A 288358-nucleotide genomic window follows, 5' to 3' on the forward strand; every position below is an offset into this window, starting at 1 on the left:
TTGCAGACCTACACAAGGCTGGAATGGGCTACAAGACCATCGCCAAGCAGCTTGGTGAGAAGGTGACAACAGTTGGTGCGATTATTCGCAAATGGAAGAAACACAAATGAACTGTCAATCTCCCTCGGCCTGGGGCTCCATGCTAGATCTCACCTCGTGGAGTTGCAATGATCATGAGAACGGTGAGGAATCAGCCAGAACTACATGGGAGGATCTTGTCAATGATCTCAAGGTAGCTGGGACCATAGTCACCAAGAAAACAATTGGTAACACACTACGCCATGAAGGACTGAAATCCTGCAGCGCCCGCAAGGTCCCCCTGCTCAAGAAAGCACATATACATGCCCGTCTGAAGTTTGCCAATGAACATCTGAATGATTCAGAGGACAACTGGGTGAAAGTGTTGTGGTCAGATGAGACCAAAATGGAGCTCTTGGCATCAACTCAATTTGCCGTGTTTGGAGGAGGAGGAATGCTGCCTATGACCCCAAGAACACCATCCCCACCGTCAAACATGGAGGTGGAAACATTATGCTTTGGGGGTGTTTTTCTGCTAAGGGGACAGGACAACTTCACCGCATCAAAGGGACAATGGACGGGGCCATGTACCGTCAAATCTTGGGTGAGAACCTCCTTCCCTCAGCCAGGGCATTGAAAATGGGTCGTGGATGGGTATTCCAGCATGACAATGACCCAAAACACACGGCCAAGGCAACAAAGGAGTGGCTCAAGAAGAAGCACATTAAGGTCCTGGAGTGGCCTAGCCAGTCTCCAGACATTAATCCCATAGAAAATCTGTGGAGGGAGCTGAAGGTTTGAGTTGCCAGACTTCAGCCTCGAAACCTTAATGACTTGGAGAAGATCTGCAAAGAGGAGTGGGACAAAATCCCTCCTGAGATGTGTGCAAACCTGGTGGCCAACTACAAGAAACGTCTGACCTCTGTGATTGCCAACAAGGGTTTTGCCACCAAGTACTAAGTCATGTTTTGCAGAGCGGTCAAATACTTATTTCCCTCATTAAAATGCAAATAATTTTATAACATTTTTGACATGCGTTTTTCTGGATTTTTGTTGTTGTTATTCTGTCTCTCACTGTTCAAATAAACCTACCATTAAAATGTTACTGATCATTTCTTTGTCAGTGGGCAAACGTACAAAATCAGCAGGGGATCAAATACTTTTTTCCCTCACTGTACCAATAATGAATAATATACACATTCTTATGTTCACACATTGATATAGGACATATAGCCTACAGTCCTGTATACAGTGTATGCATAAAGACATACAGTATGTACCACTAACAGCATTGAGGTAGCAATGCCAAAGATTTGCCTCCTTTCAAGGGGCAATCTGGCATTCAAACATCAACAAATAGGTTACCCCAAGACTTTCTTTGTTTAAAAGCACAAAAATGGATGTACACTCTCCCAAATTTCCCCTTTAAGTCTTTACAACTTTGCATGTCATTCAATGAAAAACTAAATCTCAGGGCAATTATTGAAACCGTCTGTGGCGGTTTCTTATTCAACGACTCAGTTTCTGTTTCAATGACTCAGTTTCTGTTTCAACGATTCAGAGCATCAAGCATATTTAAGTGCACCATCATGTTCACCACAATCTGTTTGGACCACCATCTGTTTGGACCACCATCTGTTTGGACCACCATCTGTTTGGACCACAATCTGTTTGGACCACCATCTGTTTGGACCACCATCTGTTTGGACCTCCATCTGTTTGGACCTCCATCTGTTTGGACCACAATCTGTTTGGACCACAATCTGTTTGGAGCACCATCTGTTTGGACCATCATCTGTTTGACCAAGAATCTATTTGGAGCATTTCAAACCTCGCCAACCTTTTACAGGATGTTTGATTAATGAGCACTTTTGGAAAGTCTTCACTTGACTTGGTGGTTAAGTGTTTAAGGTGATACGGAGGTGGACTGGAGGAACTGGTGGATAAGGTGATATAGAGGTGGACTGGGGGAACTGGGGGTTAAAGTGATACAGAGGTGGACTGGAGGAACTGGGGGTTAAAGTGATAAGGAGGTGGACTGGAGGAACTGGTGGAACCAGACAGTAAAGCTACACAAGGCTGCTGCACACGTCTGTGAATAATCGTAGTTCCAATTGTAGTCTAGCTTATACTGAGGAGGAATTGTAGTCTAGTTACACATTATACTGAGGAGGAATTGTAATCTAGTTACACATTATATTGAAGAGGAATTGTAGTCTAGTTACACATTATATTGAAGAGGAATTGTAATCTAGTTACACATTATATTGAAGAGGAATTGTAGTCTAGTTACACATTATATTGAAGAGGAATTGTAATCTAGTTACACATTATATTGAAGAGGAATTGTAATCTAGTTACACATTATATTGAAGAGGAATTGTAGTCTAGTTACACATTATATTGAAGAGGAATTGTAGTCTAGTTACACATTATATTGAAGAGGAATTGCGATACAGTCAGCATCTCTCTCTGCCTGCCTCCTTGGTGTCTGTCATATTTGCAGGTTGTAGTTAGTAATTTAAGATAATGGGTTGTTGTTAGTCATTTAATCTAACTGGTTGTATTTAGTAATGTAATCTAACTGGTTGTATTTAGTCATGTAATCTAACTGGTTGTATTTCGATTTTTAATGGGTTGTATTTAGGTATTGGATCTAATTGTAGTGTAATGTAGTGTAATTGTAGTGTAACTGATAGGTGGAAGGAGGGGAAGCAGGTCTTCAGGGAAAGGGGATGTAATTATTAAATTGATTCATGGGCTTTATATTGACAGGCCAAGATACTGGCACACCAACTGGGGGATGGAGAACAGGGGTGGGTGGTGGAGGGAGGATTGGGGAGGGAGGGGGGTGGAGAATGGGGGAGGGAGAATGAGGTAGAGGATAGGGAAAATGGGGGAGGGGGGGGAGGGCAGATGGGGGAGGGAAGATGGGGGATGGGGGGGAGGGTGGATGGGGGAGGCAGGGCTATAGAGAATGTGGGAGGTAGGATGGAGAATGGGGAAGGGAGGATGAGGTAGAGGATAGGGAAGAATGAGGGGAGGGAGGGAGGGAGGGAGGGAGGGAGGGAGGGAGGGAGGGAGGGAGGGAGGGAGGGAGGGAGGGAGGGGGAGGGAGGGCAGATGGGGGATGGGAGGGGGAGGGTGGATGGGGGAGGGAGGATGAGCTTAGAGGATAGGGAAGAATGGGGGAGGGAGGGGTAGGGGGGATTGGGTAGGGAGGGGGATGGAGAATGGGGAAGGGAGGATGAGGTAGAGGATAGGGAAGAATGGGGGAGGGAGGGGGAGGGCAGATGGGGGATGGGAGGGTGGATGGGGGAGGGAGGATGAGCTTAGAGGATAGGGAAGAATGGGGGAGGGAGGGGGAGGGGGCATGGGGGAGGAATAGACAGCGCTGCTACTGCATGGGTCATATTTGTGTCTTGAATTAGACTTGACATGTACTATGTCCACATCTCACTGGTTCACATAAAATATATGTTTTGTGACAACTGTGTTTTTCATGGAAACAAAGTGAAGGATAAAACAACAATCAATGTTTTGTTTAAAAGAAAAGCTGTTTTTTCGATACTACTGTTGGTGCATGCGAGTGTTGCTGGTTCAAGGCTGGTGACAGGTCTGGTTGGGGACTACAGTGGTGGCCAAAAGTTTTGAGAATGACACAAATATAAATTTTCACAAAGTCTGCTGCCTCAGTTTGTATGATGGCAATTTGCATATACTCCAGAATGTTGAATTGCAATTAATTGCAAAGTCCTTCTTTACCATGCAAATGAACTGAATCCCCCCAAAAACATTTCCACTGCATTTCAGCCCTGCCAAAAAATGACCAGCTGACATCATGTCAATGACTCTCTCGTTAACACAAGTGTGAGTGTTGACGAGGACAAGGCTGGAGATCACTCTGTCATGCTGATTGAGTTTGATTAACAGACTGGAAGCTTCAAAAGTAGGGTGGTGCTTGGAATCATTGCTCTTCCTCTGTCAACCATGGTTACCTGCAAGGAAACACGTGCCGTCATCATTGATTTGCACAAAAAGGGCTTCACAGGCAAGGATATTTCTTCCAGTAAGATTGCACCTAAATCAACCATTTATCGGATCATCAACAACTTCAAGGAGAGCAGTTCAATTGTTGTGAAGAAGGCTTCAGGGCGCCCAAGAAAGTCCAGCAAGCCCCAGGACCGTCTCCTAAAGTTGATTCAGCTGCGGGATCGGGGAACCACCAGTACAGAGCTTGCTCAGGAATGGCAGCAGGCATCTGTACATCTGCACGCACAGTGAGGCGAATACTTTTGTAGGATGGCCTGGTGTCAAGAAGGGCAGCAAAGAAGCCACTTTTCTCCAGGAAAAACATCAGGGACATACTGATATTCTGCAAAAGGTACAGGGATTGGACTGCTGAGGACTGGGGTAAAGTCATTTTCTCTGATGAATCCCTTTTCCGATTGTTTGGGGCATCTGGAAAAAAGCTTGTCCGGAGAAGACAAGGTGAGCGCTACCATCAGTCCTGTGTCATGCCAACAGTAAAGCATCCTGAGACCATTCATGTGTGGGGTTGCTTCTCAGCCAAGGGAGTGGGCTCACTCACAATTTTACCTAAGAACACAGACATGAATAAAGAATGGTAGCAACACATCCTCCGAGAGCAACTTCTCTCAACCATCCAGGAACAGTTTGGTGACGAACAATGCCTTTTCCAGCATGATGGAGCACCTTGCCATAAGGCAAAAGGGATAACTAAGTGGCTCGGGGAAGAAAACATTTATATTTTGGGTCCATGGCCAGGAAACTCCCCAGACCTTAATCCCATTGAGAACTTGTGGTCAATCCTCAAGAGGCAGGTGGACAAACAAAAACCCACAAATTCTGACAATCTCCAAGCATTGATTATGCAAGAATGGGCTGCCACCAGTCAGGATGTGACCCAGAAGTTAATTAACAGCATGCCAGGGCGGATTACAGAGGTCTTGAAAAAGAAGGGTCAACAGTGCAAACACTGACTCTTTGCATCAACTCCATGTAATTGTCAATAAAAGCTTTTGACACTTAGGAAATGCTTGTAATTATACTTCAGCATTCCACAGTAACATCTGACAGAAATATCTAAAGACACTGAAGCAGCAAACTTTGTAAACATGAATATATGTGTCATTCTCAAAACTTTTGGCCACGACTGTATACAGACTGACAGTAGTCAGGCTGCTCCTGGGGGACCATACAGACCTCCAGGACCCCCAACAGCCCAATTCCAGTCCTCTAGTACCCCCAACAGCCCAACTCCAGTCCTCCAGTGTGGCTGTTGGGGGTCCTGGAGGACTGGAGTTGGGCTGTTGGGGGTCCTGGAGGACTGGAGTTGGGAACCACTGTACTATGCTATGCAAAATGAGTAGGCCTAAATTTTTTGGGCAAATGGTAAAATGTGTTGATTTAACATGGGCACAGAACCAAAAAGAAATACAATAATTGTTTCTAATGTGAAAAATTTTGATAAACCAGGTCATGGTAAAGTTTCTTACATGATATGGTACTTTTCCATGCATGCTCACACTTCACACGTGCTCAAATGTTTCATCACACTGCCCTGTGTTTCCATTTGAAAAAGGCCATCTGGAATGCTGGAAAACTCAACAACCTGGCAGCTCCCTACTCTCCTTTTCATCTTAGTGAAATGGGATACAGCTCCTACTCATCTTCCACTAGCACTAGCCAAGGATCTTTGGAAGGAACTGAGAAAGTCACAGAGGATTCACTCAAAGAGGAAGAACAGTGCCATAAACCTGTGTTCTGCCTGCCATAACTCTTGGGATGGACAGCATAGAACTATTTGTGGGCATGCTGGGTAGCCTATAATTGGTCTTCCCCACAGCAAAACATATCCTAACGGAGCACATGTAGGCCTATGATGGCCACTGTATCCTGTTTTAGCTAAATGTGTACACTATTGCTTTTCAGTGATGATGATGTTTTTTTTTTTTGCATGCTGCATTTGATATGCAAGGTTGTCTTGGTGAACATTCACTAGTCCCATTTTCAATATCATAACATGTTTCTCACTATTCTTTAAGATGATTTTTGATGTCCTGCTATTCATGTCATTGTTTGATCAATAGGTGTATTAAACAATGCATTGCGACCGCCGTATTTTTACTTATGGGAAATGTAGCAAGCAAATAGCTATCACATTGACAAATTTGACTGCTTATAAAACTCCAAAGACCACGATGCAACCCGTTTCTACTTTCAGGACGTATAATGCACTGAAATTCCATTTTCAATGTGATAACAAGAATTTGAGGGCAAGGAAAATTCCACTTCACAAAGAAAAGGAAATTAGACAGAAATGTGTAGGATAACCTGTACTTTGACAGTTATTCTAATATTACCATTCATGAAGAAATGATTGCAGACACTGTCCGGACGAACACGTACAGGACAGGGGCACTGAGGAACAGCAGTTCAATCCAAAGTAAAGTAGTGTTGGATGTCGGGGAAGGAAGTGGTGTTTCTTTGCCCAAGCCGGGACCAGGAAAGTTTACGAGGTGGATGCTAGTTCAATCGCTGATCGATCTGTGAAAATCGTAAAAAATATACTAAGATGGAAGACAGAATCGAAGTGATTAAAGCTATTCTGGAGACAATCAATTTGCCCGAGCAGGTGGACGTGATGAGTGGATGTGGTATGTGCTGCTTCACGAATCCATGCTGAATTCTGCCTTCCATGGTGGAATTGTACATTGCACCCATCAATGACTTGGTGGTGGAGGGCCGGCTGAGTTTCTGGTCCACTATGAAGGACCAGTATGGACATGTCATGCACGTCTGAATTCGCCAGGAAATGCATCATGAACAATGACATCACCGTGAACTTGGTGATGGTAGAGGACGTGCTCTCCCACCCCTCCAAGTTCGGAGAGTTGGATCTGTACTCGTTTACCACGGAGCAGCTGAAATCAGTGAAGGGGGCATTCAAGTGCTAGTGTTTTGGTTCGTCTGCTGTGAACGCGATCAAACGTGTGGTTCACAGTTACCTTTCCTGGTAGCGAGGAAAAGCCCCTGGTCCTCTCCACATCTCCTTTCAAACTGGATATCCACTGGAAGCAGGCGGTGATGTATCTGGGTGAACCAGTGGATGTTAGGCAGGACACCACATTGGTGGGCGAGGTCAACATGTATCCCTCAGAGGACAGTTCCAGACATATAACCATCCATGTGGACTACACTATAGGAGAACTCAAAAAAACATTCCAAGACCTTCTCCATCCCAGATGGATATTCAGGAGAGGCTCAACAATAGACTGGCGTTAGCAGTGTCAGTATCAGGCTTACATTAGCGTACTGGCTTAGCGTACTGGCTTAGCGCACTGGCTTAGCGCACTGGCTTACCGCACTGGCTTAGCGCACTGGCTTAGCGCACTAGTTTAGTGCACTAGTTTAGCGCACTGGCTTAGCAGCAAAGAGTGAAGATGGACACTTGGTCATTAATTGTAGGCCTATGTTGTAAAGAAAGAAGGATGTAAACAATCCCACTATTGTTACGGCATTTTCTGATGTCTTTGAACTTGTGGAGAGCCTAAGTGTTGTTATAATTGATCTGAATTGATTACCTAAGTGGATGGAATTAAATTAATCAATTCAACCAAGAAGTTCTGTTAATTGAAATGGTATGCTTTTTCTCATGTTTATATGAACTATTTGTTTTATCTCTAAAACCTATGAGTGACTCTGACAGTAGAATAAAGGTAACAAGGTCAAGTCTACCATTCATCAGCAGTTGGTGAACAGCTCCATCAACAGTCACCATAACTGTTGTCTGGTTCCCCTGATTCCTATGATGTCTTGTCTTCTTACTGTTCAGTATAGGTAGGCTAGATATTAGACCAGCACACTGTTTACCTGGCTAAACTGATGAAGGCCTATTGCAATTTTAACCCCCCCCCCCTAAAAGATTTAGATGCACTATTGTAAAGTGGTTGTTCCACTGGATATCATAAGGTGAATGCACCAATTTGTAAGTCGCTCTGGATAAGAGCGTCTGCTAAATGACTTAAATGTAAATGTACATTTTAAATGTCTTAGAAAACATGTTTATATATAACCAGCCTCAAAACCGCAGACCACGTGTAACCACACCAGCCCAGGACCTCCACATCCGGTTTCTTTACCTGCAGGATCGTCTGAGGCCAGCCACCCGGACAGCTGATGAAACTGAGGAGTATTTCTGTCTGTAATAAAGCCATTTTGTGGGGGGAAACTAATTCTGATTGGCTGGGCCTGCGCTCCTGCCCAATCATGTGAAATCAGTAGATTAAGGCCTAATGAATTCATTTCAACTGACTGATTTTCTTATATGAACTGTAACTCAGTAATATCTTTGAAGTTGTTGCATGTTGCGTTTATATTTTTGTTCAGTATATATGGATAAGGGCATGGCAAAAGTGTTTTTGTCTTCATGATTCTGCAGTGTAGGACAGGAGGTGGGAGAGGTTGTGGGAGAGGAGGTGGGACAGTCTTTCTTGACTGTCATTGTTCAATCTAACGTCACAGCAACATTTTGGCTCAAATTTGCTCTGCTGCCAAATTTTGGCTCAAATTCACTTAGTTGCCACTGTGCCACAGGTGTCTCCTAACTTGCCCATTCTCCGCCCAGTAGACAGACTAAATGCAAATGCGAAGATATTGGAAATGTCAAGTGCAGTATTAGCTTCCAGCCGCTCCTGAACTATGTATCAAACTCTGGCATACACAGCCATTCTCTGCTCAATACTAAACTAATTCTAAACCATCCTTGGCATAGAAACTTTAAATGGGTTTATTTGTCTCGTATTGCACTACGATGGAGAGTAAGATCAATAGAGAATGTTTTTAATCTAACTCATTCTGGAGGCATTATGTGTGAGAGGAACATCCACTATGTTCGAGCTCCTGGGTAGGCAACAACTATTCTGTCCAAAGGTTCATAGTTCCGTATCTCTCTGACAATGTCTTCCCAGTCTGAGAAAAACAAGCACTCGTCTGACAGCAGGCGATGAGGAAAACAGCTGTTATGGGGCAACATAAGTCATCAAATAAATGAACAAAATCCAAATACACATCTGAGGTTCTGTTATATTCAGCATTAGAACTTCACAGACTGATGAAGAAGGGCCTCGAGGAGGAAGGAGGGAGCTAGGAGGAAGAAGGGAGCTAGGAGGAAGGAGGGTGCAAGGAGGAAGGAGGGTGCTAGGAGGAAGGAGGGTGCTAGGAGGAAGGAGGGTGCTAGGAGGAAGGAGGGTGCTAGGAGGAAGGAGGGTGCTAGGAGGAAGGAGGGTGCTAGGAGGAAGGAGGGTGCAAGGAGGAAGGAGGGTGCAAGGAGGAAGGAGGGTGCAAGGAGGAAGGAGGGTGCTAGGAAGAAGGAGGGTGCTAGGAAGAAGGAGGGTGCTAGGAGGAAGGAGGGTGCAAGGAGGAAGGAGGGTGCAAGGAGGAAGGAGGGTGCTAGGAAGAAGGAGGGTGCAAGGAGGAAGGAGGGTGCAAGGAGGAAGGAGGGTGCTAGGAAGAAGGAGGGTGCTAGGAGGAAGGAGGGTGCAAGGAAGAAGGAGGGTGCTAGGAGAAAGGAGGGTGCAAGGAGGAAGGAGGGTGCTAGGAGGAAGGAGGGTGCTTGGAGGATGGAGGGTGCTAGGAGGAAGGAGGGTGCTAGGAGGAAGGAGGGAGCTAGGAGGAAGGAGGGTGCTAGGAGGAGGGAGGGTGCTAGAAGGAAGGAGGGTGCTAGGAGGAAGGAGGGTGCAAGGAGGAAGGAGGGTGCTAGGAGGAAGGAGGGTGCTAGGAGGAAGGAGGGTGCTAGGAGGAAGGAGGGTGCTAGGAGGAAGGAGGGTGCTAGGAGGAAGGAGGGTGCTAGAAGGAAGGAGGGTGCAAGGAGGAAGGAGGGTGCAAGGAGGAAGGAGGGTGCTAGGAGGAGGGAGGGTGCTAGAAGGAAGGAGGGTGCTAGGAGGAAGGAGGGTGCTAGGAGGAAGGAGGGTGCTTGGAGGATGGAGGGTGCTAGGAGGAAGGAGGATGCTAGGAGGAAGGAGGGAGCAAGGAGGAAGGAGGGCGCTAGGAGGAAGGAGGGAGCTAGGAGGAAGGAGGGTGCTAGGAGGAAGGAGGGTGCTAGGAGGAAGGAGGGCGCTAGGAGGAAGGAGGGAGCAAGGAGGAAGGAGGGAACTAGGAGGAAGAAGGGAGCAAGGAGGAAGGAGGGAGCTAGGAGGAAGGAGGGTGCTAGGAGGAAGGAGGGAGCAAGGAGGAAGGAGGGAACTAGGAGGAAGAAGGGAGCAAGGAGGAAGGAGGGAGCTAGGAGGAAGGAGGGTGCTAGGAGGAAGGAGGGTGCTAGGAAATTGTGAAATAGCTGAGGAAGAGAAGAAGAAGAAGAAGCCTCATACTGTCAGACGTACTGTAGGACATACTGTCAGACGTACTGTAGGACATACTGTAGGACATACTGTAAGACGTACTGTAGGACATACTGTAAGACGTACTGTAGGACATACTGTAAGACGTACTGTAGGACATACTGTAAGACATACTGTCAGACATACTGTAAGACATACTGTCAGACATACTGCAGGACATACTGTCAGACGTACTGTAAGACATACTGTCAGACATACTGCAGGACATACTGTAAGACATACTGTCAGACATACTGCAGGACATACTGTCAGACATACTGCAGGACATACTGTAGGACATACTGTAAGACATACTGTCCGATGTACTGTAGGACATACTGTCAGACATACTGTAAGACATACTGCAGGACATACTGTCAGACATACTGCAGGACATACTGTAGGACATACTGTAAGACGTACTGTAGGACATACTGTCAGACATACTGTAAGACATACTGTCAGACATACTGCAGGACATACTGTCAGACGTACTGTAAGACATACTGTCAGACATACTGCAGGACACACTGTAAGACATACTGTCAGACATACTGCAGGACATACTGTCAGACATACTGCAGGACATACTGTAGGACATACTGTCAGACGTACTGTAGGACATACTGTAGGACATACTGTAAGACGTACTGTAGGACATACTGTAAGACGTACTGTAGGACATACTGTAAGACGTACTGTAGGACATACTGTAAGACATACTGTCAGACATACTGTAAGACATACTGTCAGACATACTGCAGGACATACTGTCAGACATACTGCAGGACATACTGTAGGACATACTGTAAGACGTACTGTAGGACATACTGTCAGACATACTGTAAGACATACTGTCAGACATACTGCAGGACATACTGTCAGACGTACTGTAAGACATACTGTCAGACATACTGCAGGACACACTGTAAGACATACTGTCAGACATACTGCAGGACATACTGTCAGACATACTGCAGGACATACTGTAGGACATGCTGTAAGACATACTGTCCGATGTACTGTAGGACATACTGTAAGACATACTGCAGGACATACTGTCAGACATACTGCAGGACATACTGTAGGACATACTGTAAGACATACTGCAGGACATACTGTCAGACATACTGCAGGACATACTGTAGGACATACTGTAAGACATACTGTCAGACATACTGCAGGACATACTGTCAGACATACTGCAGCACATACTGTAGGACATACTGTAAGACATACTGTCAGACATACTGCAGGACATACTGTCAGACATACTGCAGGACATACTGTAGGACATACTGTCAGACATACTGCAGGACATACTGTAAGACATACTGTCAGACATACTGCAGGACATACTGTCAGACATACTGCAGGACATACTGTAGGACATACTGTAAGACATACTGTAAGACATACTGTCGGACATACTGCAGGACATACTGTAGGACATACTGTCAGACATACTGCAGGACATACTGTAGGACATACTGTAAGACATACTGTAGGACATACTGTCAGACATACTGCAGGACATACTGTAGGACATACTGTAAGACATACTGCAGGACATACTGTAGGACATACTGTAAGTCATACTGTAAGACATACTGTAGGACATACTGTAAGACATACTGCAGGACATACTGTAGGACATACTGTAAGACATGTTTTCTTACACCAATACTGTTCCATTGTCTTGTTAACAATAAGGCTACGTTTCAATCACTCTTTTGTACACAAACATTGACACACATAGTATAGCTGTTCAAATACAATGATGTGTTCCTATAAAAACTCACCAAAAAAAGAAATGTCCTTTCACTGTCAACTGCATTTATTTTCAGTAAAATTAACATGTGTAAATATTTGTATGAACTTAACAAGATTCAACAACTGAGACCTAAACTGAACAAGTTCCACAGACATGTGACTAACAAAAACTGAATAATGTATACCTGAACTAAGGGGGAGTCAAAATCAAAAGTAACAGTCATTATCTGGTGTGGCCACCAGCTGCATTAAGTACTGCAGTGAAACTCCTCCTCATGGACTGCTTCAGATTTGCCAGTTCTTGCTGTGAGATGTTACCCCACTCTTCCACCAAGGCACCTGCAAGTTCCAGGACATTTCTGGGGGGAATGGCCCTAGTCCTCACCCTCCGATCCAACAGGTCCCAGACGTGCTCAATGGGATTGAGATCCGGGCTCTTCGCAGGCCATGGCAGAACACTGACATTTCTGTCTTACAGGAAATCACACACAGAACGATCAGTATGGCTGGTGGCATTGTCATGCTGGAGGGTCAGGATGAGCCTGCAGGAAGGGTACCACATGAGGGAGGAGAATGTCTTCCCTGTAACGCACAGCGTTGAGATATCCTGCAATGACAACAAGCTCAGTCCGATGATGCTGTGACACACCACCCCAGACCATGACGGACTCTCCACCTCCAAATCAATCCCCCTCCAGAGTACAGGCCTCGGTGTAAATGTATTTAACTAGGCAAGTCAGTTAAGAACACATTCTTATTTACAATGACGGCCTACCGGGGAACAGTGGGTTAACTGCCTCATTCAGGGGCAGAACGACAGATTTTTACCTTGTCAGCTCGGGTATTCGATCCCTCAGGGATTCGATCCCCCAACGCTCTAACCACTAGGCTACCTGCCGCCCCATTGTGACTGACTTCACATTCAAATGCTTAGCTGGAGATCCTGTGTGTGTGTGTGTGTGTGTGTGTGTGTGTGTGTGTGTGTGTGTGTGTGTGTGTGTGTGTGTGTGTGTGTGTGTGTGTGTGTGTGTGTGTGTGTGTGTGTGTGTGTGTGTGTGTGTGTGTGTGTGTGTCAGAAATGCATCGAACTGAATTCAGTGAGGCATGACTGCATGGACGGACACAACAGCAACCAATCACAACAGGGAAAGAGTTGGTTGGTGCTGTTAAGTAAATCCCAAATCGCTTGCAGAGCAACAACACAAATCCGAACAGGACACCTAAATCTCAATCAGAGGTTGAGTGAAGTACAAATCCACCACAAACTACGTGGGCCTGTGTGGTTCTAATCCTTTTTCAATTTCCTTGGATTACGCTCCTGTGTAATTCTTCTCAGGTAATGTTTTTTTTAATTTATTTTTTTACTTATTGTGATATTTCAATTTGGGGGAGTCGAGTTCTGGGTCTGAAACACTATGCAGTATCAGCAGAGGCCTGTAAAACACAGATTGACAAAGGGACTTTAGCCGGGTCCAGAGCGCATGGTGAAATTAACAATGGGTGTTCTCTTAATTAGCATACCTTTACCAGTTTAGTAGTAATACAACTATTACTGGTCTTTACGACATAATCGTTTTATTATTGGTATTATTGTGTCCTAACCATCCCACTGCTGACACCGATGTAGCACATTTTGTCAAACTGAGCCTATTTTGTTCCAGTGCTTGTAACGAACTTCCTGATTATTACTAAGTCTATTTTTGTTTTTGTTTTTCAGGAAAAAATGTTAAGTAAGCCTGTCTCCCCCTCACACACACTGCCTTGCACTTACTTACCGACCGGATGAAGGCAACAGTACACTCCATTGAACCAAGGTAAAATCCAATACTCAGCCTGCCGTCTGAGACAGGGATGGGTGGAAAAACAGCTGTAGACGTACAAAATATGTCAGAAAAGCACATTGCCACACTCAGATTAAGGCACACACACACACACACACACACACACACACACACACACACACACACACACACACACACACACACACACACACACACACACACACACACACTGACAGAGTAGGATGACAAATAATGGAGTGTGAGGCACATGAATGCCAGTCTGTGTCGATTGCAGTGCCGGCTATCGAACCCCCACATAGATTTGAAGACGCATGGTAGTGCTGAACGGGGGGAGAGCAGAAATACATGCTATGGAAGCTTTTCAATCACAGGAGGAATGGACCAGTGGATCACAATTGGTTTTTGCAATCCGTTCTACCACGATACATTTGACGTCTAATTTAAGCACCGTTTTTACCCCTCTGTCCGTGAGATATTTTATAGGTAATTGTTTAGTGACTGTTAGATAATACAACCTTTGTAGATTGAGACGTTATTGTTTGAGCTAGATAGTTACAGACTAGAACAACAGTAAGGGCCTTGATTTATAGACTAGAACCACAGTAAGGGCCTTGATTTATAGACTAGATCAACAGTAAGGGCCTTGATTTATAGATTATAACAACAGTAAGGGCCTTGATTTATAGACTAGAACAACAGTAAGGGCCTTGATTTATAGACTAGAACCACAGTAAGGGCCTTGATTTATAGACTAGAACAACAGTAAGGGCCTTGATTTATAGATTATAACAACAGTAAGGGCCTTGATTTATAGACTAGAACAACAGTAAGGGCCTTGATTTATAGATTATAACAACAGTAAGGGCCTTGATTTATAGACTAGAACAACAGTAAGGGCCTTGATTTATAGACTAGAACAACAGTAAGGGCCTTGATTTATAGACTAGAACAACAGTAAGGGCCTTGATTTATAGACTATAACAACAGTAAGGGCCTTGATTTATAGACTAGAACAACAGTAAGGGCCTTGATTTATAGACTAGAACAACAGTAAGGGCCTTGATTTATAGACTAGAACAACAGTAAGGGCCTTGCGTTAAAGACCATAACTACAGTAAGGACTTTGATCTGGTCACCTAGTTATGTATAGACTTAAGTTCTTCCTTCTATTCTTCAGAGTTGTGGTGATGCAATGGGAACAATTCTACTTGGTTAAAGATATTCAGTGGATACCAGCTGTATTAAAATGTACTATAAATCTGTTCTGCCATTGGTGTAGCTAAGTGGGCATAAAATAGGCATTACAGGAATAGAGAATTGCATGAAACGGCCTGTGTTATTCCATTGCTGGTTATTGTGAAGGCATGAAGCATGTTCCTATTAGATTAATTGCTTTTGCCCCCCGAGTCACTTGAGGAGCTGTCCAAGGTGCTGACATGTGAGTGGCCATCATAGCCCTACACTTTGTCTGCTCTTTTTCTCTTGAAGTGAACGTGTAATGCATTTTGAGCAGAGCACATAACACTGTAACACAATTTTAATAATTGTTCTCCTTGTTAGGATTGAGATGATGCTTAATTTGTATGTTTTATCAATTCACATGCCGACTCAAAAATAGCCCATGTGGCTGTCTTCCATCTACGTTTGCTAAAAGAGGCTCTGACGGGCTCAGATGCAATGTTATCATGATTCCACAACCATCCTATGACTGTCACCTGTTAGAGATTTTCCACTGGTTAATCTGTGTTCTGTAGTGTTATCTTTTGACATGATTTACAAAACTTAGTTGCGACATTTTACTTACTATGTGACTATACAGGCTCAATAAAAATATACTCTTAACAAATGCATTGCTATTGATTAAACACGATGGTTCCACTATTGTGTTTAATGCTTGAACTGTGTGTCTCGATAGACATGATAACTCACTACAGTATACTGTAGCACTACATGAGTGTCGGTATATAAACCGCTCAGTCTGCAAGCCGATAGTCTCTATAGCCTTTGCATTTTTTTTCCGACCAGCGAGTTTTTCAGACAAGGATTACGAAGAATCCAAAGTAGTTCTTCCTTTTACCCTTGCGTGATATCGCATGTGTCTGTCTAGGTGTTTCACTAACTGAAGTGGCATCCGCGCCTTCGCTCACCCCATTCCGGGGGAAGCCATGGAGTGAACTAGTCGTTTCGGAGCAAGTCTCTGCTCTCCGCGTGAACAACAATGTCCCGGTTTAAAAAAAAGATCTACGTCAGTGTGTTCCATGATCTTCACTATTCTTTGTAAAGTTACGAAATGAAGCTTTGAGAGAAAAGGTAAGGTCTGTTTTGGTATGCTGGATGGATGATCGCGTCTATATAAGACACCTTTTGATAGTGTGCCTTCTGACAGCTGACAGGAAAAGTTTATAATTGTCTATGATAAAAACAGATCATAGATAATCAATTGTCTTACATAGTGCTTCAGCAATAAATAGGCTATGAAAGTACGCTGGATTCAGCATTTCTAAATTGCTTCTAAATACCGTTGATTTATTTGTACGTTCGCCGCATCGTGTAAAACTTGCCAAAGTGCTGTTGCACACTTGCTGTTCGGGAATATCTGACAGATAATTGAGTCAATGTGCCTCACTGTCCAATACACACATACACACACTACATACGCGCGCACACATGCATACTGACGCCACACACACACACACACACACACATAGGCCTAAACTGTTGCGACGGTCTATTTGTCCTGTTTCCTAGTCACTTTACTCCTACCCATATGGACATAGCTACCTCAATTACCTCGTGCCCCTCCTGCACACCGACTCGGTACTGGTACTTACTCGTTCTTTTTATTCGTTATTCACTCTGTATTTATTCCTCATGGCATTATTTATATTGTGTGTTTTATTTTATCTTCAAATCTGCATTGTTGGAAAAGGACCCATGAGTAAGGATTTCACTGTTAGTCTACACCTGTTGTTTTACGAAGCATGTGACAAATATAATGTGATTTGATCAGAGGTCTGATGGATGCATGGCACTGCTCATACAGCGGTGAGCTGTGTGTGGGGAGTATAGGCCTAATGCATTCAGACCTCTATAAGTAAACGCTATAGGGACTGCTTTCCTTTGCTACTCAATGGAGAACATTCAAATAGCTTTTAAATCCAGGACTAGGCTTAATATGTGTCCCGGAAACCGATCCTAAGTGGCAAATCAGGTGCAGGGTCATGAATAAATATTCAGTGTTCTCCTATTCTCCATCCGTGCTGTTTATGGTTTCATTCTCTCCCCGGATCGTCGTCGCTGGAGGATTTACTGTCAGAATGGATCGAATTTTAATATCATCTGGGCCCTCCCCAAGGCCAATATCATGACCGTGTGAGAGATTGCTGCCGACTCAACCCCCTGTAGAAATCAAATGTTTCCACTTTTGCCAGTGTCGGGTTAATTGCAGTGGAAAGTCAGCGAACAGACTTGAGTTTTACACAAGGTGTAATGACGTTGCTAAACTGTCGGCAACTCTACTGACTCATCAAGGCGGGCGACGGTGTGTGTGTGTGTGTGTGTGTGTGTATATGTGTGTGTGTGTATGTGCATGCTGTAATTTGAGCGCGTAATTCGTAATGTTGCCTATGGGGTGAAGTGCCTGCTTTTAACAGATCTCTATAGCCTACTCCTCTTGTCTTAATTTAACAGACTACTCCTCTTGTCTTAATTTAACAGACTACTCCTCTTGTCTTAATTTAACAGACTACTCATCTTGTCTTAATTTAACAGACTACTCCTCTTGTCTTAATTTAACAGACTACTCCTCTTGTCTTAATTTAACAGACTACTCCTCTTGTCTTAATTTAACAGACTACTCCTCTTGTCTTAATTTAACAGACTACTCATCTTGTCTTAATTTAACCGACCTCTATAGCCTACTCCACTTTTCAAACCTTCATTCATTTAACCCGGGCAGATATGGGGGCTCACGAGCACCATATTTAGGCATGGTATAGACCTATGTGTTTACCAGTTTGGTATTGTTATTTCCTGCATCTCCAAGTCAATCACAAACATCACCACAATGTCCAATGCGCCTATTACGCGAGAAATGTTTACCTAACATTTAAACAGTTAGGCTATATCATTAAACCAAACCAACTGAATTTAAGAGAGTTAAACATTTTTTAAATAGAACAAATAGTTTAAAAAAACTAACAAAAATAAATAAATCATAATTACAATTATCAAAATGAAATGCACCCTTTAGGACCCTGCAGAACGCACAAGTATTGAGGTAGAGGTAAGGGTTGCAATCACTAGCTCGCATTTGGAAGAGATTGTTTATCTCATATATACGGTGCTGCTCTGTCCTTGTTAAAGTGGTGGCAGGCAAAGGAATCCACGGTTCACAGTGATCTCTCATTTGTCCTCCAAGTTTAGCTACATCAACCCCATTGAGTCTCAGACTGGTCCTAAAAGAGGACTCGCTGCTGGGGGGGGGGGGGGGGAATATTGAGTTCTAGAAGAATATTTAGGCTGAGTGAGCGGTTTCATCTGATGGACTCCAAGTGCGTTATCTCCTACCCGCAATCTACACTGAGCAGTTTGCAGCGATGCGCTGTGATGTGTAATGCGCGAGGGATGCGTGACTCGGGCACATTGGAGGATATTCTCGGCAGCGCTGTGATTCATGTCCCCTTTTATTGCCTGTAGTACATAGCGAGGGGGGGGGGGGGGGGGGGGTAGATTCAGATATCCGCTCACCGGAGTCAAACGTATTGACTGTGGATCTAAGAAATGATACAGATAAAAGGGAAATTTCATGAAAGACAACGGAGAGGTCTCCAAAGTTTTTCCTAGTGGAATTGTTTGTCTCCTGCAGACACGGTTCTAATACCGATAATGGAATTGCACATAGCGGAATGATGACCAACTGGACAGTCTAGCCCAGTGTCAAAATACTCACCTTTTTTTTCTGTGATTGTGCTGAGCTAAGAACCACTAACAGCGATCAGTCATTTGTATTTAAGTAGGAGAAAATCTCCTCCGATCCCGTTTCTCTTTCTCAAAGATCCCGTTTCTCAAAGAGATGTTGCACTTGCACAGCGATTCCAGGAAGATTTATTTGTGCGCGGGGGGACCATTCCATCGCTGCCTCAAGCTCCATTCAGCTTGTTTTCAGTCTTTGGTCATCAATTTTTAGCATCCCGTTTATGCCAAACTCGTCACAGTAAGATTAACACGCGCATTATTAAAGGAGTTCCCGTGGTCAGTGTTGAACTTGTTGAACACTTACAAAGACTGGACTGTGCACCGTGAATTCAGGGCAAACCTACAAATGTAAGTATGCATATGAGAGAAATGAGATAAAGCTAAGTCTATTTTGAATTGTACAATTAAAGTTGAAGTCGTTCAAATTGTTGTCTTCGTTAATTAAAACATTGTATGCTGTGTGAAGATAGCAGAAATACTCAAGTTTCAATACTTCTTGGAATTGTAGTTTAAGTTTTGTTGGCAAACCATTTACATCAAAGTGGCAAATATGTTATGTATTTTAACTTTTGGAATAATTTGTCATAGCAGACAATACAGTAGCCTATACGAATGAAGTTGAATGCGCCCATACTCATTTAATGACCTTCATGTAATGAGAACATTAATTACTGGACTCCGGTGCAGTTGGTAAAGTTTAGGCTAATAGCGATTTGTGGATGCGCCCCCTTGTGGAATCAATTCCATATTAGTATTTCATAAATGTATAGCCTACCAGATTATATATCATTCAATGTTATGAAATGCTGCTGAAAATATACTATTCATTCTTATGCCCTGTTCAGCCCTGTCCTATCCATACGCCTGCTGTATTTTAATCCCGAGACGTGCAAAGCGTGTGCGGGTAGAAAGGTTGTTATTGAAACGACAATCTATCCTGCATCCTTTCTAAAAGGTTGATAGTGTGGTTGTATTGACTGTAGTAGTGATACGCATAACGATATGTTTGAGTGGTTGTTGTCTTCAGGACACCTTTACCTGTGCTTCTCGAATCCAGGTTTATCCTCTGACTTGACTTTGATTAGATGTGGTTAAAAAGTAATGGTGATGAGAATATGCAGGCTAAGCGTCAGGAATATGTATATTATACAGTTGAGATTGGTTCACATTATTGTATTATACTCCATATAATATATTTCATGGCATACCTTATGGTGTTATAATGGGCTTACTACATGGTTTATTTTTTAATATGTTTTGGTTTGTAGTTGTTGTTATTATTATTAGTAAATCATTGTATGTCATTTGATTTTACATAACTTTTAAAACAAGTGCAGCAATGTTCACACTGCAGAGTTATTCATTATTTTCATTGTAAGGTTTATATATAATATGCCTTCGAAAAGTATTCAGACCTCTTGACTTTTTACTCATTTTGTTACGTTAAAGCCTTATTCTAAAATGTATTAATAAAACAAATAATCATAGCAATCTACACGCAATACCCCATAATGACATCACAATGCCCCATAATGACATCACAATACCCATAATGACGTCACAATACCCCATAATGACATCACAATACCCATAATGACATCACAATACCCCATAATAACAAACCAAAAACAGGTTTTTAGAATCTTTTGAAAATGTATAAAAATGAAAAAACAGAAATACATTATTTACATAGGCATTCAAACCCTTTGCTATGAGACTCGAAATTGAGCTCAGGTGCATCCTATTTACATTGATCATCCTTGAGATGTTTCTACAACTTGGAGTCCACCTGTGGTAAATTATTATGTTTGGACATGATTTGGAAAGGCACACACCTGTCTATATAAAGGTCCCACAGTTGACAGTGCATGTCAGAGCAAAAACCAAGCCATGAGGTTGAAGGAATTGTGTGTAGAGCTCTGAGACAGGATTGTGTCGAGTCACAGATCTGGGGAAGGGTACCAAAACAGAAGCATTGAAGGTCCCCAAGAACACAGTGGCCTCCACCATTCTTAAATGGAAGAAGTTTGGAACCATCTTCCTAGAGCTGGCCGCCCGGCCAAACTGAGCAATCGGGGGAGAATGGCCTTGGTCAGGGAGGTGACCGAGAACCCGATGGTCACTCTGACAGAGCTCTAGAGTTCCTCTGTGGAGATGGGAGAACCTTCCAGAAGGACAACCATCTCTGCAGCACTCCACCAATCAGGCCTTTATGGTCTAGTGGCCAGACGGAAGCTACTCCTCAGTAAAAGGCACATGACAGCCCACTTGGAGTTTGCCAAAAAGCACCTAATTGTCTCTCAGACCATGAGAAACAAGATTCTCTGGTCTGATGAAACCAAGATTGAACTCTTTGGACTGAATGCCAAACCTGGCACCAACCCTACTGTGAAGCATGGTGGTGGCAGCATTATGCTGTGTGGATGTTTTTCATTGCAGGGACTGGTAGACTAGTCAGGATCGAGGCAGAGATGAAAGAAGAAAAGTACAGAGAGATCCTTGATGAAAACCTCTTCCAGAGCCTCAGACTGGGGCAAAGGTTCACCTTCCAACAGGACAATGACCCTAAGCAAACATCCAAGACAATGCAGGAGTGGCTTCAGGACAGGTCTCTGAATGTCCTTGATTGGCCCAGCCAGGACCCGGATTTTAACACGGTCTAACATCTATGGAGACCTGAACATAGCTGTGCAGCAACGCTCCCCGTCCAACCTGACAGAGCTTGAGAGGATCTGCAGAGAAGAATGGAGAAACTCCCCAAATACAAGTGTGCCAAGCTCGTAGCGTCATAACCAAGAGGACTCAAGGCTGTAATCGCTGCCAAAGGTGCTTCAACAAATTGTTGAGTAAATGGTCTGAATACTTATGTGAATGTTATGTTTCAGTTTTCTAGTTTTAATAAATTAGCAAAAATTGGGTAAAATTATGGGAAAAAAACGAATCATTTAATGCATTTTAGAATAAGGCTGTAACCTACCAAAATGTGGAAAAGTCAAGGGGTCTGAATACTTTCCAAATGCCCTGTGTATGTATGTGTGTGCGTATATATATACTGCTCAAAAAAATAAAGGGAACACTTAAACAACACATCCTAGAACTGAATGAAAGAAATAATATTTTTAAATACTTTTTTCTTTACATAGTTGAATGTGCTGACAACAAAATCACACAAAAATAATCAATGGAAATCCAATTTATCAACCCATGGAGGTCTGGATTTGGAGTCACACTCAAAATGAAAGTGAAAAACCACACTACAGGCTGATCCAACTTTGATGTAATGTCCTTAAAACAAGTCAAAATGAGGCTCAGTAGTGTGTGTGGCCTCCACGTGCCTGTATGACCTCCCTACAACGCCTGGGCATGCTCCTGATGAGGTGGCAGATGGTCTCCTGAGGGATTTCCTCCCAGACCTGGACTAAAGCATCCGCCAACTCCTGGACAGTCTGTGGTGCAACGTGGCGTTGGTGGATGGAGCGAGACATGATGTCCCAGATGTGTTCAATTGGATTCAGGTCTGGGGAACGGGCGGGCCAGTCCATAGCATCAATGCCTTCCTCTTGCAGGAACTGCTGACACACTCCAGCCACATGAGGTCTAGCATTGTCTTGCATTAGGAGGAACCCCGGGCCAACCGCACTAGCATATGGTCTCACAAGGGGTCTGAGGATCTCATCTCGGTACCTAATGGCAGTCAGGCTACCTCTGGCGAGCACATGGAGGGCTGTGCTGCCCCCCAAAGAAATCCCACCCCACACCATGACTGACCCACCGCCAAACCGGTCATGATGTAGGATGTTGCAGGCAGCAGAACGTTCTCCACGGCGTCTCCAGACTCTGTCACGTGCTCAGTGTGAACCTGCTTTCATCTGTTAAGAGCACAGGGCGCCAGTGGCGAATTTGCCAATCTTGGTGTTCTCTGGCAAATGCTAAACGTCCTGCATGGTGTTGGGCTGTAAGCACAACCCCCACCTGTGGACGTCGGGCCCTCATACCACCCTCATGGAGTCTGTTTCTGACCGTTTGAGCAGACACATGAACATTTGTGGCCTGCTGGAGGTCATTTTGCAGGGCTCTGGCAGTGCTCCTCCTGCTCCTCCTTGCACAAAGGCGGAGGTAGCAGTCCTGCTGCTGGGTTGTTGCCCTCCTACGGCCTTCTCCACATCTGCTGATGTACTGGCCTGTCTCCTGGTAGCGCCTCCATGCTCTGGACACTACGCTGACAGACACAGCAAACCTTATTGCCACAGCTCACATTGATGTGCCATCCTGGATGAGCTGCACTACCTGAGCCACTTGTGTGGGTTGTAGACTCCGTCTCATGCTACCACTAGAGTGAAAGCACCGCCAGCATTCAAATTTGACCAAAACATCAGCCAGGAAGCATAGGAACTGAGAAGTGGTCTGTGGTCCCCACCTGCAGAACCACTCCTTTATTGGAGGTGTCTTGCTAATTACCTATAATTTCCACCTGTTGTCTATTCCATTTGCACAACAGCATGTGACAGTTATTGTCAATCAGTGTTGCTTCCTAAGTGGACAGTTTGATTTCACAGAAGTGTGATTGACTTGGAGTTACATTGTGTTGTTTAAGTGTTCCCTTTATTTTTTTGAGCAGTGTATATATATATATATATATATATATATATATATATATATATATATATATATATATATATATATATATATATACCTGACAATGAATTATTCACCTTACAATTAATATTAAATAATATTATGTTCACCCTTTGATTATGATGTTGATCAAATTTGGTAAGAGCGATAGTCCTAATTCAGTCCCACTCATAGCTTTGCCATGTTGTCAGTAGTAACACTTGCTACTGTATTTACCTTACTATTTAGCCGTGGATGTTTTAATTTAAACATTGCTTGTTAATGGATTATGATAAAGCTAATCATAACAGTATCAGCCATTATACACACATATTACGATTACAACACATGTTGTCTATTTCCAGTGGGTTACCTTGCTGGGCCTGTGGAGTAGCCAGGCATGCCTACCATATTATCCTTGCTGGGCCTATCCTAAGGGCTGGAGGTGGACCTGTGGAGTAGCCAGGCATGCCTACCATATTATCCTTGCTGGGCCTATCCTAAGGGCTGGAGGTGGACCTGTGGAGTAGCCAGGCATGCCTACCATATTATCCTTGCTGGGCCTATCCTAAGGGCTGGAGGTGGACCTGTGGAGTAGCCAGGCATGCCTACCATATTATCCTTGCTGGGCCTATCCTAAGGGCTGGAGGTGGACATGTGGAGTAGCCAGGCATGCCTACCACATTATCCTTGCTGGGCCTATCCTAAGGGCTGGAGGTGGACCTATGGAGTAACCAGGCATGCCTCCCATATTATCCTTGCTGGGCCTATCCTAAGGGCTGGAGGTGGACCTGTGGAGTAGCCAGGCATGCCTACCATATTATCCTTGCTGGGCCTATCCTAAGGGCTGGAGGTGGACCTGTGGAGTAACCAGGCATGCCACTGTGAAAGTTCAATAATATGGTAGCTGAGCCTTTCAGGAATAGTGTCTTTAATAATGCATAAGGTGTTCCTATGTCGCTATGAAGGGTGCTTGGTGGAGAAGGGAGGGAGGGAGGGGGGGAGGAAGGAAGGAAGGGAGGGAGGGACGGGAGAATGTGAGAGGGAGGGAGGGAGGTGGTCAAGGAGTGCTAGTGACGGTGTAGACCTCTCTTTTGCTGCAGTATGCTTCTATATGTGGTGCTGCAGTAACATACCCCCCCGAGCTCCAAACACACATAGTTCCACACAGACGGCTTCGCAAGAGTCACCCTGTCAAAAGTGCCACTCTCTCACACACAAAGTGCATATGGCATTTTCCCTAGCTTGTAAGAGGGAGGATGGAGGAAGAAAGGAGAGTGTGAAAGGGGAGGGAGTACGCGAGAGAGTGGGGGGGAGAGAGAGAGAGAGAGAGAGAGAGAGAGAGAGAGAGAGAGAGAGAGAGAGAGAGAGAGAGCTGTAGGGGCAAGTCAAGCACGTGTTGGCAGCTGAGCTGAGGGATTGTCTTGCCTTCAGAGGTCCGGGACCTGTCTGGCTACAACAATCAGATTGTATTAGAGGGGGAAGGGATGGCTGTCATGTTCCACCGATGTTCTGGGGAGCCAGGAGCCAAGACCAAACCCTCCGCTTTGATTTCTCCCTACTCTCCTCCCTGACAGACAGCCATGCTGAATCACTGAAACAGTTCTTGTAGCTTCATCCATTAGCTAGTCTACACCACATAATTATTAAATAAAGATTACACACCTGTATGCAGATTGGCAGCAGAGACGTGCTGAAGACAGAGGGGAGGGAGTGTGGGGATCGGCTGGTGTTGTGGTGATGGCGTGCCACAGAGATAATATGTCCTAGGTCCGTCACACATTCTGGAACATTGAACGTTTGGCTGTCATGTTTGCAGGGGCGTTCTCCGGTTGTCTGCCACATGTTTATTTATGAGGACTGTCATATTGGCAGTTTGTTAACAGGGAAGATTTAGCAATTCTGGGAAAGGAAGGCAGGCCCGGGAATCTAAGGAGAAAGAAGAGCCCTCCGTGCATGATGCAAGGCTCCCTGTGATGCTGGCCCAGCTTTCTCTCTCTCTGTTTCTGTGTCTCTCACTCCCCCTCTCTCTCTTTTTCCTCTCCCTCTCTCTCTCTCTCTCTCTCTCTCCACATCTCTGTCTGTCTTTCTCCCACGTAAGCCATGCATATCACTGGCTTTGTTTAGCGAGAGACATATAGGGAGACAGAGGGAGATGAGGAACATCTGAGAAGGCAAAAAGAAGAGGAGGAAGAGGAGGATGGGCAGGATGTTGGGAAGCAGTGATGTTGGATGAAGAGGACATGGAGGGAGATGAAGGGGACATCAAATCAAATCAAAGTTTATTTGTCACGTGCGCCGAATACAACAGGTGTAGACTTTACAGTGAAATGCTTACTTACAGGCTCTAACCAATAGTGCGGGAAAAAAAGTATGTGTGTGTGTGTGTGTGTAGGTAAGTAAAGAAATAAAACAACAGTAAAAAGACATTTGAAAATAAAAGTAGCGAGGCTATATACAGTAGTGAGGCTATAAAAGTAGCGAGGCTATATACAGACACCGGTTAGTCAGGCTGATTGAGGTAGTATGTACATGTAGATATGGTTAAAGTGACTATGCAGGTATGATGAACAGAGAGTAGCAGTAGAGTAAAAGAGGGGTTGGCGGGTGGTGGGTGGCGGGACACAATGCAGATAGCCCGGTTAGCCAATGTGCGGGAGCACTGGTTGGTCGGCCCAATTGAGGTAGTATGTACATGAATGGATGTGGCATACATGGAGGGAGAGGAAGGGGAGGGGCAGGATGTTGGGAGGCAGTGATGTAGGATGAAGAGGACATGGAGGGAGAGGAAGACGTTGGGTATTCATACACATGTGTCATTTAGAAGCTTCTGCAGTAGTCGTAACCACTGCCGGGCCAAGCATGCACGTCTTTCCCTAACTGACTTTTAAACACTCAGCCGTGCTCGAGTTGCCCCAGGGATGACATGGAAGCGGATGCAAGTGGGTGTTTCACAGCTTGAGAGAGAGAGATAAAGAGAGAGATTGAGAGAGATAAAGAGAGAGATTGAGAGAGATAAAGAGAGATAGCTCTCTAGCAGGTCATAAGGACCCTGTAAAACATTTATGGATTTAAATATAAAACCAACCACAGTATCATTGGTAGGATCCTACATCCCAAAAATACACTCCCATCTATGTATGCCACGTCAGCCAGTGAGCCAGGAGCCCAGTACTGTTCACCTAGGTTACCTTAGAGCAGGAATCACTGAAAATACAAGTCATTTATTACAGGGTTTCACAAACTCAGTCCTGGGTCCCCCCTGTGTCCTGGGTCCCCCCCTGTAACCTGGGCCCCCCGTATCCTGGGTCCCCCCCTGTGTCCTGGGGCCCCCCCTGTAACCTGGGCCCCCCCCCTGTAACCTGGGCCCCCCCCTGTGTCCTACCCCACCCGTATCCTGGGGCCCCCCCTGTGTGCTACTCCACCTGTGTCCTGGGGCCCCCCTGTGTCCTGGGGCCCCTCCTGTAACCTGGGCCCCCCCCTGTGTCCTACCCCACCCGTATCCTGGGGCCCCCCCTGTGTCCTACTCCACCTGTGTCCTTGGGCCCCACCTGTGTCCTGGGGCCCCACCTAGGTGCACCCTGAGAGGGGGGGGGGGGGGCAGGACTGAGTTTGGGAAACCCTGATTTACTGTAGAAGAGTCTGTATACGGTAATCTATTCCTATTCCATATGAAATAGTTCAGTAAATATTTGGTTTATTCTATAGTTTTGTTTGTGTGCATTGCTTCATTATCAATAAATGGTACAGGTTATGTACCATTTTAATGTTGTCTATTCAGTACCTATTTTATCACCCAATTAAGGACAACATAGTCATATTTCAACATATTTTTGATTTATCGAAATACAGTTAATTTCTTAAATGTCTTTCATATCCTCTAAAACACCTTTCCCCAGTGTTTTTAAAGTTTTGATGTTACATGGACTAGTACAGTGAAACGCTTTTCTCTCAAGCTCCAAAACCAACAACGCACTAATCAATATGAATGTAGTACTAAACATAACAAGGTAGAACAAAAACACACAAAAAATACAAAGAAGAAAAAAGAAGAACACCAGAAGTAAGTAAGCTATATACAGGGACAGTTCCAGGGTCAGTAGCTATATACAGGGTCAGTTCCAGGGTCAGTAGCTATATACAGGGTCAGTTCCAGGGTCAGTAGCTATATACAGGGACAGTTCCAGGGTCAGTAGCTATATACAGGGTCAGTAGCTATATACAGGGTCAGTTCCAGGGTCAGTAGCTATATACAGGGTCAGTAGCTATATACAGGGTCAGTAGTTATATACAGGGTCAGTAGTTATATACAGGGTCAGTAGCTATATACAGGGTCAGTAGCTATATACAGGGTCAGTAGCTATATACAGGGTCAGTAGCTATATACAGGGACAGTTCCAGGGTCAGTAGCTATATACAGGGTCAGTAGCTATATACAGGGTCAGTAGCTATATACAGGGTCTGTTCCAGGGTCAGTAGCTATATACAGGGTCAGTAGCTATATACAGGGTCAGTAGCTATATACAGGGTCTGTTCCAGGGTCAGTAGCTATATACAGGGTCAGTAGCTATATACAGGGTCAGTTCCAGGGTCAGTAGCTATATACAGGGTCAGTTCCAGGGTCAGTAGCTATATACAGGGTCAGTTCCAGGGTCAGTAGCTATATACAGGGACAGTTCCAGGGTCTGTAGCTATATACAGGGACAGTTCCAGGGTCAGTAGCTATATACAGGGTCAGTTCCAGGGTCAGTAGCTATATACAGGGTCAGTAGTTATATACAGGGTCAGTAGCTATATACAGGGTCAGTAGCTATATACAGGGTCAGTAGCTATATACAGGGTCTGTTCCAGGGTCAGTAGCTATATACAGGGTCAGTAGCTATATACAGGGTCAGTTCCAGGGTCAGTAGCTATATACAGGGTCAGTAGCTATATACAGGGTCAGTTCCAGGGTCAGTAGCTATACAGGGTCAGTTCCAGGGTCAGTAGCTATATACAGGGTCAGTTCCAGGGTCAGTAGCTATATACAGGGACAGTTCCAGGGTCTGTAGCTATATACAGGGACAGTTCCAGGGTCAGTAGCTATATACAGGGTCAGTTCCAGGGTCAGTAGCTATATACAGGGTCAGTAGTTATATACAGGGTCAGTAGCTATATACAGGGTCAGTAGCTATATACAGGGTCAGTAGCTATATACAGGGTCAGTAGCTATATACAGGGTCAGTAGCTATATACAGGGTCAGTAGCTATATACAGGGACAGTTCCAGGGTCAGTAGTTATATACAGGGACAGTAGTTATATACAGGGTCAGTAGCTATATACAGGGACAGTTCCAGGGTCAGTAGCTATATACAGGGTCAGTAGTTATATACAGGGACAGTAGTTATATACAGGGTCAGTAGCTATATACAGGGACAGTTCCAGGGTCAGTGGTTATATACAGGGACAGTAGTTATATACAGGGTCAGTAGCTATATACAGGGACAGTTCCAGGGTCAGTAGCTATATACAGGGACAGTTCCAGGGTCAGTAGCTATATACAGGGACAGTTCCAGGGTCTGTAGCTATATACAGGGACAGTTCCAGGGTCAGTAGCTATATACAGGGTCAGTAGCTATATACAGGGACAGTTCCAGGGTCAGTAGCTATATACAGGGACAGTTCCAGGGTCAGTAGCTATATACAGGGACAGTTCCAGGGTCAGTAGCTATATACAGGGACAGTTCCAGGGTCAGTAGCTATATACAGGGTCAGTTCCAGGGTCAGTAGCTATATACAGGGACAGTTCCAGGGTCAGTAGCTATATACAGGGACAGTTCCAGGGTCTGTAGCTATATACAGGGACAGTTCCAGGGTCTGTAGCTATATACAGGGACAGTTCCAGGGTCAGTAGCTATATACAGGGACAGTTCCAGGGTCAGTAGCTATATACAGGGACAGTTCCAGGGTCAGTAGCTATATACAGGGTCAGTAGCTATATACAGGGTCTGTTCCAGGGTCAGTAGCTATATACAGGGTCTGTTCCAGGGTCAGTAGCTATATACAGGGTCAGTTCCAGGGTCAGTAGCTATATACAGGGTCAGTAGCTAAATACAGGGTCAGTAGCTATATACAGGGTCAGTAGCTATATACAGGGTCTGTTCCAGGGTCAGTATCTATATACAGGGTCTGTTCCAGGGTCAGTAGCTATATACAGGGTCAGTTCCAGGGTCAGTAGCTATATACAGGGTCAGTTCCAGGGTCAGTAGCTATATACAGGGTCAGTTCCAGGGTCAGTAGCTATATACAGGGTCTGTTCCAGGGTCAGTAGCTATATACAGGGTCAGTTCCAGGGTCAGTAGCTATATACAGGGTCTGTTCCAGGGTCAGTAGCTATATACAGGGTCAGTAGCTATATACAGGGTCAGTTCCAGGGTCAGTAGCTATATACAGGGTCAGTTCCAGGGTCAGTAGCTATATACAGGGTCAGTTCCAGGGTCAGTAGCTATATACAGGGTCAGTTCCAGGGTCAGTAGCTATATACAGGGTCTGTTCCAGGGTCAGTGTGTTATATACAGGGTCAGTTCCAGGGTCAGTAGCTATATACAGGGTCTGTTCCAGGGTCAGTAGCTATATACAGGGTCAGTTCCAGGGTCAGTAGCTATATACAGGGTCAGTTCCAGGGTCAGTAGCTATATACAGGGTCTGTTCCAGGGTCAGTAGCTATATACAGGGTCAGTAGTTATATACAGGGTCAGTTCCAGGGTCAGTAGCTATATATAGGGTCATTAGCTATTTACAGGGTCTGTTCCAGGGTCAGTAGCTATATACAGGGTCTGTTCCAGGGTCAGTAGTTATATACAGGGTCTGTTCCAGGGTCAGTAGTTATATACAGGGTCTGTTCCAGGGTCAGTAGTTATATACAGGGTCTGTTCCAGGGTCAGTAGTTATATACAGGGTCTGTTCCAGGGTCAGTAGCTATATACAGGGTCAGTAGTTATATAAAGGGACAGTTCCAGGGTCAGTAGCTATATACAGGGTCAGTAGCTATTTACAGGGTCTGTTCCAGGGTCAGTAGCTATATACAGGGTCTGTTCCAGGGTCAGTAGTTATATACAGGGTCTGTTCCAGGGTCAGTAGTTATATACAGGGTCTGTTCCAGGGTCAGTAGCTATATACAGGGTCTGTTCCAGGGTCAGTAGCTATATACAGGGTCAGTAGCTATATACAGGGTCTGTTCCAGGGTCAGTAGCTATATACAGGGTCTGTTCCAGGGTCAGTAGTTATATACAGGGTCTGTTCCAGGGTCAGTAGTTATATACAGGGTCTGTTCCAGGGTCAGTAGTTATATACAGGGTCTGTTCCAGGGTCAGTAGCTATATACAGGGTCTATTTCAGTACCACATTTTCAATGTGCAGGGATACTGGAGTGTCCCATATTATCCTTGATCGATGGGAGGAAGAAGCCAACTACCTGCCCCAAATAGCCCAGATCTCAATTAAAATGCACAGTACGCTCCTCTTCTCTGCCGGTGACACTGGGTTTTAAGTTGGGAATAATGAGAGGAAGGACCATTGTCTGAATTGTAAAGAGTGATAATGACCCCTTATCTATCTCTGTCCCCTCTCCCCTGTCTATTATCTAGCCTGGGTATCTCTGTCCCCTCTCCCCTTATCTATTATTTAGCCAGGGAATCTCTGTCCCCTATCCCGTTATCTAGCCTGGTATCTCTGTCCCCTCTCCCCTTATCTAGCCTGGGTATCTATGTCCCCTATCCCCTTATCTAGCCTGGGTATCTCTGTCCCCTCTCCCCTTATCTAGCCTGGGTATCTATGTCCCCTATCCCCTTATCTAGCCTGGGTATCTATGTCCCCTATCCCCTTATCTAGCCTGGGTATCTATGTCCCCTATCCCCTTATCTAGCCTGGGTATCTATGTCCCCTATCCCCTTATCTAGCCTGGGTATCTATGTCTCCTATCCCCTTATCTAGCCTGGGTATCTCTGTCCCCTCTCCCCTTATCTAGCCTGGGTATCTCTGTCCCCTATCCCCTTATCTAGCCTGGGTATCTATGTCCCCTATCCCCTTATCTAGCCTGGGTATCTATGTCCCCTATCCCCTTATCTAGCCTGGGTATCTATGTCCCCTCTCCCCTTATCTAGCCTGGGTATCTATGTCCCCTATCCCCTTATCTAGCCTGGGTATCTATGTCCCCTATCCCCTTATCTAGCCTGGGTATCTATGTCTCCTATCCCCTTATCTAGCCTGGGTATCTCTGTCCCCTCTCCCCTTATCTAGCCTGGGTATCTCTGTCCCCTATCCCCTTATCTAGCCTGGGTATCTATGTCCCCTATCCCCTTATCTAGCCTGGGTATCTATGTCCCCTCTCCCCTTATCTAGCCTGGGTATCTCTGTCCCCTATCCCCTTATCTAGCCTGGGTGTCTCTGTCCCCTCTCCCCTATCTAGCCTGGGTATCTCTGTCCCCTCTCCCCTTATCTAGCCTGGGTATCTCTGTCCCCTCTCCCCTTATCTAGCCTGGGTATCTCTGTCAGCTCTCCCCTTATCTAGCCTGGGTATCTCTGTCCCCTCTTCCCTTATCTAGCCTGGGTATCTCTGTCCCCTCTTCCCTTATCTAGCCTGGGTATCTCTGTCCCCTCTCCCCTTATCTAGCCTGGGTATCTCTGTCCCCTCTCCCCTATCTAGCCTGGGTATCTCTGTCCCCTCTCCCCTTATCTAGCCTGGGTATCTCTGTCCCCTCTCCCCTTATCTAGCCTGGGTATCTCTGTCCCCTCTCCCCTTATCTAGCCTGGGTATCTCTGTCTCCTCTCCCCTTATCTAGCCTGGGTATCTCTGTCCCCTCTCCCCTTATCTAGCCTGGGTATCTCTGTCCCCTCTCCCCTTATCTAGCCTGGGTATCTCTGTCAGCTCTCCCCTATCTAGCCTGGGTATCTCTGTCCCCTCTCCCCTTATCTAGCCTGGGTGTCTCTGTTCCCTCTCTAGCCTGTGTGTCTCTGTCCCCTCTCCCCTATCAAACCTGGGTATCTCTGTCCCCTCTCCCCTTATCTAGCCTGGGTGTCTCTGTCCCCTCTCTTGCCTGGGTGTCTCTGTCCCCTCTCCCCTATCTAGCCTGGGTATCTCTGTCCCCTCTCCCCTTATCTAGCCTGGGTATCTCTGTCCCCTCTCCCCTTATCTAGCCTGAGTATCTCTGACCCCTCTCCCCTTTTCTAGCCTGGGTATCTCTGTCCCCTCTCCCCTTATCTAGCCTGGGTATCTCTGTCCCCTATCCCATATCTCCGTTTTACCTGCCCATGTCTCCTCCGTTTTACCTGCCCATGTCTCTTCCATTGGCATTCTTATTCTTTAACAGTGAAGGTCTTTCTCTCTTACCCCCTTCCCTCTTCCTCCCCCCCTCTCCATCTCACCCTCTTCCCTCTCTCTCTTACCCCCTTCCCTCTTCCCCCCCTCTCTCCATCTCACCCTCTTCCCTCTCTCTCTTACCCCCTTCCCTCTTCCCCCCCTCTCTCCATCTCACCCTCTTCCCTCTCTCTCTTTCTCCCTCCCCTTCTCTCCCTCTCCTTCTCTCTCTCTCCATCCCTCTCTCTCCATCCCTCTCTCTCTCCATCCCTCTCTCTCCATCCCTCTCTCTCCATCCCTCTCTCTCCATCCCTCTCTCTCTCCATCCCCCCCTCTCTCTCTCTCCATCCCTATCGCTCTCTCCATCCCATCTATCTCTCTCTATCCCCATCTCTCTCTCTCTCTATCCCCATCTCTCTCTCACTTTCTCATCTCATTCAGAGTGGTGGATATAATTAAGATCCCCACCCATAGCTGTGGATAATGGTCATTGTGATTGATATGATGGATTTAAATATAACAGAATTCTATTTTTTACATTCATGAAAATAGATGTGTTTTTATTGCTGCCTGTATGAGTAGAAGTACTCCGTAGGTTAGACAGGTACCGTCATCTGACTCAAATGATTGAAGAATGGCAATGTTTATTCAAATAAAACATGACAAAATGTTGTACTTTTACAAGAAATGACTGTATTCCTTTGCAATAAGTTGTGAGCAAATAAAAAAATGTATTTTTATTAATAAATATATATTTTTTAAGCTGATGGCATTTCCTATTTCCTGGCATCTGAGGCCTGTTCAGGCTAGGCAGTGTTTTTAACCCATCTCAATGTTAGAGAGAGAGGCCTATACACAGGTTGAAGAAGATGAATTTAAGACTTAGCTGCTGGTACTCTTGGTCCTCCTGGGGAGAGGGGTGTAGAACAGAAACCCATGAAAAGTGATAGCCAAAGTGAGGTGTGGGCTTAGTATGAAAGGCATCAGGATCCAATTCACCTTGATGGCCCAGGCCTTGGTTATCCAATCTCTCTCTGTAATGCACACATACACTATGCCCAACCTGGCACCCCCACCTCAAGGATCACTCAGCGCCTGCTGATGTCAAACTCTATCCATCTACACACACACACACACACACACACACACACTCTCACACACACACACACTCTCTCACACACACACACACACACACACACACACACACACACACACTCACACACACACACACACACACACACACACACACACACACACACACACACACACACACACACACACACAAACACTCTCTTTCCTTTCCCAACTCTATCCTCCCGCCTGGCATTCACCCTCTAATTTTCTCCTCTTTCCTCGCTCCCTACAGAGCCTGGGTGGCGTTGCCGGGCGGAACAGAAACATGATTGACAGCAAACAAAACTGAGCGGCCTGTCACTCATCTCTCCATCAGCGTATCAAAAGGCTGCCTCCTCCAGGGGCTTGTCACCTCTCTCCCCCCTCCATCCTCTTCTCTGCTGGAAGGCCCAGTAGCCCCGTACCTCAGCGTGCCGTGACCCCACCCCCCCTGTTCCCACCCGGCCGGAGAGATAGACGGCAGAGACCAGGACAGGAGTTGGGAGAGGACTCCAGACCAAAACAAGTGGTGCCCCCCCTCCCCCTCCCCCTTGCCCTCCCACTCATCAAGCTGTTAACAGCAGGCTGGCATGCTGCCACAGTTCCTTGGCTCCTCTCTCTGTAAAGGTTGGATTATTTCATAAACTCCAAAGCCCTTTTCCTCTGTCTCTCTGTCTCTGTTTCGGGAGAGAGGAAAGACAGTGATTCCTCATTGAGAAAGAAACAGCCCTTTTCTAGAGACCTAGCGTGTCTGAGAGGAAGCAGCCATGCGTTTCCCTCTGTTGTTGACACTGCAGGCGCTGTGGGCCAGTGTGTGCCAGACCATGCAGCACTACCCTGCTGCCTGGGGACACTACGACGTGTGTAAGTCTCAGGTGTACACGGACGAAGGCCTCACCTGGGATTATATGGCCTGCCAACCCGAGGCCATGGACATGACCAAGTACCTGAAGGTTACGGTGGACCCACCCAACATCACCTGTGGAGACCCACCTGAGACATACTGCGCCCTGGTAAGCTCTGCTTCTCTTCCATAGACAGGTCCCTTCCTTTCCCCAAATGTAGTTATGTAGAGCTCACCAGTGGATGCAGTACGAAGGAAGTAAGGGAGATATGACTGAAAGTTAGGATAGCACACACACACACACACACACACACACACGTGAAGTGGCCTTTTTACACATGCAAATGTGTAATGAATTCTGAATCCCATATGTATTCTGCTGGTCTCACAACCTCTCAGTAATGGAAATATACAGTATGTGATGAATTTCCATTTAATCTCCCCTTAAGAGAGAAACATTGTATCTTGCATGTAGATCTCTCAGGGGCCACAATGCATTTAGGTTCACCTCACTGGAGTTTCTAACCACTTGGCAACGATGCCTTGACATGTGATGAGATACACCTGAAATGAAAGCATGTCAATGTACAATTTTCAAAATTAATTTTCTCTGTTGAAAGTGTCGTCTTGGTGTTGGGTGTTTATTGGGATGCAGATTTATTTTATTTCATTTCATTTTCTGTCTGTCTCTACAGCAGAGGCACTGATTGAGAGAGTCTTGGTGGAATAAAACGCAGTGTCATTAGCATTGGAATATTAGCAGCAAGAGAACACCCCTTGAAAGTTAGCATGTTGCTTTGAGGACTAAATTGGTGTGTCTGTCTATTGTAAAAGGGTTGTATAGGGTAAAGTTTTTCATTAGTGAAGGGCCTCCTCATTTGGGCTCTTTAGCTTTGAAAATCACAGCTAGCAGGCCACGTTCAGCAACACACTGGCGTGCGGATCCATTTTGGTGTGTGTATGTGTGTGTGTACCAACCCATCAAAGATCCTATCTGAACAGCACTGTTTAAAATGTCAAGATCTTTTGAGAGAGAGAGAGAGAGAGAGAGAGAGAGAGAGACCCAATGAGTGAAGAGCTAATATCTTGTATGCAGAGGCTTTGAAAAGTGAATTATTCAATATGTTTTGTAACTAATGTGTTTTATTCATAGGATACATTATTCAGCCAGACAGAGGCACTTTTGAAAACGCTGACTCCATGACAGACTCCCAAGGTTGCTTTTAAAATGTCTGGGCTCTTTCAGCTTGGGGTCAGCGTCAAAATTGGGTCATTTTCCACTGTCCTTTGAGGTATTGATCACCCAGATTGATTCAATTTGACACCCAGTATGTAATCCGTATTGGTCCAGACTTGGACAGAGGACTATTACTCTGTGCGTGTGTGTGTGTGTGCTATTCTATGGCAATCACCCTGCTTAATTTCATAACCAGTGATTCAATAATATCATTCTATTCCTGGGACTTTTTGAAACCAAGTTAATCATTATTAGCCTGCGTGCTTCTTGTAACAGTCCAATGATCTTTATATGACTGGAGTCTTTCAATTTAACAAGCTCATATCACTCATTAGCTGGTTCTACACTTATAGCCTCTGGCCTACCAGGCACACGTCAACAAGGATATTCGCTACAGCCTTATCAGAATATGAATCATCTCTCTACAGGGGCCATTCATTCTTTAATTGGTAGGGTCAATGTAAATCAATGTTTGAGCGATTACCGGTGAAATAGCTGCAACTGTGAATGCCGATACACTGCTTATTATGCCAATAGCAGTTTTCATTATGAGTATGATCACTGTGTATTCAGGCCATTACCATTTAGCGTCAGGCTATCTGAGAATTCAATCGCTGTTAATTGATTTGGGCTCGTATCCAGCAGGCAGGAGCAGGGGTCTAGGCCTTTGGTTCCAGGGCCTACATATCTGCTTCCTGCGTGATAACGGAGATATCAGAAATCACATCATGGTCTGCAGATACAGAGAAAGAGAGGGGGAGAGGGGGGAGAGAGAGAGAGATAAAAGGGTGAGAGAGAGCTGAGGGTAGAGTGTGCAAAGCTGTCATCAATGCAAAGGATGGCTACTGTTGTGTCTTTTACTATGGATTAAATTAAATGGCATGCTATTTTATAAAATCTATTCTCTGTCATTAATATTACCTGATTAAACTAATCATGTAAATGTAATTAACTAGGAAGTCGGGGCACCACGGAAGAATGTTTATAGAGCTGTTGCCTTCCGAATAAACTCTTAAAGACCTGGTAATCTTTTATATCAATAGCAGTCAATTATTAATCGTCACCTTATTCAGTCTCATCTGAACGTCGGAAAATTCTTGGTTATCTTCACGAACCCTGGCTAACAAGATGAATCAGCAATATAAAATGTGGTTTATTTATTTATTTACTAAGTAATCACACATAATTATATATACACAGGATGGATCATACATTGATTACTAATTATGTAATAAAATAAAATGTCCCTAGAAGACGAAACCGGTATGACGGCTGGTTGCACAAAGAAAGGGGGTTGGGTTTGAATGAAAGCGCGGGAAGACTGAGGAACAAAATGATTGGGTCTCTATCAGACCTTATGAAGCTATATGCCATTGTAAATATAGATTCTTATGCATTCTAAATAACCGCCCATTCGAAAAAGGAAAATTAACGAAATATATTTACTCTGAGCTGCGCTTTGATAGATTGGTTGAAGATGGAAGGTTGGGTTGCCCAGCAGTGATCTCCCTTGTCCTTTGAAGAATATTTCTGGGCGGATACGTTGTATTCTGTCGTCTTGTGGTAGAACGAATACGTTGTAGTACCCTTTCGTTCTGAAGAGATTATCCGTCCTTTCCTAGGCCACGCACGTTTACAGCTGCTGCTGATAACTCGACCTCTAGGATGTATCACTTCTTTAGTGAATAAGAGTTCAAAGTTCATACCAAGTTGCCATAATATAACCTCATGCTATATTCTGGTTGGTATTGTCGAAATTCATCCTTCCAGCGTGGCAATCGTCACCTCCACGTTGAAAATCTCCCTTTTAAATGTACGGACATCAGTCCTCACGTCATCGGGAACACAATGTTAATTTCGTTAGGTTGTAGTCATGCAACCAGAGCTCACACTCAGGTTGGCTTAGTTCGCCGTGAATTGGGTCCCGGGGTCTCTTATAGAAATGTAGAAAAGGGGTTGGTTCATTTTTAAACATTTAAATTGCACAACAATTCCATGTGAATCTGATTGTGTAGACTTTCCAAGATACAGTTTATGTCGTCCTATCATCAGATATAATGTCCCAGACAACAACTGATCTGAAATCATACTCTTTAAGTACCAACGGACACTTTCAACTGGTTGGATTACATAAAGATTGTTCCATTCCCAACCTTTTGATGTTACCATACTCTCTCTATGTTAACAAAGGGCTTTTGCAAGAGCCCATTCTGTAGAGTAAAGAGAGAAAAGTGGGAAAGGTATTTATGGGGGTCATACACCTCACCAACAGGGCAACGTCATGATACTACTTTGAAGAATTTCAAATATAAAATATATTTTGATTTGTTTAACAATTTTTTTGGTTACTACATGATTCCATATGTGTTATTTCATAGTTTTGATGTCTTCACTATTATTCTAAAATGTAGAAAAAAGTTAAAATAAAGACAACGCCCTGGAATGAGTAGGTGTGTCCAAACTTTTGACTGGTACTCTATATATATATATATATTTGCACCCATCTCAGTGAATTAATCCATTGCGGAGGCCTAGACTAAAAGCCAATTCATGCTTGATCCGAAAATGTGGTGGGAGTATCCATATGTCTGTGAAGCAATTGCGGAGCCTCCAGAGGCCAAATCGAGCCCCGTTCCGCATCGCCATTGTGCCTCCCACATGTTTGAACAATGCGAAGGGCTCTGTATAGCTACACATTGACATGATTAGTTGATGGTAGGTGGGGGCGGTACATCCTGTATAAACACAAACTCACTTCTTTCACAACAGCTCTGCACTGCTCCCTTAAGTGCAAGAAGTATGAATGCCCTGACTTCTGCTGAGACCATACCACCGTAAATACTGCACGGCCAATGCAGATTACGGATGGACCATGCGCCCATATGAACAATGCAACTTCTCTCTCCAGAATGCGCTCTCTCCCGCCAATTTGTGCTCATTCATTGTTTCATAACTTATTTGTGTGAATTGTTTGCGTTTGATTGTTAGTGTCTATCAATTCACCATTACATGTATATATCACCAGTAGTACATTTACCGTTAATTCCTATCATTTCTAATCTACAATGTTTGTTACTTTGGTTATGGTAATTTCTGTTAATACATTCAATATTATTATTCCAGTCTTACCGTTCTCGTTATTGGAATGGACACATTGTTTGCTAGGGGCACAACCTATGCTACACTTGTGAGAAACAAGTTTTAGTTTATTTAATTTCGTTGACGAGTATTGTCAATTTAGTCATTGTATTTTGTTTGGAGTGTTCCTGTCAATGTTGAGTAAGTCCGCGCACGCATAGAAGTAGGCCTAAAGGCTACCTGGCCTGCGTGCAAATGTAGGCATGTAAATGTGCTCAGTTGGGGATCTGATAGTTTTTCTGATTGGTTTAACGCACCACCACTAATGACGTTATTGGTCGATACAATGTTTCACGTTTGTTGCAGACAGGCCATGCGTAGCCAATGTAATTTATAGGATATTTATTTTTATCAGAATATTTCCTACCTGCAGGCTGCATTGTATTTATTTGTTGGCTTTATGTAGGCTATTTTGTTTTGCATATTTGGCAATAGAAGTTACTTTTTAGGTTTATCATTTTCTATTAGATTTGGATAGAATTTCGATTAATCACATGCCAATGATTTTGAGATATGATGACTTTATTATAAATTAAATGAAACTGTTCCACGAAAATGTGCATATCAAAACCATAACTGGCATCCAGATTGGTAGAAATGGTAAGATAAATGGTCATTCCACATGAGAAAGGTTGTCGACTCCTGGTGTAACCTATTACCTGCAACATCAGGAGAGAAATGGCTAAATCTGTGAATGCTAGCAGGAGTGGGAGGAGAATAGCAGTCTCTGGATATCTGGCTCCCTCTTCAGGAATCTGCGTCTTATTTCAACAGTAAGCTTAAAGCATTAGACAAGCTCAATGCATATAGTTGATTTTATTAAAAACACATACAGTAGGGTGTGGTTTATATATGGAAAAATACACGTTTAAACTTTTTCACCAATCGATTGGTCGAAAGAACAGATGACTTTCGGTCAACCAAGATTTTTTTAGTCGAGGATAGCCCAAATAAAATGGGCCCTAATTTTTATAAAAAATTGCAGAGATCCCACTCTGCAACTTTGAACGAAGAAATTGTCTGTAGAGCTCCGAGACAGGATTTTGTTGAGGCATAGATCTGGGGAAGGGTACCAAAAAATGACTGCAACATTGAAGGTCTCCAAGAACACAGGGGCCCCCATCATTCTTAAATGGCTGGTCTCCCAGCCAAACTGAGCAATTTGGAGAGATGGGCCTGGGAGGTGACCAAGAACCCGATGGTCACTCTGACAGAGCTCCAGAGTTCCTCTGGGGAGATGGAAGAACCTTCCAGAAGGACAATCATCTCTGCAGCACTCCACCAATCAAGCTTTTCTGGTAGAGTGGCCAGATGGAAGCCACTCCTCAGGAAAAGGCACATGACAGCCCAATTGGAGTTTGCCAAAAGGCACCTAAATGTATCTCAGACCAAGAGAAACAAGATTCTCTGGTCTGATGAAACCAAGATTGAACTCTTTGGTCTGAATGCCAAGTGTCACGTCTAGAGGAAACCTGGCACCATCACTACGGTGAAGCATGGTGGTGGCAGCATCATGCTGTGGGGATGTTTTTCAGTGGGATGAACTGGGAGACTAGTCAGGATCAAGGGAAACCTGCTCCAGAGCACTCAGGATCTCAGACTGGGGTGAAGGTTCCCTTTCCAACAGGACAATGACCCTATGCACACAGCCAAGACAACGCAGGAGTGGCTTCGGGACAAGTCTCTGAATGGCCTTGAGTGGCCCAGCCAGAGCCCGGACTTGAACCCGATCGAACATCTCTGGAGAGACCTGAAAATAGCTGTGCAGCAACGCTCCCCATCCAACCTGACAGAGCTTGAGAGGATCGGCAGAGAAGAATGGGAGAAACTCCCCAAATTTGAACCCTATCGAACATCTCTGGAGAGACCTGAAAATAGCTATGCAGTGACGCTCCCCGTCCAACCTGACAGAGCTTGAGAGGACCGGCAGAGAAGAATGGGAGAAACTCCCCAAATACAGGTGTGCAAAGCTTGCTGCATCATATCCAAGAAGACTCGAGGCTGTAATCGCTACCGAAGGTGCTTCAACAAAGTGTTGGAGTAAAGGGTCTGAATACCTATGTGCATTTTATATTTAAGATTTTTTATATATATAAACTAGCAAAAATGCCTATATTTTGCTTTGTCATTATGGGGTATTGTGTGTAGATTGATGAGGGCAAAAAAACTATTTAATCCATTTTAGAATAAGGCTGTAACGTAACAAAATGTGGAAAAGTCAAGGGTTCTGAATACTTTCGAAATACACTGTAGTTTCTTGAGGAATCACCCAAATGCCCATCCCTAGCAGGGAGACAGCAGTCCCATCATCTACTTCGCGAGGGCTTTATTTCTTATAGCAATCCAGTGAGCTGTGCTGGAGCAATAAGTTGACGCCTGGTGAACTATAACACAGTGCTGTGATATTACATTTCTTCGTCCCCTTTAGTTATAGTTTATGAGTTGCCTGCGACAGCTAGAAAAGGGCAGGGAGTATGCAGAAGTGGAGATGGCGTGTCAGTCACATCTCCGGAGGGGTTTAACAGAAGGAGATGAGTGTTCTGGAGAGGTTTCAGTTTTTTTTTAAATATTCAGATGGAATGAGTTGCTCTGAACACCTTACTAGGGTTGCAAAAGTCTGGTAAATTCCCAGGATTTTCAGAAATTCGAGTTGGATTTCCTACTTGTTCCCTCTTAATTCCAGGAATATTCCAACTGGGATATCCAGAGTCTGTTGTTTCTTCTAGTAAGTGAGGCTAACCATGAACAACCACTTTCTAGGTTAGTTGAGATATCAGTTAGCGTTATTCTTTCTAGGTTAGTAGAGATATCATTTAGCGTTATTCTTTCTAGGTTAGTAGAGATATCAGTTAGCATTATTCTTTCTAGGTTAGTAGAGATATCAGTTAGCGTTATTCTTTCTAGTAGAGATATCAGTTAGCATTATTCTTTCTAGGTTAGTAGAGATATCATTTAGCGTTATTCTTCCTTTGACTGACAATTTATCTTGATCTTATTTTTGTTGCTTACAGGAAAGGGTAAATACATGCTGCCTGAAGAGAATGTTCCTGCATGAATGTGTGTGCGTGTGTGTGTGCGCACGTGCCCGCATGTGTGTGTGTGTGTCTGTCCCCACGTGTGGGTGTGTGCACGCATCTAGGTGTATATTCCCTCTCTCACAACCAGGAAGTGCTGATGATGGTTGGAACCTGAATCCGGAGTGCTGCGATGCATTTTCATAGCCAATCAAAACTAAATTAGGAAACAAAGACAGAGATGATTAAAACGTCCTTCGGCACAGCCATCATTCATAAGAGGTCATTAACCGTATTCCTAGGTGACAGACAGAGACAGGGCTATCTCACTTACGCAACATGTTCTTCATTATGGACTCCTCTTTTTATAACAGTATGTCTTCCCCTTTGTTTCTAATGTCATTTAGGCAATAGATGGACACCAGAGCAAGGAAAGCTATGTAATACAACGTTGTGAGGATCCATCTCTGAGATGTAAATTACATGGAGGATCATTCATTCATTGTTTCATTCATCCATTGATTCATTGGTTTAGTCAGTCAGCCACTCTTCTGTCCGAGAGATTGCATCTGAAAATATTGTTGGCCTTATATAGACAAAGACAATTGTTACCTTAGTAACCCTTTCTCTAAGCTATTCAGTCAGACAGGGGGTGTTCCACTACACCCTAACCCTAGCCCTCAGGGCTGTTCCACTACCTCTAACCCTCATCCTAACCCTAGCCCTCAGGGCTGTTCCACTACCCCTAACCCTCATCCTAACCCTAGCCCTCAGGGGTGTTACACTACCCCTAACCCTCATCCTAACCCTAGCCCTCAGGGGTGTTACACTACCCCTAACCCTCATCCTAACCCTAGCCCTCAGGGGTGTTACACTACCCCTAACCCTCATCCTAACCCTAGCCCTCAGGGCTGTTCCACTACCCCTAACCCTCATCCTAACCCTAGCCCTCAGGGCTGTTCCACTACCCCTACCCCTCATCCTAACCCTAGCCCTCAGGGCTGTTTCACTACCCCTAACCCTCATCCTAACCCTAGCCCTCAGGGCTGTTCCACTACCCCTACCCCTCATCCTAACCCTAGCCCTCAGGGCTGTTCCACTACCCCTAACCCTCATCCTAACCCTAGCCCTCAGGGGTGTTTCACTACCCCTACCCCTCATCCTAACCCTAGCCCTCAGGGCTGTTCCACTACCCCCCAGGGCACCCTGCTATCCCTCAACCTAACCCTAGTCCTCAGGGCTGTTCCACTACCCCCCAGGGCACCCTGCTATCCCTCAACCTAACCCTAACCCTAGGGGCTGTTTCACTACCCCCCAGGGCACCCTGCTATCCCTCAACCTAATCCTAACCCTAGGGGCTGTTCCACTACCCCCCAGGGCACCCTGCTATCCCTCAACCTAACCCTAGTCCTCAGGGCTGTTCCACTACCCCCCAGGGCACCCTGCTATCCCTCAACCTAACCCTAACCCTAGAGGCTGTTCCACTACCCCCCAGGGCACCCTGCTATCCCTCAACCTAACCCTAGGGGCTGTTCCACTACCCCCCAGGGCACCCTGCTATCCCTCAACCTAACCCTAGTCCTCAGGGCTGTTCCACTACCCCCCAGGGCACCCTGCTATCCCGCAACCTAACCCTAACCCTAGAGGCTGTTCCACTACCCCCCAGGGCACCCTGCTATCCCGCAACCTAACCCTAGTCCTCAGGGCTGTTCCACTACCCCCCAGGGCACCCTGCTATCCCTCAACCTAACCCTAGTCCTCAGGGCTGTTCCACTACCCCCCAGGGCACCCTGCTATCCCTCAACCTAACCCTAACCCTAGGGGAAGAGGAAAGAGATTACCGGGGACTACAATTTTGATATCAGACAAACATTGGCATTCATTTTAATCAAATAGTTTATTCATGCTATATTCATGAGGGGAAAGATTGTAAAACAAGTCTTAGAAAGAAGCTTTTCAGAATGTGCTGACATCCTTAAATGAAGCTGGACTCTGGAAAATATTAGCATTTTAACAGCATTGAAAAATTACTTTTTCAATAGAACTGTTGAACGTCAGAAGAGTATTAAGTAGACTTATCAGTCTGAACCAAATCATTGGCGCCTGTTGAAATACTTTTCACTGAACCAGTTCTGTATCAAAAGTCAAACTGAACGACAACGTGTGTTTCATTTCCCTGTTAGAGTTGGTAGCTGTAAGTAATGGTTTGATTCAGAATCATGAGCTAGATTGCCCCCGAAACAAGCAGACAAGTATGACAACGTCATCTAGTAAAGTCACTTACAAATCACAACAAAACGTGTTTTATTTTGTTTGTCGCACATTATCATAAATCAGCACAGTCAAGAACGTTTCTCCTTTGAAACAATTTAATTACCCCCCTCAAACCACAGACAAGGAAACGATTTATTGTTTTATCTGACGTTAAAGCAACAATACACCCTGCACTAAACACCAGGAAATATTGCCTAAGATTAGGAAGGGACAATAATATTGAGAGTGTAATATTTGACCAGAAGAAATACTGCAAGGTTAAACACAGCCAGTGACGTTGATCGTCAGAGTAGGCTGTCCACTTAATTTTTCAGCTGCGGGTGCAGGGAAGCTCGGCTATAAAGTTTGCATGAGGCACAAGGCGGAGGGCGTGACGGCGAGAGATGTTTATATCATTTAATTATTCCTCCAGACTCTCCCCATGCAGCTACTAGCGTCTTATCCATCCGCCCTGGGCAGGCAGGCTGTAGTGCAACAGAAGCCTATTATCAAGGTGATGGAGGACATTTCCCACATATCAAGTTTTAATGGCATGTCGCAGCTTAGCCTGCCCAGCCCTCCGTGGCCAAGGCACCTCTGTAGTCCGGGGGTCCTCCATTACACAGAGGAGGAGAGGCGGTGTGAGACAATATGCGTCCCAAATGACATCATATTCCCCGTAATAATGCATTACTTTTGACCAGGTCCCAGGGGATAGGGTGCCATTGGGGATGTCGGCGTTGTATGGTGGTGTGAGACTACTGTACTTAATGGGTACATACACATAGTCCAAATGCACCCCATGTACTGTAGATGGCCTTGGATACAAGCGTCTGCTAAGTGAAATGTTGCTGCTGCTGCTACAGCAGTGATACAACGACACAGGGCTGAGGGGAGAAACAGTCCAGGGGATTAGTTACTATACTGGTTGAAGTTATTAATCATCGTTGCATGTCTTTCCAGGTCAGACAAAACAGTGAATAAACTAGAGCAAACTGGAGAACGGCAGATATAGCCTCATGTAACACAATCACACACAAACACACACAGGGGCGGGTGCCACACCGTGGATTCTGCCAAAACAAGATAAGATAGTTCCTTCTTTTTCCACTCCCATGATGCTCTCTGTCATCAGTATATTGTTGCCCTCTGACGAGATATAAAAGACTGTGCCCCAAATGGCACCTTGTTCCTTACATAGTGCACTACTTTTGACCAGGCCCCCTAAGGATCTGGTTAAAAGTAGTGCCCTATGTAGGCAATAGGGTGCCATAGGGATCTGGTTAAAAGTAGTGCACTATGTAAGGAATAGGGTACCATTTGGGATGCACAGTGTGATGAGTACAACAAAATGAAACAGCAGAAATGTTCCATTATCTCTGTCTTGTGTTTTCAACGTCAAATGATACATTTGAGCAGGAGAGACAAGCAGTGTGACGTCATATCCATAATGGCTTCCGGACTGTACACACGGTTAGTTCACGTGATAAGGAGAGGTTTGGTTTTCTGTCTCAGAATAAAAAAAAAAAATCTTTAGCATCAGTGATTTCTGAAATGACAATTCTTCATCAGATTGGAAATACATTTATTTCCGATGGATTAGTCCGGGAATTAGCATAGAGATTCCCAGCCATGGAGGGTTTGACAAAGATTTTTTTATTTTTTATAACTAACCCAAGATACACCACAGCCTGTCATTTCTAATGGGAGGCTAGTGAAGCTGAGTGGGCAGAACAAGTAAGGAGGTGGGCAGAGCCAAGCACCAGCTAGTGAGAACCTATTGGCACGTTCTAATTTGTATTTGCATATTTCCATTAGGGAACGCCTACTCTGTGAAGTGCGCGTGTGCAATAACTCAAATCGCCCTTTGCACTCTTTCTAAACACTGCATTTGTTTGTTTTTTGTTTTTTTAAATGGTAAAGCCTACAAAACTTAGTCCACTCTGTTTGTAAAATCGTCAGAATGTCGGCCCAGTTCCCTCTCTCCCAGTGTTGGTTGCTGAGCTTCCTCTCATCAACATATTTGGGTATTTGGGCTATTGACACACACACACACACACACACACACACACACATTAATGCAGGAACATTCTCTTCAGGCAGCATGTTTACCCTTTCCTGTAAGCAACACAAATAAGATCAAGATAAATTGTCAGTCAAAGGAAGAATAATGCATAATGATATCTCTACTAACCTAGAAAGAATAACGCTAACTGATATCTCTACTAACCTAGAAAGAATAACGCTAACTGATATCTCTACTAACCTAGAAAGAATAACGCTAACTGATATCTCTACTAACCTAGAAAGAATAACGCTAACTGATATCTCTACTAACCTAGAAAGAATAACGCTAACTGATATCTCTACTAACCTAGAAAGAATAACGCTAACTGATATCTCTACTAGAAAGAATAACGCTAACTGATAACTCTACTAACCTAGAAAGAATAACACTAACTCATATCTCTACTAGAAAGAATAATGCTAACTGATATCTCTACTAACCTAGAAAGAATAATGCTAACTGATATCTCTACTAACCTAGAAAGAATAACGCTAAATGATATCTCAACTAACCTAGAAGAATAATGCTAACTGATATCTCAACTAACCTAGAAAGAATAACGCTAACTGATATCTCTACTAGAAAGAATAACGCTAACTGATATCTCTACTAACCTAGAAAGAATAACACTAACTGATATCTCTACTAGAAAGAATAATGCTAACTGATATCTCTACTAACCTAGAAAGAATAACGCTAACTGATTTCTCTACTAACCTAGAAAGAATAACGCTAACTGATATCTCTACTAACCTAGAAAGAATAACGCTAAATAATATCTCAACTAACCTAGAAAGAATAATGCTAACTGATATCTCTACTAACCTAGAAAGAATAACGCTAACTGATATCTCTACTAGAAAGAATAATGCTAAATGATATCTCTACTAACCTAGAAAAAATAACGCTAACTGATATCTCTACTAACCTAGAAAGAATAATGCTAACTGATATCTCAACTAACCTAGAAAGAATAACGCAAACTGATATCTCTACTAGAAAGAATAATGCTAACTGATATCTCTACTAACATAGAAAGAATAATGCTAACTGATATCTCAACTAACCTAGAAAGAATAACGCAAACTGATATCTCTAATAGAAAGAATAAAGCTAAATGATATCTCTACTAACCTAGAAAGAATAACGCTAAATGATATCTCTACTAACCTAGAAAGAATAACGCTAACTGATATCTCTACTAACCTAGAAATAATAATGCTAACTGATATCTCTACTAGAAAGAATAATGCTAACTGATATCTCTACTAACATAGAAAGAATAATGCTAACTGATATCTCTACTAACATAGAAAGAATAATGCTAACTGATATCTCAACTAACCTAGAAAGAATAACGCAAACTGATATCTCTACTAGAAAGAATAATGATAACTGATATCTCTACTAACATAGAAAGAATAATGCTAACTGATATCTCAACTAACCTAGAAAGAATAACGCAAACTGATATCTCTACTAGAAAGAATAATGCTAAATGATATCTCTACTAACCTAGAAAGAATAACGCTAACTGATATCTCTAAAAGAAAGAATAATGCTAAATGATATCTCTACTAACCTAGAAAGAATAATGCTAAATGATATCTCTACTAACCTAGAAAGAATAACGCTAACTGATATCTCTACTAACATAGAAAGAATAACGCTAACTGATATCTCTACTAACCAAGAAAGAATAACGCTAACTCATATCTCTACTAACCTAGAAAGAATAACGCTAAATAATATCTCAACTAACCTAGAAAGAATAATGCTAACTGATATCTCTACTAACCAAGAAAGAATAACGCTAACTCATATCTCTACTAACCTAGAAAGAATAACGCTAAATAATATCTCAACTAACCTAGAAAGAATAATGCTAACTGATATCTCTACTAACCTAGAAAGAATAACGCTAACTGATATCTCTACTAGAAAGAATAACGCAAACTGATATCTCTACTAACCTAGAAAGAATAATGCTAACTGATATCTCTACTAGAAAGAATAATGCTAACTGATATCTCTACTAACATAGAAAGAATAATGCTAACTGATATCTCAACTAACCTAGAAAGAATAACGCAAACTGATATCTCTACTAGAAAGAATAATGCTAAATGATATCTCTACTAACCTAGAAAGAATAACGCTAACTGATATCTCTACTAACCTAGAAAGAATAACGCTAACTGATATCTCTACTAACCTAGAAAGAATAACGCTAAATGATATCTCAACTAACCTAGAAAGAATAACGCTAACTGATATCTCAACTAACCTAGAAAGAATAACGCTAACTGATATCTCTACTAGAAAGAATAACGCTAACTGATATCTCTACTAACCTAGAAAGAATAACACTAACTGATATCTCTACTAGAAAGAATAATGCTAACTGATATCTCTACTAACCTATAAAGAATAATGCTAACTGATATCTCAACTAACCTAGAAAGAATAACGCAAACTGATATCTCTACTAGAAAGAATAATGCTAAATGATATCTCTACTAACCTAGAAAGAATAACGCTAACTGATATCTCTACTAACCTAGAAAGAATAACGCTAAATGATATCTCTACTAACCTAGAAAGAATAACGCTAAATGATATCTCAACTAACCTAGAAAGAATAACGCTAACTGATATCTCAACTAACCTAGAAAGAATAATGCTAAATGATTTCTCTACTAACCTAGAAAGAATAACGCTAACTGATATTTCAACTAACCTAGAGTGGAAATGCTTCAGATGTATACACCTGGTGAACAATCTGGGTCCCTGTTCTATCTGTCGCGTTGCTATTGAATAGCTGAAAACCCACACTGTCTCTAAGGTAATATGCTCAGCCCTTTCCTCCCAATGGAATTATTTAGGAATAAAGGAGTCCTGAATAATACCAGCTAACCATTAGGAATAAAGGAGTCCTGAATAATACCAGCTAACCATTAGGAATAGAGGATTCCTGAATAATACCAGCTAACCATTAGGAATAGATGGTTCGTGAATAATACCAGCTAACCATTAGGAATAGATGGTTCGTGAATAATACCAGCTAACCATTAGGAATAGAGGAGTCCTGAATAATACCAGCTAACCATTAGGAATAGAGGATTCCTGAATAATACCAGCTAACCATTAGGAATAGAGGAGTCCTGAATAATACCAGCTAACCATTAGGAATAGAGGATTCCTGAATAATACCAGCTAACCATTAGGAATAGAGGAGTCCTGAATAATACCAGCTAACCATTAGGAATAGAGGATTCCTGAATAATACCAGCGAACCATTAGGAATAGAGGAGTCCTGAATAATACCAGCTAACCATTAGGAATAGAGGAGTCCTGAATAATACCAGCTAACCATTAGGAATAGAGGATTCCTGAATAATACCAGCGAACCCATTGGTTAATCTCTCAGTTCTATGACACAGGGACTTTTGATGTATTCCACATGACTAAGTTTCTCCTTTCTCCCTCACTAATGCAATGCCATCCCAAATCCCTCTCGTGGTAATAGGGCTTTTGTTACATTTCACAGTTCATCACACATGGAATTGTCTGAAAGTGCCTCTGGTTATGACTTCTAAGAACAGTACGGATACACTAGTGGGCCGTCTGAAGCACGGCTCAGGGATCCATTGACTGTTAACTGCTGTTGCTGCCTCTGAGGCAGACGTCTCTACGTGACCAGGCTCTGTTCTGTTCTCTTCTGGTCTGCTCTCTTCTCCTCTGTTCTGCTCTCTCTGTTTTGTTCTCCTCTGTTCTGCTATCTTCTCCTCTGTTCTGCTATCTTCTCCTCTGTTTTGTTCTCCTCTGTTCTGCTCTCTCCTCTGTTCTCCTCTGTTCTGCTCTCTCCTCTGTTCTCCTCTGTTCTGCTCTCTCCTCTGTTCTCCTCTGTTCTGCTATCTTCTCCTCTGTTCTGCTATCTTCTCCTCTGTTTTGTTCTCCTCTGTTCTGCTCTCTTCTCCTCTGTTCTCCTCTGTTCTGCTCTCTTCTCCTCTGTTCTGTTCTCTTCTCCTCTGTTCTGCTATCTTCTCCTCTGTTCTGCTCTCTCCTCTGTTCTCCTCTGTTCTGCTCTCTCCTCTGTTCTCCTCTGTTCTGCTATCTTCTCCTCTGTTCTGCTATCTTCTCCTCTGTTTTGTTCTCCTCTGTTCTGCTCTCTTCTCCTCTGTTCTGCTCTCTTCTCCTCTCTTCTCCATTCTGCTCTCCTCTGTTCTCCTCTGTTCTGCTCTCTTCTCCTCTGTTCTCCTCTGTTCTGTTCTCTTCTCCTCTGTTCTGCTCTCCTCTGTTCTCCTCTGTTCTGCTCTCCTCTGTTCTCCTCTGTTCTGCTCTCTGTTCTGTTCTCCTCTGTTCTGTTCTGTTCTGTTCTCTGCTCCTTTCTGTTCTCTGTTCTCTGCTCTGCTCTGTTCTGCACAACTAAAATGTAAAATATGTTTACAGTGTGCATAAACTGTGCATAAATCTATAAGGGTTAATTAGAAATATTTAATTGAAAATAAAATCATGAAATGAAAAGGATGCATTCTATGGCACCTCAAAAAACACAACACATCAACAATTGATCAAATTCAGAAACAAACTGTGCTGTTGTGGCATTCTGATTGGCCAAGAGAGAAGAGAGGGTGTATGTATGTATACATACAGTTGTCATGGGCGTCGTAAGGATTGGACCAAGGCGCAGCGGGTAAAGTGCTCATCTTCTTAATTTATTTAAAGAAAACACTTAAACTAAATAAACAAACGACGATAACAGTTCCATAAGGCTCCCAGGCTATACAGAAAACAACCACCCACAAAACACAAGTGAAACAAACACAACTAAATATGTCCTCCAATTAGAGACAATGACAACCAGCTGCCTCTAATTGGAGGTCATATCCAAAAACCCAATATAGAAATAGAAAACTAGATATATACATAGAAATAGATAAAATAGAACATAAACACCGAAACACACAAAACAAACACCCCCTGCCACGCCCTGACCAAACTACAATGACAAATAACCCCTTTTACTGGTCAGGATGAGACAACAGTACTAGTCAAAAGTTTGGGCACACCTACTCATTCAAGGGTTTTTATTTTACTACTTTCTACATTGTAAAATAATAGTGAAGACATCAAAACTATGAAATTACACATATAGAATCATATAGTAACCAAAAAAAGTGTTAATCAAATCAAAATTAATTTTGGATTCTTCAACGTAGCCACGCTTTGCCTTGATGACAGCTTTGCACACGCTTGACATTTTCTCAACCAGCTTTACCTGGAATGCTTTTCCAACAGTCTTGAAGGCATTCCCACATATGCAGAGAAGTTGTTGGGTAACTACTTTGAAGAATCTAAAATACATTTGGTTTTGTCAACAAAACAAATTTGGTTACTACATGATTCCATATACAGTGGGGAGAACAAGTATTTGATACACTGCCGATTTTGCAGGTTTTCCTACTTACAAAGCATGTAGAGGTCTGTAATTTTTATCATAGGTACACTTCAACTGTGAGAGACGGAATCTAAAACAAAAATCCAGAAAATCACATTGTATTACTTAAATCACAAATTAATTACTTATTAAAAATCATACAATGTGATTTTCTGGATTTTTGTTTTAGATTCTGTCTCTCACAGTTGAAGTGTACCTATGATAAAAATTACAGACCTCTACATGCTTTGTAAGTAGGAAAACCTGCTAAATCGGCAGTGTATCAAATACTTGTTCTCCCCACTGTGTGTTATTCCATAGTTTTGATGTCTTCACTATTATTCTACAATGTAGAAAATAGTAAAAATAAAAGAAACCCTGGAATGAGTAGGTGTGTCAAAACTTTTGACCGGTACTGTATCAACAATCCAGATATCCGAAAACAAAATAAGGATTTTATTCTAATTGTGAAATAATTTACCCATCCTTAGCACACACACACACACACACACACACACACACACACACACACACACACACACACACACACACAGACATATAGACACACACACACACACAGACAGACACACACACACACACACACACACACAGACATATAGACACACACACACACACACACAGACATATAGACACACACACACACAAACGGAATGGCTAGGCTTATCAGAGCGGAAGGAACAAGATAACTTACTGATGGATATAAATATGAGATGGGCTCGTACAATACCTCGGTTTATTAGTATGGGGATAGATGCTACTCAGCTAATGGGGTATGGAGGGAGATTAGTACGCGCACGTTAAGTGGAGGAGACAACTGGTCACATCCCTCATCTAGATCAATGGCAGGGGTCCACAGGGTGCTGTGAGATGACAGATGATGTACAATTCAAGGCTCTATTGATTTTCAACAGGACGAGAAAAACTTAAAGGAGCTTACTGAGGAAAGGAGTCCCTTTGGAAAACGGTTGAAGAGTGGCCTTTCCTATCTTGTATTTATTGGGGTTGTTTTGTTCTGAGGTTGTTTTCTCCTCTCGTAGCCGGCCTGTAGGCCCTTTCCTCTCGTTCTCTTCCTTCCCTTTACAATTGCTGAGTAGTGAGAGAGCGGAAGGAAGGAAGGAAGGAAGGAAGGAAGGAAGGAAGGAAGGAAGGAAGGAAGGGTGAAGCTGACAGACAGGTTGTGGAGAGACAGGCCTTAAGGTGTCAGTCAGCATGCTTCAGTTTGGATGGCTCCTAGCTGAACTTGGCCACCCCAACCCAACGAGTGTGCTCGCATACTCCCTTGAAAGACCTTCGCTTGAAAAACGAGAATATGGCGCCAATAGTACTGTTTGTACATTTTGAGATTCCGTAGCCAGTATACACTTCCTCAAAATAGTCAGAATTTATCTAAGATAACTCAAGAAATCTGTCTTTAATTTGGACATTTTTGCCGAAGAGATCTGTCGCTCAATTTTACGTTTAACTAAGATGTTTGGTACAGTATTTTTCAATTTAAAAAATGTCCATGAAAATAAGTAATCTCTCGTTGACTGCCAACAAATACTTTATTGAAGAATCCCTACTCAAATCAAATCAAATTGTATTGGTCACATACACATGGTTAGCAGATGTTAATGCGAGTGTAGCGAAATGTTTGTGCTTCTAGTTCTGACAATGCAGGAATATCCAAAGAGTAATCTAACCTAACAATTTCACAACAACTACCTTATACACACAAGTGTAAAGGAATGAATAAGAATATGTACATAAAAAAATATATGAATGACTGATGGTATAGAACGGCATAGGCAAGATGCAGTAGATGGTATAGAGTACAGTATATACATATGAGATGAGTAATGTAGGGTATGTAAACATTATATAAAGTGGCATTGTTTAAAGTGGCTAGTGATACATTTATTACATCCAATTTTAAGTTATTAAAGTGGCTGGAGTTGAGTCAGTATGTTGGCAGCAGCCACTCAATGTTAGTGATGGCTGTTTAACAGTCTGATGGCCTTGAGATAGAAGCTGTTTTTCAGTCTCTTGGTCCCAGCTTTGATGCACCTGTACTGACCTCGCCTTCTGGATGATAGCGGGGTGAACAGGCAGTGGCTCGGGTGGTTGTTGTCCTTGATGATCTTTTTGGCCTTCCTGTGACATCAGGTGGTGTAGGTGTCCTGGAGGGCAGGTAGTTTGCCCCCGGTGATGCGTTGTGCAGACCTCACTACCCTCTGGAGAGCCTTCCGGTTATGGGCGGAGCAGTTGACCAATCACCGACGAAGGGGTGGCTCCGAACTTCGACTTGCCTCCAGAAAAAATGTTGTGTGCCCGAACAGCCGAAAAAAAACGAACAAAAAATGTCTTCATAATATACGGTATGCACATACTGTTTACCTTGGAAGCATGCGGACGCCTTAGACAGATAGACCTTAGACGGGCCCTCACATCACCATGACAGATGGTGAAATACAAAGATCTATTGTCTGGCAGGGCATGGGCAAAATGCTGAATATTTCTCTAGATTGGACCTCCAATGGTTAAGGACGTTTTGCTGAATTTGATCAAATGTGTTTTCTGAGGTGCCATAGAATGCGTCATTTTTATTTCATTGATCTATTTTCTATAAAATATATTTAATTAACCCTTAGGTTTATGCACAGTTTATACACACTGTAAACATATTTTTATGTTTGCGTTATAATTAAAAACCTAACATATTTCCTGTGTGGGTTTCCAGTAAGTTGCCTCGTAGGCTTGCATCTGTTCCTGGGAGGTCCTTGGTAATCAGTGCCTCTGTTTAGCTTAATTAAAGAGTAGAAAACCAGATCAGCTATTTACTCTTAATTCTGACATAGATCGTATATATATCATAGTTATCGCACTAGCGAGACAGAGACGGTCTCCCTCAATTTAGGAGTGACCTAGGAGCCTGCCTCTAATTAGTAGGAGAGAGAGAGAGGTGGTCCTATAGACAGGAGAGGAGAGGCATATAGAGGAAACACTCATCCCAGTGGTTGTAAGCGGAAGAGATACCAATGGTAGTATGTGACAACTGTGTAAATCCAACCCGTGATTCTATCATTAAATGCAGCCCGCTGTTTCAAAGCCTTGAAATGTATGGGATTTCTCCTTCGGGTTTGCGCTAGGGTTAGGATAAGGGCTAGGGTTAGGGTAAGGGTTCATTTTAGGGTTAGGATAAGGGCTAGGGTTAGGATAAGGGTTCATTTTAGGGTTAGGATAAGGGCTAGGGTTAGGGTAAGGGTTCATTTTAGGGTTAGGATAAGGGTTAAGGTTAGAGCTAGGGTTAGGGTAAGGGTTCATTTTAGGGTTAGGATAAGGGCTAGGGTTAGGGTAAGGGTTCATTTTAGGGTTAGGATAAGGGCTAGGGTTAGGGTAAGGGTTCATTTTAGGGTTAGGATAAGGGCTAGGGTTAGGGTAAGGGTTCATTTTAGGGTTGGGATAAGGGCTAGGGTTAGGGTAAGGGTTCATTTTAGGGTTGGGATAAGGGCTAGGGTTAGGGTAAGGGTTCATTTTAGGGTTAGGATAAGGGCTAGGGTTAGGGTAAGGGTTCATTTTAGGGTTAGGATAAGGGCTAGGGTTAGGGTAAGGGTTCATTTTAGGGTTGGGATAAGGGCTAGGGTTAGGGTAAGGGTTCATTTTAGGGTTGGGATAAGGGCTAGGGTTAGGGTAAGGGTTCATTTTAGGGTTAGGATAAGGGCTAGGGTTAGGGTAAGGGTTCATTTTAGGGTTAGGATAAGGGCTAGGGTTAGGGTAAGGGTTCATTTTAGGGTTGGGATAAGGGCTAGGGTTAGGGTAAGGGTTCATTTTAGGGTTGGGATAAGGGCTAGGGTTAGGGTAAGGGTTCATTTTAGGGTTGGGATAAGGGCTAGGGTTAGGGTAAGGGTTCATTTTAGGGTTGGGATAAGGGCTAGGGTTAGGGTAAGGGTTCATTTTAGGGTTAGGATAAGGGCTAGGGTTAGGGTAAGGGTTCATTTTAGGGTTGGGATAAGGGCTAGGGTTAGGGTAAGGGTTCATTTTAGGGTTGGGATAAGGGCTAGGGTTAGGGTAAGGGTTCATTTTAGGGTTAGGATAAGGGCTAGGGTTAGGATAAGGGTTCATTTTAGGGTTGGGATAAGGGCTAGGGTTAGGGTAAGGGTTCATTTTAGGGTTGGGATAAGGGCTAGGGTTAGGGTAAGGGTTCATTTTAGGGTTGGGATAAGGGCTAGGGTTAGGGTAAGGGTTCATTTTAGGGTTGGGATAAGGGCTAGGGTTAGGGTAAGGGTTCATTTTAGGGTTGGGATAAGGGCTAGGGTTAGGGTAAGGGTTCATTTTAGGGTTGGGATAAGGGCTAGGGTTAGGGTAAGGGTTCATTTTAGGGTTAGGATAAGGGTTAAGGTTAGAGCTAGGGTTAGGGTAAGGGTTCATTTTAGGGTTAAGATAAGGGTTAAGGTTAGAGCTAGGGTTAGGGTAAGGGTTCATTTTAGGGTTAGGATAAGGGTTAAGGTTAGAGCTAGGGTTAGGGTAAGGGTTCATTTTAGGGTTAGGATAAGGGTTAAGGTTAGAGCTAGGGTTAGTAGATAGTTGAAATGTTACTGATAGTCTGTAGAGCATCTATATGGATGGACTATCCACGTTATGGTTAGATATCGCTCTGGGACCCACTGAAAATTGTTCACTCTCTTTGAAGGCCCTCTTTTATTGCTGCTAAATGTTTACTGAATATTTCAGTCTCACTGTCAATGGTTCAGTCTATGGTTCATTCTATTCACCACAACGAAATGGTGTTGCTCTGAGAGACACAAACTCCAAAGCAGTCTTGAAGTCTGATCCTGCGTCTTTCTTTACCAGTTTCCTCCAGAGTATTATCTCTGACTCACCGTCGACATTAGCTTTCTACACCAGTTGTGCAGTTGAGAGAGAGAGAGAAAGAGAGGTAGAGAGCGAGAGGGAGAAATGGTATGTGGTGCAAGTGGCCAAAGTCCTCTATCTCTCTACACCTTGACTCATCTACAGAGATTTGTTTTTCATCTCATTTGGATGGGAAGGATGGAGAAAATTGTGATTCATTTCCTAACTTTCTTTCTCCCTCATCCCCTCCCTTCTGTCCTTTTTCTCAATCATCAGTTTCAACCAGTTCTCTCCCTGTCAAGACATTTCCTATTGTTTACTGTGCGGCATGGTTTTGTCTGAATGAGATGGCGCCGACAGATATGGCAGCTCTGCTTCTAGCTCCTAAGCAACTTTGCAGTATTTTGTTTTTTTGTGTATTATTTCTTACGTTTATTAGCCCCAAATTTTGTTAGTGTTATTACATAGAGCCGGAAATAACTTTTGGATATGAGAGCGACGGTAAGTCACCAGCATTAAGACCAGAAATACTAGTTACCCGAATTGGATCCTTCGTTTGTATCCCCCAGGGCATTTTAACTGATTCCAGATGCTGCTCCAAAACGCAGCTTGTGTTGAAAAGGTATTCGGGGTTGTAATGGGTGCATGCTGGTGGCAGGAAAGTCAGGCGCGGGAGGACGAACTTGGTGTAAACGGAGTCATTTAATAAGTGCTCACAAAACCCCCGAAAACCAAAATATACAAAATAATAAAAGTGGGTACAAAACCTGTCGCGTACCAGAACATAATTTTCACATCACATACAAACAAATAATCACCTACAAGGACATGAAGGGAAACAGAGGGTTAAATACACAACATGTAATTGATGAGATTGAAACCAGGTGTGATGTAAGACAAGACAAAACCAATGGAAAATGAAAAATGGATCAGCAATGGCTAGAAGGTCGGTGACGTCGACCGCCGAACACCACCCGAACAAGGTGAGGGACCGACTTCGGTGGAAGTCGTGACAGGAGTGGACTTCTAGTCCGACTCAGGAGGCGTGCACACCATCCACCGCTTCCGAGTATATTACTCGCTAATATTCAGTCTCTGGATAATAAAGTTGACAGGCTCAGGGCGAGGATCTCCTTCCAGAGAGCCATCAGGGATTTGTAACATACTCTGTTTCACGGAAACATGGCTCTCTCAGAACATACCGTCCCAGTCCATAGAGCCATCTGGGTTCCCAGTTCATTGCGCATACAGTAATAAAGAACTCTCCGGAAAGAAGAAAGGCGGGGGTGTATGTTTTATGATTAATTACTTGTGGTGTTATTGTGATAACATACAGAAACTCATGTCCTTTTGTTCACCCGACCTAGAATACCAGACAAATGCAGACCGTATTACCTCCCAAGAGAATTCTCTTTGGTTATAGTCACAGCCGTGTATATTCTCCATCAAGCCGATACCATGACGGCCCTCAAAGAACTTCACTGGACTTTTTGCAAACTGGAAACCACATATCCTGAGGCTGCATTTATTGTATCTGGGGATTTTAAAAAAGCAAATTTGAGGAAAACGTTACAGAATATCTACCAACACATTGAATGTAGTACTTGCTCTTGGAAAACAAGTACTCGCGCTGGGAAAACATTGGACCACTGCTACTCAATTTTCGAAATGCCTACAAGGCCCTCCCCCGCCCTCCCTTCGGCAAATTTGTTCATGACTCCATTTTGCTTCTCCCTTCTCAAACAAGAAGTAACCGTGCTAAGGTCTATTCAACGCTGATCTGACCAATTGGAATCCATGCTTCAAGATTGTTTTGAACAGGCGGACTGGAATATATTCCGGGTAGCCTCTGAGAATAATATTGAGGAATACACGGATACGGTGACTGAGTTCACTAGGAAGTGTATAGGAGATGTCGTACCCAATGTGACTATTAAAACCTACCCAAACCAGAAACCGTGGATAAATTGCAGCATTCGCCAAAACTGAAAGTGTGAACCATCGCTTTTAACCATGGCAAGGTGACTGGGAATATGGCAGAATACAAACAGTGTAGTGTTCCCGTCAATCAAACAGGAAAAAGCCTCAGTACCGAGACAAAGTGAAGTCGCAATTCAATGACTCAGACATGAGATGTATGTGGCAGGGTCTACAGAAAATCACGGACTACAAAGGTAAAACCAGTCACGTTACGGACACCGACATCTTGCTTCCGGATAACACACTGCCACCGACGAGGCCCGCTACCAAGGACTGTGGGCTCTCCTTCTCCTGGGCCGACGTGAGGAAGACAATTTCACTGCCTTGCAAAAGTATTCATCCCCCTTGGCATTTTTCCTATTTGTTGCATTACAACCTGTAATTTAAATAGATTTTTATTTGGATTTCATAGAATGGACATACACAAAGTAGTCCAAATTTGTGAAGTGAAATGAAAAAAATCAAAATAAATGAAAAGTGTATGTATTCACCCCCTTTGCCATGAAGCCCCTAAATATGATCTGGTGCAAACAATTACATTCAGAAGTCACATAATTAGTCCACCTGTGTGCAATCTAAGTGTCACATGATCTGTCACAGGATCTCAGTGCATATACACATCCCACGGAGCACCATTTAAATCCATTATAAAAACTTTGAAAGAACATGGCACCACAACAAACCTGCCAAGAGGGGGCCGCCCACCAAAACTCATTGATCAGGCAAGGAGGGTATTAAATCAGAGAGGCAACAAAGAGACCAAAGTTAACCCTGAAGGAGCTGCAAAGCTCCACAGCGGAGATTGGAGTATCTGTCCATAGGACCACTTTAAGCCGTACACTCCACCGAGCTGGGCTTTATGGAAGAGTGGCCAAAAAAAAGCCATTGCTTAAAGAAAAAAATAAGCAAACACGTTTGGTGTTCACCAAAAGGTATGTGGGAGGTGTGGTGGTTAATTTCTGTATTATCAAATGAGGAGAGACAAACTTATCACACAAGTCAGAGTTATACTTAAACTAAATCTTTAATAGTGAGAGCATTGCAATAGCAATGACTTGTCAACGATTCACCATTTTCTAATGATCCGTTGAGAGTGACAACACAATGGCTACTGAGATCTTTTATAGTAAAGATCCATCCCCCTAGTCGACATAACAAACCACAGATATTAGGAACAGTTCACAAAGTGAGACTTTATAAATGAGAAAGGAGTATCCCGTAGCCAGATAGCATTTGCTATAAATTATCGTTCAGTTTGGCCCCTAAGACGAGGTTCTAATCTCGTTCCTGGGACTTTATAGCACAAAACACCAACTCATCCAATGGCATAACTCAATTGTCAACTCTAAATACTCCCATCTCAAGTAAAACCCCTTCTTGACCCCTCTCCTGGACAAGCTCACTGAGGGGAGTGAGCCTCTAGGTCATACACTATCCCAGGATAAGTGCAACATCAAAGAGGACATACAATGGTTCCAGACACTGCCATACACCTCCCCCCAATGCCAAAGGAGGGAGTGACTTGCGCACAGACATTGTGGAGACAAGTAATTAGTTCCCCATTAATCATCCCTTCACATGGTTTAAGAATAGGTAAAGACACATTCACATATGAAGACAATGTTCCATCCTGTCCTCTTCCCTTTCTGATATTCTGCATAGCACCAAGGACATGTGAAAGACAAGCCTGACCTCTCCCCTCTCTGGGCCCCAAGTGACTGAGCCCCAGCTGAGGGAAGAAGTGCAATTGCCAACACCAGAGTGCAAAGGGATACATTCTAATAACAAGTATATCACCTAAGCATATTATGCAGATAAGACATCTTAATTATTTATGTTACCCAACGAATTATGTTTCATCCGCCACAGAGTCTCCCCAAATATATGGAAGAAGGTACTCTGATCAGATGAGACTAAAATTGAGCTTTTTGGCCATCAAGGAAAATTATATTTCTGGCGCAAACCCAACACCTCTCATTAACCCGAGAACACCATCCCCACAGTGAAGCATGGTGGTGGCAGCTTCATGCTGTGGGTATGTTTTTCATTGGCAGGGACTGGGAAACTGGTCAGAATTGAAGGAATGATGGATAGCGCTAAATAAAGGAAAATTGTGAGAGGGTGGTGCGGTCTGCCCAATACATCACCTCGGCAAACTACCTGCCCTCCAGGACACCTACAGCACCCGATGTCACAGGAATGCCTAAAGGATCATCAATGACATCAACCACCCGAGCCACTGCCTGTTCACCCCGCTATCATCCAGAAGGCGAGGTCAGTACAGGTCCATCAAAGCTGGGACAGAGAGACTGAAAAACAGCTTCTATCTCAAGGCCATCACTTAGCCGGCTTCCACCCGGTTACGCAACCCTGCACTTTAGAGGCTGCTGTCCTATATGCATAGACTTGGAATCACTGGTCACTTTAATATTGGAACACTGGTCACTTTAATAATGTTTAAATAATGTTTACATCCTGCTTTACTCATCTCATCTCAATACAGTATTCTATTCTACTGTATTTTAGTCAATGCCACTCTGACATTTTTCCTTCTAATATTTATATATTTCTTAATTCCATTCTTTAACTTTTAGATTTGTGTGTATCCTTGTGAATTGTTAGATACTACTGCACAGTTGGGGCTAGGAACACAAGCAGTTAGCTACACCCGCAATAACATCTGCTAAACATGTGTATTTCACCAATACAATTTGATTTGATTTTGATTTGTTGTGTTGACAAGGCAATTGGCAGTCTAGAACGCACGTTATATGTTAACTATAGAACCATAAGCAAAGTCATATGTGTTAACCTGTAAAATTACATATAATTACTATGCCTATGATACTGAATCACACGTCATGTTGAGACTACCACACTCACGAACTACAGTAGCAATGCAGTCATTACTGGACGTTGTATTTTGTAATCGGTGATCATTGTATCCACTCGTAATCCTTTCTTCGCTCGCTGCTAAGCTACATTTCCCCTCACATTCATGTAGCAGCTCACCATGAGGTTAGTGGAGCCTTTGATTCTGATGGGGCTCATTCATTTGCATTCTTGTCATTTTTAAAGAGTTTCATAAAAGGCTCTAGACTGTGAATGAAGCAAGACAACCGCTGTAAAATCCCTCTCTTTGCTTCGGCAGCGAGTCATATTCATTCTGTATTTGTTTTCCATGTGGCTAAGAAACGACAATTAGTTTTGTTCCCAGTCGAATAAATTACACTAATAATCCTAATGAGTGTTTCTCTCTCCCTCCTGTCTGTCTTGAGTGGAGGTGGAATTCACAACTGGTGTTTTTCTACTTCTACCCCCTCTTACAATCATTGTAGTGAATTGATGCCAAGTGAATGGGGATGGATTGATTAGTGTGTGCGTGCGTGCGTGCGTGCGAAGGTTTTCTGTAGGAAGCTGTAGAGACTACCTCTGACACCAGTTCAATATAATTTACCATGTTTTTCTCCTTGCAGTAATACAATGTGCCATTAGTTTTGTGGCAGTGTCAACATAGAAAATAGATTTAGTCAATTTGAACTATTGTCACCCTCACCAATTAAAACATAAAGTAAAAGTAATGTAATAAGAATTATGTTGTTTCCCTGAGAGCTGCATGGTGGTTGTGAGCTTAAGATACATCGCTAGGGAGCCTGTAATTCACTGTATTGATAGTGATGTCAGAGAACGGAGGAAAGAGAACGTGTGTGTGTGTGTGTGTGTGTGTGTGTGTGTGTGTGTGTGTGTGTGTGTGTGTGTGTGTGTGTGTGTGTGTGTGAATAGTAAACAAACCAAAATGTGGTTAGCTGTACAGAGTGTGCGTGTGCATGGCTGTGTGTGTGTGTGTGTGTGTGTCTTTACTCCACCAGAAGATAACACCGGTCCCTAAGCCCCTCGACTCACCAACCGCACTGACTCCTCCTTCAATTCATCCCTATTGCAACTCACCCCCTAGCTTTTCAGCTCTGAAGAGGCACTTCTGTATACATCCCCATAGATATTCCAGTTAAATACCAAGAGGACACTTTTTTTTTAACCAGAGGGGGTTTTGGATGAAATGTGCACTATAGCCAATTAGTGAAGCAGACATATATAAGAGATTGTTTGCTGAAAGCTGTTGTAAGCAGATAATCACACAGAGATAAAACATGTCACTGTTTAACTGGCTAGTCCGCTTCTTGTTGTGATGACTGGGGTGATTTTTAAAGTGCTCCTTTATAACTTGAGCAGGGGAGAAAGAAGGGAGAGGGGAGGAAGAAAGGAGAGTGGGGGAGGGGAGTAATCTGTGTGATCATCAATCTGTTGTTGGTGTATGTTCAGCACATATAGGTTTAATTTGGAGCAGGAAGGAGATAGGCTGACTGCTGAGACTAGGTGTCAGACAGAGCTGTGTTGTGCTGACAGTGTGCTGCATGCCTTGTGGGAACCTCTCCTCAGCCAGTTAGACGTTGACAGGAAAAAGGTATGCAATACCTGCAGGGTAGTGTAGGCGGAGGGTAGAGTACAGTAGCATACGGCTGTCATAATCAGAACATTATCATAGTACCGGTTAACTTTGTTATTAATGGTCTCCTTCTCCACATTACCTTTCCTCTGAGACTTAATAATCTATTTTTTGAGTGGAAGAGTGAAGTGATGTTATTCAGTAGACTGACTATATAGATGACCCACTTCCCACTGCTAACAATGATACCAATCTCCCATGCAAAAAGGAAAAGGAGATGCAATAATTTAATAACCGAATTACCTACGTTTCGGCAGACAAGCTGTCTTCATCAGGGTATAAGCTGTCTTCATCATTTTCTTGTTCAAGTGTTCTACTCTGCTAGCCAGCACCTAGCCTAAACAGTTGTGCGTTTCTTTCGGCTCCAGATTCACCAATCTCCACTTAAACCTCTGTTGGCGCATAAACCGCTAGCGGGACACCTACGACAAAATCCGGTGAAATTGTAGAGCGCGAAATTCAAAATACAAAAATTGTTATATTAACATTCATGAAAATACAAGTGTCATACATAATTTAAAAGCTTAACTTCTTGTTAATCCAACCGCGTTGTCAGATTTGAAAAAGGCTTTACGGCGAAAGCACACCATGCGATTATCTGAGGACAGCGCCCCACACCAAAATACTTTTTCAACCAGCATAGTCGTAACAAAATCACAAATAGAAATTAAATAAATCACTTAACTTTGAAGATCTTCCTCTGTTTGCAATCCCAAGGGTCCCAGCTACACACTGAATGGTTGTTTTGTTCGATAAAGTCCTTCTTTATATCCACAAAAGTATGTTTAGTTGCCGCCAATGATCTCAGTAATCCACTTGTTCAACATGCATACAAACAAATCCAAAAAGTTACCAGTAAAGTTCATCCAAACAAGTCAAACGATATTTCTAATTAATCCTCAGGTACTCTAATATTTAAATAAATAATCATATTTAAGACGGAGAATAGTATGTTCAATAGGGAAGATAAATAATGAAGAGCGCGCACCTCATTCACGCGCCAACAAGACCACTGTTTTAATGAGAGACACCTTGTAGTTCTTCCAACTACTTGCTCATTTTTCAAAAAACAAGCCTGAAACCCTTTCTAAAGACTGTTGACATCTAGTGGAAGCCATATAAACTGCAATCTGGGTCCTATCTATTTACAGTGGGGGGAAAAAGTATTTGATCCCCTGCTGATTTTTGTACGCTTGCCCACTTACAAAGAAATGATCAGTCTATAATTGTAATAGTAGGTTTATTTGAACAGTGAGAGACAGAATAACAACAAAAACATCCAGAAAAGCGCATGTCAAAAATGTTATAAAATGATTTGCATTTTAATGAGGGAAATAAGTATTTGACCCCTCTGCAAAACATGACTTAGTACTTGGTGGCAAAACCCTTGTTGGCAATCACAGAGGTCAGACGTTTCTTGTAGTTGGCCACCAGGTTTGCACACATCTCAGGAGGGATTTTGTCCCACTCCTCATTGCAGATCTTCTACAAGTCATTAAGGTTTCGAGGCTGATGTTTGGCAACTCGAACCTTCAGCTCCCTCCACAGATTTTCTATGGGATTAATGTCTGGAGACTGGCTAGGCCACTCCAGGACCTTAATGTGCTTCTTCTTGAGCCACTCCTTTGTTGCCTTGGCTTTGTGTTTTGGGTCATTGTCATGCTGGAATACCCATCCACGACCCATGTTCAATGCCCTGGCTGAGGGAAGGAGGTTCTCACCCAAGATACGGGTGACATGGCCCCGTCCATTGTCCCTTTGATGCGGTGAAGTTGTTCTGTCCCCTTAGCAGAAAAACACCCCCAAAGCATAATGTTTCCACCTCCATGTTTGACAGTGGGGATAGTGTTCTTGGGGTCATAGGCAGCATTCCTCCTCCTCCAAACACGGCGAGTTGAGTTGATGCCAAGAGCTCCATTTTGGTCTCATCTGACCACAACACTTTCACCCAGTTGTCCTCTGAATCATTCAGATGTTCATTGGCAAACTTCAGATGGGCATGTATATGTGCTTTCTTGAGCAGGGGGACCTTGCGGGCGCTGCAGGATTTCAGTCCTTCACGGCGTTGTGTGTTACCAATTGTTTTCTTGGTGACTATGGTCCCAGCTGCCTTGAGATCATTGACAAGATCCTCCCGTGTAGTTCTGGGCTGATTCCTCACCGTTCTCATGATCATTGCAACTCCACAAGGTGAGATCTTGCATGGAGCCCCAGGCCGAGGGAGATTGACAGTTCTTTTGTGTTTCTTCCATTTGCGAATAATCGCACCAAATGTTGTCACCTTCTCACCAAGCTGCTTGGCGATGTTCTTGTAGCCCATTCTAGCCTTGTGTAGGTCTACAATCTTATCCCTGACATCCTTGGAGAGCTCTTTGGTCTTGGCCATGGTGGAGAGTTTGGAATCTGATTGATTGATTGCTTCTGTGGACAGGTGTCTTTTTTACAGGTAACAAGCTGCGGTTAGGAGCACTCCCTTTAAGAGTGTGCTCCTAATCTCAGCTCGTTACCTGTAGAAAAGACACCTGGGAGCCAGAAATCTTTCTGATTGAGAGGGGGTCAAATACTTATTTCCCTCATTAAAATGCAAATCAATTTCTCCCATTTTTGACATGCGTTTTTCTGGATATTTTTGTTGTTATTCTGTCTCTCACTGTTCAAATAAACCTACCATTAAAATTATAGACTGATCCTTTCTTTGTCAGTGGGCAAACGTACAAAATCAGCAGGGGATGAAATACTTTTTTCCCCCACTGTATATTTCCCATAGGCTAGCACTGAAATGGCCTGTGACCTCAATAAAAAAGATTTCTCAATGGATTTTCCTCTGGTTTTTGCCTGCCATATCAGTTCTGTTATACTCACAGACATTATCTTAACAGTTTTAGAAACTTCAGAGTGTTTTATTTCCAATGCTACCAGGTATATGACTATCTTAGCTTTGGGCACGTCAGTCATCTGAAATTCAGAACAAAAACCAGTCTCCAAAAGAGTTAACAGGTGTGCGTTTCTTTCGCCTCCAGATTCACCAATCTCCCCTGCCCCAAACTACAGAGAGACACCCACAGCACCTCTACTTCCCTCAAGTTATTTCATGCTGCTGGAACCTCTATTCCAATCCCTTCAGCTAAGACCATGCTCTGTCCTGGAGTTGTACAAACGTCAATGACTGTCTCATTGCAATGCTCATGGACTTGGCTGACATCTTGGTCTCAGACAGTGTTAAGGGACAGGGGACACCGGCTATGGTATAGGCAGGATCAACTCTACTGTACTGATTCATCAGAGCTTTTTTTCTGCCTTTCCATCTTTTTAAATCATTCACTTTTTTTTGTCAGAGTGCTATGTTGATTACTCACCGCTAAGGTCTATATGTAAATAAATAAAAAGGCCCACTTCCATTCAACGTTTTGATCATGGCAGATGACATGCAAGGCCTTAATGAAAAGGCATCGTAGACAGTAGAGGTAATGAAGCCAATGGCTGGAGAGGTGAGAAACGGGTTGGTGATTTACATGTCATCAACTGTTACTCAAGTGAAGAGTGAGGCCAGTTATTTACAGAATGTTGCATTTACCTATTTTGATGCCTTCATTTTCATTATTTTTCTCTTCTTTGTTTTTCTTCAGTACAGATAGGATTAACCACTTATATGTGGCCTAGACAGGCGTTGAATACACCTTCTGATTCATACACTTTACTCATCTCAGATGTATAAACTGCATTCTGTTCTACTGTATTTTAGTCAATGCCACTCCGACATTGCTCGTATTACAGTTTTCAATTGTTTAAGCACAATTTTGAAAACAGGGCCCGGTTTGTCAAAACACTACACACAATTAGCACAACCCTACACCAAAGTAGCACAACACTTCAGATCATTTGCAAAATGGAAAACTTTTGTCAAAACTGTACACGACTTCATAAAAGCAATATTTTGTTACCATACGAAACACACATTTCATATGACTTCAATCTTTTTGAATCAGTTACACTCTGCTGTTGCTAACCTAAAACACTTTTAGCAAGTCTAATTGTCAGTGATTAGAGTACTGTAAATGAAGTACACAGAGAAAGTGCAACTATACAAACACTACACAAGACCAATGCTGCAGACTGAGGAAAATATCATTTATTTCTCTCCATATACCCAAATCAGTCAACATGTCAACATGTCAACATGGAGAATCACAACAAAACATGTCCCAGTTTTCATGCTACTACAGTAGTGTGCATAACACTGTTAGCTCAGCAAACAGACAAACCTAAAATACTGTATCCAGTACAGGTTACAATTACAGTAAATAACAACAACAACATACATAAAAAATCATCTGAAAAAAACGGACAATATAGTACAGAAAATACTACAGTAAACATACTATACATTATCTCTTCGCCTAGCTGGATCTGGCCAGAGAATTTCATCAACATCACAAGCAATATCCTCATTAGCAAGACAGCGCGGGAAGAACCGTCTTGAATGTGGAATCCATCCTTGCACAGCTGCGGCGTGGACTTGGTCACAGGCGTCCTCCATGGCCTGAATGAGGGGTATCTGAGCCTGGGGCTGGAGATCGTAAACCTTCCACCGCCATGCAGAGAAAAACTCTTCCATAGGGTTTAGAAACGGAGAGTATGGTGGAAGGTATAGTACTGTCAACTGTGGATGGTGTTGAAACCAGTTCTGGACCAAAGCAGAGCGGTGGAATGACACATTGTCCCAGATGACAGTGTGTTGCATCTGGTGCATTTCATTACCTGCTGTGATGATGTGGTGCAATCGGTCCAAAAATGTGAGAATGTGAGGTGTGTTGTAAGGGCCCATTTTGGCATGACGGAGGAGAACCCCATGCTGTGAAATGGCAGCGCAAAGCGTGATGTTACCTCCACGTTGCCCTGGGACATTAATTATAGCCCTGTGGCCAATGATATTTCTGCCTCTCCTTCTTGCTTTTGTGAGGTTGAACCCTGCCTCATCAATATATATGAATTCATGCAGGATTTCCTCAGCATCCATCTGTAAAACTCCCTGAAATACAGTGAAAGACAAGATTGTGTAGTTCAGGATAGGTCTAGTATACAGTCAATGTAAAAAAGTCATGTGTGCAGTATGCAACATCCCAGTGCTAAAGTGAACAATACAAACCTCCACATACTCATGCCGCAGCCGTTTGACCCTCTCTGAATTCCGCTCAAAAGGCACTCGATAAAGTTGTTTCATTTGAACCTGATGTCTTTTCAGGATGCGCGCCAGTGTTGACTGAGAGACCTGATGGACATTATTGAAAATGGCATGGTCACCGATAATGTTGGCTTGTAGTTCTCTGAGCCTGATAGCATTATTGGCCAAAACCATGTTTATTATCTCTCTCTTGTTCTTGCGTGAATATGGGCCCCCTTCCTCCTTGTTGTTCCCGACCCTTCTTTTACCTGTTTTCCTGTCGAAAAGTCCTTATGACAGATGCCACTGTATATCTGCTAAGATTTGGCTGAACTCTCAGTCCAGCCTCCCTCAGCGTCAATCCGTGGTTCACAACATGGTCCACTAGTGTTGCACGAATGTCATTTGATAAGTTTGGTCCTCTTCTTCTTTGTGCACGTTCTCCTCCTGCTTCAGGTCTTCCTCGACCTCTGGCTCGGCCTCTGCCTCTCCCTCTACCTCTACCTCAACCTCCTTCTCCTCCTCTGTGTTCTCCTCCTCTGTGTTCTCCTCCTCTGTGTTCTCCTCCTCTGTGTTCTCCTCCTCTGTGTACTCCTCCTCTGTGTACTCCTTCTCCTCCTTCTCCTCCTCTGTGTTCTCCTCCTCTCACCCTCACTCTTCTTCTGACTCCTTCCATTGTGGTTGAAGGCAGGTGAACCTACCTGCTGCATTTGTATAGTGCTTAAACCTGATTGGTGTGTCTACAATTTAGCAATCATGTGTTTGTGCACCTGATGGCTGTGTTTAACAGATTGGCTCATAGGTGTGGTAATTTGACAGTCAGTGCTTTGGAATTGCAAGGAAGTGACATCATGATATACTTCTGTGTTTGATGTATACAAGTGTGTTTAGTGTTTTGCAAATAGTGTGAAGCTGACAATGTGCTTACAGTTGTGCAAATCTAGCCTTGTGTTTTGCTCCTTGAGTGTAAGGTTTTGCTAATTGTGGGAAAAGTTACATTTTAGTGTGTAAGCAATCGTAAAAAACTGTAATATTTATATATTTCTTAATTCCATTCTTTAACTTTTAGATTTCTGTGTGTTGTTGTGAATTGTTAGATACTACTGCACAGTTGGGGCTAGGAACACAAGCATTTAGCTACACCCGCAATAACATCTGCTAAAAATGGAGGCAGGCAGTGTTGTTGTTGTGGCAGGTTCTGTTGCCCTTGGAGGCAGGCAGTGTTGTTGTGGCAGGTTCTGTTGCCCTTGGAGGCAGGCAGTGTTGTTGTGGCAGGTTCTGTTGCCCTTGGAGTCAGGCAGTGTTGTTGTGCCAGGTTATGTTGCTCTTGGAGGCAGGCAGTGTTGTTGTGTTGATGTGGCAAGTTTTGTTGGCCCTTCCAAACACGGTACAATTAACACACACAGCCATCTCCATAACTGCACCCCAACTAAATAAATTATGAACAACACCATGTTGTTGTGATTCTGCTGATGTAGTAATGCTTTGTTACATACAGCCCTAGGCTCCATTTGGCTCTTGTTTTTTTGGGGGGGCTCCTGTTTTTTATTTTTATTCATCAGCTCAAGCTGATGAATATTCAATAGGGATATTTTGAAGGCTCTGTGTGTGAAATAACAGGTGCTATACTGACTGGCCCCTTAAAACATCTTCTGGGCCAGGCCCAAATCCCTCTTGGTTGTCTGGCTCCTCTGCCTGCCTTCAACACAACAATTAAAAACCCACCAGATAATACCTCTGTCTCCTTCTGTCTCTGTGAAATCTGTCACCAAGGCAGACAGACCAGTTGATTTATTTCCCTACAATTAACAAATGAAAATGATCAGAGTGCAGTTATTTATTTGTATTTATTTTTCTACTTTTCCGGAAAGAAATGAATGCAGTACAGAACTTTATATTTTGGTGATAAATCAACAGATGTTTTGATATGTCATTATGCAGTGTGCTACGTTTGAGATGGTCTGCTGTCTCTGCTATTGCTTCAACTATTACATGTGTCTCCTAGCATCTTACAGTATGTCTTTTTTATTGTCCCTTTTTTATTTAACAACGTTAGGATCATTGAGATGAAAAATTATCTATTTTTCAAGAGAGACCTGGACCAAGACAGCAGCATCAACAGTTCGTGACAAACCAGCACCTGGCATCAAACAGACATTCCAAACTGTTATCTTCCACAAAATATAGCTATTCAAAATGTCATATTTCCATTGTCATTAATATCCTTAATTGATGTAATCCATGGTAAAACATATTGTGATAATTGATTAAATGCATGTGGCAGTCAAGCTTCAGCCACCTCCATCTGTGAATCAGCAGCAAGACAAGCAGTACATTAGATTACAGCTACATTATGACAATATATTAGGTGTATGGTCTTCTGTGCTCCGCCATATAACACAGCTTCCTGAGAGTAGGAATGTGTAGAGCAGTGTTTCTCAAACTCGGTTCTCGGGACCCAGAGGGGTGGACATTTAGTTTTTTGCCCTAGCGCTACACAGCTGATTCAAATTATCAAAGCTTCATAGTTGATTATTTGAATCAGCTGTGTAGTGTTAGGGCAAAAACCAAAACGTGCACCCCTTGGGGTCACGAGAACCCAGTTTGGGAAACGTTGGTGTACAGTCGTGGCCAAAAGTTTTGAGAATGACACAAATATTAATTTCCACAAAGTTTGCTGCTTCAGTGTCTTTAGATATTTTTGTCAGATGTTACTATGGATACTGTATAATTATAAGTATAATTTCAAGCATTTCATAAGTGTCAAAGGCTTTTATTGAGAGTTGATGCAAAGAGTCAATATTTGCAGTGTTGACCCTTCTTTTTCAAGACCTTTACAATCCGCCCTGGCATGCTGTCAATTAACTTCTGGGCCACATCCTGACTGATGGCAGCCCATTCTTGCATAATCAATGCTTGGAGTTTGTCAGAATTTGTGGGTTTTTGTTTGTCCACCCACCTCTTGAGGTTTGACCACAAGTTCTCAATGGGATTAAGGTCTGGGGAGTTTCCTGGCCATGGACCCAAAATATAGATGTTTTGTTCCCCGAGCCACTTAGTTATCACTTTTGCCTTATGGCAAGGTGCTCCTTCATGCTGGAAAAGGCATTGTTCGTCACCAAACTGTTCCTGGATGGTTGGGAGAAGTTGCTCTCAGAGGATGTGTTGGGACCATTCTTTATTCATGGCTGTGTTCTCAGGCAAAATTTTGAGTGAGCCCACTCCCTTGGCTGAGAAGCAACCCCACACATGAATGGTCTCAGGATGCCTTACTGTTGGCATGACACAGGACTAATGGTAGCGCTCACCTTGTCTTCTCCGAACAAGCTTTTTTCCAGATGCCCCAAACAATCGGAAAGGGGATTCATCAGAGAAAATGACTTTACCCCAGTCCTCAGCAGTCCAATCCCTGTACCTTTTGCAGAATATCAGTATGTACCTGATGTTTTTCCTGGAGAAAAGTGGCTTCTTTGCTGCCCTTCTTGACACCAGGCCATCCTCCAAGTCTTCGCCTCACTGTGCGTGCAGATGCACTCACACCTGCCTGCTGCCATTCCTGAGCAAGCTCTGTACTGGTGGTGCCCCGATCCCGCAGCTGAATCAACTTTAGGAGACGGTCCTGGCGCTTGCTGGACTTTGTTGGGTGCCCTGAAGCCTTCTTCACAACAATTGAACTGCTCTCCTTGAAGTTCTTGATGATCCGATAAATTATTGATTTAGGTGCAATCTTACTGGCAGAAATATCCTTGCCTGTGAAGCCCTTTTTGTGCAAATCAATGATGACGGCACATGTTTCCTTGCAGATAAACATGCTTGACAGAGGAAGAACAATGATTCCAAGCACCACCCTACTTTTGAAGCTTCCAGTCTGTTATTCGAACTCAATCAGCATGACAGAGTGATCTCCAGCCTTGTCCTCGTCAACACTCACACCTTGGTTAACGAGAGAATCAGTGACATGATGTAAGCTGGTCCTTTTGTGGCAGGACTGAAATGCAGTGGATTTTTGAGGGGATTCAGTTAATTTGCATTGCTTTGCAATTAATTGCAATTAATCTGCTCACCCTTCATAACGTTCTGGAGTATATGCAAGGCAGCAGACTTGGTGAAAATTAATATGTTTGTCATTCTCAAAACTTTTGGCCACGACTGTAGAGATGAATCATCTAATAGTGTGGAATTTAATAGACAACAATATTTAATCAGATGACAGAACAACAGGAAGCTAGGAATTTAATAGAAAATGATATTTAATCAGGTGACAGCACAACAGGAAGGTAGGGCGACACACTAATCCTTCACGCACACCGCCGGCCTAAAGGAAGCAGACAGGGAAAGCCACCCGTCAATTCCGTTAAGCGTTGGAGCAGAGGCGGTGGAGGGACGTGGTTATCGACGGTTGTGAACTTTCAACTTAAGCCAGTCCGTTTTGATAGGCGTGTGTGGTGAGTGGACAGCAGATAGGTGGTTGCTGTCAGAGTATCTGGTATGGAGAGAGGGAGGGAGGGAGGGAGGGAGGGAGGGAGGGAGGGAGGGAGGGGGAGAGAGAGAGAGAGAGAGAGAGAGAGGGAGGGAGGGAGGGAGAGAGAGAGAGAGATGGAGGGAGGGACATTTTTCAGATTAATCTTGGTACTCGTATTACTCCTCGTTCACATAATTTACAGAATACGTGACAGATACAGATTCATGCAGGGTTTCTCTTATCCTTACCTATTCTGTAGAATAATATTTATTTACTTGCATTTGTGTTTATTTAGAAGCCACATGACTAGAATTGCTAATTATCTTCTATTTTTGATGGTAGAAGCCACTTATCCTGCATGTTTGAAGTTCCAACACCATGTGTGTATTGTCAGTTTCTTTTAATAAGCAATCTCTTGTGTTATTGTATAGGACAAACACACAATAAACCACTACACGGCTTTGACAACTCGGGTGTTGTATGTTGTACAGGACCATGGACAGCTCACGCAGTGCACTATTCTGTTTGAATGGTGCTACAACAACGAGGTTAGACTGCAGCTGGAACGTTTCACTAGTCAACCTACCAATATTACAGTAACAGTATGCTTCACTGAGACCCATAGGTGATGGCTATTCTTCCTTGAACAAAAGGCAGAGAGAAGTCAGTGAAAAGCAACTATGGGAGAAAAAAAAAATATATGGATATGTTTAGCATACACTCAGTCTCAGTTGGTAAACTTGCAGTTTCAGCAGCCAACCTTGATGTATCATTACTAATTACAGTTCAGTGATGTCTCATTCCATTAGGTGTATGGCGGACCACATTTCATTAGGTGTATGGCGGGCCACATTTCATTAGGTGTATGGCGGGCCACATTTCATTAGGTGTATGGCTGGCCACATTTCATTAGGTGTATGGCGGACCACATTTCCATTAGGTGTATGGCGGGCCACATTTCATTAGGTGTATGGCGGGCCACATTTCATTAGGTGTATGGCGGGCCACATTTCATTAGGTGTATGGCGGGCCACATTTCCATTAGGTGTATGGTGGGCCACATTTCATTAGGTGTATGGCGGACCACATTTCCATTAGGTGTATGGCGGGCCACATTTCCATTAGGTGTATGGCGGGCCACATTTCCATTAGGTGTATGGCGGGCCACATTTCCATTAGGTGTATGGCGGGCCACATTTCCATTAGGTGTATGGCGGGCCACATTTCCATTAGGTGTATGACTGGCCACATTTCCATGAAATAGTGAAGGTTGGGAGCTGGGAGGGGGTTTGGCAGGGCTATTACAACGCTCAGCCAACAGACGCTCTCCCTGCGTCTCCATCTGGAGCCACACACACACACACACCACACGCATGTCCACGACACACACACACACACACACACACACACACACGCACGCACACACACACACACACACACACACACACAGTCTGCCAGGAAAAGGGGTCTGAATGATCCCTTTCCCTCATGCCTTTAATGAACGTGAGTGTGTGTATTTGTGTTGTGTGATTGATCTGAACAGTTTGCCAAGGAGCCTAACACAGAGGATATTTTAATGTGGTAGCGTGCTGAGATAGTAAAAAATGTCTGTGTATTTGTGTGTGTGTGTGTGTGTGTGTGTGTGTGTGTGTGTGTGTGTGTGTGTGTGTGTGTGTGTGTGTGTGTGTGTGTGTGTGTCTGTGTGTCTGTGTGTGTGTGGGCCTGCGTGTGTCTGCATATTTCTGTGTGTGTGTGTGTGTGTCTGCATTTTTCTTCTGTGTGTGTGTCTGCGTGTGTGTGTGTGTGTGTGTGTGTCTGCGTGTGCGTGTGTGTGTGTGTGTGTGTGTGTGTGTGTGTGTGTGTGTGTGTGTGTGTGTGTGTGTGTGTGTGTGTGTGTCTCTGGGGGTGTGTGTAGGTATGCACATCCTACACCCATGTGTGTGTGTGATTGAAAGCCAGTTATGTCTCCCAGGAAGTATTCAGCTGTGACCCCTGACCTGCAAGAGACGGGTGGTTGGGGAGGGAGACCGAAGAGGAACTGATATACCAGGCAGCCAACCAGATAGGCAGGCAGCCAGAGAGGCAGGCAGGCAGAGAGGCAGGCAGGCAGAGAGGCAGGCAGCCAGAGAGGCAGGCAGCCAGAGGCAGGCAGGCAGAGAGGCAGGCAGCCAGAGAGGCAGGCAGGCAGAGAGGCAGGCAGGCAGAGGCAGGCAGAGAGGCAGGCAGGCAGAGAGGCAGGCAGGCAGAGAGGAAGGCAGGCAGAGGCAGGCAGAGAGGCAGGCAGGCAGGCAGGCAGAGAGGCAGCCAGGCAGGCAGAGAGGCAGGTAGGCAGATAGGCAAGTAGGCAGAGAGAGGCAGGCAGGCACAGAGAGGCAGGCAGGCACAGATAGGCAGGCAGCCAGGCACAGAGAGGCAGGCAGCCAGGCACAGAGAGGCAGGCAGCCAGGCTGAGAGGCAGGCAGCCAGGCTGAGAGACAGGCAGATAGCATTACTGACTGTTAACACTGCAGAGATTCCATCTTTTAAGAAGAGTGCGTTACAGACAGCCCTTCTTCCTTCCTGATAGTACACTCTGAGTGAAATGGGGTTCTGTGGTTCTGGGTCCTTTTGAGAGATATTTATTAAATGTTTTCCCTGATATGCATGAGGTTCCTCAATGACATCTTATTTACTCTAGATGAAATAGCTGTTTTAAGCATTTTTGACACTGCTGCTCTCTGTGGATGTCAGCATTGAATGTTTACATCTTAAACACACTCCACTCTATCCCAGCATACAGTGCGTTATAGAGAGAAATACAGCCGGGCCTTTAAATCTAAGCTTGCGGCATGACAAATACAAGCTACCTTGCAGGTGATGAAGTCTAACACAAGGCTGTACTGCTTGTTGATGCCTGCCTGACCTGCTGCCGTACTGGTGTGGCATGAGAGAGCTGTCGAGGTGTTAGTGTTGCCATATTAGCGTTGTGACAGAGCAGTTGTAACACCTCCGCCTGTGGCTTACTCTGTCTGCACAGTTGTGTCTAATAAAGAAGAGCCAGAAACAGAGAGGGTGGGAGGGAGAGGGAGAGAGAGAACTATGGTTTTGTGGGTGGGTATTACATGGAGATATCGCTCCTGGTTTCAGTCCTTGTACAGTCATCTGTGTCAGTCTCATCCAGAGCAAAACAGAACGGTGTCACTATGTGCTCTGAGCAGGCTTGGTGTGGGAGTGAGACAGAACAACAGAACAGGACATACCGGAGAATAGATTGACAATAAACAATACCATGGAAGACAGGGGGAACACAGAACAGCGGGGAAAACAACACAACATGATAAAGTGGAGGAGGAGAGGTGTGGAATCCCCAAAACTTTGGAGATGACAGTTGTTCTAGGCATCTTGAAGATGACAGTTGTTCTAGGCCACGACAGTTCCAAGCTATACCTAAAGAACACAGTTCCAAGCTATACCTAAAGAACACAGTTCCAAGCTATACCTAAAGAACACGGTTTCAGGCTATACCTAAAGAACACAGTTCCAGGCTATACCTAAAGAACACGGTTTCAGGCTATACCTAAAGAACACGGTTCCAAGCTATACCTAAAGTTCATACTTCCAGGCTATACCTAAAGTTCATACTTCCAGGCTATACCTAAAGTTCATACTTCCAAGCTATACCTAAAGAACACGGTTCCAGGCTATACCTAAAGAACACGGTTCCAAGCTATACCTAAAGTTCATACTTCCAGGCTATACCTAAAGTTCATACTTCCAGGCTATACCTAAAGAACACGGTTCCAAGCTATACCTAAAGTTCATACTTCCAGGCTATACCTAAGAAAGTGCCCAAACTCTCTTATATGCATCCTACTTGGAGACTTTTTTATAAATGCCATAAAGTAGTTCAAGTGCTTCTGATCCAGTTAGGATTCAAATGATTAACTTTGATTACTCAGTCTCAGTCATTCTGTAACAATCATGGCAGAGCTTACTATCCACTAAATATAAAATTATAGTTGTATTTCCACAGCCTTGAGCAAAAATCTCATTTTACAAGCTTTAAAGTCATTGAAGCGCATGAAGTCAAATTCATATAGATTATTTTTCAACATTATTTGAAATATTATGAGCTACCTATCCCCGAAATTACTTTCAGAGTGCAGCGGAATGGTCTTCAGCACTTCCTGAAGCTCCAATCCTGCCAACCAATCAGCCAACTAACCAACCAACCAACCAGCCCAGCACTGGCTGAAGCTCCAATCCTGCAAACCATTCACTAAGTCACATTTTTGTCATTTCAATAATGATTTAGTCTAGTTATTGGCATATTGACGAGAACAGTGGGCCATTTTAGTCAACTAAATGCCGTTTAAATGTTTTATTTTTACCTTTATTTAACTAGGCAAGTCAGTTAAGAACAAATTCTTATTTTCAATGACGGCCTAGGAACATTGCCTTGTTCAGGGGCAGGACGACAGATTTTTACCTTGTCAGCTTGGGGGATTCAATCTTGCAACCTTTCAGTTACTAGTCCAACGCTCTAACCACTGGGCTACCTGCCGTCAAATTTTAGTCAAATTTTTTTATTGTCTCTTTTAACCTGTAGTTAACATAAAAATAACTGACTTATTGTGCAAAAACATACATAGCCTTGTCCTACCAACATACAGGGCATTCAGAAAGTATTCAGACCTCTTGGATTTTTCCACATTTTGTTACTTTACAGTCTTATTCTAAAATTGATTAAATAAAACAATTTATTCATCAATCTACACACAATACCCCATAATGACGACCGAAAACAGGTTTTTAGAAATGTTTGCAAATGTATTAAAACGGAAATACCTTATTTACATAAGTATTCAGACCCTTTGCTATGAGACTCAAAACTGAGCTCAGGTGAATCCTGTTTCCATTGGTTATCCTTGAGATGTTTCTACAACTTGATTTGGTGTCCACCTGTGGTAAATTGATTGGGCATGATTTGGAAAGGTACACACCTGTCTATTTAAGGTCCCACAGTTGACAGTGCATGTCAGTGCAAAAACCAAGCCATGCGGGTGAAGGAATTGTCCGTAGAGCTCCGAGACAGGATTGTGTCGAGGCACAGATCTGGGGAAGGGTACCAAAGCATTTCTGCAGCATTGAAGGTCCCAAGGAAACACAGTGGCCTCCATCATTCTTCAATGGAAGAAGTTTGGAACCATCAAGACTCTTCCTAGAGCTGGCCGCCTGGCTAAACTGAGCAATTAGGGGAGATGGGCCTGGGAGGTGACCAAGAAGCCAATGGTCACTCTGACAGAGCTCCAGAATTCCTCTGTGGAGATGGGAGAACCTTCCAGAAGGACAACCATCTCTGCAGCACTTCACGAGTCAGGTCTTTATGGTAGAGTGGCCAGATGGAAGCCACCCGTCTGTAAAAGGCAGATGATAGCAACAAGATTCGCTGGTCTGATGAAACCAAGATTGAACTCTTTGGCCTGAATGCCAAGCGTCCCGTCCGGAGGAAACCTGGCACCATCCCTATGGTGAAGCATGGTGGTGGCAGCATCATGCTGTGGGGATGTTTTTTCAGCAGCAGGGACTGGGATACTAGTAAGGATCGAGGGAAAGACGAAAAGCAAAAAGTACAGAGAGAGATCCTTGATGAAAACCTGCTCCAGAGCACTCAGGACCTCAGACTGGGGTGAAGGTTGACGTTCCAACAGGACCACGACCCTAAGCCCACAGCCAAGACAACGCAGGAGTGGCTTCAGGACAAGTCTCTGAATGTCCTTGAGTGACCTAGCCGGAGCACGGACTTGAACCCGATTGAACATCTCTGGAGAGACCTGAAAATACCTGTGCAGAGACACTCCCCATCCAACCTGACAGAGCTTGAGAGGATCTGCAGAGAGGAATGGGAGAAACTCCCCAAATACAGGCATGCCAAGCTTGTACCATCATACCCAAGAAGATTTGAGACTGTAATTGCTTATGTAAAGATGATATTTCAGTTATTTATACATTTGCAAAAATTTCTAAAAACGTGTTTTTTTATTTATTTTTATTGGGTATTGTATGTAGATTGATGAGGGGAAAAAACAATGTAATCCACTTTAGAATAAGGCTGTAACATACCAAAATGTGGAAAAGGTCAAGGGGTCTGAATACTCTCTGAATGCACTGTATATTGCTGCATAACATTCTATCGCAAGATTCTCTTACCAACAGGCAAATTGGCAGAAGAAGACATTACTCTGCAGCAGATAAAAAATCCCACCCCTCGACAGGTGTTAGGGTTCATTTCCTCGTTTCCTTATCAATCAGTTACTCATTGGTGAAATTAGCATTATGACAATATCTTTAATTAAATCATTCAAAAACCTTTATTAATGCAATTGCAGACAGAAGTTGACAAGCAGGAACATAGCATGAATGTTGCTGAGTAAGTTCTGTATCCAACAAAAGGTCTCCAGTTGTTTTATTAAACCCTAAGTCGCGCACTGATGATGTCACTGCTTACATCATCATCCTCTACTCCTGGGACCAGAACCAGCCTACAAAGCTCTAGAAACAGGGCCTTTATTGTTAGCTAAACACTTAGCAGTAAATGTCCCCTTCCCCCAAAGTTGATTTATTGTGGAATGTTTGCCAAGTCTTATCTCCTTCACTCCCGTGCAGAGTTTTGTCTAAGTCACACATTTATAAGAGAGGCCACTTTATAATGAGGCAGAAAGAGAGAGAGAGAGAAAACTAAAATACAACTGTAGAACAATACTAAACGTCTACAATGAATATATATATTGTTAATCCGTAGTATAAAATCCTATAAATGTAAGGAGGGAGGGTTCTTATAACCCCTCCGCTTCTATTAATAAAACATAAGCCTAATCCATTTTTCTATTACATCAAACATTTTGGTACAACCCTTTTCATGACCTCTAGGTGAACCCAACACAGGGCTCCAGACTAGCATTTTCCCGCAATTGAATTTTGAAATGCTATACAATCTGAAACCTTTTGTTCGCTCATCACAGCAGCAGGCCACAGCGGAACAGGCCCAGGGACTCGGTAGACACGTTCGTTACAGGAATCATGAGGATAATGCTCAATCATGGTTTTAGCTGCCTAAAAAAATATGACGTTTTGAAACTTTTGAGTGAGGGGAACATGTATGTTCAGCTGACGCTGGTGTACTCATGCGACCAATTAAAATGTTTTCTAGCACAGCGAAGTCAAACGGACGCAAAATTACCGTGACTAAATGGTCAGTCTGAAGCCCTGCCCCTTGACATACTTCAGCTACAGTATAGTGTAAAGTTCTTTCCTAAGTAGTTGTCTGAGGTTGCAGCAAACTAACTAGCTAGCATTATCAATCTGTTATTACATCATCAATCTGTTATTACATCATCAATCTGCTATTACATCATCAATCTGCTATTACGTTATCAATCTGTTATTACATTATTGATCTGCTATTACATCATCAATCTGTTATTACATCATCAATCTGCTATTACATCATCAATCTGTTATTACATTATCAATCTGTTATTACATCATCAATCTGTTATTACATCATCAATCTGTTATTAAATCATCAATCTGTTATTACATCATCAATCTGTTATTACATTATCAATCTGTTATTACATCATCAATCTGTTATTACATCATCAATCTGTTATTACATCATCAATCTGCTATTACATTATCAATCTGTTATTACATCATCAATCTGTTATTACATCATCAATCTGTTATTACATTATCAATCTGTTATTACATTATCGATCTGCTATTACATCATCAATCTGTTATTACATCATCAATCTGCTATTACATCATCAATCTGTTATTACATTATCAATCTGTTATTACATCATCAATCTGTTATTACATCATCAATCTGTTATTACATCATCAATCTGTTATTACATTATCAATCTGTTTTTACATTATCAATCTGTTAGTACATTATCACCTGAACATATATTGAGATTATGCACTTTCAGATGTCTCTTGATGTTGGTAGTATTTTTCCGTCAACTGGGTGCGAACGCCGTCATCTCCCGTGGAAACATAGCATTTTGTCTAGTTTGAATTTACACAATAAGTAATGTGGCTCCGAACGTCAACGCTTTTTCAACTGGGCGTTTGTAACACTGGGAGATTAGCCATGACGTGTGCCTTTTTTCCTTCAATGATTTGTTGCCACCAGATTGGAGAACTGTTTCCGGGTTAGAGTGGACTCGTGAATGACCTGGGCACGGTATTTATTTTCCAATAACAGCATTGCAACATTGCTATGAGAGATTCTTACAATTCTGCTAATGTCATGCGTGCTTTTGATTGGACCAAACAAGCAACCCTGAAAAGCTCTGAATGTCTCCAAAAACTCTTGTCCAGTCCACAGACTTTAGCCATAGAGATAACATTGTCTCCCCACTAGGCACACACTAGTTTAATTAACGTTCTGTCCACGTTTTTATCGTCTAGTCAACTGCCATTGAAAAATAGGTGTTTGATTAATATTTTTGTAAACTATTTTTACTGCTCCTCAGTGTTCCTGTGTTCTTCTGTGTTTCTGTGTTCCTGTGTTCCTCTGTGTTTCTCTGTGTGTTTCTCTGTCTCTGCGTTTCTCTGTGTGTCTCGCTGTGTTCCTCTGTGTGACTCCATTTCTCTATGTTCGTCTCTGTGTCTCTGTCTGTGTCTCTGTCTGTGTCTCTGTGTTTCTGTGTGTTTCTCTGTGTGTTCCTCTGTGTGGTCTCATTAGTGTGAATCTCTTGGTTTAATTAATCAGTAACATGGTGATTAATTCATATTTTATTTCGACAGAGTGGAGTCGGTTAGAGAGCTCTTCCCTGTAACCCTTTTAAACGTGTTTTAATGGTTACTGGATGCTTGTTAGGGAGTCAGAGAGCCAGAAGAGAGAGAGAAGAGAGTAAGAGAAGCATAGAGAGATTGTGTGTGTGTGTGTGTGTGTGTGTGTGTGTGTGTGTGTGTGTGTAATCATCAGGGATAAGAAGAGAAGAGCACTCCACATTCCCTATGTGGGCTATGATTACAACCCGCCACGTTTAGAGGGTCCATTCTAAATGATGACTGGTCTATGACTGGTCCCTCTGGTCTATGACTGGTCCCTCTGGTCAATGACTGGTCCCTCTGGTCTATGACTGGTACCTCTGGTCTATGACTGGTCCCTCTGGTCTATGACTGGTCCCTCTGGTCTATGACTGGTCCCTCTGGTCTATGACTGGTACCTCTGGTCTATGACTGGTCCCTCTGGTCTATGACTGGTACCTCTGGTCTATGACTGGTCCCTCTGGTCTATGACTGGTCCCTCTGGTCTATGACTAGTACCTCTAGTCTATGACTGGTCCCTCTGGTCTATGACTGGTCCCTCTGATCTATGGCTGGTACCTCTGGTCTATGGCTGGTACCTCTGTGTCCAGCCAGAGATACATTTCGTTAAATGAAGTGTGTCCTCTCAAACATAGCACCTGCTGTTGTGTTGCTGTTGTGTTTTATAAGGTCAGAATGCTGTGTAGTTTCTCTGTAGAATGAGTCTGATGTACAGGGGTATTCCGATGCTGTTGAATTCAAGACTGTGTGTGTGTGTGTATGTGTGTGTGTGTGTGTGTGTGTGTGTGTGCGTGCACATGGATGCATGAGGGCATGCATGTGTCATGCGTGTGTGTGTTTTTGGCTTATGTGTGCGTTCGTGTTTGTGTATACATGTGTGTGTCTGTCTGTCTGGCTTTTCATCACACTGTGACTTATTTATTGTAGTGTATGTGTGTGTGAATTTAAGTACTTACTGTGTGTGTGTGTGTGTGTGTGTGTGTGTGTGTGTGTGTGTGTGTGTGTGTGTGTGTGTGTGTGTGTGTGTGTGTGTGTGTGTGTGTGTGTGTGTGTGTGTGTGTGTGTGTATGTGCGTGCGTGTGCACGTGCCCTTTTCCGTGTCTGAGTGTGCCAGTGTCGCGATCCTGCAAGGCCTGAGCTCTTTTTCTCCCCAGAGTTATTTGTCAATCATTCTCTCCGATTCAGTGAAAAAAAGAACAAGCAACCTAAGTCTCCCAAGAGAATGGCTACAGAGACCTCCAGTGATCCCACAGATAGAGGAGCTGAATTTAAAGTATCAACCAAAGCAGTTAAATATTCACACTGCTCTACTCTACGTTTTACAAACCTCTTGATTTTAATCATCCTGAAAAGACACCCTGGCTTTTCAAAAAAGTGGTTTCAAAACGGGATAATCTCCGACATTTTGCATCAGAAAACAGAAACGTTATGAATCACTACAGATGTTAACGGGTGTAGGAACAGCTGACGAGCAGGACGATTGATTGTATTTATTTTACATTTAAAACATCTTCCTACCCCCCCCCCCCCCTATCAGACCTCAGGATAAGACCCAGAGGCAGACAGTTCGAAGTAACAAACGTTTATTACAAAAACAGGGGGCAGGCAAACGACAGGTCAAGGGCAGGTAGAGGTCAGTAATCCAGAGCAGAGTCCGAATGGTACAGAACGACAGGCAGGCTCAGGGCAGCCAGAATGGTCAAAACCGGGAAAAATAGAAAACCGGCACAAGAGAGAAAAACAGGAGTACTGGAAAAACGCTGGTATGCTTGACGAGACAAGAAGAACTGGCTACACACAAACAGAAAACACTGGTATAAATGCACAGGGGATAATGGAGAAAATGGGCGACACCTGGAGGGAGTGGAGACAAACACAAGACAGGTGAAACAGATCATGACACTTACCCCGTTTCAAGTCCCTCCAAGATAATTATTCCGTGCTAAATGTATCTCTGGCTGGACACAGAGGGACCAGTCATATTTTAGAATGGATTCTACCATTTATACACTACCAGTCAAAAATTTGGACACACCTACTCATTCCAGGGTTTTTCTTTATTTTTTTACTATTTTCTACATTGTAGAATAATAGTGAAGACATCAAAACTATGAAATAACACACATGGAATCATGTAGTAACCAAAAAAGTGTTTTAAACAAATCTAAATATATTTTAGATTTTAGATTCTTCGAAGTAGCTACCCTTTTCTTTGATGACAGGTTTGCACACTCTTGGCATTCTCTCAACCAGCTTCACCTGAAATGTTTTTCCAACAATCTTGAAGGAGTTCCCACATATGCTGATCACTTGCTGGCTGCTTTTCCTTCACTCTGTGGTCTAACTAATCCTAAACCATCTCAATTGGGTTAAGGTCGGGTGATTGTGGAGGCCAGGTCATCTGATGCAGCACTCCATCACTCTCTTGGTCAAATATCCCTTACACAGCCTGGATGAGTGTTGGGTCATTGTCCTGTTGGAAAACAAATGATAGTTTCACTAAGCCCAAACCAGATGGGATGGCGTATCGCTGCAGAGTGCTGTGGTAGTGTCGTGGAGATTCTAAACAAGTGAGAGCGACTTCGTCATTTCTTGAAACAATCCTCTTTATTTAATAAGATTTCCAATAATGAAGCTGGTCAACCATACACTAAGAAGTGGAAGGCTGAGCGCTCAACCATACAAAAAAAATACAGAGGTCTTATAAACCAAACTTGAAAATGCATAGTCATGGCTGGTTCCATTCCTCCCCGGCAGATCGGGGCATCACAACCTACCTTGGGTTCATCTTGTGGTTATGTGCACCCGGTGTTGTTTACCCCCCCTAGTTTCTCAGAAGCAAAGAGGATTTGAAACAGTGACAGGTTTGTTCTATTCCTCATGATATCTCTATCTCGGTTCGCACCATGTCCTTGACTATACGCCCAGACCAGCTGCAGGGAGCTGAAGGGTGGAACCATCAGGTAGTTATGAAATCCGATTACCAATGTAAGAGATGTCTTACTATTGCCAAGCACATAGTTGTTAACTTTCAATATTGATACAGATATAATCAATAAAGCAGGTAAAAACGTAGTTTCTCTTACAGTAGCCATGCTGGTTAAGTGTGCCTTGAATTCTAAATAAATCACAGACCATGTCACCAGCAAAGCACCCCCACACCACATCCTCCATGGTTCACGCTGGGTACTATACATTTGGAGATTGTCCGTTACCCTACTCTGCATCTCACAAAGACACAGCAGTTGGAACCAAAAATCTCAAATTTGGACTCATCAGACCAAAGAATAGATTTCCACTGGTCTAATGTCCATTGCTCGTGTTTGTTGGCCCAAGCAAGTCTCTTCTTATTATTGGTGTCCTTTAGTAGTGCTTTATTTGCAGCAATTTGACCATGAAGGTCTGATTCACACAGACTCCTCTGAACAGTTGATTTTGAGATGTGTCTGATACTTTAACTCTGTGAAGCATTTATTTGGGCTGCAATATCTGAGGCTGGTAACTCTAATGAACGTATCCTCTGCAGCAGAGGTAACTCTGGGTCTTCCTTTCCTGTGGCGGTCCTCATGAGAGCCAGTTTCATCATAGCGCTTGACGGTTTTTGCAACTGCACTTGAAGGAACACTTCAAAGTTCTTGAAATGTTCTGCATTGACTGACCTTCATGTCTTAAAGTAATGATGGACTGTCGTTTCTTTTTGCCTATTTGAGCTGTTCTTGACATAATATGGACTTGGTCTTTTACCAAATAGGACTATCTTCTGTATTCCACCCCTACCTTGTCGCAACACAACTGATTGGCTCAAAAACATTAAGAAGGAAAGAAATTCCACAAATGGACTTTTAACAAGGCACACCTGTTATTAATTAAAAAGCATTCCAGGTGATTACCCCATGAAGCTGGTTGAGAGAATGCCAATAGTGTGCAAAGCTGTCAAATGCAAAGGGTGGATACTTTGAAGATACTCAAATATGAAATATACTGCTCAAAAAAATAAAGGGAACACCAAAATAACACATCCTAGATCTGAATGAATGAAATAATCTTACTAAATACTTTTTTCTTTACATAGTTGAATGTGCTGACAACAAAATCACACAAAAATAATCAATGGAAATCCAATTTATCAACCCATGGAGGTCTGGATTTGGAGTCACACTCTAAATTAAAGTGGAAAACCACACTACAGGCTGATCCAACTTTGATGTAATGTCCTTAAAACAAGTCAAAATGAGGCTCAGTAGTGTGTGTGGCCTCCACGTGCCTGTATGACCTCCCTACAACGCCTGGGCATGCTCCTGATGAGGTGGCGGATGGTCTCCTGAGGGATCTCCTCCCAGACCTGGACTAAAGCATCCGCCAACTCCTGGACAGTCTGTGGTGCAACGTGGCGTTGGTGGATGGAGCGAGACATGATGTCCCAGATGTGCTCAATTGGATTCAGGTCTGGGGAACGGGCGGGCCAGTCCATAACATCAATGCCTTCCTCTTGCAGGAACTGCTGACACACTCCAGCCACATGAGGTCTAGCATTGTCTTGCATTAGGAGGAACCCCGGGCCAACCGCACCAGCATATGGTCTCACAAGGGGTCTGAGGATCTCATCTCGGTACCTAATGGCAGTCAGGCTACCTCTGGCGAGCACATGGAGGGCTGTGCGGCCCCCCAAAGAAATGCCACCCCACACCATGACTGACCCACCACCAAACCGGTCATGCTGGAGGATGTTGCAGGCAGCAGAACGTTTTCCACGGCGTCTCCAGACTCTGTCACGTCTGTCACGTGCTCAGTGTGAACCTGCTTTCATCTGTGAAGAGCACAGGGCGCCAGTGGCTAATTTGCCAATCTTGGTGTTCTCTGGCAAATGCCAAACGTCCTGCACGGTGTTGGGCTGTAAGCACAACCCCCACCTGTGGATGTCGGGCCCTCATACCACCCTCATGGAGTCTGTTTCTGACCGTTTGAGCAGACACATGCACATTTGTGGCCTGCTGGAGGTCATTTTGCAGGGCTCTGGCAGTGCTCCTCCTGCTCCTCCTTGCACAAAGGCGGAGGTAGCGGTCCTGCTGCTGGGTTGTTGCCCTCCTACGGCCTCCTCCACGTCTCCTGATGTACTGGCCTGTCTCCTGGTAGCGCCTCCATGCTCTGGACACTACGCTGACAGACACAGCAAACCTTCTTGCCACAGCTCGCATTGATGTGCCATCCTGGATGATCTGCACTACCTGAGCCACTTGTGTGGGTTGTAGACTCCGTCTCATGCTACCACTAGAGTGAAAGCACCGCCAGCATTCAAAAGTGACCAAAACATCAGCCAGGAAGCATAAGAACTGAGAAGTGGTCTGTGGTCACCACCTGTCGAACCACTCCTTCATTGGGGGTGTCTTGCTAATTGCCTATAATTTCCACCTGTTGTCTATTCCATTTGCACAACAGCATGTGAAATTTATTGTCAATCAGTGTTGCTTCCTAAGTGGACAGTTTGATTTCACAGAAGTGTGATTGACTTGGAGTTACATTTTGTTGTTTAAGTGTTCCCTTTATTGTTTTGAGCAGTGTATATTTTGATTTGTTTAACACTTTTTTGGTTACTACATGATTCCATATGGGTTATTTCATAGTTTTGATGTCTTCACTATTATTCTACAATGTAGAAAATAGTAAAACTAAATAAAAACCCTGGAATGAGTAGGTGTGTCCAAACTTTTGAGTGGTACTGCACATGTGGCCTCGGACTGCTAATTAGGGTCAAATGTTTGACACACAGGGCTTGGTGTGTGTGCGTGTGCGTTTTGTGTGTACTGTGCTATGGCAGTCACCCTGCTTAATTTCATAGTCAGTGGTTCAATAATATCATTCAATTCCTGGTCCTGCAGAGAGGGACTTTTTGAAACCAAATGAATCATTATAAGCCTGCGTGCGTCTTTTAACAGTCCAGTGATCTTTCATGGCATTAACATTAGCTCAGTTTTTTCTACTGCAAACAGGAATGCTGGCCATAAAGGTCTTAATGGGCCTTGGTCTGGATGGGTCCTGTAGGTCTGAGAGGGTCTGGATGCGTCCTATAGGTCTGAGAGGGTCTAGAAGGGTCCTGTAGGTCTGAGAGGGTCTAGATGGGTCCTATAGGTCTCAGAGGGTCTAGATGCGTCCTATAGGTCTGAGAGGGTCTGGATGGATCCTATAGGTCTGAGAGGGTCTAGATGGGTCCTATAGGTCTGAGAGGGTCTAGATGGGTCCTATAGGTCTGAGAGGGTCTAGAAGGGTCCTATAGGTCTGAGAGGGTCTGAGAGGGTCCTATAGGTCTGAGAGGGTCTAGATGGGTCCTATAGGTCTGAGAGGGTCTAGAAGGGTCCTATAGATCTGAGCGGGTCCTATAGGTCAGAGGGCCTGGGTCTGGATGGGTCCTATAGGTCTAAGAGGGTCTGAGAGGGTCCTATAGGTCTGAGGGCCTGGGTCTAGCTGATTCTCCACACCAAGGGCAGTCATTTTTTATTTATTTTTAAAGTTTTTTTAGGGGGTAGATCAGCTTTAATATTGCTTTTAAAATGTAATTGTCTGTATCATTTCCAATCCCCCATATATTTTTTGGGAAAATATAAATATGTATATATACACACACACATCTTTTTAAAATACATTTTCCTTTATTATTTTCCTATAACCTTACCACCCTTATTTGAGTAAACTAATGAACAACAACACCTAGGTTTCTACTTCCAACTAATACGTACTGTGTACTGTGCACATTTTACAGAGACAATCTATTTTACAGTAGTTCTCTTATGTTTGTTTTTAGTCCTGTACTTCCTCCACCCTCAACCTCTCCCATCTATTTCTGATGTCCATCCAGTTTGATTTCTATTTGCCATATATTTTTAACTGTGCTGTTTCACAAAAGTTCTGAACCTATATACATCTTACAGACACAGTAAATGTGGCATTTGTTATCATGTTGTAATTAGTCCCACCCTTCAGCTCTATTCAACTCCTCCCATCTATCTCTTAACACCATCCATATTGGATTTCTCTTTGCCATTCATTTTTTAACTGTGCTGTGATGCTTCAAAAGTTCTGAACATTTCTATTCTCATAGTTTCTACAGATTGTAAATTAAAGACAAACATTCTTGCTAAAAGTATTATTATATCGATTGACTATGAATTTTCAAATCACCCAGTATTGCTATCTGCAGCGTTAGCTCTAGGTAAATGTTGCAATTCTTCAGCCATTTCTGGAGCTGTGACCAAATTATTATATTTTTTTTATTTTCTATTTAACCTTTATTTATCTAGGCAAGTCAGTTAAGAACAGATTCTTATTTACAATGACGGACTACCGGGAAACAGTGAGTTAACTGCCTTGTTCGGGGGCAGAACTACAGATTTTTACCTTGTCAGCTCTGGGATTTGATCAAGCAACCTTTCAGTTAATGGCCCAATGCTCTAACCACCAGGCTACCTGCCCCACCAAAAGCAAGCTACATATGGAAAGTTCCAAAATAAATGATCTAATGACTGTCTCTTCGCAGCAAAATCTGCAGAGCTGGGAAGTTTGTATCCCCTATATAAACTCAGAAAAAAAAGAAAAATCCTTTTTCAGGACCCTGTCTTTCAAAGATAATTCGTAAAAATCCAAATAACTTCACAGATCTTCATTGTAAAGAGTTTAAACACTGTTTTCCATGCTTTATTAATTAATTAATGAACATGCACCTGTGGAACGGTCATTAAGACACTAAAAGTTTACAGACGGTAGGCAAGTAAGGTCACAGTTATGAAAACGTAGGACACCAGAGAGGTTTTTCTACTGACTCTGAAAAACACCAAAAGAAAGATGCCCAGGGTCCCTGCTCATCTGCGTGAACGTGCCTTAGGCATGCTGCAAGGAGGCATGAGGACTGCAGATGTGGCCAGGGTAATAAATTGCAATGTCTGTACTGTGAGACACCTAAGACAGCGCTACAGGGAGACAGGACAGACAGCTGATCGTCCTTGCAGTGGCAGACCACGTGTAACAACACCTGCACAGGATCAGTACATCCGAACATCACACATGTGGGACAGGTCCAGGATGGCAACATCAACTGCTCGAGTTACACCAGGAATGCACAATCCCTCCATCAGTGCTCAGAATGTCCGCAATAGGCTGAGAGAGGCTGGACTGAGGGCTTGTAGGCCTGTTGAGGCAGGTCCTCACCTGAGGCAGGTCCTCACCAGACATCACCAGCAACAGCGTCGCCTGGACTCTGTTCCACCATCGCTGGACCAGACAGGACTGGCAAAAAGTGCTCTTCACTGACGAGTCGCGGTTTTTTCTCACCAGGAGTGATGGTCGGATTCACGTTTATCGTCAAAGGAATGAGCTTTACACTGAGGCCTGTACTCTGGAGCAGGATTGATTTGGAGGTGGAGGGTCTGTCATGGTCTGGGGCGGTGTGTCACAGCATCATCGGACTGAGCTTGTTGTCATTGCAGGCAATCTCAACGCTGTGCGTTACAGGGAAGACATCCTCCTCCCTCATGTGGTACCCTTCCTGCAGGCTCATCCTGACATGACGCTCCACGAGTCATACTGCTCATTCTGTGCGGGATTTCCTGCAAGACAGGAATGTCAGTGTTCTGCCATGGCCAGCGAAGAGCCCGGATCTCAATCCCATTGAGCACGTCTGGGACCTGTTGAATTGGAGGGTGAGAGCTAGGGCCATTCCCCCCAGAAATGTCAGGGAACTTGTAGGTGCCTTGTAGCAGCAGTAGTAGTAGTAGTAGTAGTAGTGCTAGTAGCAGCAGCAGCAGTAGTAGTAGTAGTAGTGCTAGTAGCAGCAGCAGCAGTAGTAGTAGTAGTAGTGCTAGTAGCAGCAGCAGCAGTAGTAGTAGTAGTAGTAGCAGCAGCAGCAGTAGTAGTAGTAGAGCTAGTAGCAGCAGCAGTAGTAGTAGTAGTAGAGCTAGTAGCAGCAGCAGTAGTAGTAGTAGTAGAGCTAGTAGCAGCAGCAGCAGTAGTAGTAGTAGTAGAGCTAGTAGCAGCAGCAGTAGTAGTAGTAGTAGTAGAGCTAGTAGCAGCAGCAGTAGTAGTAGTAGTAGTGTTAGTAGCAGCAGCAGTAGTAGTAGTAGTAGTAGTGTTAGTAGCAGCAGCAGTAGTAGCAGCAGTAGTAGCAGCAGCAACAGTAGCAGCAGCAGCAGTAGTAGTAGTAGCAGCAGTAGTAGCAGCAGCAACAGTAGCAACAGCAGCAGTAGCAGTAGTAGTAGTAGCAGTAGTAGCAGTAGTAGTAGTAGCAGCAGCAGTAGTAGCAGTAGTAGAAGCAGCAGTAGCAGCAGCAGTAGTAGTAGCAGCAGCAGCAGTAGCAGTAGTAGAAGCAGCAGTAGTAGCAGCAGTAGTAGTAGCAGCAGCAGTAGTAGCAGCAGCAGTAGCAGCAGCAGCAGTAGCAGTAGTAGCAGTAGCAGCAGCAGCCATTGTTGTAGTAGTAGTAGTAGTAGTAGTAGTAGCAGCAGTAGTAGTAGTAATAGTAGTAGCAGCAGCAGCAGCAGTAGCAGCAGCAGTAGTAGCAGCAGCAGTAGTAGTAGTGGTAGAAGTAGCAGCAGCAGCAGTAGCAGCAGCAGTAGTAGTAGTAGTTGTAGTAGTGTTAGTAGCAGTAGTAGTGGTAGTAGTAGTAGTAATAGTAGTAACAGTAGCAGCAGTAGTAGTAGTAGTAGCAGCAGTAGTAGTGGTAATAGCAGCAGCAGTAGTAGTAGTAGTAGTAGTTGTAGTAGTCTTAGTAGCAGTAGTAGTAGTAGTAGTAGTAGCAGCAGCAGCAGCAGCAGTAGCAGCAGCAATAGTAGTAGCAGTAGTAGTAGTAGGAGCAGTAGTAGTAGCAGTAGTAGTAGTCGTAGTAGCTGCAGTAGTAGTAGTAGTAGTAGGAGCAGTAGTAGTAGCAGTAGTAGTAGTCGTAGTAGCTGCAGTAGCAGCAACAGCAGCAGCAGCAGCGGTAGTAGTAGTAGCAGTAGCAGTAGTAGCAATAGTAGCAGCAGCAATAGTAGCAGCAGCAATAGTAGCAGCAGCAATAGTAGCAGTAGCAATAGCAGTCGTAGAAGTAGTAGCAGCAGCAATAGTAGCAGCAGCAGTAGTAGCAGTAGCAATAGCAGTCGTAGAAGTAGCAGCAGCAGTAGTGGTAGTGGTAGTGGTAGTAGCAGCAGCAGTAGTGGTAGTAGTAGTAGTGGTAGAAGCAGCAGCAGTAGTAGTAGTGTTAGTAGCAGCAGCAAGAGTAGCAGCATTAGTAGTAGTAGTAGTAGCAGTAGTAGCAGCAGCAATAGTAGCAGTAGCAATAGTAGCAGTAGCAATAGTAGCAGCAGCAATAGTAGCAGTAGCAATAGTAGCAGTAGCAATAGTAGCAGTAGCAATAGCAGTCGTAGAAGTAGCAGCAGTAGCAGGAACTGATCTGCCCTACAATTACTGTACAACCAGGACCCTGGGTAGGGTACTTGGAGAGGGTATTCTCTCTCTCTTTCTCTCTCTTTCTCTCGCTCTGTATTTCATCATAACCTGAATATTCTGGTACTTCCAGTCGGAATAACACTCTGTACGGTAACGTGTTTGTGCGTGCGTGTGACACTTTGCAAGCGTCTTCACTGACATTTTCAGCCTCTCCCTGACCCAGTCTGTAATACTTAAATGTTTCAAGCAGACAACCATAGTCCCTGTGCCCAAGTACGCCAAGGTAACCTGTCTAATGCTTTCAAAGGCTGGTCATGTACACCATCAAAACAGATACATTGGACCCACTCCAATTCACATACCTCCCCGATAGATCCACAGACGATGCAATCTTTATTGCACTCCACACTGCCCTTTCCCACCTGGACAAGAGGAACACCTATGTGAGAATGCTGTTCATTGACTACATCTCAGCGTTCTAAAACCATTGTTCCCTCCAAGCTCATCACTAAGCTGAGGACCCTGGGACTGAACACCTGCCTCTGCAACTGGATCCTGGACATCCTGACGGGCCGTCCCCAGTTGGTAAGGGTAGGCAGCAACACATCTGTCACGCTGATCCTCAACACGGGGTCCCCTCAGGGGTGCGTGCGTGTTAAGAGCTTCAAGTTCATCGGTGTCCACATCACTAAGGAAGGGGGGGAGAGAGATAGAGAAAGAAAGAGAGGAGAGAGAAAGAGAGCGAAGGAGAAAAGCCGGAAGTGTAGTCTCTCTCAGTCAGTGTCAAATCACCAGGGATGTATCAGAGAGGAGAGCCTGGGAACTAGACCTTGCTGTACTGTCTCTGCCTTGCTGAAGAAACCGGCTGATAGCAGACTGTATCTCACAATGAACGTAGTCTTCCATACAGCGGCTGAAGGTCTATTGAGACACTCATTAGGCTGTTTGCTCACAGATTGATTCCGCTACTCTAGTTATTAGAAAAGCTGTTTGAAATTCAGCTCCATAACAGATAATTGACTGTAGTGAAGCGTTGGAGTTTGTTGTTGGTTCACTCATAGTGGTCCAGAGTCATAGTGGTCCAGAGTTATGTCATCCAAAATGTTGTCTGGATGACATAAAACTCACCTGCATTAATGTACTGTACAATAATACAGTATCCTTAATTGTTTCTGTCAAACCTAAACATGTTGTTAGTGAGGTTTTAATATTAACATGTTGCAGTACAGTCTAAAAGTGTCCTCCTACCCAGACAACAAAAACTCTGGGGGGGGGGGGGGGGGGGGGTATTAAAGTACTTCGAGCAGGAAGACTGGGGATTGAAGCAACCCTGTTATTGCTAACCAAGTGTGGCTTAGTGTGACTTCAACTTGTCTGCTGAACTGGAACGCTGAGTCTCTGGCTCTCTAGGAACTGCTGAGCTCCAGATCAGATCAGACTTAAGACTACTTCTATCACGTACTGCCCGGCACTGCCTGGGACTGCCTGGGACTGCCTGGGACTGCCCGGCACTGCCCGGGACTGCCTGGGACTGCTCGGCACTGCCTGGGACTGCCTGGGACTGCTCGGCACTGCCTGGTACGGACAACCACAGGCAACAGCTAGGATGGCGTGACGAAATTTACATCAACCTGACTTTTAATGCATGCTGCTATTATGTTACTCTATAGATATTTTATATCAATGAAATGCAGGCAATCATTTTAGCAGTTGTGTTATGGACACCAATGTATTGCTGTAAGCATTGGGGAAACTATTTGAGAGATGCTGTTGCAGATTTAAACTGGAATGAAACATGTTGAGCTTCGCTGTCTGGGGACATTGTTGTTAGGACTTGCTGTCTGAGGAATTCACTTGCTAATTTCTTCTTACCACCATACCAATATAGATCCAGAAAACTTTATTTTTAAGATTTGCCACAATAAGAAGATCCCTTCCTGAGTAAGTGATAGATAGATAGATAGATAGATAGATAGATAGATAGATAGATAGATAGATAGATAGATAGATAGATAGATAGATAGATACATAGATAGATAGATAGATAGATAGATAGATAGATAGATAGATAGATAGATAGATAGATAGATAGATAGATAGATAGATAGATAGATAGATAGATAGATAGATAGATAGATAGATAGATAGATAGATAGATAGATAGATAGATAGATGGGGAGGGCAAAACTGAAAACTGGCAGAAAAGGTTTGGAACTCTCTTTGTTATTGGTAAGCCATGCAAACCTTCTGATTAGAAGGTCCGTGTAGATTGTATTTTTAATCAGCAACTATCAGGAAATAACACTTTTAGGGTATTTACAGTGTTTCATCAGCTGTTGTACAATATAATTTATAAAACAGGTGAGTTTAATCATGAATGCTGATTGGTTATAAGTGCATTCCAGCCGGTGTCTCTTCCACAAGTTACCACCAGCTAAATCCATGACGTTAAAATGCCTATTTACTCTGTTCCATCTGACTGAGCAATCCACTGTTTCATCAGTTATAAACTTGAGCTCCACTACCGTTGAAGTCGGAAGTTTACATACGGTTTAGCCAAATACATTTAAACTCAGGTTTCACAATTCCTGACATTTAATCCTAGTAAAAATTCCCTGTCTTAGGTCAGTTAGGATCACCACTTTATTTTAAGAATGTGAAATGTCAGAATAATAGTAGAGAGAATTATTTATTTCAGCTTTTATTCCTTTCATCACATTCCCAATGGGTCAGAAGTTTACATACATTCAATTAGTATTTGGTAACATTGCATTTAAATTATTTAACTTGGGTCAAATGTTTCGGGTAGCCTTCCACAAGCTTCCCACAATAAGTTGGGTGAATTTTGTTCAATTTCTCCTGACAGAGCTGGTGTAACTGAGTCAGGTTAATAGGCCTCCTTGATCGCACAAGCATTATCAGTTCTGCACACACATTTTCTATTGGATTGAGGTCATGGCTTTGTGATGGCCACTCCAATACCTTGACTTTGTTGTCCGTAAGCCATGTTGGCACAACTTTGGAAGTATGGTTGGGGTCATTGTCCATTTGGATGACACATTTGCGACCAAGCTTTAACTTCCTAACTGATGTCTTGAGATGTTGCTTCAATATATCCACATAATTTTCTTTCCTCATGATGCCATCTATTTTGTGAAGTGCACCAGTCCCTCCTGCAGCAAACCACCCCCACAACATGATGCTGCCACCCCCATGCTTCACGGTTGGGATGGTGTTCTTCGGCTTGCAAGCCTCCCCCTTTTTCCTCCAAACATAGCGATGGTCATTATGGCCAAACAGTTCTATTTTTGTTTCATCAGATCAGAGGACATTTCTCCAAAAAGTACGATCTTTGTCTCCATGTGCAGTTGCAAACTGTAGTCAGGGTTTTTTATGGCGGTTTTGGAGCAGTGGCTTCTTCCTTGCTGAGCGGCCTTTCAGGTTATGTCGATATAGGACTCGTTTTACTGTGGATATAGATACTTTTGTACCTGTTTCCTCCAGCATCTTCACAGCTGTTGTTCTGGGATTGATTTGCACCTTTCACACAAAATACATTCATCTCTAGAACACAGAACACGTCTCCTTCCTGAGCGGTATGAAGGCTGTGTGGTCCCATGGTGTTTATACTTGCGTACTATTGTTTGTACAGATGATCGTGGTACCTTCAGGCGTTTTTCTGAAATTGCTCCCAAAGATGAACCAGACTTGTGGAGGTCTACAATTTGTTTTCTGAGGTCTTGGCTGATTTCTTTTGATTTTCCCATGATGTCAAGCAAAGAGGCACTGAGTTTGAAGGTAGGCCTTGAAATACATCCACAAGTACACCTCCAATTGACTGAAATTATGTCAACTAGCCTATCAGAAGATTCTAAAGCCATGACATAATTTTCTGGATTTTTCCAAGCTGTTTAATGGCACAATCAACTTAGTGTATGTAAACTTCTGACCCATTGGAATTGTGATACAGTGAATTATGAAATAATCTGTCTGTAAACAATTGTTGGAAAAATTACTTGTGTCATGCACAAAGTAGATGTCCTAACCGACTTGCCAAAACTATAGTTTGTTAATAAGAAATTTGTGGAGTAGTTGAAAAAACGAGTTTTAATGACTCCAACCTAAGTGTATGTAAACTTCAGACTTCAACTGTATATAAAGCATCTAGACATTATCTCACATCTCTTTTAGACTAACGTTTAGCTTTCAGCAGCTGAGATTTGTATAAACCTTGCTGTCTGTCTCTCTGACATTTGCAACATTGTTTCAATTTTCAAATTCGATCTCCAACCATCAAATCAATCAATGAAATGTATTTATTAATCCCTTCTTACATCAGTTGATGGCCCAAAGTTCTGTACAGAAACTCAGCCTAAAACTGTCCCAACTGTCCCATAGTAATGAACGTGTTGGGATCGGGAGTCAGGCAGCGTTTCTCAGCCAGTGGAAATCATGAATCAGCTGGCGTAACTTTTATGGATATATACAAAGAAATGTAAATTGAAAATATGTCAAACGAATCGAAGTACAGCTAGTTTGCAGTATTTCCACCTTTGAGGTTATTGTGTTAGCTGTGTTGTTGGCTAGCTCCTCTGAACAACAGTGTCCTAATGAAAGAGCACATGTTCTATGCCAGGTGAAACGCGCCTCATTAGCTCATTGTTATGGATGTATCCAAATAAATGTCACTATAAAACAGTTTAAACAATTACAAATGCAGCTACTTTGTTGTTATTTTGGCTGCACTGTTTGATGTGACTGTAAGTTAGCCATCGTTGGTTAGCTAGCTAGCAAGCAAGGGAGAAGAACGTTGACAGCCAGTATGGCAGTGGAACATTTAGAACGAACGACTGGGTCGAGTCCATAGATACAGAACAAAAAGACTGAACGACTGGGTCGCGTCTCTGGCAACCGAACCAATAGAACAAACAACCAGCCGGCTTGGGTAGCAACCCTAGACTTGTTTTCGGGACTATATCTTGTGGAAGGATGAAATAGTATCAATAAATTCATTAAAAAAACGTGTCATTATGTGAATATGTTGATAACCCCTTGTATAAAAGGATAATGCTCTCGAAGCCGGTGTTTTGGAGGATATATTGGTCTTCGTCTCAGGCGTAACAACACCGTGTCAATATAACCTCCAAACACCGGGCGTCTCGGGTGTAATATCTTAACTAAAACACAAGAAGAAATTATTTTGACTGCACTAGGCCTTTTAATAGCTAGATCTAATGTGATATCTCCCATCCATATCACAAGTGCACCTTGTAGAATACTCAGCTGCATATAAAAATAAATTATAGAATATATATTTAAAAACTGTATCCAGTGAATGTGCTGAGGGAGGTTGCCAGCACTTCCCCACATTATTTTAAGGCTCGTAAATCTGCTAAACGTTCCGCTGTGGAGTGTGATGTGTGGAACCATGGACATTTACAGATGGTCTCGCCTCATAACCTGCTCTATGGGAGGGATCACCTGCAGTACAGTGAGGATACACAACACACACACACACACACACACACACACACACACACACACACACACACACACATACACAACACACACACACACTGCAGCAAGGCTCAGTGCTAAACTACAACACATGCAGAACTATAATTTTCCCTCCACTGCTAGCAACAAACACACTATAGTTCCAACTCCACTGCTAGCAACAAACACACTATAATTCCAACTCCACTGCTAGCAACGAATACACTATAATTTTCCCTCCACTGTTAGCAACAAACACACTATAATTCCCCCTCCACTGTTGGCAACAAACACACTATTTCATCACCCACCATCTCTCACTTTCCTCCTCTTTTGTTCTTTATTTGACCAGTTCTAGGTATGGGTAGATATTATTGGCAGCAGGTATCATTCCTAGATATGTTACATGGATAATGTATATTGGTTTGATTGGGTAGGGCAGAATATTCTCTCTCTCTCTCTCTCTCTCTCTCTTTTTCTTATTGGCCACCATCTAGCCGTGTTGACCCCAGCCTGACCCTGAGCTGTTGATAGGATTTAGCCGGGGTGTCTATCACCTCACTGCAATCTGTGCGATATTCACACAGTGTTGAGCTTAAACCCAAGTGTCTGTGTCACCCAGCACCAAGAACCAAGAGAGAGGCTTCACATAAGGTGTTAGTATGGCCAGGAGGGAAGGAGAGAGAGGGGGGAGGGGGGAGGAGGGAGAGGGGCAAGGAGTGTGTGAGAGAGAGAGAGAGAGAGAGAGAGAGAGAGAGAGAGAGAGAGAGAGAGCAAGCACTGCTTCAATCAAGCCCCTGGGCTAGTGGAAAAGTTTATCCTCACACACAAGGTCTCATTAATGCAGAAGGGATAGGTTTAACCCTGACCTGGCTACGGAGGGATGGAGAGACAAAATAAGATGGGTTGGTGAGAAAGAGAGGAGGAAGAAGGCAAATGAAAGGAAAGACAGTAAAGCTTTGTATATTTGTTTTCCTTATTCAAAGAGAGGGACCTTGGACAGATTTGTACTAACTGTAATCCAGAAGGGCTGTTTTCCATCACCTGAAACCCCCATAGTGCCATGTGGTGACGAGGGATGTATTTTTCTCATTAGGATTTCCTTGTCTGTGGCATCTGGATATGTTTACTGATAAACTCTAGCAAACACTCTAATCGGTCTATGTGTGTGTGTGTGTGTGTGTGTGTGTGTGTGTGTGTGTGTGTGTGTGTGTGTGTGTGTGTGTGTGTGTGTGTGTGTGTGTGTGTACAAAATGGGCGTTTCGTACACCAAAGATCAGAGGCTAAGAACAACAGGATTATTGAATAGAATAGAAGACATTGTGCCTATAATTAGACATGTTAGATAACAACTATATGCCACATAAAAATGTCGTTAAAAATAATGTTTTTTTAACTGCATGTTAGCAGTGTCATCAGTGTTTAGTGATGGGGAGGTGGAGAGGGAGGGAGGGAGGGAGGGAGGGAGAGGGAGAGGGGGGGGAAGGGGGAGAGAGAGAGGTGGGGAGAGGAAGGGAGGGAGGGAGACGGGAAAAGGGAGGGAGGGAGAGAGAGAGAGGGGGAGAGAGAGAGAGGGAGAGAGAGGGGGAGAGAGAGCGAGCGAGGGAGGGAGGTAGAGGGGGGAGAGAGGGAGGGGGGATGGGGGAGAGGGAGGGGGAGGGGGGGGAGAGACGGGGAGAGAGAAAGCAGCAGCAGGAAGGATAGAGGGATGGAGAGAGAGGGGGGAGAGAGAGGTAGAGAGGGAGAGGGGGGAGAGAGAGGGAGGGAGAGAGAGGGGGGAGAGAGAGGGAGAGAGGGAGAGGGGGGAGAGAGGGGGGGAGAGAGAGGGGGAGAGAGCGGGGAGAGAGAAAGCAGCAGCAGGAAGGATAGAGGGTGGGAGAGAGAGGGGGGAGAGAGAGGTAGAGAGGGAGAGGAGAGAGAGGGAGGGAGAGAGAGAGGGGGGAGAGAGAGGTAGAGAGGGAGAGGGGGGAGAGAGAGGGGGGAGAGAGAAAGCAGCAGCAGGAAGAATAGAGGGAGGGAGCAATCTGTGATCTGGGTTACAAGTCAAAAACATCTGTCACACAAAAGGATTTGTTTGATTGTTTGGGCCTATACGTCAGACCTGCCTGTCAGTGGCAACTACATTTATATTCACCAAGTCACATCCTCTGTCAGTGGCAGCTACATTTATATTCACCAAGTCACATTCTCTGTCAGGGATCATGTGATAAACGGGGCCAGGGCTACACAGCTGTATCTTATTCACTTGAACACTAGCCTGCATCCCTCCTTCCTTTTAAGGGGCCTAAGTGAAACTCTGTTGTGGGGGCCCACCCACCTTACGAGCAAAACAATTTGTCAGCGGAGATACTTTTTTGTTGTTGTTTTACATTTAATTTCCTGCAATTCTACTCATTTTCCCATTGAGTGGAGAGAAAAACAGTATTTGTAGTTTTATATAGGACATCTGAGAGTGACTAACCCTCCCAAAATCAATGGCCGTCCACTGGTCAGTAATTTGACCATGATTACTACATGTTAAGATAACTGGCTACACTAACTTACCAATCTAAAACATGTTAGCTGACATGGGCTAATGGAGTGACTGTCAGTGACTGACGTAAGAGAAAAACTGCTGATGCACAACCAAATTTCGAAATTGCACCTTGGGATTTATCCAGGGGCCTACCTACATGCGGACCGCCACTTGCCCATCCCTGGTCTAAAGCAATACTATACAGCATGGTATTCACTGTAACAATACCTTCCCTGGCTGTCTCCCTCCCCCCATACAGCATGGTATTCACTGTAACATTACCCTCCCTGGCTGTCTCCCTCCCCCCATACACCATGGTATTCACTGTAACAATACCCTCCCTGCCTGTTTCCCTCCCCCCATACAGCATGGTATTCACTGTAACAATACCCTCCCTGCCTGTCTCCCTCCCCCCATACAGCATGGTATTCACTGTAACAATACCCTCCATGCCTGTCTCCCTCCCCCCATACAGCATGGTATTCACTGTAACATTACCCTCCCTGGCTGTCTCCCTCCCCCCATACAGCATGGTATTCACTGTAACATTACCCTCCCTGCCTGTCTCCCTCCCCCATACAGCATGGTATTCACTGTAACAATACCCTCCCTGCCTGTCTCCCTCCCCCATACAGCATGGTATTCACTGTAACAATACTCTCCCTGGCTGTCTCCCTCCCCCATACAGCATGGTATTCACTGTAACATTACCCTCCCTGGCTGTCTCCCTCCCCCCATACAGCATGGTATTCACTGTAACATTACCCTCCCTGCCTGTCTCCCTCCCCCATACAGCATGGTATTCACTGTAACAATACCCTCCCTGCCTGTCTCCCTCCCCCATACAGCATGGTATTCACTGTAACAATACTCTCCCTGGCTGTCTCCCTCCCCCATACAGCATGGTATTCACTGTAACATTACCCTCCCTGGCTGTCTCCCTCCCCCCATACAGCATGGTATTCACTGTAACATTACCCTCCCTGCCTGTCTCCCTCCCCCATACAGCATGGTATTCACTGTAACAATACCCTCCCTGCCTGTCTCCCTCCCCCATACAGCATGGTATTCACTGTAACAATACTCTCCCTGGCTGTCTCCCTCCCCCATACAGCATGGTATTCACTGTAACATTACCCTCCCTGGCTGTCTCCCTCCCCCCATACAGCATGGTATTCACTGTAACAATACCCTCCCTGGCTGTCTCTCTCCCCCTATACAGCATGGTATTCACTGTAACAATACCCTCCCTGGCTGTCTCCCTCCCCCCATACAGCATGGTATTCACTGTAACAATACCCTCCCTGGCTGTCTCTCTCCCCCTATACAGCATGGTATTCACTGTAACAATACCCTCCCTGGCTGTCTCCCTCCCCCATACAGCATGGTATTCACTGTAACAATACCCTCCCTGCCTGTCTCCCTCCCCCATACAGCATGGTATTCACTGTAACAATACCCTCCCTGCCTGTTTCCCTCCCTCCATACAGCATGGCCTAGTGCAGGTGGTCGACCCAAGGGTAATTTTATTGTATTTATTGATATATTATTTATTTATTTAATGCATTTATGTATTTTTCTTTAGGAAATCAGCTCCAATTGATTTAAATTGAGTAAATCAGCTACAAATGATTTTAATTTTTAGAAATCTGTTTCTAAGTATTCCCACACATAAATAGAGAGAGATGTGATCATATCCCAATGTAGTCGAGTTTGAAATGATTATGTTTTTGCCAAATGCTATATCTTTTTGGGCTTCTTATAGTCAGTTTGCAGTGTACAAATTATTTATAATTATGTTCCGGGGCCCGACCATCCATTCAAGAAACAATTGGCCCGCAGCTGCATGTAGTAGTTAGGGTTTGGACGGGGTAGGCCGTCATTGTAAATAAGAGTTCTTAATCTACTTGCCTAGTTAACTAAAGGTTACATAAAAAAAAAATACAGAAGCGAATGCTTGCGTTGCTAGTTTCAGTCGACACAAACAGTTTTAACCTGATTTTTTTATGGACAACAAAAAAATAAAGTGTTTCAAATTCTAGAAACGTCCTCTTGCATCTCTCCCCAGTGTTTGTTAGGCACATTTCCTGTTTGTTATGCGTGTCCAGGGAAGACTTGGTTGACCAACCATGAGAAAACCACTTCCTGATGACGACCCAACCAAAACCACTTCCTGACGACGGCCCAACCAAAAATTTGTCTGGATTGGAACGAAAGAATGAATGAAAAGAAAGGCTGGAATTACTGTGATTTGTTACCAGGGTGTGTTTTTTTGTCTCAGTCTGGACATTAGGCAGAACGTTGTGGACACAGCAACAATTAGAGCTGCCCTGTGAAGAGAATGTACACACACCTACACACACACACACACACACACACACACACACACACACACAGACACTTACAGATTAACCGAGTGTGTTTCGGGGAGGGTCGCTGATACCATTAGCACCAATTTAGCGGGACCTCTCCGCTCCACTACCTCCATCCAGCAGATAGCTGCTCCAGTCATCACTGTAATCTATGGCTGCTGTTCCATCCCTCGTCAGCTAATGCTAGCAGATCAGATTGGATTAATAGCTACATCTTCTGTAATTACGACTGGATCGGGTGGAGCTCTGTAGCAGCAAAATTTGCTAGCTAGCTACAATGTCAATTATTTGAATGTTTCTCCAAACCATTCATTGGCTAATGGAGCTCTCAGTGCCATAAAATAAAAAAAGAAGTTTCCCCATTGATTTCCATTGGGCTGCAGTGCTCAGCGCTTTATCTCCTATCTGAAGAGAAGGAGTGCTCCTGTACAGAGTGACTGGAGAGAGAGGGTATTATTGATCTTCATGAGGCAGTATATGTTCTTGTTACAGTATGTGAGTATGGAGGAGACCGTAATGAAAGGTTTTAACCTGTGTGTTCAGAGATCTCCACAACTAGCCAAGATTGCCATGTGGTATGCAGCAGATTTCCAGCTCCTAGTGATAGAAATCGATAAGGGTATTAATCAAATCAAATAAAAATGTATTGGTCGTATACACATATTTAGAAGATGTTATTGCGGGTGTAGCGAAATGATTGTGTTTCTCGCTCCAACATTTCAGTAATATCTAACAATGCACAACAATAAACACAAATCTAAAAAGTTAAGAAATGCAATTTTTAAACATTTTATCTTTATTTAACTAGGCAAGTCAGTTAAGAACAAATTCTTATTTTTAATGACGGCCTAGAAACAGTGGATTAACTGCCTTGTTCGGGGGCAGAACAACAGATTTTTACCTTGTCAGCTCGGGGATTTGATCTTGCAACCTTTCGGTTCCTAGTCCATTGCTCTAACCACTCGGCTACCCACAGCCCCAAATTAAGAAATATAGAAATATTAGGACGAGCAATGTCAGTTCGGAGTGTATATATATATATATAGTGCCTTCGGAAAGATTTTTAGAAATATTTGCTAATTTATACCAAATAATAAACTGAAATATCACATTTACATAAGTATTCAGAACCTTTACTCAGAACCTTGTTGAAGCACCTTTGGCAGCGATTACAGCCTCGTGTCTTCTTGGGTATGATGCTGCAAGCTTGGCACCCCTGTATTTGAGGAGATTCTTCCATTCTTCTCTGCAGATCCTCTCACGCTCTGTCAGGTTGTATGGGGAGGGTTGCTGCACAGCTACTTTCAGGTCTCTCCACAGATGTTCCATCAGGTCCGGGTTCTGGCTGGGCCAATCAAGGACATTCAGAGACTTGTCCCGAAGCAACTCCTGGTTTCTCTTGGCTGTATGCTTAGGGTCGTTGTCCTGTTGGTAGGTGAACCTTCATCCCAGTCTGAGGTCCTGAGCGCTCTGGAGCAGGTTTTCATCAAGGATATGTCTGTACTTTGCTTCGTTCATCTTTCCCTCGATCCTGACTAGTCTCCTTGTCCCTGCCGGCGAAAAAAATCCCCACAGCATGATGCTGCCACCAACATGCTTCACCGTAGGGATGGTGCCAGGTTTCCTCGAGACTTGACGCTTGGCATTCAGTCCGAAGAGTTCAATCTTGTTTCATCAGATCAAAGGATCTTGTTTCTCATGGTCTGATAGTCTTTAGGTTCCTTTTGGCAAACTCCAAGTGGGCTGTCATGTGCCTTTTACTGAGGAGGGGCTTCCGTCTGGCAACTTTACCATAAAGGCCTGATTGGTGGAGTGCTGCAGAGATGGTTGTCCTTCTGGAAGGTTCTCCTGTCTCCACAGAGGAACTCTAGAGCTCTGTCAGAGTGACCATCGGGTTCTTGGTCACCTCCCTGACCAAGGCCCTTCTCCCCCGATTGCTCAGTTTGGCAGGCGGCCAGCTCTAGGAAGTCTTGGTGGTTCCAAATTTCTTCCATTTAAGAATGATGGAGACCACTGTGTTCTTGGGGACCTTCAATGCTGCAGAAATGTTTTGGTACCCTTCCCCAGATGTATGCCTCGACACAATCCTGTCTCGGAGCTCTACGGACAATTCCTTTGGCCTCATGGCTTGGTTTTTGCTCTGACATGCACTGTCAACTGTGGGACCTTATATAGACAGGTTTGTGCTTTACAAATCATGTCCAATTAATTGAATTTACCACAGGTGGCCTCCAAGTTGTAGAAACATTTCAAGGATGATGAATGGAAACAGGATGCACCTGAGCTCAATTTCAAGTCTCATAGGAAAGGGTCTGAAAACCTATGTGAATAAGGTATTTCTGTTTTAATTTTTAACAATTTGGCAATCATTTCAAAAACCTGTTGTCACTTTGTCATTGTGGGGTAATGTGTATATAGTCAAGTTATTACCATGTAACCCTGCATATCGACTTGGTACTGGTACCCTGTGTATATAGCCAAGTTATTACCTCGTACCCCTGCACATTGACTCAGTACTGGTACCCTGTGTATGTAGTCAGGTTATCATTGACTCAGTAGTGGTACCCTGTATTTATATTGTAGTTATCATTGACTCAGTACTGGTACCCAGTGTATATAGCCTAGTTATCATTGACTTAGTACTGGTACCCTGTGTATATAGCCTAGTTATCATTGACTCAGTACTGGTACCCTGTGTATATAGCCTAGTTATCATTGACTCAGTACTGGTACCCTGTGTATATAGCCTAGTTATTGTTACTCAGTACTGGTACCCAGTGTATATAGCCTAGTTATCATTGACTCAGTACTGGTACCCTGTGTATATAGCCTAGTTATCATTGACTCCGTACTGGTACCCTGTGTATATATTGTATTTATCATTGACTCAGTACTGGTACCCTGTGTATATAGCCTAGTTATCATTGACTCAGTACTGGTACCCTGTGAATATAGCCTAGTTATCATTGACTCAGTACTGGTACCCTGTGTATATAGCCTAGTTATCATTGACTCAGTACTGGTACCCTGTGTATATAGCCTAGTTATCATTGACTCAGTACTGGTACCCTGTGAACATAGCCTAGTTATCATTGACTCAGTACTGGTACCCTGTGTATATAGCCTAGTTATCATTGACTCAGTACTGGTACCCTGTGTATATAGCCTAGTTATCATTGACTCAGTACTGGTACCCTGTGTATATAGCCTAGTTATCATTGACTCAGTACTGGTACCCTGTGTATATAGCCTAGTTATCATTGACTCAGTACTGGTACCCTGTGTATATAGCCTAGTTATCATTGACTCAGTACTGGTACCCTGTGTATATAGCCAGGTTATCGTTATTCATTTTGGATTTATTCCTTATCTTACTATTTTTCCATTATTTTCTTTCTCTCTGCATTGTTAGGAAGGGCCTGTCAGTAAGCATTTCACTGTTAGTTTACACCTGTTGTTTGCTAAACATGTGACAAATACAATTTGATTTATTGATTGAGTAGCTAATTAACGGCACTCTTGAATTCACCTCAACCGCAGAAACCTGAGTGTACCACTTCTTTTAAATTATCCAGTCCATTTTGCCCTGAGGGCATCCAGGGGATGGTATTCCACAATTCCTTTACAGTCCTTCTCTAATCCAATAATGAGCCCTCTTCCATTCCTGTCTGTGGACACAGCGCAGCATATGGCAGGTGATGGCACCCCTAACCTCCTTACTGTGTTACCCATTTAAACCCCAAGTGAAACATTTCCGCTGCCAGCCTTTCCTCTCACTGCTCACTGCTCACTCCCCAGGTTCCAGTTTTCCAGCGCTCAGAGATTGCCTTGACAGGATGTTAATGTGACTCTGGGCCAGTTAAAAGGCTAAATGCCCGTTTCATCATCTCCTTGAAGGACAAGAAAAAATGGCTTATTAAGAGGAACACTCTTTCTCTCCTTTTCCTTTTCCTTTTTCATTTTCTCTCTCTCTCTCTCTCTGTCTCTCCCTCACTTCTTTTCTCTTCCTCTCTCTCTCTCTTCCTTTCTTTTCCTCTCTCTCCCTTTCTCTCTGTCCCTCTCTTTCTTTACCTCTGGCCTTCTGCTTTATTTTTCTGTCCTACATCACACAGAGAGAGTGCTCCTTTGTATTCCTGTCGCCCTAGCCACGGAACCACAGACACTGACATCTCCTACCTAATCATGTGGCGGATTATCTTGTCCTCATAGATTGTAGGAGCGTCTCTGTTGAAAGGTCCTTTCTGAAGTACCATAGCCCCAGGGATGGGGAACATTGTGGTGTAATGACTTGTGGTAAACCTTTCAAATGTTTTGAGGCGTATGGTTTCGTGTTGATGAATCTGAGGCAGTACATAGGTCTGAAACCTTCACAGCAGCTGCCTGTTCACCTGCCTCTGTGTGAGTGTGAGAGAGTGTGTGAGCGATAGCTACGGTACCGCTGCTACTACTGCTTTAGCTACTGTTGCGACTACTGCTATAGCTACGGCTGCAGCTACTGCTACCACTGCTATAGCTACTGCTATAGCTACGGCTGCAGCTACGGCTACCACTGCTATAGCTACTGCTATAGCTACTGCAATAGCTACGGCTACCGCTGCTACTACTGCTATAGCTATTGCTGCTACTACTGCTATAGCTACGGCTGCTACTACTGCTATAGCTACTGCTATAGCTACGGCTACCACTGCTATAGCTACGCTACCTCTGCTATAGCTACTACTATAGCTACGGCTACCACTGCTATAGCTACGGCTACTACAGCTATAGCCACTGCTGCTGCTTCTGCTATAGCTACGGCTACCGCTGCAACTACTGCTATAGCTACTGCTGCGACTACTGCTATAGCTACTGCTGCGACTACTGCTATAGCTACTGCTGCTACTACTGCTATAGCTACTGCTGCAGCTACTGCTATAGCTACTGCTGTGACTACTGCAATAGCTACTGCTGCGACTACTGCTATAGCTACTGCTGCGACTACTGCTATAGCTACTGCTGTGACTACTGATATAGCTACTGCTGCTACTACTGCTATAGCTACTGCTGCGACTACTGCTATAGCTACTGCTGCAGCTACTGCTATTGCTACTGCTGCAACTACTGCTATAGCTACTGCTGTGACTACTGCTATATCTACTGCTGCTACTACTGCTATAGCTACTGCTGCGACTACTGCTATAGCTACTGCTGCAGCTACGGCTACCACTGCTATAGCTACTGCCGCTACTACTGCTATAGCTACTGCTGCGACTACTGCTATAGCTACTGCTGCTAGTACTGCTATAGCTACTGCTGTGACTACTGCAATAGCTACTGCTGCTACTACTGCTAAAGCTACTGCTGTGACTACTGCTATAGCTACTGCTGCGACTACTGCTATAGCTACTGCTGCAGCTACCACTGCTATAGCTACTGCTGCTACTACTGCTATAGCTACTGCTGCAGCTACGGCTACCACTGCTATAGCTACTGCTGCTGCTTCTGCTACAGCTACTGCTGCGACTACTGCTATAGCTACTGCTGCAGCTACACCTACCACTGCTGTAGCTACTGCTGCTACTACTGCTATAGCTACTGCTGTGACTACTGCTATAACTACTGCTGCGACTATTGCTATAGCTACTGCTGCTACTACTGCTATAGCTACAGCTGCGACTTCTGCTATAGCTACTGCTGCTACTACTGCTATAGCTACTGCTGCGACTATTGCTATAGCTACTGCTGCTACTACTGCTATAGCTACTGCTGCGACTGCTGCTATAGCTACTGCTGCTACTACTGTTATTGCTTCTGCTGCGACTACTGCTATAGCTACTGCTGTGACTACTGATATAGCTACTGCTGCTACTACTGCTATAGCTACTGCTGCAACTACTGCTATAGCTACTGCTGCGACTACTGCTATAGCTACGGCTGCAGCTACGGCTACCACTGCTATAGCTACTGCTATAGCTACTGCGATAGCTACGGCTACCGCTGCTACTACTGCTATAGCTACGGCTACCACTGCTATAGCTACTGCGATAGCTACAGCTACCACTGCTACTACTGCTATAGCTACTGCGATAGCTACGGCTACCGCTGCTACTACTGCTATAGTTACTGCTGCTACTACTGCTATAGCTACGGCTGCTACTACTGCTATAGCTACTGCTGCTACTACTGCTATAGCTACTGCTGCAACTACTGCTATAGCTACTGCTGCGACTACTGATATAGCTACTGCTGCAGCTACGGCTACCACTGCTATAGCAACGCTACCTCTGCTATAGCTACTACTATAGCTACGGCTACCACTGCTCTAGCTATGGCTACTACAGCTATAGCTACTGCTGCTGCTTTTGCTATAGCTATGGCTACCGCTGCAACTACTGCTATAGCTACTGCTGCGACTACTGCTATAGCTACTGCTGCGACTACTGCTATAGCTACTGCTGCAGCTACTGCTATAGCTACTGCTGCTACTACTGCTATAGCTACTGCTGCGACTACTGCTATAGCTACTGCTGCAGCTACGGCTACCACTGCTATAGCTACTGCTGCTGCTTCTGCTACAGCTAGTTCTGCAACTACTGCTATAGCTACTGCTGCAGCTACGGCTACCACCTCTATAGCTACTGCTGCTGCTTCTGCTATAGCTACTGCTGCGACTACTGCTATAGCTACTGCTGCGACTACTGCTATAGCTACTGCTGCGACTACTGCTATAGCTACTGCTGCGACTACTGCTATAGCTACTGCTGCTACTACTGCTATAGCTACTGCTGCGACTACTGCTATAGCTACTGCTGCAGCTACTGCTATAGCTACTGCTGCAACTACTGCTATAGCTACTGCTGCAACTACTGCTATAGCTACTGCTGCAGCTACGGCTACCACTGCTATAGCTACTGCTGCTGCTTCTGCTACAGCTACTGCTGTGACTACTGCTATAGCTACTGCTGCGACTACTGCTATAGCTACTGCTGCTACTACAGCTACCACTGCTGTAGCTACTGCTGCTACTACTGCTATCGCTACCGCTGCGACTACTGCTATAGATACTGCTGCAGCTATGGCTACCACTGCTATAGCTACTGCTGCTGCTTCTGCTATAGCTACTGCTGCGACTACTGCTATAGCTACTGCTGTGACTACTTCTATAGCTACTGCTGCTACTACTGCTATAGCTACTGCTCTGACTACTTCTATAGCTACTGCTGCTACTACTGCTATAGCTACTGCTGCGATTACTGCTATAGCTACTGCTGCTACTACTGCTATAGCTACTGCTCTGGTATTTTTTTCATCCCTCAATGTCAGAATTGACAAAAGACACATGTCATTGAGTTATCCAGACATGAAATTCAGATGGAGCCAGGCAGGTAGCCTAGAGGTTAGATGGTTGGGCCAGTAACTGAAAGGTTGCTGGATTGAATCCCCGAGCTGACAAGGTAAAAATTTGTCGTTCTGCCCCTGATCAAGACAGTTAACCACTGTTCCCCAGGCGCTGAAGACGTGTATTTTGATTTTGGCAGCCCCCCGCACCTCTCTGATTCAGAGGTGTTGGGTTAAATGCGGAAGACACATTTCAGTTGAATGCATTCAGTTGTACAACTGACTAGGTATCCCCCTTTTCCTTTGTGCAAAAAAAATGACTGTGGAAAGACAGTGGTTTATTCTCCCCTTGTTAGACTGACCTTCACTTTATACTTGCTACTAACGAGCACATTAGGCACAAGGTATTCCTGACTATTCTCTATCCACCCCTCAGGACTTTACTGTTGTTTATAATGGCGTGAGCAATAGAGCAAAGATGTAGAGATAAGTATTTAATAAATGATATAGTGAATATGATATAAGATACAAATGCTAGACCCTGTCTGACGTTGGTTCTTGAGTGTGGCTATAAGAAGACGTAAGTCGTAGGTGGAGGGGGACTTATCTGAAGAGGTAGGGTGTAAATTGGAGGTGGCCTTCTCTGAAGAGGTAGGGTGTAAGTCAGAGGTGGACTTCTCTGAAGAGGTAGGGTGTAAGTCAGAGGTGGAGGTGGACTTCTCTGAAGAGATAGGGTGTAAATTGGAGGTGGCCTTCTCTGAAGAGGTAGGGTGTAAGTCAGAGGTGGACTTCTCTGAAGAGGTAGGGTGTAAGTCAGAGGTGGAGGTGGACTTCTCTGAAGAGGTAGGGTGTAAGTCAGAGGTGGAGGTGGACTTCTCTGAAGAGATAGGGTGTAAATTGGAGGTGGCCTTCTCTGAAGAGGTAGGGTGTAAGTCAGAGGTGGACTTCTCTGAAGAGGTAGGGTGTAAGTCAGAGGTGGAGGTGGACTTCTCTGAAGAGGTAGGGTGTAAGTCAGAGGTGGACTTCTCTGAAGAGGTAGGGTGTAAGTCAGAGGTGGAGGTGGACTTCTCTGAAGAGGTAGGGTGTAAGTCAGAGGTGGACTTCTCTGAAGAAATAGGGTGTAAGTTGGAGGTGGACTTCTCTGAAGAAATAGGGTGTAAGTTGGAGGTGGACTTCTCTGAAGAAATATGGTGTAAGTCAGAGGTGAACTTCTCTGAAGAGGTTGGGTGTAAGTCGGAGATGGAGGGGGGACTTCTCTGAAGAGGTGGGGTGCAAGTCAGAGGTGGACTTCTCTGAAGAGGTGGGGTGTAAGTCGGAGATGGAGGGGGGACTTCTCTGAAACATCCCCATAAAAAATGAATCTGTCTCTAGGTGTTTTCTAATGGACTAGCCACTCACCCAGCACCACAGCTAGAACCCTGGACCCCACAAGCACATCAATTACTATTACACAATTATCTGTGTCATAGTCGTACTAGGCATCTGTGCTGTTAGCTGCAGGGAGTATATCCTTACATGTATATTTTTTAAACCTACGCTTGGCTACATAAAGGACTCAAGGCTCATAAAAAGGAGCTTTTGGTACCTGTGTTATTGTTTACCGTTAAGATTCCTAAATTTCTGCCTTTCTCTTTCTCTATTATTTGATGTCTTGTAGGAGAATCCTTACATGTGTAACAACGAATGTGACGCCCAAAACGAGGACCTGGCCCACCCTCCGGAGCTCATGTTCGATTTCGAGGGTCGGAACCCCACAACCTTCTGGCAGTCCAGTTCCTGGAAGAAATACCCCAAGGCCCTCCTGGTCAACATCACACTGTCCTGGAAAAAAACCATTGAGTTGACCGATGACATCGTGGTTACCTTCGAGTCCGGACGCCCGGAACAGATGGTTTTGGAGAAGTCGCTGGACTACGGTAAGACCTGGCAACCTTACCAGTTCTACGCCACAGACTGTCTAGACGCCTTCACCATGGAGCACAAGACTGTCCAGGACTTGACCCAGCACACCCTTCTAGACATCATCTGTACCGAGGAATACTCCAGGGGCTACGTGTGGAAGAACGCTAAAACCGTCCGCTTCGAGATCAAGGACCGTTTCGCACTGTTCGCCGGGCCACACCTCCACAACATGGCATCCCTCTACGGTCAGCTAGACACTACCAAGAACCTGAGGGACTTCTTCACCATTACAGACCTGAGGGTCCGGCTCCTCCGACCGGCCACCGGGGCCACCATGGTGGATGAGAACAACCTGTCCAGATACTTCTACGCCATCTCTGATATCAAGGTGCAGGGCAGGTAAGGCTCGGACTATGTGCACTTGTGTATATTACATGACTGTTTTTTTTTTCATGTTCATTTTAGAAAAGCGAACTCCTGCACATACGATGTTCCATCTGCACGTTGTTATGGCGTCCACGATGTTCCCTCTGCATGTTGTTATGGCGACCACGATGTTCCCTCTGCACGTTGTTATGGTGTCCACGATGTTCCCTCTGCGTATTGTTATGGTGTCCACGATGTTCCCTCTGCATATTGTTATGGTGTCCACGATGTTCCCTCTGCGTATTGTTATGGTGTCCACGATTTTCCTCTGCACGTTGTTATGGCGACCACGATGTTCCATCTGCACGTTGTTATGGCGACCACGATGTTCCCTCTGCACGTTGTTATGGCGTCCACAATGTTCCCTCTGCACGTTGTTATGGCGTCCACGATGTTCCCTCTGCACGTTGTTATGGCGTCCACGATGTTCCCTCTGCACGTTGTTATGGCGTCCACGATGTTCCCTCTGCACGTTGTTATGGCGACCACGATGTTCCCTCTGCACGTTGTTATGGCATCCACGATGTTCCATCTGCATGTTGTTATGGCGTCCACGATGTTCCATCTGCACGTTGTTATGGCGTCCACGATGTTCCCTCTGCACGTTGTTATGGCGTCCACGATGTTCCATCTGCACGTTGTTATGGCGACCACGATGTTCCCTCTGCACGTTGTTATGGCGTCCACGATGTTCCCTCTGCACGTTGTTATGGTGTCCGCGATGTTCCCTCTGCACGTTGTTATGGCGTCCACGATGTTCCCTCTGCACGTTGTTATGGCGTCCACGATGTTCCCTCTGCACGTTGTTATGGTGTCCACGATGTTCCCTCTGCATATTGTTATGGTATCCACAATGTTCCCTCTGCATATTGTTATGGTGTCCACGTTTCCGTCAGAGACCAAGTAGGTAAGCTCTCACAATGTGCTTTGATGAAGGCAACATTTTTAGTCTTTTTCAACAAAATAGATGAATACTTTGCTATTCTAAGTATACACGGTACAAAGCAGACGATTGCTCTGACTATGCGTTGCAAGTTACCTTGGCTAGTTCTTTCACAATGAGGTTCCAATGTATGGAGCCTTTTTCTCCCACAGATTTGAATTAGTTTTCAGTCAGAGGTTGACTGAGTTTACGTGTGCTTTATAATTTATTATTGTTATTGTGTGTGTCTTTGGTCTTTGGTATGTGGCTACAGTTTGTTTTATTATTTATTCTGGACAGAATAATTGATAGAGCAGGATAGTTCAGGATTCAGTTTGACTGAAATGAAATATACATAGTCACGTACATAACACATAGTTAATGTCTCACCACTGTTATACATGCCCAAAAGATATTGGACATGTAATGTAAATTCTGATCGTTTATGTCAGCTACTGTAGGAGCTGACACGCTAGGCTGATAGAAATTAATTGGATTTGTAATATGAATCACCAAACTGAAAAAGATTTGTACTCACGGCAAAACATGGCCTTGCAATCAATCAGCATCACTACAATTCACCTCTTTAGAATATCTACAGCTGCTTTAGGGAGAATCACATTTAGTTATTTCTGCTTTGAGCCAAGAATATGCCAGCCTAAAGGCTTCCTTTCCTAACCAATTCCTTTGACAACTTTTGATAGTGGAACAGCTTTTCAGGAAATACAATTTCTACTAACTGCCCCAGTACTGAACACATTTACAGCACCCTGCTTCTACTAACTGCCCCAGTACTGAACACATTTACAGCACCCTGTTTCTACTAACTGCCCCAGTACTGAACACATTTACAGTACCCTGTTTCTTCTAACTGCCCCAGTACTGAACACATTTACAGTACCCTGTTTCTACTAACTGCCCCAGTACTGAACACATTTACAGCACCCTGTTTCTACTAACTGCCCCAGTACTGAACACATTTACAGCACCCTGTTTCTACTAACTGCCCCAGTACTGAACACATTTACAGTACCCTGTTTCTTCTAACTGCCCCAGTACTGAACACATTTACAGTACCCTGTTTCTACTAACTGCCCCAGTACTGAACACATTTACAGTACCCTGTTTCTTCTAACTGCCCCAGTACTGAACACATTTACTGCACCCTGTTTCTACTAACTGCCCCAGTACTGAACACATTTACAGTACCCTGTTTCTACTAACTGCCCCAGTACTGAACACATTTACAGTACCCTGTTTCTACTAACTGCCCCAGTACTGAACACATTTACAGTACCCTGTTTCTACTAACTGCCCCAGTACTGAACACATTTACAGCACCCTGCTTCTACTAACTGCCCCAGTACTGAACACATTTACAGCACCCTGCTTCTACTAACTGCCCCAGTACTGAACACATTTACTGCACCCTGCTTCTACTACCTGCCCCAGTACTGAACACATTTACAGCACCCTGCTTCTACTAACTGCCCCAGTACTGAAAACACATTTACAGCACCCTGCTTCTACTAACTGCCCCAGTACTGAACACATTTACTGCACCCTGCTTCTACTAACTGCCCCAGTACTGAACACATTTACAGCACCCTGCTTCTACTAACTGCCCCAGTACTGAACACATTTACAGCACCCTGTTTCTACTAACTGCCCCAGTACTAAACACATTTACAGCACCCTGCTTCTACTAACTGAAATACTAAAGAGATGCGCCGTACATGTTGGCTGCATCCCCAATGGTACCCTATTCCCTTTGTATTGCACTACTTTTGATGAGGGCCCATAGGATGAATAATGTGCCATTTGGGATGAATCCCCCATCCTCCAGTTAGTACTAGTCTACCTTTAATGATCTTTAAGTGTTCTACAGCCGTCAGCTTCCTTAATTAGCAAAGATCCTCTCTCAGCTTTCTAGCTAAAACACTATTTTAATTTGTTGAGCAGCAACTGGCTCAGCTGTTTATTAGCTGATGGAAGGTAGATCAGAGGTAGAAGCATCGAAACACATCGGGTCACCACATTTGTTCTAATTAGTGTTTAATGTCTCCGGAGAGACATACAACAACATAAACACAACATGATATTACCCTGTTAGCTAGTAGTTACAGAGATACAACAACATAAACACAACATGATATTACCCTGTTAGCTAGTAGTTACAGAGATACAACATAAACACAACATGATTTTACCCTGTTAGCTAGTAGTTACAGAGATACAACATAAACACAACATGATATTACCCTGTTAGCTAGTAGTTACAGACATACAACAACGTAAACACAACATGATATTACCCTGTTAGCTAGTAGTTACAGAGATACAACAACGTAAACACAACATGATATTACCCTGTTAGCTAGTAGTTACAGAGATACAACAACATAAACACAACATGATATTACCCTGTTAGCTAGTAGTTACAGAGATACAACAACATAAACACAACATGATATTACCCTGTTAGCTAGTAGTTACAGACATACAACAACATAAACACAACATGATATTACCCTGTTAGCTAGTAGTTACAGAGATACAACAACATAAACACAACATGATATTACCCTGTTAGCTAGTAGTTACAGAGATACAACAACATAAACACAACATGATTTTACCCTGTTAGCTAGTAGTTACAGAGATACAACAACGTAAACACAACATGATATTACCCTGTTAGCTAGTAGTTACAGAGATACAACATAAACACAACATGATTTTACCCTGTTAGCTAGTAGTTACAGAGATACAACATAAACACAACATGATTTTACCCTGTTAGCTAGTAGTTACAGAGATACAACATAAACACAACATGATTTTACCCTGTTAGCTGTAGTTACAGAGATACAACAACATAAACACAACATGATATTACCCTGTTAGCTAGTAGTTACAGAGATACAACAACATAAACACAACATGATATTACCCTGTTAGCTAGTAGTTACAGAGATACAACATAAACACAACATGATTTTACCCTGTTAGCTAGTAGTTACAGAGATACAACAACATAAACACAACATGATATTACCCTGTTAGCTAGTAGTTACAGAGATACAACATAAACACAACATGATATTACCCTGTTAGCTAGTAGTTACAGAGATACAACAACATAAACACAACATGATTTTACCCTGTTAGCTAGTAGTTACAGAGATACAACAACGTAAACACAACATGATTTTACCCTGTTAGCTAGTAGTTACAGAGATACAACAACATAAACACAACATGATTTTACCCTGTTAGCTAGTAGTTACAGAGATACAACAACATAAACACAACATGATTTTACCCTGTTAGCTAGTAGTTACAGAGATACAACAACGTAAACACAACATGATTTTACCCTGTTAGCTAGTAGTTACAGAGATACAACAACGTAAACACAACATGATATTACCCTGTTAGCTAGTAGTTACAGAGATACAACATAAACACAACATGATTTTACCCTGTTAGCTAGTAGTTACAGAGATACAACAACGTAAACACAACATGATATTACCCTGTTAGCTAGTAGTTACAGAGATACAACATAAACACAACATGATTTTACCCTGTTAGCTAGTAGTTACAGAGATACAACAACATAAACACAACATGATATTACCCTGTTAGCTAGTAGTTACAGAGATACAACAACATAAACACAACATGATTTTACCCTGTTAGCTAGTAGTTACAGAGATACAACAACGTAAACACAACATGATTTTACCCTGTTAGCTAGTAGTTACAGAGATACAACATAAACACAACACGATATAGACAACAGAGAGATAGACAATGTTTCCCCGCGTTTTGATGCAGTTAAACGAGTCAAAGTGTAACTGTTTTCCACTGTGATTTCTAATTTAACTTCCCTATATATGGTTAAAGGGGAAGGGGAAATGAATGCTTAATTGTTCTTGTTTTACTCTTCATGCATGATGGATCACAGAGCAGTATGCAGAGCAGAGGAACTGAAGCCTCAAGGCTGGGATTTTTGGATATTGGAGTGGGTCCCTCGTTGTTTATACCTTTAAAGTATGTGAATAATGGCTCCTATAGTGATTCTCATTGGTCTATTACCGAGAAATGTAAAGTATTTAAACCAGTTTATCCAAAAGCAGTTCATGGTGGATTCAGGAACAGACAGCAGGATTCACTGTTACTCCCTCTGGAGTGGATTTGTGGGACATATAGCCTAGCCGTGTGCTGTAAGGGAGTGTGACATTGAATGCCTTACACAGAAATATAATTTCTGCCTCTCTTTTGTGTGGGATGACCAGGGACGATATTGAACAAAATAATCAAAGGGAAATTAACAATGCACAATAGTTGGGGAACAAAGGTATGTTCTGCTGCATTCTATAAAATTAAGGATGATATTATAAGAAAGGTTCTCTCCTAACGTTGTAAATGTTGACGAGAAGGATACATCCTTGTGGGACTGGTGATTGTGAGTTACCACGCGGCTGGATAATTTGGGGAAGCAGTGAGTGATGTGGGGCTGTGAGGAAATTTTCCCCCTCTGTGTTCCAAGAGGTAACAAACACAGAGTTCAGTTTTAATGAGATACTCTGCACAGAAAGGTTTTACACTGCCCTCCCACTCCCATGGCGAATCACTGCTTAGCCCTTTCCAAGACAAATAAGCTCCTTAACCCCCCAGAATACAATTCCACAGGACATATTGGGAGCAATTGGGCAGGGCCAGGGAGGTGGGATCCATCCAGCATCATTCACTGGGATGGACTTCTCCAGCCGCTAGGATAAGACAGGAGAGACTTGAAAGATCCCAGTCTTCTCCAGCACACTGAGGGACAAAGGATTAGAGCCTTAGCAATATTACAAGCTGCCCAAAGTTGGTCAGGGCAAGAAAGAGAAAGAGAGGATGAGACCGAGAGGACAAAGAAGACAAAGTTTGTCAAACTAGACGCCTAGTCAATGCATAGTAACAGTAGACACCTAGTCAATGCATACTAAAAGTAGACGCCTAGTCAATGCATAGTAACAGTAGAGGCCTAGTCAATGCATAGTAACAGTAGACACCTAGTCAATGCATACTAACAGTAGAGGCCTAGTCAATGCATAGTAACAGTAGACACCTAGTCAATGCATACTAACAGTAGAGGCCTAGTCAATGCATACTAACAGTAGAGGCCTAGTCAATGCATTGTAACAGTAGAGGCCTAGTCAATGCATAGTAACAGTAGACACCTAGTCAATGCATTGTAACAGTAGAGGCCTAGTCAATGCATAGTAACAGTAGAGGCCTAGTCAATGCATACTAACAGTAGAGGCCTAGTCAATGCATACTAACAGTAGAGGCCTAGTCAATGCATTGTAACAGTAGAGGCCTAGTCAATGCATAGTAACAGTAGAGGCCTAGTCAATGCATAGTAAAAGTTGTTTTGTGGAAACAACATTCGTTATTCATGCCTGGTTTTCAATTCTGTCATTGAGGGATGAAAAATATACCATCCAACCTCCAGTTCGAAGTCAAGGCTATCATGCCAGAGAGAAAGAGAGAGAGAAGGAGGGAGAGAGAGCAAAGGAAGACAGAGAGCATAACATCTCTCTCCCTATATCTCCCTCTCTCTCTCTCTCTCTCTCTCTCTCTCTCTCTCTCTCTCTCTCTCTCTCTCTCTCTCTCTCTCTCGCTCATCTAACACTCTAATGGCCCTCGATCCCTCCCCTGAATTATACATGAACACACACCACCATCAGAAGGAACAATTCCAGGTTGAACCATTTTGGTTCCAGGTTGAACCATTTTGGGCTCAATGTAGAACCCTCAGTAGAAACGGTTCTACTTGGAACCAAAAGGGTTCTACCTGGAACCAACAAGTGTTCTTTAAAAGGGTGACAGCCGAAGAACCCTTTTAGTTTCTAGATATTACTTCTGAGTGTGACCGTAGCTAGTGCTTACAGGACAGGATAGACACAGAAGGCTGGCTCCCTTAAACAACAGTTTTTTGGAGAAATGGATGTCAACATCTGATTCCACAATTGAGTTTCCCCGCTGTCAGTGAAATGAAGAATTTGGAAGCGCCCAACGAACACAACTTTAACCTGCTATTTTGCAACTTTTCTCTAACCAACATCTAAAAAAGTCAGATGAAAAAATAAATACAAGTTTGTTTCACCAATTTGTCTTCCAGCCCTTGGGAGTTGCAATTCAATTTCCTACCCAGACATCTGCTGCAAGGCAGTGTGGGAAGGAAGGTAAAGACCTACAGTAGTAGATTCATAACCATTATGCTGTGGTAGACAGCTAGTCAGTTCAATGGGAGAAATGTATTATAACTTTTTCTGTCTGTCCGAGTATCATTGAATGCATTAAAGAGGCTGTGTGTATGCGCATGATCGTGTGACTGACTGAGTGTCTGACTGACTGACTGACTGACTGACTGACTGACTGAGTGAGTGTGAGTAAGCCAAATGTTTTCCTAACCCTGTCCTGTCTATTGCACACTGAACTCCTCTATCTCTGAAACAGCACATTGCTGAGCCGTTTGCCTCTAAGGGACGAAGGGACAGACCTCCTTGACTTATAAACTGTATATGTTATTTCAGGGCTTGCAGTACCTTGTCCCAAGGCTATTACGTACAGCGCAAATAAGCTTGGCACATCAAGGATTCAAAGTTGTCCTTAGTGACCATAAAATTCTATGGGAGTGACCTACTGAGTAAACCATTTGTCATAATTACATTTTAGCGAATCACGCGACTGCAAGGCGTGGCTCTATGCTTGTGGTGTGCTTGGGTATGGGGAGGGAAAGGTGTGGGAGATGATTGGTTGGTAATTATGTTAGCACAGCTGAAAACTGTTGTTCTGATTAAAGAAGCAATACAACTGGCCTTCTTTAGACTAGTTGAGTATCTGGAGCATCAGCATTTGTGGGTTCGATTACAGGCTCAAAATGTCCAGAAACATTTAACTTTCTTCTGAAACTCATCAGTCTATTCTTGTTCTGAGAAATGAAGGCTTTTCCATTCGAGAAATTGCCAAAAAACTAAAGATCTCCTACAACGATATGTGCTATTCCCTTCACAGAACAGCGCAAACTGGATCTAACCAGAATAGAAAGAGGAGTGGGAGGCCCCAGTGCACAACTGAGCAAGAGGACGAGTACATTAGAGCGTCTAGTTTGAGAAACAGACGCCTCACAAGTCCTCATCTGGCAGCTTCATTAAATAGTACCCGCAAAACACCAGCCTCAACGTCAACAGTGAAGAGGCAACTCCGGGATGCTGGCCTTCTAGGCAGAGTTCCTCTGTCCAGTGTCTGTGTTCTTTTGCCCATCTTAATCTTTTCTTTTTATTGGCCAGTCTGTGATATGGCTTTTTCTTTGCATCTCTACCTAGAAGGCCAGCATTCCAGAGTGTTCTCTTCACTGTTGACGTTGAGTCTGGTGTTTTGCGGATACTATTTAATGAAGCTGCCAATTGAGGACTTGTGAGGCGTCTGTTTATCAAACTAGACACTCTAATGTTCTTGTTCTCTTGCTCAGTTGTGCACCGGGGCCTCCCACTCCTCTGTCTATTTGGGTTAGAGCCAGTTTGCGCTGTTCTGTGAAGTGAGTAGTACACAGCGTTGTACGAGATATTCAGATCTTTATTTCCATACCACTATTATAGTAATAGGCCTGTAGTTTGAATACAGCTGTTGGACCCGTGGATGAGCAGTTCAGTTAGCTCTATTCTATCTCCAAAGAGGAAGCAGCCCAGCTATTCCACCTCTCCAGAAGAAGCAGCCCAACTATTCCACCTCTCCAGAGGAAGCAGCCCAACTCTTCCACCTCTCCAGAGAAAGCAGCCAGAGGAAGTAGCCCAGCTATTCCACCTCTCCAGAGGAAGCAGCCCAACTATTCCACCTCTCCAGAGGAAGCAGCCCAGCTATTCCACCTCTCCAGAGAAAGCAGCCAGAGGAAGTAGCCCAGCTATTCCACCTCTCCAGAGGAATCAGCCCAACTATTCCACCTCTCCAGAGGAAGCAGCCCAGCTATTCCACCTCTCCAGAGGAAGCAGCCCAACTATTCCACCTCTCCAGAGGAAGCAGCCCAGCTATTCCACCTCTCCAGAGGAAGCAGCCCAACTATTCCACCTCTCCAGAGGAAGCAGCCCAGCTATTCCACCTCTCCAGAGAAAGCAGCCAGAGGAAGTAGCCCAGCTAGTCCACCTCTCCAGAAGAAGCAGCCCAACTATTCCACCTCTCCAGAGGAAGCAGCCCAACTATTCCACCTCTCCAGAGGAAGCAGCCCAACTCTTCCACCTATCCAGAGGAAGCAGCCCAACTCTTCCACCTCTCTAGAGGAAGCAGCCCAGCTATTCCACCTCTCCAGAGGAAGCAGCCCAACTCTTCCACCTCTCCAGAGGAAGCAGCCCAATAATTCCACCTCTCTAGAGGAAGCAGCCCAGCTATTCCACCTCTCCAGAGGAAGCAGCCCAACTCTTCCATCTCTCCAGAGGAAGCAGCCCAACTCTTCCACCTCTCCAGAGAAAGCAGCCCAACTATTCCACCTCTCTAGAGGAAGCAGCCCAGCTATTCCACCTCTCCAGAGGAAGCAGCCCAACTCTTCCACCTCTCCAGAGGAAGCAGCCCAACTATTCCACCTCTCTAGAGGAAGCAGCCCAGCTATTCCACCTCTCCAGAGGAAGCAGCCCAACTCTTCCACCTCTCCAGAGGAAGCAGCCCAGCTATTCCAGCTCTCCAGAGGAAGCAGTCCAGCCAGCGATGAAGAAGTCAATCCGTTTTTTTTCTCCTCTCCTTCTCTGCTTGAGTTGCTCCTAGGGCTGCCCATGGTGGACAGATAATCAATTTGTGCTAATTTCATGTTTCTCCCTGTCCACTTCCTCTGCTGAATAAGTAATTCCACATCTCTTCTCCTCAGTTCTCTCCCAATTTCTCTCTCTCTCTCTCTTGCACTCTCTCTCCTCTCTCCTCAGTTTCTCTGTCTCTCTCTCCTCAGTTTCTCTGTCTCTCTCTCTCTCTCTCCTCAGTTTCTCTGTCTCTCTCTCCTCAGTTTCTCTGTCTCTCTCTCCTCAGTTTCTCTGTCTCTCTCTCCTCAGTTTCTCTGTCTCTCTCTCCTCAGTTTCTCTGTCTCTCTCTCTCTCTCTCCTCAGTTTCTTTGTCTCTTTCTCTTTCTCCTCAGTTTCTCTCTCTCTCTATCTCTTCACCTTGTGCTGTAGTCTGCGTTTCAGCTTTTTAGCATCAGCAGTTTTTATTAGTCGTTGTATTCTGAAGACAACTAGCCTACAGAATGTGTTATCAGTTACCCATTACTCCATATAGCAATCAATAGTCCATCTGGGGATACACTTTCATGGTTATACTATAATCATGGCTGTGATTTGATTTATGGATGATGGGTTATGTTTACTAAAAATGGGCTAAGTTGGAGTTGGCGTGTGTGTGTGTGTGTGTGTCCTAGTGTGGTGTATTGGCGGTGTATTGGTGTATCTTGTTATATCATAGATGTCCTCTATTTAGTGCTGACAATTAGTGGGCAATGCATATCCTGTCTGTGTCTGAGGTGACTCATCAAGGAGGATTGTGGGTAAGGCCTGGGGATGATGCGTAATCACATACCCAATTGGTTCTGTCACCTCATTTATCATCCCGTCATCTCCTTATCCACAAACACTATTTCCATACGTCAGCTTGGTGTAGGAAACAATTTTATATGTACAAATATACACTTAACCTAGAGGCTGTGCAAGGTGTTGCTGTAACGCAACCCCTCTTCGGGGAGGAAGATAAATTAAAGGGACTGTGAGAGGAAGAGAGGGACTGGGAGAGGAAGAGAGGGACTGGGAGAGGAGAGGAAGAGAGGGACTGGGAGAGGAGAGGAAGAGAGGGACTGGGAGAGGCAGAGAGGGACTGGGAGAGGAAGAGAGGGACTGGGAGAGGAAGAGAGGGACTGGGAGAGGAAGAGAGGGACTGGGAGAGGAAGAGAGGGACTGGGAGAGGAAGAGAGGGACTGGGAGAGGCAGAGAGGGACTGGGAGAGGAAGAGAGGGACTGGGAGAGGCAGAGAGGGACTGGGAGAGGAAGAGAGGGACTGGGAGAGGAAGAGAGGGACTGGGAGAGGAAGAGAGGGACTGGGAGAGGCAGAGAGGGACTGGGAGAGGAAGAGAGGGACTGGGAGAGGAGAGGAAGAGAGGGACTGGGAGAGGCAGAGAGGGGACTGGGAGAGGAAGAGAGGGACTGGGAGAGGAAGAGAGGGGACCTGGGAGAGGAAGAGAGGGACTGGGAGAGGCAGAGAGGGACTGGGAGAGGAAGAGAGGGACTGGGAGAGGAAGAGAGGGACTGGGAGAGGAAGAGAGGGACTGGGAGAGGCAGAGAGGGGACTGGGAGAGGAAGAGAGGACTGGAGAGGAAGAGAGGGACTGGGAGAGGAAGAGAGGGACTGGGTAGAGGAAGAGAGGGACTGGGAGAGGAAGAGGAGTGACGGGAGAGGAGGGAGAGAGGGACTGGGAGAGGCAGAGAGGGGACTGGGAGAGGCAGAGAGGGGACTGGGAGAGGAAGAGAGGGACTGGGAGAGGAAGAGAGGGACTGGGAGAGGCAGAGAGGGACTGGGAGAGGAAGAGAGGGACTGGGAGAGGAAGAGAGGGACTGGGAGAGGGAAGAGAGGGACTGGGAGAGGAAGAGAGGGACTGGGAGAGGAAGAGAGGGACTGGGAGAGAAGAGAGGGACTGGGAGAGGAAGAGAGGGACTGTGAGAGGAGTGGAATTTAGCTTTCCTGTTAGATCTCATTCCATGTCCTAAATCACCAGTCTACACACAGAAACACACACACATACACACACACACACACACACACACACCCGCGCGCACACGCATGTGCGGCTCACCAGCAAAATGCTCCTGCTCACTTCAGAGTATATTTAAAAGATTTTTAGGGGGGAAGATGTGTGTATTTGTGTAGAAACAGGGGTGAAACATTTATATATATATTTTTTTACACTTCATGTCATTCAGCAGACACTCTTACCCAGAGCGACTTACAGTAGTAAGTGCATTTGAATTTATTTTACTTTCTACCTCTCTCTGGGGTCGGCCTTCTGCTGCCTAGATTAATATCATACTCTTTGATTGATAGTGCTCAACCATCTCTCTCTCTTTTCACCCTCTCTACAGTATCTCTCTCTCATCTTTACCTCTCTCTCTCTGAGTTTCCACCTCATTTTGTGGGCAGTGTGCGCATAGCCTGTCTTCTCTTGAGAGCCAGGTCTGCCTACGGCGGCCTTTCTCAAATGCAAGGCTATGAGAAAAGCTGCCGTAGGCAGACCTGGCTCTCAAGAGAAGACAGGATATGTGCACACTGCCCTCTCTCAATTCAATTCAACTCTCTCTCTCTCTACCTCTTTCTTTCTCTCTCTCTCGCTCAACCAGTCAGTTTCTCAGGCCTGTGAGCCACAAATCTCAGCTGGCCACATCCACCTCGTCTTCCTCCTCCCTCCACGCCCTCCTCCTCCCTCCACGTCTCCCTCCTCCCTCCACATCGTCCTCCCTCCACCTCGTCCTCATCCTCCATACACCTCGTCCTCCTCCTCCCTCCACCTCATCCTCCTCCCTCCACCTCATCCTCCTCCCTCCTCCTCCGTCCTCCTCCTCCCTCCACCCTCGTCCTCCTCCTCCTCCACCTCGTCCTCCTCCTCCCTCCTCCTCCGTCCTCCTCCTCCCTCCTCCTCCCTCCACCTCGTCCTCCTCCTCCCTCCTCCTCCCTCCTCCTCCTCCCTCCACCTCGTCCTCATCCTCCCTCCACGTCGGTCTCCTCCCTCCACCACCTCCTCCGTCCTCCTCCTCCCTCCACCTCCTCCTCCTCCCTCCACCTCGATCTCCTCCCTCCACCTCGTCCTCCTCCTCCCTCCACCTCGTCCTCCTCCTCCCTCCACCTCCGTCCTCCTCCTCCCTCCTCCTCCCTCCACCTCGTCCTCCTCCTCCCTCCTCCTCCGTCCTCCTCCTCCCTCCTCCTCCCTCCACCTCGTCCTCCTCCTCCCTCCTCCTCCGTCCTCCTCCTCCCTCCTCCTCCCTCCACCTCGTCCTCCTCCTCCCTCCACCTCGTCCTCCTCCTCCCTCCACCTCCTCTTCCTCCCTCCACCTCGTCCTCCTCCTCCCTCCACGTCGGTCTCCTCCCTCCACTTCATCCACCTCTTCTCTCCATCTGCATCAAAATTAACACAAATATGGACCTTGACTCCCCTCCTAATCCAGCGGGCTGATCTCACTGATGATTTCCCTCTGTGCTGCGTGGGCTTTGATCTTTCCCTGTGTCCCGCAGCGTCACTACTCCCTGCTTGGGTCCGCTAGGCTCTGGGCTCAACACAGACCTTTCACATTGAACCAGGGATTCTTAAATTTTTTCATCACTCTCTTTTTTTATACCTGGTACGTATTTAAGGTGAAGATTTAAAAGCTATCTGCGGTAGATACAAGTTGAGATGGATTAGAGAAAATGAGCATATGCAGAGTGTGAGGTGAATATGATGAGAGGCTGATAATCCGTTGTGCAAACACAGAGAGCATCTAAACATCTTCTGACCCTCTTTAATTTCTCTGTCTTGTCGGTTTGCCCGAGAGCCCTGGCTAGCAGAGGAGAAGTTGTACAATAAGCCTCTGATGGAACCAATAGACAAGCAGCATCACTTTCTGTGATGGAATCTGACAGATGGTTGCTCAGCCCTGTTACTTCCTGTCTGTTCTGTCTTCCAAGAAGGGGTTTATTATGAGGCCTCAACAAGTAGCAAACGGCTCCAACACCTCTTCCCTAACAATACATTCTGTCTGAGTGGTTGTTATACACTCACAAGACAGTTTATAAGGTACACCCATCTGGTACACCCCCCCCCCCCCCACCCCCCCCCCACCCTTACCTCCAGATAAGCCTGAATTCTTTGGGGCTTTTAACAAGATGACATTCCACAGGGATGTTGGTCCATGCTGATGCACCATGCAGTTGCTGCAGACGGTGGTACATTCATGCTGCGAAACAGACCGTTCCGTCTAATCCCAAAGATTTTCTATTGGGTGGAGGTCTGGGGACTGCGCAGGCCACTCAAGTAAACTGAACTCGCTGTCATTTTCCAGGTGATGTTTTTGCATTCCTCAATTGTCCAGTGTTGGTGCTGGCGTTCCCACTGATTCTTCTTGTTTTTAGCTGATAGGAGTGGAACCCGGTGTGGTCATCTGCTGCAATAGCCAATCCGTGACAAGCGTCGACGAGTTGTGCGTTCCAAGATGTCGTTCTGATGTTGTACTGCACCTTTATTTGTCTGTTTGTAGCCCGCCTGTTAGCTTGCCATTCTCCTTCGACCTCTCTCATCAACGTGTTGTTTTCACCCACAGTATATCCTCCATCCACCTTCTCTCTCTCTCTCTCTCTCTCTCTCTCTCTCTCTCTCTCTCTCTCTCTCTCTCTCTCTCTCTCTCTCTCTCTCTCTCTCTCTCTCTATATACATACATACATACATACATACACACACACACACACACACACACACACAATAACGGACTAGAAGAGCTTCCGCCAGTTTACTAATAACAACACACCACATTACCCCAGTCACCATTATTATCTCACATAGACATTGCTTTTCAAAATCCAGATCTGCTTACGTACGATACGTATGTATCTGGGGGGAAAGACTTTAATAGTGTAGCTGCCATCCACATCTCCAGCTCTCTAATCAATCACTTGCTGTGGGTGTCGTTGGGACGCTGCCTGGAGTCGGTCTGTCTGTGTACTGGCTGTGGGCGTCATTGGGGCGTCGCCTGGCGTCTGTCTGTCTGTGTACTGGCTGTGGGCGTCGTTGGGGCGTCGCCTGGTGTCTGTCTGTCTGTGTACTGGCTGTGGGCGTCGTTGGGCCACCTCCCTGGCGTCTGTCTGTCTGTGTACTGGCTGTGGGCGTCATTGAGGCGTCGCCTGGTGTCTGTCTGTCTGTGTCCTGGCTATGGGCTTCATTGGGCATCTATCTGGCATCTCGTTGTGACCTGGCTGTGGGCTTCGTTGAGCAGCTATCTGGCATCTGCGTCTGTCTGTGTCCTGGCTGTGGGCGTCGTTGGGTAGCTATCTGGCGTCTGTCTGTGTCCTGGCTGTGGGTGTCGTTGGGCAGCTATCTGGCATCTGCGTCTGTCTGTGTCCTGGCTGTGGGCTTTATTGGGCAGCTATATGGCGTCTGTGTCTGTCTGTGTCCTGGCTGTGTGTAGAGTTGTTGTTATTTACCGCCGTTGAGTCACGGTAATCTCTTCTCATCAAAACAGTATCTTGCTTTTAAAACTCACCTCACTGTGATTTATCAATTTGAAGAATTTCAGCAACAGGTTGAAACTGAGTGGAAAAAAAATTGTTGTTGTGGATGTTGTTTCAAAGTCTAACACAACAACATGGACAGCACTTAAAAGGGTGATGTATTCATTCAAAACACCCCTAGGCATATTAGAGCTGATTCACAGGCCTATATATTAGAGCTGATTCACAGGCCTATATATTAGAGCCTATTCATATGCCTATATATTAGACCTTATTAATATGTCTATATATGAGCCCAAGCCCCAAAAACAAAGCTAATAATCTAAGGTGGCTTCCTCTTTTTATCTCCTTCTCTTATAGCAGCAGCTGGCTCAAAACAAAGCAGAATGCCTTGTCCTTAACTACACACACACACACAACTAATATCAACATCATCATGCATGATTGAGGGTTAACCAGAAATTGACATTGCATTGGCCTATGTAGTATATGAGCATATGAGCCCCAAAAAATAACAGTATTAAAATTATGATTGTGCTGTTATACAATACATAGCCTACCGCGATGCTGTTAGCCTACAATGAATGTTGTATTTGATTTAGCCTAATATTTTAGGTTAAATTAATAATTAATAGACTGACACATTACCTTCAGCTACAAAATATTTCACCACCATGCGTTTCCATCTCCTTCTCTTTCTCCTTCATTCCTTTCTCGAGTGTGCAGAGGGAGGGCTGTCAAAAGTTTAATGAAATATGTTTCGTTGTGAAAACATGGTACTATCGATGTTCCCAAAAAGATTTCACTTGGTTTCCCAAATGAAACACTGGGTAGATGCAGGAACAGGGTCGGAGAGCCCATGGCATATAGAGTACTTAATAGATGCAGGAACAGGGTCGGAGAGCCCATGGCATACAGAGTACTTAATAGATGCAGGAACAGGGTCGGAGAGCCCATGGCATACAGAGTACTTAATAGATGCAGGAACAGGGTCGGAGAGCCCATGGCATACAGAGTACTTAATAGATGCAGGAATAGGGTTGGACAGCCCATGGCATACAGAGTGTGGCAGAATATCAGCTGTGGCTGCATGCTCAGTCTTTGTCTTTGATGCATGGAGTGAAATGACCAGTGGAGCCTACCCGGCATGATTGAAAAAACTAACCTTCGGGAAAGCGGACTCCATTCACTACTCAATTATGTACGGATGTCATGTCTTTTTACCCCATCCTGTGTTCCTGCCCATTTGATAATGGGCCATTCTTAATCAAAATAATGTTACATAATAGTAAAGACAAGATTACATTGAGAACAGTGAAGGCTCCTCAGAGGAGGAAGGAGATGACCATCCTCCTCAGTGACCTATCATTTTGAGAGGAAACTATACTAAATATATTCACATCACCAAATAATGAATTAAAACACACTGTTTTGCAATGAAGGTCTACAGTAGCCTCAACTGCACTCTACAGGGTAGCACCATGGTGTAGCGGGAGGACAGCTAGCTTCTGTCCTCCTCTGGGTACATTGACTTCAATACAAAACCTAGGAGGCTCTTGGTTCTCACCCCCTTCCATAGACTTGCACAGTTATTATGACAACTTCCAGAGGTCATCCTCCAACCTATCAGAGCTCTTGCAGCATGAACTGACATGTTGTCCACCCAATGAATTTAGTACTGAAAGCATATGCTACAGCTAGCTAGCACTGCAGTGCATAAAATGTGGTGAGTAGTTGATTCAAAAAGAAATACAATGGTTGAACAGTTTTGAACAAATTCATGATATATAACTTTATTTCGTTGTATATTTTGTTCACTTTCACTTAGCTGGCGAATGCAGCAAGATAGTTGAGCCTACTCAAACACCTAGCTTAAACACAGAGGGATGCTGTGTTACTTAACTGGCTATGGCTATCTAACACTGGAACTCTTCCAAGTCAAGGCTTTTTGGTTTTATTAATTAATTGCCACCGGGGCCTGCTGGTGTAACTGCTAGACTGCTTGCTGTCTGTACACTGTACTGCATGACTGCAGCAGGTTTACTAATGCATTAGTTCTAGTAGCTACGTGTTATGTAGGTAGGCTGTGTGTAGTGGTTATGATATGAAGGTTTGGCTTGTAAACGTTTTGTTCACCTGGTCATGTGTTGTGCTGAAGTCCACAAGTGAAGGGAAAAGGTGAGAGGAGTAGAGCGCGTAGATGTGAGAAACAATTGTACAAAGAGCAAAATGCTCATTCCTAAGCGGATGAAAACAGAACGAAACAGGGATAAACATACCATAATTTGTCCAATTGAAACTCTCGTTTGCAACTGTTGGACTAATGATTATAATCTAGATCAGCTAGATGCATGCAAGAGTGTACAAGGTGGTATTGAATGTGTCAGTCTGTCACCTTGATTACTCAAAAGTCTCTCTGTGCACCTGTAAACCTTCATTCATAGGCTAGGTTGTAGCAACCTCACTATGGGTAATAGGAAAATTCTAGTATCATGTAGTAGCCTAAACCTATCGATGTTACATTGAACTGGGTGAATGGAATATGAATGACAGTCATCCAATATGCTGTAATAGAAATAAGGACATGCTCATTAAAAAAAAGATTGTCCTCCCTCATCTTAAACGTCTCCAACCGTCACTGATTGAGAATAATCTGATGTGTGAAAATATGATCACTTAATGAGAGAACCGCTGTGCAGCCTGAGGCGAAGAACAGAGCAAGCTTTTTTTTGCGACTTTCTCAAATCATCAATAACCTATAGTCTTTCTCATATCATCAGTAACCTATAGTCTTTCTCAAATCATCAGTAACCTATAGTCTTATCATACATTCCAAGGTTTGTATCATTCACAACACTTTTTAATTGAAATTCATCCCAGGTGACTTCCTCATGAATGTGACTGCCAAGTGACTGCCTCGCCTGGTTCACCAACTACTTCTCAGACAGAGTTCAGTGTGTCAAATCGGAGGGCCTGTTGTCCGGACCTCTGGGAGTCTCTATGGGCATGCCACAGGATTCAATTCTCGGGCCGACTCTTTTCTCTGTATACATCAATGATGTCGCTCTCGCTGCTGGTGATTCTCTGATCCACCTCTACGCAAACGACACCATTCTGTATACTTCTGGCCTTTCTTTGGACACTGTGTTAACAAACCTCCAGATGAGCTTCAATGACATACAACACTCCTTCTGTGGCCTCCAACTGCTCTTAAATGCGAGTACACCTAAATGCATGCTCTTCAACCAATCGCTGCCCACACCTGCCCGCCCATCCAGCATCACTACTCTGGACAGTTCTGACTTAGAATATGTGGACATCTACAAATACCTAGGTGTCTGGTTAGACTGTAAACTCTCCTTCCAGACTCGCATTAAGCATCTCTAATCCAAAATTAAATCTAGAATTGGCTTCCTATTTCGCAACAAGGCATCCTTCACTCATGCTGCCAAACATACCCTCGTAAAACTGACTATCCTACCGATCCTTGACTTCGGCGATGTCATTTACAAAATAGCCTCCAACACTCTACTCAGCAAATTGGATGCAGTCTATCACAGTGCCATCCGTTTTGTCACCAAAGCCCCATATACTACCCACCACTGCGACCTGTATGCTCTCATTGGCTGGCCCTCGCTTCATATTCGTCGCCAAACCCACTGGCTCCAGGTCATCTATAAGTATTTGCTTGGTAAAGCCCCACCTTATCTTAGCTCACTGGTCACCATAGCAGCACCCACCCGTAGCACGCGCTCCAGCAGGTATATTTCACTGGTCATCTCCAAAGCCAATTCCTCCTTTGGCCGCCTTTCCTTCCAGTTCTCTGCTGCCAATGACTGAAACGAACTGCAAAAATCACTGAAGCTGGAGACTCGTATCTCCCTCACCAACTTTAAGCACCAGCTGTCAGAGCAGCTCACAGATCACTGCACCTGTACATAGCCCATCTGTAAACAGCCCATCTACCCAACTACCTCATCCCCACACTGTTACTTATTTTATTTGTTTATTTTTTTTGCACCCCACTATCTCTACTTGCACATTCATCTTCTGCACATCTATCACTCCAGTGTTTAATTGCTATATTGTAATTACTTCGCCACTATGGCCTATTTATTGCCTTACCTCCCTTATCCTACCTCATTTGCACACACTGTATATAACATTTTTCTACTGTATTATTAACTGTATGTTTGTTTATTCCATGTGTAACTGTGTTGTTGTTTGTGTCGCACTGCTTTGCTTTATCTTGGCCAGGTCGCAGTTGTAAATGAGAACTTGTTCTCAACTGGCCTACCTGGTTAAATAAAGGTGAAATAAAATAAAAATAAAAAATTAAGCTGGTTGAGAGAATGCCAAGAGTGTGCAAAGCCTCATTAAGGTGAAGGGTGGCTACTTTGTAGAATCTCAAATATAAAATGTATTTTGATTTCTTTAACCCTTTTTTTCTACATGATTCTGTGTGTTATTTCATAGTTTCGATGTATTGACTATTATTCTACAATGTAGAAAATAGTAAAACAAATAAAGAAAACCCCTTGAATGAGTAGTTGTGTCCAAACCTTTGACTGGTACTGTATATATAATTTATAAATCCAAAAATGGATGTAGCAACTACAGATTGAGTCTATCAAAGTGTGTGAGTTTGATCATGTGTCCATTAGCCCATGAATTAGATTGAGCAATAAAAGCCCCACTTTTATTCCATATGCTGGGATCCGCACTTTGCAACTGTTGCAAGAGTGCATTTTTCACTGGCTGTCCACTGGTTTCAAAAACAATGATTGATAGGCAGCTTAAACTTCTTGAATTCAACCATTATTGGGTTCAAATACACATTTAGATTTGTGATCAGCCATCCACAACAATCACAATCCGTTAGGCGCAAATAGCTAAATGAGAGAGCAGCAGTGTGATTCACATCAATGCTCTATGTAGATATTAGTAATAAGTGATATCCGTATCGCCATAGACTACACCACTGCTGTCATCCTTACCTCCAAGCGTTTATTCCAGTTGGATAATCCTTGGATGCCGACAGCAGTCGCACCATTGGAAGACATAGCTTGGACTGCAGCCTACAAAAGCCTATTCCTGCTCTTTTCCCACAATCCATCAAACACATTTGGTGTGTCATCATAGAGGTCTCTGACTTGTGGTCAGACTCACTCAGGTGGGTCAAACTTAAACTTGCGCCTTCATTCAATGCTGATTTTGAATGTCATTTAGAAAACAGTGTCAAAGATTTTTTGTTCACAAACATCCTTTCTGAATTTAAAAGTAATCCTCGAAGTAATCATCTAGTTTCTCAAAAGTATCTGTAATCTGATTTCAATATTTTTGCTGGTAACGTAAAGGATTACAGTTAACCGTTTTGTTTTTGGAATCCGTTACTCACCATCTCTAAATATAAATAATGGCACTGGACTAATAAGCATAGTTTGGCTGCTAAATGAACAAGCCTGCAGCCCATGGCACATAGCCAGATAACATACAGTAGGCCAAACTCATATTCTGTTCTTCTGAAATGCATTTTCATCATGTTTCTTCAGATCTGCCTAAAATAAATGATGTATTTATTGTGATGATGTATATTACATTGATTTATTAGACTTTTTTAAATGTAGATCTTCCAAAGGTGAGCATCAGCGGCTTGTATGCAGCAGTTAGTATGTGTGGAGGCCTGGAGATACTATATGTGTTTCATTTAATTAACAGTCAATGACCCTGAGACCGGCAGGCTTTTTCATGACAATAACTGGCTGACAAAATGTCATGACCGCCACAGTCCTAGCTGTGAGCATCGATGGGACCTACCTGGCATCTGTCTGTGTCCTGGCTGTGGGAGTCATTGGGCCCTGCTCGGCGTCTGTGTCTGTCTGTGTCCTGACTGTGGGAGTCATTGGGCCCTGCTTGGCGTCTGTGTCTGTCTGTGTCCTGACTGTGGGCGTCGTTGGGCCCTGCTCGGCGTCTGTGTCTGTCTGTGTCCTGACTGTGGGAGTCATTGGGCCCTGCTTGGCGTCTGTGTCTGTCTGTGTCCTGACTGTGGGCGTCGTTGGGCCCTGCTTGGCGTCTCTGTCCTGGCTGTGGGAGTCATTGGGCCCTGCCCGGCGTCTGTGTCTGTCTGTGTCCTGACTGTGGGCGTCGTTGGGCCCTGCTTGGCGTCTCTGTCCTGGCTGTGGGCGTCATTGGGCCCTGGTGCTGCTGGTGCTGGTGCTGCTACCAGGCCCTAATCGGGGGTAGGTCTATTCTTGTGTGTCGGGGCAGGTACGTGGCACATGTTGACATGTTTCCTGCCAATCATTCCTCAGTTCACATGGCTACTTATCTCTCATTTTCATTGTTTTTCTGTTCTTTCATTCTTTCCATGTTTGGTAAATAATTGATGAGAGATTGCAGGGAGAAAATACAGAAACTCTCCCCAAGTTGATGAATATCAACATAAATGTCAACATATATATCAACATGAACATCAACATTAGTTCCTGCCAAGGCAGCAGCTACTCTTCCTGTTGTTTATTATGGGTCCCCATTAGTTCCTGCCAAGATATCTTTGACTTTTTTAAATGTATTTTTATTTCATTTAACCTATATTTAACTAGACAAGTCAGTTAAGAACAAATTCTTATTTTACAATGGTGGCCTACCCCGGGCCGAACATTAACCTAACCTGGACGACGCTGGGCCAATTGTGCACCACCCTTGTGTAGGTTTGTATTGAAGTAGGCTGTAAAAGGCCTGTTTAAATTAGGTGATTATGTGATCTTAGCAGCCAAGAGTGAGAATTTGGAATAGCCCAAAGGAACCAGACTCGTTATAGAACCCAGACACAATCAATTTGCCAAGATGTAATGACAGAAAAGGACTTTTACTACAATCTCTCTCTCTCTCTCTCTCTCTCTCTCTCTCTCTCTCTCTCTCTCTCTCTCTCTCTCTCTCTCTCTCTCTCTCTCTCTCTCTCTCTCTCTCTCTCTCTCTCTCTCTCTCTCTCTCTCTCTCTCTCTCTCTCTCTCTCTCTCTCTCTCTCTCTCTCTCTCATTCTCTCTCTCATTCTCTCTCTCATTCTCTCTCTCATTCTCTCTCTCTCTCTCTCTTTCTGATCCAAGGCTGAGGAGAGAAGATAATAAAAGTGTTATTGTGATTGTGTAAGTCCTCTATACATCTGAGATGCCTGGCGTGACGGTTAATATATTCTGGTCCATCTCATAAATAATCATAATCTCTTCTGGAATAACATGGATTTGGAAAGAGACTCATAGAGAGTTTATAGATAGAATACAATACAGGGGCAACGAGGAATAAAAGGCAGACATACAGGGGCAACGAGGAATAAAAGGCAGACATACAGGGGCAACGAGGAATAAAAGGCAGACATACAGGGGCAACGAGGAATAAAAGGCAGACATACAGGGGGAGTGAGGAAAAACAGACATACAGGGGCAACGAGGAAAAACAGACATACAGGGGCAACGAGGAAAAACACACATACAGGGGCAACGAGGAATAAAAGGCAGACATACAGGGGGAATGAGGAATAAAAGGCAGACATACAGTGGCAACGAGGAATAACAGTTAGACATACAGGGGAATAAGGAATACAAGTCAGACATACAGTATAGTTATTACCCTGTGTTTACAGAATGGTGTGTGTTGAAATGCTCCCTGTGTTGGTGCACGAATCAGGAGCAGGAAAAGGAAAGGGTGGTGTTCAGTGTGTAAATCCACTCCCATTTATTTCATCATATCTCTCAGGCATAGCAGCAGTTAAAGTTACATGTAAATGCGCCTCAACGATGTGTTAATGAATAGACTTGTCTATGGCCCCTGTTAAGTGGGATTAATCCTTTGTGGAAGTGGTTAAGGGAAGCCTCTTGGTAGTACTTCTGTATTTATTGTCTTAGAGCTACACCTCTGGTTAGTGAATTTCACATTTCCAAATGCTTGTTATTAGAAGTAACAATTCATATTTCAAATCAAGCTAAATGTTATGCTGGAAAATCTAAATGTCCTTCGATTAAAATATACAATTTCTTGAAATGAAATAGTGTATCTTGAGCTTGACCATTTAGAAAACAATAAAGTGTTCATGACTATTATCCTGTTCCCTGCTGTATTGATCCTGTGGAGGTGAATATATCATATTACTGAGAGGTGACTGGACTGCTTCGTGACACCAAATATCTCTGGTGGGAAACATTCAGGTATTTTCACCAGCACACAAGATAGAGTTGACATTCTCCTCACTCCTCCGCCCTCCTCTACCCTCCTCCTCCCCTCCTCCTCCCCTCCTCCCAGAATATCACTCTCTCTCTCATACCAATAGAAGAAACAGTAAGCTAGCTGGATTTGGACTGTGCTCAGTCACTCTCTCTCCTACCTGCCATGGCTTTCAGTAAGGAACAATAACAAAAACAACAATGCTACCAAAATGTGTTGTTGCTTCTTTAACGAGATCCATCAAAAATCATTTGAGCTACGTGAAGCTGGTTACTAGCATGCTTGCACAGAATCTCTGTTATGGGGTACGGCACTGTGAAATGAGCGGCTCGTACAGACAATGTACTTGAATTTTTATGCCTTGGGTATTGGTGTTGAGAGGCTCTAGAAATAGGTCATCGGGGCTACCCGGTTGTCTCTCGCCAAACTACACACACACTGCTGCTACTCGCTGTTTATTATCTATGCATAGTCTCTTTACCCCTACCTACATAATAACTTAATGACCTTGACTAACCTGTCCCCTGGACATTTACTCGGTACCGGTACCCCCTGTATATAGCCTCATTATTGTTATGTTATTGTGCAACTTGTTTTTACTTTAGTTTATTTAGTCAATATTTTCTTAACTCTTATTTTTATTAACTGTATTGTTGGTTAAGGGCTGGTAGATAAGCATTCCACTGTAAGGTCTACACTTGTTGTATTCGGCACATGTGACAAATACAATTTGATTTGATTTTGATTTGTGCAGGCCATCAAATCAAACTTGTCACTTTTTATCACTTTGTCACAAAGTTGGAGTAACATGCTGACCACACCGCTCGCGTTGCCAAATAAATGTACACGTATATGTTATTCGAATCATTTCACCCAAACTGCACGAAGGCGTCAACCGTATTTAACGCTTGACGCCTTGCAAGTTCCGCCTCTCCCAGCTCCTCATTGGTTTTAATAAGGAGTACCGTATATACTACCCACGTGGGTGATTGAAAGATGAACTGAGGTCCACACTCCAGTCAATGTTGGTTGCCAACAGCCATATAAAGTCCACAGAAGAAGAAGACTAGAGAAGGAGAGAATACTAGAAGCTAACTAGGTTTCCCCTTTTACCTGTGGATTCATTGTTGTAGAGAACATGCCGTGTGGCTCAGTTGGTAGAGCATGGTGTTTGCAACACCAGGGTTGTGGGTTCGATTCCCACGGGGGTCCAGTATGGAATTTTTTTTAAATGAAATGTATGCATTCACTACTGTAAGTCGCTCTGGATAAGAGCGTCTACTAAAATGTAAAGGTACATTTTGTGCGACTCAAAATGGGTAAAGATTCTACAAAGATCAATAAAAAAAGTATCTTGTGCATTTGAGATAAAATAACAACCCAATGTTTATATCCCAGGACAAATGAGCTAGCAACAGCAAGCTAGCTCGTTAAATGTCCATGAATATTTGTGTTTCGACGTGTCCCCAAATGAATATAGTTGTTTTTTATAATTTCAACCTGCGTGTCCTGATCGTGTCTGGTGTGTGATGATGCACACGCGGGTGCTGTTCCGGATTAATCAGAATTCGTTGGGTAATATAGATAATTAAGATGTCTTATCTGCATAATATGCTTATGTGATACATTTACATTTTAGTAATTTAGCAGACGCTCTTATCCAGAGCGACTTACAGTAGTGAATGCATACATTTCATAGATTTTTTTTTGTACTGGCCCCCCGTGGGAATCGAACCCACAACCCTGGCATTGCAAACACCAAGCTCTAGCAACTGAATGTATCCCTTTGGACTGTGGTGTTAGCAGTTGCACTTCTTCCCTCAGCTGGGGCTCAGTCACTTGGGGCCCAGAGAGGGGAGAGGTCAGACTTGTCTTTTACATGTCTCTGGTGCTATGCAGAATATCAGAAAGGGAAGAGGACAGGATGGAACATTGTCTTCATATGTGAATGTGTCTTTACCTGTTCTTAAACCATGTGAAGGGAAGGCACGATTAATGGGGAACCAATTACTTGTCTCCACAATGTCTGTGCACAAGTCACTCCCTCCTTTGGCATTGGGGGGAGGTGTATGGCAGTGTACGGAACCATTGTATGTCCTCTCTGATGTTGCACTTATTCTGGGATAGTATATGACCTAGATACTCACTCCCCTCAGTGAGCTTGTCCAGGAGAGGGGTCAAGAAGGGGTTTTACTTGAGATGGGAGTATCTAGAGTTGACAATTGAGTTATGCCATTGGATGAGCTAATGGTTCTGTTCTATACCGTACCAGGAAGAGACAGTTCCAGTTTGGAGTAGGAGGACCAGACACTGGTCTATACAATGAACACTGTTGACACAGCAGTTGCTGTCTGCTATGTTTTATAGATATCTTTCATACAAATCTTAACCTTGTGACCATTCTATGTATCTGTTGTTCGTCATGTAGGTTGAGAGGGGTGTATCTCGGCTATAAAAGATCTTTGTACTTTTGTGTTGTCACTCTCAACGGTTCATTAGAAATAGGGAATCGTTGAAAGTCAGTGCTATTGCAAAGCTCTTATTATTAAAGATGTAGTTTAAGTATAACTCTGACTGGTGTGTGAAGTTTGACTCTCCTGATTTGGTAATACAGAAATGAACCACCACAGTGCCCGGTCTAGTCAACATGTTATAACATGTTCAACTAAAGACATTGGCTCAAATCTAGGTTATGCCTTTAAATTTCGAGAAAATGAACAACTAAGGAAGAATTTTTCACTTTTCCACGTTGACTTCCCAAACCCCGGGGGCATGGTCTGTTTCGCAAGCGTTCCCGGATGTTGCGCCTCTGGGTTTAGAAACTCTGAGGCCATATGATGTGTTTCAGTGAAGATCAAGTGGCACCCTTATCCCTATCAAGTGTGCTACTTTTGTCTGGGGCCTATTCATTTGTATTTATTTATTTTTATTTAACCTTTATTTAACAAGCCAAGTTAGTTAAGAACAAATTCTTATTTACATTGATGGCCTACCCCGGCAAAACCCTAACCCGGACGACGCTGGGCCAGCCATTTGAAGTCTGGTTTCCTATAATAGCCTTTATTCTCACATGAAGACAGTCGATTTCTTCCATTGTGTCCTATTGGGGCATGGAAAGCAAGCCAGCCGTATATCAGGCTATTTTCTCTGTTTCCTGTCTGAGGCACACATTCAACATTCATGTGCTGACCCATTTAGTTGATAGATAGAAGCTCTGTGCATGTCTAAGAGGCCTACCTTCCCCCTGCCTCACCACTGTTTCCTACCCTACCTCACCCCTATCAACCTACCTTATCTCACCCCGGCACCCTACCTTATCTCACCCCTGTCCCCCTACCCTACCTCACCCCTGTCCCCCTACCCTACCTCACCCCTGTCTCTCTACACTACCTCACCCCTTTCTCCCTACCTTGCCTCACCCCTGTCTCTCTACCCTACCTCACCCCTGTCTCTGTACCCTACCGCACCCCTGTCTCTCTACCCTGCCTCACCCCTGTCCCCCTACACTGCCTCACCCCTTTCTCTCTACCCTACCTCACCCTTGTCTCTCCACCCTGCCTCACCCCTGTTCCCTACCTTGACTCACCCCTGTTCCCTACCCTACCTCATCCGTCTCTCCACCCTACCTCATCTCTGTCTCTCTACCCTACCTCACCCCTGTCTCTCTACCCTACCTCACCCCTGTCACCCTACCCTGCCTCACCCCTGTCTCCCTACGTTTATCTCACCCCTGTCACCCTACCCTGCCTCACCCCTGTCTCCCTACCTTTATCTCACCCCTGTCTCTCTACCCTACCTCACCCGTCTCTCTACCCTACTTCACCCCTGTCTCCATACCCTGCCTCGCCCCTGTCTCCCTACCTTGTCTCACCCCTGTCTCTCTACCCTACCTCACCCGTCTCTCTACCCTACTTCACCCCTGTCTCCATACCCTGCCTCGCCCCTGTCTCCCTACCTTGTCTCACCCCTGTCTCTCTACCCTACCTCACCCGTCTCTCTACCCTACTTCACCCCTGTCTCCTTACCTTGCCTCACCCGTCTCCTTACCTTGCCTCCCCCCTGTCTTTCCCCTGCTTCACCCTTGCTTCCACTCCCAAGCCTCAGTGCCACACCCTGTTTAGATATGTATTACTCTCTTCCCTACCTCAGACAGGCAGGCAGGCAGGCAGGCAGGCAGGCAGGCAGGCAGGCAGGCAGGCAGGCAGGCAGGCAGGCAGGCAGGCAGGCAGGCAGGCAGACAGACAGACAGACAGACAGACAGACAGACAGACAGACAGACAGACAGACAGACAGACAGACAGACAGACAGACAGACAGACAGACAGACAGACAGACAGACAGACAGACACATTTACTCCATTTTAGACAGACAACCACACACTCAGTCATTAGAACAGGTCACATATGCAGACACGTTCTGTGAGGCAATCTCCCATTAACTTAGCTGTTCGATGCTCACTTCTTACATACCTGGACCTCTATATGATATCTGTCTATCTTGGAGATTGTGACCATGCATTCAGCGTATTTCATCATCAAAGGAAAATAGACTTGGTCGACTCAGTAAAGTTCTGTCCAACCTAGCTCAGCCGAGACACTGCTGATAATATGAGAGGATTTCTTCTCCTCAGTTGTCAGGGAAGAAAGAACCATATGGCACCTTGGTTTGCTTGCAGTGTGAGCTGAGATTGTGGTTTGGGGAAGGGCGGGGCAGGAGGATATTAGCAGTACTGAGTCTAATGAGTTGCTTTCTAAAATGTTGTATGTGTACGTGTGTACGTACGTGTGTGTGTCTCTGTGTGTGTCTCTGTGTGTTTCTGAGTGTCTCTGTGTGTCTCTGTGTGTTTCTGTGTGTGTCTCTGTGTGTTTCTGTGTGTCTCTGTGTGTCTCTGTGTGTTTCTGTGTGTGTCTCTGTCTTTTTCCACCTTTTGTTACGTTACAGCCGGTAAAATAGATTAAATAAAAAAAGTCCTCATCAATCTACACACAATACCCTTTTTTGTGTTTGCAAATGTATTAAAAATATAAAACAGAAATACCTTATTTACATAAGTATTCAGACCCTTTGCTAAGACAATCGAAATTCAACTCAGGTGCATCCAGTTTACATTGATCATCCTTGAGATGTTTCTACAACTTGATTGGAGCCCACATGTGGTAAATTCAATTGATTGGATATGATTTGGAAAGGCACACACCTGTCTATATAAGGTCCCACTCTTGACAGTGCATGTCAGAGCAAAAACCAAGCCATGAGGTCAAAGGAATTGTCTGTAGAGCTCCGAGACAGGATTGTGTCGAGGCACAGATCGGGGGAAGGGTACCAAAAAATGTCTGCAGCATTTTAGGTCCCCAATAACAAAGTGGCCTCTATCATTCTTAAATGGAAGAAGTTTGGATTCACTAAGATTCTTCCTAGAGCTGGCCGCCCGGACAAACTGAGCAATCAGGGGAGAAGGGCCTTGGTCAGGGAGGTGACCAAGAACCCGATGGTCACTCTGACAGAGCTCCAGAGTTCCTCTGTGGAGATGGGAGAAACTTCCATAAGAACAACCATCTCCGCAGCCCTCCACCAATCAGGCCTTCATGGTAGAGTGGCCAGTCGGAAGCCACTCCTCAGTAAAAGGCACATGACAGACACCTTGGAGTTTGACAAAAGGCACCTAAAGGACTCTCAGACCATGAAAAAAAGATTCTCTGGTCTGATGAAACCAAGATTGAACTATTTGGCCTGAATGCCAAGTGTCACATCTGGAGGAAACCAGGCACCACTCATCACCTGGCCAATACCATCCCTACGGTGAAGCATGGTGGTGGCAACATTATGCTGTGGGGATGTTTTTCAGCGGCAAAGACTGGGAGACTAGTCAGGATCGAGGGAAAGATGAACGGAGCAAAGTACAGAGAGATCTTTAATGAAAACCTGCTCCAGAGCGCTCAGGACCTAAGACTGGGGCGAAGGTTCACCTTCCAACAGGACAATGACCCTAAGCACACAGCCAAGACAACGCAGGAGTGGCTTCGGGACAAGTCTCTGAATGTCCTTAAGTGGCCCAGCCAGAGCCAAGGCTTGAACCCGATGGAACTTGAACCCGATGGAACATCTCCAACATGACAGACCTTGAGGGGATCTGCAGAGGAGAATGGGATAAACTCGCCAAAAACAGGTGTGCCGAGCTTGTAGTGTCATACCCAAGACTCGAGGCTGTAATCGCTGCCAAAGGTGCTTCAACAAAGTATTGAGTAAAGGGTCTGAATCCTTATGTAAAAGTAATATTTCAGTTTTTTTATTTTATTATGCATTTGCAAACATTCCTGTTTTTGCTTTGTCATTCTGAGGTATTTTGTGTAGATCGATGAGTGACTTTTTTTTTTCATCCATTTTAGAACAAGGCTGCAATGTAACAAAATGTGGAAAAAGCTAAAGGGTCTGAATGCTTTCCAATTGCCCTGCAGATAGATTGTGGCTTCTATCAATGTAATTTTATGCATTATTTCCAATTTATAATCCGCCATTTTAATTATATATAAAAAAAATATATATATATATATATTTTACCGCTCACCCTACCATCCCTCCCCTAATTGGAGTAAACTAATGGACAACAATATTTAGGCTTCTACTTCCTACTTATAAATACTATATACATTTTATAGACACAGTATATTTTACAATCCCTTCAGCTACCCTCAACCCCTCTCATCTAACTCTAAAAACCACCTTGTTTTGATTAATATTTGCTGTATGTTTTCAACTTGTGCTGTGATGTTTCGCAAAAGTTCTCTACCTCTACCTCTACCTTCTATTCTCATAGATTCGACAGATTGTAAATTAAAGATAACAGTTTTTTAGGGATAGGGGGCAGTATTCGGAAGTTTGGATGACTGAGGTGCCCAAAGTAAACTGCCTGTTACTCAGGCCCAGAAGCTAGGATATGCATATGCATGGTAGTATTGCATAGAATCCACTCTAAAGTTTCTATAACTGTTACAATAATGTCTGTGAATATAACAGAACTTATCTGGCAGGCGAAACCCCGAGGACAATCCATCCAGGAATTTTTTGAGGTCATTGGACTTTCCAATGCTTTTCAATGGGAAAGCCTAATTATTAGGACCCAGATTGCATTTCCTATGGCTTCCACTAGATGTCAACAGTCTTTTGAAATTGTTCGATGTTTTATTTTTGAAAAATGAAGAAGTATTCGTATTCTTTCTAAGTGTCACTCAGAAGGACTCTAGTCTTTTGGTGCGCGTGAATGAGTGCGCACTCCTCGTTGTTTTTCTCCGGTATTGAAAACAGTTTATTCCGTCTTAAATTTTATCGATTATTTACATATTAGGGTCCATGAGGTTGAATTAGAAACGTTGTTTGAAATGTTTGGACCACGTTTACAGGTTACTTTTTTACATTCCTTTGTAGGCCTGTTGGGCGAGTTGGAACAGGTTTATTTCTGAATCAAACGCGCCAAATTAACGGACATTTTTTGGATGTAAAGAAGGACTTTATCGAACAAAACGACCATTCATTGTGTAACTGGGACCTTTGGGATTGCAAAAAGATGAAGATCTTCAAAGGTAAGCAATTTATTTTATCGCTATTTCTGACTTTCGTGATGCTTGGTTGGAAAATGTCTGTGACGCGCACACTTGGTTATTTATCGCCGGTATTGAATATACTATTTTCCGTCTTAAGTTTTATCGTTTATTTACATATTAGGGTACCTGAGGATTGATTAGGAACGTTGTTTGACATGTTTGGACCAAGTTTATTGGTAACGTTTGGGATTAATTTTGTATGCATTTTGAACGAGGGGAAACAGGTGGATTACTGAATGAAGCGCGCCAAATAAACGTACTTTCTTGGGATATAAAGAAGGACTTTATCAAACAAAAGGACCTTTTGTTATGTAACAGGAACCCTTGTGATTGCAACCAGATGAAGATCTTCAAAGGTAAGGGATGTATTTTATTACTATTTCTGACTTTCGCGATACCTCTGCTTGGATGGAAAATGTTTTTAATGCTTTTGTATGCGGGACGCTGTCTTCAGATAATCGTATGGTATGCTTTCGCCGTAAAGCCTTTTTGAAATCTGACAAAGCAGCTGGATTAACAAGAAGTTAATCTTTTAAATGATGTAAGACACTTGTATTTTCATGAATGTTTAATATTACGAATTTAGTATTTTTGAATTTCGCGCTCTGCAATTTCACCGGATGTTGTCGAGGTGGGCCGCTAGCGGCACGTCTATCCCTAATTAACAGTTTTATTATATTATTGATCGATTGACTATGACTTTTCAAATCACCCAGCAGTGCTATTACAGACGTAAATGTTGCTGTGTGTGTGTGTGTGTGTGTGTGTGTGTGTGTGTGTGTGTGTGTGTGTATGTGTGTGTGTGTGTGTGTGTGTGAGAGAGACACTGGTTGTTCAGATCAAACAGTACGAGTACATTGACAGCTAGTTAATACCTGATTGAGAGTTTATTCAGATCTTCTTCCAGTCTTCCAGGGAGAATATTGAGCTGTTTCATAATGGGATCGTTCAGTCAAGAAAACAGAATTTCAGAGAGCGAGTTTCGCCCAGCTGCATCAGATACACACACACACACACAGTCTAGAGTAAAGGTCACTGACAGTCTCTGGCAGCTGACCCCTGGCTAGAGTAAAGGTTACTGACAGTCTAGAGTAAAGGTTACTGACAGTCTAGAGTAAAGGTCCCTGACAGTCTCTGGTAGCTGACCCCTGGCTGGAGAAAAGGTTACTGACAGTCTAGAGTAAAGGTTACTGACAGTCTAGAGTAAAGGTCCCTGACAGTCTCTGTCAGCTGACCCCTGGTAAAGGATACTGACTGTCTCTGGCAGCTGAACCCTGACCCCTGGCTGGAGTAAAGGTTACTGACAGTCTCTGGCAGCTGAACTCTGACCCCTGGCTGGAGAAAAGGTTACTGACAGTCTAGAGTAAAGGTTACTGACAGTCTAGAGTAAAGGTCCCTGACAGTCTCTGTCAGCTGACCCCTGGTAAAGGATACTGACTGTCTCTGGCAGCTGAACCCTGACCCCTGGCTGGAGTAAAGGTTACTGACAGTCTCTGGCAGCTGAACTCTGACCCCTGGCTGGAGTAAAGGTTACTGACAGTCTCTGGCAGCTGAACTCTGACCTCTGGCTGGAGTAAAGGATACTGACTGTCTCTGGCAGCTGAACCCTGACCCCTGGCTGGAGTAAAGGTTACTGACAGTCTCTGGCAGCTGAACTCTGACCCCTGGCTGGAGTAAAGGATACTGACTGTCTCTGGCAGCTGAACCCTGACCCCTGGCTGGAGTAAAGGTTACTGACAGTCTCTGGCAGCTGAACTCTGACCTCTGGCTGGAATAAAGGTTACTGACAGTCTCTGGCAGCTGAACTCTGACCTCTGGCTGGAGTAAAGGTGGTGATAATTGAACAATGTGAAACTGCGTAATAACAATGGAGATCTGTAGCAGCTGCCGGGTCTGTAGATTGGAAACACACACACACACACACACACACACACACACACACACACACACACACACACACACACACACACACACACACACACACACACACACCGACACACACACACACACACTCACCGACACACACACACACACACACACACCGACACCGACACACACACCGACACACACACACACAACCCGACATGGACACACACAGACTAATGTTGAATATTTTTCCCGGTATTTTCAAATGTTCCCTCCCGAGAATAAATTACTTTTCTCCCGGGTAGCCTGGCATTTCCCACCAAAACCAGAAGTGTGAAAGACAGAGACCATTGATGTTGCTTATGGTAATGTCCATCTCTAGAAGACAGAGATCATTGATGTTGCTTATGGTAATGTCCATCTCTAGAAGACAGAGATCATTGATGTTGCTTATGGTAATGTCCATCTCTAGAAGACAGAGATCATTGATGTTGCTTATAGGAATGTCCATCTCTAGAAGACAGAGATCATTGATGTTGCTTATGGTAATGTCAAGCTCACTTACGTTGGTTACTAAAGCAGCATTGACTTCCAGCCTTAAAATCCCTAATCTTTCCTTACTCCCTTGATGTGTCCTCTCCTCTGTCCCCAGCAAATCAAACAGTGTTTTAGTAGAGAGGGGAATGTAGTATCAGAGTCACCAACCACACAACTCTATTGACCTGGGTTGGCAAGTCAGCCACAGTACAGACCTCTTGATTGACTCCTGCTTAGATAACATGTCAGATAGCATTCATTAGTAATGTCACAGACCTCAAAGCATTCACAGTGGATAACATAGATTTAAGGAATACTTATCTTATGTTGAATTACATGCATTTCATTGTTTCAGCTTTCATACATTTTAAAGGCTTCACCATCAAGCGGAGAGACGCTGTGCCACTTGTCTGTCCCCCTCTGACTTTAACCATTCAGTAAGATCATTTGGATGGCCTCATCTTATTTAACTGATTAACACACAGTACTTGAGCTGCGGGGTCATTTGCTTGTATTTCACTTCACAACTAAATTGGCTACTTAAGCGTATCGCATAACTAATGTTTCAAATGTAATATTCCTAATATGAGTTAGTCCATTGGATAATTGTATCTAATATGAGTTAGGACAGGCCATGCTTTGGGGTAACTCTAACTTCCTCACCCATATTAGGAATATTCTAATTTGAGCCATTTCAACTCCGTACATCCTGAGGTACTGTGTGTAATACAGAGTTCCATTTAGAGTTGGTAACGTTATTGGAATGAGTGTTGTTAGTGGAGCAGCGTTGATAAAGTTAGTTGTTGTTGGACTTGGCAGTGGCAAGGCAGATAGGCTACAGTTACTGTACTAACTTTAACTCCTATGATCGACTCCCCTGCTACAGTTACTGTAGTCTGTGATGGACTCCCCTGCTACAGTTACTGTACTAACTTTAACTCCTATGATCGACTCCCCTGCTACAGTTACTGTAGTCTCTGATGGACTCCCCTGCTACAGTTACTGTAGTCTCTGATGGACTCCCCTGCTACAGTTACTGTAGTCTATGATGGACTCCCCTGCTACAGTTACTGTAGTCTCTGATGGACTCCCCTGCTACAGTTACTGTAGTCTCTGATGGACTCCCCTGCTACAGTTACTGTAGTCTCTGATGGACTCCCCTGCTACAGTTACTGTAGTCTGTGATGGACTCCCCTGCTGCAGTTACTGTAGTCTGTGATGGACTCCCCTGCTACAGTTACTGTAGTCTAGGAAATAGGACGTCTGTTCCGGCTCTCTGTCTATGCGCTCTCGGTGGGCGCGGCGGTTTTGACAGGGGGTGCAACTCTCAGCGTGTTTAGTTTGTAAAGTTTTTAAGTCAATCTCCGGTGTTACCGCTCCAGGTCGGGTTTTCAATTGATCGCCGTAGTAGCAACATTGTTGCGAAGCATTTCCAAACAAAACAACAAACCAACAGGTGTATCTGACGGACAGACGATGTTGACAGCTAAGACCCAATCAAAACCGGACGGTGTTCAGAGATAGATGGGAGGGGTTGAGGGTAGCTGAAGGATGGGACTAAAAAAAAGAAGATAACTATTGTGAAATATACTGTATCCGTAAAATGTATATATTATGTTTAAGCTGGAAGTAGAAGTCTAAGTGTTGTTGTCCAATAGTTTACTCCAATTAAGGAAAGGGGGAAATAATAAAGGAAAATATATTTCCCAAAAAATATGTTGGGGATTTGAAATGATGCAAATAATTACATTATAGAAGCCACAATCTATCTGCAATATGAAAGCTGATCTACCACTAAAAAAAATAAACAAAAATGTTTTGAAGACCAAGGCCCTGTCTCTCTCTGTCTCTCTGTTTCCCTCTCTCACTTCAGTGCTTTACACTGGAGCTAACTTCGTAATGTATTTATTGTTGCGCTGCATGCCATGGTATGTTCAGTGCTGCTGGACAATTATTGCTCTCAGGGTGTATTTTTGACAGTGGTGTTCAACAGAGTGTGCATTTGAAATTGTGGATTATTTTGAATTATTGATTGAAACAGATTGATTTATTTAGGATCATATGGTTTTTTGGCTTTAGAGACTTTGGGACATTTTGAAGACTTTTTTTGTTTTGTCTACACCCATTCACTCCTCCCTCTGGGAATTAATACATTATTGCAAATCATTTGTTGATGACTTGGTTCTTTATTGTCGGTTTCCTATGAGTCGCTCTCATCATTATTATTATACAAGGTATTATTGGTTGGGTTGAACCTGTGCTGTGACTTGTGTTTTTATTGTGTGTCTTATCCTGTCTGTTTTTAAAAACATTTTTTTTACTGGCTATCTGACCAACAGGCTCCACTCTAGTCTCCACTGGCTATCTGGTTAACAGGCTACACTCTAGTCTCCACTGAATATCTGGTAAACAGGCTACACTCTAGTTTCCACTGGCTATCTGACCAACAGGCTACACTCTAGTCTCCACTGAATATCTGGTAAACAGGCTACACTCTAGTCTCCACTGGCTATCTGACCAACAGGCTACACTCTAGTCTCCACTGGCTATCTGGCCAACAGGCTACACTCTAGTCTCCACTGGCTATCTGGCCAACAGGCTCCACTCTAGTCTCCACTGGCTATCTGACCAACAGGCTCCACTCTAGTCTCCACTGGCTATCTGACCAACAGGCCACACTCTAGTCTCTACTGGCTATCTGGCAAACAGGCTACACTCTAGTCTCCACTGGCTATCTGACCAACAGGCTCCACTCTAGTCTCCACTGGCTATCTGACCAACAGGCTACACTCTAGTCTCTACTGGCTATCTGACCAACAGGCTACACTCTAGTCTCCACTGGCTATCTGACCAACAGGCTCCACTCTAGTCTCCACTGGCTATCTGACCAACAGGCTCCACTCTAGTCTCCACTGGCTATCTGACCAACAGGCTACACCCTAGTCTCTACTGGCTATCTGGTTAACAGGCTACACTCTTGTCTCTACTGGCTATCTGACCAACAGGCTACACTCTAGTCTCCACTGGCTATCTGGTTAACAGGCTACACTCTTGTCTCTACTGGCTATCTGACCAACAGGCTACACTCTAGTCTCTACTGGCTATCTGACCAACAGGCTACACTCTGGTCTCCACTGGCTATCTGGTAAACAGGCTCCACTCTAGTCTCCACTGAATATCTGGTAAACAGGCTCCACTCTAGTCTCCACTGGCTATCTGGTAAACAGGCTACACTCTAGTCTCCACTGGCTACCTGGTTAAAACCTGTTGAGGCCAGGGGGCAGGATCTAATCCCGGTATTGGGATTCATTGTCATGTGACCATGGCGGGGAATTCAAAACTGCAAGAGTAATCATTTCAAATAATCAAATAATCAACTATTTTCCTCCATTTGAAAGATATATCTCCTAAATCTAACCACGCTGTCCGATTTTCAGAGGCATTACGGAGAATGCATAAATTTAGGTTATGTGAGGAGAGTACATTGACAATAGCTGCGTGTAATGTTTAGCCAATTCAAAGAAGGGCATCAACAGACAGAAAACTAGCTAGAATTATGCACTTACCTTTGACAATCTGCATCAGATGACACTCATAGGACATTATGTTATACAATACATGCATTTTTAGTTCCATCAAGTTCATATTTATATCCAAAAACAGCATTTACAGTCGCGGTGAAATTCAGAATTTTTTTCGGCTCGAATGCTCCCAGTGAATCCAGCATTACAAATCACGGAATTACTATTCGAAAACATTGGTAAATTATAATATTGTCATTCAAAGAATAATATATTATCATCTCGTAATTGCTACCGAATGGCCAGATCTCAAAATAACTTTACTAGGAAATCACATTTTGCATAAACTGGGTACTATGCTAACAACAATAAGCTATATGCTAAGCTAAGCTAAGCTATACCGTTAGCATTAGCATCATCTAATATCGATAATAACATTCTAAATATCCCCTTACCTTTGATTATCTCCATCAGAAGGCGCTGCCAGAGATCCCAGGTCCAGAACAAATGTGGTTTCTTTTGACAAAGTTCATAATTTATGTCCAAATAGTTAGCGTTCAGTAGGCTCCCACAAAATGAGGTGGGCAGTGTAAAGTCACGTCGAAAAGCTAAAGAAAACCTAGTAAATAATCTATTTACGTTTGTTTAAACATGTCAAACGTTGTTTAGCATTAATCTTTTGGTCCATTTTTAACGTGAAACATCAGTAAACATCAGTAATATTTTCACACAACCTATCAAGTGTCTAGAATAAACGATAATGACAAAGACACTCTTCTCAGATTCATGCGCAGGCGCAAAAAATGAAGTGATGACGTGTCAACTTGTAAGCATTCTAATTCGGTCTGTATTCATCACAGATGCTTCAAACAACTTTCTAAAGATCGTTGACATCTAGTGGAAGCCTTAGGAGTTGCGAACTGAATCCTTTCTCACTGTGGTATCTTTAAAACAATGACACTAAATAGTACAGTCACAAAATTCTCTTTTTTTTAAATCTATTTTTCACAGGTTTTTGCCTGCAATATGAGTTTTGTTATACTTACAGACACCATTCAAACTGTTTTAGAAAATTCAGAGTGTTTTCTATCCAAACCTAAACAATAATATGCATATTCTAGCTTCTGAGTTGGTGTAGGAGGCAGTTAAAAATGCGCACATATTTTTTTCCAAAATTCTCAATACTGCCCCCTGGCCTCAACAGGTTTTAACAGGCTACACTCTAGTCTCCACTGAATATCTGGTAAACAGGCTCCACTCTAGTCTCCACTGAATATCTGGTAAACAGGCTACACTCTAGTCTCCACTGGCTATCTGGCAAACAGGCTACACTCTAGTCTCCACTGAATATCTGGTAAACAGGCTACACTCTAGTCTCCACTGGCAATCTGGTAAACAGGCTACACTCTACTCAGTCTGTTCTGCTGAGGTGTGTATCTGGTGACGGTACTCTCTCTCTCCTACTCTTTACCTATCGACAGGGTTAATACCTGCCTGGCGCCCCTTCAAAAATCTTTATTTTAACCCCTGTTTAACAATACCTCTACATAGAGTGTGTGTGTGTGTGTGTGTTTTCAATGTCAACCTTCAACATCATGGCAGCTTCAGGGAGAAAGGGTAGATGGCGGGGGGGCAGTAATGTTACTGCTGTGAGTCACAATGTTGTAAATATTTGTGGTTAGGCCACTGATCAGGCACTCAGTGGGTCTCTTATGTTGTCTTCCCAGACACATTACATGTGGACACATTCAGGCCTTGTCAGTATTTTCTCCTGTAATTTCATTAACATTTAGCTTTTTCATAATCGAGTCTTGAGTGTGAACGTTTTTCCATTATTATAGCCATTATTACTATTACTAATAGCAATTATTATTATTATTATTATTATTATTATTGTTGCTCACATGCAAGATTCATCGTAATGCTGACACAAAGCAAACATTTATTCAAAAACACCTGCATGCTTGATTGAATTTAATTGCTTCACTGTGTTTCATACACTCTGCTGAATTTAGTAGGATCAGTCCCGTTACATGGCCATCCGATTGGGCACACACTGGTTGAATCAACGTTGTTTCCATGTCATTTCAATGAAATGACGTTGAATTGGCGTCTGCACCCAGTGGGATCTGTTAGGCTGCGTTTGTGGCTCATTATGATTCATTAGCTACTGGTACATCTAGCTACAAAGGCATGGAGACCAGTTGGCGGAGGAGGAAAATGGCTTGTTCAGTTTTAATGAGATAGAAAGACAAAGGATTAAAGAGACAATAGATTAAAATATTTATTTCAATTAACAGCAATTTCCTTGGAAACTAGGCATTGTCTTGTCTTGTTTTTGTTTTTGATAATAACATTGGTTTGCAGTCCGGTCCCTCATTGTCAATCAGAATTCCATTACTTTGGTGGTCAGAGACTGCAGTGCTTCAGGAAAGCTGGGTGTAAGCTCTACTCCGCTCGCATGATCGCATGGCTCTGCACCTGTCTATTTTGACAAATATACATAAATACAGACCTGTACAATGTATTATGTCTCCTCCGTCTCAAGGAGAACTGTTTGTCAGATATTCACCCTCCTTGGCTTTTTTCCTATTTTATTGCATTACAACCTGTAACTGAAATTTATTTTGGGGGGATTTCATGTAATAGTCCAAATTGGGGAAATGAAAAAAATTACTTATTTCAAAAAATTATAAAAATTAAAACCGCAATAGTGGTGCATGCATATGTATTCTCCCCCTTTGCTATGAAGCCCCTAAATAAGATATAGTGCAACCAATTACCTTCATAAGTCACATAATTAGTTAAATTAAGTCCACTTGTGTGCAATCTAAGTGTCACTTGATCTGTCACATGATCTCAGTATATATACACACCTGTTCTGAAAGGCTCCAGAGTCTGCAACACCACTAAGCAAGGAGCTCTCCAAACAGGCCAGAGACAAAGTTGTGGAGAAGTACAGATCAGGGTTGGGTTATAAAAAAATATCTGAAACTTTGAACATCCCACAGAGCACCATTAAATCCATAATTAAAAAATGAAAAGAATATGGCACCACAACAAACCTGCCAAGAGAGGGCCGCCCACCAAAACTCACGGATCAGGCAAGGAGGGCATTAATCAGAATGGCAGCAAAGAGATCAAAGATAACCCTGAAGGAGCTGCAAAGCTTCACAGTGGAGATTGGCGTATCTGTCCATAAGACCACTTTAAGCCGTACACTCTACAGAGCTGGGCTTTACAGAAGAGGGGCCAGAAAAAAATAAGCAAACATGTTTGATGTTCACCAAAAGGCATGTGGGAGACCCCAAACATATGGAAGATGGTACTCTGATCAGATGAGAATAAAATTAAGCTTTTTGTCCATCAAGGAAAATGCTATATCTGGCAAAAACCCAACACCTCTCATCACCCCAAGAACACTATCCCCACAGTGAAGCATGGTGGTGGCAGCATCATGCTGTGGGGATGTTTATCATCGGCAGGGACTGGGAAACTGGTCAGAATTGAAGGAATGATGGATGGTTCTAAATACAGGAAAATTCTTGAGGGAAACCTGTCTCAGTCTTCCAGAGATTTGAGACTGGAATGGAGGTTCACCTTCCAGCAGGACAATGACCCTAAGGATACTGCTAAAGCAACACTTGAGTAGTTTAAGGGGAAACATTTAAATGTATTTGGAATGACCTAGTCAAAGCCCAGACCTCAATCCAATTGAGAATTTGTGGTATGGCTTAAAGATTGCTGTACAAAAGCGGAACCCATCCAACTTGAAGGAGCAGGAACAGTTTTGCCTTGAAGAATGGGAAAAAATCCCAGTGGCTAGATGTGCCAAGCTTATAGAGACATACCCCAAGAGACTTGCAGCTGTAATTGCTGCAAAAAGGTGTCTCTACATAGTATTGACTTTGGGGGGGTTGAAAAGTTATCCTCTTAGTGATCCCAATCCCGTTAACGGGATAGATTTGACAGCATCCGGTGAAATTACAGAGCACCAAATTCAAACTACAGAAATATCAATATTCAACATTCACTAAAATATAAGTGTAATACATCAAAATAAAGCTTAACTTCTTGTTAATCCAGCCGCTGTGTCAGATTTCAAAAAGGCTTTACGGCGAAAGCACACCATGCGCCCCGCACCATCCTATAGAAAACAATTGGAAAATCCTATGACCTCAACTCTTTTTTTCCCCTGGATGGTTTGTCCTCGGGGTTTCGCCTGCCGAATCAGTTCTATTATACTCACATACAATATTTTAACAGTTTTAGAAACTTTAGAGGGTTTTCTATCCATATCTACCAATTATCTGCATATCCTAGCTTCTGGGCCTGAGTAACAGGCATTTACTTTGGGCATGCTTTTCATCCGGACGTCAAAATACTGCTCCCTAGCCTTAAGAAGATTTATGCACGCTCAAGTTTTCAATTTTTTTGTCTTATTTCTTGTTTGTTTCACAATAAAACATATTTTGCATCTTCAAAGTGGTATGCATGTTGTGTAAATCAAATGATACAAACCCCCCAAAAATCTATTTTCATTCCAGGTTGTAAGGAAACAAAATAGGAAAAATGCCAAGGGGGGAGAATACTTTCTCAAGCCACTGTAAGAAAGTGTGTGGAAGTTTGAAGTCTGAGAAACCTGAGCATAGATTGTTCTTTGCTTTTTTTGAGCACGTTAACCTGTCTGAGCAATTTGAGCACACAGCCTCCTGGGTAATTTTATGAATACATATCCTCACGACCTCTTGCAGAGCAGCAGACAGTGGTTGACTCTCAAGACCTGCTTTAAGCAATAGCCCTTTGAAAGTACCATACGAATACAAAACACTGCCTAAACACTATGAATATTTCTTTTTAGGCATAGGAACAGAGAAAGACAGAGAACAAAGAGTTGGAGAGAGTGACAGGAAAAAGAGAGAAAAAAGTGAGAGTGCCCAAGGGAGGAGCTTTAGTGAGAGTGCCCAGGGGAGGAGCTCTTGTAAGAGTGCCCTGGGGAGGAGCTCTAGTGAGAGTGCCCTGGGGAGGAGCTTTAGTGAGAGTGCCCAGGGGACGAGCTCTTGTAAGAGTGCCCTGGGGAGGAGCTCTAGTGAGAGTGCCCTGGGGAGGAGCTCTAGTGAGAGTGCCCTGGGGAGGAGCTCTAGTGAGAGTGCCCTGGGGAGGAGCTCTAGTGAGAGTGCCCTGGGGAGGAGCTCTAGTGAGAGTGCCCAAGGGAGGAGCTTTAGTGAGAGTGCCCAGGGGAGGAGCTCTAGTGAGAGTGCCCTGGGGAGGAGCTTTAGTGAGAGTGCCCTGGGGAGGAGCTCTAGTGAGAGTGCCCTGGGGAGGAGCTCTAGTGAGAGTGCCCAGGGGAGGAGCTCTAGTGAGAGTGCCCAGGGGAGGAGCTCTAGTGAGAGTACCCTGGGGAGGAGCTCTAGTGAGAGTGCCCAGGGGACGAGCTCTAGTGAGAGTGCCCTGGGGAGGAGCTTTAGTGAGAGTGCCCAGGGGAGGAGCTCTTGTAAGAGTGCCCTGGGGAGGAGCTCTAGTGAGAGTGCCCTGGGGAGGAGCTCTAGTGAGAGTGCCCAGGGGAGGAGCTCTAGTGAGAGTGCCCAGGGGAGGAGCTCTAGTGAGAGTGCCCTGGGGAGGAGCTCTAGTGAGAGTGCCCTGGGGAGGAGCTCTAGTGAGAGTGCCCAGGGGAGGAGCTCTAGTGAGAGTGCCCTGGGGAGGAGCTCTAGTGAGAGTGCCCAGGGGACGAGCTCTAGTGAGTGCCTAGGGGAGGAGCTTTAGTGAGAGTGCCCAGGGGACGAGCTCTAGTGAGAGTGCCCAGGGGAGGAGCTTTAGTGAGTGTGCCCAGGGGAGGAGCTTTGACATTCAAATCTGATTAAATACACTTTACATTGGGCCTCCCTCAGCAGCTGGGCTGGGGCCAGGGTCTGATTTCCACACAACAGCGCCGACGGCCAAGAGACCCACGGGCCATGGTTCCACACACGTACACACACACGGCTGAGAGACCCACGGGCCCACCGCCGGCCTTTTCATTAGGCAGTATAATTTCTGCCTGATGATTAAAACGTCTCCGGTGTTGAGGAGACCTGAAGGTTACACCACAAAAGGCTCTCCTCTCTGTGGACAGAGAAGAGAAAGATAGCTGCCTCATCAGAATGTTAAGTAATACAGTTTAACCAGCTCACAACCTCCCTGCATTTAACATTTTGGTTATGTATACTGAACAAAAATATTAACGCAGCATGCAACAATTTCAAAGATTTTATTGAGTTACAGTTCATATAAGGAAATCAGTCAATTTAAATAAATTCATTAGGCCCTAGTCTATGGATTTCTCATGACTAGGCAGGGGTCCAGCGGGGGTGTCCACCCACTGGGGAGCCAGGGCCAGCCAATGAGAATGAGTTTTTACCCACAAAAAGCCTTTATTACAGACAGAAATACTCCTCTGCAACCATGACTGGATAGGGGTGCATCCTTGGGTGGGCCTTAGGCCCACCCACTCAGACGATCCTACAGGTGAAGAAGCAGGATGTGGAGGTCCTGGGCTGGCGTGGTTACACGTTAGACGTACAAGGCCAGTTGGACGTACTGACAAGTTCTCTAAAACGATGTTGGAGGCAGCTTATGGTAGAGAAATTAGCATTCAATTATCTGGCAACAGCTCTGGTGGACATTCCTGCAGTCAGCATGCCAATTGCACAGTCCCTCAAAACTTGAGACATCTGTGGCATTGTGTTGTGTGACAAAACTGCACATTTTAGTGGCCAGCACAAGGTGCAGCTGTGTAATGATCATGCTATTTAATCAGCTTCTTGATTTGCCACACATGTCAGGTGGATGGATTATCTTGGCAAAGGAGAAATGCTCACTAACAGGGATGTAAACAAATCTGTGCACAAAACTTGAAGGAACATTTCTGGGATTTTTTATTTCAGCTCATGAGACATGGGACCAACACTTTACATGTTGCGTTTATATTTTATTTCAGTGTAGCAGTCGCTCTTATCCAGGACGGGAGTCTGATCAGACAGACAGAAAGGTGTCTATTATCCATAACATCAGCTAGTTGATTCTTCAGCTTGAGAATGTCCCCCGTCGCCACCACCACCGCCACCTAACAGCCTTCTGGGTAATAAGAAGCAAATCAGAGAAGCCTATGGAAAATAATGACCGCAGCGTCGTTCATCACCCTGAAGCACTTTAGAGCATGGCGCACATAAATTCCTATGACACTGCCACAACGCTACAGCGCTGCACGTCCCCGCACTGATACACCGCACCATAATAGGTTTAACAATGAGGGAGAAAGAGAGCGACAAACATCAAGAGAGAACCTCTTGGCCCTAATCGGTGGGTTGAAGGCCTGGAATCAGAGAAGGAAGACTCAGCCATGACCAGAGAGCTCAGATCAAAAGTCGGCTGATTGGTTTAGGAGTTTTGTTCCTTACAAGTCGTCATATTTATCTGGTGGATCAGGCTAAGAGTCTTATAGCTGGTGCAGTGAGCCACTGTCGAGGGTGGAGAGATAAACACTACCAGCTGTCACTAGAGTCTCTCACCACATTGTTAGTGTGGGCTGGGCTGTCCCTGGTATGCTCATTCCTCAACAACACCCTCCTTACTGCTCCCAATGGAGATGAAGTTCCCTACAGAAAGACATAGATGCTGTAAAGAACAACAACGAGGCCATGACATCATGGCAACGTCAATCCATACATTGTTACCCTGCTCCCAATAGAAAGACATGAAGATGCAATATTTATTTTCAACTGATATGCACTCATGAGAGCAACACCAGTTCACACAGATGTAGGATCTTCATTTGAAAATAATCCTGCAGCAACAGGATGTGGATTAAAATGAATGGACATTTTTGTAGGGGTTGATACATTTATCGAGAGGGAGAAACCTTTTTAAACCTCAAATAGACTACAAGTTCTCCTGCAACACGGTGATCAAATTAAGATACTACCTTTTTACTGTATCATTCATTTTACTGTAGTATTCATTTGTTTTTAGCCTATATTCTTGGGAGGCTCTACACAGTACATCGCTAAGTAATGATATTCTTTGAGGGAGAAAAAGGCACATTATTTAGGAAGAGAGTGAAAATAAAACTGCTGTCAATAATTTTTGGAATGATGCATTCTAATATTGCTGCAAAGAGACATGGGTGGTGAGAGCTGAGTGACTATGACTCTCCTCTCATCTCCAATGTAGTAATCATACTCCACAGGTGTTATTACTACCTCTAAGGGTTTAGAGCTTGAGGTAGTCACCTCATATAAGTACTTGGGATTATGGCTAGACGGTACACTGTCCTTCTCTCAGCACATACCAAAGCTGCAGGCTAAAGTTAATTCCAGACTTGGTTTCCTCTATCGTAATCACTCCTCTTTCACCCCAGCTTCCAAACTAACCCTGATTCAGATGACCATCCCACCCATGCTAGACTAAAGAGACGTAATTTATAGATCGGCAGGTAAGGGTGCTCTCGAGCGGCTAGGTGTTCTTTACCATTCGGCCATCAGGTTTGCCACCAATGCTCCTAACACGGAACCCAAACCGGCTGCGCGCATGCGACATCGTGCATAAATTTATTTTGTCCCCCCACACCAAACGCGATCACGACACGCAGGTTAAAATATCAAAACAAACTCTGAACCAATTACTTTAATTTGGGGACAGGTCAAAAAGCATTAAACATTTATGGCAATTTAACTAGCTAGCTTGCACATGCTAGCTAATTTGTCCTGGGATATAAACAGTGAGTTGTTATTTTACCTGAAATGCACAAGGTCTTCTACTCCGCTAATTAATCCACACATAAAACGGTCAACCGAATTGTTTCTAGTCATCTCTCCTCCTTCCTAGTCATCTGTCCTCCTTCCAGGCTTTTTCTTCTCTGGACTTTATATTGCGATTGGCAACTTTCATAAATTGGGTGCATTACCGCCACCGACCTCGTTTGTCTTTCAGTCACCCACGTGGGTATAACCAATGAGGAGATGGCACGTGGGTACCTGCTCCTAGAAACCAATGAGACGATGGCACGTGGTTACCTGCTTCTATAAACCAATGAGGAGATGGGAGAGGCGGGACTTGCTGCGTGATCTGCATCACAAATAGAACTGACTTCTATTTTAGCCCTTGGCAATGCAGACGCTCGTTGAGAGCAGTGTGGGTGCAATATTTGAATAATATAGATTTCTAAATTTATTTTGGAACACTCGCGCACGCGACGCGAGCGGTGTAGTCAGCCTGTTATATGACACGTCACTGCACTCTATACTCCTCTGTAAACTGGTCATCTCTGTATACCCGTTGCAAGACTCACTGGTTGATGCTTATTTATAAAACCCTCTTAGGCCTCACTCCCCCCTATCTGAGATATCTACTGCAGCCCTCATCCTCCACATACAACACCCATTCTGCCAGTCACATTCTGTTAAAGGTCCCCAAAGCACACACATCCCTGGGAAACTCATCTTTTCAGTTCGCTGCAGCTAACGACTGGAACGAGCTGCAACAAACACTCAAACTGGACAGTTCTATCTCAATCTCTTCATTCAAAGACTCAATCATGGACACTCTTACAGACAGTTGTGGCTGCTTTGCATGATCTATTGTTGTCTCTACCTTCTTGCCCTTTGTGCTTTTGTCTGTGCCTAATAATGTTTGCACCATGTTTTGTGCTGTGTTGCTGCCTTGCTATGTTGTCTTAGGTCTCTCTTTATGTAGTGTTGTGTCTCTCTTGTCGTGATGTGTGTTTTGTCCTATATTTATATTGTATTTTATTTGTATTTTAAATCCCAGCCGCCGTCCCTGCAGGAGGCCTTTTTGCTTTTTGGTAGGCTGTCATTGTAAAATAAGAATTTGTTCTTAACTGACTTGCCTAGTTAAATAAAAGGAAAAATAAATACAATTAAATAAATAAATATGGACAAGGAGGCCTAGAGAAGCTACATTGACACCAATACATACATGATATGACACTGCACACACAGTCCCAGCAGGGGAGTAGGGTTACCTCAAACCGCCAGTACTCCCCGTCCCACCACCACCTCTATTTCTCTCTCTCCTAGGATAGATAGAGATCAGTGTGTATGCAACACAATTGCAACCCTCTTGACTCTCTGTAACAAAATCAATGCACATCGATTTTATATTTAGACAGGAAGGGATTTTTGAGAGCTAGACATTCTTGGTGTCTGGTGCCATTGTCAGGATTAGAGATGCATACATTTTTTTGTTACAGGTTTTTATGTTCCCAGTGGTCACTGACTATTGACTATTATTGCTGTATGTCGTAGCACTGTTATATAACAGTTGTAATAGGGTGGAAAGGAAAGTTCAACATGTTTATTGGAATGACTGACTTTCAGAGCACGTTCCTCTTTTAAAGGCTGTGTTTTATTTCAATGTTTTAACAAACATGTACCAGCTGTCCTTCTCCTTCACACTTTCTAAACAGCTGACATTATCTACAAACTCCGAGAAAGAGATGGAGAGACACCTACTGCCTTTCGTGAGGCAGCAACTCTCGTTTCCCTCCCCCTGGGACGACTATTCCACTCTGCTTGTTTCATTTAGTCTGGTTTTCCCTCTCTCTCTCTCTCTCTCTCTCGTTCTCTCGTTTAAATAAATGTGACCTTACTACAATTACACTTCCTCTAGTGTGACAATTATAAATAAGTTATCTTGTATGGCAGAAAAAAGCAGAGGGACAATAATGATGCAGACAGTTTTGTGGAAATCCTGTTAGAAAGTTGTTCGCCAGACGCTGAGAATACCTATGTCTCTGTTTCTGTGTTGACCGTGTTCTTCTCAAGGCCACTCTGCCCTTCAAATGCAAAAATACTTCATCTGACTATTTTTGTCTTCCCTTTCACTCCCACATGTAAGATCTGAGATTGAAAAAGGTAAAATTGCACCAGCGTTGATTTTTTTTCCTTCCTTTGACAGGTGCAAGTGTAACCTTCACGCCAACAGTTGTGTGTTTGACAAAGAGAAGCTAAATTGTGAGTGTGAGCACAACACCACGGGACCGGACTGTGGCCGCTGTAAGAGGAACTACCAGGGACGGACGTGGAGCGCAGGATCCTACCTTCCAATCCCCAAGGGCACGGCAAATACCTGTGAGTAGCCAACATACACACGTGTATACACACACATACACACACAGCAATACACAAACATGAATAGATATATTCACACATGCACAGATGCAGATAGATGCGATATCTTGTGAACACATACAGTACCTACAGACACACACATGCATGCGCACACACACACACATGCACAATATCTTTCCCACAAATTCACACACCTCATGGTGAACTGTACCAGTTTGACACATACAATGCAGCGGGATCTCTCTCTCTCTCTCTAACCAGCTGGTTCTCCTCTAATCCTGGTCTCTTAACCAGCTGGTCTTCCTCTAACCCACCTAACCAGTTGGTTCTCCTCTAACCCTAGTCTCCTAACTAGCTGGTCCTCCTCTAACCCTAGTCTCTTAACCAGCTGGTTCTCCTCTAACCCTAGTCTCTTAACCAGCTGGTTCTCCTCTAACCCTAGTCTCCTAACCAGCTGGTCCTCCTCTAACCCTAGTCTCCTAACTAGCTGGTCCTCCTCTAACCCTAGTCTCCTAACCAGCTGGTTCTCCTCTAACCCTAGTCTCCTAACCAGCTGGTTCTCCTCTAACCCTTGTCTCCTAACCAGCTGGTCCTCTTCTAACCCTAGTCTCCTAACCAGCTGGTTCTCTTCTAACCCTAGTCTCCTAACTAGCTGGTCCTCCTCTAACTCTTGTCTCCTAACCAGCTGGTTCTCTTCTAACCCTAGTCTCCTAACTAGCTGGTCTTTCTCTAACCCTAGTCTCCTAACCAGCTTGTCCTTCTCTAACCCTAGTCTCTTAACCAGCTGGTCCTCCTCTAACCCCAGTCTCCTAACCAGCTGGTCCTCCTCTAACCCTAGTCTCCTAACCAGCTGGTTCTCCTCTAACCCTAGTCTCTTTACCAGCTGGTTCTCCTCTAACCCTAGTCTCCTAACTAGCTGGTCCTCCTCTAACCCTAGTCTCCTAACTAGTTGGTCCTCCTCTAACCCTAGTTTCCTAACTAGTTGGTCCTCCTCTAACCCCAGTCTCCTAACCAGCTGGTCCTCCTCTAACCCTAGTCTCCTAACCAGCTGGTTCTCCTCTAACCCTAGTCTCCTAACCAGCTGGTTCTCCTCTAACCCTAGTCTCCTAACCAGCTGGTCCTCCTCTAACCCTAGTCTCTTAACCAGCTGGTCCTCCTCTAACCCTAGTCTCTTAACCAGCTGGTTCTCCTCTAACCCTAGTCTCCTAACCAGCTGGTCCTCCTCTAACCCTAGTCTCCTAACCAGCTGGTCCTCCTCTAACCCTAGTCTCCATCTCATCTCTTCATCCTGTTATTTCCAATCCGTGGCCCCAATAATGGGAAATTGTGCAGTCAGGTTTCCAGTCAGTAACAGTGTATGTTAAATCAGTCTTTCATGCATTTGTATTTGTACACTGCTTTTTGACAACAGAAAATGTCTTTCCATTGTTCTTAACAGGTCACATATGATCTGAGGGCCAGAGGGGTCGGTAGCCTTTACAGACGTGCTGCAATCCAGCTGGTTATTAGTGTGTGTGTGTGTGTGTGTGTGTGTGTGTGTGTGTGTGTGTGTGTGTGTGTGTGTGTGTGTGTGTGTGTGTGTGTGTGTGTGTGTGTGTGTGTGTGTGTGTGTGTGTGTGTGCTCACGCTCTTTTAGAATAGTCCAGATGGTGGCAGCTGCTTACTTCTGTACCGCCCTCTTGGGGTTGTGGCGGTCATTACATTTTGTCAGCTGGTTATTGTCATGCAAAGACTGCCGGTCTCACGGTAATTGACCATCAATTAACATAAACACGTTTAGCATCTCCAGTCCTCCAAGCATACAAGCTGCATACAAGCTGCTAATGCACGCCTTTGGAACATTACATTGTAGTATACACCATCACAATAAATCCATTTATTTTAGTCAGGTCTAAAGAAACATTATGATATGAAGAAAATGTATTTCAGAAGAAAAGATTATGAGTTGGTCCACTGTATGTTATCTGGCTATGCTCCATGATATAGGCTGAAGACCTGTTCATTTATCAGACTAGATACTGTATGTTATCTGGCTATTCTCCATGATATAGCCTGAAGACTTGTTCATTTATCAGACTAGATACTGTATGTTATCTGGCTATTCTCCATGATATAGGCTGAAGACTTGTTCATTTATCAGACTAGATACTGTATGTTATCTGGCTATTCTCCATGATATAGACTGTAGGCTTGTTCATTTAGCAGACTAGATACTGTATGTTATCTGGCTATGATATAGACTGTAGACTTGTTCATTTATCAGACTAGATACTGTATGTTATCTGGCTATGTTCCACGCCATAGGCTGAAGACTTGTTCATTTAGCTGACAAGATATGCTATCAGTCCTGTGTCATTATTTTATTTATATGATTTTATATTAATAATAATATAAATTAACTTAGCTGAATAAAATAGAAAGGATATGTTTCCAATTCCGGTGCGAGTGTGCATACGAAGTGGCTATATCGAGTGTAAAAGTGATCATTTGAAACAGGTCCTATATGCTAGATTTAGCGTTATTTGGCAACTTTAGATACAATTTAAACATATATGGGCTGCATGATGCGACTATAGGCTATAAAAGCTTGCGCTCTGTCGTGTCTTTGGGTACCATTAAACTGAAGACATGTTTATCATTTAACTCCCTGTAATTATTATCACGCGATTAAACTGATTAATCGTTTAATTGTAATTAACTAGGAGATTAGGACAAAGTTATAATTTTGCTAATATAATTTAACCTATATTATAATATAGGCCGATTATCTTCTGGTTTAAATGGTGTATTTTACCTCGAGTCCAGTCTCATTCCAAACGTCGTAAATTGTTGTATCTGCACGAACCCAGTCTTTACTAAAATCATCCATACATCAATTGTCTTAAAATCATTTATTTACTACACTAAGTAATTAACAGAAAACATACAAACAGTAATTATCGTCACAAAGGATTGGTAGCGTAATGTGCCCTAATGGCTAACAGGCAGGTCGGCCTGTTGAACAATGGATCATAAAAGTCAGCTGAGGATGCACACCGACAGAGTTCATTAATATTACAATTGACAATTGAACGCTCACTCATTCGGGAACAATTGCAATCAATATATATTTACGCTCAGTGTCGTCGGGATCCTTGTTGAAGAGTTCTATTCTGATGGAGAGTTCTCTCTCTCTCTCTCTCTCTCTCTCTCTCTCTCTCGGTTAGAATGGATCTTTCAGAGCGACATTCATTAATGTCGTCATAGAATGGATCGTTTCGTTGGTCTTCGCGTTCGATGATATAATTTACTTAGCTGCAGACTAATAATTAATATCAAAGACTTGTTCTTATTCTGTCGGTCTCGATAGTAAAAGTTAACCACGTGGTATAGTTCACTTTCAGTAGAGGAATTGGATTGTAAAACCTACTGGCCCATGGAGTGGAGGCCTGGTCTTGAGAAATGTAGCTCAGGGTGTTGTTTTATAGTGACCCTTGAACAGGCTTGTCAAATGACGCCTGGTCCTGTCTGTGTCCCTTGGGGGGCATGCCGATGGCTGAGTGAAGCTTGGTACAGAAATCCAATTATATCACATTAACATCAGTACATAGCATCTCAATGTCTTACAAATAGCTTTATCCTTATTAATACATTTTATACAACCATTATGATGCAAGTCTCATCGCTGAGGCTATTATATAAACAGTTTTATGGTAATATGGCTATATTGTCTCTTCTGAGTATCACAAAATTGTACCAAGCGGACCAGTTCGTAGCTGGATTCTTCACCAATTCTATGAGTTGAAAGAATTTCCTTTGTCTCTCTATGAAACCTGTGGTAGGAGATACTCCTCTTAGAGTTTTTACAACCCTTTCACACAGGGCCTGGGTTGGGGGGAAGGTATGTTGGGGGATGGTACAAAGGGGAGGGGGTCAACTGATAGCCCTGTACCCAAAGAGGCCAACGTCATGACAGCTCTGTTCCTCGCCTCAGGCTGCACAGCTATTCTCTCATCAAGTGGTCGTATTTTCACCCATCGGACTATTCTCAATTTAATCTCGTATTTTTCAATATGTAACATTTGTTTAGATTGAGAATGGTCCATTATCAAATGGGCAGGAACCCGGGGGAAGGGGAAAAATACACATCATCCCTATGCACTGTAGAAGTGAATGGAGGCCGGGCGCTTTCCGGCCGTTTTTCAATGATACTTCGGTTTTATAGTGGAATATGAACAGCTGAGAAACAAATATAAAACTTATTTCACTCCATGCATCAATCACTGTTTGAGTAGCATGCTTTCGCTGCACGAAAGGTGATATTCCGCCCAAACTCTGTATGCCATGGGCTCTCCGACCCTGTTCCTGTAGCTACCCAGTGGTTAATTTGGGAAACCAAGTGAAATCTGTTCGGGAACATCGATGGTAACATGTTTTTAACTGTTGACAGCCCCTCTACACACTCCAGAAAGGAATAAAGGAGAGAGAGGAGGAGATGGAAACACACGGTGGTGAGTACCAGGCCATTAGGACCTGATGGAGGGACAATAGAGCCCTGAGTACCAGGCCATTAGGACCTGATGGAGGGACAATAGAGCCCTGAGTACCAGGCCATTAGGACCTGATGGAGGGACAATAGAGCCCTGAGTACCAGGCCATTAGAACCTGATGGAGGGACAATAGAGCCCTGAGTACCAGGCCATTAGGACCTGATGGAGGGACAATAGAGCCCTGAGTACCAGGCCATTAGGACCTGATGGAGGGACAATAGAGCCCTGAGTACCAGGCCATTAAGACCTGATGGAGGGACAATAGAGACCTCAGTACCAGGCCATTAGGATCTGATGGAGGGACAATAGAGCCCTGAGTACCAGGCCATTAGGACCTGATGGAGGGACAATAGAGCCCTGAGTACCAGGCCATTAGGACTGATGGAGGGATAGTAGAGCCATGAGTACCAGGCCATTAGGACCTGATGGAGGGACAATAGAGCTCTGAGTACCAGGCCATTAGGACCTGATGGAGGGACAATAGAGCCCTGAGTAACAGGCCATTAGGACCTGATGGAGGGACAATAGAGCCCTGAGTACCAGGCCATTAGGACCTGATGGAGGGACAATAGAGCCCTGAGTACCAGGCCATTAGGACCTGATGGAGGGACAATAGAGCCCTGAGTACCAGGCCATTAGGACCTGATGGAGGGACAATAGAGCCCTGAGTACCAGGCCATTAGAACCTGATGGAGGGACAATACAGCCCTGAGTACCAGGCCATTAGGACCTGATGGAGGGACAATAGAGCCCTGAGTACCAGGCCATTAGGACCTGATGGAGGGACAATAGAGCCCTGAGTACCAGGCCATTAAGACCTGATGGAGGGACAATAGAGACCTCAGTACCAGGCCATTAGGACCTGATGGAGGGACAATAGAGCCCTGAGTACCAGGCCATTAGGACCTGATGGAGGGACAATAGAGCCCTGAGTACCAGGCCATTAGGACTGATGGAGGGATAGTAGAGCCATGAGTACCAGGCCATTAGGACCTGATGGAGGGACAATAGAGCTCTGAGTACCAGGCCATTAGGACCTGATGGAGGGACAATAGAGCCCTGAGTAACAGGCCATTAGGACCTGATGGAGGGACAATAGAGCCCTGAGTACCAGGCCATTAGGACCTGATGGAGGGACAATAGAGCCCTGAGTACCAGGCCATTTCTGAGTCAAGATCACTTTCTGAATCAAAATGCAAGCGGAGATCTACCCCTAAGCTGAGTGAGCATAATAATTAGCTTGTTTTATTTTACTGGAATGATGGCCTTCATCTGATGGTCAGTCCGAACATGAACTTACTCATAAATACAGCAGCTGTCTGCTGAATTCGTTGAGTCCTTCTCTAGTCATGGTTTTAAAAGTTTTGAAAACCTCAGTGTCAATTTTGCTGTGCGCTCAAGGCTTCTTTTTGAAGTTTATATCTCGAGGAAACTGTGCCGACATGGTGATCTGAGGTATCTGATTGGCCAGTGGTTTGCCTGTAGGTGCACTTGATTTGTTCTCTGGGCCTGCCGGGTAGGCAGAGTTCTGCCTTCAGACACATGAAATGGTTCAAAATGGGAACACTTTGCCTTTCCTGGTCTAGGGCTACTGAATCAAGAGCACCTACCACCAACAGCACGAAATGAATACAACAAATAGGAACGCAAGGCGAGAGATGAGTTTTAAGAGGGTTAGAAAAATGGCCATTCCAAGATCTGAGATTGACAGCACATTATTTAAAAAGTACACACACACACACACACACACACACACACACACACACACACACACACACACACACACACACACACACACACACACACACACACACACACGTCGCACACTCTCCTTGACCCTCATGATGAAAGACAGTCGTACAGTAAAATGCATTACTATATTTGGGTTTGATAAAAATCCATAATGCAATAAATAGACCCCTCCCCCTGGAATAAAGAAATAGACCCCTCCCCCTGTAATACAGAAATAGACCCCTCCCCCTGTAATAAAGAAATAGACCCCTCCCCCTGGGAATAAAGTAATAGACCCCTCCTCCTGGGAATAAAGAAATAGACCCCTCCCCCTGGGAATAAAGAAAGAGACCCCTCCCCATAATACAGAAATAGACCCCTCCCCCTGTAATACAGAAATAGACCCCTCCCCCTGTAATATAGAAATAGACCCCTCCCCCATAATACAGAAATAGACCCCTCCCCCTACAATACAGAAATAGACCCCTCCCCCTGTAATAAAGAAATAGACCCCTCCCCCTATAATACAGAAATAGACCCCTCCCCCTGTAATACAGAAATAGACCCCTCCCCCTGTAATACAGAAATGGACCCTCCCCCTATAATACAGAAATAGACCCCTCCCCCTGTAATAAAGAAATAGACCCCTCCCCCTGTAAAACAGAAATAGACCCCTCCCCATAATACAGAAATAGACCCTCCCCCTATAATACAGAAATAGACCCCTCCCCCTGTAATAAAGAAATAGACCCCTCCCCCGTAATACAGAAATAGACCCCTCCCCCTGTAATACAGAAATAGACCCCTCACCCCGTAATAAAGAAAGAGACCCCTCCTCCTGGGAATAAAGAAATAGACCCCTCCTCCTGGGAATAAAGAAATAGACCCCTCCTCCTGTAATAGAGAAATAGACCCCTCCCCCATAATACAGAATTAAACTCCTCCTCCTAGGAATAAAGATATAGACCCCTCCCTCCTATAATAGAGAAATAGACCCCTCCTCCTGTAATACAGAATTAGACCCCTCCCCCTGTAATACAGAATTAGACCCCTCCCCCTGTAATACAGAATTAGACCCCTCCCCCTGTAATAAAGAAATAGACCCCTCCCCCTGTAATACAGAAATAGACCCCTCCCCCTGTAATACAGAAATAGACCCCTCCCCCTGGAATACAGAAATAGACCCCTCCCCCTGGAATAAAGAAAATGCTGACATAAAAAGCTCTTTATGCTGTTCGTAATTTCAAAAGTAATCACTGACAATTTCACAACTCTCTTTACATTTTCCCCCAACCCATTGAGCATATGGCTGTCCTACAGAGACAAATTAGTGAAAATCAATAATGTTATTAAGATTTAATTTATTTTTATGACACACATCAATGTGTCTAAGGCAGTAATGAGATCGATGAATCATCTTAGAGAGGACGGTTTATACGGTAAGTGATTCTAGACATAGAAATACAGTTGAAGTCGGAAGTTTACATAGACCTTAGCCAAAAACATTTAAACTCAGTTTTTCATAATTCCTGACATTTAATCCTCTAAGAAAATCCCTGTCTTAGGTCAGTTAGGATCACCACTTTATTTTAAGAATGTGAAATGTCAGAATAATAGTATAGAGAAGGATTTATTTCAGCTTTTATTTCTTTATCACATTCCCAGTGGGCCAGAAGTTTACATACACTCAATTAGTATTTGGTAGCATTGCCTTTAAATTGTTTAACTTGGGTCAAACGTTTAGGGTAGCCTTCCACAAGCTTACCACAATAAGTTTGGTGAATTTTGGCCCCTTCCTCCTGACAGAGCTGGTGTAACTGAGTCAGGTTTGTAGGCCTCCTTGCTCACACATGCTTTTTACATTTACATTACATTTAAGTCATTTAGCAGACGCTCTTATCCAGAGCGACTTACAAATTGGTGCATTCACCTATAATATCCAGTAGAACAACCACTTTACAATAGTGCATCTAAATCTTTTAAAGGGGGGGGGGTTAGAAGGATTACTTTATCCTATCCCAGGTATTCCTTAAAGAGGTGGGGTTTCAGGTGTCTCCGGAAGGTGGTGATTGACTCCGCTGTCCTGGCATCGTGAGGGAGCTTGTTCCACCATTGGGGTGCCAGAGCCGCGAACAGTTTTGACTGGGCTGAGCGGGAACTGTGCTTCCTCAGAGGTAGGGAGGCGAGCAGGCCAGAGGTGGATGAACGCAGTGCCCTTGTTTGGGTGTAGGGCCTGATCAGAGCCTGAAGGTACGGAGGTGCCGTTCCCCTCACAGCTCCGTAGGCAAGCACCATGGTCTTGTAGCGGATGCGAGCTTCAACTGGAAGCCAGTGGAGAGAGCGGAGGAGCGGGGTGACGTGAGAGAACTTGGGAAGGTTGAACACCAGACGGGCTGGATGAGTTGTAGGGGTTTGATGGCACAGGCAGGGAGCCCAGCCAACAGCGAGTTGCAGTAATCCAGACGGGAGATGACAAGTGCCTGGATTAGGACCTGCGCCGCTTCCTGTGTGAGGCAAGGTCGTACTCTGCGAATGTTGTAGAGCATGAACCTACAGGATCGGGTCACCGCCTTGATGTTAGTGGAGAACGACAGGGTGTTGTCCAGGATCACGCCAAGGTTCTTAGCACTCTGGGAGGAGGACACAAGGGAGTTGTCAACCGTGATGGTGAGATCATGGAACGGGCAGTCCTTCCCCGGGAGGAAGAGTAGCTCCGTCTTGCCGAGGTTCAGCTTGAGGTGGTGATCCGTCATCCACACTGATATGTCTGCCAGACATGCAGAGATGCGATTCGCCACCTGGTTGTCAGAAGGGGGAAAGGAGAAGATTAATTGTGTGTCGTCTGCATAGCAATGATAGGAGAGACCGTGTGAGGATATGACAGAGCCAAGTGACTTGGTGTATAGCGAGAATAGGAGAGGGCCTAGAACAGAGCCCTGGGGGACACCAGTGGTGAGAGCACGTGGTGCAGAGACAGATTCTCGCCACGCCACCTGGTAGGAGCGACCTGTCAGGTAGGACGCAATCCAAGCGTGGGCCGCGCCGGAGATGCCCAGCTCGGAGAGGGTGGAGAGGAGGATCTGATGGTTCACAGTATCAAAGGCAGCAGATAGGTCTAGAAGGATGAGAGCAGAGGAGAGAGAGTTAGCTTTAGCAGTGCGGAGAGCCTCCGTGACACAGAGAAGAGCAGTCTCAGTTGAATGCCCAGTCTTGAAACCTGACTGATTAGGATCAAGAAGGTCGTTCTGAGAGAGATAGCAGGAGAGCTGGCCAAGGACGGCACGTTCAAGAGTTTTGGAGAGAAAAGAAAGAAGGGATACTGGTCTGTAGTTGTTGACATCGGAGGGATCGAGTGTAGGTTTTTTCAGAAGGGGTGCAACTCTCGCTCTCTTGAAGACGGAAGGGACGTAGCCAGCGGTCAAGGATGAGTTGATGAGCGAGGTGAGGTAGGGGAGAAGGTCTCCGGAAATGGTCTGGAGAAGAGAGGAGGGGATAGGGTCAAGTGGGCAGGTTGTTGGGCGGCCGGCCGTCACAAGACGCGAGATTTCATCTGGAGAGAGAGGGGAGAAAGAGGTCAAAGCACAGGGTAGGGCAGTGTGAGCAGGACCAGCGGTGTCGCTTGACTTAGCAAACGAGGATCGGATGTCGTCAACCTTCTTTTCAAAATGGTTGACGAAGTCATCCGCAGTGAGGGGGGGGGGAGGGGGAGGAGGATTCAGGAGGGAGGAGAAGGTAGCAAAAAGCTTCCTAGGGTTAGAGGCAGATGCTTGGAATTTAGAGTGGTAGAAAGTGGCTTTAGCAGCAGAGACAGAAGAGGAAAATGTAGAGAGGAGGGAGTGAAAGGATGCGAGGTCCGCAGGGAGGCGAGTTTTCCTCCATTTCCGCTCGGCTGCCCGGCGCCCTGTTCTGTGAGCTCGCAGTGAGTCGTCGAGCCACGGAGCAGGAGGGGAGGACCGAGCCGGCCTGGAGGATAGGGGACAGAGAAAATCAAAGGATGCAGAGAGGGAGGAGAGGAGGGTTGAGGAGGCAAAATCAGGAGATAGGTTGGAGAAGGTTTGAGCAGAGGGAAGAGATGATAGGATGGAAGAGGAGAGAGTAGCAGGAGAGAGAGAGCGAAGGTTGGGATGGCGCAATACCATCCGAGTAGGGGCAGAGTGAGAAGTTTTTGATGAGAGCGAGAGGGAAAAGGATACAAGGTAGTGGTCGGAGACTTGGAGAGGAGTTGCAATGAGATTAGTGGAAGAACAGCATCTAGTAAAGATGAGGTCAAGCGTATTGCCTGCCTTGTGAGTAGGGGGGGAAGGTGAGAGGGTGAGGTCAAAAGAGGAGAGGAGTGGAAAGAAGGAGGCAGAGAGGAATGAGTCGAAGGTAGACGTGGGGAGGTTAAAGTCACCCAGAACTGTGAGAGGTGAGCCATCCTCAGGGAAGGAACTTATCAAGGCGTCACGCTCATTGATGAACTCTCCAAGGGAACCTGGAGGGCGATAAATGATGAGGATGTTAAGCTTGAAAGGGCTGGTAACTGTGACAGCATGGAATTCAAATGAGGAGATAGACAGATGGGTCAGGGGAGAAAGAGAGAATGTCCACTTGGGAGAGATGAGGATTCCAGTGCCACCACCCCGCTGGCTCGATGCTCTAGGGGTATGCGAGAACACGTGGGCAGGCGAGGAGAGAGCAGTAGGAGTAGCAGTGTTATCTGTGGTGATCCATGTTTCTGTCAGCGCCAGGAAGTCTAGGGACTGGATGGTAGCATAGGCTGAGATGAACTCAGCCTTGTTGGCCGCAGACCGGCAGTTCCAGAGGCTGCCGGAGACCTGGAACTCCACGTGGGTCGTGCGCGCTGGGACCACCAGGTTAGAGTGGCAGCGGCCACGCGGTGTGAAGCGTTTGTATGGCCTGTGCAGAGGGGAGAGAACAGGGATAGACAGACACATAGTTGACAAGCTACAGAAGAGGCTACACTAATGCAAAGGAGATTGGAATGACAAGTGGACTACACGTCTCGAATGTTCAGAAAGTTAAGCTTACGTTGCAAAAAATCTTATTGACGAAAATGACGAAAATGATACAGTACTGCTGGCTGGTGGAGTAGGCTAGCTAGCAGTGGCTGCGTTGTTGACTTTGTTTGACCATGTAGCTGGCTAGGTGTAGCTGGCTAGGTGACCTCGATAGTTTCAGTACTACACCTTGTCATGATAAAAAAGCAACTTTGTAGCTAGCTAACACAACACTAATCAAGACGTTCCTTTGTAATGTATTTAGTTTCTACAGTGTTACTAGTTGGCTGGGTTTGGAAAAATGGCGTCGCGGGGGACGGCAATAGCTGGCTAGCTAACCTCGGTAATTACTAAACTACACAATTATCAAGCTATGACAAAGACAACTATGTAGCAAGCTAGCCAACACTGCACTAGTCAAATCGTTCCGTTGTAAAGTATTGGTATCTACAGCGCTGCTAGTCGGTAACGGTTGGCTAGCTGTTGGCTAGCTAGCTAGCAGTGGGTTAATGATGACTAGGTGTGTTGACTACGTCTGGCGTCGCGGCTGGCTAGTTACTAATAATTACTCTAAACTACACAATTATCTTAGATGCAAAGACAACTATGTAGCTGGCTCACTAACACTACACTAATCAAGTCGTTCCGTTGTAAAGTATTAGTGTCTAGAGCGCTGCTAGTCGGTAACGGTTGGCTAGCTAGCTAGCAGTGGGTTAATGAAGACTAGGTGTGTTGACTAAGTCTGGCGTCGCGGCTGGCTAGTTACTAATAATTACTCTAAACTACACAATTATCTTAGATGCAAAGACAACTATGTAGCTGGCTCACTAACACTACACTAGTCAAGTCGTTCCGTTGTAATGTAATAGATTCTACAGTGCTGCTAGTCGGTGGAAGTTGGCTGGTTGGCTAGCTAGCAGTGTTGACTAGCTAGCTAGCAGTGATGACTACGTTAGGAGGACGAAGATAGCTAACTTCGATAATTACTCTAAGCTACACGATTATCTTTGATACAAAGACGGCTATGTAGCTAGCTAAGAAAAGAATTGCTCGGATCAAACAAATCAAACCGTTGTAATGTAGTGAAGTGTAATATTACCTGTGGAGTGAAGCGTAGTGCGACTGCTCGCTCCAAACCGGAAGTCAGTTCTGCCCACAAATTTTCTATAGGATTGAGGTCAGGGCTTTGTGATGGCCACTCAAATAGCTTGACTTTGTTGTCCTTATGCCATTTTGCCACAACTTTGGAAGTATGCTTGGGGTCATTGTCCATTTGGAAGACCCATTTACGACCAAGCTTTAACTTCCTGACTGATGCCTTGAGATATTGCTTCAATATATCCACATAATTTTCTTGCCTCATGATGCCATCTATTTTGTGAACTGCACCAGTCCCTCCAGCAGCAAAGTACCCCCACAACATGATATTGCCACCCCCATGCTTAACGGTTAGGATGGTGTTCTTTGGCTTGCAAGCCTCCCCTTTTTTCCTCCAAACATAGCGATGGTCATTATGGCCATAAAGTTATATTTTTGTTTCCTCAGAACAGAGGACATTTCTCCAAAAAGTACAGAAATAGACCCCATCACGGTTGACAACTCCATTGTGTCCTCCTCCCAGAGTGCTAAGAACCTTGGCGTGACCCTGGACAACACCCTGTCGTTCTCCACTAACATCAAGGCGGTGACCCGATCCTGTACGTTCATGCTCTACAACATTCCCAGAGTACGACCCTGCCTCACACAGGAAGCGGCGCAGGTCCTAATCCAGGCACTTGTCATCTCTCGTCTGGATTACTGCAACTCGCTGTTGGCTGGGCTCCCTGCCTGTGCCATTAAACCCCTACAACTCATCCAGAACGCCGCAGCCCGTCTGGTGTTCAACCTTCGGAGTTCTCTCACGTCACCCCGCTCCTCCGCTCTCTCCACTGGCTTCCAGTTGAAGCTCGCATCCGCTACAAGACCATGGTGCTTGCCTACGGAGCTGTGAGGGGAACGGCAATTCCGTACCTTCAGGCTCTGATCAGGCCCTACACCTAAACAAGGGCACTGCGTTCATCCACCTCTGGCCTGCTCGCCTCCCTACCTCTGAGGAAGCACAGTTCCCGCTCAGCCCAGTCAAAACTGTTCGCTGCTCTGGCACCCCAATGGTGGAACAAGCTCCCTCACGACGCCAGGACAGCGGAGTCAATCCCCACCTTCCGGAGACACCTGAAACCCCACCTCTTTAAGGAATACCTAGGATAGGATAAAGTAATCCTTCTAACCCCCCCCTTAAAAGATTTAGATGCACTATTGTAAAGTGGTTGTTCCACTGGATATCATAAGGTGAATGCACCAATTTGTAAGTCGCTCTGGATAAGAGCGTCTGCTAAATGACTTAAATGTAAATGTAAATGTTTGTCCACATGTGCGGTTGGAAACCGTAGTCTGGCTTTTTTATGGCGGTTTTGGAGCAGTGGCTTCTTCCTTGCTGAGCGGCCTTTCAGGTTATGTCGATATAGGACTCGTTTACTGTGTTTCCTCCAGCATCTTCACAAGGTCCTTTGCTGTTGTTCTGGGATTGATTTGCACTTTTCGCACCAAAGTACGTTCATCTCTAGGAGACAGAACGTGTCTCCTTCCTGAGCGGTATGACGGCCATGGTGTTTATACTTGCGTACTATTGTTTGTACAGATGAACGTGGTACCGTCAGGCGTTTGGAAATTGCTCCCAAGGATGAACCAAACTTGTGGAGGTCTACAAAAAAAAATCTGAGGTCTTGGCTGATTTCTTTTGATTTTCCCATGATGTCAAGCAAAGAGGCACTGAGTTTGAAGGTAGGCCTTGAAATACATCCACAGGTACACCTCCAATTGACTGAAATGATGTCAATTAGCCTATCAGAAGCGTCTAAAGCCATGACATCATTTTCTGGAATTTCCCAAGCTGTTTAAAGGCACAGTCAACTTAGTGTGTGTAAACTTCTGACCCACTGGAATTGTGATACAGTGAGTTATAAGTAACATAATCTGTATGTACACAATTGTTGGAAAAATCTTGTGTCATGGACAAAGTAGGTGTCCTAACCGACTTGCCAAAACTATAGTTTGTTAACAAGAAATTTGTGGAGTGGTTGAAAAACGAGTTTTAATGACTCCAACCTAAGTGTATGTAAACTTCTGACTTCAACTGTAGATGGTCCAAAACACTTCTTAACTGCTTCTACCCCCAAGCCATATGTCATGTCCTGACCAGTAATAGGGGTTATTTGTTATTATAGTTTGGTCAGGACGTGGCAGGGGTGTTTGTTTCATGTGGTTTGGTCTATGTATTTAGGTAGAGGGGTGTTTGGTTTATGTGGTCCGGGGTTTGTTAGTCTATGTTCTATGTTAGTATATTTTCTATGTTCTATCTAGTCTTTTGTATTTCTATGTGTAGTTAATTGGGGTTGGACCTTCAATTGGAGGCAGCTGGTTATTGTTGCCTCTGATTGAGGGTCCTATAATTAGGAGTTTGTTTTTCATGTTTTTTTTTGTGGGAGATTGTGCTTGTTTAGCTGTGTGCCTGACAAGACTGTCCAGTTCGTTTGTGTTTTGTATACGTTTATAAGAAGATGAGTATATATTTTCCCGCTGCGTCTTGGTCTTTGCCCTACGACACCCGTGACACCAAAAGACTCCTGAACAGCTTCTACCCCCAAGCCAGAAGACTCCTGAACAGCTTCTACCCCCAAGCCATAAGACTCCTGAACAGCTTCTACCCCAAGCCATAAGACTCCTGAACAGCTTCTACCCCCAAGCCATAAGACTCCTGGACTGCTTCTACCCCCAAGCCATAAGACTCCTGAACAGCTTCTACCCCCAAGCCAGAAAACTCCTGGACAGCTAATCAAATGTTACCCCTTTAATTATTTGTTACTTTACATTTATTTTATATTTTTTATATTTTTTACTTATGTATTTTTTACTTAACACTTATTTTTCTTAAAACTGCATTGTTGGTTAAGTTATTGTAAGTAAGCATTTCACGATAAACGGTTAAAAGAGGGGCCTAAAGCGTTCTGCAGCTCATCCAAGCTGGAGGACCAAAGAGAGGAATGGGAGGAGAAGCGGACAGGTACTCAAAGAGGAGTACCGTAAAAAACACAAGGATGAGAAGGAAGCTGAAAACCTCCCAAAGAAACTGACACACAAGAATCCACAAGACATGTTGTATTCGGCACATGTGGCAAATACAATTTGATTTTATTCTATATACAGTATCAAATCTACTGAGTCAAAGAGGAAGAGAAGAGAAGCTTGTTTTGTCTGATGGAGTGAACGAGGGAAAGTGATGGAGAAAGGAAGGGACGGGTGAGATGGAAGGATGGAAGTGGGCATCACTGTCACGGATAACTCTGCCTTTCTGGGCCTCGGAATGTTCCCTCTCTCTCTTTCTCTCGCTCTCTCTGTCTCGCTCTCTCTCTTTGTCTCACTCTCTCTCTCTCACTCTCTCTTCCTCTCACCCCTCTTTTCGTGTGTGAGTGAAGAGAGAAGGAGAGGGATCAGTTGGAGAATTATCCATGGCAGTTCATTCTACTAGGCCAAGGGGTTGTAGGGAGAAAATTGAGCATAGTGGTGAAGTGGATCTCAAGCCTTTCTTACACAAATGGAGGAAACTAGGCACTAGAACTGAAAGGGCTAGCGCAGTGAACTGTGAACACTGCTCTGAAGGCAGCTTAACGTGTGTACAACTAGCTTTCTGAGGCATGAAATAGTATAGCCAGTAAAATGTTCAACTTTCCACTCGTCTAAACATTGTTAGGTGTATGGTTTTAAATGGGATTATGTTATGTTGAACCAATGTCAGTAAAACATCCGTCTAAGTGTTCAAGTGTGCAGATCCATCTACAGAGAACGATGAGGAGATCACTGTTGTCATGGATACAATTCAGGTCTCAAGTAGACTGCCTCTTGATAGCTGTACCATACACTATCAATGTTATGTTCTTACTGTAAACACTATCAATGTTATATTGTTACTGTAAACACTATCAATGTTATATTATTACTGTAAACACTATCAATGTTACATTCTTACTGTATATACACTATGGTATGTTGCTGTATACACTATCAATGTTATATTCTTATTGTAAACACTAATGCTATGTTCTTACTGTATACACTATCAATGGTATGTTCTTACTGTATACACTATCAATGTTATGTTCTTACTGTATACACTATCAATGTTATATTCTAACTGTAAACACTATCAATGTTATGTTGCTGTATACACTATCAATGTTATATTCTTAATGTAAACACTAATGTTATAGTCTTACTGTAAACACTATCAATGTTATGTTCTTACTGTAAACAATATCAATGTTATATTTTTACTGTATGTACACTCTCAATGTTATGTTCTTACTGTAAACACTATCAATGTTATGTTTTTACTGTATGTACACTATCAATGGTATGTTCTTACTGTAAACAATATCAATGTTATATTCTTACTGTAAACACTATGAATGTTATGTTCTTACTATAAACACTATCAATGTTATATTCTAATTGCAAACACTAATGTTATAGTCTTACTGTATATTCACAATCAATGTTATATTCTTACTGTAAACACTATCAATGTTATGTTCTTACTGTATAAACTACCAATGTTATGTTCTTACTGTAAACGCTATCAATGTTATAGTCTCACTAAACACTATCAATGTTATATTGTTACTGTATATACACTATCAATGTTGTATTCTTACTGTAAACACTATCAATTTGTTTTTACTGTAAACACTCAATGTTATGTTCTTACTGTATACATTATCAATGTTATATTCTTACTGTAAATGCTATCAATGTTATATTGTTACTTATACACTCAATGTTATATTCTTACTGTAAACACTATCAATGTTATATTGTTATTTATACAGTCAATGTTGTATTCTTACTGTATACACTATCAATGTTATCTTCTTACTGTGAACACTACCCATGTTAGTGTTGCTGTATACGTACTATCAATGTCATAGTGTTACTGTACATCTATGGTCACCAACCTTTTCTGAGTCAAAATGCAAGCCGAGATCTACCGCTCAAATTTAAATGTCACGTTTACATAAGTATTCAGACCCTTCACTCAGTACTTTGGTGAAAAACCTTTGGCAGCGATTACAGCATTGAGTCTTCTTGGGTTTGACGCTACAAGCTTGGCACACCTGTATTTGGGAAGATTCTCCAATTATTTTCTGCAGATCATCTCAAGCTGTGTGCTTAGGGTCATTGTCCTGTTGGAAGGTGAACCTTCGCCCCGGTCTGAGGTTCTGAGCGCTCTGGAGCAGGTTTTCATCAAGGATATTTCTGTACATCTTTGCCTCGATCCTGACTAGTCTCCCAGTCCCTGCCGCTGATAATGTTTGCCACCACCATGCTTCACCGTAGGGATGATTCCAGGAGTCCTCCAGATGTGACGCTTGGCATTCAGGCCAAAGAGTTCAATCTTGGTTTCATCAGACCAGGAAATCTTGTTTCTCATGGTCTGAGAGTCTTTAGGTGCCTTTTGGCAAACTCCAAGTGGGCTGTCATGTGCCTTTTACTTAGGAGTGGCTTCCGTCTGGCCACTCTACCATAAACACCTGATTGGTGGAGTGCTGCAGAGATGGTTGTCCTTCCGGAAGGTTCTCCCATATCCACAGAGGAACTCGAGCTCTGTCAATGTGACCATTGGGTTCTCGGTCACCTCCCTGACCAAGGCCCTTCTCCCTCGATTACTCAGTTTGGCCAGGTGGCCAGCTCTAGGATGAGTCTTTATGGTTCCAAACTTCTTCCATTTAAGAATAATGGAGGCTACTGTGTTCTTGGGAACCTTCAATGATGCAGACAGCTTTTAGTATCCTTCCCCAGATCTTTGCCTTGACACAATCCTGTCTCGGAGCTCTACAGACAATTCTTTCATGGCTTGATTTTTGCTCTGACATGCACTGTCAACTGTGGGACATTATATTGACAGGTATGTGCTTTTCCAAATAATGTCCAATCATTTGCATTTTAAACTATCAAACTAAAGAAAGTCACACACTCCATGTATAAACTCCCAGTAATTTAATGGGTATTTACCAAAGTTTTGGCATCACTGTGCCTTCCTTGGGGTAATGTCATGAATACTTGAACCAGGTTATGTAGACAAACAGTGCAATTAGTGCCTCCCAATGACAATAGTGAGGGGTGTGTCATAATGATTAAGTAAATTAAAATGAATTAGTGAAACTTCAAGAAAACTAGAACACACCTGCACATCGTCACTAAGTGAGTATGTTCTGAAACGTTGTTCCCTCTGCTGCTATTGGACCAGGTCTCTCTTGGAAAAAATATGTTATCTCAATGAGAAAAACCTGTATAAATAAAAAGGTTAAACAAATGAGAGGAAAGAAAGAAACATTTGAAATGGAGTTATGCCACGCGGACTACGTTGGCAAAAAGAGCCTTCACTTGGCCAACGCAGTGGCGAGTTTTGTGAACGATGGTGTGCTATACTAAATGTTAATTAGACCTGATGACTCTGATCATTGAACAACTTAGAAAGGATATTACCGAGATCGCAACCTCAGTTGAACATTCACTGCAAGCTCTACGAGACGAGTTTAATGACCCTATCAAACTGGATGATCTCATTAAGAGTAACGATGACCTTCAGACTAAGATTACGACCAATCTGAAGGAGAGGAAAATCAAGTTGTATAAACGCAATTTGGAAAGGAAGAACAACGGACTAATATATCTCTGTCGAAACCCCCCCAAAAAACGGAAGAGACAAGCCGATGACAGACGCAGAGTTCCTCTATCAGACTAACTATCCACAGACGGCGCTAGCTCTGGCTCCTCTACCAACGGTGAGCATTGTTTCTACAACAGAGGGCGGTGACACCGGGGACAACGTCGAGGCCAACACCCCCAGCACGTAAGAGGGTTTGGCGCATACGTCGGGGGAAGAAGAAATCCACTACCACCCCGCGACACCTATCAATTGAGACCCAGGACGGGCTCCCAGGACGGGCCCCCAGGACGGGCCCCCAGGACGGGCCCCCAGTCCAACAGGAGCTAAATGTCTTCAACTTATCAAGACAGACCCTAACATCAGCTCACCTCAGTGTTCCCAATAAGGTTTTATCATTTGTACCCACTGAATACATTAATGACTTAGACGTCCAGATCTATTAAAAATGTTCCATAATCTGAGATTGCGTGAGTTCTTTGATAAGAGTTGAAACATGACTCCACTTGAAATGTCATCCTCAGTGAAATGTAAACATAGGTCTACCACGCTAATCAATAGACTTACCTGTCCTACCGTGAGTCAAGGAGGAGATGGAGCCATTAACCCAGCTGAGGAACCTGAGAACTCTGAGAGAACTACATTTAGAGCAAAAAGTTCATTTGTACCTCCCCCGCAAACGCAATGCGTCCATGGATACCTTCTGTAGGATTATTGAAAAGGATGTAGGTGACTTACTGAAAGACAAACAGAAACACAAATCCTATGATAACCTGAGTAGAGACGAGAGAATGGCTCTTAAGGACTTAAAGTCAGATCCTTTGATTATCACAAAGAAATGTGACAATGGAGGAGGAATTTGTATACAAAACAAATGTCACTATGTGAATGAATGTCGCCGACAACTATCTAAAGGTGACTTCTATCGCAAACTGAATTGTGACCCTACCCTAGAATTCCAGCATAATATCTTATCCACAGTGGAAAGCTGTTTGGAATCAGGACAAATCACCAAAAAATAAGTTGAATTTCTATGTGTGAAATGTCCCAAGATACCAATTTTCTATACAGTCGCTAAATTACACAACAAGTGTCTCCTCCTCCAGGTAGACCCATTGTATCAGCCATTGACTCTGTGACATCCAACATTTCTAAATTTGTGGATTACCACATTTAAACCGATGGTTGAGAATCTCCCATCTTATGTCAAAGACACTAGTCACATGATCTCATTGATAGAGGGCTTAGGAAGGATACCAGAGGGCACCCTGCTGGCCACTTTTGATGTGGAGAGCTTGTACACTAACATCCCACACACTGGAGGCTTGCAGGCGCTGCAACACTTCCTTCAGCAGAGAGATTCTACCATTGCTCCATCCAATGATTGCGTCTTACAACTTACTGAACTGATATTTTCCAATAATTACTTTGTCTTTGAGTCTGACTTTTTTCTTCGAATTCGTGGTGTAGCAATGGGCTCCCCCTTTTCCCCCCAACTATGCAAACCTGTATGTGGGACAATTTGAAGAAGCACTCGTTTTTTCTAAAATACTCCCATGGAAGAGATACATAGACGATGCCTTTGTGCTTTGGGAAGGAAGTCAGCAGGAACTAAATGAATTCCAAACTCTCAAATTCACCATGCAGACTGATGAGAGAAAAATAAACTACCTGGAGTTATGGATTATCAAATAGAATGATGCATTACACAGAGACTTATACACAAAGCCCACAGACCGCAATGCCCTGCTATGTGCGGATAGTATCCATCCCCTTCCCCTCATGAATGGTCTAGCAAATAGCCAGTTATGCAGGGTTAAACGAATCTGTGGCCACCAGACAGATTTTGACACAATGCAAAAAAAAATGACAGAGAAATTCAAAATGAGAGGCTACAAGGACAAAACTCTTGATGCTGCAATGATGAAAATATCTCAAAAACCAACAGAGGAATTACAACTCAACCAAAGAAGAAAAACAACGTAACCGTCTTTTGCATTAAGTACACCAAGGGCGCGGAGAAAATGAAAGCAATCCTGAAAAAGCACTGGCATATTCTGCAATCAGACTAAAACGAAGAAGAAAAAAAATCGCACACCTCTTTAAGGAACCCCCACTGGTGGTCTGTAAGCATGGTTACAATATTGGAGATAGCTTGGTGAGATCTGACCTTCCCCCTGAGCCCACACAGACACTCTTGACACCCATTCCAAATGGGAACTACAAATGTTTCTCATGCACACAGTGCAATAGCACTATAAAATGGAAACAGGATGCACCTGAGCTCAACTTCGATTCTCATAGCAAAGGGTCTGAATACTTATGTAAATAAGGTATACATGTTTTATATTTGTAATACATTTGCAAACATTTCTAAACTGTTTTCGTTTTGTCTAGGATCTAGGATCAACTTCCCCTCCCCCAATCCTAACCTTAACCATTGGTTAGGGGAAATGCTAAACTGACTCAATATCAGCATCTAGGGACAACTTTACCCTATTCCATACAATGGGCTCTGTTGAGGAGAAACAGTACAGTTTTAACAGATCGTGTGCACGTGTTATAATAGAACTAACCAGCTGTTATCCGAACCAGGTGATAGTCACAGAACCCAGCCATGTAGACCAGCTGTTGTCTGTATCTGGACCATGTGACAGTCACAGAACCCAGCCATGTAGACGAGCTGTTGTCTGTATCTGGACCAGGTGACAGTCACAGAACCCAGCCATGTAGACCAGCTGTTGTCTATATCTGGACCAGGTGACAGTCACAGAACCCAGCCATGTAGACGAGCTGTTGTCTGTATCTGGACCAGGTGACAGTCACAGAACCCAGCCATGTAGACCAGCTGTTGTCTGTATCTGGACCAGGTGACAGTCACAGAACCCAGCCATGTAGACCAGCTGTTGTCTGTATCTGGACCAGGTGACAGTCACAGAACCCAGACATGTAGACCAGCTGTTGTCTATATCTGGACCAGGTGACCAGATAATTAGAAACTTGCTGGATTCTGCAACTCACAACTTGAAATGTTTTCTGTTTCTAAACAGCACATTAGAACCAAGTGTCACAGCATTGTTTTCCATCCTTGAGTCCAAATGTGTTGTTCAGCATGATGACAATAAGAGAGTAAGAAACACACACACCTCCCTCATTTGAGTGTATATTTATATAGAACTCTGGCAAAACAAGTCAACAGAGAAGGAAATGAGAAGGAATATTCTCACACAGTCGGATATATATCCCACTTCAACAGATCAACAGTGACTAGAACATAATACAACACTTACTGCCTGACAGTATATATTTCCTACAGCCTGCCGTAGTCTGGCCTTGTTTAAGCAGCCAGACCAGCCTGGTCCTGAGCCCTAGCTGCTATAATGAAGGGTGTCTGCAGCAGCGTCTCTGGAGTGGTACCATGGATACTGTAATTAGTCATATCTAAAGGCCTAGGTGGCCATTGTGTCTGCACACAGAGAGAGGCAGAGAGGAGCTGTCCGCTCCATGTATCCTTCCCTCCTTCTCCCATACCTTTCTCCTTCCCTCCCTCCTTCTCCCATACTGCCCTCCTTCCCTCCCTCCTTCTCCCATGCCTCCCTCCCTCCTTCCTTCCCTCCCTCCCTCTTTGTCTCCCATACTGCCCTCCTTCCCTCCCTCCTTCTCCCATACCTAACTCCCTCCTTCCCTCCCTCCTTCTCCCATACTGCCCTCCTTCCCTCCCTCCTTCTCCCATACCTAACTCCCTCCTTCCCTCCCTCCTTCTCCCATACCGCCCTCCTTCCCTCCCTCCTCCCATACCTCCCTCCCTCTCTATCCTTCTCCCATACCTCCCCCCTTCATCTCCCATACCTGCCTCCTTCTCTCCCTCCTTCTCACATACCTCCCTCCTTCTCTCATACCTCCCTCCTTCCTTTTCCCACTACCTCCCTACCTCCTCCCACTTTCAAAATATACAAAACCCTTCCTCCTCATTCCCCTCTTCTTCCTCTTTCCTCTCTTTCTTACGTGTTGTTTATGCTCTTATTCTATTTCCTCTGCTATTCTCACTCTGCTGATCATGTATTATCATTTCATTCTCTCTCTTTCTCTCTCTCACACTCTCTTTCTCTCTATCGCTGTCTCTCTCTATCTGCCCTCCTTCTCTTTGTCTCTCTCTCTCTGTCTCTCTCTCTCTCTCTTTGTCTCTCTCTCTTTGTCTCTCTCTCTCTTTGTCTCTCTCTCTCTTTGTCTCTCTCTCTCTATCTCTCTGTCTCACTCTCTCTCAAATTCAAATTCAAGCCGCTTTATTGGCATGAAAATATTGGCAAAGCAACAATGTATACAATATACATTGTAATAAAGAATAACAAATAATTATATTAAATCTCTCTCTCTGTCTCACCCTCTCACCTCTCTCTCTCTCTCTCTCCTGTCTCTCTCTCACTCACTCAGTCACTCACTCACTCACTCACTCACTCACTCACTCAGTCTCTCTCTCACTCAGACTCTCACCTCTGTCTCTCTCTGCTTTCTCTCTCTGCTCTCTCTCTCACTCTGCTTTCTTCTCTATCTGCTCTCTTCTCTATCTGCATTCTCTCAACCTCTCTTTCTCTCTTGCTTCCTCTGCGGCCTCCTCACACTCTCTCTTTCCCTTCCTCTCTCATTACCTCCATTCTTGCTCTTTGTCTTTAGTTTTTGTTTTATGCTGGTTCTTCCCCCCTGAGACCCGGCTTGTTTACTTTGCCTTTCCGACAGCTGCGACGGTAATCTTACTTTCAAATATTAGTTTCTTCCGTCTCAGGATTCCGTCTCCGTGTGCCTCATTCCCAGAATCTAAACTGTGCCTCCGAACTTGGCACACAGATACTTTAACACATGCCACCTTCAATACAGATCTATCCTCATTTTCCCCCACAAGACATTTAGATGGAGGCGGTTGAGTGTTGAAAGTGTTCAGGCTGGGGGCAGGTTGTAATTTGGCTCCAGAGGAATTCAATCAAATTGCGTATAGTGCTTTTTCCATGGCATGGATCGGCAAACTTCCCTCCTTCCAAACCGGTGCCTGTCACCACCGTACCGCCCGTGCTGGAGAGACAGAGAGGGGGATGATGATGGATTGCTGTGAAACGATGGCAGCCAGAGAAAGTAATTACCAACTTTGCCTGCAGAGTAAGTGTAGAAGATAAGCTGTTTTGGATGGTCCAGGTGGACACTGGAACAAACAGTTGAGAGGTGGTGAAGGTCAGGATGGATTACTGTTGGATGGAAGAACACAATGAGGCTCGCAGGCGTTCTACACTGAACAAATATATAAACAGGCGTTCTACACTGAACAAAAATATAAACAGGCATTCTGCACTGAACAAAAATATAAACAGGCATTCTGCACTGAACAAAAATATAAACAGGCATTCTACACTGAACAAAAATATAAACAGGCATTCTACTAGCATCCTACTCCAATCACACAAACAGGCATTCTACTCCAATCACACAAACAGGCATCCTACTCCAATCACACAAACAGGCATTCTTCTAGCATCCTACTCCAATGACACAAACAGGCATTCTACTCCAATCACACAAACAGGCATTCTACTCCAATCACACAAACAGGCATTCTTCTAGCATTCTACTCCAATGATACAAACAGGCATCCTACTAGCATCCTACTTCAATGACACAAACAGGCATTCTACTCCAATCACACAAACAGGCATTCTTCTAGCATTCTACTCCAATGATACAAACAGGCATCCTACTAGCATCCTACTTCAATGACACAAACAGGCATTCTACTAGCATTCTACTCCAATGACACAAACAGGCATTCTACTAGCATTCTACTGCAATGACACAAACAGGCATTCTACTCCAATCACACAAACAGGCATCCTACTCCAATCACACAAACAGGCATCCTACTCCAATCACACAAACAGGCATCCTACTCCAATCACACAAACAGGCATCCTACTCCAATCACACAAACAGGCATCCTACTCCAATCACACAAACAGGCATTCTACTCCAATCACACAAACAGGCATCCTACTCCAATCACACAAACAGGCATCCTACTCCAATCACACAAACAGGCATTCTACTCCAATTACACAAACAGGCATTCTACTAGCATTTTACTCCAATGACAGAAACAGGCATTCAACTCCAATCACACAAACAGGCATTCTACTAGCATTTTACTGCAATGACACAAACAGGCATTCTGCTAGCATTTTACTGCAATGTCACAAACAGGCATTCTGCTAGCATTTTACTGCAATGTCACAAACAGGCATTCTGCTAGCATTTTACTGCAATGCCACAAACAGGCATTCTGCTAGCATTTTACTGCAATGACACAAACAGGCATTCTTCTAGCATTCTACTCCAATGACACAAACAGGCATTCTTCTCCAATGACACAAACAGGCATTCTCCTCCAATGCCACAAACAGGCATTCTGCTAGCATTTTACTGCAATGACACAAACAGGCATTCTTCTAGCATTCTACTCCAATGACACAAACAGGCATTCTACTCCAATGACACAAACAGGCATTCTACTCCAATGACACAAACAGGCATCCTACTAGCATTCTACTGCAATGACACAAACAGGCATCCTACTAGCATTCTACTGCAATGACACAAACAGGCATCCTACTAGCATTCTACTCCAATGACACAAACAGGCATTCTTCTCCAATGACACAAACAGGCATTCTACTCCAATGACACAAACAGGCATTCTACTAGCATTTTACTGCAATGACACAAACAGGCATCCTACTAGCATTTTACTGCAATGCCACAAACAGGCATTCTGCTAGCATTTTACTGCAATGACACAAACAGGCATTCTTCTAGCATTCTACTCCAATGACACAAACAGGCATTCTTCTCCAATGACACAAACAGGCATTCTACTCCAATGCCACAAACAGGCATTCTGCTAGCATTTTACTGCAATGACACAAACAGGCATTCTACTCCAATGACACAAACAGGCATTCTACTCCAATGACACAAACAGGCATTCTACTCCAATGACACAAACAGGCATTCTACTCCAATGACACAAACAGGCATTCTACTGCAATGACACAAACAGGCATCCTACTAGCATTCTACTGCAATGACACAAACAGGCATCCTACTAGCATTCTACTGCAATGACACAAACAGGCATCCTACTAGCATTCTACTCCAATGACACAAACAGGCATTCTACTCCAATGACACAAACAGGCATTCTACTCCAATGACACAAACAGGCATTCTTCTCCAATGACACAAACAGGCATCCTACTAGCATTCTACTCCAATGACACAAACAGGCATTCTACTCCAATGACACAAACAGGCATTCTACTCCAATGACACAAACAGGCATTCTCATCCAATGACACAAACAGGCATCCTACTAGCATTCTACTGCAATGGCACAAACAGGCATTCTACTAGCATTTTACTCCAATGACACAAACAGGCATTCTTTTAGCATTCTACTCCAATGACACAAACAGGCATTTGTCTACCACTGAAATGACACAAATAAAAGCCAGTCAGAGTTAAACAAAGAGCTATAAAAGAGTTTGCCACCATAAACCCAAACCTGAAATCTCTCACATGTACTCAGTGGGTTACTAAATGGCAGATCGGCCCTCCAGTGTGCCGCTTGGAACAGTTTTAGTCTAGCCAATCATACGATAAGGATAGTAATCCCTGGGGTGTAGTCCTAGAGGACAGCTTGAGACTTTGGCATGTGTTCTTATTTTCTACTGTTGTGTGGGTGTGTCTGCATCCGGATGTGTGTCCACTCACCACGCCCCTTTCAGATCATGTTCCCCATCAAACAGAGGAGTGACCTCTAAGAGACTGGGGAGGACATCATGAAAATCAATGGAGTACTCCATAAACACAAGCTAATGCTCTTCCTGTTATAGAGCTTAATGGAGAGATGGAGACACACACACACACATATATATATATATATATACACACACACACAAGAACTCATAAAAATACAGTGCATTCGGAAAGTATTCAGACCCCTTGACTTTTTCCACATTTTGTTACGTTACAGCTTTATTCTAAAATGTATTAAATCAATTTGGATAAGAGCCTCTGATAATGCCTGAAATGTCCACGTTACTACATAAAGTACTACATGACAACACAATTCAATATCCAGTTTGTCTACAAATTAACCATTGATATGTTGGATTCAAAAGTCTATGTTAAAAATGTGACTAAATAAAGTTGGATTTGATTCGTTCCTATTCTTAGATTTTGGTTTTTACACTGCTGCTATTCACTGTTTATTATCTATGCATAGTCACTTCACCCCTACCTACCTACAAAATAACTTGACTAACCTGTACCTCCACACATTGACTCAGTACCGGTATACCCTGTATATAGCCTCGTTATTGACATTTTTATTGTTACTTTTTATTTTTATTTTACTATAGTTCTACTTTAGTTTATTTAGTAAATATTTTCTTAACTCTTTCTTGAACTGCATTGTTGGTTAAGGGCTTGTTAGTAAGCATTTCACGGTAAGGTCTACACCTGTTGTATTCAGAGCATGTGACAAATAACATTTGATTTGATTTGAGATGGAGACATGAATCCTACATACAGGTCTATATGTGTTGTTATTTTTAGTGGAATCCTGGGTTGAATTGAAACAATAGCTGTTGATGACTTTGTAAACACTAGACTTTCTATTGGACAAATTCAGGTAGGTCCCTCCCTGTTTTGTTCCGTTTGTTCAGTTTGCTTCTGTTTTGGTTCTTAAATGATTTCCATTGAAAATTTTAATGAATACACCACTGGTTAGAAATTTGCCCTTGAATGAAGGAAGTACCTTTGCACTTTGAATAGATTTTGACTTTCATATCTGCATGTGTTGAAAAATTGTAAATGATGAAAGGGAAGACATAATAGAAATTATGTCTTCCCTTGATGATACATAACTTTTTAAGCATGGTTACATTTAATTTGCTCTGTCAAACCTTCCATTTGGAAGGATTTTGATAGCAACCGTGAATATGTTTACTTATTAAGAGATCTCTCAATAATTATACTCATGATAGCACATGTGATGTAGTCAGTGACAACTATCAAAGCTGAGCAGGGCTGGGCTTGGTTAAAATCCTGGATGGGAGACCAAATAAAAAGCTGTAGAGAGATCAACTCTCCAGTAGCAGGTGCTGTCCATCCTACTGTTTCTTTCTGATAGTGGATCTGGTGTTGTTTATCTATGTAGAAAATTAGTTACAATGTTGACAAAATCCTGTAGTTCAATTTTTTTCGGGGGGGGGGCATCCAATGTATTTTCCATGTAAAAATACATTGACAAATTAGTTCAACCAGTTTGTGCACAGCCAAAAGACACTGTTGGGATAAAGTTTGTCCAAGTCAAGTGTTTTGGTATTTTTACATCAGTGGAGGCTGGTGACTTGAAAAATTGTGGAGGATGGGTGACCCACGGGAAGACGCGGAACTCAGGGAGACGACAGAGTGTTTAAAAAATCTAAACCTAAAGTATTTAACCTAAAGCTTTTAATAAGGACATTTATAGTACAATATTATAGGGAATGGGAATGAGAGGGCTACGTACACAGTGTTGGAAAGGGATCACAGCAGTGATTGGAAGAGGGTATGAGGCATGCGTTGATGTGTTCAGAGGCTTGACCAGTGCAGGACAGGATTTTAATGGGAAGACAAAAACAATAACACAAGAGACTACACAATTAGACCAAAGAGCAAAGAATGAGTTAGTCCAAGCAAGGAGTAAAATCATTGATGTGTAATGATGTGTTTGTGTTTGTGTATGTGATAGACTACATACAGTAATGAGAGGAAATTGCTAGGAGAGGAAACATTCAATGTGCCAGTGGATGAGTTGGCACATGAGAGGTGGCTTCAGTTCATGTCAGGACAGGGTTGACACTGGTAGTGGAGTGGACTGGTCATCACCTCTTAATCAGGGAACAGGAGGGGACTTAGCTGTAAATACAAATAGCAGATACATTCCATTACAGCTGCGCCATCGTAGGTTTGAACAACAAGTTTCTCTATGAAGTTAAACTCAGACATCTCAAAATTCATGAAGTTTAACACAGACTGCGCATCTCGCCCACTTGACACATCAAAGTATCCCAAGAAACGTTCCTGAATAAAGCCCTGATCATCCTGACGATAACTGAAAACTGCAAGCAGACTGGTGGCACCATAGGTCCCAGAGCGGTCAGACTGGTGGCACCATAGGTCCCAGAGCGGTCAGACTGGTGGCACCATAGGTCCCAGAGCGGTCAGACTGGTGGCACCATAGGTCCCAGAGCGGTCAGACTGGTGACACCATAGGTCCCAGAGCGGTCAGACTGGTGACACCATAGGTCCCAGAGCGGTCAGACTGGTGGCACCATAGGTCCCAGAGCGGTCAGACTGGTGGCACCGTAGGTCCCAGAGCGGTCAGACTGGTGGCACCATAGGTCCCAGAGCGGTCAGACTGGTGGCACCATAGGTCCCAGAGCGGTCAGACTGGTGGCACCGTAGGTCCCAGAGCGGTCAGACTGGTGGCACCGTAGGTCCCAGAGCGGTCAGACTGGTGGCACCATAGGTCCCAGAGCGGTCAGACTGGTGGCACCATAGGTCCCAGAGCGGTCAGACTGGTGGCACCATAGGTCCCAGAGCGGTCAGACTGGTGACACCGTAGGTCCCAGAGCGTTGGGGCAATTTTTACCCCCTGAGGCCTGGAGTTTTTCCTTATCTGTTAACCTAACTAGGAAAACTCTGGACCCTATATGGTATGACAGTGATTAATCAGTTGTAAAAATGTTTTAATTGGCTATGATGGGACCAGTTTTTCCTAATCAGGTAACATGGTTTTAAAAAACTCATGAAAAAATTATTTTCCCGATTGGGGGGATGAAACCCCTGTCAAACTGCAGCTACCTTATACTTGTTCATATAAATTATATTTAGACTAGATTAGGAGGGGGATTTCCTCTACCCAGACACAGTGATAATAACTGATAGACAATAGAACTCACAGGGCTGAGCTTTATGCATGTCTGCATCATGTAGGCCCTATAAAACATTTACTCACATCTGTCATCACGATTATGTTGATTGATTCATCACAGTGAATCATTTTGGATTAAAAGGCAGCCTAGCCAGCCCAATGTTCAATATAAACTTAATTAGATCACATTCACATTTTCTCCTTACACACAAATGGACTATAAATACATAACATTACCAATGAGTTACCCTGACCAGATGGACTATAAATACATAACATTACCAATGAGTTACCCTGACCAGATGGACTATAAATACATAACATTACCAATTAATTTACCCTGACCAGATGGACTATAAATATATAACGTTACCAATTAGTTTACCCTGACCAGATGGACTCTAAATTCATAACATTACCAATGAGTTACCCTGACCAGATGGACTATAAATATATAACGTTACCAATTAGTTTACCCTGACCAGATGGACTATAAATATATAACGTTACCAATTAGTTTACCCTGACCAGATGGACTATAAATATATAACGTTACCAATTAGTTTACCCTGACCAGATGGACTATAAATATATAACGTTACCAATTAGTTTACCCTGACCAGATGGACTATAAATTCATAACATTACCAATTAATTTACCCTGACCAGATGGACTATAAATATATAACGTTACCAATTAGTTTACCCTGACCAGATGGACTCTAAATTCATAACATTACCAATGAGTTACCCTGACCAGATGGACTATAAATATATAACGTTACCAATTAGTTTACCCTGACCAGATGGACTATAAATACATGACGTTACCAATTAGTTTACCCTGACCAGATGGACTATAAATACATGACGTTACCAATTAGTTTACCCTGACCAGATGGAGAGGGCGCATAGGATGTAAAATCCATCAAATCAAATTGTATTTGTCACATGCGCCAAATACAACAGTGAAATGCTTACTTACAAGCCCTTAACCAACAATGCAGTTTTAAGAAAAATGTAATTAAAGAGTAGCAGTAAAATAACAATAGCGAGGCTATATACAGGGGGTACCGGTAAAGAGTCAATGTGCGGGGGCACCGGTTAGTCAAGGTAATTGATGTAATATATACATATAGTTAGAGTTAAAGTGACTATGCATAGATGATAATCAGAGAGTAGCAGGTGTATAAAAGGGGGGGGGGGTAATGCAAATATTCTGGGTAGCCATTGTATTAGCTGTTCAGGAGTCTTATGGTTTGGGGGTAGAAGCTGTTAAGAATCCTCTTGGAACTAGACTTGGCACTTCGGTACTGCTTGCCGTGAAGTAGTAGAGAGAACAGTCTATGACTAGGGTAGCTGGAGTCTTTGACAATTTTTAGGGCCTTCCTCTAACACCGCCTGGTATAGAAGTCCTGGATGGCAGGAAGCTTAGCCCCAGTGATGTACTGGGCTGTACGCACCACCCTCTGTAGTGCCTTGCGGTCGGAGGCCAAGAAATTGCCACACCTGTCAGTGATGCAACCAGTCAGGATGCTCTCGATGGTGCAGCTGCAGAACTTTTTGAGGATCTGAGGACCAACGCCAAATCTTTTCAGTCTCCTGAGGGGGAATAGGCTTTGTCATGCCCTCTTCACGACTGTCTTGGTGTGTTTGGACCATGATAGTTTGTTGGTGATGTGGACACCAAGGAACATGAAGCTCTCAACATGCTCCACTACAGCTCCGTCAATGAGAATGGGGGCGTGCTCGGTTCTCCTTTTCCTGTAGTCCACAATCATCTCCTTTGTCTTGATCATGTTGAGGGAGAGGTTGTTATCCTGGCACCACACAGCCAAGTCTCTGACCTCCTCCCTATAGGCTGTCTCATCATTATCACTGTTGTGTCATCGGCAAACTTAATGATGGTGTTGGAGTCATGCCTGGCCATGCAGTCATAAGTGAACAGGGTGTACAGGAGGGGACTGAGAACGCACCCCTCAGGGGCCCCCGTGTTGAGGATCAGCGTGGCGGATGCGTTGTTACCTTCCCTTACCACCTGGGGGCGGCCTGTCAGGATGTCCAGGATACAGTTGCAGAGGGAGGTGTTTAGTCCCAGGGTCCTTAGCTTAGTGATGAGCTTTGAGAGCACTGTGGTGTTGAACGCTGAGCTGTAGTCAATGAATAGCATTCTCACATAGGTGTTCCTTTTGTCCAGGTGGGAAAGGGCAGTGTGGAGTGCAATAGAGATTGCATCATCTGTGGATCTGTTGGTGCCATATGCAAATTGGAGTGGGTCTAGGGTTTCTTTGATAATGGTGTTGATGTGAACCATGACCAGCCTTTCAAAGCACTTCATGGCTACAGACGTGAGTGTTACGTGTCGGTAGTCATTTAGGCAGGTTACCTTAGTGTTCTTGGGCATAGGGACTATGGTGGTCTGCTTGAAACATGTTGGTATTACAGACTCAGTCAGGTACGGGTTGAAAATATCAGTGAAGACACTTGCCAGTTGCTCTTATTAGTAGCCTACAGTTGATCAGACTGAAAAACAGTCTTGTTTTCATCCCATACAGCATTTAAGATTTCTAATGTTTAAGTGTAGCCTAGGCTGCTGCAACATTTATGTCATGAGTTTTTGCTTGTGTCTGTCCGGAGTGATTATGTTTTATCATCTTTGCTAAATAAATACCGGAGGAAAGTGTAAAGCCTACTTAGGCGCACACGAAAATCTAAAACCCGAAACAGCAAGCAATGCAGATGTACGTAGAAGCACGGTGGCTAGGACAAACTCCCTAGAAAGGCTGGAACCTAGGAAGAAGCCAACAGAGGAACCAGGCTCTGAGGGGTGTGCCAGGTTGAGATTATAACAGTACATGGCCAAGATGTTCAAATGTTCATAGATGACCAGCAGGGTCAAATAATAATAATAATCACAGTGGTTGTAGTGGGTACAACAGGTCAGCACCTCAGGAGTAAATGTCAATTGGCTTTTCATAGCCGATCATTCAGAGTTAGAGACAGCAGGTGCGGTACAGAGAGAGAGAGAGTTGAAAACAGCAGGTCCGGGACATGGTTGCACGTACAGTGAACAGGTCAGGGTTCCATAGCCGCAGGCTGAACAGTTGAAACTGGAGCAGCAGCACGACCAGGTGGACTGGGGACAGCAAGGTATCATCAGGCCAGGTAGTCCTGAGGCATGGTCCCAGGGCTCAGGTCCTCCAGGAGGAGAGGGAGAGAGAGAATTAGAGGGAGCATACCTAAGGGATAGAGGGATATCTTTAAACCACCAACTTACTACCCAGAGACAAGGCTGAGTGTAGCCCATGAAGATCTCCCCCACGGCACAAACCCGAGGGGGGCACCAAACCCAGAATGGAAGATCACATCAGTGACTCAACCCACTCAAGTGACGCACCCCTCCTAGGGACGGGATGGAATAGCACCAGTAAGCCAGTGACTCAGCCCCCTAGAGGCAGAGAATCCCAGTGGAGAGATAATAACTGGCCAAGCAGAGACAGCAAGGGCGGTTCGTTGCTCCAGTGCCTTTCCGTTCACCTTCAGACCCCTGGGCCAGACTACACTCGATCGACATCCTAGAAAAGATAGTTGAAAGTTTGATGTGTTCAGCAAGTAAAGCGTGCCCTTACCTCTTTTTTAAAATGTATTTAACCTGGCAAGTCAGCTAAGAACAATTTCTTATTTACAATGACGGCCTACCCTGGCAAAACCCTAACACGGATGACGCTGTGCAAATTTGTGTGCTGCCTTATGGGACTCCCGATCACGGCCGGTTGTGATACAGCCTGTAATAGAACCAGGGTCTGTAGTGAAGCCCTTAGCACTGAAATGCAGTGCCTTAGACCGTTGCGCCATTCGGGAGCCCTAACCTCTGCAAGCTCCTTGTAGTTGCCCTTGTTGGTGGAACTTTCCCTCTTGTCCTGTCCTCTATCGATGCAGCTTTTTCCCAGAAGCTTGAATCTGATGTGGGCATTCATATGCTCACTGCTTTTGTTTTGCCGTTTAGCTGAATGATCAATGTACCCACCTTTCGACCAAGGCTCAGACTTTCCAAAAAGCAGGCAAGGCCAGCAATGCAGGCGGCTTGATGAAAAGCTCCCTGTTAACCAGCTATACTTTTTATACCAGTTGGTATTGAACGCCCTCACCTTTTCATCCTTCTTCACAAAACTGATCTCAGGCAGAGGTCGACCCTCACTTTTAATTCTCACACATTTCCGTGTACCCCAGAGAATGAGAGGTTGTTTTTAAACAAAAAGTTCACAACATTTTCAGCAGCGTTGGCCATTCTATCATTCTGGCGGAGAGAACTGCTAGCTAGCTACTGACGTTAGCAAGGCTAACTTTTAAAAATGTTAAATAAATAGCAGTAACTGGACACACAAATAAAATTCTAAAACCAAGAAAACTATTTATAATACACCTCTTCCGTCTCCTGTAATTTGAAAAAAATGAATTTTACTTGAATAATAAAAAAAATGTTAACGCTAAATGATTACTCTTCACTCTTAATCTCTATCCAACAATGTCACCAAGCTTCGCAACACATAGAACCCCCATAATGTTCTGTGGCACAATCCCAATACAACACACAAGGTTCATTTTCTGATCCTAATTCTATGATTCTATGTCCGTTCATACTGCAAAAATTTTGATTGGTTGGAGGACGTCCTCCAGAAGTGGTCATAATTAACATGTATGTCTATGGAAGGGGGTGAGGCCTACGAGCCTCCTAGGTTTTGTATTGAAGTCAATATAGCCAGAAGAGGACGGAAGCTAGCTGTCCTCCGGCTACACCATTGTGCTACCCCAGACAGTGCTGTTGAAGTTACTGTAGACCTTCATTGCAAAACAGTGTATTTTAATCAATTATTTGGTGACATATGAATGTATTTAGTATAGTCTTAACTAAAAAGTTAAACAATAGTAGTGCAGCGCCCCTGGAACAAATTACTATTAAGAGCCTTGCTCAAAGGCACATTGACAGATTCTTCACCTTGTCAGCTCGGGTATTCAAACCAGCGACGTTTCGGTTACTGGCCCAATGCTTTAACAGCTAGTCTATCTGCCGCTGGTGGGTGGGTGGGTGTAATCGTATTTATTAGATTACATTCAATGTGTTGAAATGAATACAAACAATGTCCTAAACTGCAATGTACAATTTGTTAATGTAGAATGAAATGTAAAAGACTAATTTCCCAAATGTTTTGTCTTTCTCTTGCAGGCATCCCCAGTAACATTGGTCCAGTTAGTAAGTAAATGAAGCAGAAACCCACACTCCCACCCGCCCAGAAACTGCTTGTTGCTTTACTATGCCTGATCATATCCATCCCTAAAGTCCACGTGGTTTTAAATGTTCATTTCTGATTTAGGTCCTCCCATTATTCATTTAAGTGAAGGATCAGTCATAATTGATTTGGAAGTGTTCATTATGCCAGGGTTAAGTTCAATTCCCTTTTTTCCCCTCTCTGAAGGAAATGGCAATAGCTTTCTGCCATGTTGTCTGGAAGGCTGCGTGTGGAGGTGGACTAATTCACCTTCAACAAGTTAAGCCTAGATAGCAGCCAGACAACTGAGTATGCATACAAAACACCATTGTTTCCCCCCCACCCCTTTTGCATTAGAAATAAAATGCCATATAGAGTTTATTAAAATGCCCCGACCTCAGTGGTGGGATAATGTCAGGGAGGTCATTTCAATATGAGTGTTATCTGCTGTAGCCAGTGGCGTAGAGACGTCTAGAGACATAGTCTACAGTTACTACAGCAGCCGGCTGGGACTCAGGAGAATAACAGAAGACACACACACACCAAGGATGCGTCCTCCTATGTTCTGTATAGTGCACTGCTTTTGACCAAGGTCCATAGGGCTCTGGTCAAAAGTAGTGCACTATGCAGGGTATAGGGGATGTAATTTAGGACGCAGCCAAGTGTTGAACAAGTAAAAGTGCCCCTGCCCATTCCACATCAGTCTATCCATCAATCTTATTATCTGGCTAGAACCCTCTCTACTTGGGGGAAACCAATAGACAAAAAGCGATTTAGATGGACAGCATTCCATTAGTGTTTGAATAGTTTCCTTTTCCTAAACTCCAGTCTGTATCTACATGACTGCAGATATCCAAAGGACTAGATAACTAGGACTAGATAACTAGGTCTAGATAACTAGATAACTAGGACTAGATAACTAGGACCAGATAACTAGGTCTAGATAACTAGATAACTAGGACTAGATAACTAGGACCAGATAACTAGGTCTAGATAACTAGATAACTAGGACTAGATAACTAGGACTAGATAACTAGGTCTAGATAACTAGATAACTAGGACTAGATAACTAGGACCAGATAACTAGGTCTAGATAACTAGATAACTAGGACTAGATAACTAGGACTAGATAACTAGGTCTAGATAACTAGAACTAGATAACTAGGACTAGATAACTAGATAACTAGGTCTAGATAACTAGGTCTAGATAACTAGGTCTAGATAACTAGGACTAGATAACTAGGTCTAGATAACTAGATAATTAGGACTAGATAACTAGGTCTAGATAACTAGATAACTAGGACTAGATAACTAGATAACTAGGACTAGATAACAAGGTCTAGATAACTAGATAACTAGAACTAGATAACTAAGACTAGATAACTAGATAACTAGGACTAGATAACTAGATAACTAGGACTAGATTACTAGGTCTAGATAACTAGATAACTAGGACTAGATAACTAGATAACTAGGACTAGATAACTAGGACTAGATAACTAGAACTATATAACTAGGTCTAGATAACTAGGACTAGATAACTAGGTCTAGATAACTAGAACTAGATAACTAGGACTAGATAACTAGATAACTAGGACTAGATAACTAGGACTAGATAACTAGGTCTAGATAACTAGATAATTAGGACTAGATAACTAGGTCTACATAACTAGATAACTAGGACTAGATAACTAGGACTAGATAACTAGATAACTAGGACTAGATAACTAGATAACTAGGACTAGATAATTAGGTCTAGATAACTAGATAACTAGGACTAGATAACTAGATAACTAGGACTAGATAACTATCTAACTAGGACTAGATAACTAGGACTAGATAACTAGATAACTAGGACTAGATAACTTGTTCTAGATTACTAGATAACTAGTCCTAGATAACTAGATAACTAGGACTAGATAACTAGATAACTAGGACTAGATAACTAGATTACTAGGACTAGATAACTAGATAACTAGGACTAGATAACTAGGTCTAGATAACTAGAACTAGATAACTAGGACTAGATAACTAGAACTAGATAACTAGGACTAGATAACTAGGACTAGATAACTAGATTACTAGGACTAGATAACTAGATAACTAGGACTAGATAACTAGGTCTAGATAACTAGAACTAGATAACTAGGACTAGATAACTAGAACTAGATAACGAGATAACTAGGACTAGATAGCTAGGAACTAGATAACTAGGAACAAGATAACTAGGACTAGATAACTAGGTCTAGATATCTAGAACTAGATAACTAGGTCTAGATAACTAGATAACTAGGACTAGATAACTAGAACTAGATAACTAGGAACAAGATAACTAGGACTAGATAACTAGGTCTAGATATTTAGAACTAGATAACTAGATAACTAGGTCTAGATATTTAGAACTAGATAACTAGGTCTAGATAACTAGATAACTAGATAACTAGGACTAGATAACTAGGAACTAGATATATTAGAGCAGTATTGCTATCAGACCTACCCAGTCTTTTTATGTGTCAGCATTCAGGAAGTGAAGAAGACGACTAAAGGAAGCTCTTTACAAGTATTTGGATGTTGCCATGTTTAACATTTACAATGATATCAGCATATTTAGAATGACAATATGGTGGTAAAATGAACTCGCTAGTTGGCACTGAACTCTTAACCACAACAGTTACCACAACTGAGCTCAAGCTAACATAAAAATATAATTTGATCCAAACAATAAGAAACAGTTTATTATGACATTTCAGAGATATTTGGCGTCAGAAATTAGCATGGAACCAAGTGGACACCCTCCCTCCCTCCACCCCAACATCCCAACCTTAGAGAGCTGAATGAGTTCAGTGTTGTCTCCTGCCTGTGCTGCATGCATGTTCTCCATAGATATACATACTGTATATACATACACCTCTCACCCCCTCCCTAGATCCTCCCCAACCCGACACCTAGCCAGACCATGGCTGCTCTCTCAGAACCCTAGTGGGGAGTGTCAGTATTACATCCTGTCTGTCTGTCTGTGGGTGGGACTCACATAAAGGGCACACTGACTGACTGACTTACGGCCATGTCTGTATGGTTCATTCACAGGCCTCTAGGCATTGAAGCTCTCATGAGATGCTGACTGTCTGTCTCTATACCTGCAGAAGCACCCTCCCCCCCTAACCACCACAACACAAAACACTACCCAGTTTTGGTTCTGTAGCCACAACACAAAACACTACCCAGTTTTGGTTCTGTAGCCACAACACAACAAAACACTACCCAGTTTTGGTTCTGTAGCCAAAACACAAAACACTACCCAGTTTTGGTTCTGTAGCCACAACACAAAACACTACCCAGTTTTGGTTCTGTAGCCACAACACAAAACACTACCCAGTTTTGGTTCTGTAGCCACAACACAAAACATTACCCAGTTTTGGTTCTGTAGCCACAACACAACAAAATACTACCCAGTGTTGGTTCTGTAGCCACAACACAACAAACCACTACCCAGTTTTGGTTCTGTAGCCACACCAGGGATGAAGTTGAGGGAAAACAAACTGAAGTCGTGGGTATGTAGCTATGTTTTCTAAAATAAAAAAAGGAACCAAGCAGAACACGGCTAAATGTCCTGGAATAGAGCTACCCCCAGATCTACGCTCAGAACAGAAAACACTTTTTCATATTGTTGTTTGAAAGTACCTTAGTTATTTATTGACCTTTCTTTATTTCAGGTTTATTAAGCCAGCTATATATATATATATAATGTTTTATCTGAGCTCTGCAAGATTGCAATATTTAATTTCATTATGAGAGCATTGAGTATAATATGTCACTTCTCATTTAGAGTGGTTTAACTGAATTCTAACTTGCTGGCCAGTGTTAATGAACAACTTATTTAGAACTGACATGACATTCTATGTAGTTGATCAGTTATGGAATTGTCAATGAGAGTGTTTGGATAGTAATTTAGTCAAACACTACAGCATAAACTAACTGTATGTCTATGTGCCCGAGTGCATGCATACCCAAACACTTTATCCTAAACGCATTACCCTTATCTATAAACCAAACTGAATGTATTCCAAATGATTAGACACGCCACACAGTATGGCTCACTATCCAATCACATGGTAGTTAAATTGCTTGCTGTGACACCACTGGACACTAATGATCACATGACTGCACGACCACACTGACGTCAAGGATACTGCAACACAGAGACTTAGTGCTGCTTTAGTGAACGATTACAATACAAGAATAAGTAACAAGACCTTCCTTCTGTCTCGGCTTGACTCAACACTGCTCCATCACCCAACCGACCACAACCAACAAACACCACCAGTAATTTCCCCATCACAGAAATACAGAATTGTATGTCATTATGAGGTTGCACCACAACTATCAGTCATTCCAATTCCTGACACACCACATGATTTATTCCTCGTGATTCCTCGACCTGAAATGCACTGTAATTAGATATTGATTGCATTCATTTGATGAACTCAACAAAATGCCTGTGACACTTAAGCCAACCCTCCATGTTTGCATAGTTTTTATCCCATATATTTGTTTCTTTGTTTATGTTTATTCATCACTGCCATCGATGAACACACTCAAGTGAGCCACGAAACTACACAATTACATCCAATGTCCCTGGGACGTCATCTGTGACATGGTCTGGGACTGGTGTTGGGATGCATCTAGTGCTTGTCCCTGTACAGGCTTGTTTAGTCATTCTGTTGTTCTGAGTTGCTCTGAGTAAAGTCGGTGTGTCTAGTTGTCTACATATGCCCCACCAGTCAACCTGTATTAGAACTTCTAGTACTGTTAATGAATCTGATGTCCACTATAGCCATTGCACCTAATAACTTATGGTTTCTCCCGATTGCATGCAGTTCGGCCGAATGTCTCATCCCTAGGTGTTGCTAACCGAAACCAAGGTAGGCTATACCTCCAACTAAGATTAAACATATCTCTTTACAGATATTCCTCAAATATACAGTAGTCATACAGTGACTGTACTAGCTGTGACAGTTGAGGCCAGATCCACCAGGACGGAATTTTTCCTGCCTAGAGTTCATCTGTATTAAAACCTTTAATGATATAGATTTTTTAAACAAACACAAATATATATTTTTTTTTTCTTTATTCGCTCTCTTTTTGTGAAAACGTGAAAGAGGACACCTTCAAAACAGGGAATTAGATTTTCTGGCGTAGTCGGCAGACATGCATGTGCTGCAACATTTTGTGACTCCATTACAATATCCCCCTGTCCACCACCCCACCCCTTTCCCCCCACTTGAGCCCCCAAGATGCGGAATCTCTCCACGAGAGCAGTATAAAGATAGGCTCTCTATCTCTTTCTCTCCCTCTCCCACACCTCTCTTTCTTCTATCCCGTTTCAATATACCTTTGCTTATCCCCTCCATTTTAATTATGCGTGGCACTTCTAGTGATTCAAAAATTCTATCTGGGCTTGGTGGAAGAAAAGAGGGAGGTTTCACGGAGCGGTTTATGTAGATTGATTTCAGGCAAACTCAAGTTAATCCAGTGTGCAGATGTGTTGTGGATGTGGTGACCGTCTTGCAAAAAAAACTGCCCCTGTATTTCCATGGAAAGCCCTAGCCAAGCAGATGTATAGGTATAGAAGCCAGAGTGTGCTATACTGTGTGTGTCTTGGGTTTATATCTGGCGAGAACATTACAGAGCATGTGAGAGGGACTTAGGCAGTTTCTTTGTTTGTTATCGGATGGTGAAGAGATGCGGACAGCAGTGGGATTGTTGTGTGTTTACCGTACGGACCGGTAAGAAGATTTATGGGGAACAATCCCACTGAGGTTTCCTAGAGGAAGTGTGTTGCTGGTACGTCAGGAGAATGTAACACCACAACACTACTGGTCATCTGTCAGGAGAATGTAACACCACAATACTACTGGTCATCTGTCAGGAGAATGTAACACAACACTACTGGTCATCTGTCAGGAGAATGTAACACAACACTACTGGTCATCTGTCAGGAGAATGTAACACCACAACACTACTGGTCATCTGTCAGGAGAATGTAACACAACACAACACTACTGGACATCTGTCAGGAGAATGTAACACAACACAACACTACTGGTCATCTGTCAGGATAATGTAACACCACAACACTACTGGTCATCTGTCAGGAGAATGTAACACAACACAACACTACTGGTCATCTGTCAGGAGAATGTAACACCACAACACTACTGGTCATCTGTCAGGAGAATGTAACACCACAACACTACTGGTCATCTGTCAGGAGAATGTAACACCACAACACTACTGGTCATCTGTCAGGAGAATGTAACAACACAACACTACTGGTCATCTGTCAGGAGAATGTAACAACACAACACTACTGGTCATCTGTCAGGAGAATGTAACACCACAACACTACTGGTCATCTGTCAGGAGAATGTAACACCACAATACTACTGGTCATCTGTCAGGAGAATGTAACACAACACTACTGGTCATCTGTCAGGAGAATGTAACACAACACTACTGGTCATCTGTCAGGAGAATGTAACACAACACAACACTACTGGTCATCTGTCAGGAGAATGTAACACAACACAACACTACTGGACATCTGTCAGGAGAATGTAACACAACACAACACTACTGGTCATCTGTCAGGATAATGTAACACCACAACACTACTGGTCATCTGTCAGGAGAATGTAACACAACACAACACTACTGGTCATCTGTCAGGAGAATGTAACACAACACTACTGGACATCTGTCAGGAGAATGTAACACAACACAACACTACTGGTCATCTGTCAGGAGAATGTAACACCACAACACTACTGGTCATCTGTCAGGAGAATGTAACACCACAACACTACTGGTCATCTGTCAGGAGAATGTAACAACACAACACTACTGGTCATCTGTCAGGAGAATGTAACACCACAACACTACTGGTCATCTGTCAGGAGAATGTAACACAACACAACACTACTGGTCATCTGTCAGGAGAATGTAACACAACACTACTGGTCATCTGTCAGGAGAATGTAACACAACACTACTGGTCATCTGTCAGGAGAATGTAACACAACACTACTGGTCATCTGTCAGGAGAATGTAACACAACACTACTGGTCATCTGTCAGGAGAATGTAACACAACACTACTGGTCATCTGTCAGGAGAATGTAACACGACACTACTGGTCATCTGTCAGGAGAATGTAACACAACACAACACTACTGGTCATCTGTCAGGAGAATGTAACACAACACTACTGGACATCTGTCAGGAGAATGTAACACAACACAACACTACTGGTCATCTGTCAGGAGAATGTAACACAACACTACTGGACATCTGTCAGGAGAATGTAACATACCACAACACTACTGGTCATCTGTCAGGAGAATGTAACACAACACAACACTACTGGTCATCTGTCAGGAGAATGTAACACAACACTACTGGACATCTGTCAGGAGAATGTAACACAACACAACACTACTGGTCATCTGTCAGGAGAATGTAACACAACACTACTGGTCATCTGTCAGGAGAATGTAACACCACAACACTACTGGTCATCTGTCAGGAGAATGTAACACAACACAACACTACTGGTCATCTGTCAGGAGAATGTAACACCACAACACTACTGGTCATCTGTCAGGAGAATGTAACACAACACTTCTGGTCATCTGTCAGGAGAATGTAACACCACAACACTACTGGTCATCTGTCAGGAGAATGTAACACCACAACACTACTGGTCATCTACATTGTGAAGACAATAGCATTTTGTTTTACCTCTTGTTTTTTCCAAATGGTAAACCTAAGTAGATTCCACACAACATGATTTGACAGACTGCATCTGTACCAGTCAGGGCAACCACACTGTATGCCACAATAGTAAGATGTTCCTACAGTGCAATGAAAGTCAAAACATTGTGGGAATTAATTCCTCTAATATTTGAAGTCTCAGAATATAACATGAAATATATAGGATCACCTATCTCACTCATAATTTAATAATTCATATCAGACCATTTTTCTGTTTGTTTGAACCTTTTTAGTACCATAGGAATGTGTATGATGCTTAGTGCTTTAACCCCTTAAAACATGATATTATTTAATGTTTAACAAAATGTATCATGTTTTTGTTTATTTATGTGTTTATTTGTTTGTTTTTCTTCTTTTTGTTTTATTTGTCTAGTAGCTCATCAAGTTGTTTTGTCAACTGTCCCTTCAGATCAAGTTGCAAACAGCAAGCGAGGTATGATGTCCTCAGATTCGTACAGTTCTCCCTGTGTCAGCTGTTGTCCAAACCCCCACTGTATGAATCTACATTGGCTACTGTAGGTACTTGACCCCAACCCTGTAGTACCTTCACAGTACTAATACACAACTATCCCCCTGAAAATAATCTCCTGTATACAGAAAGAATGGAGTTTGCTTTGCGGTATGGATATGTGGTACACACTTTCTGTAAAGATGTAGGTTGTGTAATCGTATGTCTATCTGGATCTAGTGTAATTGTTACAAGTGATATTGAATACACTTATTCACAGTGAAAAACAATAGGGACGGTCTGTAACATGTCATTGTAATGCCTCACATTACAAATATTCTACAATATGTTTCATAGATATTACTTTAATCATGATAAATCATGTAACCGTATTTTTCAATCAGGAAGAGTATTGGTCTTCTAAGAGCAGGGTTTTAGAGCCGATAGCAGAAACATTCTGAGAACTTAAATGAACTGTGCATCTTGGCACCAAATAGACCAGAACAGGATTCTCTACCTTGGATAGAGTTGAGTAGACTAGCTAGGCCACTGTCTTCCATTTCCAAAGCTCTATGCCTCTTGTGGTGACTGACTGAGAGACCTGACCTCAACCCAGACCTTAATAACCCCAATCCCTCCTAAAAGCCCCTGTAGTTCAGAGAGGACTGTCTGTCAAACTGCCTGTAGCTCAGAGAGGACTGTCTGTCAAACGGCATCTGTCTGTCTAACTGCCTGTAGCTCAGAGAGGACTGTCTGTCTAACTGCATCTGTCTGTCTAACTGCCTGTAGCTCAGAGAGGACTGTCTGTCAAACTGCCTGTAGCTCAGAGAGGACTGTCTGTCTAACTGCATCTGTCTGTCTAACTGCCTGTAGCTCAGAGAGGACTGTCTGTCTAACTGCATCTGTCTGTCTAACTGCATGTAGTTCAGAGAGGCCTGTCTGTCTGTCTAACTGCCTGTAGCTCAGAGAGGACTGTCTGTCTAACTGCATCTGTCTGTATAACTGCCTGTAGCTCAGAGAGGACAGTCTGTCTGTCTAACTGCATCTGTCTGTCTAACTGCCTGTAGCTCAGAGAGGACTGTCTGTCTGCCTAACTGCCTGTAGCTCAGAGAGGACTGTCTGTCTAACTGCCTGTAGTTCAGAGAGGCCTGTCTGTCTGTCTAACTGCCTGTAGCTCAGAGAGGCCTGTCTGTCTGTCAAACAGCCTCTATCTGTCTAACTGCCTGTAGTTCAGAGAGGACTGTCTGTCTGTATAACTGCCTCTATCTGTCTAACTGCCTGTAGCTCAGAGAGGCCTGTCTGTCTGTCTAACTGCCTGTAGCTCAGTGGGGACTGTCTGTCTGTCAAACTGCCTGTCTGACTCTATGGCTGATCTGGGCAGTCTAGGTGTCACACACAAGGTTGATCTGGAAGGGGTCCTTCTGTGATCGGCATACCAGCCTGACGTTGTGTGACTAGGCAGTAGGAACAAGGCACAGCCTGACTCCCAATCTGGCATCTAATACTACACAATACTACACTACACTTCACTCAACGACATGTTGCCCTTGCCACACCTCTGCATACATTCGACTGCTTTTAATGCAAAGTGTCTTTTTTTTTGTTGCAAGGTATTTATTGGCTGGGACGGGTGGTGGGTGGCTGTGACATGAATCAACTCTTTCTCAAAACACTGTTTCTCTTTAGAAACCACATGTATTTACTTCTGTTTGTGTTCTAGTTGCATGCCTCTGTGGTTTAGGATGACAGTGGTGTGTGAACATTAAAGGGGCCTGTTACACTAGGACTGCTCTCTTCTCTTAACCTCACAATGAACACACAGTACGACAAATCAACTCATCTAGATGTACATTTCAGAGTGTGGAGTCACACACTTACACCTTGCCCATGTTGAGAATTATATCCCACAACTCAACTCGTCTTCTTTTGTCCTGTTTCGTACTGTGTGTTCCAGTCCCCCCCCCCCCCCCCCCCCGTGGAAACCCAGTTCCAAAGTCCGAATCCTTCCATTGTGGTGTGCTTGAAGCTTGAAGCGAACGTCTCGTACTCTCTCCCTCTAACAACAAGCTTTCTCATAGCCCCAGGATGAACTGATGCCTAACGCTCTCTACTCCTCATCCCCTAACATCGTCTCAATCTCAACCCCCATCTCTCCATCCTAACCTGGCATGTGATGGTGTCTCCTCGCTCTACCTTGCTACTACCACCAGCGCCACTCGTCGCAGCACACAACCTAACCAAACCACACCTCAAAATGACCCCTTGGTCTCTCTCCACCTTTCCTTCTTTGCAAGACTGCGAATGCTTCGGCCACTCCAACCGCTGCAGCTACATCGAGCTGCTAAACTCTGTCATTTGCGTGAGTTGTAAACACAACACTAAGGGCCAGCACTGCCAGGATTGCAAGCAGGGCTACTTCCGAAATAACTCCGCAGAGCTGGAAGATGAGAATGTGTGTATAGGTCAGTTCCCTCACCACTGTCACTGTCATCATCGGCACTGCTCATACCAGCTGATCTTCTACATGACCCCACCATGTTTATACCACCCTATGACCCTCACCTTTCACCTTTCAAACTTTTACCCTAGTGCGTCAAACCTTCAAACTCATGTCTCGTGTTTTTCAACATTTATTTTCTTGTTGCTGTCTTGGTCCCATCTTCCTCACTTTCTTCTGTCCATATGATTGTGACATCACTCACTTCCTTCTCCACAGGGCCTAGGTTTTAAACCAGCTGTTCGTCAACACAATCACAATACTTTACCATATTAAAGAGTATTACCCAGAAATCTGTACCGTTACCCTCTTTTTCCAAACTGACATGAATGTTTACAGATAATAGTATGGTGCTCAGGATGGTATCGAAGCTGTCTATGTAATGGCAGGCGCATTATTTCCCTTCTTTTAGAAGCAGCGGATCATTCCACATGCTGATAATGTATTTTTCACAAATAACCATAAACAGGAAGTTGTTCTTCACTCATTTAACTCCATGCATATTCTATAACCACAAACAGGAAGTTGTTCAAAACATGTTTAACTCCATGCATATTCTATAACCACAAACAGGAAGTTGTTCTTCACTCATTTAACTCCATGCATATTCTATAACCACAAACAGGAAGTTGTTCTTCACTCATTTAACTCCATGCATATTCTATAACCACAAACAGGAAGTTGTTCAAAACATGTTTAACTCCATGCATATTCTATAACCACAAACAGGAAGCTGTTCTTCACTCATTTAACTCCATGCATATTCTATAACCACAAACAGGAAGTTGTTGAAAACATGTTTAACTCCATGCATATTCTATAACCTCAAACAGGAAGCTGTTCTTCACTTGTTTAACTCCATGCATATTCTATAACCTCAAACAGGAAGCTGTTCTTCACTTGTTTAACTCCATGCATATTCTATAACCACAAACAGGAAGCTGTTCTTCACGTTTAACTCCATGCATATTCTATAACCTCAAACAAGAAGCTGTTCTTCACTTGTTTAACTCCATGCATATTCTATAACCTCAAACAGGAAGCTGTTCTTCACTTGTTTAACTCCATGCATATTCTATAACCTCAAACAGGAAGCTGTTCTTCACTTGTTTAACTCCATGCATATTCTATGGTAGGCCCCTGTGTTGTGTACCATCATGTGACATAGCAAGATTTTATCCTGTATTTTAAGCCTTATTCTGAAATGAGAATTACACCATAAAACAATGTCTGAAAATGTCTGAGGCCATCTGACATAAAAAGAAAAAAGGGGCAGTTTGATGAAGAAATTTGAATAAATCCAGGCATGTCACATGACTGCGCAAAACACAGGGTCCTATAAGACATGTCAGCATGAGAGTTGCCTCAACGTTATGTATCGATACTGTAGGCTTTACCGTATACTTTCCAACATTTCTTTCCATCTGTGTTAGTGTTTCGGGACTCTGCAACACCCTGCCCAGAGCACCCTACTGTAGAATAATATAATACACCCTTGTATTACCAGAGTTGGGGTCAATTCCATTTCAATTCCAGTCCATTCAGGAAGTACACTGAAATTCCAATTCTCTTCAATCCTTTTCAAATAGGACAACTTGGAATTGGAATTTGGTTTACTTTATGAAATTGACTGGAATTTACCCCAATCGTGTTGAATACAACCTAGAATACACCTCTGGAAAATGGAAAATAGTAAACCGACCTTCCACCCCATATCTAGGTGTCTCTTCCTGCTCGAAGGAGAGTCTAATGAACTCACACACTCCACACGAAAGCCCTGAGGTGTTGGAGTGAAGTCACATCAGCAAGACGGAGGTGGCACTTGGTGCATATGTCAAGTGCTAGGCCCAACACTGTCCAGGAATAGCAGTGAAATTTCATCAGAAGCCTTTATAGACTGCGTCTGAAATAGCATCCTATTCCCTATATAGTGCACTACTTTTGACCTCATCCCTATAGGGAATAGAGTGAAATTGTGGACCCAGATATATCTTACAAAAGCTTTAATAGCTATACAGTTAACATGCAGATAGGGAAATAAGAGTTTTGTAAGGCTTATATGCTCACAAATAGGATTTGGAAAGAGCTTTAAATGTTGATGATGGTAAAGACCATTTTAGGTGTGGCTGAGGATGGTTGATGCTTCATTTTGTTAACACATTATTTTACCCAGATAATGTCCAGTTGAGGTATTTGTCAAATAAGCAGTATACAAAAAAACACATTTGACCTGTAGTTTTATCAATTCAACCTATGGGTTTTCAGCAGGGTTATATTCCCATACAATATAAGTGGTGGACCACACATATGGAATCATGTAGTAACCAAAAAAGTGTTAAACAAATCAAAATAGAATAGATTCTTCAAAGTAGCCACCCGTTGCCTTGATGACAGCTTTGCACACTCTTGGCATTCTCTTAACCAGGTGTGCCTTGTTAAAAGTTTATTTGTGGAATTTATTTCCTTCTTAATGCGTTTGAGCCAATCAGTTGTGTTGTGACAAGGTAGGGGTGGTATACAGAAGATAGTCCTATTTAGTAAAAGAGCAAGTCCATATTATGGCAAGAACAGCTCAAATAAGCATAGAGAAATGATAGTCCGTCATTACTTTATGACATGAAGGTCACTCAATTCAGAAATTTCAAAAACCATCAAGCACTATGATGAAACTGGCTCTCATGAGGACTGCCACAGGAAAGGAAGTTACCTCTGCTGCAGAGGATAAGTTCATTAGAGTTACCACCCTCAGAAATTGCAGCCCAAATAATTTCTTCACATAGTTAAAGTAACAGACACATCTCAACATCAACTGTTCAGAGGAGACTGCGTGAATCAGGCCTTCATGGTCGAATTGCTGCAAAGAAACCACTACTAAAGGACACCAATAAGAAGAAGAGACTTGCTTGTGCCGAGAAACATGAGCAATGGACATTAGACCAGTGGAAATCTATCCTTTGGTTTGATGAGTCCAAATTTGAGATTTTTGGTTCCAACTGCCGTGTCTTTGTGAGACGCAGAGTCGATGAACGGATGATCCCTGCATGTGTGGTTCCCACTGTGAAGCAGGGAGGAGGCGGCGTGATGGTGTGGGGTAGCTTTGCTGGTGACACTGTCTGTGATTTATTTAGAATTCAAGGCACACTTAATCAGCATGGCTAACACAGCATTCTGCAGCGATATGCCATCCCATCTGGTTTGGGCTTAGTGGGATTATCATTTGTTTTTCAACAGGACAATGACCCAAAACACACCTTCAGCCTGTGTAAGGGCTATTTGACCAAGGAGAGTGATGGAGTGCTGCATCAGATGACATGGCCTCCGCAATCACCCGACCTCAACCCAGTTGAGATGGTTTTAGATTAGTTGGACCGCAGAGTGAAGGAAAATCAGCCAACAAGGGCTCAGCATATGTGGGAAGTCCTTCAAGACTGTTGGAAAAGCATTCCTCATAAAGCTTGTTGAGAGAATGCCAAGAGGGTGCAAAGCTGTCATCAAGGAAAAGGGTGGCTACTTTGAAGAATCTAAAAAATAAATATATTTGGATTTGTTTAACACTTTTTGGGTTACTACATGATTCAATGTGTGCTATTTCATAGTTTTGATGTCTTCACTATTATTCTACAATGAAGAAAATAGTAAAAATAAAGAAAAGCCCTTGAATGAGTAGGTGTGTCTAAACTTTTGACTGGTACTGTATATTACAGTACAACAATGCCCCTTTCAATGTTACCGTGCCACTTTCAACACATTTCAAACTTTCTCTGAATCATACTTGACAAGTCCAGTAATCCTTAATCCCTATGCCATCTCTATCTACATCTACTGTCTCTGTCCACCTTCTCTGTCATCATGGTTTCCCTCTAACTTTCACATCTGTGTAGACTGTGTAGACTTTCACATATGTGTAGACTTAATGTCATGTCCTTTTTTCAAATATGGCTACCATATTTAAGAAAATAAGATTTTGCTTATATCACTGTAAATGTAACTTGTTAAAATGCCAAAAATGTTAAAATTATCCATACAATGTTTACAGTGCTTAATGTCTCATGTTCTTCAATCACTCGTTTTCTTAATTTCACCTCATTACTTTTGAAATGGTAACATTTCTTCTGTAAGTGGTAGTATTTATTCTCTAAGTAATATGTTGCTTAGAAATATATGTCTGTTACTCAGTGATAGTATAAGGCAAGAGTCTCTGCTGTAAGAAGCCAAATCACCACCCTGTTCCCCAGCATGTTTGTGCCTTGTTTCTACAGGCTGTAGTTGTAATCCCTCTGGCTCAGACAGTGTTCGCTGTAATGGCACAGGATTTTGTATATGTAAGGCGGGAACTACAGGGGCTAAGTGTCGAGATTGTCTGCCAGGATATGTGTGGGACAATGGCTGCAAATGTAAGTAGAACCACACCCCTCTGGTAACTCTGCTCGGACCCCAACCAGTACCTCTCGCTGTCTCTCTACTGTATCTCTACTTCTATTGCTGTCTCTCTACTGTATCTCTACCTCTATCTCTCAACTGTATCTCTTCCTCTATCGATGTCTCTCTACCTCAATCGCTATCTCTCTACTGTATCTCTACCTCTATCATTATCTCTCTACTGTATCTCTACCTCCATCGCTGTCTCTATTCCTCTACCTCTACCTCTACCTCTATTGCTGTCTCTCTACTGTATCTCTACCTCTATCACTGTCTCTCTACTGTATCTCTACCTCTATCTCTGTATATCTACTGTAGCTCTACCTCTATCGCTGTCTCTCTACTGTATACCTACCTCTATCATTGTCTCTCTACTGTATCTCTACCTCTATCGCTATCTCTATATTGTATCTCTACCTCTATTGCTGTCTCTCTTCCTCTATCTCTATTGCTATCTCTCTACTGTATCTCTACCTCTATCGTTGTCTCTCTACTGTATCTCTACCTCTATTGCTGTCTCTCTACTGTATCTCTACCTATATCGCTGTCTTTCTACTGTATCTCTACCTATATCGCTGTCTCTCTACTGTATCTCTACTTCTATCACTGTCTCTCTACTGTATCTCTACCTCTATTGCTGTCTCTCTTCCTCTATCTCTATTGCTATCTCTCTACTGTATCTCTACCTCTATTGCTGTCGGTCTACTGTATCTCTACTTTAATCGCTGTCTCTCTACTGTAACTCTACCTCTATCGCAGTCTCTCTACCGTATCTCTACCTCTATCTCTCTACTGTATCTCTACCTTTATCGCTGTCTGTCTTCCCCTATCGCTGTCTCTCTACTGTGTACGTCTTGCTATCTCTCTACTGTATCTCCACCTATATCGCTATCTCTCTACTGTATCTCTACCTCTATCACCGTCGTTCTACTGTATCTCTACCTCTATCACTACCTCTTTGTCTCTCATTACCTACTTTCTCCTTTTTGCTGCCACTGCTTGGACTTGTAGGCATGTTCAGCTTGAATCGTCCCACTAATGTGGGGAGTAGGCCTACAGATTTAACCCTGACTAACATTGACTAACCAGAAATGAGCTGTTTTTCAATTATTCACCCCGAATTTAAGACTCAAGGTTGTGCCGCTTTAAATGCAGAGATTTAGACCTAAAACATTTTCTCTCGGTTTCCACTGTTCGATGATTTGAATTCAGTTATTCAGCTGAGTTGAAACCTAGAACACAACAGATGAGCTAATATTGACTGGCTGTAGCATGACAGGGACTGCTGGGGAGCTGTTTGAGAAGCCCTCTCTCTCTCTCTCTCTCTCCACCATCACTGTCTGCTTTACCCTCATGTCCAGATAATGCTGGCCAATGCCAGCGTTTAGCTACTCCACTGCTCAAGTACCAGTGTGTGTCCCAACGGTTTCTATTTACAGGCAAAAGTAGAGAAGGGATTTCATAGGTCAACGTATTATTCTACTAATATAGAGTGCCTGATACAATCAATGTGGGTTTGCTGATCCACAGGCGTCATCAAACAGGTCAACCTCTCACTGGATGTTTCAACTTTTTCACCATAACCAACAGGATACCTTTTCAGCAGCGCTTGCTTGGCACTGAACTGCCAATGGAGAGCCTGTATCACTCTTACAGGGTTAATTAAGAAAGTTTATCAGAGTGTGACTTGCAGAATTCGCACCATCTTAATCATACATGCATTGTTGATAGCAGAATCATGGTGCCGGAGGGGTGGGCTGCCGTCTTATCGGCGCTTAACCAACCATGCTATTTTGTTAGTTTATTCACGTTGTTTGTAACTTATTGTGGACATAATGTTTCTGCTACCGTCTCTTATGACGGAAAAGAGCTTCTGGACATCAGAACTGTGGTTACTTTCCTCAAATTGGACGAAGAGTTTTTCTTCAATGAGTCGGATGGGAGGGATATACTACAGACACCCGACAAGGCCCATATCCCCATCATTCGCTGGAGAAGGAAATTGTTTTTGCGTAAAAATATCAGGGTGCCTTGTGAGGATCAGGCTAATCTGCCTTTGCCTTCCGTCCTGCTAGCTAACGTTCAATCGCTGGAAAATATATGGGACGAACTGAAAACACGTATATCCTACCGACGGGACATTAAAAACTATAACATCTTATGTTTCACTGAGTTGTGGCTGAACAATGACATTAAGAACATACAGCTGGTGGGTTACACACTCTATCGGCAGGATAGAACAGCAGCCTCTGGTAAGACACTGGCTGGGAGCCTATACATATACGTAAACAACAGCTGGTGCACAATATCTAAGGAAGTCTCGAGGTTTTGCTCACCTGAGGTAGAGTATCTCATGATAAGCTGTAGACCACACTGTCTACCTAGAGAGTTTTCATCTGTATTTTTCCTAGCTGTCTTCATACCACCACAGACCGAATCTGGCACTCAATGAGCTGTATACCGCCTTAAGCAAACAGGAAAACGCTCATCTAGAGGTGGCACTCCTACTGGTCGGGGACTTTAATGCAGGGAAACCTATAAGAGGTTAAATCAGTTTTACCAAATTTCTATCAGCATGTTAAATGTGCAACCAGAGGAAAACATATTGAGGCTACCTTTACTCCACACATAGAGACGCATACAAAGCTCTCCCTCGCCCTCCATTTGGCAAATCTGACCATAATTCTATCCTCCTGATTCCTGCTTACAAGCAAAAATTTAAGCTGGAAGCACTAATGACTATAAAAAAAGTGGTCAGATGAAGCAGATTCTTAACTACAGGACTGTTTTGCTAGCACAGACTGGAATATGTTCCGGGATTCTTCCGATGACATTGAGGAGTACACCACATCAGTCACTGGCTTTATCAATAAGTGCATCAAGGACGTCGTCTCCACAATGACTGTACGAACATACCATAACCAGAAGCCATGGATTACAGGCAACATTCGCACTGAGCTAAAGGCTAGAGCTGTGCTTTCAAGGAGCGGGACTCTAACCTGGAAGCTTATAAGAAATCCCGCTATGCCCTCCGATGAGCCATCAAACAGGGAAAGATTCAATAAAGGACTAAGATCGAATCATACTACACCGGCTCTGACGCTCGTTGGATGTGGAAGGGCTTGCAAACTATTACAGAATACAAAGGGAAGCACAGCCGAAAGCTGCCCAGTAACACGAGCCTACCTACCAGACAAGCTAAATAACTTCTTCCTCACTTCGAGGTAAGTAACACTGAAGCATGCATGAGAGCATCAGCTGTTCCGGACAACTGTGATCACGCTCTCTGCAGCCGATGTGAGTAAGACCTTTAAACAGGTCAACATTCACAAGGCCGCATGGCCAGACGAATTACTAGGACGTGTACTCCGAGCATGTGTTGACCAACTGCCAAGTGTCTTCACTGACATTTTCAAACTCTCCCTGTCTGAGTCTGTAATACCAACATCTTTCAAGCAGACCATCATAGTCCCTGTGCCCAAGAATACTAAGGTAACCTGCCTAAATAACTACCGACCAGTAGCACTCACGTCATTAACCATTAAATGCTTTGAAAGGCTGGCCAACACCATTATCCCAGAAACCCTAGACACACTCCAATTTCCATACCACACCAACAGATCCACAGATGCAATCTCTATTGCACTCCACACTGCCCTTTCCCACCTGGAGAAAAAGAACACCTATGTGAGAATGCTATTCATTGACTACAGCTCAGCGTTCAACACCATAGTGCCCTCAAAGCTCATCACTAAGCTACGGACCCTGGGGCTAAACACCTCCCTTTGCAACTGGATCCTGGACTTCCTGTCGGGCCGCCCCCAGGAGGTAAGGGTAGGTAACAACACATCCGCCACGCTGATTTTCAACACGAGGGCCCCTCCTGTACTCCCTGTTCACTCATGACTGCACAGCCAGGCACGACTCCAACATCATTATTAAGTTTGCTGATGACACAACAGTGGTAGGCCTGATCACCGACAATGATGAGACAGCCTATAGGGAGGAGGTCAGAGACCTGATCGTGTGGTGCAAAGACAACAACCTCTCCTTCAATGTGATCAAGACAAAGATGATTGTGGACTACAGGAAAAGGAGGACCGAGCACGCCCCCATTCTCATCGACGGGGCTGTAGTGGAGCAGGTTGAGAGCTTCAAGTTGTTTGGCGTCCACATCACCAACAAACTAACATGGTCCAAGCACACCAAGAAAGTTGTGAAGAGGGCACGACAAAACCTATTCCCCCCCCAGGAGACTGAAAAGATTTGTCATGGGTCCTCAGATCCTCAAAAGGTTTTACAGCTGCACCATCGAGAGCATCCTGACGGGTTGCATCACTGCCTGGTATGGCAACTGCTCGGCCTCCGACCTCAAGGCACTACAGAGGGTGGTGGGTACGGCCCAGTACATCACCGGGGCCAAGCTTCCTGCCATCCAGTACCTCTATACCAGGCGGTGTCAGAGGAAGGCCCTAAAAATTGTCAAAGACTCCAGTCACCCTAGTCATAGACTGTTCTCTCTGCTACCATGGCAAGTGGTACCGGAGCGCCAAATCCAGGTCCAAGAAGCTTCTAAACAGCTTCTACCCCCAAACCATAAGACTCCTGAACAGCTAATCAAGTGGCTACCCAGACTATTTACATTGCCCACCCCCTCCTCTTCTACGTTGCTGCTACTCTCTTTTATTATCTACACATAGTCAATTGAATAACTCTACCTACATGTACATATTACCTAAATTACCTCGACACCGGTACCCCCTGTATATAGCCCCGCTATTGTTATTTACTGCTGCTCTTTAATTATTAGTTTTTCTTATCTCATACTTTTTTGGGGGGTATTTTCTTAAAACTACATTGTTGGTTAAGGGCTTGTAAATAAGCATTTCACTGTAAGGTCTAAACCTGTTTTATTCGGCGCACGTGACAAACAACATTTGATTTGATTTGATTTGAGACTGTCTTAATGACAATGTTCTTTGTAACTGCTCAGTGAAACCAGTCTATCCAGGCTAGATAGGAGATTGTCTTAGTGAGAATGCTCTTTGTATCTGCTCAGTGAAACCAGTCTATCCAGGCTAGATAGGAGATTGTCTTAGTGAGAATGCTCTTTGTATCTGCTCAGTGGAACCAGTCTATCCAGGCTAGATAGGCACACATCAACGGTTCAAGCACAATAATTATAAATAGCTGGAGGGAAGTAAGGTTTTAGAAAAACTGTCTTCGACACTGTACATGTGCAATCATGCATTTAAAAAATATATATATTTCACCTTTATTTAACCAGGTAGGCCAGTTGAGAACAAGTTCTCATTTACAACTGTGACCTGGCCAGGATAAAGCAAAGCAGTGCGACAAAAACAACAACACGGAGTTACACATGAACAAACGCACGGTCGGTCAATAACACAATAGAAAATCTGTATACAGTGTGTGCAAATGAAGTAAGGAGGTTAGGCAATAAATAGTCCATAGTGTCAAAGTAATTACAATTTATCAATTAACACTGGAGTGACAGATGTGCAGATGAGGATGTAGAAATACTGTTGTGCAAAAGAGCAGAAAAAAAATATATACATATATATGGGGATGGGGTATTTACAGATGGGCTATTTACAGATGGGCTATTTACAAATGGGCTGTGTACAGTGATTATGTAGATTGGCAATGAACAAACAACGGAGAGGCTTATCATTTTGGTTGATGACTATGTGTCACGAGGCTATACAATTTCAAACGCTGTAAAAGCTATATATAAACCGACATTACCAAACGATATGGCCCATTATAAATTAGTGCTACCCACATTACCTAATGTAGACCTATATCTGGTTCCCCTCAGATTTCACTCAATTCTACATGAATAGGAGCTCAGTCTGTTGGCAGACTGGAGAACGCAATTAAAACTCCAATCTCTGGTCAAATAGAGCCCGTTCTCACAGACTCATTGGTTTCCTTCTCTAAATATTATCCCTCATATTGAAGACAAACGCAATACATCTCACAGTTTATTCTCTGCACAGTGTCTGTTTACACATATGGGATGGTGAACGTGAGAGATTGGGAGGAACAGGGCGTGTAGATTGCCACCCCTGTTCCTCAACGGTCTACTATCTTCACTTTAGAACGCCTTATATAGTCTGACATGGACTATTTTCAACCATGTCTTGTCCTTGGCCACAATATGCTTGAATGATTTTGTCATACTAATCCTCAAGATGAAAAAGGGCCCTAGATTGTAGTAGCTGTACCCTTGGCTGAAAAAAAGGCCCAAGACGAATGTAGAGGTATTGTAAGAACTGTACCCTTCACTTACTGCATGTATTCCTACCTCAGCTCCAACCGCTAAAGTTAGGCTGTGAGCAGCGGGCCAAAATTAAGGTGGTGTGTGTGGTGTGTGTGGTGTGTGTGGAAGGCCACATCTCTTGGGCTCTGCAACCTGGCTAGGGCATCAGGGAACAGTAACTCTCCTGCAAGTGGAATACATTTTTTTCTAAATCTCTCAACACAAGACGGTGGAGACTGAGAATCATTCCAGCCTAAAGACTAATGCAGTCTTTAGACAGAAGCAGATTTTTATTTTATTTGTTATATATACTTATCATACTTCATTAACATATTTGAAGTATATTTACAATTATCTAAATTGGAACAATTATAAATACACTGCTCAAAAAAATTAAGGGAACACTTAAACAACACAATGTAACTCCAAGTCAATCACACTTCTGTGAAATCAAACTGTCCACTTAGGAAGCAACACTGATTGACAATAAATTTCACATGCTGTTGTGCAAATGGTTTAGACAACAGGTGGAAATTATAGGCAATTAGCAAGACACCCCCAATAAAGGAGTGGTTCTGCAGGTGGGGACCATAGACCACTTCTCAGTTCCTATGCTTTCTGGCTGATGTTTTGGTCACTTTTGAATGCTGGCGGTGCTTTCACTCTAGTGGTAGCATGAGACGGAGTCTACAACCCACACAAGTGGCTCAGGTAGTGCAGCTCATCCAGGATGGCACATCAATGCGAGCTGTGGCAAGAAGGTTTGCTTTGTCTGTCAGCGTAGTGTCCAGAGCATGGAGGCGCTACCAGGAGACAGGCCAGTACATCAGGAGACGTGTAGGAGGCCGTAGGAGGGCAACAACCCAGCAGCAGGACCGCTACCTCCGCCTTTGTGCAAGGAGGAGCAGGAAAAGCATTGCCAGAGCCCTGCAAAATGACCTCCAGCAGGCCACAAATGTTCATGTGTCTGCTCAAACGGTCAGAAACAGACTCCATGAGGGTGGTATGAGGGCCCGACGTCCACAGGTGGGGGTTGTGCTTACAGCCCAACACCGTTTAGGACGTTAGGCATTTGCCAGAGAACACCAAGATTGGCAAATTCGCCACTGGTGCCCTGTGCTCTTCACAGATGAAAGCAGGTTCACACTGAGCACGTGACAGACGTGACAGAGTCTGGAGAACGTGGAGAACGTTCTGCTGCCTGCCACATCCTCCAGCATGACCGGTTTGGCAGTGGGTCAGTCATGGTGTGGGGTGACATTTCTTTGGGGGGCCGCACAGCCCTCCATGTGCTCGCCAGAGGTAGCCTGACTGCCATTAGGTACCGAGATGAGATCCTCAGACCCCTTGTGAGACCATATGCTGGTGCGGTTGGCCCTGGGTTCCTCCTAATGCAAGACAATGCTAGACCTCATGTGGTTGGAGTGTGTCAGCAGTTCCTGCAAGAGGAAGGCATTGATGCTATGGACTGGCCCGCCCGTTCCCCAGACCTGAATCCAATTGAGCACATCTGGGACATCATGTCTCGCTCCATCCACCAATGACACGTTGCACGACAGACTGTCCAGGAGTTGGCGGATGCTTTAGTCCAGGTCTGGGAGGAGATCCCTCAGGAGACCATCCGCCACCTCATCAGGAGCATGCCCAGGCGTTATAGGGAGGTCATACAGGCACGTTGAGGCCACACACACTACTGAGCCTCATTTTGAGTTGTTTTAAGGACATTACATCAAAGTTGGATCAGCCTGTAGTGTGGTTTTCCACTTTAATTTTGAGTGTGACTCCAAATCCAGACCTCCATGGGTTGATACATTTGATTTCCATTGATTATTTTTGTGTGATTTTGTTGTCAGCACATTCAACTATGTAAAGAAAAAAGTATTTAATAAGATTATTTATTTCATTCAGATCTAGGATGTGTTGTTTAAGTATTCCCTTTAATTTTTTTAGCAGTATACATTTAATGCGTTTATTGACAATTTTCTTTGTATTTTATTATTTTATTAGCATATTTATTAAGTATATTAAACACAAAGTATCTAATTTGGGAAACTTCTGTGCTAAATTATATTCTTAGTATATTAGATAAAGAGAAAAACAAATATACTTTGAATACACCTTAAGTACCTTTTATGTATATTTCTCATAAATTGGAAATATACTAATTAGAATTCCTGTATTTTCTTTACAAAAAAAGTGTATTTATAACATGTTTCAAGTATACTTTTACATAGACACTTCTAGTCATTAACCACATTAGCTATTGTAATTACCATGTAAAGTTTACCTTGATTGACCAAGGCATCTTCTTGGGCAAATGTTATTATGCTACAAAGCAGTTGTGGCTGGAGCAGTACATTTCAAGTAACACTTTTGAGAACTGTGCACCATTGGCATTTCATTTTAGTTGTTCACATTACAGGTAATAAATGAACATTTCAATAAAATGTGAAATATGGCATGTGTATTTAAAAATACAACATTATTTAGTTTGAAAATGAACATAAAAACATTTGCATAAGCTGAATATGTGGAATAATATCATATTAGAAATCAAAACTTCAGTTGCAGAAAAGGATGATGGGACATTTTTGTGCACATGCGCTTTTGGAAAGTATACTTTGAATATATTTTGTGGACATTTAAGTTAAATATACTTTTTTGAAAGTATACTTATGTATAATATCTTGAGATATGAAAAAGTATACTCTCCGGAACTATGTTCCTCAGCTGTGCAATTAGCAATCGCTATAACTGTCAACTTTCTCTGCACTCTTCTGAACAGGAATTCAGAAAGTACTTCAAAACTCATTATTGGCACTGAAACTACAGTGCCTTCAAAAGTTTTCATACCCCTTGGATTTATTCACATTTCGTTGTTACAAAGCGGAATTAAAATTGATTTAATTGTACTTTTTTTTTGCTCAATAATCGACATAAAATACTCTAATGTCAAAGTGGAAGATTTTATATTATTGCTATTCTTATTATTTTAAGATTGATAGAAATTAAATAACTAAAATATAGTCATTGCATAAGTATTCAGCTCCTTGAAACAATACATGCTCGAAACACCGTTGGCAGAGATTACAGCTGTGAGCCCTCTTGGGTAAGTCTCTTTACACACCTGGATTGTGTAATTTTCTGTAGCCCTTTAGCCCATAATTCTTCAAGCGCTGAAAAGATGTTGGTGCTGATGGCTACACAGCAATTTTAAAATCATACCATAGATTTTCAAACAGATTTAAATCAAAACTGTAACTTGGCCACTCAGGAACATTCACTGTCTTCTTGGTAAGCAACTCCAGTTATATTTGTCCATTGTTTTTATTGTCCTGATGAAAGGTGAATTCCTCTCCCAGTGTTTGTTATAAATCAGACTGAAGAAGGTGTTCCTCTAGGATGTTGCCTGTGCTTTTTATTTATTTATTTTACCTTTATTTTACCAGGTAAGTTGACTGAGAACACATTCTCATTTACAGCAATGACCTGGGGAATAGTTTCAGGGGAGAAGAGGGGGATGAATGAGCCAATTGTAAGCTGGGGATGATTAGGTGGCCGTGATGGTATGAGGGCCAGATTGGGAATTTGGGAATTGCTTAGCTCCATACCGTTTCTATTTATCCGGAAAAACTCCCAATTTTTTGCCGATGTCATGCGTACCCATACCATGATGCAGCCACCACCATGCTTGAAAATGAGGCGGTAGTTACTCAGTGATGTGTTGTGTTGGATTTGCCACAAACATACGGCTTTGAATTTAGAACAAAATGTTTTTTTTTGCAGTATTACTTTAGTGCATAGTTGCATACAATATGGATGTTTTGCATATGTCATTTACATCATTACTGTGGAGTCACTACAATGTTGTTGATCCATCCTCAGTTTTCTCCCATCACAGCCATTGAACTCTGAAACTGTTTTACAATCACCCAATGGCCTCATGGTGACATCCCTAAGCAGCTTCCTGTCTGTCCTGCAGATCAGTTTAGAAGGATGACTCTATCTTTCATGTGTCTGGGTGGTTTAATACATCATCCACAGCATAATTATTAACTTGACCATGCTTAAAGAGATATTCAATGTCTGCTTTGATATTGTTACCGATCTACCAATCAGTGTCCTTTTATGAGGCTTTCGAAAGGCATTTCCAGTCTTTGAAGTTGAATCTGTGCTTGAAATTCAATACTTGACTGAGGGACCTTACAGATGTTGTATGTATGGGGGATAAAAGAAGGGTTAGTCATAAAAAAAATATATAAAAAATGATCCATGTAAAATATTCTGTGATTTATTTAAGCCAAATTTTACTCCTGAACCAATGTAGGCTTGCCTGAACAAAGGGGCTGAATACTTATTGTATGCAATGACTATATTTTAGTCATCAAATTTGTATTAATCTTGTTTATTTTCACTTTGGAATTAGTGTATTTTGAGTTAATTGTTGACAACAAATGACAAATAAATACATTTTAATACCACTTTTTAACACAATAAAATGTGAAGAAATCCAAGGGGTAAGAATACTTTTGCATGGCACTGTATACGTATAGTGTACTTGATCACACACTGTCATAGTCCGTGTATGTAGGTGGCAGGGAAGTCAGGAGCAGGAGAAAACAAAGTGGTTTAAAAAATGGAATATTTATTTCCAAAACCAACGTAGAAAAGAATCCGGGTAAAACAATAACCCGTCGCACACCGATATAGACACAACACGTACATAACAAACAAACAATCACCGACAGAGAAATGAGGGGAATCAGAGGGTTAAATACACAACATATAATTACTGGGATATGAAACAGGTGTGTAAAGAGACCAGACAAAACCAATGGAAAATGAAAAACTGATCAATGGTGGCTAGAAGGCCGGTGACGTCGACCGCCGAACACCACCCGAACAAGGAGGGGCATCAACTTCAGTAGAAGTCGTGACACACACAAGCAGAGTTTCATGAAAAACATCAATGCTTCAACTTAAAAAAACAACTCCAAGTATATTTTGAATGAATATACTAAATTACAATTAAATCGTTTGAAATTGAAGCACAGTTTTAATGAGTGTGTTTAAGTTCAATGACAGTGAACATATAGTATACTAAAAGACTGAAAAACAAAACATTTAAAGTACACTTTTAATTTGTGTATTGAAGGTTGACGATAGTATACTCATAGTATACTTTAGATATACTAGAAAAATACATCTCATATTTTACAAATATTATTAGAATTTTGAGTATATTTAAGTATACTTTAGTATACTTGTAATATATTAAAATATACTTTTTTTCAGCTTGGGGGGGGAACTCTGTCCCAGTTTACCATCATTTCATTTAAGTGGCACCTTTCCTGCTCTCCTCACCTTTCTTTGCCAACTCCGGTAACACATTGGTATTGAATCGATCTGTCACTGTTAAGTGGTTAAGTAGCTAATGTCTCCCCTCCCTTTCCACTGCGTTTCTGGTCCTTAATTCAAAACCCGCTTGTATTATTCGAGTATCAGTAAGAAGCATCTATGTGATAGGAATTGCTTCTGTCTAGGGCCTAGGTCTCACCAAAATGCCTTGCTTGTAGATAGAGAATTAATATGCACACACCATCTTCTTGTCAGGGCAAAACCAATAAGGCCCCCGTTTGCTAAATAATCCTATTTTTGCAAAGGGCAATGGGAGATTAAAATGTATGGATAAAACAAAAGGTTGATGTTTAATTAATAGAGTCTTGTTCATGTCATGATAACATCAGAGGCTCTAGGGGTAAAAGATGTATTTTAAATGAATTCACTTGATTGACCCTCAACGGGGAACGCACATCCCATTACCAGGTTGGTCTTCCTGCACATTTCCCTGATAGCGTTCTCTGATACAGACAGAGCAGATGATAAAACATAAATGAATCTGTGCCATCATTGTCAGGTGTCAAATTGGCTGTTAATATCAAGCCTTCCATATGATGACTTCCTTGATAACGTTCCATTAATAGTCTCATTAGCATTGTAAAGGAGAAACCATTCTCATGCTGGATGACGAACACAAACTGATGGTTGGATTCTGGAACTTGTAGTCTTTTGACAGGGTGTCCATAAAATCTCTGTTGGGTTGCACAGACTATTACATACAGTGTTATTACTGTATCACATATAGCCTTTAAAGATGTTGTCATAAAATCAGAAGGTCTTTACCTGCAGCTGTGGATATGATGTGAGAGATGACTGGTTGATGTCAGTCATTCTTGTGATATTTGCTTTTTCACATTGTATTCCACTTTCATGAAGAGCTAAATGAGCTCCGGCTATCTCTTGTTGCGCGACGTTGAGGTGGTTTGGCCCTAGCCTGCTTGTATAACACTGTTTATTTGTCTCACTCCATCAGTTGTTTTTGTTTTGTGCTGGGCTGAGTTTGTTGGTTTGTTTGCCTGCAGCTTGCTTGACAGCTTGGCTCCATTGGGAATAGACTGGCCTTGGTGTCCCCGGCTCTAAATATACCACTTCCCACCTAACTCTCAACTCAACTCATCTAAAGTCAGTTCAGTGTTTTGGAAAAGGCCACGGGCTGTGGGGAAACTTTGTGCAGAGCTGCAATTCATTACATGGTATAGACCCATCCGTGGGATCCTAGTCTAGCGCCGCAAAATGAATGGCCAATTGGAGAACGACACAAAAGAACTCAGTCGGGTTCTCAACTTACTGTTGACAGTTAGAATAGTATAATACACAAGGTGGGATTTCCAAATTTGGTTGTTACATTAGTTGTTTTTCTCTTGTTATGTCAGTCACTGACAGTCACTTAATCAGCCATGTCAGTTAACAATTTTTCAATTGGTAAGTTAAGTCTAGCCAGCAATCTAAGCTTTTAATAATCATGGCCGAATACCGATCGGAAAAACAGGGCACGTGCCCAGGGGCCCTAACCTCCAGGGGGCCCCAATTGATTTTGTTAGTCACTCTCACTCCAATATCATATTATCATTGCATAAGTCATGGCAAAATGTGTACAATTGCTGGAAATTAGCTTTAAAACAGAAAATATTCTCTCTGCCCCATGCTGGAAAACTGAAAATAAAAGTTAGTAGAAGTTAGTAGAATTGTATGAAATGTTTTATAAAATTCCAAAATGTTCTCTACGCCCCATAGTAAAATGTGTGGAATTGTAGGAAATTAACTTTCAAATGTAACATTTTATTCTTCTGCAGTCAAGACAGGGTCAATAAAATGTTTTGACTGCAATGTGGGGGGACCCCCGACCAAATCTTGCTTAGGGCCCCCAAAATGCTAGGGCCAGCTCTGGCTACTGGTATAATGCATTTAGTTAAGAGATTGATGTAGTTTAACTACACAAATGGATTGATTGCAGAAGTCAGTTGACTGCATGTGTGGGTATGCAGACCCGTGAGCCACTGCGGCCCCTCATGATGTGGCCCCCACCCCATCAAATTTGCCCGTCCATGCTCTATCTATTACAGAATGCAATTACCTGTTTTGGAATGGGAATAATAAAATAGTTGTGTATCTTCCAGATAGTGCTGAAAGACCAGGCGTTCATTTTGACTGGCACAACAAGAAAAGTTTCATTCACTACAGGAGGAAGAGAAATGGGCAAGAGAACATGTTTGACAAAATCATGTTGGAAATAAAACTGCTACCTTACTGCAACGCATCATGGGCTGGCATTGTGACAATTGTGAAAACAGCATGGTCTTAATACATGTCTGGTCTTGTAAATTATGGTCTTCTCCCATCCTTATCCTGCCTGTCCTCTGAACTGTGGTCTTCTCCCATCCTTATCCTGCCTGTCCTCTGAACTGTGGGAATCAGATGGTTTTAAATTTAGTTAAATAAAGACTTGACGTTCCCCAGTTCCGTTTTAGTTTGCTGTATTTCAGTTCAGTCTTTGTACAATTAAAATGAGACGTCAGTGAGATGGTTCTTTTGTTGTTGTTGTTTTTTTAGTTGTTTTTTTACTAACCAGTATAAATTACTGACATGTTATTGATGATTTGTATCACTGGTAATTCTGCATGTAATACATACATGTTATTGATGATTTGTATCACTGGTAATTCTGCATGTAATACATACATGTTATTGATGATTTGTATCACTGGTAATTCTACATGTAATACATACATGTTATTGATGATTTGTATCACTGGTAATTCTGCATGTAATACATACATGTTATTGATGATTTGTATCACTGGTAATTCTGCATGTAATACATACATGTTATTGATGATTGATCTGCAAAGTCCTGAAAATGCCTAATTCAACTTAATGCTGTTAGCTTGAGTTTTAGCACTGACTAGACCATGAGATGAAAATCAGCTCAGATCACAGGACTTTTTGTATATCAACATAACAGTCAGGATAGTGAGCAGTGCACCGTCTGCTTCTCCAGGTGTGTTTGTGTGTATGTATATATATATATAAAAATGTGTGTCAAACATTTCTGTCCTTCTCACTCCCAGCCCGAGTGTGTGACAACGAGCTCCTGCGCTGTCAGAACGGTGGTGTGTGTCTGAACAACCTGCGGTGCCAGTGTACACCAGCCTACACGGGCCTGCTGTGTGAGAAGCCCCGCTGTGAGTCGGAGCTGGGGAGCTGTGGTGGGCCCAACTCGGGTCAAGCCGCCCTCTCACCTATATCGCTCCCCACCCTGCTGCTGCTCCTGCTGGGCTGGATGCTGCTCAGAGGGTTCTCCTACTGGCCCTGGCCTACTCTGCTCTGAGAACCATACTGTCTATTCTGAACTGGTGGAGCGTACTGCCCAATAATCAACTACAACAACACCCAGAACTACAACTACACCCAGAACTACAACTACAACCAGAACTACAACTACACCCAGAACTACAACAACACCCAGAACTACAACTACAACCAGAACTACAACTACACCCAGAACTACAACTACAACCAGAACTACAACTACAACCAGAACTACAACACCCAGAACTACAACAACACCCAGAACTACAACTACACCCAGAACTACAACACCCAGAACTACAACTACACCCAGAACTACAACAACAACCAGAACTACAACTACAACCAGAACTACAACAACACCCAGAACTACAACAACACCCAGAACTACAACAACACCCAGAACTACAACCAGAACTACAACTACAACCAGAACTACAACTACAACCAGAACTACAACAACACCCAGAACTACAACTACAACCAGAACTACAACTACAACCAGAACTACAACTACAACCAGAACTACAACACCCATGAGTTTATTCTACTGTACTGTAATGTACTGTACGAGCTGTCCACCAGACACAGCAAGGACACACACTGTCTGTAAGGAAATGTGCCAGAATGAACGCAAATCTTTAATTTAAGGAAATAAAATAAAAAATATATATAGAAATTAGAGTAAATACCAGATATTTAAAAAAGAGTTTAAACTTGAGCATTTGCTTCATAAAAAGTCAAACCAGTCTGACAACGGAGACCAGTGACCTAAGCCATACCAGAGACTTTTCCCCCTTACTGTCAAAAGGTGGGACTGGGGATGACAGACACTTTACCCACTTCCTCTCTTATCGCCACGGCAACAGCAGCTGTGAACCAATCAGCGGCAGCAAGCTCTAGATAGCAAGGCCAGCAGCTGCTAGCTGCCCCTGTTCCCAGGGGTTTGATGCTGGCTGCACTGAACTGCTTCTGGGCTGAACTGACTGACTAACTGACTGGCTAACTGACTGGCTGACTACATAAAACTGTCCCTACCCATGCTGATTTGAAAAATAAATAAAAAAGAGAAATCGAGCCGGAGGAAAAATAATAAAATAAAAAAGGAAATGTAAGCATTCTTTGCTGTCAGTATATTGTGGATATAAGGTAATCCATCCAGACTGCCACAAATCTTACCCAAGTCTATCTCTCTCTCTCTCTCCTTTTCTTATTCTGTCCCTCGCTCTGTCTCCCTCTCTCTATTTATCTTTCTGTCTTCCTCTTCCTACTTCTCTATCTCTCTCCCTATATTCTTCGGCTGTCCCCCTCCCTCCCTCCAGCCCTGCCCAGCCCCTCCCTCCAGTCCTATCCAGCCCCTCCCTCCACTGACCTGTGCTTTTGTGAACGTTACTCTGTAACCCTTGTCGGTTGAAAGATATTTTGTCCAATGTTAGTGACGCACATGTGTAATACCCTCCAAAAGAAATCAGACTACCTGTATACTTATTTTACCTGATACCTTGGTCAAAGTGTGTGTTCACTTGAGCTGACAAAGTGCTAAAGGAATCATCAGTTATTTTCTTCACAGAGCAAAAACAACATGTAATAACTTATTTTGTACAACTGACCAAGCAGTGTTAAAAAGGCAACATCTTAATGTGTCCAGATGAAAACTACTGTAAAATGCAGAAGAAATGCCTTTGACTTTTGTTCAGTTTTAATTTCTGTTATTTCCTTTTGGTGGGGCAGAGTTTCCTCAGTATTGGCATCAAATTATATCGGTTTATATCTACAGTATACTACAGTGTAATGAGATCTCACCAAAGGACATTCTAAATGTTTTCTTGTTGCTTTAATACTGGAACAATTTAAGTGAATAAAAGTTTAAGAAATAAGTTGAGATAGCTGTGTTGATCTTTGCTTGTTCCTCAATTGAAAATTCAACACTAAATAAGATGCAATAATTGAAAAATGTGTATGCACTTTATGACACAAACAGTAGTATTGCCATGATTACTCCCTCTCCCCCTCTCCGGCACTCGAAATTGCCAATTGTGTCATCATTACGCACACCTGCCACCATCGTTACGCACACCTGCGCCTCATTAGACTCACCTGGACTCCATCACCTTCCTGATGACCTCCCCTATATCTGTCACTCCCTTTGGTTCTTTCCTCAGGTGTTATTGTCTCTGTTTCTGTTTCATGTCTGTATGCTACTTGCATTTTGTACTATGTTATATTTGTTATTAAATTTACACTCCCTGTACGTGCTTCCTGACTCCCAGCGTACACATTACAAGTATATTGGGGGTTTTTTAAGCACAAAGATAAGCTGATGAAAAGACCTTAAAATACCTTGGGAGATGCTAATAATGACAAACTGGGGGTGGATAATACTATGAGCCTCAGTGATATGTGTGTGTGTGTGTGTTATTTATATTGAATTCAATCCGGTAAAGTTTGGTTTCAGTGGAATGCATTGTGGGAGAGTGGGGGTGAATTAAAACATGAACAGCTATCGACATCTCCCTGAGAGACTGTGTTCAATGTTTATACAGTGGGTAGTGAGTATTATCAGATACTAGACAGTTTATCCATACCCATGCTATATACTTTGTTGATGAAGGACTGTAAAAGAGGGCCTAGAAATAGATGTAATTCCAATTTCCATTTTTGGGGGGGTATTTGGACAGTCTCTGCATTCAAAACAAAGAGTTGCTCACTTCAAAAAAAAAGATACACAATTGTGGAAACATTTAACATCAATCACTATTTCTTCACACGATTAAGTTTTTTGTTGTTGTATCATTACAGTAGCTATCACTATCATATACGAAGCTCCAGGGTGTCACTTCTTCGCTCTGCCTCCCAACATTCACACCCCAGAGACGTGCTGATGAAGCCAGTCAAAGTCATGGTTTTGTCAAGGTCCCCGTACACTGGCACTAATTTTAACCATACGTTCGGCCCAGGTGTCAGTGTGCATGCTGTGTAGAGAATGAAAATAGACTACATGCGTTCTGGGAGAAGACTTCATCCTAGATAGCTCACCTTCAACAGATTCTCTGCTATCTGCTCACTGACCTGAACACACAGAATCACTAAACACAACCCAGCTCTGTCAGTAAACAATGCTAGTGTCCAGCTAGCGGCTGGGCTGTGCCCCTGGTCCACTTAGCCGTAAACTTTGTAAAGAGTCGTTTTAAAAGTCATACTGTCTCACAGAATGGATGGAGAGGAGTATTTTTGTTAGTTGACCATATTCTTGTCTATAATCCTTGTCCATTTTCTTGTGTACTTGTTATGTAGACCCCTACTGTTGTGTAGTTTAATTCACCAACATGTCTTTAATAATGACCATCCCTTGTAAGGGTTGCGGAACTGGTGGCAGTGAAGTCAGATGCAGGAGAGCAGAGATAGATAATAGCCTGAGCAGTTTTAATTCCAAAACCCACGGCAATACAAAAAGAAACCTACATGGGTACAAAACCCGAGGCGCACCAGTAAGATAGCGTACAAGCACTTACAAACAAACAATTCCACACAAGGACATGGGGGGAACAGAGGGTTAAATACACAACAATTCATGATGGAAATGGAAACCAGATGTGTAAGAAAACAAGACAAAACAAATGGAAAATGAAAAGTGGATCGACGATGACGCCGAACGCCCAACATCGCCCGAACAAGGAGAGGAAACGACTTCGGTGGAAGTCGTGACATCCCTACTGTTGTGTAGTTTAGTTCACCAACATGTCTTTAATAATGACTATCCCTACTGTTGTGTAGTTTAGTTCACCAACATGTCTTTAATAATGACCATCCCTACTGTTGGGTAGTTTAGTTCACCAACATCTCTTTAATAATGACCACCCCTACTGTTGTGTAGTTTAGTTCACCAACATGTCTTTAATAATGACTATCCCTACTGTTGTGTAGTTTAGTTCACCAACATGTCTTTAATAATGACCATCCCTACTGTTGTGTAGTTTAGTTCACCATCATGTCTTTAATAATGACCATCCCTACTGTTGTGTAGTTTAGTTCACCAACATGTCTTTACTAATGACCATCCCTACTGTTGTGTAGTTTAGTTCACCAACATGTCTTTAATAATGACCATCCCTACTGTTGTGTAGTTTAGTTCACCAACATGTCTTTAATAATGACCACCCCTACTGTTGTGTAGTTTTGTTCACCAACATGTCTTTAATAATGACCATCCCTACTGTTGTGTAGTTTAGTTCACCAACATGTCTTTAATAATGACCACCACTACTGTTGTGTAGTTTAGTTCACCAACATGTCTTTCATAATGACCATCCCTACTGTTGTGTAGTTTAGTTCACCAACATGTCTTTAATAATAACCATCCCTACTGTTGTGTAGTTTAGTTCACCAACATGTCTTTAATAATGACTATCCCTACTGTTGTGTAGTTTAGTTCACCAACATGTCTTTAATAATGACCATCCCTACTGTTGTGTAGTTTAGTTCACCAACATGTCTTTAATAATAACCATCCCTACTGTTGTGTAGTTTAGTTCACCAACATGTCTTTAATAATGACTATCCCTACTGTTGTGTAGTTTAGTTCACCAACATGTCTTTAATAATGACCATCCCTACTGTTGTGTTGTTTTGTTCACCAACATCTCTTTAATAATGACCACCCCTACTGTTGTGTAGTTTAGTTCACCAACATGTCTTTAATAATGACCATCCCTACTGTTGTGTAGTTTTGTTCACCAACATGTCTTTAATAATGACCATCCCTACTGTTGTGTAGTTTAGTTCACCAACATCTCTTTAATAATGACCATCCCTACTGTTGTGTAGTTTAGTTCACCAACATGTCTTTAATAATGACCATCCCTACTGTTGTGTAGTTTAGTTCACCAACATCTCTTTAATAATGACCTTACCAAGGTAAAAGGAAGGATGAGGAATAAAGAGATGCCTCTTGAACAAAAATACCTGAAGGACAAATGAGTCAAGAGAAGCCATTAGGAAGTTATGGGAGGCAGTGGAAACACACCCTGAAGAGAGTTCCTGTATTGTGGGCTACAGTAGCCTGGTACCCTTTCACACTACTTAGCTGAGCTGAGACCAACCATGCAAAGCTGAGCAGTGACCAACCATGCAAAGCTGAGCTGAGACCAACCATGCAAGGCTGAGCTGAGACCAACCATGCAAGGCTGAGCTGAGACCAACCATGCTGAGCTGTACTGGCTGGGTTCCGCATCACTACACTCTTAGAAACAAAAGGTGCTATCTAGAACTCAAAGGGTTCTTCGGCTGTTCCTACTGGGGAACCCTTTGAAGAACCCTGTTTGGGTTCCAGGTAGAACCCTTTTTGGTTTCAGGTAGAACCCTTTTTGGTTCCAGGTAGAACCCTTTGGGTTCCAGGGCTGAGTGTAGAGTAACTGGGCTGAGCTGAGTGTAAGCTGCAGTGCCGTGGACTGGGCTGAGTGTACTGTAGTTGGGCTGGGTGTAGAGTAACTGGGCTGGGTGTAGAGTAACGGGGCTGGGTGTAGAGTAACTGGGCTGGGTGTAGAGTAACTGGGCTGGGAATAGAGTAACTGGGCTGGGTGTATACTAACTGGGCTGGGTGTGGAGTAACTGGGCTGGGGGTAAAGTAACTGGGCTGGGTGTAGAGTAACTGGGCTGGGTGTAGAGTAACGGGGCTGGGTGTAGAGTAACGGGGCTGGGTGTAGAGTAACTGGGCTGGGTGTAGAGTAACGGGGCTGGGTGTAGAGTAACGGGGCTGGGTGTAGAGTAACTGGGCTGGGTGTAGAGTAACTGGGCTGGGGGTAGAGTAACTGGGCTGGGTGTTGAGTAACTGGGCTGGGTGTAGAGTAACGGGGCTGGGTATAGACTAACTGGGCTGGGTGTAGACTAACTGGGCTGGGTATAGAGTAACTGGGCTGGGTGCAGAGTAACTGGGCTGGGTGTAGAGTAACTGGGCTGGGTGTAAACTAACTGGGCTGGGTGTAGAGTAACTGGGCTGGGTGCAGAGTAACTGTTTTGGGTATAGAGTAACTGGGCTGGGTGTAGAGTAATTGGGCTGGGTGTAGAGTAACTGGGCTGGGTGTTGAGTAACTGGGCTGGGTGTAGAGTAATGGGGCTGGGTATAGACTAACTGGGCTGGGTGTAGACTAACTGGGCTGGGTATAGAGTAACTGGGCTGGGTGCAGAGTAACTGGGCTGGGTGTAGAGTAACTGGGCTGGGTGTAGACTAACTGGGCTGGGTGTAGAATAACTGGGCTGGGTGTAGAGTAACTGGGCTGAGTGTAGAGTAACTGGGCTGGGTATAGAGTAACAGGGCTGGGTGCAGAGTAACTGGGCTGGGTGTAGAGTAACTGGGCTGGGTGTAGAGTAACTGGGCTGGGTGTAGAGTAACGGGGCTGGGTGTAGAGTAACGGGGCTGGGTGTAGAGTAACTGGGCTGGGTGTAGAGTAACTGGGCTGGGGGTAGAGTAACTGGGCTGGGTGTAGACTAACTGGGCTGGGTGTAGACTAACTGGGCTGGGTGTAGAGTAACTGGGCTGGGTGTAGAGTAACTGGGCTGGGAATAGAGTAACTGGGCTGGGTGTAGACTAACTGGGCTGGGTGTAGAGTAACGGGGCTGGGTGTAGAGTAACGGGGCTGGGTGCAGAGTAACTGGGCTGGGTGTAGAGTAACTGGGCTGGGTGTAGAGTAACTGGGCTGGGTGTAGAGTAACTGGGCTGGGTGTAGAGTAACTGGGCTGGGTGCAGAGTAACTGTGTTGGGTATAGAGTAACTGGGCTGGGTGTAGAGTATCGGGGCTGGGTGTAGAGTAACTGTTTTGGGTGTAGAGTAACTGGGCTGGGTAAGGAGTAACTGTGTTGGGTATAGAGTAACTGGGCTGGGTATAGAGTAACTGGGCTGGGTAAGGAGTAATGGGGCTGGGTATAGAGTAATGGGGCTGGGTGTAGAGTAACTGGGCTGGGTGTAGAGTAACGGGGCTGGGTGTAGAGTAACTGGGCTGGGTGCAGAGTAACTGTGTTGGGTATAGAGTAACTGGGCTGGGTAAGGAGTAATGGGGCTGGGTGTAGAGTAACGGGGCTGGGTGCAGAGTAACTGGGCTGGGTGTAGAGTAACTGGACTGGGTGTAGAGTAACTGGACTGGGTGTAGAGTAACGGGGCTGGGTGTAGAGTAACTGGGCTGGGTGTAGAGTAACGGGGCTGGGTGTAGAGTAACGGGGCTGGGTGTAGAGTAACGGGGCTGGGTATAGAGTAACTGGACTGGGTATAGAGTAACTGGACTGGGTGTAGAGTAACTGGGCTGGGTGTAGAGTAACTGGGCTGGGTGTAGAGTAACTGGGCTGGGTGTAGAGTAACTGGGCTGGGTGTAGAGTAACTGGGCTGGGTGTAGAGTAACTGGGCTGGGTGTAGAGTAACTGGGCTGTTAATAGAGTATCTGGGCTGGGTGTAGAGTATCTGGGCTGGGTATAGAGTAAGTGGGCTGGGTGTAGACTAACTGGGCTGGGTGTAGAGTAACAGGGCTGGGTGTAGAGTAACTGGGCTGGGTGTGGAGTAACAGGGCTGGGTGTAGATTAACGGGGCTGGGTGTAGAGTAACGGGGCTGGGTGTAGAGTAACGGGGCTGGGTGTAGAGTAACGGGGCTGGGTGTAGAGTAACTGGGCTGGGTGTAGAGTAACTGGGCTGGGTGTGGAGTAACAGGGCTGGGTGTAGATTAACGGGGCTGGGTGTAGAGTAACAGGGCTGGGTGTAGAGTAACGGGGCTGGGTGTAGAGTAACAGGGCTGGGTGTAGAGTAACGGGGCTGGGTGTAGAATAACTGGGCTGGGTGTAGAGTAACTGGGCTGGGTGTAGAGTAATTGGGCTGGGTGTGGAGTAACAGGGCTGGGTATAGATTAACGGGGCTGGGTGTAGAGTAACGGGGCTGGGTGTAGAGTAACAGGGCTGGGTGTAGAGTAACTGGGCTGGGTGTAGAGTAACAGGGCTGGGTGTAGAGTAACGGGGCTGGGTGTAGAGTAACTGGGCTGGGTGTAGAGTAACGGGGCTGGGTGTAGAGTAACTGGGCTGGGTGTATCCTTCTGTATTGACTTTGGGCCCTGATGCTTTGTTTCCCTGCATGGTCCCAATGCTTCTCTCTTTGTGTGATAATGAATGCAGAGATCCAGCCAACCCTTGATGGTTCCAAGTAGAACTATGTTGAGTTCTATGTAGAACCCAACCTAACATGTGTAAAAGTTTCTAGATAGAACTCAAAAGGGGTTCTACCTGGAACCAAAAAGGTTTCAACCTGGAACCAAAAAGGGTTCTTAGTTAGAGTCGGACAGACTGGAACACTTCTACAGTCATTACGGTACAGATATCTTTATCATACATCTGTAATATTATGTAGTTTGAATGAGCAGATATCTTGTCAATATTATGTCTCAAAGAGTTGTTACTACAGAGGAAGTAGATAAGGCAAGGCCATAGATACAGTAGGTGAAATAAGTACCTGTTCTGACCTTTCATAACCCCTCTTTTCATAACCCCTCTTTTCAACACATTGTCAGTGTAGTAATGAATATATTATTCCACTATTATCCCCACTCTAGTATGACCTTGCTTTGCCTCACCTTCTCTACCTGGCTACTGGGGGGGAGTGTGTCAAACCGATACATAAGAAAAAATACATCTGAGTTTTAACAGGGGTAGGAAAGGATATATTTCAAATTATTATCCTTTTTTTTAGACACTACATGAATATTTGGTCATGGATATACAGTACCTTATATAGCTCTCCAAGACTAGGTCTGGATAGCCCAGATTTCCTTAAAGCTTGTGTAAGGGTTGAGACAGCACCCCGTGGCTTCTCTCTATACTATTTGTATGATCCTCCAGGTGTTTGTACCGTAGATATGATGTGAAAATGACTGTCTGCTTCATTATCCTGTAATTCTCACATGCCAAGGCTGTTGATGCTGAAGCCTCTACATTAGTTCCTGTTAGACATTCATCAGTGGTGAGGGGATGTGAGGTAGTATGTGGGGGAGTGAAGGCCTGGGGGGGGGATGGTAGTGTAGAAATGGGAGAAATCTCGCCTCATGGCTGGAGAACAGTGTTCTCGCCTGGGCTTCATGTTATGGGACCCTCTCTTTAGACTAGAGCTCAGAATCCATCGTCCATCATATAACCTGTGTCTCAATACTACTATTCTGTGACACCTCCTTCATTACATCTGATGGTCCAAAAGCCACTAAGGAAAGGAGATGAAGATATAGGAAGCTATTTAGGACTACTGTTTGAGACACAGATCAGTTCACCTCTAGCCAACGCCAGAGACAGTGGTTTAAATGGATTATCTTGAAATGCTAATCTGCTAATTAGCTTCCCTGCGCCTGAAGCAAGGTGTCTGTCCGTCTGTCAATCAGAATAAAGGTTTGAGTAATGTAGTCTGTGCTAATGTGACATGGCGTCTTGTTAGCATGTCAAATAAATCCTTGCCTCATCCACACCAACACACCCCCTCCGCAATCACACATATAGTCTCCCACACCAAAACACCCCCTCCACAATCACACATATAGTCTCCCACACCAAAACACCCCCTCCGCAGTCACACATATAGTCTCCCACACCAAAACACCCCCTCCGCAGTCACACATATAGTCTCCCACACCAAAACACCCCCTCCGCAATCACACATATAGTCTCCCACACCAAAACACCCCCTCCGCAATCACACATATAGTCTCCCACACCAAAACACCCCCTCCGCAATCACACATATAGTCTCCCACACCAAAACACCCCCTCCGCAATCACACATATAGTCTCCCACACCAAAACACCCCCTCCAAAACACCCCCTCCACAGTCACACATATAGTCTCCCACACCAAAACACCCCCTCCGCAGTCACACATATAGTCTCCCACACCAAAACACCCCCTCCGCAATCACACATATAGTCTCCCACACCAAACACACCCCCTCCGCAATCACACATATAGTCTCCCACACCAAAACACCCCCTCCGCAATCACACATATAGTCTCCCACACCAAAACACCCCCTCCGCAATCACACATATAGTCTCCCACACCAAAACACCCCCTCCGCAATCACACATATAGTCTCCCACACCAAAACACCCCCTCCAAAACACCCCCTCCGCAGTCACACATATAGTCTCCCACACCAAAACACCCCCTCCGCAGTCACACATATAGTCTCCCACACCAAAACACCCCCTCCGCAATCACACATATAGTCTCCCACACCAAACACACCCCCTCCGCAATCACACATATAGTCTCCCACACCAAAACACCCCCTCCGCAGTCACACATATAGTCTCCCACACCAAAACACCCCCTCCGCAATCACACATATAGTCTCCCACACCAAAACACCCCCTCCGCAATCACACATATAGTCTCCCACACCAAAACACCCCCTCCGCAGTCACACATATAGTCTCCCACACCAAAACACCCCCTCCGCAATCACACATATAGTCTCCCACACCAAAACACCCCCTCCGCAGTCACACATATAGTCTCCCACACCAAAACACCCCCTCCGCAGTCACACATATAGTCTCCCACACCAAAACACCCCCTCCGCAGTCACACATATAGTCTCCCACACCAAAACACCCCCTCCGCAGTCACACATATAGTCTCCCACACCAAACAACGCACTAAACACAATGCCTCGGGTGTTGATGATCTTGAAATTCCATCACAATGGTTATCTGCGTTGTTATGCCGGTGGGGTGAGGAGAAATGAGGGAGAATGAACTGACAGTCACACTCAGTGTTGCTGTAGGATCCACTAAGAGGACATTACAGAGGACATCACAGAGGACATCACAGAGGACATCACAGTGTTGCTGTAGGATCCACTAAGAAGACATCACAGAGGACATCACAGAGGACATCACAGAGGACATCACAGTGTTGCTGTAGGATCCACTAAGAGGACATCACAGAGGACATCACAGAGGACATCACAGAGGACATCACAGTGTTGCTGTAGGATCCACTAAGAGGACATCACAGAGGACATCACAGTGGACATTACAGTGGACTTTTAGGACTGTCTTCAAAAGGAACTCATTGTGCAGAATAGCTGTATTAGGTTATAAAGTGCAGAATAGCTGTATTAGGTTATAAAGTGAAGAATAGCTGTATGAGTTTGTAAAGGTATTTAGACACATGAGAAAAGTTATGCAGTACATAACGGTCTAGAAAGAGGTACAGTATAGAGGTTATTATTGTGTTACAGGTGAGAGACTGTTTTAAAGTCTCTCACCTGTACAGGTTAAAGTTCATGCAACAGTAAATGACAAGATAGATTTACTGAATGCATTATAAAACTATTTGACCTATCACAGGTGATAAAAAAATAACCAGGATGTTTTCATGTTTTCCATTGGCTGTGTGAATGAGGAAAACTAGTGCTTGATTTCTCTGTTGTCCCTTCCATCTTTACCCTGCCGTGTCTACAGATCTCTGTCCACCTGGGTACATACAGACCATGTTCCGCTGTTCCCTGTTTATCAGGTCACCCAGATGTGTACTCAAGCAGAGAGTCAACAACCCGATACTGTCGATATACTGAGCAAACTTGGGCCTGATACAATGTAAGCAGGTGATACACCAGGGCAGGACCTATGCTATCCATTTGTTGGAAAGAGAGTATGTTTGTTGTATTGAAGTTTATTATGTAGTGACAGAGTACATTATCATGATGTTTGACTATTTTAGAAGAATGCTTGCCTCTTTATCTGGCGAGTTTCCTCTTTAGGCCAAGAAATTTCAACTCAGGCGTGAGTAGGAGTGCAGTGTTTGTATGACCACTCGTCTGCTTTGACAGTAAAATAGTTCCTAAAACAATCATTTAAACTGTCAGTGCCTTTTTGTGAGCAAGGCAGCTAATGTTGTTAAGAGTTGTGCTTGTAGGTCTAATTAAAACTTCTTCAGGATTGGTGGGTCCCCTGTGGGACGGTTGAGCTAACGTAGGCTAATGCGATTAACATGAGGTTGTAAGTAACAAGAACATTTCCCAGGACATAGACATATCTGATATTGGCAGAAAGCTTAAATTCTTGTTAATCTAATTGAACTGTCCAATTTACAGTAGCTATTACAGTGAAAGAATACCATGCTATTGTTTGAGGAGAGTTTTGAACATGAGCAGTTATTAATAAACAAATTAGGCACATTTGGGCAGTCTTGATACAACATTTTGAACAGAAATGCAATGGTTCATTGGATCAGAAAAACCGTTGTACATACACTGCTGCCATCTAGTGGCCAATATCTAAATTGCACCTGGGCAGGAATAATACATTATGGCATTTCGCTTGCATTTCAAAGATGATGGTACAAAAAAAATACAAAATAACACTTGGTTTTTTTCATTGTATTATCTTTTACCAGATCTAATGTGTGATATTCTCCTACATTCCTTTCACATTTCCACAAACTTCAAGTGTTTCCTTACAGATGGTACCAAGAAAATTAATATCCTTGCTTCAGGGCCTGAGCTACCGGCAGTTAGATTTGGGTATGTCATCTAAGGCAAAAAAAGATTAAAAAAAGGGGCCTTAAGGCCATCCCAGGGGTTAATGAAAAACAGCCGTCAAACTGTCGCTCAATGTGTTCCTCATTTCAGAGTAAATGGCAAATGTATTATTATATTAACCCATAAGAGTCTAAGCCCTGTCTAAGCTGGGGGAGGGGTACTACTAACCTACAGTGCATTCGGGAAGCATTCAGACCCTTTGACTTTTTCCACATTTTGTTACGTTAAAGCCTTGTTCTAATATTGATTCAAATAATCTCATCAATCGACACTCAATACCACATAATAACAAAGCAAAAACAGTTCCTTAGAGAATTTTACAAATGTATTAAAAATAAAATAACAGAAAAACCTTATTTACATAAGTATTCAGACCCTTTGATATGAGACTTGAAATTGAGCTCAAGTGCATCCTGTTTCCATTGATCATCCTTGAGATGTTTCTACAACTTGATTGGAATCCACCTGTGGTAAATTAAATTGAATGGACATGATTTGGAAAGGCACACACCTGTCTATATAAGGTCCAAGCCATGAGGTTGAAGGAATTGTCCCTACAGTTCCGAGACAGGACTGTGTCGAGGAATAAATTTGGGGAAGGTTACCAAAAAAATATCTGCAGCATTGAAGGTCCCCAAGAACACAGTGGCCTCCATCACCTAGACTCTTCCTAGAGCTGGCCGCCAGGCCAAACTGAGCTATCAAGGGGAGAAGGGCCTTGGCCAGGGAGGTGACCAAGAACCTGATGGTCACTCTAACAGAGCTCCAGAGTTCCTCTGTGGAGATAGGAGAACCTTCCAGAACGACAACCATCTCTGCAGCAGTCGAACAATCAGGTCTTTACGGTGGACTGGCCAGCCGGAAGCCACTCCTCAGTAAAAGGCACATGACTGCCCTCAGGGAGTTTGCCAAAAGGCACCTAAAGGACTCTCAGACCATGAGACACAAGATTCTCTGGTCTGATGGAACCAAGATTTAACTCTTTGGCCAGAATGCCAAGTGTCACGTCTGAAGGAAACCTCTCACCATCCATACGGTGAAGCATGGTGGTGGCAGAATCACGCTGTGGGGATGTTTTTCATCAGCAGGGACTGGGAGACTAGTCAGGATCGAGGGAAAGATGAACAGAGCAGAGTACAGAGAGATCCTTGATGGAAACATGCTCCAGAAGGATCAGGACTTCAGACTGGGGTGAAGGTTCTCATTCCAACAGGACAATGACCCTAAGCTCACAGCCAAGACAACGAGGAGTGGCTTCGGTCCTTGACTGACCCAGCCAGAGGTCGGACTTAAACCTGATAGAACATCTCTGGAGAGACCTGAAAATAGCTGTGCGGCAACGCTGCCCATTCAACCTGATAGAGCTTGAGAGGATCTGCAGAGAACAATGGAAACTCCCCAAATACAGGTGTGCCAAGCTTGTAGCGTCATACGAAAGAATACTTAAGGCTGTAATCGCTGACAAAGGTGTAAATATGATATTTCATTCGTTTGTATTTTTTCCTGCTTTTTCTCCCCAATTTCGATTTTGTCTCATCGCTGCAACTCTGGAGGCGGAGTTTGACTCATGTGTACTCCGAAACATGACCGCGCTTCTTAACACACGCCGAGTTAACCCGGAAGCCAGCCTCACCAATGTGTCACAGGAAACACCGTTCACCTGACGACTGATGTCAGCCTGCAGGCGCCCGGCCCACCACAAGGAGTCGATATAGCGCGATGAGCCATGTAAAGCTCTCCGACCAAACCCTCCACTAACTCGGATGACACTGGGCCAATTGTGCGCCGCCCTACGGGACTCCCGATCATAGCCAGTTGTGATACAGCCCGAGATCGAACCCGGGTCTGTAGAGACAGCTCTAGCACGGCAATGCAGTGCCTTAGACCGTTTTGCCACTATTGTGTGTAGATTGATGAGGGGAAAAAACGGTTTAATCAATGTTAGAATAAGGCTGTAATGTAACAAAATTTGGAAAAAGTCAAGTGGTCTGAATACTCTCCGAATGCACTGTATATGGAATTGTTTTAAGGTCATATCAAAGATAATTTAGCTATTTTATTTGAAGACCCCTTGAATTATAAAATAAACATAAAGTACCAGTCAAAAGTTTGGACACACTGACTCATTCAAGGGTTTTTCTTTATTTTACTGTTTTCTACATTGTAGAATAATCGTGAAGACATCAAAACTATGAAATAACACATATGGAATCATTTAGTAACCAAAAAAATGTTATATTTTATATTTGAGATTCTTAAAAGTGGCCACCCTTTGCCTTGATGGCAGCGTTGTACACTCTTGGCATGCTCTCAACCAGCTTCACCTGGAATGCTTTTCCAGCAGTCTTGAAGGAGTTCCCACTTATGATAAGCACATTTTGGCTGTTTTTCCTTCACTCTGATGCCCAACTCATCCCAAACTATCTCAATTGGGTTGAGGTTGGGTGATTGCGGAGGCCAGGTTATCTGATACAGATCCCCCCCAAAAGAATTGTAAGGAAGTTTATTCTGAAGTGTATCTGAGAGATATAAGACTATGAAACATTTGTTATTGATTCATCCAATGGTATTGAGGAGTATACCTTCTCAGTCACCGGCTTCACCAATAAGTGCATTGACGACTTTGTCCCCACAGTGACCGTACGTACATATCCCAACCAGAAGCCATGGATTACAGGCAACATCCGCACTGAGCTAAAGGGTGGAGCTGCAGCTTTCAAGGAGCGGGACTCTAACCCGGACACTTTTGAAAGAAATCCCCCCTCAGGGTTGTGTGCTTAGTCCCCTTATGTACTCCCTGTTCACCCATGATTGCATGACAAAGCACGACTCCAACACCATCATTAAGTTTGCCGACGACACAACGGTGGTAGGCCTGATCACCAACAACAATGAGACAGCTTATAGGGAGGAGGTCAGAGACCTGGAAGTGTGATGACAGGACAAGCGGTAAACTGCATTGTTGGTTAAGGGCTTGTAAGTAAGCATTCCACGTAAGGTCTACACTTGTTGTGTTCGGTGCATGTGACAAATAAAATTTGATTTGATTTGACTAAACAGTCTCTACATTTACAGTACTTCCATCATTTTTTTGACTGGTACCAGGGGACCTTCAGAAGGGTCATGTGAGTCTCACCTTTACACAGAGGGGTCATATTGTGTATAGACAGACAGCAGTTGGCAGATAGGCAGTACCGACTTCAGATGAGTCCGAAGACACGTGTGGGTCGTGGAGCAAAACAGAGAACACCATTGTGTTCGTGAGAGTCTCATCTTTCCATAGAGAGGTATGGAAAGATGTAGACAAAACCATTCGGACGCTACAGACGATTTTGTGAGAAGACCGACTTTCAGGATGTCTCATGGTCTGACAAACACAGCTCTAGCTCTGTCACCTTTCACCGCAGACGTAAAGTATTACATAGGCAGATGTGGTGGATTAGATAGAACTAGTTTAAACTGACATGTTTTTAGAGGGATTTTTTTACTATGCTAAATAGAGCATTTTAAATATCCTTGTGTGTTTCTTTTGTTTTTTTAAATTAACTAATTTGCTGGTCTTCCTGGCACTGTAATGACATATAAGATTGATAAAAAGTGGCAAGTGCCCAGAAAGGTAACACTTTACATTAAGTTGCCACTATTACTTTGTAAATACCAACATACACATCAGATACACACATCAGATACACAGCAAGAAGGTCTGATATCACTATTACTGAAACAGGACCCAGGTGGTAAGTACTGTATAAAGATCCAGTCCATTAAAAACATCGGAGGCCCCTTACATTTCAATGTTGTGGTGCAAAAATCCTGGCAAAATGCATAGCATATAGAATGGCAAAGGATTTATCGGATATTTTTCCCCCTGATCAAACAGTTTATTTACATGGACGACACATTGGAGAAAATATAAGAACATTCTTGAAACAATAGAACACTATGAAACATCAAAGAAACCAGACCTGGTCTTCATAGCAGATTTTTGAAAAGGCCTTTGATAAAGTAAGACTAGAATTTATATATAAATGCAGACTATTTTAATTTTAGAGAATATCTTATACAATGGGTAAAAGCTAAGTACATTAAACCAAAGTGTAAAATATAGTGAACAAAAAAATAAATAAACTCAACATACAAAATGTTGAAAGATTATACTGAGTTACTGTTCATATGAGGAAATCAGTCCATTTAAATAAATTCAGTAGGGCCTAATCTATGGATTTCACATGACTGGTAATACAGATATGCATCTGTTGGTCACAGATACCTTAAAAAAAATGGGCCTCACGATAGTCCTCAAGATCTCGTCACGGTGTTTCTGAGCATTCAAATTGCCATTGATAAAATACAAATTGTGTTTGTTGTCCGTAGCTTATGCCTGGCCATACCATAACCCCACTGCCACCATGGGGCACTCTGCTCACAACGTTGACATCAGCAAACCGCTCGCCCACACAACGCCATACACGTGGTCTGCGGTTGTGAGGCCGGTTGGACGTACTAATTCCAGACTACAACTGCTCACTTTCAGTTAACTGAAAATAAAACCTTGTTCAAAGATCTTGCAACCATGGAGACATGTCTATTTACTGATTAAATCTTTAGTCATTACAGTTGACTTATTTACTTATGCCGCTGCCTACTCCTAATGAATCATTTTTCAAATTATAGGAGCAAAAAATATTTCACTTTGTTTGGAACAGTAAGCCTTACAAAAACAAACGTGCATATTTATATAATGAATACAAGTTTGGGAGGGTAAAATAATTCAATATTAAAGCATTAATCCTCTCAATAAAAGCTTGATTCTCCAGTAGATTAGTAAGAATGGATCACACCTTGCAGGCAAACAGGTTCCCCATCTTCTCCCCCTTCGATTTGCCTCCTCCATTTGTGGTAATGCTGCAATAGTCGGTTGTAATTTTGAATAGAGCAAACATTTCCATATATTTATGTTTACTGCACGTGTGTAACGTCCGTCGTTAGGAATGGACCAAGGTGCAGCGGGATTGTGGACACTCATGTTTATTTAAATAAAAAACACGTAAAGCATCCACTTGAAAAAACAAACAGAACTTACGACAGCAACAGACTTGCAGGCTCCTACAACGCAGTGCAAGGACAACCACCCACAACCCCAAAGAAAAACACACACACCTATATAGGACTTCCAATCAAAGGGAACTCAACACACCTGCCTTCAATTGGAAGTCCCAATCACCAACACAAACATTCACACACACAAAACTGCCACGTCCTGACCCCAAAACTAATACAATAGCTCCATCTGCTGGTCAGGACGTGACAACGTGACATAACTCAACCATTCATAATATCATTAGCAGAGATTTAACCATGAATAATGTTTTTTTTTATCAATCAGTATATTTGAGTTTAACCATAACATTTGTTGTAATATTTGTTCTTTCTTTTCTGGGGGATGAAACTGGAATTGCAACCAGCTTTGTATGTCTTGTTTTAGAAAAGGTGAAACTATGAACAAGGTTTTATTTTCAGTTAACCGAAAGTAAGCAGTTGTACTCTGGATAAAGGCAAAAAGAACGTTTTTGCCTGCCTTTCATTGAAGACAAAAATTAAAAGATTTTTTGTTGTTGGCATAAATCAACAAATATACCAGTTTCATTTGAGGACCAAAATGCTGACAGAGTTGAAATGTCTTCAATTTTGAGTTTGCTTCCCAATATTACACTTTATATACAGTACATCAAAGAAGACTGAAGTATTGTAACGTGTACGCTTGGAGTCAGGAAGCAAGTACAGGGAGTGCAAATGTAATAAATAAAACATGGAACAAACAAGAAACACGAATAGCGTACAGACATGAAACAGAAACAATATCGCCTGGGGAAAGAACCAAAGGGAGTGACAGATAAAAAAGAGGTAATCAGAAAGGTGATGGAGTCCAGGTGAGTCTCATGAGGCGCAGGTGCGCGTAACAATGGTGGCAGGTGTGCGTAATAATCTGGTGACATCGAGCGCCGGAGAAGGGGAGCGGGAGTACACGCGACAGTACCCCCTCCCTGACGCGCGACTCTAGCCGCAGGACGACGCTGACCAGAGGGACAGTCCCGGGGACGAGGAGCGTTGCTGCTCTGCATTGACTGAATAACTTCTTCAAGGCTGAGAGGGGAATCAAGGTCATCTGCAGTTTCAGCCTCAACTGTGGGAGTCTCCAGTTCACCCAAAACTGTAGTCATATCATCTGATGGAATATGTATATGTCTGATGGAAATTCAGACATATACAGGGAGGAGTAGAAAGACTTGAAGGTGTCATTGATCCCCGTAGGGTCAGCAATCAAGCTATGAGAGGAATCTTTAATTTGGGGAATCAGACAGGTAGCAGCACTATATTTTAATTGGTGTGCGAGCAGACGACTTGCCCTGTCGCCGTGTTCATAAATAGGTACCGCGTGATTGCAATAGTAACCGTTCTGCATCTGTAGTGGACAAGAGATTAAATTCAGGTAAGCATTGCTTATACAGCTCTGGAGATGGCGTCAGGTCATACTGATGGTTTGAGTCAAGGATGGCTTTAGTGAGTTCTTCTAGTCTAGCTTTCCGAGTTTTGTTTAAATGAGAAGAATAAAAAATAATGTATCCTCTAAGATAGGCCTTAAGTGATTTCCATAAGAGAGAATGAAAGGTTGATTTTGTCTGATTTGAAAGGAGAAAATGATCATAGAAGTGGAGATAACGTTACAGAAGTCTGCATCAGACAGGAGAAGGGAATTGAATCTCCAACAGAGAGGAGTACGAGTTTGTCCTGATAGGAATATGTCGAGGGCTAAAGGTCCATGATCAGAAATTACAATGGGTAAATATTAAGAAGAGGTGACATTTGGAAGTAACTAATGATAAATAAAGTAATAGTCAATACCAGAAAAAGAATGGCGTACATTTGAAAAGAAAGAACACTCTCTTGCCTGGGGATTCTGAAATCTCCAGGGATCTGTACACCCATTCTGAACCATCAAATCTGAGAAGGACTTTGACATAACAGAAGGAGACAGTTCTGGGGTTGGAGCGATCTAAAGCCGGACGAATAACACAATTCAGATCACTGTCAAATATCAAAAGATGGGTGTTCAGAGAAGGGATTTTCCTCAGAAACCCATTGGCAAATTCAACATCATCAAAAGTGGGAGCATATACAGTACAGTTAATTTAACCAATACTACAGGTTTGTGCCAATGGGTGATTAAATATCTCCCATTACTGTCTGAAATAACATTAGTAGTAGGGAAATGTATTATTGTCACGTCCTGACCAGCAGATGGAGCTAGTGTTTTAGTTTTGGGGTCAGGACGTGGCAGGTTTGTGTTTGTTAAATGTTGGGTGGATGATTGGGACTTCCAATTGAAGGCAGGTGTGTATAGTTGCCTTTGATTGGAAGTCCTATATAGGTGGGTGTGTTTTTCTTTGGAGTTGTGGGTGGTTGTCCTTGCACTGCGTTGTATGTGCCTGCAAGACTGTTGCTATCGGTTTTTTTGTGTTTTGTCCAGTGGATACTTTACTCCTTTTTTGGTAAATAAAAAACATGAGTATCCACACTTCCGCTGCGCCTTGGTCCATTCATGAAGACTTCTGTGACAGAACCACCCACCTACAAAGGACCAAGCAGCGGAAGAAGGCTGGCAAGGACTGGGAGACCGAGAGGCACCCCCTCTCTGGCGCTGAACTGCCAGAGAGGTCAGACTGCGCTGAACTGCCGGAGTGGCCAGACTGCGCTGAACTGCCGGAGTGGCCAGACTGCACTGAACTGCCGGAGTGGCCAGACTGCCCTGAACTGCCGGAGTGGCCAGACTGCCCTGAACTGCCGGAGTGGCCAGACTGCCCTGAACTGCCGGAGTGGCCAGACTGCCCTGAACTGCCGGAGTGGCCAGACTGCCCTGAACTGCCGGAGTGGCCAGACTGCCCTGAACTGCCGGAGTGGCCAGACTGCCCTGAACTGCCGGAGTGGCCAGACTGCCCAGACTGTCCCGAGTTGCCAGACTGTCCCGAGTTGCCAGACTGCCCAGACTGTCCCGAGTTGCCAGACTGCCCAGACTGTCCCGAGTTGCCAGACTGCCCAGACTGTCCCGAGTTGCCAGACTGCCCAGACTGTCCCGAGTTGCCAGACTGCCCAGACTGGCCAGACTGCCCCGAGTTGCCAGACTGGCCAGACTGCCCCGAACTGCCAGAGTGGCCCGACTGCCTAGAACGGCCAGAACCGGAGCCACCTCCAGGATAGGTGGGTTGGGGAGGGAGGGTGTAGCACAGTGCCGTCGGTGACGGCAGCCACCCTCCCTTCCCTCCCTTATTGTTTAGGGGTTATTGTTTATGGGTTTTTGTTGGTGTTTTCTGTTTGTAGGTGCATTCCGGGGACTGCACCTTGAGGGGGGGGTACTGTCACGTCCTGACCAGCAGATGGAGCTAGTGTTTTAGTTTTGGGGTCAGGACGTGGCAGGTTTGTGTTTGTTAAATGTTGGGTGGATGATTGGGACTTCCAATTGAAGGCAGGTGTGTATAGTTGCCTTTGATTGGAAGTCCTATATAGGTGGGTGTGTTTTTCTTTGGGGTTATGGGTGGTTGTCCTTGCACTGCGTTGTATGTGCCTGCAAGATTGTTGCTATCGTCTTTTTTTGTGTTTTGTCCAGTGGATACTTTACTCTTTTTTTGGTAAATAAAAACCATGAGTATTCACACTTCTGCTGCGCCTTGGTCCATTCATGAAGACAGCTGTGACAATTATTTTACTAACCAAAATTGCAACCTCTCTGGCTTTGGAGTTGAAGTCTGAATGGAAAACCTGACTAAACCTGGGGTTTTGTAGCCTTGAGTGATCTTTATTAATGGGTAAATGGGTCTCTTGTAAAAATACCATATCTGCTTTTAGCTTTTTAAATGAGAGAAGACCCTAGACCTCTTGACAGGATTTCCAAGATAAAAACTTTATCGTATTAGGCCTACCTATTCCCATAATACTATTATTAGTGTTAACCATCTAAAATATTGAAATGAAAAAGGTGTGAAAACAGACCAAGCATTTGTGACGATAACAGAGAACTGATGAAAAGCAAAGAAAACAAAATGAAAAGACAAAAAATGTACCGAAAAAGGTAATTCCTCCTAACCTCCCCTCCCACCCAAACCCAAAGTCTCCTTTCCCAGCGAATGGAGACAGCAGGTTGAAGTTCGCGCAGCTTCGGTGCATATAAACAGAAAACCTTCCTATCCTAACGCGGGGAGGCTCCATAGCACCAGTAGTGAAAAACATTTGAAAAGGCATTCACAAAACGGTAAAGTAGTTCAACAGATAACCAAAACACCCCATAACACTGAAACGGAACTGTCCTGAATCAGGAAGTATTCAATCAGTTCAACACGTACAATGTGTCTTAAGGATGGCCAAATAAGTGTCCCACAGTATGTTACCCTGTTACAAAAAAGAAAAGGGGCAGAGTGTCTGTACATGTACGAATGATCAATAGGGGCATTATAAAGTGGTGAAAAGTCCTTCAGTAAGTATCTAGACAAAAAGAAAGAAAAAAACCAACAAAGGAAAGCTCTGCAAAAGCCTGGAATTTTAGCCATGCATTACGACGCTAGCCATCTAGCCAAATAAAAAGGACCTCCCAAATTGTGTAGCTTTAATAACAACTACACAAGACAGTATTAGTCATTTTTATTACAGTTCAATAACGTTAGTGTTTCTGCTGAGAAGAAAAGGAAAGGCACAGGAAAAAAAATGCCCTGCCATAAAAGTCAAACAAACCTTCGACTTAGAGGCTAGGCTATGCATGCTACCTGGCAAAAGAGTTCCGGTTTAGCATGTGAATGGAGAAGAAGCTCGTGGACGAGGCGCGTACGCATTAGTTAATTTTGCCAAATTTGTACTTTGCATTCCACTTTCTTACATATCATACTTGATTGGTGAGTATGAATCAATCATACTTGATTGATTACCTTTTGATTTAAATGTAACTCGACCTGAGGAGCAGAAGACCTGTAACTAACATTCCAACCGCGATGGCAAACGTGAATTGTAATGTCGCCGACTCCAGTCCAACTGTTACAGAGCTTCATGTGGTCACACTCCCCACAGATCTTCAGAACCTCCGTACGGTTCTGAAATTACAGCTACCACTCAGTTCAAAACTGCAATCGACGCTGCTCTGGCCCCCCTTCTCCGCCATCCTGGATGGTGTCCGAGCCTCTGCGGATGAACATGGCAGCCGAATTGACGGCTTTGAACATGACCTGTGTGACTACAGTGACCGCATAAGTAGCCCTTGAGAAAACGGTCGCCTGTCTGAGCCCCAAAAACCAAAAGCTGACTAACAAGACCGATGACCTGGAATCCCGTTCTCACCATTGAAATCTTCCTGTTGAGGGAGGGGACTCAGTTAAGTTCATGTCAGAATTCTTTGCGGATGTGCTGGGTCCGGCCATCGTTCCATCATCCCCGAAGCTGGATAGAGCCCACCTCATTGCCCCCCCGCCCCAGCGGGCAGAGACAAGAGCTCCAAGCCTAGAGTGTTTATCATCCGTTTTCACTACTACTGTGACAAGGAGCACTTCCTCCAGAGGCAGGGCAGAGACCAGCTACAATTCTGCGAACGCAAGATGTTCATCTTTCCTGACCTCAGTTCGAATGTTGCCAAGAAAAGAGCTAAATTCCTTGATGTGAAATGCAAACTTCATGAGAAGAAAGTGAAATTGTCACTGCTTCCCTGCTCGTCTGAACATTGAACATGCCCTGGGGGAAGCTACAGTTCGACTCCCACGAGGACGCGTAGTAGGGGCAACTTGATGTAAAGTGTTAACAGCAAGACAATGGACAATTGTGACAATTGGCGACAATTTATCTTAATTGATATTGAGCCTTTGGCGATAAACTTGGTGCAAAACAAGGTTAATAAAAACATGTACTGTAAGTTCTTCTCAACATGATGTATTGTAAACCACCGGGGGGAGAAATGTAAGTCCTTAGTTTCTCTTTGTACTGCCATATTATCCATGATGAAAGCTGTCGTTGAGACAAGCACTGTTCGTATAAATAGGCCTACTACAGCTGAGCAGATACTGGCAAAACAAAAAACCACTTCAGTTTATGTTTCACGTAAATTCTGCTCTTCACTGATCACATGTTTTCATTAGAAATTACCCCAATTAAAACTAAAGAGGGAAGGGTGAACGAGTCCGTTGAATTGGGAATAAGCATTTCACTAGCCTGTGTTTTACCTTCAGAGGTCGGTGGGGGGATAAGTACATACAGATGCCTTTGTTGTTGCTCAGGTATGGTGTGTATCAGTGTGTTATGGTAGACAGAAGTAATGGGGTGGAGGATAATACACCACGCTGCATGTTAACTACAGATTAGAGCAGAGATGGTCCTGCTGCATGTTAACTACAGATTAGAGCAGAGATGGTCCTGCTGCATGTTAACTACAGATTAGAGCAGAGATGGTCCTGCTGCATGTTAATTGCAGATTAGAGCAGAGATGGACCTGCTGCATGTTAACTACAGATTAGAGCAGAGATGGTCCTGCTGCATGTTAACTACAGATTAGAGCAGAGATGGTCCTGCTGCATGTTAACTACAGATTAGAGCAGAGATGGTCCTGCTGCATGTTAACTACAGATTAGAGCAGAGATGGTCCTGCTGCATGTTAACTACAGATTAGAGCAGAGATGGACCTGCTGCATGTTAACTACAGATTAGAGCAGAGATGGTCCTGCTGCATGTTAACTACAGATTAGAGCAGAGATGGTCCTGCTGCATGTTAACTACAGATTAGAGCAGAGATGGTTATCAGCAGCATCATTAGGACAACATTCCTTAATCTTTCTCTCTAGAAAAAAAAGGGAGAGAGAAAAAGAGAAAGAGAGAAATGTTTAATGTTTGTGCTTTTCTTATAACTAATTTCTGTGTTCTATTTATGTGCTGTTCTATAAACCAATTTCTATGTTCATGGAAGTGGCTGACTGAACGAATCCTCACTATCAGTAGCTGCAATTTGGCAGTACGCCCAGACCTTTGTTTTGAGAACAAAAGATATCTCTATTTTAAGGTCTCAGCATAGAGAGAAGAAGCCTCGTGAGGTTTTGGCCTGTCACATGTTATGAACCAGTATCAGTCGGTCACATGAATGAAACAAAATGGTAATGATGATTTTGATGCTAAATCATGCAAATATTACTTGTCTGTGTATAGCCGTATATAAGACAACTGCTGGTCTGCCCCAGCAGAGCTCCTGATGGACATGTGTACTTGATCCATTGAGTTGGTTGGAACCTCTCCACCGCGCTAGACAATAAACAATGATTAATTTAAGATTGACTTTGAGTGTCCCTGGTGGTAATTTCCACGACATGTTGTGTAGTATTACCACAACAATATTCTTATGCCTTAGCAATCCATGCAACATGTACTCTTAATAATTGCTACACTGCAGTCCTCCATTGTGTTAGTTTCTTACTGTTGCAATTGCAGGTCCTGATCCTAATCTCTCTGCACCAGTTGTTCTGTAAACACTAGCGAAAATCTCATAACATTAGGAACCACCAGTCTCCTTGGTTCTCTAGTTTGACGTCAATATTATTCACAATAATAATGTGATTCATAGATGCACTTGCATTCAGTACCAACGAAAACAACAACGGAAATGGAACTATTCCTCCAGCTAAACCTTCATCCACCGTTTTCACCATAGCAACAGTGCCATTCAGATCATAGCAATGAGCTGCAGATGGAGGTTCCTCCAGCTAAACCTTCATTCACCGTTCTCACCCTAGCAACAGTGCCATTCAGATCATAGCAATGAGCTGCAGATGGAGGTTCCTCCAGCTAAACCTTCATCCACCGTTTTTACCCTAGCAACAGTGCCATTCAGATCATAGCAATGAGCTACAGATGGAGGTTCCTCCAGCTAATGTTTCAATTTAATCCTTCACTTTAGCTACATATGTGGACTTTTTAGAGATCTATCACTCCACACCGTTCAATAAATTGAACAGTGTGGTGGTTAATTTCTGCATTACCAAATGAGGAGAGTCAAACTTCACACACCAGTCAGTTATACTTAAACTACATCTTTAATAATAAGAGTTTTGCAAAAGCACTTGACTTTCAATGACACGCCATTGAAAAGTGACAACAGAAAAGTACAAAGATCTTTTATAGCCAAGATACACCCCTCTCAACCTACATGACGAACCACAGATCTTAGGAACAGTTCACAAAGGGACTTTATAATTGAGAAAGAAGTATCCCTTAGCCAGATAGCATTCACTATAAATTATCGTTCAGTTTGGTCCTTAAGACGAGGTTCTAATCTCATTCCTGGTACGGTATAGAACAGAACCATTAGCTCATGTTCTCTGGAATGCTTTTTAGGTTTTATTACCCAAAGACATCGTAAATCTCCTCTGTCAGTGCTATCTCATAGAGGCCAATCATCAGTAGAACACACACACAATAGCTAACAGAATACTCTATTCTGTTGAATAAAACAACCATTATAATGCAATACAAGCATTATAACATAATCTTGCAATTTTCCACGACAGCAGTCATCATCAAATCAGTGTGTGTGTGGGTGTGTGTGTGCGAGCGCAGCCAGGTCACCCATGATACAAGTCAGTATTCAACGTCCATCCATGTCTGAGGATGTCGGGAAATGACGTGGAAACCGACCACGAGGGGCAACAGTGAATGCTGTTACCTTCAAGTAGGCTTACAAACTACCTGCTGGGGCAGCAGGTAGCCTAGTGGTTAGAGCGTTGGACGAGTAACCGAAAGGTTGCAAGATCAAATCCCTGAGCTGACATGGTAAAAATCTGTCATTCTACCCCTGAACAAGACAGTTAATCCACTGTGCCTAGGCTGTCATTGTAAAATAAGAATATGTTCTTAACTGACTTGCCTAGTTAAATAAAGGTAAAATAAAAATTTGCTGACCTCACACACTTATTGATTTTGTCCACCCACACCAGAGGCGATCAAGACATGCAGGAAGAAATATCAAAACAAACTCTGAACCAACTATATTAATTTGGGGACAGGTCGAAAAGCATTAATAATGCCAGTATTTCAATTTTTTTGCATTGATGCATATTTCTCAGGAGGGGTTTTGGGTTGCAGACATTAGCTGGCGAACATGCTGTCTTAGCACTTTAGCATTGCTTGATGCATTGTCTAAATCATAATGGCTTCGACTCCCTTGCATCCTCCTTGTTTATCCTCCTTAACCTTCACTACTGCTACAAACAATCACTCATCCGTTGTTATAATGCCATTCATGTGCCCATTTTGGTTCTGTCCTGGCTCATATTAAACAGTCCATCATTCAGCATGTTTACAGCCCAGCCAGTTGTTACACCTACCGACGGAATGAGGGAAGAACAGGCCTATGAGGAAACAGAGAAGAGGGGAGGAGATGAGAGAGAAGGGGGGGTGGAGGGGAGAGAGGTCAGTAGAGGGTCCAGGGTTACGGATGATAATGATGATGAAGGATATTCTCCCTAAGATCAAAGCGAGGATCTAAGGATCTTATTCAGCTGTTTTAGAGCTGCATGTTTTACAACGAGAGAGAAGGTCTATTTAGACATGAAGGGAACAATGATGTGGAGTTTGTTCCACACTCACTAATTTGAAATAATAGGACTATTTGCATATGACCTTTCTGTGTGGTTTTGGTAAGGGATCGAGGTGTGGCCAAGCTGATGCATATGAATAGACAGCTAGATTAAAACCATGGTGATGAAGAGCTTCTATGGTGATGGTAGAGTGTCGGACAGAGTGAGGGGGGGGGGTGAAGTGTGAGTGCGAGCATGCATGCACATGTCTGTGTGGTGTGTGTCAACGAACAGTCAACTCGAACAGTCAACTCCAGATCATCCCACTGAATCAGGGAACAGAACCGAAAACGTCATTTTTCAAGGAATAGAATCAGAATCGCAAATAAAAGTGATTTAAACTGTTTCCGGAACAGAACCGTTATTTTAAAAGCATGGGAAATGGTTAATAACGTAATATCCCACACAAAAAAAGCACAGCGAAGCGTCTATGCAAAGCCCTCTGTCACTTAGAAACGTATTCCTGTGCCTGGCTGCCAGCTGAACATCTTTGTCAGTGCGTAGGCCCCTCATCTGAAGCATAGTCTAGTAGCCTGCTGTTTTTATTTTCATTCTGGTGCCACATTCAAAGTTCCTTCATAGAAGCCACTCCTCCATAGGGATAATTCTGTGGGCCCTAATTCAGATAATGCATGTTATAACAACAAAATGCCTAAAGCTTCGAAGACAAGCCTCCACCCTCTATAGCTCTCTGTCAACTCGCATCTCACGCCCTACACTCGTCTGTCCAATGCATGTAAATAGCTCGCCGCTCCATAGCAAGCCGCTCTATCAGCACTGATTGGTGAAATAATTGAATGTAGAGCTAATGGAACAGAAAGGAACGATAGAAACCGGTACTTTTCGGGGGGGTTCAAACCATTTCAGAACTTTATTTTGCGGGTTGGAACAGTGGAAGGGAATGGAAAAAAACAATGGTTCTGTTCAGAATGAAACGATTGGAAAAATAATGGTGGTTCCATCCACTGCTGTGAATACACAGTCACCTAATTAACCTACCTTTCTAACTTCCTTTACTCTCTCTCAATTCAATTCAATTCAATTCGCTTTATTGGCATGACGTAACAATGTACATATTGCCAAAGCTTACTTTGGATATTTACAATATAAAAATAAATAAAAATGAGAATCAAAAATTGTCAACGGGACAACAGTAACAACAATAACCAACGGTCAATATAACCATACATTCAACAATAACAATAATCATACAGTTGAGGACATGTGCAGGTTTATTGGTCTGTCAGACACTGTCCCTCAACTTATGGCAGGCAGCAATGTAGTGCGCTGCCAACCCACAGCTCTCTGCGTCCTCCCCCAACAGGATGGGTAGCCTATCCTCATCAGAGAGGTCTTTAAAACCTTGAATAAGGGTTTCAAATTTGGGGAAATGACACTCTCTAATTGTTTTATATTTTTGACATTTTGTCAGGAAATGCAGCTCCGTCTCAGGTTCTGCTGTGGTGCAGTGGTTGCACAGTCTTTCCTCTACAGGGAGCCAGGTTTTCCTGTGTCTACCCTTCTCAATGGCAAGGCTGTGCTCACTGAGCCTGTACTTTGTCAAGGTTTTTCTAAGGTTTTGATCAGTAACCATGGTCAAATATTTAGCCATAGTGTACTGTCGATTTAGGGCCAGATAGCACTGCATTTTGCTTTGTGTTTGTGCTTGTGTTTCCCAATAAGCAATGTAGTTTTGTTTTGACTGTGTTGTAATTTGGTTTATTCTGATTGATTGGATGTTCTGGTCCTGAGGCTTCAGTGTGTTAGTAGAACAGGTTTGTGAACTCAGCCCCAGGACCAGCTGGATGAGGGGACTCTTTTCTTTGCTCAGCTCTTGGCATTGCAGGGCTTGGTAATGATATGAGAGGGGGTCACTGTATTTTAGATGTTTCCAAAACTTAATTGCTATTTTTTGAGTTTTTATTATTAGTGGATATTGGCCTAATTCTGCCCTGCATGCATTGTTTGTAGTTTTCCTCTGGACACATAGGAGAATCTTACAGAACTCTGCATGTAGGGTTTCAATGGGGTGTTTGTCCCATTTGATGAAATCTTGTTTTGCAAGTGGACCCCACACCTCGCTGCCATAAAGTGCAATTGGTTCAATGACATATTCAATTAGTTTTAGCCAAATTTTAATAGGTATTTCAATTTGAATTTGCTTTTTAATGGCGTAGAATGCCCTGCGTGCTTTCTCTCTCAGTTCATTCACTGCCTCATTAAGGTGTCCAGTTGAGCTTATTTTTAAACCTAAGTAATTGTAGTGTGTACAGTACTCTATATATTTTGTACCAATTGAGAACTTTGGTCTAATTCCCTGAGATCTGGATCTTCTCTGGAAAATCATTATTTTAGTCTTTTTGGGGTTTACTGCCAGGGCCCAGGTCTGGCAGTACTGCTCTAGCAGGTCCAGGCTCTGCTGTAGGCCAGGTGCTGTGGGTGACAGCAGGCATAGGTCATCTGCGAAGAGTAGGCATTTAACTTCTGAATTGTGGAGACTAACACCAGGGGCTGAGGATTTTTCTAGAATAGTGGCCAATTCGTTAATGTAAATATTGAAGAGTGGAGGGCTCAGATTGCAACCCTGATGAAGGCCCCGCCCCTGGTTAAAGAATTCTGTCCTTTTCTTACCAATTTTAATGCTGCACGTATTGCCAGTATACATTGATTTAATTATGTCATATGTTTTACCCCCTACACCACTTTCAATAACTTTGTAGAACAGTCCTGTATGCCAAATAGAATCAAATACTTTTTGGAAGTCGATAAAGCAAGTGTATATTTTGGTATTATTTTGGTGGACATGTTTATCTATCAGGGTGTGTAAGGTGTAAATATGATCAGTTGTGCGATGTTTTGGTATAAATCCAATTTGGCTTTTACTCAAGACATTGTGCTTATTAAGGAAGTTTAGAACTCTTACATTGATGATACTACAGAAAACCTTCCCCAGGTTACTGTTCACACAAATGCCTCTGTAATTGTTAGGGTCAAATTTGTCTCCATTCTTAAAGATTGGGGTTATGAGTCCTTGATTCCAGATGTCAGGGAAATAACCTACACTCAGGATCAAATTAAACAATTTTAATATAGCCAATTGAAATTTTGCACTAGTGAGTTTGAGCATCTCATTTAGGATGCCATCAGGTCCGCAGGCTTTTTTAAATTTGAGAGCCTGAAGTTTCTTATAGAGCTCCTGGTCAGTAATTGGGGAGTCCAATGGGTTTTGATTGTCCTTTATAGCTTTTTCTAATCCATTCAACTTCTCATGGATTTGGCGTTGTTCTGCGTTTGTGTCAATTTGAACGGTGTTGTAGAGTGTTTTGAAATGGGTTGTCCATATGTCACCATTTTGTATTGCTAATTCCTCTTGTTTAGATTTGTTTAGTTTTTTCCAATTTTGCCAAAAGTTGTTTGTGTTTATGGACTCCTCAATTAGTGTCAGCTGCTTGCTGTTGTACTGTGCTTTTTTGGTTCTGAGTGTACGTTTATAGAGTTTTAAAGTCTCACAGTAATGAAGGCGTAATTCACCATTATTTGGGTCTCTGTGCTTTTGGTTGGATAGTGTTCTAAGTTTTTTCCTTATAATTTTACAATCTGCATCAAACCAGTTGTCATCTGTGATTTTTTTAGTTTTGTTTTTTATCAATTTCAATTGTGCTTCTTTTGCCGTTTGCCTGAATATATAGTTGATGTTTCGTACTGCTAGATTGATGCCTTCTTTACTGTGAGTGAATGTGGTATCCAGAAAGTTATCTAAGAGTGTTTGGATATTTTGGTTCCAGGTTGCTTTCTGGTATTCTTCTGTGCTGTTTTGGGCCCATCTGTATGAATTTCTGATGTTGTACAGCTTACTGGGCTGTGAATGTGTGGTTGTTTCCAGGTCTGTTCTTTTGAGGAACAACGTAATTTGGCTGTGATCAGACAGAGGTGTTAGTGGCTTGACAGTGAATGAGCTGAGAGAGAAAGGGTCCATGTCTGTGATCATATAGTCTACTGTACTGTGGCCAAGAGGTGAGCAATAGGTGAATCTCCCCAAAGACTCCCCCCGTAACCTACCATTGACAAAGTACAGACCCAGGCTTCTACAGAGCTGCAAAAGATCCCTTCCGTTTTTGTTGACGGTGCTGTCACTGTTGTTTCTATGGGGGAGATTAAGATAGTTAGAAACAGTATGGCCTGTAATAAAGCTGTCCCCTCGTGTGCTCGTTAGATCAGGTAGTGTTCCTGTGCGCGCATTTGTGTCCCCACAGATGAGCACATTTCCCTGGGCCTGGAAATGGCACGTCTCTTCCTCGAGGGTGGGGAAGATCTCCTCTGAGTAATATGGGGATTCTGAGGGGGGGATATATATTGCGCAAAGGAACACATCTTTTTCTGTCAGTACAAGTTCTTTTTTTAGTTTTAACCAAATGTGGTATTTGCCAATTTTGAGGGGATCAATTAGATTTTGTAGTTCGGATTTGTACCAAATGATCAATCCTCCAGAGTCTCTGCCTCTATTGACAGAGCTGTGTTTCTGTGATGGCACAATGACCTCTCTGTAGCCTGTGGGACAGTGAGTGACAACGTCAGCCTTACACCATGTCTCCTGCAGAATGATGACGTCAACATCTTTCAGATTTTTGTTGAACTCCAGTGCTAAACTCTTCAGACCAAAGGTTGATGAGTTTAGACCCTGAATGTTCCACATGCTAACTGATAGTGATTTCATGTCGCAAAAAGAAAGAGTAGCAGTCAGAAATACAGTAACGATTAACTAATAAGTTGTTAAGAGTGAGATAAACAGGATATCAGCTAACATTTATTCTGTTATTCTGTTAAATATTCCTATTCATTGAACAAGTAAATTCTAGTACAATAGGTGTGTGTGTGTGTGTGTGTGTGTGTATGCGTCCGTGTGTGTTTAGTGCAGTTTAGTGCAGATGTATTGGAGGAGCTGTTTAATCTCACTTAATCCTACAGGGTTCTCCTGTCCTCTGACGACCTCCGCGTAGCTGCGCTGGTCCTGCTGTTGGGCCCTGTGAGGTGGAGGGGGGCCAGGTCTGGGCCGTGGGACTTCCTCTCTGGTCTGGTAGGGGTGGTGGTCTGGTGCGGGATAATAGGCTGGGCCCGGTCTGGTCTGGCTAAGCCGATGGAAGTGGTGATGCTCTGGGGGTGGGTGGGGCCTGTGGGGTGCACTGGGTCTGGTGTGGCGTTGAAGGGGCCTGGGGCTCCTTGGTGGTGCAGTGGTCTGGTAGGGGTCTCTGGGTGCTCCTCTGTCCAGTACAGCATGGGGTGTTTGTCTACCAAGTGCTACGTCCTTTAGGGACTTGGCAAACATCCCTACTGTCTGCTTCCTCAGGTGGGAGTGGTCGTGTAGATGCTCTGGGGTGATTGTTGGGTGGTGAGCAATGTGTATGTTCGGGAGTAGGCCACACCCTCTGGTGATGTCAGCGTTGACTTTCTGGATGGTACGGGGATGGTACTGGATGGTACTCTCTCTCTCTCTCCCTCCCTGTAAGTCTCTCTCTCCCTCCTTGTCAGTCTCTCTCTCTCTTTCTCTCTCTCTCCGTGTTTGTCTTTCTCCCTCTGGCAGTCTCTCTCTCTCGCTCTCTCAATTCAATTTCAATTTAAGGGATTTATTGGCATGGGAAACATGTTAACATTGCCAAAGCAAGTGAAGTAGATAATAAACAAAAGTGAAATAAACAATAACAACTGACAGTAAACATTACACTCACAAAAGTTCAAAAATAATAAAGACATTTCAAATGTCATATTATATGCAAATAGTTAAAGTACAAAAGGGAACATAAATAAATATGGGTTGTATTTACAATGGTGTTTGATCTTCACTGGTTGCCCTTTTCTTGTGGCAATAAATCACAAATCTTGCTGCCATTGCAGGCACACTGCAATGGCAGCATATCCCAATAGATATGGGAGTTTAGCGAAATTGAGTTTGTTTTCAAATTCTTTGTGGGTCTGTATAATCTGAGGGAAATATGTGTCTCTAATATGGTCATATTTGGCAGGAGGTTAGGAAGTGCAGCTCAGTTTCCACCTCATTTTCTGAGCAGTGTGCACATAGCCTGTCTTCTCTTGATAGCCAGGTCTGCTTACGGCAGCTTTTCTCAATAGCAAGGCTATGCTCACTGAGTCTGTGTTTGCTCTGTTTTTTTTAATTCTTTCTAATGTGTCAAGTAATTATCTTTTTGTTTTCTCATGATTTGGTTAGGTCTAATTATGTTGCTATCCTAGGGCTCTGTGGGGTCTGTTTGTGTTTGTGAACAGAGCCCCAGGACCAGCTTGCTTAGGGGACTCTTCTCCAGGTTCATCTCTCTGTAGGTGATGGATTTGTTATGGAACGTTTGGGAACCGCTTCCTTTTAGGTGGAAGAATTTAACGGCTCTTTTCTGGATTTTGAAAGCGGGTATCAGTCTAATTCTGCTATGCATCCATTATTTGGGTTTTACGTTGTACACGGAGGATATTTTTTGCAGAATTCTGCATGCAGAGTCTCAAGTTGGTTTTTGTCCCATTTTGCGAATTCTTCGTTGGTGAGCGGACCCCAGACCTCACAACCATAAAGGGCAACGGGTTCTATAACTGATTCAAGTATTTTTAGCCAGATCCTAATTGGTATGTTGAACTTTATGTTCCTTTTGATGACATAGAAGGCCCTTCTTGCCTTGTCTCTCAGATCGTTCACAGCTTTGTGGAAGTTACCTGTGGTGCTGATGTTCAGGCTGAGGTATGTATCGTTTTTTGTGTGCTCTCGGTGTCTAGATGGAATTTGTTTTTGTGGTCCTGGCGACTGGACCTTTTTTTGGAACACCATTATTTTGGTCTTCCTGAGATTTACTGTAAGGGCCCAGGTCTGACAGAATCTGTGCAGAAGATTTAGGTCATGCAATAGGCCCTCATTGGTTGGGGACAGAACCACCAGATCATAAGAAAACGGTAGACATTTGACTTCAGATTCTAGTAGGGTGATGCCGGGTGCTGCAGACTGTTCTAGTGCCCTCGCCAATTTGTTGATATATAAGTTGAAGAAGGGGTGGCTTAAGCTGCATCCCTGTCTCACCCCACGGCCCTGTGGGAAGAAATGTGTGTGTTTTTTGACAATTTTAACCACACACTTGTGTACATGGATTTTCTAATGTCGTATGTTTTTCCATCAATTTGTAGAGCAGACCCTCATACCAAATTGAGTCAAAAGCTTTTTTTTAAATAATCAAAGAATGAGAAGACTATGTCTTTGTTTTGGTTTGTTTGTTTGTCAATTAGGGTGTGCAGGGTAAATACGTGTTCTGTTGTATGGTAATATGGTAAAAAGACAATTTGACATTTGCTCAGTACATTGTTTTCACTGAGGAAATGTACGAGTCTGCTGTTAATGATAATGCTGAGGATATTACCAAGGTTGCTGTTGACGCATATCCCACCGTAGTTATTGCGGTCAAATTTGTCTCCACTTTTGTGGATTGGGGTGATCAGTCCTTGGTTCCAAATATTGGGGAATATGCCAAAGCAGATTATGATGTTAAAGAGTTTAAGTTTAGCCAATTGGAATTCGTGGTCTGTATATTTCATCATTTCATTTAGGATACCATCAATACCACAGGCCTTTAGGGGTTGGAGGCTGTGTATTTTGTCCTGTAGTTCATTCAATGTAATTGGAGAATCAAGTTGGTTCTGGTCTTTATTTTGTGGGGCGCAGCGGTCTAAGGCACTAAATCTCAGTGCTAGAGGCGTCACTACAGACCAATTCAAAGCTGTATCACAACCGGCAGTGATTGGGAGTCCCGTAGAGCGGTGCACAATTTGCCGGCGTAGGCCATCATTGTAAATAAGAATTTGTTAATAACTGACTTTCCTAGTAAAATAAAGGTTAAATGAAATAAAATGTAATAGTGGAATCTAAGATTTGTATTTGATCATGTAGATGTTTTTGCATTTTTTTCTTTGTTATAGGGCCAAAAAGATTGGAGAAGTGTTTTTCCCACACACTTTGGATAGATAACTCTGTGTTGTTGTTTGTTTAGTGTTTTTTTAGTCTAGTCTTCATTTATTTGAGCTGATTTCCTTCTTTTTCCGTAGTGTATTTCTGTATTGTTTTAGTGATTCACCATAGTAAAGGCGTAGACTCAGGTTTTCCGGGTCTCTATGTTTTTGGATGGTGTCACGCCCTGGCCAGTATAAGGGTTAATTAGTATTGTAGTTTGGTCAGGACGTGGCAGAGGGTATTTGTTTTATGTGGTTCAGGGTGGTGTGTTTGTTTAAAGGGTGTTTGATTTAGTATTTCCGGGTTTTTGGTTGATGGTCTATGTTTATGTATTTCTATGTGTAGTCTGGTGAGTGTGTTCTATGTTTGGTTAATTGGGGTTGGGACTCTCAGTTGAAGGCAGGTGTTGTCTATCTGCCTTTGATTGAGAGTCCCATATATTAGGGTGTGTTTGTTATTTGTGGGTGATTGTTCCATGTTTAGCGTAAGTAAGCCTAACAGGACTGTCAGTTTATCGTTCGTTTGTTGTTTTGTATTCGTGTTGATTTAATTAAATGTTCAAAATGAACAACTGCACACCTGCTGCGTATTGGTCTACCTTTTCCGATGACGATTTCGCATTATCGTCAGAAGACGAAGATATTTGTGACAGATGGACAGGTTTCTCAATTTCTTTCTTAGGTTTTTGCATTCATCATCAAACCGTTTGTCACTGTTGTTCATTTTCTTCTGGTTTTCAGATTTACATTTTTGATTTGATAAGGAAGCTGAGAGGTGAAATATGCTGTTGTCTAAAAGGGATTGAATTTGTTGTTGCCTAATTGTTTTTTGTTAGGTGCCCACACCTACTTTCCTTCCATCTATAGCATTTCTTAACCTCTCTGGGGTATGTGGGACGCTAGCGTGGACCCGCGGGACACACTATTCAACAGCCAGTGAAATAGCAGGGCGGCAAATTCAAAACAACAAAAATCTCATAATTCAAATTTCTCAAACATACAACTATTATATCCCATTTTAAAGATACACTTCTCGTTAATACAACCACATTGTCCGATTTCAAAAAGGCTTTACGGCGAAAGCATAACATTAGATTATGTTAGGACAGCACCGAAACAAGAAAAACCACACAGCCATTTTCCAAGCAAGGAGAGGCGTCACAAAAACCAGAAATACAGCGAAAATTAATCACTAACCTTTGATGATCTTTATCAAATCAAATCAAATTTTATTTATATAGCCCTTCTTACATCAGCTGATATCTCAAAGTGCTGTACAGAAACCCAGCCTAAAACCCCAAACAGCAAGCAATGCAGGTGTAGAAGCATGGTGGCTAGGAAAAACTCCCTAGAAAGGCCAAAACCTAGGAAGAAACCTAGAGAGGAACCAGGCTATGAGGGGTGGCCAGTCCTCTTCTGGCTGTGCCGGGTGGAGATTATAACAGCACATGGCCAAGATGTTCAAATGTTCATAAATGACCAGCATGGTCAAATAATAATATTCACAGTTGTTGAGGGTGTAACAAGTCAGCACCTCAAGAGTAAATGTCAGTTGGCTTTTCATAGCCGATCATTGAGAGTATCTCTACCACTCCTGCTGTCTCTAGAGAGTTGAAAACAGCAGGTCTGGGACAGGTAGCACGTCCGGTGAGCAGGTCAGGGTTCCATAGCCGCAGGCAGAACAGTTGAAACTGGAGCAGCAGCACGGCCAGGTGGACTGGGGACAGCAAGGAGTCATCATGTCAGGTAGTCGTGAGGCATGGTCCTAGGGCTCAAGGCCTCCGAGAGAGCGAAAGAGAGAAAGAGAGAATTAGAGAGAGCATACTTAAATTCACACAGGACACCGGATAAAACAGACTGACCCTAGCCCCCCGACACATAAACTACTGCAGCATAAATACTGGAGGCTGAGACAGGAGGGGTCAGGAGACACTGTGGCCCCATCCGACGATACCCCCGGACAGGGCCAAACAGGAAGGATATAACCCCACCCACTTTGCCAAAGCACAGCCCCCACACCACTAGAGGGATACCTTCAACCACCAACTTACCATCCTGAGACAAGGCCGAGTATAGCCCACAAAGATCTCCGCCACGGCACAACCCAAGGGGGGGCGCCAACCCAGACAGGAAGACCACACCAGATCAAATGGCACTCATAGGACTTCATGTTACATGTATTGTGTATGCTTTGCTCGATAAAGTTCACATTTATATCCAAAAACCCAATATTACATTGGCGTATAATGTTCAGAAATGTTTTGCCTCCCAAAACTTACGGTGAATGAGCACATCAATTTACAGAAATACTCATCATAAACGTTGATAAAATATTCAACAGTTATTTAAAGAATTATAGATACACTTCTCCTTAATGCAACCGCTGTGTCAGATTTCAAAAAAGCTTTACGGCGAAAGCAAATTTTGCAATAATCTGAGTACAGCGTTCAGACACGAAACCAAACCCGCCATCTTGTGGAGTCAACAAAAGTCAGAAATAATATTATAAATATTCACTTACCTTTGATGATCTTCATCAGAATGCACTCCCGGGAATCCCAGGTCCACAATAAATGTTTGTTTTGTTCAATAAAGTCCATAATTTATGTCCAAATACCTCCTTTTGTTCGCGCGTCCAGTCCACTACTCCAAATGCAGGAAGCGCGCGCAAATGTCACGACGAAAAGTTAAAAAAGTTATATTTACGTTCATAGAAACATGTCAAATGATGTATATAATCAATCTTTAGAATGTTTTTATCATAAATCTTCAGTAATATTCCAACCGGACAATTCCAATGTCTTCAGAAAAGAAAAGGAACACAGCTAACGCTCAAGTGAGTGCGCGCCTCTGAGCTCATGTCATTTTCTCACTCATAAACTTCCAGGCCCTCTTGTTCACTCCATATTACCAGTAGAAGCATGAAACAACATTCTAAAGACTGTTGACATCTAGTGGAAGCCTTAGGAAGTGCAAAATGAACCCTAAGTCACTGTATACTGGATAGGGAATCACTTGAAAAACTACAACCCTCAGATTTCCACACTTCCTGGTTGGATTTTTCTCAGGTTTTTGCCTGCCATATGAGTTCTGTTATACTCACAGACATCATTCAAACAGTTTTAGAAACTCTAAATGATATGCATATCCTAACTTCTGAGCCTGAGTAGCAGGCAGTTTAATTTGGGCACACATTTCATCCAGACGTCAAAATACTGCCCCCTACCCTAGAGAAGTTAATATTATTCAGTTTCTTTGGCTTTGATGTCTCATGATTGAGTATTGCTCTGTTCAAGTAGACTGTGATTTTGAGGTCAGTCATAGTCCACAGTACTACTGCCAGATGTGATGTGCTATAGGTCTACCTACCGTAGGAGTCCCCTCGAAGCCTACCATTGACTATGTACATTTACTTTTTATTTATTTTACCTTTATTTAACTAGGCAAGTCAGTTAAAACATCTCTGTGATCGTTCGGGACGCTAGCGTCCCTCCTCGCCAACAGCCAGTGAAATTGCAGGGCACCAAATTCAAACAACAGAAATCTCATAATTACAATTCCTCAAACATACAAGTATTATACACCATTTTAAAGATAACCTTCTTGTTAATCCAGCCACAGTGTCCGATTTCAATAAGGCTTTATGGCGAAAGCACACCATGCGATTATGTTTGGTCAGCGCCTAGCCACAGAAAACCATACAGCCATTTTCCAACCAAGGAGAGGTGTCACAAGTCAGAAATAGCGTTAAAATTAATCACTTACCTTTGATGATCTTCATCTGATGGCACTCCTAGGTCTCCATGTTAGACAATAAATGTTTGTTTTGTTTGATAAAGTTAATCTTTATGTCCAAATACCTCCTTTTTGTTCGCACTTTTAGTCCAGTGATCCAAAGCGCGAGCACAACGTCCAGACGAAAAGTAAAAAAAGTTCCATTACAGTTCGAAGAAACATGTCAAACGATGTATATAATAAATCTTTAGGATGTTTTTATCATAAATCTTCAATAATATTCCAACCGGACAATTCCGTTGTCATTAGAAAGGAAAGGGAACGGAGCTCGCGCTCACTGCCGCGCGTGATAAACAACTAAAGGCTTTCAGCTGTGCCACCTGCTTTGAGTGGTCTTATTCTCTCCCCTTTCACAATAGATGCCTGAAACAACTTTCTAAAGATTGTTGACATCTAGTGGAAGCCTTAGGAAGTGCAATCTGACCCCATAGACACAGAATATTGGATAGGCAATAACTTAACAAAACTACAAACCTCAGATTTCCCACTTCCTGGTTGTATTTTTCTTAGGTTTTTGCCTGCCATATGAGTTCTGTTATACTCACAGACATTATTTTAACAGTTTTGGAAATGTTAGAGTGTTTTCTATCGAAATATTCTAGCTTCTGGGCCTGAGAAACAGGCAGTTTACTCTGGGCACGCTTTTCATCCAATCTTCCCAATGCTGCCCCCTATCCCAAAGAAGATTTAATTAAGATTTAATTCATTAATTATTTTCAATGACGGCCTAGGAACAGTGGGATAATTGCCTTGTTCAGGGGCGGAACGACAGATTTGTACCTTGTCAGCTAAGGGATTCAAACTTGCATCCTTTCGGTTACTAGTCCAACGCTCGAACCACTGGGATACCCTGCCGCCTCATACATACCCAGCATACGACATAGCTGCAGGAGTTGTGACCCATTTTTGTTGGTTATGTTGTCGTAGTTGTGCCTAGGGGGGCATATGGGGGAGGGAATGCTGTCACCTCCAGGTAGGTGTTTGTCCCCCTGTGTGCTGTGGGTGTCAGATTCTTGTCCAATTCTGGCATTTAGGTCGTACAGAGTAGTACATGTCCCTGGGACTGGAAGTTATTGATTTCCCCTCCAGGATGGAAAAGCTGTCTTCATTAAAGTATGGGGATTCTAGTGGGGGGATATAGGTAGCACACAGGAGGACATTTTTCTCTGTTGAGATCATTTACCATCAGTCACTCTCTCTCAGTCAGGCTCTCTGTCTCTCTCTGTCAGGCTCTCTGTCTCTCTCTGTCAGGCTCTCTCTCTCTCTGTCAGTCAGTTTCTCTCTCTCTGTCAGTCAGTTTCTCTCTCTCTCTCTCTCTCTCTCTCTCTTTCTCTCTCTCTCTCTTTCTCTCTCTCTCTCTCTCTCTCTCTCTCTCGGTCGGTCTCTCTCGCTCTCTCTGTCAGTCTCTCTCGCTCCCTCTGTCAGTCTCTCTCTCTGTCAGTCTTTCTCTCTCTCTCAATTCATTTCAATTTAAGGGGCTTTATTGGCATGGGAAACATATGCTGACATTGCCTAAGCAAGTGAAATAGATAAACAAAAGTGAAATAAACAACCAAGGAACAGTAAACATTACACTTACAAAAGTTTCAAAGGAATAGAGGCAAATGTCAAATGGCTATATACAGTGTTGTAACAATAGTTAAAATACAACAGGGAAAATAAATAAACATAAATATGTGTTGTATTTAAAACAGTGTTTGTATCTCCCTCTCTCTCATTTCTCCTTGACTTGTTTTCCATCTTCTATAATTTTGCCCAATTTCATCTTGTCACCAAACTCATTTCTCTGCAAAGTGATGACATATCGGGTCGGGGACTTCAAGGATGGTCAAGTTAATGAACAGCCACCAGATGCTTCTTATTAGACTAATGTGCTCCCTTCTCCCCAGCCCTGGCCCTCTCCTGGGGAACATCTATGCTCTCCGCTCTGCTCTGGCAGCCTTCACTGTGTGTGTGGTGTGTGTGTGTGTGGGAAGGAACTCTAAAAAGCCACATTTAAATCAGGTTAACCTGCGTCAACAGGACTCTCCGTCTGCACTTGCAGCCTCTGACTTTCTCTAACATTTTACCACAGACAGACATACAGCTGACCTCCAACCACATCACCCCTGGCTCACCCTGCTGTCTCCTGGGCTCACAGCTAGACAGGACCCGGGCACCGGCTTTAACATGACTCCTGTGAAGTCTTTAAACATAGCCTGGCCTAAGACCATGACTCTCACAAAGTCTTTGGTGCTCCCGAGTGGCGCAGCAGTTTAAAGGCACTGCATCTCAGTGCAAGAGGCATCACTACAGTCCCTAGTTTAAATCCAGGCTGCATCACATCTGGCTGTGATTGGGAGTCCTGTAGGGCGGTGCACAATTGGCCCAGTGTTGTCTGCGGTAGGCAGTCATCATAAATAAGAATTAGTTCTTAACTGGCTAACACCGTGTCTCTTTATTTCAGTCATGTTTTTGTCTTTTAAAATATATCTTGTAAACCATACACTCGTGGGAATTGGCCTATATTGAAATGTTTCTTACAGAATTTAGCATTAACACTGGAGTGATAGATATGCAGATGATGATGTGCAAGTAGAGATACTGGGGTGCAAAATAGCAAAAATAAATAACAATATGGGGATGAGGTAGTTGGGTGGGCTATTTACAGATGGGCTGTGTACAGGGGCAATGATCGGTAAGCTGCTCTGTCAGCTGATGCTTAAAGTTAGAGAGGGAGATATAAGTCTCCAGCTTCAGTGATTTTTGCAATTCGTTCCAGTCATTTGCAGCAGAGAACTGGAAGGAAAGGCGGCCAAATGAGGAGTTCGCTTTGGGGATGACCAGTGAAATATACCTGCTGGAGCATGTGCTACGGGTGGGTGTTGCTATGGTGACCAGTGAGCTGAGATAAGGCGGGGATTTACCTAGCAAAGACTTATAGATGACCTGGAGCCAGTGGGTTTGGGGATGAATATGAAGCGAGGGCCATCCAACGAGAGCATACAAGTCGCAGTGGTGGATAGTATATGGGGCTTTGGTGACAAAACGGATGGCAATGTAATAGACTACATCCAGTTTGCTGAGTAGAGTGTTGGAGGCTATTTTGTAAAGAACATCGAAGTCAAGGATCGGTAGGATAGTCAGTTTTACGAGGGTATGTTTAGCAGCACAAGTGAAGGAGGCTTAGTTGTGAAATAGGAAGCCGATTCTAGATTTAATTTTGGATTGGAGAAGCTTAATGTGAGTCTGGAAGGAGAGTTTATAGACTAACCAGACACCTAGGTATTTGTCCACATATTCTAAGTCAGAACCGTCCAAAGTAGTGATGCTAGTCGGGCGGGCTGGTGCGGTTAGAGATCGGTTGAAAAGCATGCATTTAGTTTTACTTGCATTTAAGAGCAGTTGGAGGCCACGGAATGAGTGTTGTATGGCATTGACGCTTGTCTGGAGGTTTGTTAACACATTGACCAAAGAAGGGCCAGAAGTATATAGAATGGTGTCGTCTGTGTAGAGGTGGATCAGAGAATCACCAGCAGCAAGAGCGACATCATTGATATATACAGAGAAAAGAGTCGGCCTGAGAATTTAACCCTGTGGCACCCCTATAAAGGACTGCCAGAGGTCCGGAACACAGGCCCTCCGATTTAACACACTTAACTCTGAGAAGTAGTTGGTGAACCAGGCGAGGCAGTCATTTGAGAAACCAAGGCTGTTGGGTCTAGAGTGTCTCCACCTTTGAAGAGGCGGCAGCATTCTCATCTTTAGGGATCTCAGACGATACGAAAGAGACGTTGAACAGGCTAGTAATAGGGATAATTTTAGAAAGTGAGGGTCCAGAATGTGTAGCCCAGCTGCTTTGTAGGGGTCCAGATTTTGCAGCTCTTTCAGAACATCAGCTATCTGGATTTGGGTGAAGGAGAAGCGGGGAGGGGGGGCAGAGATGTTGGCCGGGGTAGGGGTAGCCAGATGGAAAGCATGGTCAGCCGTAGAAAAATGCTTATTGAAATTATCGATTATCATAGATTTATCGGTAGTGACAGTGTTTCCTAGCCTCAGTGTAGTGGGCAGCCGGGAGGAGGTGCTCTTATTCTTCATGGACTTTACAGTGGCCCAAAACTTTTTGGAGTTTGTGCTACATGATGCAAATTTCTGTTTGAAAAAGCTAGCCTTTGCTTTCCTAGCTGAGTGTGTATATTGGTTCCTAACTTCCCTGAAAAGTTACATATCGCGGGGGCTATTCGATGCTAATGCAGTATGCTACAGGATGTTTTTGTGCTGGTCAAGGGCAGTCAGGACTGGAGTGAACCAAGGGCTATATCTGTTCTTAGTTCAACCTTTTTTGAATGGGGCATGCTCATTTAAGATGGTGAGGAAGGCTCTTTTAAAGAATAACCAGGCATCCTGATGGGATGAGGTCAATGTCCTTCCAGGATACCCGGGCCAGGTCGATTAGAAAGGCCTGCTCGCTGAAGTGTTTTAGGGAGCGTTTGACAGTGATGAGGGGTGGTCGTTTGACCGCGGACCCATTACGGACGCAGGCAATGAGATCCTGGTTGAAGACAGCAGAGGTGTATTTAGAGGGCAGGTTTGTCAGGATGATATGAGGGTGCCCGTGTTCACTGATTTAGGGTTGTACCTGGAAGGTTCCTTGATAATTTGTGTGAGATTGAGGGCATCTAGCTTAGATTGTAGGACGGCCGGTGTGTTAAGCATATCCCAGTTTAGGTTACCTAACAGTACGAACTCTGAAGATAAATGGGGGGCAATCAATTCACATATGGTGTCCAGGGCACAACTGGGAGCTGAGGGGGGGTCTGTTACAAGTGGCAACAGTGAGAGACTTATTACTGGAAAGGTGGATTTTTAAAAGCAGAAGCTCAAACTGTTTGGTCACAGACCTGGATAGTATGACAGAACTCTGCAGGCTTCCGCCCCCTTTGGCAGTTCCATCTTGGCGGAAAATGTTGTACTTGGGGATGGAAATTTCAGGATTTTTGGTGGCCTTCCTAAGCCAGGATTCAGACACGGCTAGGACATCAGGGTTGGTGGAGTGTGCTAAAGCAGTGAATAAAACAAACTTAGGGAGGAGGCTTCTGATGTTAACATGCATGAAACCAAGGCTTTTGCGGTTACAGATGTCAACAAATGAGAGTGCCTGGGGAATTGGAGTGGAACTGGGGGCTACGGGGCCTGGGTTAAGCTCTACATCACCAGAGGAACAGCGGAGGAGTAGGATAACGGTACAGCTAAAGGCTATAAGAACTGGTCGTCTAGTGCGTTGGCAACAGAGAATTAACGGAGCATATTTCTGGGCGTGGTAGAATAGATTCAGGGCATAATGTACAGACAAGGGTATGGTAGGATGTGAGTACAGTGGAGGTAAACCTAGGCGTTGAGGGATGAAAGAGGTTTTGTCTCTGGAGTCACCAGTTATGCCAGGTGAGGTCTCTGCATGTGTGTGGGACAAAAGAGCTATCTAAGGCAAGTTGAGCTGGAATGAGGGCTCTACAGTGAAATAAAACAATAAGAACTAGCCAAGACAGCAGTAGACAAGGCATATTGACATTAGAGAGAGGCATAAAGCAATCACAGGTGTTGATCAGGAGAGCTAAGACAACAACGGGTAAATGGCGCTCAGCCCAGTCAAAACTGTTCGCTGCTCTGGCACCCCAATGGTGGAACAAGCTCCCTCACGACGCCAGGACAGCGGAGTCAATCACCACCTTCCGGAGACACCTGAAACGCCACCTCTTTAAGGAATACCTGGGATAGGATAAAGTAATCCTTCTAACCCCCTCCCCCCCCTTAAAAGATTTAGATGCACTATTGTAAAGTGGTTGTTCCACTGGATATCATAAGGTGAATGCACCAATTTGTAAGTCGCTCTGGATAAGAGCGTCTGCTAAATGACTTAAATGTAAATGTAAATGGGCAGAGCAGGTCATTTAGGTACATACAGGGCCTGAGTTCGAGGCTGGGGCCGACAGATAAACAAAATGAGGTACCTTGTTATTGAAACAGTCCAATCAGCTGTGTAGCCGAGTGATCATAGGGTCCAATGAACAGCAATAGGTGAGTCAGGGGGCCGTTCTGTAGTCACTACTACGTAGTCAAGCGGGGGACACGGCGTTCAGTAAGCTAGCGGGCCGGGGCTAGCAGATGATTTTTCGGCGACATCATAACGGAATAGCCTGTTGAGACCACATTGGGCGATAGCGTCGGCAGACCACTCATGATGGATCTGCGGGGCCCTGTGTCGACAATAAAGGGTCCAGGCCAAGTGGCAAATTAGGTATTCTAGCCCTAGAATTAGTTTGTATATGGGCCTAGCTTGAGGCTAGCTCAAGGCTAACTGGTGCTTTCTTCGGGACAGAGGTGTTAGCTAACAGCCACTCATTTGCAGCTAGCTAGCTAGCTCTGATGATCTGGTGCAATGATCCATTGCGGCAGGAATCCGGGAATGGGGTAGAGAGACGCAGTCCGATATGCTTTGGATTGATATTGCGCTGTGCAGACTGGCAGGTATTGTCCGGGCTAAGACTGGCTGGTTAGTAGCTGGCTAGCTCCTGATGGAGGTTCCAGTTATAAGGAATAAAAATAGCAGATCCATAACACATTGCGTGAGGTGGGTTGCAGGTATGTATATTTAGTGCGTCGATTTAGTTCGTAGATAGAAAGTGAGATTAAAATAGATACGGGGGAAAAAGGCTATTTCCACGGGATAAGAGACGGGATAAGAGACGGGATAAGAGACGGGATAAGAGACGGGATAAGAGACGGGATAAGAGACGGGATAAGAGACGGGATAAGAGACGGGATAAGAGACGGGATAAGAGACGGGATAAGAGACGGGATAAGAGACAGGATAAGACAATGACAAACATGTCCGACTGCTACGCCATCTTGGAACTTTGGAAAGCACATGCATAACCATGGTAACAATTGAAAGGGAACAGTTTGGAGATTGGGATATTAATAGAGTAAAGGTGAGGACACAACAGTTCACCTGACAAGACTTAATGCAAATATTACACTGTTGATTTTGTGCATTTTATATTTACTCTACCTTTCGCAACATTTGTTAATAACGACATCTGAAAATACTCTGGATACATCCAGTAATATAATAAGAACATTCTTATAAAATTTGGGGTAGGTGCAACATAAAACCAAAAAAGGGTTTGAGTGAGATCTAACTGATGTCCCCAAGAGGTCACACAGCTCTCCATACCGTGGGTTTGAGTGAGATCTATCTGATGTCCCCAAAAGGTCACACACCTCTCCATACTGTGGGTTTGAGTGAGGTCTAACGGATGTCCCCAAGAGGTCACACACCTCTCCTTACTGTGTGTTTGAGTGAGATGTGATGTCCTCAAGAGGCCACACAGGTCTCCAAAGTTTGCACAGTTCCTAAGTAATTTCAATATACTTAACTCAAAGAAGAGGCTTCAACTATCAGGTGTTTTTGTGAGCTCTCCTAGATGTGCTGTTGAGGAACTAGAGCAAACAGACATGTAGTTGTTTTGATTGGAAGTCAGCCCTGCATTCCCACCTCACCACAGTGGGCATAAGTGGGCAGAATTTGAAAGCTTGTTCCATTTGCCAACTTGACTAGCTAAGTTAGAAAATAGGATCTTAGAGTGTTAGGCTTTCACAAGGCAATTCAGAGAAGCAGGCTGTAATTTTGCTGCGTATAGAAGAGAGTCAGGAGGGCATTCAGATGCGTGTTCCTCAGCAAATTGTCTTCACAATATGACAAACGTAGACTCATTCTGTTCAGAACAACCAGGGTATAACGTCATGTCATCTGGTAACTGTATATCAAACGTAGACTCATTCTGTTCAGAACAACCAGGGTATAACGTCATGTCATCTGGTAACTGTATATCAAACGTAGACTCATTCTGTTCAGAACAACCAGGGTATAACGTCATGTCATCTGGTAACTGTATATCAAACATAGACTCATTCTGTTCAGAACAACCAGGGTATAACGTCATGTCATCTGGTAACTGTATATCAAACGTAGACTCCTCCTGTTCAGAACAACCCAGGGTATAACGCCATGTCATCTGGTAACTACATCAAACATAGTGATTACAAAGTTTTATGATATGAAAATGTGAAGGGCACATTTAAACTCACGGGCGTTTGGCCGTCTTGTATGACATCAAAGCTACATTTATTTTAAAATACATTGAGTCCTCGTAATTTACAGATTCTCCCTCACTCAGACAAACATTTTGCAAAAGGGAAGGATGGGGGCAACTACTTGTCGAGTACGACAGGCTTGACACCTAACAAACACTTAACACAGGCCAGGCCCTGTTATGTCATATCCCAGCGTTACACCTGGTAAGGAAGCGTTTCAGTTGGCCTTCCTTGTCATTGGCTCAACTTACCCCATTGGAAACATTTTCACAATATCAGCCCACACATGGATGCACTTTCATGCTAGGTTTAGAACCTGATACACCACAGGGTTCCAGAAGGGTTCTTCAGCTGTCCCCGGAGGAGAACCCTTTTGGGTATCAGGTTCTATATAGAACCCAAAAAGGGTTCTTCAGCTGTCCCCATAGGAGGACCCTTTTGGGTTCTATATAGAACCTGAAACCCAAAAGGGTTCTCCTATGGGGACAGCTGAAGAACCCTTTTTTGGTTCTATATAGAACCTGGAAGCAAAGAAGGTTATTCAAAGAGTTCTCCTATGGGGACAGCCGAAGAACCCTTTTTTGGTTCTATATAGAACCTGGAAGCAAAGAAGGTTATTCAAAGAGTTCTCCTATGGGGACAGCCGAAGAAACCTTTTAGGTTCTAGATAGCTTATTTTTTCTAAAAGCGTGTATAGGAACCCCAGCTGTTGTATAGAACAATCTTAAAATGATATACTTTGGTTTAGATACAAGCATCATGAAACCTCTAACACAATACATTCATTGGGACCACTTTTTCCATGTGGTTTCTTCCTTCCCAGACTCCATGAAATGAGGACCTCTTCCTAAAAATATTTGGTCAAAATATTCATTTTGTGTATTGTTTCCCTAGAAACAAGAGCAGCTTAATTCACCCCACTCTCCCCTACACCTGGATGAATTGTTCATATTGAGGTTTTCAATTTAATAGTATACAAACTTAGGGATAGATTCAATTCGTAGCGTATAAAAGCTGAACTATCGGGGGACTGAAATTTAAAGACAATGTTTCGGCGTTCGAGGAGACAGCTGTCACCATTAACGCTGCATATGTCAGCTCAATAGGAAATGATGTAGAATAATGGATCCAGAGTAGCCAAGGGAGGTGATAGGTGGGAATGAGGAAAAACAATACTTGAATTTATTTCTGACGGTTGTCCATGGCAGCAACATTCAGGACACGAAAACTGAAAAATGACAGAGGACAGTGAATATAAAGCTCAGCCTCTCAATAGGGTTCTACTGCAGCTAAGACTGGGCCTAACTGCTAAACTGCATAACTAGGGATTACTCATTTTCCAGCTCTAAACAGAGGCTCTCCCCCTTACAGGAACTAAAGAGAGTCTACCAGATCAGCCAGCTCTAAACAGAGGCCAACTCTCCCCCTTACAGGAACTAAAGAGAGTCTACCAGATCAGCCAGCTCTAAACAGAGGCCAACTCTCCCCCTTACAGGAACTAAAGAGAGTCTACCAGATCAGCCAGCTCTAAACAGAGGCTAACTCTCCCCCTTACAGGAACTAAAGAGAGTCTACCAGATCAGCCAGCTCTAAACAGAGGCTAACTCTCCCCCTTACAGGAACTAAAGAGAGTCTACCAGATCAGCCAGCTCTAAACAGAGGCTAACTCTCCCCCTTACAGGAACTAAAGAGAGTCTACCAGATCAGCCAGCTCTAAACAGAGGCTAACAGAAGAGCCAAAAATCAACTGCCTGTACATACAGACTGCCATAAACAATCTGCTATGGAGCACATTATAAAAAAAGAATGGTGCTCAACCCTGATCTGAGAGAAAAGGACAGCATTTATCCCCTTGGCTCCTCAACCCTACCCACATGAATTAACCAATACAAATGAACATTTAATTAGAATAACTTAAGTTTTTAATTAGACCAGGTAACACAATGGAAAACATGATTTAAGTTAATTGCAGTCATTAGTTTAAATTAATATATTTAGTCATACACGCTTTAGTTTAAAAGACAGAGCTACATCAAATAGAACATGATTAGAACTACTACTGAGGGAGACTGAACGCATGGGTGATCTACACACTAATTATCTAACTCACCACACCTGGCTTAAACCTGAGTAACCAACTCGGTAGCAAACAATTAAGGTCAGGAACACCTAAACTGGTAGATACTATAGCTATGCACTGCAATGGACATAGTGCACATTATCCAAACCACACATGAACATGCCTTTAAACATTTTAGATTGTATTTTACAGACCTTTTAAAATGGTGATAAAGGACAGACTAAAGCTGCCTGATCACAAATTACAGTAACATTTCAGTTGCGCCAATAGGGTGAATCTTCTGCACTACGGATTGAATCTAGGACTTACTCTACTCACCCCCTGTACATTTTATCTACTGCATATAAAGTCAGGCTACACAACACATATCCCTGACAATGACACCACATGTGACCAGCGGATTTATCAGTGCAGCACTCAATAACATACCATTATCTTCTTCTAAAGTTTTCAGAACGATTTTTCACGTCTTTTTAATAGTATTTTTAAAATCATCACTGTATGTGTAATAAATCACAGTGTGTGTTAATTTAATGAAAATAATTCCGTTTTTTATTATTATGTATTTCCCTGGGCCTCCTTTTCCATTGAAATGCTCAGTTGGATCGTGTGGACGGGTTGATACAAAATGGTATGTATTTACATACACAGCCCTGATTGGTGGATGCTTTGTTTAAGCAGGAAGTCATAGTGAGACCACAGTCTCTTTGGCAGATGATCCCAGCATGAACACCTTGTCTAGACTCCAGACTAGTGCTTACCCCTTCAAAAAAGGAGGATATATATGCAAATAAAAGATGACTGGTCATTGGTCAGAATATTCAGATCATGCTGTGGGCCAGTAGCTGTAGTGACCTCACGAAGGACTTTGGCTGAGAACCTCTCTCTGTGGCACAGCGACAGCCGTGGTGGGACATAAGCGCTGATGTCACCATATTCTGTGATGACAAATGGAAGAGGAATACTTCTGGAGGAGGTCCCAGGGACGCTAGGGACTCACAACATACCGCACAGTCACAGGTTGAAAATAAGAGGAAGAGAGAGAGAGAATAAGAAAGAGAGAGAGAGAGAGAGAGAGAGAGAGAGGGAGAAGAATAACAAAGAGAGAAAGAGAGAGAGAGAGAGAGAGAGAGAGAGAGAGAGAGAGAGAGAGAGAGAAATATGGATGTAGTGGGAGTTCTAGGTGAGGAGAGATGGTGTAGAGATCAGATCACTGATACCCTTTGGCTTTATTATGAGAGAGAGAGAGAGAGAGAGAGAGAGAGAAAGAGAGAGAGAGAGAGAGAAAGAGAGAGAGAGAAAGAGGGAGAAGAATAAGAAAGAGAGAGAGAGAGAAGAATAAGAAAGAGAGAGAAAAATAGAGACAGAGACAGGCAGTGAGAGGGTTGAGTGCTCTCACAGACATTTACCCTAAAATAGAATTTATCCCTCCTTACATCTCCACCATCCTCCATCTGTCATCATGCCTAGCGGTTTTGAGCATTAGACCAGTAACAGAAAGGTTGCTGGATAAAATCCCCTAGGTGAGAAGTCTGCTGATGTGCCATTGAGCAAGGCACTTCAACCTAACTGCTCTGGATGAGTGTCTGCTGAATTACTAAAACGGAAATGGGAATGGTTGGCTGAATACAGTGAAAACGATCCAGTTAGCTATATATGTACACTAAATGACAGAGCAACCGAGTGTAGCATCTGCTTATCGTAACGTAACACACAACACACACACACACACACACACACACACACACACACACACACACACACACACACACACACACACACACACACACACACACACTCTCTTTGTCTTACACACACATATTCACAAAGATATGTACATACATGCTCTCTCTGACCATCAACATTCCACAGGCCATTCCTCCATTCTCACTCACACATCCACACTTTGGGACCTATAAAATCTTTTTTTTTTCCCAAATGTAGTATTCTACATTTTGTTTTTCCAGGTTTCCATTTTGGCTCTTGAAATAACACTTCTTTAATTGAGAAACAACAGAATTGCACGTTGTAAGTCCACAACATACATCAGGAAAGCACTTTTGAAGTCTGGGAAAAATCGACGAAATTTTGATTTTTTGGGGGTAGTTACCCTTTAATTCCACTGTGCACCAGCCAGAGACTGCTGTTTGGCCAGTAATGTTTCTGTAGCGCTCATGGGATTGCAGAATGTGCATAACAAATGGCCACTGGATTGATGCAAAAAAATCATGATATCATTCTGCCTGGTAAGCGTAGAATACTTTTTATACTGAACAAAAATATAAACACAACATGTAAAGTGTTAGTCCCATGTTTCATGAGCTGAAATAAAAGATCCCAGAAATGTTCCATATGCACAAAAAGCTTATTTCTCTCAAATTTGTGCACACATTTCTTTACATCCCTGTTAGTGAGCATTTCTCCTTTGCCAAGATAATCCATCCCCCTGACAGGTGTGGCATATAAAGAAGTTGATTAAACAGCATGATCATTACACAGGTGCACCTTATACTGGGGACAATAAAAGGCCACTCTAAAATGTGCAGTTTTGTCACACAACACAATGCCACAAATGTCTCAAGTTTTGAGGGAGTGTCCAACTGGCATGCTGACTGCAGGAATGTCCACCAGAGCTGTTGCCAGAGAATTTAATGTTCCTTTCTTTACAATAAATCGCCTCCATTGTTGTTTTATAGAATTTGACAGTACGTCCAACTGGCCTCACAACTGCAGAGTACGTTTTTATTTGCAGGAAAGTCATATGTTATAAACAAAATCAAGACAGCTCTGATGGAAACAGGAAGTCTATGTAATTTTATAAATGCTGCCCGAAAAATGTGTTAGTTCGACATGGTGGTATCCTTTTGTGTCAGTAAAATTAATGAAGCAGGAAATGGCAGGGCAAATGCCTTTATGCGCAAATATTTACTACACTACCAATTAAATACATTATGATGAACTTCACAGGGTGGTGAAAATGCACAGTGATGAGCTTGACGCTCCTTTCCAATAAATGTTGAGGGTCTTATCCTGGTGACGTGATGATCAATGCTTGATAAATTAAAATATTCGGGCTCTTATCCATAATAATAATCTCATCATTTAGGCTAGACTAGCCTACCTGCACAGTATCTGGGAACTGTTGGCTAGAGAGCAGGTGGCAATACCAGAGAGGGCACATTTGCTATTTAGAGTTGAAAATGCGACTAAAACACATTGAACTTTCGATTTTTATTCGGTACATGAAAACATAGGTGAAAAAAAGTACATTTTGAGTGCACTACTTCATCACGCAATGATTTGTATTTGCAATAAGTGGACTTCAGGAAACAGCAGAGGGAGCACCCCCTATCCACATCGAAAGGACAGCAATGGAGAAGGTGAAATGTTTTAAGTTCCTCGGCGTACACATCACAGACAAACTGAAATGGTCCACCCACACAGACAGTGTGTCACGTCCTGACCAGTAATAGGGGTTATTTGTTATTGTAGTTTGGTCAGGACGTGGCAGGGGGTATTTGTTTTATGTGGTTCGGGGTGGTTGTGTGTTTAGTGGTGTGTTTGATTTATTATTCCTGTAACACTTTGGGCTTTGTGGGTGTGGAGTCAGGCGCAAGAAGCAGGAAAATGTTCGGTACAATATGTAATTTAATAAGTACTGAAAACTGAGGAAATATGTCCAAACACAACTTGGCGAAACAATAACCCCGAAGTCCAAAATACATGTACCACAAAACATACAAAGTGACGACACGTAACAAGCCCGCACACAGAACAGGTGGAGAGGCGGGCTTAAATAATAAAACTAATTACTAATGGAAAACAGGTGTAACTCATAAAGACATAACTAACAGAAAAACAAAAAAGGGATCGATGGCAGCTAGTAGGCCGGTGACGACGACCGCCGAGCGCCACCCGAACAGGGAGAGGAACCGCCCTCGGCAGTAGTCATGACAATTCCGGGTTTTGGGCACTGGTCTATGTTAATGTATTTCTATGTATGTATTTCTATGTTTAGTCTAGTTCTTTGTATTTCTATGTTTAGTTAATTGGGGATTGGACTCTCAATTGGAGGCAGGTGTTTTCTAGTTGCCTGTGATTGAGGGTCCTATATATTGTTATGTGTTTGTTTTAGTGTTTTGTGGGAGACTGTGCTGGGTATAGCTTTGTTGCCTTACCGGCCTGTTATTAGTCATGTTTTTGTTGTGTACGTGTTTGTTTTGGGTCACCTTCTTGTCCATTTAATAAAGAAGATGAGTGCACATTTCCCCGCTGTGTCTTAGTCCACTTTACCTTACGACAACCGTGACAGAATCTCCCACCAATCAAGGACCAAGCAGCGGGGTAAGGAGCAACGGGAAAATTATATGGACTATCGGGAGATTGGACGTGGGAGGAGATTTTGGCCGGAGAGGGCCCATGGAGGAAGTCTGGTAAAGACCGGGAACGCTACTGGGGAACACGGGTAGCGTTCAAACCGGAGAGGCAGCCCCAATAATTATTTTTGGGGGGGCACATGGACAGATCGGCGGAGCCAAGGTTGGAACCAGAGCCAGTCGGGGTAAAATTGGAGGTGAGCGAAGCAGAGACTATTAAGGAGTTGATGGGAAAATTGGAGATGAAAACTATGAGAGAGCTACTGTGTTGGTGTATTAGGCACGACATTCGCCCTACAGAGCGTGTCTGTAAATTGATGTCACCTGAGTCAGCTCTACATACGTGTCCTGAGGTGCGTGCTAGCCGGCTGGTGAAGAAAGTACCAGCACCACGCACCAGGCCTCCACTACATCAGCCCAGTCCAGTATGTCCTGTTCCCGCTCCTCGCACTAGCCTTGAAGTGCGTGCCTCCAGTCTGATACCTCCAGTACCAGCACCACGCATTAGGCTTTCTAACCTTACTCTAGAAGTTAATATTGACCGACAGAAATAGTACCGTTTGGCCTAACGGACTAAATCTGGAATTTAACCCTCACTGCTATCGACGTACGACCGGAGCCACTCTAAATAGCTTCTCCCAATGGAAAATACACACAACCACCTTTTGTATAGATAGCAGGCTGTTTGTACAATTCTGTTCGCACAATTGATATATAGAATTGGACTTTGCTGTGAAATTCTATCTTAGATTCATCGCACGGGGGCTCCATATATGTATTATCAAAATGACCCAATGTGCGTTTTAGTTTTAGAGTCCTCACATGGGGCACTATGTATGTCGTGTCTTTGGGCACCATTAAACGGAAGACACGTTTATCAATTAACTCCCTGTAATTATTATTACGCGATTAAACTGATTAATCGTTTAACTGTAATTAACTAGGAGATTGGGGCACCAAGGAAAATATTCAGATTACAAAGTTATCATTTTCCTAATATAACTTTCCTATATTATAACATTATATATTATATTATATTATAGTATAGGCCGATTATCTTCTGGTTTAAATGGTGTATTTTACCTCGCGTCCAGTCTCATTCCAAACGTCGTAAATTGTTGTATCTGCACAAATCCAGTCTTTACTAAAATCATCCATACATCAATTGTCTTAAAATCATTTATTTACTAAACTAAGTAATTCACAGAAAGCATACAAACAGTAATTATCGTCACAAAGAGTTGGTAGAGTAATGTGCCCTAGTGGGCTAAACAGGCATGGCTGGTGTGGGTCATAAAGGGCAGCTGAGAAGGCACACAGAGCTCATTAATATTAACAATTGATATGCTAATCCTTTGCACATGAACGCTCACTCATTCGGGAACAATTGCAATCAATATATATTTACGCTCAGTGTGTGTCGGGATCCTTGTTGGAGAGTTCTGTTCTGTTGGAGAGTTTTGTCCGCGGTCTCTCTCTGTTAGAATGGATCTTTCAAAGCGACATTCATTAATGTCGTTATAGAATGGATGTTTCGTCGGTCTTCGCGTTCGATGATATCGAGTACTTAGCTGCAGACTAATAATTAATATCAAAGACTTGTTCTTATTCTGTCGGTATCGGTAGTCTAAAAGTACATTTTCAGTAGAGGAATTGGATGGTCAAACCTATTGGCCAACTCGTAATGGAGTGGAGGCCTGGTCTGATGAAAGAAAATCAGGGTGGGGGTTTTATACGTGAACATAGAACAGGCTTGTCACATGACGCCTGGTCCTGTCTGTGTCCCTGGGGGGCGTGTCGATGACTGATTTAAGCTTTGAACAGAAATCCATTCTATCACATTAACATCAGTACATAGCATCTCAATGTATTCCAAATAGCTTTATCCTTATTAATACATTTTATACAACCATTTAGATGCAAGTCCCATAGCTGAGGCTATTATATAAACAGTATTATGGTAATATGGCTATATTGTCTCTTCTGAGTATCACAAAATTGTACCAAGCGGACCAGTTCATAGCTGGATTCTTCACCGATCTTTTATTCCTTCTCCAGAACATAAATGTCGTTCGGTTCCCCAATTCTGTGAGTTGGAAGAATTTCCTTTGTCTCTCTATGAAACCCCTCTCTGTCTCAAAACTGGGCCACGAGGCAGGACATTCTCCTTTGGAATTTTTACGACCCCTCTCACCACAGCAGCCTGGGTAGGGGGAGGTAGGTAGGGGAATGATGCATAGAAAAGGCCTGGTGCAGAGGGAGGGGGTTCAACTGTGTTCTCTGTACCCAGAGAGAGGGCAACGTCATGACATAGGTATGTGTTTGTTTTAGTGTTTTGTGGGAGACTGTGCTGGGTATAGCTTTGTTGCCTTACCGGCCTGTTATTAGTCATGTTTTTGTTGTGTACATGTGTTTGTTTTGGTTCACCTTCTTGTCCATTTAATAAAGAAGATGAGTGCACATTTCCCCGCTGCGTCTTAGTCCACTTTACCCTACGACAACCGTGACACAGTGTGGTGAAGAAGGCGCAACAGCGTCTCTTCAACCTCAGGAGGCTGAAGAAATGTGTCTTGTCACCCAAAACCCTGACAAACTTTTACAGATGCACAATTGAGAGCATCCTGTCTGGCTGTATCACAGCCTGGTATGGCAACTGCACTGCCCTCAACCGCAGGGCTCTCCAGAGTGTGGTGCGGTCTGCACAACGCATCACCGAGGGCAAACTACCTGCCCTCCATGACACCTACAGCACCCAATGTCACAGGAAGGCCAAAAAGATCATCAAGGACAACAACCTTCCGAGCCACTGCATGTTCACACCGCTATCATCCAGAAGGCGAGGTCAGTACAGGCGCAGCCAAATCTGGGACGAAGAGACTAAAAAACAGCTTCCATCTCAAGGCCATCAGACTGCTAAACAGCAATCACTAACTCAGAGAGGCTGCTGCCTACATTGAGACCCAATCACTGGCCACTTTAATAAATGGATCACTAGTCACTTTAAACAATACCACTCTAAATAATGCCACTTTAATAATGTTTACATATCTTACATTATTCATATCATGCTGTATTTTATACCATATATTGCACCTTGCCTATACCGCTCGGTCATCGCTCATCCATTTCTATGTACAGATTCTCATTCACCCCTTTAGATTTGTGTGTATTAGGTAGTTGTTGGGGAATTGTTAGATTACTTGTTAGATATTATTGCATAGAACTAGAAGCACAAGCATTTTGCTACACTCACATTAAAATCTGCTAACCATGTGTATGTGACCAATTGTAACGGCTGTCTTTGGAGAGAGTGGACCAAGGCGCAGCGTGGTTAGTGCTCATCATGAATTTATTAAAAGATCGAACACTTTAAACACAAAAAGCAAGAAACCGACAGCCAAACAGTTCTGTCAGGTGCAAAACACTAATCAGAAAATATCTACCCACAAACCCCAAAGGAAAAACAGGCTGCCTATGTATGACTCCCAATCAGCAACAACAATCTACAGCTGTTCCTGATTGAGAGCCACACACGGCCAAACCAAAGAAACAAACCAACATAGAAAAATAAACATAGAACGCCCACCCATGTAACACCCTGGCCTAACCAAAATAGAGAACCAAAAACCCCTTTCTATGGCCAGGGAGTTACACCAATAACATTTTATTTGATTTGAGGTTGGCATCACATAGGTCACAGTGGTTGTTGATGTACTAAAACAGTGATGGATACCTCATCCGTTATTCCTCTCACTCCCTCACTCACTCCCTCTCTCCTCCCCATCCATCTCTCTCATCCATCTTCCACCCTCACTCTCTCTATCTGTCTCTATATATGGTATCTCTCTCTCCTCCTCATCCCTATCTCTCTATCTATCTCTATATATGGTATCTCTCTCTCCTCATCGCCCCTATCTCTCTATCTGTCTCTATGTAGGGTATCTCTCTCTCTTCTCCTCATCCCTATCTCTCTATATGTCTCTATGTATGGTATCTCTCTCTCATTATCGCCCCTATCTCTCTATCTGTCTCTATATATGGTATCTCTCTCTCCTCATCGCCCCTATCTCTCTATCTGTCTCTATGTATGGTATCTCTCTCTCTCCTTCTCATCCCTATCTCTCTATATGTCTCTATGTATGGTATATCTCTCCTCCTCATCCCTCTATCTCTGTTTATTGCATTCTTGGGCCATGAGCGAGTCATCATCTAGGTGGCAGTCAGTGGCGGGTAAATATCAAGCAGCACTCTCCCCCACACAGACGCGCACACAGACACACACACACACACACACAAACACACAGACACTTACACAAACACACTTACACAAACACAAACACACACTCCCCAAGCTTTTCCTGAGACGATCAGCGCAGCATAAGCAGAGAGGTGAACTCCTGCGAAAACACTCAGCACATCTCCATGAAAAATCAGCTGGATATAAACACTCCCTGGCCTTTGTTAACCCAGCTACAAATGGCTATGTCATATTCTCAGTGACACGTTGTAGTTTTACCCCCAATGGTACTGCTTTTATACTGTCATGGCAGGAAGGTTAATGGTACTGCTTTTGTACTGTCATGGCAGGAAGGTTGATAAATACTAAACAGTGTTGTGCTGTACGGAACTGTCATGGTGGTGAACAGAGATCTGTGTAAGTTGATGGGGGTACATTACTGTGATTCAACACCCACACAAGAGCATGGAAGTACACACACACACACACACACACACACACACCGTCAGCGGTGTCAGCGGTGTCGGCAGGGAGCTGTGGCAGATAAAATCATCTCTCTGCCTTTGGGGGAGTGTAGAGTGCATCACCCTGACAGTCTCTCATGTGGTGGGCCAGTCACTTCAACCCTGATGTGTGTGTGTGTGTGTGTGTGTGTGTGTGTGTGTGTCAGTGAGAGAGAGAGAGAGAGAGAGAGAGAGAGAGAGAGAGAGAGAGAGAGAGAGAGAGAGAGAGAGAGAGAGAGAGAGAGAGAATAAGAATAAGAGAGAGAGAGAGAGAGAGAGAATAAGAGAGAGAGAGAAGAATATGAAAGAGAGAGAGAGAGGGAGCGAGAGAGAGGGAGAGAGAGAGAATAAGAAAGAGAGAGAGAGGGAGAAGAATAGGAAAGAGAGAGAGAGAGAGATAGAGGGAGCAAGAGAGGGAGAAGAATAAGAGAGAGATGATGCCCAGTGGAAATAACTTGTGAGATAGTAATTTGTGCCAAATTGTAAGCCTATTAAAATAAGGATTGGAAGTGTACTGTATAAGTACACATTCATTATAAGTAAGAATCGCTCAAGATACGCTTAATTTGAACTAGGTTAACCCTGTAACACCTAATAATGACATTGTATTTATGCAGATATTACCCCAACTCTGTGGTGTACTCGTGGGTTTATCGTCTCAATTGGATGGCAAGGAAGTTCAAGGTTGTCATAATGGGTAACATACACATTAAACTGATTATTATTTATTATAGTCTGGGATGACACCCGTATGGTAGTATTGACCTATATCTGATCTGCTTCTGGAAACCCAACCATGTTAACCATGATGGTAGACTTAGTGGGGCCCATGAAGGAGGTGAAGGAGACCCGTGAAGGAAACTCGTGAAGGAGACCCGTGAAGGAGACCCGTGAAGGAAACTCGTGAAGGAGACCCGTGAAACCCCTCTCCCATCTCCTCTGTCTGTGAGTAGGATGTGGGGGTGAAACCCCTCTCCCATCTCCTCTGTCTGTCAGTGGGGTGTGGGGGTTTGCCCTTTTCATGTGGCAACAGGTCACAAATCTTGCTGCTGTGATGGCACACTGTGGTATTTCACCCAGTAGATATGGGAGTTTATGGGTCTGTATAATCTGAGGGAAATATGTGTCTCTAATATGCTTATACATTTGACAGGAGGTTAGGAAGTGCAGCTCAGTTTCCACCTCATTTTGTGGGCAGTGTGCACATAGCCTGTCTTCTCTTGAGAGCCAGGTCTGCCTACGGTGGCCTTTCTCAATAGCAAGGCTATGCTCACTGAGTCTGTACATAGTCAAAGCTTTCCTTAAGTTTGGGTCAGTCACAGCGTTCAGGGATTCTGCCACTGTGTACTCTCTGTTTAGGGCAAAATAGCATTCTAGATTCCTCCGTTTTTTTGTTAATTCTTTCCAATGTGTCAAGTAATTATCTTTTTGTTTTCTCATGATTTGGTTGGGTCTAATTGTGTTGCTGTCCTGGGGCTCTGTGGGGTCTGTTTGTGTTTGTGAACGGAGCACCAGGACCAGCTTGCTTAGGGGACTCTTCTCCAGGTTCATCTCTCTGTAGGTTATGGCTTTGTTATGGAAGGTTTGGGAATCGCTTCCTTTTAGGGGGTTAGAGAATTTAACGGCTCTTTTCTGGATTTTGATAATTAGCGGGTATCAGTCTAATTCTGCTCTGCATGCATGATTTGGTGTTTTCCATTGTACACAAAGGACATTTTTGCTGAATTCTGCATGCAAAGTCTCAATGTGGTGTTTGTCACATTTTGCAAATACTTGGTTGGTGAGCGGACCCCAGACCTCACAACCATAAAGGGCAATGGGTTCTATAACTGATTCAAGTATTTTTAGCCAGATCCCAATTGGTACAGTATGTTGAATTTTATGTTCCTTTTGATGGCATAGAAGGCACTTCTTGCCTTGTCTCTCAGATCGTTCACAACTTTGTGGAAGTTACCTGTGGCGCTGATGTTTAGGCCGAGGTATGTATCGTTTTTTGTGTGCTTTAGGACAACGGTGTCTAGATGGAATTTGTATTTGTTGTCCTGGCGACTTTATCTTTTTTGGAACACCATTATTTTTGTCTTGCTGAGATTTACTGTCAGTAGGTCTGACAGAATCTGTGCAGAATATCTAGGTGCTGCTGTAGGCCCTCCTTGGTTGGTGACAGAAGCACCAGATCATCAGCAAACAGTAGACATTTGACTTCAGATTCTAGTAGGGTGATGCCGGGTGCTGCAGACTGTCCTAGTGCCCTCGCCAATTCGTTGATATATATGTTGAAGAGGGTGGGGCTTAAGCTGCATCCCTGTCTCACCCCATGGCCCTGTGGGAAGAAATGTGTGTGTTTTTTGGCCAATTTTAACCGCACACTTGTTGTTTGTGTACATGGATTTTATAATGGTCATGTATACTCCCTCTCCAGCATCAGGCTGCTGATTATCCTGCACACCTGTTACCATTGTCTCGCGCACCTGCGCCTCATGACACTCACCTGGATTCCATCACCTCCTTGATTATCTTCCCTATATCTGTCACTCCCCTTGGTTCTTTCCTCAGGGGTTATTGACTCTGTTTTCATGTCGGTGCGTTGTTTGTTTCGTATTCATTGTTTCCTTTATTTATTAAAACACTCACTCCCTGAACTTGCTTCCCGACTCTCAGTGCACTCGTTACAATAATGTCGTATGTTTTTCCCCCCAACACCACTTTCCATCAATTTGTATAGCAGACCCTCATGCCAAATTGAGTCAAAGGCTTTTTTGAAATCAACAAAGCATGAGAAGACTTTACCCTTGTTTTGGTGAATTAGGGTGTGCAGGATGAATACGTGGTCTGTCGTACGATAATTTGGTAAAAAGACAATTTGACATTTGCTCAGTACATTGTTTTCACTGAGGAAATCTACGAGTCTGCTGTTAATGATAATGCTGAGGATTTTCCCAAGGTTGCTGTTGACGCATTTCCCAAGGTAGTTATTGGGGTCAAATTTGTCTCCACTTTTATGGATTGGAGTGATCAATCCTTGGTTCCAAATACTGTGGAAGATGCCAGAGCTGAGGATGATGTTAAAGAGTTTAAGTATAGCCAGTTGTAATTTTTTGTCTGTATATTTTATCATTTCATTTAGGATACCATCAACCCAACAGGCCTTTTTGGGTTGGAGGGTTTTTATTTTGTCCTGTATTTCATTCAAGGCAATTGAGGAATCCAGTGGGTTCTGATAGTTTTTAATAGTTGATTCTAAGATTTGCATTTGATCATGTATATGTTTTTGCTGTTTGTTTTTTGTTATAGAGCCAAAAAGATTGGAGAAGTGGTTTACCCACACATCTCCATTTTGGATAGATAATTCTTCGTGTTTAGTTTTTTCCAATTTTCCCAGAAGTGTTTAGAGTCTATGGATTCTTCAATTACATTGAGCTGATTTCTGACGTGCAGTTCCTTTTTCCATACTGTATGTCTGTACTGTTTTAGTGATTCACCAAAGTGAAGACGTAGGCTCAGGTTTTCTGGGTCTCTATGTTTTTGGTTGGACAGGTTTCTCAATTTCTTTCTTAGGTTTTTGCATTCTTCATCAAACCATTTGTCATTGTTGTTCATTTTCTTCGGTTTTCTGGTTGAAAGATTTTGATCTGATAGGGAAGCTGAGAGGTCAAATATACTGTTTTGTCTTTCTACTGCCAAGTTTACACCTTTACTATTACAGTGAAATGTTTTGTCCAGGAAGTTGTCTAAAGGGATTGAATTTGTTGTTGCCTAATAGTTTTTTGGTAGGTTTCCACACTACTTTCCTTCCAGCTACAGCATTTCTTAATGTTACTCAGTTCATTTGGCTTTGATGCCTCATGATTGAGTATTGCTCTGTTCAAGTAGATTGTGATTTTGCTGTGATCTGACAGGGGAGTCAGTGGACTGACTGTGAACGCCCTGAGAGACTCTGGGTTGAGGTCAGTGATAAAGTAGTCTACAGTACTACTGCCAAGAGTAGAGCTATAGGTGTACCTACCATAGTAGTCCCCTTGATGCCTACCATTGACTATGTACATACCCAGCTTGTGACAGAGCTGCAGGAGTTGTGACTCGTTTTTGTTGGTTATGTTGTCACAGTTGTGCCTAGGGGGGCATATGGGGGAGGGAATGCTGTCACCTCCAGGTAGGTGTTTGTCCCCCTGTGTGCTGAGGGTGTCAGGTTCTTGTCCAATTCTGGCATTTAGGTCGCCACAGACTAGTACATGTCCATGGG

General features: G+C 43.5%; 1 protein-coding gene and 1 pseudogene across 5 annotated transcripts; both read left to right on the forward strand.

Moving 5' to 3' along the window:
• The first annotated feature begins 2995 nt into the window (after nucleotides 1-2995).
• LOC115195251 (protein arginine N-methyltransferase 6-like) lies at nucleotides 2996-7326 on the forward strand (annotated as a pseudogene).
• Nucleotides 7327-16167: 8841 nt separating this feature from the next.
• On the forward strand, nucleotides 16168-225956 carry LOC115195355 (netrin-G1-like). 5 transcript variants are annotated; one of them, XM_029755139.1, is made up of 9 exons: nucleotides 16168-16303; nucleotides 34286-35045; nucleotides 111575-112218; nucleotides 160131-160303; nucleotides 195567-195593; nucleotides 200487-200531; nucleotides 203815-203874; nucleotides 210646-210780; nucleotides 225560-225956. In XM_029755139.1, the coding sequence occupies exons 2-9, from the start codon at nucleotides 34800-34802 to the stop codon at nucleotides 225817-225819; spliced, it is 1590 nt and encodes a 529-aa protein (XP_029610999.1). In that variant the 5' UTR covers nucleotides 16168-16303; nucleotides 34286-34799; the 3' UTR covers nucleotides 225820-225956. The 5 variants fall into 5 exon arrangements, with proteins under 5 accessions (XP_029610999.1, XP_029610998.1, XP_029611000.1 ...); XM_029755138.1 differs by lacking the exon at nucleotides 16168-16303 and adding an exon at nucleotides 19018-19318; XM_029755140.1 differs by lacking the exons at nucleotides 16168-16303; nucleotides 203815-203874; nucleotides 210646-210780 and adding an exon at nucleotides 19018-19318 and having other exon boundaries at nucleotides 225560-225939.
• The last annotated feature ends 62402 nt before the right edge of the window (nucleotides 225957-288358 follow it).

The sequence above is a fragment of the Salmo trutta genome, chromosome 6, assembly GCF_901001165.1.
Source record: "Salmo trutta chromosome 6, fSalTru1.1, whole genome shotgun sequence".
NCBI lineage: Eukaryota > Metazoa > Chordata > Actinopteri > Salmoniformes > Salmonidae > Salmo > Salmo trutta.

Bases quoted from the DNA above. Each gene is read 5' to 3' on its own strand.
- LOC115195355 (XM_029755139.1), top strand. From the start codon at position 34,800: ATGCGTTTCCCTCTGTTGTTGACACTGCAGGCGCTGTGGGCCAGTGTG. The intron at 203,875-210,645 runs GTATGATGTCCT...TTGTTTCTACAG, and splicing joins AGTTGCAAACAGCAAGCGAG to GCTGTAGTTGTAATCCCTCT. The intron at 210,781-225,559 runs GTAAGTAGAACC...TCTCACTCCCAG, and splicing joins GTGGGACAATGGCTGCAAAT to CCCGAGTGTGTGACAACGAG.